The sequence below is a fragment of the Antechinus flavipes genome, chromosome 4 (assembly GCF_016432865.1).
Source record: "Antechinus flavipes isolate AdamAnt ecotype Samford, QLD, Australia chromosome 4, AdamAnt_v2, whole genome shotgun sequence".
Classification (NCBI taxonomy): domain Eukaryota; kingdom Metazoa; phylum Chordata; class Mammalia; order Dasyuromorphia; family Dasyuridae; genus Antechinus; species Antechinus flavipes.
This window is the reverse complement of record NC_067401.1, coordinates 30127583-30406921: the sequence shown is the minus strand read 5'-3', so window position 1 is coordinate 30406921 and position 279339 is coordinate 30127583. Positions and strand designations below refer to the sequence as shown.

At 46.8% G+C, this 279339-nt stretch overlaps 14 protein-coding genes, 1 long non-coding RNA gene and 4 other non-coding genes across 39 annotated transcripts in view; 8 read left to right on the top strand and 11 right to left on the bottom strand.

The window, feature by feature from the left end:
- Positions 1 to 1660, bottom strand: part of PIGS (phosphatidylinositol glycan anchor biosynthesis class S) — a 10642-nt gene extending 8982 nt beyond the window's left edge. The window contains exon 1 of the mRNA XM_051992327.1: positions 1529 to 1660. Within this exon, the coding sequence (XP_051848287.1) occupies positions 1529 to 1634 (106 nt within the window). The 5' untranslated portion in view covers positions 1635 to 1660. The remainder of the gene's footprint in view (positions 1 to 1528) is intronic.
- A 10434-nt stretch (positions 1661 to 12094) lies between these two features.
- On the bottom strand, positions 12095 to 17222 carry ALDOC (aldolase, fructose-bisphosphate C). Its single transcript, XM_051992326.1, has 9 exons — positions 17055 to 17222; positions 15183 to 15344; positions 14877 to 15088; positions 14725 to 14779; positions 14435 to 14595; positions 14242 to 14325; positions 13252 to 13426; positions 12701 to 12900; positions 12095 to 12613 (listed from the first exon to the last, which is right to left on the bottom strand). Exons 2-9 carry the CDS (start codon positions 15292 to 15294, stop codon positions 12518 to 12520), a joined length of 1095 nt encoding a protein of 364 aa, XP_051848286.1. The 5' UTR covers positions 15295 to 15344; positions 17055 to 17222; the 3' UTR covers positions 12095 to 12517.
- Positions 17223 to 21663: 4441 nt separating this feature from the next.
- Positions 21664 to 43690, bottom strand: SPAG5 (sperm associated antigen 5). 4 transcript variants are annotated; one of them, XM_051992322.1, is made up of 24 exons: positions 43506 to 43690; positions 32265 to 32384; positions 30320 to 31377; positions 30052 to 30226; positions 28842 to 28916; positions 28213 to 28305; positions 27995 to 28129; positions 27659 to 27778; positions 27478 to 27570; positions 27281 to 27394; positions 26723 to 26816; positions 26318 to 26465; positions 26148 to 26241; positions 25854 to 25987; positions 25506 to 25638; positions 24764 to 24869; positions 24523 to 24615; positions 24029 to 24152; positions 23743 to 23854; positions 23268 to 23348; positions 22971 to 23126; positions 22768 to 22842; positions 22546 to 22626; positions 21664 to 21889 (listed from the first exon to the last, which is right to left on the bottom strand). In XM_051992322.1, exons 1-24 carry the CDS (start codon positions 43659 to 43661, stop codon positions 21818 to 21820), a joined length of 3642 nt encoding a protein of 1213 aa, XP_051848282.1. In that variant the 5' UTR covers positions 43662 to 43690; the 3' UTR covers positions 21664 to 21817. The 4 variants fall into 4 exon arrangements, with proteins under 4 accessions (XP_051848282.1, XP_051848283.1, XP_051848284.1 ...); XM_051992323.1 differs by having other exon boundaries at positions 28213 to 28302; XM_051992324.1 differs by having other exon boundaries at positions 43542 to 43690.
- A 25112-nt stretch (positions 43691 to 68802) lies between these two features.
- RSKR (ribosomal protein S6 kinase related) lies at positions 68803 to 73363 on the bottom strand. Of its 8 annotated transcripts, none has more exons than XM_051992309.1 (12): positions 73050 to 73363; positions 72213 to 72650; positions 72059 to 72127; positions 71688 to 71757; positions 71428 to 71535; positions 71307 to 71347; positions 71042 to 71069; positions 70848 to 70937; positions 70629 to 70709; positions 70366 to 70454; positions 70077 to 70187; positions 68803 to 69634 (listed from the first exon to the last, which is right to left on the bottom strand). In XM_051992309.1, the coding sequence occupies exons 1-12, from the start codon at positions 73188 to 73190 to the stop codon at positions 69413 to 69415; spliced, it is 1488 nt and encodes a 495-aa protein (XP_051848269.1). In that variant the 5' UTR covers positions 73191 to 73363; the 3' UTR covers positions 68803 to 69412. The 8 variants fall into 8 exon arrangements, with proteins under 8 accessions (XP_051848269.1, XP_051848267.1, XP_051848272.1 ...); XM_051992307.1 differs by having other exon boundaries at positions 70629 to 70937; positions 72213 to 72296; positions 72405 to 72650; XM_051992312.1 differs by lacking the exon at positions 70629 to 70709 and having other exon boundaries at positions 72213 to 72296; positions 72405 to 72650.
- A 104-nt stretch (positions 73364 to 73467) lies between these two features.
- On the bottom strand, positions 73468 to 104550 carry BLTP2 (bridge-like lipid transfer protein family member 2). Its single transcript, XM_051992299.1, has 39 exons — positions 104381 to 104550; positions 103485 to 103614; positions 101410 to 101459; positions 100974 to 101121; positions 100607 to 100725; positions 100264 to 100324; positions 99891 to 100080; positions 98746 to 98869; positions 98490 to 98614; positions 98228 to 98295; positions 97850 to 97995; positions 97262 to 97380; positions 96992 to 97155; positions 96565 to 96823; positions 95624 to 95829; positions 89671 to 90736; positions 89123 to 89314; positions 88768 to 88970; positions 88549 to 88667; positions 88210 to 88430; positions 87787 to 87977; positions 87576 to 87675; positions 87270 to 87472; positions 86603 to 86897; positions 84102 to 84259; positions 82958 to 83164; positions 80725 to 80824; positions 80322 to 80507; positions 79900 to 80021; positions 79325 to 79480; positions 79134 to 79243; positions 78393 to 78573; positions 78219 to 78305; positions 77935 to 78045; positions 76158 to 76293; positions 75923 to 76053; positions 75689 to 75790; positions 75369 to 75503; positions 73468 to 74292 (listed from the first exon to the last, which is right to left on the bottom strand). Exons 1-39 carry the CDS (start codon positions 104446 to 104448, stop codon positions 74110 to 74112), a joined length of 6672 nt encoding a protein of 2223 aa, XP_051848259.1. The 5' UTR covers positions 104449 to 104550; the 3' UTR covers positions 73468 to 74109.
- Positions 104551 to 108133: 3583 nt separating this feature from the next.
- SDF2 (stromal cell derived factor 2) lies at positions 108134 to 114025 on the bottom strand. Its single transcript, XM_051992320.1, has 3 exons — positions 113795 to 114025; positions 110727 to 110923; positions 108134 to 108817 (listed from the first exon to the last, which is right to left on the bottom strand). The coding sequence occupies exons 1-3, from the start codon at positions 113967 to 113969 to the stop codon at positions 108530 to 108532; spliced, it is 660 nt and encodes a 219-aa protein (XP_051848280.1). The 5' UTR covers positions 113970 to 114025; the 3' UTR covers positions 108134 to 108529.
- Positions 114026 to 114293: 268 nt separating this feature from the next.
- SUPT6H (SPT6 homolog, histone chaperone and transcription elongation factor) lies at positions 114294 to 145419 on the top strand. Of its 3 annotated transcripts, none has more exons than XM_051992303.1 (37): positions 114294 to 114402; positions 123226 to 123368; positions 123978 to 124136; positions 124238 to 124308; positions 124729 to 124921; positions 125414 to 125498; positions 125966 to 126239; positions 126578 to 126679; positions 127070 to 127186; positions 127466 to 127555; positions 127695 to 127837; positions 127957 to 128108; positions 128227 to 128322; positions 128486 to 128615; positions 128886 to 129036; positions 129205 to 129359; positions 129562 to 129757; positions 130114 to 130253; positions 130350 to 130467; positions 132408 to 132484; positions 132825 to 132960; positions 133299 to 133436; positions 133516 to 133683; positions 133888 to 134015; positions 136206 to 136413; positions 137034 to 137181; positions 137518 to 137660; positions 138222 to 138362; positions 139395 to 139590; positions 139992 to 140230; positions 140795 to 140908; positions 142723 to 142847; positions 143129 to 143241; positions 143431 to 143508; positions 143592 to 143758; positions 144238 to 144428; positions 144672 to 145419. In XM_051992303.1, the coding sequence occupies exons 2-37, from the start codon at positions 123260 to 123262 to the stop codon at positions 144856 to 144858; spliced, it is 5178 nt and encodes a 1725-aa protein (XP_051848263.1). In that variant the 5' UTR covers positions 114294 to 114402; positions 123226 to 123259; the 3' UTR covers positions 144859 to 145419. The 3 variants fall into 3 exon arrangements, with proteins under 3 accessions (XP_051848263.1, XP_051848261.1, XP_051848262.1); XM_051992301.1 differs by having other exon boundaries at positions 124235 to 124308; XM_051992302.1 differs by lacking the exon at positions 114294 to 114402 and adding an exon at positions 122544 to 122676 and having other exon boundaries at positions 124235 to 124308.
- Positions 145420 to 146082: 663 nt separating this feature from the next.
- Positions 146083 to 148398, bottom strand: PROCA1 (protein interacting with cyclin A1). Of its 2 annotated transcripts, none has more exons than XM_051992314.1 (4): positions 147632 to 148398; positions 147264 to 147396; positions 146847 to 146972; positions 146083 to 146765 (listed from the first exon to the last, which is right to left on the bottom strand). In XM_051992314.1, exons 1-4 carry the CDS (start codon positions 147786 to 147788, stop codon positions 146264 to 146266), a joined length of 918 nt encoding a protein of 305 aa, XP_051848274.1. In that variant the 5' UTR covers positions 147789 to 148398; the 3' UTR covers positions 146083 to 146263. The 2 variants fall into 2 exon arrangements, with proteins under 2 accessions (XP_051848274.1, XP_051848273.1); XM_051992313.1 differs by having other exon boundaries at positions 146838 to 146972; positions 147632 to 148155.
- A 796-nt stretch (positions 148399 to 149194) lies between these two features.
- RAB34 (RAB34, member RAS oncogene family) lies at positions 149195 to 159463 on the bottom strand. Of its 2 annotated transcripts, none has more exons than XM_051992315.1 (11): positions 157669 to 159463; positions 156333 to 156408; positions 155909 to 156000; positions 153726 to 153794; positions 153488 to 153589; positions 152734 to 152798; positions 152572 to 152623; positions 152332 to 152413; positions 152163 to 152253; positions 151637 to 151744; positions 149195 to 151417 (listed from the first exon to the last, which is right to left on the bottom strand). In XM_051992315.1, the coding sequence occupies exons 2-11, from the start codon at positions 156384 to 156386 to the stop codon at positions 151350 to 151352; spliced, it is 783 nt and encodes a 260-aa protein (XP_051848275.1). In that variant the 5' UTR covers positions 156387 to 156408; positions 157669 to 159463; the 3' UTR covers positions 149195 to 151349. The 2 variants fall into 2 exon arrangements, with proteins under 2 accessions (XP_051848275.1, XP_051848276.1); XM_051992316.1 differs by having other exon boundaries at positions 153726 to 153791.
- Positions 159464 to 159566: 103 nt separating this feature from the next.
- On the top strand, positions 159567 to 162914 carry RPL23A (ribosomal protein L23a). Its single transcript, XM_051992321.1, has 5 exons — positions 159567 to 159681; positions 160733 to 160916; positions 161940 to 162116; positions 162580 to 162649; positions 162852 to 162914. The coding sequence occupies exons 1-5, from the start codon at positions 159657 to 159659 to the stop codon at positions 162864 to 162866; spliced, it is 471 nt and encodes a 156-aa protein (XP_051848281.1). The 5' UTR covers positions 159567 to 159656; the 3' UTR covers positions 162867 to 162914.
- Positions 160588 to 160655, top strand: LOC127563602 (small nucleolar RNA SNORD42). Its single transcript, XR_007954044.1, has one exon. It is a non-coding gene; the product is annotated as a small nucleolar RNA SNORD42 (small nucleolar RNA).
- LOC127563616 (small nucleolar RNA Z17) lies at positions 161702 to 161772 on the top strand. The gene has a single exon (XR_007954057.1). It is a non-coding gene; the product is annotated as a small nucleolar RNA Z17 (small nucleolar RNA).
- LOC127563601 (small nucleolar RNA SNORD42) lies at positions 162450 to 162515 on the top strand. The gene has a single exon (XR_007954043.1). It is a non-coding gene; the product is annotated as a small nucleolar RNA SNORD42 (small nucleolar RNA).
- Positions 162678 to 162746, top strand: LOC127563617 (small nucleolar RNA Z17). The gene has a single exon (XR_007954058.1). It is a non-coding gene; the product is annotated as a small nucleolar RNA Z17 (small nucleolar RNA).
- A 635-nt stretch (positions 162915 to 163549) lies between the features above and the next one.
- TLCD1 (TLC domain containing 1) lies at positions 163550 to 166289 on the bottom strand. 2 transcript variants are annotated; one of them, XM_051992318.1, is made up of 5 exons: positions 166205 to 166289; positions 165652 to 165891; positions 165210 to 165292; positions 165036 to 165118; positions 163550 to 164086 (listed from the first exon to the last, which is right to left on the bottom strand). In XM_051992318.1, exons 2-5 carry the CDS (start codon positions 165840 to 165842, stop codon positions 163703 to 163705), a joined length of 741 nt encoding a protein of 246 aa, XP_051848278.1. In that variant the 5' UTR covers positions 165843 to 165891; positions 166205 to 166289; the 3' UTR covers positions 163550 to 163702. The 2 variants fall into 2 exon arrangements, with proteins under 2 accessions (XP_051848278.1, XP_051848277.1); XM_051992317.1 differs by having other exon boundaries at positions 166124 to 166234.
- A 13008-nt stretch (positions 166290 to 179297) lies between these two features.
- LOC127558915 (uncharacterized) lies at positions 179298 to 182047 on the bottom strand. Its single transcript, XR_007953038.1, has 2 exons — positions 181954 to 182047; positions 179298 to 179890 (listed from the first exon to the last, which is right to left on the bottom strand). It is a non-coding gene; the product is annotated as an uncharacterized LOC127558915 (long non-coding RNA).
- NEK8 (NIMA related kinase 8) lies at positions 180477 to 188609 on the top strand. 4 transcript variants are annotated; one of them, XM_051992297.1, is made up of 15 exons: positions 180477 to 180617; positions 181217 to 181422; positions 181841 to 182073; positions 182278 to 182409; positions 183622 to 183830; positions 184020 to 184099; positions 184651 to 184832; positions 184912 to 185062; positions 185258 to 185334; positions 185602 to 185719; positions 185936 to 186086; positions 186311 to 186474; positions 186555 to 186713; positions 187031 to 187204; positions 187649 to 188609. In XM_051992297.1, the coding sequence occupies exons 1-15, from the start codon at positions 180571 to 180573 to the stop codon at positions 187675 to 187677; spliced, it is 2112 nt and encodes a 703-aa protein (XP_051848257.1). In that variant the 5' UTR covers positions 180477 to 180570; the 3' UTR covers positions 187678 to 188609. The 4 variants fall into 4 exon arrangements, with proteins under 4 accessions (XP_051848257.1, XP_051848255.1, XP_051848256.1 ...); XM_051992295.1 differs by having other exon boundaries at positions 180536 to 181422; XM_051992296.1 differs by having other exon boundaries at positions 180541 to 181422; positions 187031 to 187189.
- Positions 188610 to 189855: 1246 nt separating this feature from the next.
- TRAF4 (TNF receptor associated factor 4) lies at positions 189856 to 199553 on the top strand. The gene is made up of 7 exons (XM_051992294.1): positions 189856 to 190092; positions 196312 to 196363; positions 197054 to 197158; positions 197232 to 197393; positions 197849 to 198010; positions 198181 to 198336; positions 198411 to 199553. Exons 1-7 carry the CDS (start codon positions 189950 to 189952, stop codon positions 199041 to 199043), a joined length of 1413 nt encoding a protein of 470 aa, XP_051848254.1. The 5' UTR covers positions 189856 to 189949; the 3' UTR covers positions 199044 to 199553.
- A 1711-nt stretch (positions 199554 to 201264) lies between these two features.
- FAM222B (family with sequence similarity 222 member B) lies at positions 201265 to 266699 on the bottom strand. 3 transcript variants are annotated; one of them, XM_051992293.1, is made up of 4 exons: positions 266594 to 266699; positions 215051 to 215172; positions 205134 to 206492; positions 201265 to 201735 (listed from the first exon to the last, which is right to left on the bottom strand). In XM_051992293.1, the coding sequence occupies exons 2-4, from the start codon at positions 215130 to 215132 to the stop codon at positions 201707 to 201709; spliced, it is 1470 nt and encodes a 489-aa protein (XP_051848253.1). In that variant the 5' UTR covers positions 215133 to 215172; positions 266594 to 266699; the 3' UTR covers positions 201265 to 201706. The 3 variants fall into 3 exon arrangements, with proteins under 3 accessions (XP_051848253.1, XP_051848251.1, XP_051848252.1); XM_051992291.1 differs by having other exon boundaries at positions 201265 to 206492; positions 266594 to 266698; XM_051992292.1 differs by lacking the exon at positions 266594 to 266699 and adding an exon at positions 242630 to 242723 and having other exon boundaries at positions 201265 to 206492.
- Between the last annotated feature and the right edge of the window lie 12640 nt (positions 266700 to 279339).

Sequence of the window (279339 nt, the reverse complement as noted above, 5' to 3'; positions counted from 1 at the left end):
AAGGAGAGACAAGGAAGGAGAGTCAGCCAGAGAACCCCCGGTGGAAGAAGGGGGAAGGGAGCCCCACCATCGCTCTCAGTCTGCTCCCCAGGCCGGGCTTTGCCCCCTCCACTCCGGGGGAGTCCCCCCTTGTCCTCCTCACGCACTGCCCCTTCTCAATTCCCCACCCCCACACAGAAGGGGAGCCCCAGCCCAGGGCTTATACTGGGCCTTAATTTGTTTTGCTTCTTACTAGTCTGGTAACTGGATTTCAAGCTCTCTGGTTTCCATGACAACCCTATTTCGTGCATTTAAAAACCTCCTGCTGAGCAGGGTCTCTCACACACTGTGGGGGGCTTACATGACACACACACATGCACGGCACACGCCTTCCACGGGGAGCGTCTGCGCTGGGGCTCGGAAGCCAGCGGCTTTTCCCCCTTTTTAACAGTGTGAGAACTCTTTAGTATCACTGGTTTCTCTAGCAACCCTACTTAACATTCTGTGCATTTACCTGAGTCTCACACATACGCCCTGTGGCGCCCACGGACATGCACAGACACGCACGTACACCTTTAGCTCCCACACTCCGACATACACCACCCACACGCAAATACACACCTGCTTGTGTGTGAGCGCACAAACATACATGTGCACATACGTGCGTGTGTTTTAGTTCCCGCACTCCAACATACACCACCCACACGCAAATACACACCTGCTTGTGTGTAAGCGCACGAACATACATGTGCACATACGTGCGTGTGTTTTAGTTCCCGCACTCCAACATACACAACCCACACACAAATACACACCTGCTTGTGTGTAAGCGCACGAACATACATGTGCACATACGTGTGTGTGTTTTAGTTCCCGCACTCCAACATACACAACCCACACACAAATACACACCTGCTTGTGTGTAAGCGCACGAAATACATGTGCGCATGCGTGAGTGTTTTAGTTCTCGCACTCCGACATACACAACCCACACGCAAATACACACCTGCCTGCAGTAAGCACACGAACATACATGTGCGCACACACGCGTGTGTTTTAGTTCCCGCACTCCGACCTACACCATCCACACGCAAATACACACCTGCTTGTGTGTAAGCGCACGAACATACATGTGCGCGCACATGCGTGTGTTTTAGTTCCCGCACACCAACGTACACACTGCACACACGAACATACGTGTGCAAATGCTTGTGTGTGAGGATACAGGTGTGCGCGCATTTTGTTCCCACGCACCAACATGCACAATCCCCGCGCACATACGCAGGGGGCCCGCACACCTATGCGCATTAACTAGGGCACCCAGACCCCCACGTGAACGCCCAGGAACACCGCGTGCACTTACACCCACGGTGCCCAGACACCCACCCGCCCCACACCCACGTGACGCACCCCCTCACCCAGCACCCACCGGTGGGGAGGGGAAGGAGGAGACGAGCCTCTCCCCTCCCCCTTTCGGAGCCTCAGTTTCTCCCTCCCTCCGGAGGCCCCGCCGGCTCGGACCCCCGCTCCGAGGCCGGTCTCTCCCCACCTGGGTCCAAGGTGAGCGCTGCCAGCGCCTGGTTCCGTTCCTGGTTTCCTCGGTCCCCCCGAGGACGTTCCAGGCGAGCTCGCTCCGACATCCTCCCTTCCGCCATCCTTGCCGCAGAGTGCGGGCCGGCAGGGCGGGGCTGCACCGGCACCTTCCAATCAGAGCTCAGCGTACCTCTCCCACGGACTGGGCGGAGCCAAAGTTCGATCTCGACCAATCCCAGGGCGGTGTCCCCTAGCAACTCGCTCGGGCCCTCCTCCTGAGCGCAGGGTGCCCTTCACTACGGGCCGCGGCAAGGGACAGAAAAGCGGAGGGGCGCGTGAGCCCAGGAAATGCGACATCGGGCTGAATGCACCTGCTCTAGCGGCTCCGGGTCTGGACCGAGACGGGAGACGCCCGGGGAGGGGGGAGGGAGGCTCGGGGGCGATGGCCCACACGTCATGTGGACAGGGTCGTGCAGAAGCTCCGAGTTACAGGCCTGAGACCATCTGCCGCCCCGATCCCATCCTCAGGCGTTGATTAATGGCTGCGCACACGCGGGAAAGGCCGCCGCCGCCGCCGCCCTCGGGGGGCATCCATCCGGGTTCCCCAGGCCGCCGGTAGCGCTGTTAGCGCCCTCGGCCGGGAAGTTCTCCCCGGCTCCAAGCCTCAGTTTACCTCTTTTTGCATTTTCCATCCCTCGCTTCCAGATTTAGAGATGCGGGGAACCTTGGGGGTCTCCTGCCCGACCCACTCATTTCGCAGATTAAAAAACTGAGACCCGAGGGAGTTAAGTCAATTGCCCGAGGTCACACGTGTAGTTCAACCCTCTCCCATTTTACAGATGAGAAAACTGACGTCCAGAGTAAAACATAGGGCATGTGTCCATCGTGGGACTTGGCTGGGCTCCAACCAGTGCGCTTTCCAGCACTTACTGGGACTTCTTAATTCTCCCTTTCCAGGGCCAAGAAACACTTTCTCCCTTCAGATGCTGAAAGACAGATATTTGTCTTCCCTGAGTCTTCTTTTCTCCAGAATAAAACTCTCCCCGTTTTTCAACCAATCCCAACTTATCCTCGTAGGGCGGGACCTTCACCTTCCAGATGGCCTTCTGGCTAACTTATTAACACCTTCCTCGTTAAATATGGCACCCGAGGTGGAAACTCGGAGCGAAACATAACGGCCGCCATGTGACCGACAGCCCCTCTGTCTTAGAGAGCTGTCTATCTAGTGCGACACCTCCAGGTGCGTTGTCTGTGGCCTGGACCACATTCCTGATTGGTCAGCGTGCTAAGAGGATGGATAACAAAACCCGAGTCAAACTTAGAAAGAACTGAGTTCCAATCCAGCCTTTGACAAATGACTCACGAACCGGGAAAGTTAAATATGTATTAAAGAATTGCGCATGTTTAACATATATTGGATGACCAGCTGTCCAGCGGAGGAGGTGGGGGGAAGGGAGGGAAAAAATCAGAATACAACGTTTTATAAAGGTGAATATTGAAAATTATCCATGTATATATTTTGAAAATAAAAAGCTTTAATTTAAAAAAAAAAAAGAAAGAAAGAAAGAAATAATCCAGATGAGAGATTAAAAGTAGTTTAAAGTAGGGTGTTGTCCAGGTCAATGATTACCAATTATTCCTTCAAACAATAAGAAAACAATAACAATCAGAAACAATAAGAAATGTCAAACAATAAGAAAATCTAGGAGGGAAGAAAAGAAAAGAAAAGAAAATCATGCAAAATAACTGCACAGTGTATAGAAGCATCTGGAAATCAATCTACTAAGACCCTCGGGAGATTTTATATAACTACAATTACAAAGCAATCTTTAAAAAATGAAAAGAATGATTTTGTCTGAAGTGCATGTATTGCTCATGCTTGAGCCATGCCAATAGAATTTAAATGCTGAAGCCACTTATTTTATAGATTGAGTGCTAATGTCAATCAAAGAATCAAAGTGCAGGGGGTAGCAGAAACATTTATTAAGCACCTACTATGTACTAGGCACTGTGCTAACTGCTCTGCAAATATTGTTTTACTTAATTCTCACAATGAGCATGGTGGGTAAATGTTATGATTTTTCCCATTTTACAGATGAAGAAAGCAGACAGAAGTGCCCAGGATCACACAGCTAGCCATCTGTGAGGCTGGATTTGACCTTAGGACTTCTGGGTCTATCCACTCCTCTTCCTAGCTATCTACTTATAGAGCTAGCAAAATATTAGAAATGTATTCAGTGGAACAAATTCTGGTTTGATGTGGGGAGGGGTGTTTAGTGGGTTGGCTGGCGAGAAGTTGCCTCGGTCTCCGAGCAGGTTTGGTGAGAATAGGGTTAAAAGGAGGAGTACAAGAAGGCCTAAGGTGTCCTTGATGGTGTAGTATGGATGGAAGGGGATTTTGTCCAAGTCTGGGTTGATGCCTGACTAGAACCTTAAAGGATTTTGTATTTTTTTGATTATTTAAATTCCCCATTTAACAGCAAAAATTTTCATATTCAAAATAGAACTGAAAAAGATGTGAAATTGTGAATCTAATACTTTATACATTGCCTTTCATTTTTTTCTCTGCATATTTACTTTTATAATTAAATTACATTTCTCCTAGAACCTGCTTTCTTTCCTCCCTCTTCTTCCCTAGCTGAAAAACAAAGAAAAACAAAATCCTTGCAACAAATACATTGTTATTGTTCAGTGTACCTGACTCTTCCTGACCACGTTTGGGGTTTTCTTGACAAAGATCCGGAAGTGGTTTGCCATTTCTTCCTTGAGCTCCTTTTGCAGATGAGGAAACTGAGGCAAACTGGGTTAACTGAGTTGATCAACGCACACAGCTGGTAAGTGTCTGAGGCTTAAGTTGAACTCAAGTCTCCCTGACTCCAGGTCCAGCAATTTATCCTCCACCATCACCTTGCCGCCCCACACAAATCCAGAGGCAAACAAAACAAATTCCTATAGTAATTGCAGCCAAGATAAGTCAGTTCATACAAAATTTCCAGATTTCTCTGAAACTTATCTTTTCACTTCTTATTCAGAAATAATGCTTTACTACATTTTTATCTTGCTATATATCCATTTCTTAACTGATAGATAATCCTTCTGTTCTTTGTAAAAAGTGCTTCTACCAATATTTTATTATTACGTTTGGGTCTTTTTTCTGTTCCTTTGATTCCTTTAGGTCTAATAATGCATCATTAGGTCAAAGTGAATGGGTGCAGCTTCTAGGGAAGATGTAGCAATAACCTTAAGGTCCCCTGGCCTTGGGAGTGCTATAATTCTATAAACATTGTTACCTGTCAGGTAACAACCTATTAGTCAATAATAACAAAGTTTCTGTGACAATGATGACATACACACCAGACCACTCTTCAGATCCACCTATGAGCCACAAAATTAGCATATCAGTAACATGAAGCATCTGGTCTTTTTTTTTCCTATAAATTTATCTTCTTGTTCTGGTTCTTTACTAAATTCTTTTGGAACTTAATCCACTTCAATTGGCATTACAATTATAATAAACTTTGCCTCTTGACTTGGGTCTTTTGAGATACCAATCTAAACCCTCAACTTTTGGGGGTCTCTTTGAATCCCAACAAAAGGTCAAATGTCACTGGGGTCAAAGGATATATCAATTTTCAGAGTGACTTTTGAGATATCCTTCCAAATTACTTTCCATGATGAGATTTGGACAGCAAAGGATGAGATTGAAGAAAGTAACTGGGGCAAAAGTTGAGATTGGTGTAGGTACATTGAATGTTGGGGTTCATTCATGTGATCAATTCACAATGGCTTTCTCTCTGCCAGAAGGTACACTGATTTATTAAAAGAGATTGCAGTTAGTCCTTTGTTCTTCAAGAGGACTGTGACTGAAGGGAGGTGATATCATGACATGCAAGTGAATTGGATTGAAGTGACAGAGGGCTGGGCAAGGTCACCTGTGTGAGGAATTAACTGAAGACACTCTCAGGGAAAGATAGTCTGAAAGAAAAAATAGAACTATAGCTAAAAGTTGCAAGTGTGATTCCCCTCCCATGTTCCTATCACCTCTTAATTAGCATTTAAGTACTTCTTTTAAAGGTTATGATGGCTTTGAATGATATCTGCTGGTATCAGAGGTCCTCAAACTTTTTAAATAGGGGACCAGTTCACTGTCCCTCAGACTGTTGGAGGGCCGGACTATAGTAAAAACAAAAACTTTGTTTTGTGGGCCTTTAAATAAAGAAACTTCATAGCCCTGAGTGAGGGGGATAAACGTCCTCAGCTGCTGCATCTGGCCTGCGGGCCGTAGTTTGAGGACCCCTGAAGAATTGTAGAGCAGTTCTCTAGGAAACTTAAATTAAGTTTATTATTATTGACTTGTATTCTTTGAATTAGTTTTCTGCCATTAGACTATAAGCCTGGACTCCCCCAAACAATGGGAGAAAAGGCCAGCGTGGGGATATGGGGACTTCAGGGGGTTCTGTGTTCAGGGACCTATTTAATCTTGTGTTTTGCAGTTTATGCTTTGTACTTTTTTGCTGACAAACACCTTGCCAGATGAAAGATACCCTTTCTCATGAAATGGTAATAAACCCCTTTTTGCTTTTTCTTACTCTAAGAGTCTGTTTTTGTGAATGATACTGTCCCACACACTTGACTCACTTTCCCTTCCAGAGCCTTCTGGATCCAGTAGCCAGATATAGATCAAAATGATTGGAGATAAACCTGGATGAAATGTGAGATTCTGGTCTTTTAAAAATAAGGCCTTCTTTAAGTTAACATTTGTTTAACTGAGGCTGGACCTATTCACTGATTAAGGCGAAGTAGCAATTGAGGCAAAGGATCTTTTTCACCTAGTCCAAAAAAACCCAAAATAAATAAATTAATGAATGGAATGATTCTGAGAGGGGAAGACTCTTCAGGTTTCTGGCTAAAGCAGAAATGATTGTTATTTACATTCAAAATGAATAAATCAGGACTCAAATAATGATCAAATGGAGCTTGCTCTAGGAGCTATTGGCAGCCAATTAGAATCAGATTGGTTTTGATGTGAGGCCTGGTGCTTAAGAAAGAAATCTAGCTAGTAAACCCCAACATACCTTGGGAGGGTTCAGAGTTGCAAAAGAGAGAGGGAAAGTGCTTTTAAGAGCATCTGTGGGTAAAGGCAGGCTATTTGGACCAATGTGCCTATCTTCTTAAAATTCTCAAGGAAAATTGGGGAGGAGGGGAGGGAAGAGAAGGAATGAAGGAAGAATAGTGATTTCCTGGTATCAAATTCTATTATAAAGCAATAATCCTCAAAACTATTTGGTATTCTATATCAAATTGAAGAGGGAACCCCGAAACTCTACAAATCCTTGAAGGAGAAAAGGAGAAAATCTGCTTCAACTCTCCCTCAGTGAGGGACCCCTCACTTTTGTTTGAGGGACAAACAGTTTCATTCTTGTTATTTAGGTGGGTCTGTTCAGTCTTAAAACTCATTGAATTCTATTCAAATTCAGCTCAAGCTGAATCCCAGATTGTAGAACTTCACTCAGGAGTTCCCTTCAGCTTACAAGCTGAAACTCCTCTTGAAACTCCTCTTAAAACTCCTCCTAAAACACCTCTATTATAAAAGAGCCACTCCAAAATCCTCTTTTTGTAGAGGTTCCAAACATGCCAGCTATGCCATGTTTGCTATGCCAAGAGCCTCTGTCCACTGGAATATTCTTTTCCAGTGTCATCCTCTCTTTACCCTCACCTATTTCCCTAACCAGACTTCATGCCTCTCTGACAGGATTTCTAACCTTCCTTATAATAAACCTCTTTTAGAAATCTAGGTTTTCAGGTCTGTAAATTCCTTTACAGAAACTCTGTGCCGCCAGAAGGGAGTCCCCAAAACTCCCTACCCTTGCACCAAATCCCAAGGGGTTGCAGGGGAGCCAAACCTCGCCATTTGGTTCCCTGAACCCCAAATCTATCACTAGACCTTATCATTTAACTCGCTGACCACCAAGAACCCTAATCCCATTTGGGTTCCCTAAATCTAGACCTTATCAAAATTGCTTAGAGAGGGAACAGGGTGAAAAATTTGGAACTCAAAATCTTATAAGAAATGAATGTTGAAAACTATCTTTACATGTCATTGGAAAAAATAAAATACTATTTACATGTTCACACACAAACCATTCGATACTGATTAAAAAAGAAATGCAAATCAGGAGAAGAATAAGAATCAGAAACATATAAAACAATAACACAGTGCTTAGTAATTCTTAGAACACAAATTATTTGGAAAAGTTTGGGGGAAATGGGTTTAGGTCAACATTTTATACCACATAACACCATGAGTGCATGTGTGATCAGAACCCAGTTAACAAACATTTGTTAAGCTTTTATTATGTGCCAGACCTCATATTAGATAGAGGGGATGCAAAGAAAGGCATCCTAAGGAACTCAATTTCAAAAGATGGAGGCAACATGTAAACAACTATACACACACAAAAAAGGGAAATTAATACAGGAGGGAAGGAACCAGCATTGGAGAGGGACCAAGAAAGGTTTCTAGCCTAAGGTGGGATTTGACCAGAATACCAAATGAATGTAGGAAGCTGAGGAGAAGAGGGAGAACAGGTCAGTATAAGGGATAGCCAGTGAAAAGACAAATTGTAATATATACACATACACACATATTTATGCATATGAATATATATATACACAATAATGAATGAGACCTTTCAGAACTCTTTCTAGCACAAAAATATTTAATCCAACAAGGGATAGAGACGTTTGTAAAATAGACCTGAATTTTAAACACTTGGCACAACAAAACCAATTGAGTTAGGATAAAAAGGAAAACTCAGTGGAGGGGAGAGGGGATCTTTGCCCTAAATATTTCTACTAACAAAGGATAATGATTATTTTAAAATGTTTAAATTTTTAAAAAAGGATTACAATTATTTAAAGAATAATGCTCCAGGTAACTAATAATAAGAGAAAGGCAAATTGAAAGGGTTCTTAGGTTTTCCCTTAAACCCTAAAAATTAATGAAAAAAAAAATAAGCAAAGATAGAAATAGTCACTATTGAGGCCACAGGAAAACAAGAACACTAATAAATTGTTGGTAGGGCTGTGAATTGTTTCATTGATGGTCAGTAGTTTCAATGGTGACAGATTCTGACCCCATTTGGAACTTTCTTGACAAAGATTGCTGGAGTAGTTTGCCATTTTTGTTCTCAAACTCATTTTACAGATGAGGAAACTAAGGCAAACAGGATTAAGTGACTTGGCCAGAGTCACACATTTAGTAAATGCCTAAGGTCACATTTGAACTCATGAAGATGAGTCTTAGGGATTGGAAGCCCAGGGCTCTATCCACTGTACCACTAAATTACCTTCTGGAATTGTTTTAGCCTTTCTGAGAAACAATTTAGAATAATGCTTAAAACTCTGGGCAGGAAATGCCATCTGCATCCAAAAAAAAGAACTAAGACTGAATGGGAATGTAAATCAGCACATGCTATGTTCACTTCTTTTTTGTTTTTTTTTATCTCTCACATATTTTTCCCTTTTGCTCTGATTTTTCACTTCCAACATGATTCATAATGTGTATTAAAAACAAATAAACTTACTACAATTAAAAAAAAAGAAGGGAATAATGCTTAAAAAGTGACTGTTACTTGAATACCTTTTGACCCAGAGAACCGGACCTCAAGGAGCAAAAGGTCTCAATGAACCAAAGTATTTATCTAATTATTTTATCATAGCATAGCAAAAAATAGGAAACAAAGATGGCCACTAATTGGGGAATGATTAAATACACTCTAGTTGTAAATATAATGAAATAAAATAATGGATTATAAGATGAATAAAGAAGAATTTTAAGAGGCATGTGAAAATACTCATTTTCAGGTCTTCAGGACCAAGAAAACAAATCACACAAAGACAACAGTTTAAATGAGAAGAAAAAAACAAACTGAATTATAATGAGCAAGCTTAGCATCAGAAAAGTTAGGTGGAAAGAGAAAGATGCAGAGAATCATATATAATGTAAGACATGGTCAATGTATTGGTTAGATTTGCTGACTTGCTTTTCCCACCCTGATAATAACAGCTACCATTAATATAGGTATCTCACCAAGCTCTTTTCAGTGATCCCATCTGACATTCACACCAGACCCAGCCCCTTTTTCTAGTGTGCTACCTCACTCCCTTCTCTTTTTTAGTTTTTCTGTTTTTAAAAATCTTTGTTGCAAAGAATGGTTCAGAGAAGGGAAGAGAAATTAATGACGTCAAACGAAAAAGCTATCAATGAAAATAGTGAAATTCAAAATGCGCTCCAGAAATTGTCAGAAATTAAAATCAAGCTCACTGATTGACAGATTCTATCTTCCATTCTGAAAAATCAGGACATTTGTCCTTTAGTCTTATGGCATCTTCCCTATTTCTTACAACATTTCAAAGCACTGACCACGACACCCAACAATCCTATCAGCCATATTTTTTTTAGCACATCTGGGCTAGTATTGAACTCAGCAAGGCAGCTAGGTACTTTCCTGTCTTATTTTCAGTCCTATTTTTCTTTTCCAATACAAAGATTATTTCACTTGGCAGAGAAACAGAAGTAAAATAAAGACAGTTCACTCAGTATTTTTCCACCTACCCCAGAGTTAGTTCTCTTGTTTTGATCCTCAAATTTTCCCCAGTCGAACCAAAAAGCAGACAGAAAATAAAACCAAATCCAAATAGCTTTTTAAGAGCTTTTCTCAGGCCTGGAAAGTCCTACATGAACTGATGCTGACTGAAGTGAGCAGAACCAGGATATTGTACACAGTAACAAGACTATGTGATGATCAACTGATGGAACTGGCTCTTTTCAACAATGAGGTGATCCAAGACAATTCAAATAAAATTGATTTGGAAAATGCCAATCACATCCAGAGAATTATGGAGACCGAATGGGGATTGATAGTATTTTCATCTTTTAAAAAGAATTTCATTTTCATGTTTTTGTTTTTCTTCTGTTATTTTCCCCGCTTTTGATCTAATTTTTCTTGCACATGACAAATATGGAAATGTTTAAAAGAATTACTTATATCAAACTTCCTTGGGAAGGGTAAGGGAGAGAAAAATCAAGAGTTATGTTGAAAACTGTCTTTACATGTATTTGAAAAAATAAAATACTATTGGTCCTAGTTCATTTTAAGTTTTAGACTTAGAATTGGAAGGGACCTTAAATGTCATCTAGTTCAATCCAACTGTTTTATGCATGAAGGAACTAATCCCAGAAGGGCCAGTTACTGTGTGCCAGGCACTGTGCTAAGCACTTGGTAAAGATCATGTACCTCACCTTGAGAGGGATCCCCATTTTATAGTGAGGAAACTGAGGCAGACAGGTAAAAAATACTACAGCTTATACCCCAAAGAGATACTAAAGAAGGGAAAGAGACCTGTATGTGCCAAAATGTTTGTGGCAGCCCTGTTTGTAGTGGCTAGAAACTGGAAACTGAATGGACGCCCATCAATTGGAGAATGGTTGGGTAAATTGTGGTATATGAATGTTATGGAATATTATTGTTCTGTAAGGAATGACCAGCAGGATGAATACAGAGAGGCTTGGAGAGACCTACATGGACTGATGCTGAGTGAAATAAGCAGAACCAGGAGATCATTATATACTTCAACAGTGATACTGTATGAGGATGTATTCTGATGAAAGTGGATTTCTTTGACAAAGAGACCTAACTCCGTTTCAATTGATGGACAGAAGCAGCTACACCCAAAGAACGAACGCTGGGAAACGAATGTGAACTATTTGCATTTTTGTTTTTCTTCCCGGGTTACTTATACCTTCTGAATCCAATTCTCCCTGTGCAACAAGAGAACTGTTCTGTTCTGCAAACATATATTGTATCTAGGATATACTGTGCCATATTTAACATGTATAGGACTACTTGCCACCTGATGGAGAGGGTGGAGGGAGAGAGGGGAAATATCAGAACAGAAGTGAGTGCAAGGGATAATGTTGTAAAAAATTACACTGGCACGGGTTCTGTCAAAGTTATTAAAAAAAAATACTACAGCTAATAAGTATGAGAGAGGATTTGAGTTTATCTTTTGGACCCAAACCTTGGACTCGGACTCCAAATCGACTGTGCTGAATGAGAAGTGCAGAAGTTCCAACTCAGCGAGAACATGGGAAAGAAGTCAGCAAGGACAGAGCTTCCAGATGGCCACCCAAGTCCTCACTTCATTTGTAATGGTAGCAATCCAATCCGAAGCTACAGCATTGATGCTCAATTAATTGGTCAAACGATTGATCAATGCTCAATTAATGCCACAGACCAATTCAAGTACTGACAGCTTTATTGTTTTTTTCAGGGGAAAACTAGCCTCCCCTGAAGAGTTGATGTTGCTTAACTCGAATATCCACCCTGCATGTTTGAAGAACAAATTTCAAAGGATTCAGGGAAATGGTAAAGGAGGATCCCATGGGAAGTGAGCCCAAATTATGGCTGATTTTCCCAAGAACCAACAGGCATCAGGTGGATCTGTGACTTTGCGCACTAGCCCATGCTGGTATCGCAGGGGAGAGGGTAGGGGAAGGTGGCACAGAGGCGACAGACCAGAGACTTCACTAACATTTATTCGAGGCACTACACAACAGGCCACATGAAGATGTAGCATGAACTGGGGCCCAACCCCCTAACCCTGGGAGGGAATGAGAATCCAGGAAGAAGCTCGAGAATCACGGGTGTTGCAAGTAGGGGGATATCACACAAAGACAGCGTGGGGGAGCGGGAACCCAGATATCCCATTTGGACCTCGCAGCCCCTCACCCAAATCCTGCAGGCTCAGCCCCCAGGGGCTCTTTGCTTCCTCCCGCCCCCAGGGGTAACGGGGGGGGGTGTGATGCTGGGGTGCTAGAGCAGAGGGCGGAGGCGTTATCCCCCTGCTCTGCAAAGCTATTTGGTTCACGGCATTGGCTACGGGTCAAGCTTAGTGGGGGGGGGCCTGGGCTGGGGGACAGGAGGGACCAGGGCCCACAGCCTCAGTAGGCGTGATTAGCAATGTAGAGCGACTGCCCAGCTGCACCTGCATCTTCTCCACCGCCTTCATACTTGCCCTGGGCAGCCAGACCGTTCACCTGCAGGAGCGGAGAGGGAAAGGGAGGTCAGCACAGCCCCGCCACCCAAGTGGGGAATCGCCCCCCGATGCCCTTCTACAGCCTCACCTCTGCCCGCTTGATGAATTCCTCAGTGGCGGCACTCGCGTTGTCCCTCTGCCCGCGCCAGGCGCTGAGGGCAGAGGCCTGCAGGGCGCGGCCATAGGAGAAGGTCAACGCCCAAGGCCGGGGGAGCGGGCAGCGGTTAATGGCGTTGAGGTTGATGGAGGCCTCCTCCTCACTCTGACCTCCAGACAGGAAAGTCACACCTGAAAAGGGAAGGAGGGACAAGCTACTGGACAGTCCCTCTTTTCTCTCTTATTTGTGTAAAAAGCTTCTTCCTCTATGGGTTCAGGCCAGTAAATCCCCTCTAAGGAAGAGAGCTAGATGCCCTGCCCAAAGCTCCCCCAAACCAGGGCCACAAAGTCAGTGTGACTCAGAGGGAAGACTGGGCTCCAGGCTGGTTCTCCATTGTTAACTGGGCCACAATTACTTCCCATCCCCCCAAATCAGAGACTCCTTCAGCGGGCAATGGGGGATGGGGCCCAAGGATAACCTGCCCCACAAGGATTCTGCCTCATGGATCCTGGGCTGGGCTGGAGGGTTAGGCCTGGGGATACCTGGTACGGCAGGAGGCACAGTGCGACGCAGGGCAGAGACAGTTGCCATGGCAATCTCCTCCGGGGTGTACTTGAAGGGGCAGGAATGACCAGGGGTCACCATGTTGGGCTTGAGCAGAGTCCCTTCGAGGTACACGTGGTGGTCATTCAGGGCCTTGTAGACAGCAGCCAGGACCTGGGAAAGACAGCAGAGATTGGTGGTCCCACAGTTCCTATCCCTCCAGACCCCTGACTCCTGTCCAGGGGGATTATCCTTCTTCCAGGGGGAAGAAATGGAATCAATAAGTCCCAAGTTTCAGGAATCTCCTAAGCATGTTATACTCCTTATGTCTCTAGACCCTAGTTCATGATATTCCTTATGACTTATTCTTTAAAATTCAACCAAAATACTCTCCTCCATGAGGAAGCCTGATCCTTCTTCGAGGTGATGACTTCCCTCTGAGCCCTCCCATAATCCTTTCTGCGATTTCCCAGATTTTTCTGAGAGCGCCCTGCTCATCACTTCTTGTAGCACAATCATTCTGCCACATTCCCTATCGCTTGTTCAGCCACTCAAGTCCCCCAGTGATGGCATCCCCTCCGCTCCCAGCTCTTAGCCACCACACAAAGAGCTGCTACAAATAGTTTTGTACATGTAGGTCCTTTTTTCCTTTATCTCTTTGTGACACAGAAACAGAACTACTGGAGAGTATGTAAATGTATGACCCGAGTCATTTAACATGGACTGTCTTGCTAAAAAAAAAAAAATCAAAAAGCAGAAAGACTCTGAGGGGAATCTGTTTTGTAACAGTGGTCTTCACACAGTAGGTACTCACACAGTAGGTTTGTTGTGGTCTACTCTCTACTTGCTCATGTTTGACCTTGGGTAGTATGACCCTGGCCCACTTGTGGAGACAGACACAGCCTGCCTGCAGCTCAGGGGGGCACAGATGGAGCGCTCACCCAGGTCCCCCAGTGCCCGAGGGACGTCAGCATCCGCAGCGGGCTTACCTTCTCAGTGACGTACTGGCAACGTTTGAGATCATGGTCTCCATCCGGCAAGATCTCGGGCTCCACGATAGGTACGATGCCATTCTGAAGGTCAGGAGAACAGCTCAGGTTAGGGCAAGTAGTCTCCAAAAGAGCCCCCCACATCCCCAACCCATCCACGATCAGAGTCCCTCTGTCTGTTCCCCCACACAACCTGCTGGCAGATGCTGGCATAGCGGGCAAGCACATTGGCGTTCTCCAGGATTGCCAGGGGAGAGGGCGTATGATCACTGATCTTCAGCACACAGCGCCATTTGGCAAAGTCGGCCCCATCCTTCTTGTACTGAGCACAGCGTTCAGAGAGCCCGTCCAGCCCTGGGGCCACAGCGTTAGTTCGCACCCAGCGCCCTTGCCCACCCACACCGACCCTCTTCCGTGGCTCCACGTCTGCTCCCCTTCCCACCTGCCACCCAGCCCTCCCTCCCACCGCCCAGGTGCCCCTACCTTGTGTGGTGGTTTCTCCATCGGTTCCGGCCAAAGCCACCACACCTTTGTCAACCTGTAGGTTGTAGAGTAGAAAACATGAAGGGGAGCCCAGACGGGCAGAGGGTCCAGCCGTCTCCCCACTGTTCCCCATGCAGTCTCCTGCCTCGTACCTTAATGCCCACAACAATGCCCTTGTCCTGGATGGTGCGGATGAAGGGCACGCCATCATCCCCCTTCTGGTAGAGGGTCTCATGGAAGAAGATGACGCCCCCGATGCATTTCTTGATCCTTCCATCGGCGCTGAACAGGACTTGGCGATACTGCCTGCGGTTCTCCTCCGTGTTCTCCACCCCAATCTGGCTCAGCCGCTTGGCCATACTGCCTACAGGTGAACAAGGAGACAGCAACCCCTGACCCTCCTGTCCCTAGGATTGGGGGTCCCTGCACTCTCACTCTGCCCTTCCTCTGCCACTTACCTACTGACTCATCAGCTGCCAAGATGCCCTTGCCCGGAGCAACGATCCGATGGGCAATGTCTGACAGTTCCTTCTTTTGCTCGGGCGACAGGGCAGGGTATAACTGGGGCATGGTGGTGGGCTTCTCTCCTCTTGGCTAGATGAAAATCAAATGGCTTCTCACTAGAGGGATTGGCAAAATCAAAGGAGTCAGTGGCCCTCCTTGGCCTGGGTCCTAGGTGGCACAGCAGTGTTTCGTACTTTGGCAGTACACAGCCTAGGGGGCCCCATCCCACATTCATCTCCCTCTGTCCCCAGTGGGCACCCTTCCCAGCGCTCTGGCTGGCCCTAAAGGGAGGGGGATGGGAAACCGTGGGAAAGCACACCATCTTGCAAAACTGCTCTCTGGGTATCTCAGGGCTTCGGGGGGGAGGGAGATAAGCCCCTGGACTCTTTAAGGAGAAAAGTATTCCAACTAGAACAATTCTTTGGACCTTAGTTTCTTAATGACCCTCAAGATCCCTTCGGTCTCTATTATCTATGATATTATAAGATGTCCCATCTCAGGCTGTCAAAAAGGGATAAATCAGGAAAATTCCAATGTCCTCAGCTCTCTTTTTCCTTGAAGGAAAAGGGACTAATAGAGCTACCAGTGGCACCTTTGAGTTTGGCATAAACAGGGCAGTAGCTTCTGCCTCCCTTGAGATTTGCTGTACCAAATAGAAGAGATTTCCTGGTTTAAAAAAAAAAAGGGGGGGTGAGAAAGAGATAGCGATAGAAAGACCCCAAAGTGGTCACGGAGAGCCAGACACGACTGCATGACAACACCAAAAAGGTGCCCACGCCACACTAGAGCCTAATCAATGTTTGTCCATGACGGATAAATTAATTCAAGAACCAGACGGTTTTGTTCTTCCACATTTTCATTTCATTCATTTCTCAGAATCTCAGCGAGAGAGATAGGGAGAAAGAGAGACAAAAGAGGGAGAGAGAAAGAGGGAGAGAGAAAGAGACGAGACAGAGGGAGAGACAGACGGAAACAGAGGGAGGATGGGAGGGGGAGGGAGAGAGATCCTGGGATTCCTATTTACTCTGGGGACGAGGCAGTGAGAATCTGCTAGAAGCACCCAGGCTTGGATCTGGAGGGGCTTGAAGAAGATTCAAGGAGGATTAAGAGATTAGGAGTGTGGCGTTCTTAGGTATCCCTTCCCTTCCCTCCCCGTCGTCTTCCTCTTCTCAGGGGGGGATCGGGAGCAAATAAACAGACCCAGACCAAGACGAGGGAGGAGGTTGGAAGGTGAAGAGTCACAAGAAGATGTGTGGTGGGGACAGGGAAGGAGAAGGGAAGAGGAATCCCCTAAAGGCTCAAGTCACAGGGAGGGGTCGGGAGAAAGCTAAGGATGTAGAGAGCGGCTAAGAGATGTCAGCCATTAACGGGAGAGGAGATGGAAGGTGCGGGCGAAGGGAGGAAAGGGGCTGAAGGGGGAGGCGGTGGACAGCGCTCAGGAGAAGATGAAGGGGCAGAGACCAGAGAAAGACGCAGGAAAAAAGGAAAAACCCAACGGGAGGGAGTGGAGGCTGGCTCAGGAACAGGAGGAAAGGTCAACAGCGGAGCCCGAAGCGGAGGGAAGGGGCAGGGAAGCAGGAGGCGGCCGGCTAGGAGGCGCGGCGGGCTGCAGGTGGGAAACCTAAAAAGGAAGGCTGCGCAGGGGAGGAGAGAGCCCGGCCAGTGAGAGGAGAGAGCCCGGCCAGGGAGGGAGGAGAGAGCCCGGCCAGTGAGGGGCTGGGAGGGACGGGCGGAGAGAGGGAGCGGGCAGAAGCCGCGTGCCCGGGGAAGCCGGGCCGGGCCAGCCTCGGGGCAGTGGGCAGCGCGGCGCCCGGCGCGAACCTTACCGGAGCCTAGTGCGTCCTGCGCGGGGTCCGGGCGTCTGGGGCGGACTGGGCAGGGGCTCCGGGTAAAAGAGGCTGCGGCTGCCGCAGAGCTACGTGACTTCGAGGGGGGAGGAGCCAGCTCCGCCCCTCGGCCGCCTCCGGTTCGGATCAGCTGGGGCGGGGGCCAAAACTGAACCTGCTCCCCCCACCTCCCCCTCCGGGAGGGCGGGAGCCGCCAGCTCGTTTCTGCCTAGGTGCCCCTGGGTACCATCGGCCGCCCTATTCCCTTGGCGCGTCTGCCCTTCCCCCTTTCCACAACGCACCAGACGGGGGCCTCCCTGCCCCCCACCCCCAAACCTCATCCCGGGAGGGGTGGGCGAAAGAGAAAGAGGCCCCTTTTGTTCGGCCAGGCCCAAAGCCCGGAACAAGCTGTCCAGTGCCCAGCACGGCGGAGGCACTGAATGGGAAGCAGGGCAGGCGGGGCGAGGCCATGGCCACAGTGGAAGCCCAGGCCGGGTAGCCCCAAGGGGACTTCAAATTCTGTTGCCAAAGCCTGCCCGCCCGGCAGGAGAGCCCGGCCCATGACTCATGAATTTCAATCAGTTCCACAGTGATTCCTCCTGGGCCCAGCATCCCCCTGCCCTCAGGGAGCTGGGGTCCCACTGCAAGGGCAGCACAGGTACGCTCCCGGAAGGGGAGGAAGTCAGAGGTTCTGGCAGAACTGGGCTCCTGAGCTGGGAACCCAATGGAAGGGGCCGTGTGAGAATGCATTCTGGGCCATCTGGGCAAGGAAGCGGCACACAAGGGGGGCCGCTCCCCAGCCAGCTTAACTAATAGGAGTGTGTGAACAGGAGTAACAGAAGACAGAGAAGGGGCGTCAGGGTTTGGGGGACCCAGCGCAGGGAAGCAGCCTGCCAGGGAGAGCCCTTGGCCCGTAGGCATTGCACTTGTGTCGGGGTCCCCAGGTGAGGTAGTGAGGATTTCAGCCCATGGGCCATCAGGTGACTTGCTGTCACCCCCTCGTCCCGAGGTGGGTGCAGAGTCTGCAGCCTCTGGGAACCCCTCCAAGGCAGGAGCCTCCTAGGGTGTCCCTGGGTCTGTCTCTTCCCTGTTCAGCCTTTCACAACGGGCAGTCTGACCTTCTCAGGAGGTGTGACTCGTCAAGGCCTTTAGGTTAAGATAAATGATTCTCCCTTGGCAAGTCCCTCCTAATCCTGTTCTTTACATCACCGGCAGACTAACCGATCAGGCCGTTCTTCCGTAGCCTGACTGTCTAGGGCGCCAGGGTCGTTGCCCTTACCACCACTCACTCCTCGCCCGGCAGCCCTCGGCTGGGTGCCCGCTCTCCACTTCCCCCATTAGATTGTAAGCTCCTTGAGGCAGAGACTGCCTTCCTCTTTTCATATTCCCTGGGCCTTAGCAGTGCCAGGTCCCACATGGGTTGTAGGGGACCAGAATGACATCACTCTGCCAGTCAAGTTGGGTTCCACTGTGGCCGATCAAACCGACACGAGCTCTGCCACAGGCTGGCCACGAACGGGTTCCAAGTGAAATGTTTACTGACCAGTGCTGCAGTGGGATGCCCAAGCTAAGCCACCTTCTTGGAACTCCAGCTCAAGGACCCCCTTGCCAGAGAGCTCTTTTTAGGGCATTCTTTAATCTGTAATCTGTCCCTACCAGTCTACTCTCAAAAGGCCACAGATGACTCCCTAATGACTAAATCTGTTTTTTCTCAGGTCTCATATTTTTTTATTAGTGCAGGAAAGAAAGATTTTACATTCTTGCCAGGATGAATGCCTAGGTTAGTAGACACACCTTTGTAATTCCAAAAGGCAGTTTTTTATTTCTAATCTGGAAGGGCAAGTTCTTCCCGGGGATTCCCCATTAATTGGATGCAAATAAGTTGCCCAACTGTTATCTCCAGCATTCCTTGCCCCCCAAGGAGTTGCCATTCTAGAAGGGGAAAGATAACAGAGAAAGGCTAGGGACAAGGAACAAAAGATTGGATTAAATTCTCTGGCCTCCACTCCAAAGGAGCTTCCAAAGCCTCCTTTACATAGCTAGTCCCTGCCCGCAGGAGCTTTCTCCAATTTAATTTTCATGACCAAGTAAATGCCCATCCATTTATCCCTTTTCCCGTTTTTTAAATAATAATTTGGTTTCCAGGTCCTTTTCTAAGCCATCAAATTGAGCTAATACTTTTTACATCCCTCTTCATAAAAGTTTATTAATTTCTGCATTGATCTCTTACACTGAATGGATTAATCCCTGAATTCTCTGCTCATTCTTCAGATAGGGCTGTACTAGGAGTTTTCTACCTCCATTTGTAATACGTCCCTCCTCTTCCTGTCAATAACCTCCCCAGAATTATTCTATTTTCCCACGCCATTCTGCTAGGGGCAACTGTAATGCCGGAGAAACTGAGCAAGACAGAGATTAGAGATACCAAGAACAATGACATAATGGGAGAGGTACCTAGGTGGGGATAACTTAATGGGGGGGAGGCCCCTAGGATGACACAATGGAGGGACATTACTGATATTCAAATGGCATCTAAAATAGATCAACCTTTATCCTGTCAAACTTTAAGAAGGAATGTCTATAACCTAAAGATATAAAACCTTTATCTCATCAACCATTTAAGAGGGAATGATTATAGCCTGGGGTTTTGGGGCAGAACAACTGAGGTAGACCTTTATCTCATCAAACATTAAGAGGGAAAGGTTATAACCTGAGGCAGAATAACTAAATAGGACAATTGGAGAAACTGGGTCACGACATTAAAAGGGAACTTTGGTACAACACAACTGACTGATGAGGTCTAGATTTGGGGTACCCAAATGCAAATGAGGTCTTGTGGCAGGTTTGGGGTACAGGGAGTCAAATAGGACTCCCCCGCAACCCCCTTGGATTCGGTGCAAGGATAGAGAGTTAAATGAGGCCTAGTGACAGTGCAAGAGTCCCTGTAAAGGAATTTACAGACCTGACAAACTAGATTGATAAAAAAGGTTTATTATAGGGTTTGGAAGTAAGGTTTGAACGAGATGAGGTGAGATCTTTCAAGACAGTTGTGAAAATCGAGTAAAGCTTCATCTACTTCAGAGTTGGAGCAGGCCTGAAGGACTTTGAGGAATGATCCAAGGGTATGCCTAAGTCCCCTTCCTGCTCTCCTCCTATGGCATCATTTTCTCCCTATTTCAATCAAATATAGGCAACTATGTACTTATTGGTCAAGATCAATTTCTTGGGTAGTTCCCACGTTTAGAATGTAAGATCCTCAGCCAATGGGGATGAGGGTCAGTGGTGGGAGGGGGTATTTGCGTTAGGGATTAAGAGTGTTGACTCTGCCTCCCCCTTCGATTGTCTGCTCAATAGGTGGGATGCCCTTCTCACGATAATGTATAATAAACTTTGCTTTGCTTCTAGAGCTCTTTCCAGCTTTTTATTAAATGGTGACCCCTCACTATTTCTGAACCACACAGGTTAAAGTCTAGTTAAGGAAACAGGTGAAGGTAGAGATCAGTCCTTGGTGCCTGGCATGTTTCGGCCTCTGCAAAGAGAGGACCTTAGTTTGGCTCTTTTATAAGAGATTTAGCTAGAGGGGCCCGTGGGTGGAGTCCCAAGTTGGCTCCCCGCTGGGTTTCAGTAAGGGCTAGAGTCTGCTTGGTGGGGGTTGGGAAACCTGAGCAGATCATCAGAATGGGAGCTGGGGCAGCCCAAGTTGGCTCAGATCCGGTGGGGTTTGGGGGTTTGGGAAAGCCCGGATCTTCTATTGGAATTCAAAGGGATGCTTTAGACCAGGATTTGTGAATCAAAGGTCCCAGCTTCTTGTAATGCATCAGCCAGGAGAGGTTGGAAATCATAAAGGAATAAATCAATCTGAAAGGACTAGTTTCTTAAAGGGGCCACAACCAGCATCATAACCACTTTGCTATTCCTTTCACTGCCTCTCTGGCAATATTTACCCACCAAAGTAGGAAGTGACCCAAATCCAGAACTCAATTTCTAGTTTTGAATTCATCAGTTACTATCCTTGACTTAATTCTTCCTGATTCAGTCTTTCTTCTTCAAATGTCAGGGTAAAAGGAATAGCCAATTGGATGGGTGCACAGATACCCACTCAGTTCCCAGGCATAGCAGGTTTGAGAGTGCTCTCAGGTCTCATCTTCTTAACACTGCCCTTCGCCCTATCCCTCTTGACTCTCTCCTGGCTGGCTTGCAAGACACTGAACTCTGCTGATGTCTTCCTGAGCTAGCCTTCTGGCTTTTGCAGGTTTAGATTCTTCCACCCTCTAGCACAAAGGAATGTAGAAGCCAGAGTGAAGAGGGCTTTAAAAGCCAGGAGGATTCAGAATTTTATCCTAGAGGCACAGAAAACATTACGGAAAGAATTTCAATAAAACAACTTCCTTCTTTGTGGCCTACTTCCAGGATTTGATTTCACTGCATGCTACTACTGATCACAACTCTCTCTCCCCCTGTATTATCTTGATGATTTGCAGAATCCAAAATGACTCTTGACTTTGCTTCTTTGCTTATGTGACATTTTGAGTTAGACCTTCTAGATTAGTAGCATCTGGTAGTTTGCAGATCACCAGCATGACCTCTGAAAACCACTCCACAAGGACAATTTATCCTAAACAAATTTATTCCAACTTTAAATACACTTAAGTAGGTACAGATGGCTGTCTTCTTCACAGCATTTTTTCTTCTTTCCTATCCAGCCTTCATTCCCACTCTCACCCCCCAAAAAATGAGTCCAATCTGTCATCACTTTGTGTTAATTATCTCAGCAATTGCATCACTTTTTGCAACTCCTGGCAGCCACTCACCACCTCAGGAATGTTCAACAAAGCCTAAAGAGAAAACAAAAGAAAGTAGGCAGTTTAGTTGGCTCTTATTAGCCCAGAAGCCCTTTCCCTTCTCCCCCGTTCCTTCTCTCAGTAAAGAGCCTCAACATTAATGGAAGAAAAAAGGGGCTTTTTTGAGTTATGGACCCCTTTGGAACTTTAATGAAGACTGTTAAAATAAGGTTTTTAAATGCATAAATTTCATAGGATTACAAGTAAAAATGCAATCCCTCCTCCTCTCTCCCCTATGAAATATACAGCCCTTGAAATCTATTCAGATTTCATAGGAGAGTCCAGGGACCTCAGATTTAGAACCACTACCATGGAGCAAATCACTGAAATTTATAGTAATGGAAGCTCTAATCCTTTCTACAGAAAGGGGGAGATCTGCCATTGATCAGCATTTTTACCACAAGTGATCATCAGTGTACCTCCCCTTAATGGAGTCCCTCATTGTGCTTTTCATTGGGTCTTTCCAGCTGTCTTGTGGCTGGACTTTTCTTTATGTATTGTTTCTCTCAATTAAAATATGAGCTCTGAAAGCAGAGATGTGCTCACTTTCCTAGCTGTAAACCCTTTAGCACAGGGTTTGGTATAGAACACGTACTCAATATTTTTCCATTTTGTTCCATTTTTACCCCCTCTCCCATTACCATCTTTACCTCGTGGATCTGTTCTAAGATGTCATCTAGCTTTTCCAGTTCCTTTTCTGAACACCTCAGGTTCTCTTCTAAAATGTTCCTCTGTCAGGACAACAGAAAGCATTAACCCTCATCCTAGGGGAAAGAGACTTCAGAGACTGACCCAGAATATGTGCGACAAACAGAGAAAACAAGCCCAGGTAGCAAGTACCAAGCAGGAAAAACCTCATCCAAACAACTCACATGTTTCTGAGATTTGGTCAAGAGTGTTGCCTTTTCTTTTTCCATATCAAGGAGTAACAGCCTCAGTTTATCGACCTACGGAATAAATTTTTACTAATCACACTGGGTCATGTGCCATTCCCAATGCTAAATGATTACAAGTCCATTGAAACCTCTGAATGGTAGCGCCCCTTCCCCCCTCCTCGGGAGGATCCATAAACTACCTCTTGGCAAAGCCACACTTTCTCCTGAACCCAAGCAATGTCTGTGGGCTGAGAATTCGCATTCTGCTGGCGTGTCAAGGCCTCCTGGAAGACCTTGACTTCAGTCTCTGATCGCTGCAATGATCGGGTGAGCTGGGTTACCTCTTCTCGAAGGCTCTGGGGATGAGAAGAAAGGTCAGTAATACCCCTAGCTTCAGGTAGACGGGTTCCTCTTACACCAAATGGAAGGATACAGGACAGAAGTGAATCTCAGTGTTGCCAAAGAAGGCAGGAGGCCAAGGATCCCAGGAAACATACAGTGAATTCCCCAATCTTATCTATCTGCTCCAGGATCTTCTTGTCCTGTTGCTGGATCACTTCCTGGAGTTCCTTCTCATTCTGTGGGGAAAAAGAGAGGATGGGGAAAATCTGGATCAGGCCATGGGAGAGCTGGACTCTTCTCATACCTACAAGAAAACATGGCAGTGCTCATTCCATGGTGAGGCCCAGTGCTACAATCCAGTCCCACCCTCTACTACTTCCTAAGAGGTGTCAGAACACCTCATCCCTCCTTCAGGTAATCATATCTTGCCCATATTGAGACCTCTTTTTCCTGGGTCTACATGGAAAAGAAGAGGTCCAAGTCTCATCCCTCTAACCCTAGGCAGGGTAGAAGTAGGGCAGTAGCTGGAAAATCCCCACCCAACCAATATCCTGGAGGAGCCGTGGGTCCCTCTGGACCTAGCTGGCTGTCCCAGTTCTGGGCTGCCCCAGTTCTGGGCCTCTCCCTCACCTTGTAGCGCACACACAGGGCTTGGCTGAGCTTCTCCACCTCTGCCTCTTGAATCTTCAGGGCTTCCTGGTGCTGTTCCTCCTGGGCCTGCAGCTTGACTTGTAAACTGCATCTGTGGGAAAGAGTTCACCATTATTTCTTTATTCGGGGAGAGAGAAGGAATGGTGGTGATGACATGGGACTGGAGTGAGCACAGGGGCTTGGCCTTCTGGGAAAGGAAATGTGACCAAGGACTGACCCCCCCACATACACCCTCAGCTCCCCCCAGTGCCCAGACCCTTCTCACATTTCTTGCTGCAGGGCCTCAACAGCTTTTTCTTTAGAGTCCTGAAGCTGAGAGCACAGGCTCTGGGCCTCCTGAATCAGGCAAGTCAGCTCTTCCAGACTCTTCTTAGCATGGTGGGGAGCCTCTGGAGAATGGGCCCCACAGAGGGAAGATTATCAGGTTGAAGTGAGAGGGACAGAACCCACTTCCTTCCCTTTTCACACATTCACAAGTCAGAACAGCCTTACTGAGATGATCCAACCAGAAAGGACTGAATACAAATGATACGAAGGGAAGAGGGGTAAGGAAGGGCACCATCTGAGCAGAACCCGTGGGGGAAAAGTAGCAATAGTACAGAACAAGTACAGGCCACTTTTTGTGGCCACAGAAAGAGCATTTCTCTCATGTCATCACTTTACAAGCAATAATGAAGTTCCTGCAGTGTGCCAGGCAAGCCCCAGGACCTCTGAGCCTCTCAGCCCTTCTATGAACAAATACAACTCTCCAGAGCTCACCCTGAGCTGCAGGCCAAAGGAAGATTTTAGATTCCACTTGGGAAAAGGCATTTCTGTCACTTCTGAGCAAAGGGCTGAGATCGGGTTCTACCTCTGAAAAAGAAAAATAGTTGGAAGGCAGTGATCTGGTGCCTGCTACAACCCTACCCTAATAATAGAAAGTGACCAACTTGGGACTAGCCTTTTTCTGCCATGTTCATTATCTCAGGGGACAGACCTGATTCCACTTGGGCTTCCTCACCTCCTTCCATAGCTCTCAAGACACTGCCCAGGAAGCTGTTGTCAGGGGGCTGAAGGGTTTGGATAGGGGTCTGTGTTGCCCTCTGAAGAGGGCTTCCTAGCTCAGCCTGTGGACAAAACCAAAAAGAAAGAGTAGGTACTAAGTTCTCTGGGGGGGCCGAGACTCACTCACCTGGGATTTGGCACCAGGGAAACAATTAATTAGGCATTTAGTGCTAAGTACAATTCAGGATATAAAAAAATATAAAAGATGATTCATGACAAAGGGACTTGCAGACTAGCTAAAGAGGCCAGACAAAATTCAAGAAAAAGCTCTGTGTGACCAAGACTGTAGGCACGGAGAGGGAGAGATCATTATGACTAGAATGGTCAAGAACATCTTTACAGAGGAAGTAGGACTTGAGTTGGACAGTATTTATTTAGACTGAGGGAAAGAAGAGACAAAAGACTTCTAGGAAGGGAAATGGTCATATAAGAAAAAGGCAAGGAGACTGGAAGTCAAATGGTCCCTTCAGTGCTAGAGGCCTGTGTCTAGTCGAAATAGAAGATTCATCTTAAAAAGGGAGGTTACATGTTGAGCCAGGCTGGAAAAAAACCTTCAGGAAGATCCAAGCTAAGAAGTCTTAGCAAGCAACATGCAGTCATGAAAGATTTCTGAGCAGGTTCTCTGTTAGAAAGGTCAATCTAGCAAAGAAATTTGTAGACTACTCTGGAGGTAAGGAGACAGGGTACAAGAGTCTTACCTCCTTCTTTAATGTCGTCTGTAGCATATGAACCAGATCTTGCAGGCTCTGACTAAGCACAGACAGCTGAGGGGAAGTTTGGTGCATCTTTTTCAGCTCCTGGGCTTCTGCTGTTACATCAGCTAATCTGGCTCTGGAGGAGGGAACAAGGGATGGGAAAAAGCAGCCAAGTGCCAGGAGGAATCACCTCCCATGATTTCTCCCATGAGGAAAACAACCCAACATTTTTCAGTAGGCCCATCCCCAAAACAAGTAGTCTGGGCCATGTGACAACCCCACCCCAGAATATTCAAGTTCTAGAACCTATTTCTGGAAAAATAAAGACTTGACAGTGAAAGGAGATATTACTCAAGGCTGTCCACAGAGTTTTTGAGATCCTGGCACTGCACATTGCGCTCCTGGAGTATGGACAGAGTGGTTTTCAGCTGAGATTCCAACCTAGTCAACTCTGTGTGGGCCACTTGATTCTCCTGATCCAGAAACTAGGACAGAAGAAAGAGGAGAGGGACAGAGATGGGTTTCCAAGCCTTAAGATACCGTAGCTTTTTTCAGTGCCATTTAATGTTCAGACTCCAGAACATTTGGAAAGGAATCAGTAATTCAGGCCCTCAGGCTGTCCTTGCCTTTAAACACAGCACTTACCTCTACATTCTCCCTCAGTTCTTGTACCTCCTCGGTGAGGGCTGCCCGCTGCTCTAGCTGAGCTGACTTCAAGGTTGCTTCTGCCTCCTGCCACCTATCAAAGGCCTCCTTCAGTCTTCTACTGTCTGGCTGACAAACCCCTGGGCTTCCCAGCCCCTATAGGGACTCACCAGGCAGCTTGTTCTTCCCTTCGTGAGGTGAGTTCAGCAAGGGCTTCATCCCGTGAGACCAGATCCCGGGCACAGCGGTCATACTGATCTTGGAGCTTCTCCAGATGACTCTCAGTGCTAGCCAGGCTCTGCAGCTGCAGCTGCAGATCTAAACCAAAGTTTGCCCCAGTAATACCCCCATGAAACCCCACTCTCAAATCTTCCCAAAACAGGGCAACTGCTGATCTCTGGGAAGCAGCCAAGGAACAAAGTGAAAGGCTAAGGGGAGAGAGAGCTTAAAAAGTCACTTTTTAGAACAGGTCCCCATAACAGACTAGAAAAAAAAATCTTTCTCCTCCTTTCCTATCACATGTCTGTGGCTCTCAGTACAAAGCCTTGGCCAGCTTTCAGTCATGGTATCTATACCTGTCGCCAGCCGTCTGTTTTCCAATTCCAGCTGCTCAATTCGGGCCTGTGAATCCTTTAACTGAGCAGAGACCTGGTCCAGCTGCCAGGAAACCTGGGAGGAAAGGAGCATTTCATCTCACAATTGTTCCTGGGCCAAGGGTCCCAAGACTTAGTCAAGTTTCCTATCCTGAAAAAACTAAACAACGAGCCATCTTATTGGGCTTCCCAGGCAGACATAGGGCAAGACAGAAGTTTGCAGCTGAAACCCAAGGCAACAGCAGAGGAAGGGGGAAGCAGAAACACCAGTGCAGGCTAAGGGCTTTGGCCCATATGGCCATATTGTGCTACAATCTTCCATATGATCCTCTATACCAGCCAGGCTCTACAGATGACTTCATATATAAAATAACAGAGAATATCAAAGGCTATCTTGCAGCTTAGCTAGCTGGTTTCTAATTCATGATATAGAAGGAAGAAATTTTTAGTGAAAGTGAAAGTACAGACTGGGAAGACTACTGAAAGAGGGAGAGACAGATCTAACAGTGAGCAGGCCCAAGCATCCCCTCTGCTTTATACCTGTTCCTCCTTTTCCCTGGCTACATCTCGCTCCTGCAAAGCCTTCTGACTCTTGGTGATCAAAGGCTCCATTAACTTCTGGGCCTGATTCAGCATGGCTGTCCACACAGTATACTGCCAGGAGACAGAAAGCCCAAGTCAGAGGGAAAAGTACGGGAAAGGAGAGGGAGAAGAGGGGCCGTAATGAAGGCACATACATCCAGCTGCATTGTAACCCAGTCCTTCCGTAAGGTAGAAGCAAGCTGTGTGGCCTGCTGTGCCATCTCCTTCTGCTCCAAGTGAAGAGAAGCCTGCAACAGGATAAGGGATGTGGAGAAAAATGGGAAAGCTTCTGTTTCTCACCTCACCACCTTCTCCCTGTCTCCCCACCCAAATTACCTGCTGGGCTTGGGTCTCTCTCAGGAGATCACAGAGCTCCACCTGTGACTCCAGATCCTGCTGAAGCTCACTGATACGCTGACTGAAATGTGCACAGAAGGCCTCCAATATCGTCTCTGCCTGGCCAGAGATGGAAACAGGTAGCACAGAAAAGCCCATTCCTCTCTCTCCCCAAAAAGCAGCCTAGCATCCCTCTCCCACAGGTGGCAAAACTGTGCATCTGACCCGTTTCCCTGTACCCCACAGCAGACTGCTGTCAGAAGCCTTGAGAGGCAGCAGGTATATGGAGTCAGCCCCAACAGCAGCTGCCGCCCAGGAGGAAACCCTAGCACTTACTGCAGTTTTTCCTCTGAGGGCTGCTTCTTCTCGACTCCTTGCTTCATCCCTCTCTTCTAAATGGCTCTGAAGCTTTGTCCTGGCTCTGTTCAGCACCTCCCAGCAGCGGGAGACTAAGGCTTCTGAATCCTGGTGCTAGGAGATGAGAACCTGGCTCTTTCTAAGGTCCCTTGTCCTTGGCTTCCAACAGCCTCCAACCCCACTCTCAAAGCACTCACCTCCTGCTTCAGTGCTGCCCTATCCTCCCTTAGGTTCAGCAAACATTGGTTTAGCAAGGACAAGAGTTCCTGGGACTCCAGAGCCCATGACTGCTAAATGGGACAGAGGGAAGTACTTGGTTCATCAACATAATCATTATCATCATCAGTCAGGCCAAATCTCAAATCCCCACATCCTGCCTTAAAAGTAGTGTCCGGCAAGAAATAAGGTTACTGGGGAAGCATGCTGTTTGCCCTAGAGGAAATGCCCTGGAATAAGGGAAAAGGTCACTAAGGCTCACTAACATGGGTTGTTAGAGACTGACATATGGTTATCTAGGGAAAGGGACACATGGCACCTACTATGTGCCAAGCACTCTATAAATATAATCCTATTTGATTCTCACAGCTCTGTTATGATTCCCATTTTACAGTTGAGGAAATTGAGACAGGCAGCAAGAGGTGACTTTCCAGGGTCCCACAGCTAGCAAGCATCTAGGGGTCAGACTCGCACTCGGGTCTTCCTGGAACTAGGCCTGGTGCTCTGCTGCTGTGCCACCGGGCACCGAGGCCCATTCCTTCTCTCTCCCAAAGTATTCAAAACAGAAAGTCCCTCAATGTGCAACAAAAGGTCTCACAAGAGCACCTACCATGACGCTCCCAGCCTGTACTAGATGCTGGTGGGCCTCCTGACTCTTCTGCAGATGCTGGGGCTCATCTGCCACCTAGGGAGAAATTCATCTACCTGCTCCTTCTGCCAAGGCAGAACCTTCCAGGCCCCTTCCCACCATGGAAGAGCAGAAAGGCTAATGAATGCGCCTCGGTGCCCCTAACCCAAAAAACCCTGGGGTGGGGAAGGAAAGGGAAGTCAGAAATAGGATGAACGTAACATTTCCATGTCTGGGAGAAATGAAAGTGGTCTAATGGCAGAATTTCTTGGGGGGAGGGGGGCTTCCCTGTGCTGACAGAGGCCATGGCGTCAGTTGTTCTGCTGAGTCATGACATTTCAGCAGTTTGATTTGAAACAGCTCTGCCACGGCCTCTTGGGGTTCGCTGTAAAAGCTGCCAAGTTGCCTGGAGACCCAAAGCGAGGCGGCTCGCTCTCTCTGATGTGCTGAGAGTCACGGAGTACCCCATGTGCTCCAGGTGGGGGAGGGGTGTGTGTGTGTGTGTGTGTGTGTGTGTGTGTGTGTGTGGCCTGAACCAGGGGCAGCCAGGCGAGTGATCACATTAGTGGGATGGAGGAGGAGGTCATTTCCCCTCTTGTTCCACTTCAGCGGCTTCCGAAAGCACTGGGCAGATGGGGCTGGGGGGGGGGGGGTACTGAGGAATGTTTAGGAACACGGAACCAGGTGAAGAGGGGGACAAAGCACCTAAGATATGCTCAGCCTGAGGTTCTCAGAATTTCTGGGGCAGATGAAGCAAAAGTGACAGCCAGGTACATTTTCAACACAAGCACAAGGAAAGATAGAGCACTCTCTCACAGCTGGCAGCAGTGACCTCTACTCCCCATTTGAGTGGCCATGACATGTGGGGGAGACACCCAGAAGGTCAGAACAGCAACGTTAAAGCTTGCTCAATCCTTCCCATTTCCTGATAATTTCCTTCCCCGCTAAGAGCAGACGCCCTCCCCTCCCCGGGCTCTGCTGCCGTAGCTGCACAAGGACAAACAGGTGCAATCCCGTCCCGTCGCTATCAGCCACTAATGCTACGTGGCCCTGCCTCCTACTTATCTGTGGGTGAAGAGGGGTATGGACACGCCAGTCTTAGACAGTCCTCCTAGGTACTCACTCTACAACATTCACCAGGCCTGCTCCTTTGCCTCATGGCGGATCTAGGCTTGGGAAGAGACCCTCTTACCCCACTGAGACAGACGTCAGTCTGGGTGCTGCTCTCCTGGGCTTCTCGGTGAGGGGCAGCCCCACTGCTCTGCCAATCCCGAAGCTGCCGTGAGAGGGCCTCCAGAACAATGAGGGAGCTAAGCAGATGATCTTCCAGGTCCCGTCTAGACAAGGCACTCATATCTGGGGGTCGGCTGCACAGAAAGGTAAAAGGAGGAGATGGAGCGAGATGGAGAGGAAGGTGCTAAGACAGGGCCAGAGATGCAAGGGAGCAAGAGATCACTCACCACCACAGCAGGGAATCTGTCTCAGAGGCATTGTCTTTCGTACTGGCCCGCTGGGCCCGAGATGTATTGGTGCTCTTTTCCAGCAAGGCTGGGGTCGTGAGCCATGAACCCACAGAGCTAGAAGAAACAGGAGTAGCGTTGGATCCTCTATCGCGCATCAAAGCAGGAAGAGGGAAGCTCTGGCGCAGACTCTCCAGCATTGCTGAGGTGTTCATCCCTTTATCAAGCCATGTCAAAGGGGACATCCACAACCCAGTACTGGGACTGCCAGTTTTACTAGAACCTTCTGCTGGAGCCACCTGGGGCCCGGTTTCTGCTGGAATTTGAGCGGGGAGGGATGGCTCTCCTGCTGGCCGGGTTTCCTCTGATGAATGGGAAGGTTGCAGTTCCTCTCCTGTACACGGGAGTGATGTGCTTCCTGTGCTGGGGTCTGAAAGGCTGGCAGGGTGACTGACCCCCGAGGCAGACGAAGGAGGAGACTGCTGCATGCAAGCAGAGCTGTTTGTCAGAGGCACGGAGGCCTTGGGGACAGCTTCTGTACTAACGCCTCCTGAGCTTTCCTCTGGGCGCTGCTGCTCAGAACAGGGACTGGAGGCATTCTCCATACAAAGGTGTGGCAGGGCATTCTGGGAGATGGCTCTTCCCGGAGTGGCAGTGATAATGTCTACAGAGTTGCCATTCAAGCAAGGTGCTACCTCTGTGGTCACTGTAGCTGTTAGACTTGGACAAAGGCCGAGAAAGATGTTATTTCCTTCTGCCTGAGCAGCCAAGTCTTTCTCAAGTGGACTGTCTGACTGTAGCCCTTGGCTGGGCCTTTCTTGGGAAGGAGAGGGAACCAAGGTCAACGATTTGACCACATCATCATTCAATGGGGCTGCTGCTTCTTCAGAAGCTTTGGGAGTAGAACTGGTTTGGGGAACCAGCCCAAAACACTGCTCCTCTGTGCCACTCTGGGAAGCTTCAAGCTCCTTCAAAGGCAAACGTGGCAGTTCTGAGGGGAAATCTGTCCAAATGGTTTTGGGAAACTCCAGCAGAGATGGGATGCTGCTGTCCTCTGGCTAACAAGGAAAGAAAAAGTCAAGGATTTGACAAAGGTCATTTTACTAACCCAGGCTTCTCATCCTATAAAGCAAGCAGCCACCAGCAGGGTAAGTCCCTCAAATTCTCTGTTAACATTTTGGTAAGAGGGCACCTTGCCAAGCAGAATTCAAACTTGCTTTGTTTCATGTAGAGAACTAAGCTGGTCTCTTCACCACAAAAGTGACAGGACTACAAGGAAAGACTATTCATCAACTGAGATATAGCGTATTGTACAAAGAATGAAGCTAAGTATTAACCTGTGCAGCCTGACTATCAGGAGACAGCAAAAACAGGTGGAAAGCCCCTTAGGTCAGGAGATAGGAGACCTAAATTCTAGTCCCAATTCTGATGCTAATTATATGACTGTGGTTAAATCCTATCATGCTCTCCCAGGACTAGAGTTCCCACTGGGTATTCCCTACTTCTTTCCTATCTTACAAAGTGTTAGAGTGAACCAGACAGCCTGTGAAGCACTTGCTCCAGCTCTTTCAGCAAAGAATTCAATCTTTTACCAAGGCCATAAATTCCTTTCACATCTGCCACCACTGTTCCTTCCCCTTGTGACCTTTTTCCATTACCATCAATCAGGGGCTCCACTTTAAAATGAGCAGAGGGAAGGAAGACTGCTCTCATCAGCCAGAGCTATTTTGCAGCAGCTCAGTGAAGGCTGAGTGGGGGAGGAGGTGGTAGGAACCAATGGCTAGGTTTGTCAATCTCTAAAGCAATATGCTAAGGCTTCCCAGACATCCCACCATTCTAGATTATGGTCACCTTGTCCTAGCCCACGGCTGCTCCCCTAAGTTCTCAGGCTGGATGCAGGGCCCTACTCCCAAGTTTCACGCAGAGCCAAACAAATGACTCTTACCTGTGGCTGATACAACATGGGGTTTGTCTTGGAGCATGCCAAGGTGACTTTTGCAGGGCTAGGAATAGCATTTGGTTGCAAGAGGAGTTCCTGGAGTGGCAGGCGATTCTCAGACTTTCCCTGAGATAGAGATAATAGTGAGAAAGAATAAGCACAGGGTCCTTCAGGCTGACTCAAACCTCTTAAAGGAGCCCACTTTTCAGAATTTTAGAGCCAGAAAGTATCTTAGAGATCATTCAACCTCATCTCAACATTACACAGATATAAAGAAAGATTTCAAAAAAAAGATACCCAAATGTATGCACATATATAAACCTAGCTTTCTCCACACGCTAGAAACAGATCATAAACAAAACTTCCAAAAATCTAATATATAATGAAGATTTACCGAATAAGAAAATCTCAGAAAAAAAGTTTAGCTGATTACATGGTTGATAATTTTCTAACAAGGAAAGATGCTGGAGAATGAATGCAAGACCAAAAGCACTGGATACTAGGATTTCATTATTCCTAATACCCCAAATTATGGCTATATAGAGATGATTTTTTTTAAAAGAAATATTCTCAAGAAAGGAAAAAAAAAAATCACAATCCTGAATGGGATACAGAGTAACAGAATGGATTAGAAAATAAAATCTAACAATCTACTGCATATAAGAAATAAAGCTTCATATAAAATCAAAACAACTTATCATCAATGAAAAATAAATTAAAGCAATAATTAGAAACTATTTTGTCCAACTGTATGGCAGCAAGTCTGACAATATAACTGAAATGGATAAATAGTTACCAAAAAATATAAATTGCCCAGGTTAACAGAAGAGGAAATAAATTAAATACTCCCATTTTAAAAAAAGAAATTGAACAAGTCATTAATGAACTCCCTAAGAAAAAAATCTCCAGAGCCAGATGGATTTATAGGTGAATTCTACCAAACATTTAAAGAATAATTAATTCTAATACTATGTAAACTATTTGTAAATTATTTGGAAAAAGAGGTAAAGAAGGAGTACTGCCAAATTCCATCTATGACACAAATATGGCATTGAGATCTAAACTAGTAGAGCCAAAACAAAGAAAGAAAATTACAGATGAAAACTACCTGTTTATATTCTTTGACAATTTATCAGTTGGAGAATGGCTCTTATTCTTATACATTTGGATCAGTTCCCTATATACTTGAGATATAAAATCTTTATCAGAGAAATTTGTTGCTAAGGTTTTTTTCCTTCCAGTTTCTTGCTTTTCTTTTAATTTTTGCTGCACTGGTTTTCTTTGTGCAGAAATTTTTAAATTTCTTATTATCAAAATGGGCCATTTTACCTCTTATGAAAGTATATTTCTTTTTTGCTCATGAACTCTTCCCCTATTAACAGATATGAGAGGTAACTCCTTCCAAGCTTCACTAATTTGCTTATATCGCTCTTTATACATAAATTATGTACCTATTTTGAGCTTATCTTGGCATATGCTATTAAGATGTTGTTCTATGTCCATTTGAAACTGGAAAAGGACAGTTTTTTAAAAATTAGAGAAAATTAATTTAGAGTGAGCTGAACCAAGAAAACATTTATGAAGTAACAATAGCATTGTAAAGATGAACATTTTGAAAAACTGAAAAACTCTGGTCAGTGCAATGACCAATCACGATTCCAGAGTATGAATTAGATGAGCATGCTACACACCTTCTGAAAGAGAGGCAATGGACTCAAGCTGTGGAGTAAGATATACATTTTTTAATATGGCTAGTTAGAGATTGTTCTCGACTATGCCTATTTGTTATGAGTTTTTTTTTCTTTTTCTCTTTTTTCTAATGAAAGCAGGGAAAAAAATAAATTGTGAATTGAAATAAATGCTTTAAAAGACAGTATCAATATCATACACACACACGTATACATACACTTAATAATGAAACATCTAAGCAATGAATTAGAAAATGTAGATAGTAAGACAATAGTTGGTACCTTCAACCTGTCCTCTGATCTAGACAAATCTAGTAAAAATAAAACAAGTAAAATTAAAGATCTAAATGAAATGTTAGAAAACTAGATATAAAATATCTTTGGCAACAACAGAATGGGAATCTTAAAGAATATACTTATTTTTCTGTATCAGAGGACACAAATCATGTATTAGGATATAAATAGCATATGATTTTTACCATAAGATAGAAAGCTCATAACATATCTTTGACAGAATATGACACAATAAGTAATTATAATCAGTAAGGAATATAGACCTATTTGGAAAGTAAGGTAATCCTAAATAGAAACTCTGTATGTGTATGTGTGCATCTGCACACTTATCTATTTATTTCAAAAAAATGAAATTACTTTTAAATTGTGATGGTAATAAAAACAACAATAAATCCCCTCAAAGCCCAAATTATTCGTGAATTCAGAAGGAAGAGAACATCAGTAAAGTAGGGAAATACCAGCCAGGGAGAGTACCCTGAGACAATTATGATAGCTATACAACTTCAGCAGGAGCCCTGAAAGTAGTGAATTGAGCTCTAAGGACATGCTGATTAGGTGTGATGTAATTGCTTCTAAGAATCAGGGCATAGGTTACAGGTTGGTCCTATTCAGAACTGCCACAGAAAGGCAAGATATAAAAACTCTCCCCTCAATTAAACAAACCAAACCAAACCACCATTACCCCAAAAGTTTGAAATGCTTTGATACTGATAGCTAAAGTAGGCCAAGCTTGAGTCCCTATGAAAGACTGCTTTCATTATGAACCAGTATGTATGATAACATAATAACAAAAGCAAGTGGTTCACATTTTTTGTCTATATTGCCTTCTGTGCCAAATTATTCAATGTAATGCAGTCCAATGCAAAGTAATAACTTCATAGGGGCAAGCTAGGTGACGCAGTGGAAAGAGCATCAGCCCTGAAGTCAGGAGGACCTGAGTTCAAATTTCATCTCAGACACCTAACACTTCCTAGCTGTATGACCCTGGGCAAGTCACTTAACCCAAATTCTCTCAGCAAAATAAACAAATAAGCAAACAAACAAACAAATAAATAACTTCATCCCTAAATCCAGATTAGATGAAATAACAGCAGAAATCAAGAACTTGCTTAAATCACAAGAGGGAAAAAAGTAGAAGAACCAACGTAGACTTACTGAAAATCTTCACTTGACAAAAATTCAACCCTAGCAAATGGAAAATCCAGAAATCTAGGTGCCAACAGAAGCATTTCCACTTACTTGTCATATTTTCTTTCAAAAGTACTGTTAACATTTTCCTTTATTAGGTATAGGAGGTCTAAGTATCTTGTTTCTTTTTTTTTTTAATTTAGTATTTTCTTTTCCCCCAATCACACATAAAAACAATTAACATTCATTTTAAAAATTTCGAGTTCCAAATTCTGTCTCCCTCTTTACCTCCCCCTCCCAATTGAGAAAGCAAGCAATTTGACAGATTGTACAGTTTCATTTCTTTCTAATCTACAGAGTAAAATACTTTGAAAAGGCATGACCTAAAGCAAGGTGCCTTCTCATACCTATTCTTTAGGGCCAAACTTGGTCAACAATTTAAATGGTTTTGTCATCAGTGTGTGTATTGTTTTCCTGGCTCTGTTTACTTATTTCACTTTATAACTATATTCATTGTTTCTTATAACACACAAAGGAGAAGATATACTCCTTTTGATTTGGAAAAAATTAAGGATTTGAAAAAGGGTTGCACTCTTTATGGGGCTACATCGTCTTATGTTAAGATGTTACTAGAGAATTTGACTTATGAAATTTTAACCCTGAGTGATTGGAAATCCATAGCAAGGACATGTTTAGAACCTGGACAAAACTTGTTGTGGCTTTCAGAGTATAGTGAATTATGCAGGATACAAGCCCAATATAATAAGCAAACTGGAGTTAATACTCCAATCACCTTTGACTACCACCAATTAGCAAGTGAAGGTCAGTACGCAGACAATTCAGCACAGATTAATTACCTCATAGCAGTGTATGAGTAAATTGTTACTGCTGCAATAAAAGCTTGGGGCTGCCTCCCAGAAAAAGATGGAGTTGAAGTCTTCACAAAAATAGAACAAGGTCCCAATGAACCCTTTGCAGATTTTGTGAGATGTCTGCAAACAGCTGTCACAAGAACTACTGGAGAAAATGCAGCCACAAGAATAATGATCAGACCACTGGCTAAGGAAAATGCCAATGAGGTTTGCAGAAGAATTATATGGGGACTACACAAAGATGCTCCTTTAGAGGAGAACATAAGACGCTGTGCCACAGTGGGCACAAGTGCTTATTATACCCAGACTATGGTGAACATGGGAAGAGAGGGTCACCCTTGGCAAGGGACTTCTAGAGAAACTTATCGATGCTTTCAGTGTGGAAAAATTGGACATCTGAGAGCTGAATGTAGGTATAGAGATAGAGTGAGAGGACAGGGTAAGAGAATAAGACCCAAAACCCTATGTCCAAAATGCAACAGAGGTTTCCATTGGGCCTCAGAATGTAGATTGACCCAGGGAAATGAGAGGCGAGAGCCAGCTTCAGGGCCCCAGGTAGGGCATGATGGCAGCTGAGGTTACATCCAGAGAGTCTTTAGAAATTCAATATTAAGACATGATCAATCAGCCAAAAGGCAATCAGATGTGAGAAAGGGATTATATGATCAATCAGCCAAAAGGCAATCAGATGTGAGAAAGGAATTATATGATCAATCAGCCAAAAGGCAATCAGATGGCAGAAAGGAATTATTATTTGGGAGAATACAGTCTTTTTTAACCCAACAGAAGGGCAGTGTCCAGTGCAAGCAGCTCCAATACAATTGCCAGGTAATGAGAAGTCTAGAAAGTGGTAAATCGAAGGGACTAGATAGGTTAACTGCTTGGGAGAAAGGGTTTGCTTATATCTCTACAGATGGAAAAGGAATCAGATGGGTGCCAACAAGCATCTGGAGAGAGACAGAAAAAAAGAGAAAAACTTTGAAACAAAGGAGAAGACCTAAGAAACATCTTACACTGAAAAAGCATGGCTGATAATGAGACTGTTAAAGAACTTTAAAACCAGTAGGAATCATTGGATTTTCTGAAATGAAAAACCGTTGAATAAAGACTGTTGCAGGACTTGAAAACCATCAGGAATCATTGGATTCCCTACCACATAATATAATAAGACTATTGCAGGACTTCAAAACTTGCAGGAATTATTGAATTCCTAGCACATGAAGTAATGGACAATAGATTCCTTTTGGACTATTTCTAGGACTTATGGACATGTATAATTCCTCATTTTGATTCATCTTATTTGTTACATCACTACTAACCTTTGCTACTATGTGCTTATGTAATTTATGTAATTATGTGTAATACCTCCCATATTGATGGATTTAGGTATATCTGTTTTAAGAGACCCTTTAGAAACCCACTAATCTAATTTGATTTCCCATTTCCTTTGGTTTTTATCTCCCTTCCTGAGACATCAGGGAGGGCATGAATACTTCCTTTTATGGTGTTTTCACCCCTTTTTTGAGCAATCAGGGAAGACGTGATCACATATACCCCAATTTGGTTAGTCATTTCCCAAACAGATATCTAATTTTGCTTCCATGTATTTATTACTGCAAAAAATAGTATCTTTAAAAAAAAAAAAAAGCTGCAGCTGTTTTTGTGATGCAAAAGATCTGGAAAGTAGGTAGGATATCCATCAATTGAAGAATGATTGAACAAATAATGTTATATTAATATATTAGAATATTATTGAGTATAAGAAATAACAAAGAAAAAGGTTTCAAAGAAACCTGAATGATCTGTATAAAATGATACAGAATGAGATGGGCAGAATCAGAATAATTTATACAATAACAACATGGTAAAGAGTAATAGCTTTGAAAGCCTTAGGAGTTCTAATCATTGGAATGACCAATAATTTTAGAGGACTCAGGATAAAACATTCTGTCCAACTTCTGACAGAGAAGGATGGACTTGGAATACAAATGGAAATGTATATTTTTTGGAACAGTTTTGCTTGATAGAATAGTTGTTATAAGGGTTTTGTTTTACTTAATGGGGGGGGGTGAAGTAAGAAGGTAAGATTTTTTTAATTGGAAAAAATGTAAATAAGTGTTGCTAGAAATATTTTGGTGTAACATAAGGTTTTTCTTTTTAACCTGTTTGGCGTATAGGCCTAGCAATGGAATCTATGGGTCAAAGGATATGGCCATTTTAATCCCAGTTTCAGATTGAATTCTAGAATAAATGGACCAATTTGCAGCCATGTGGATATTATATTAGTGTGCTTTTCTATCACCAATTTGTTAGTTATGAGGTAAAACCTCAGAGTTGTTTTGCTCTGTAATTCTTCTTATGAAGATTTCACATATTCTTTTTGTACAGCTAATAGTTTATAGTTTTTTGGTAACCAAATATAGGTTAATTACAAGTTTATTTTACACAGAACATTCACAGTTTGTACCCTCGAAAACTATATAAATAGGAGAATAATAACGTATTCTACATATACTTAGAATAATACTTAATCGTCAATATATTGGCTAAGGACCAAAAGAGGATGCATCCTGGTCCAGGAATATAAAGTACAATTCATTATTTAAAAAGCCATCCCAAAATGCCATAATATTTATACCATTTTCATCAAATATTGCAGTCTTTGACTCAGTTCCATATATATTTACAAATCTACAGAGACTCAACCATAGTGAGAACAGTAGAGCATTTGCTATTTTATATGGCAAACTGTATATTTAAAATATACTACCATCATAATGTTAAGAACAAATGACATATAGCATGGCATCTTTTAGGGAAATTAAGTTTATTTTGGTTTTGCCTAACTTTATCATCATCATTTCTCTTCAAAAGAACTCAGTACAGCCTCCAAGTCAAAAAGGAAATTGTACTAAAACTTTTTTTTTTTTTTTTTTGGCTGAGGCAATTGGAGTTAAGTGACTTGCCCAGGGTCTCACAGCCTGGAAGTGTTAAGTGTCTGAGGCCAAATTTGAACTCAGATCATCCTGACTTCAGGGCTGATGCTCTATCCACTGCGCCACCTAGCTGCCCCTGTACCAAAATTTCTTATCAATCACATGAAATAATAAAGATAACCATAAAAGTTACATGGATCTAGAACCAGGAGAACATGGTAGTAACAATATGATGATCAACAGTGATGGACTTGGTTCTTAACATGACGATTCAAGGCAATTCCATCCACATCCAGAGAAAGAACTATAGAGACTAAATGTGGGATGAAAGAAAGTACAGTATTTTCACCTTTTTGGTCTGATTTTTCTTGCACAACATGAAAAATATGGAAATGTTTAAAAGGATCACACATATTTAACATATCAGATTGCTGTGTTGGGGAGGAGGGGAGGTAAAGGAGGGGAAAAATTCAGAAAAAAAGTTTTTCAAAAATGAATTATCATTACATATATTTGGAAAAAATTAAGTACTATTGAAAAAAGTTACATGGCTCTGCTTAAAAATATACTGAACATTTCTTCATTTAGTAGAAAACCTATCATGTGATATAGAAATATCCCTTGGACAAAACAGCCAATAATTTTAATAATCTAATGTTTGACAAACCCAAAGACCCCAGTTTTTGGGATAAGAACTCACTGTCTGACAAAACTGCTGGGAAAATTGGAAACTAGTGTGGCAGAAACTAGGCATTGACCCACACTTAACACCATACACCAAGATAAGGTCGAAATAGGTTCATGACCTAGGTATAAAGAATGAGATTATAAATAAATTAGAAGAACATAGGACAATTTACCTCTCAGACCTGTGGAAGAGGAAGGAATTTATGACCAAAGAAGAACTAGAGATCATTACTGATCACAAAATAGAAAATTTTGATTATATCAAATTGAAAAGTTTTTATACAAACAAAACTAATGCAGACACGATTAAAAGAGAAGCAATAAACTGGGAAAACATTTTTACAGTCAAAGGTTCTGATAAAGGCCTCATTTCCAAAATATATAGAAAATTGACTCTAATTTATAAGAAATCAAGCCATTCTCCAATTGATAAATGGTCAAAGGATATGAACAAACAATTCTCAGACGAAGAAAATGAAACTATTTGTAGCCATATGAGAAGGTGCTCCAAGTCATTATTAATCAGAGAAATGCAAATTAAGACACACCTGTCAGATTGGCTAGAATGACAGGGAAAGATAATGCGGAATGTTGGAGGGGATGGGGGAAAACTGGGACACTGATACATTGTTGGTGGAATTGTGAATATATCCAGCCACTCTGGAGAGCAATCTGGAACTATGCTCAAAAAGTTATCAAACTGTGCATACCCTTTGATCCAGCAGTGCCACTACTGGGCTTATAATCCCAAAGAGATTTTAAAGAAGGGAAAGTATGTGCAAAAATGTTTGTGACAGCCCTGTTTGTAGTGGCTAGAAACTGGAAATTGAATGGATGCCCATCAATTGGAGAATGGCTGGGTACACTGTGGTATATGAACGTTATGGAATATTATTGTTCTGTAAGAAATGACCAACAGGATGATTTCAGAAAGGCCTAGGAGACTTACATGAATTGATGCTGAGTGAAATGAGCAGGACCAGAAGATCACTATTTACTTCAACAACAATACTACATGATGATTAATTCTGATGGACATGGCCCTCTTCAACAATGAGATGAACCAAATCAGTTCCAATAGAGCAGTAATGAACTGAACCAGCTACACCCAGCGAAAGACTCTGGGAGATGACTACATAGAATTCCCAATCCCTCAATTGTTGTCCACCTGCATTTTTGATTTCCTTCACAGGCTAATTGTACACTATTTCAAAGTCCAATTCTTTTTGTAAAGCAAAATAACTGTTTGGACATGTATACTATATTGTATTTAACTTATACTTTAACATATTTAACATGTATTGGTCAACCTGCCATCTGGGGGAAGGGGTGGGGGGAAGGAGGGGAAAAATTGGAACAAAAGGTTTGGCAATTGTCAATGCTGTAAAATTACCCATGCATATAACTTGTAAATAAAAAGCTGTAACAAAAAAAAAATATAAATATATATATATATATATACACATATATATATACACACATAAAATTAAACTTAAAATAAAAAAAAAGAAATATCCCTTGGACTTGATAAGTGTAAAATTCTTAATATACACAAAGGAAAAAATGACTAAAGGCTTTGAGCCAGAATTTTGAAGTCAAATTGAATCAAAGGATGAAGACAATACTTGACCATACCTTGGCATTTTGTAAGCAAAGCAAAAGAATAAAGAAAGCTATGGTTGTTTATGTAAAAATAGTTTTATCATCTGCCAATCCAAAAGTTAAAAAACAACAAAAAACAAATTTAGAGCAATTACTCCCTCTATAGTAATAAATAAGATAAGCTTTGGAATAGTAAAATAGACATCAGTGGATTTAAAACTTGTGAAATGAAACCCAGGTCCTATTTTCCAAAGAAAGACTGAAAATGTACAGAAATGCTCCTGGAAAAGATATCACTTCACAAAACAATAGTAAAGGCTGGCAATGGATACACACCACTGAATTTATCTAATGAAGATCAAAAGGAGTTTGCTCCACATAGAGCTTTTGAAAGATCTAAGATCCAAGAGTGGAAAAGAAAGGCTGCCTATTGGTGATGTTCACATAAATTCAACCAATAATATGTCAACAAAAAACCTTTGAACAAATGGCCAGATCACATTGATTCACAGAAAGAGAGAGGTTACAGGTCATGGTCATCTGAAACTACAGAAAAGTTTTGCATTTAGAGAAGCTGGATTTGATTGATGCTGATTATTTAAAGAATGAATACAAACTGTTGCAAAAATTTAGTATCTGGGTCAGACAACTGGGAAGCTAGAATTACAAGGCAGATACTTGGTACTCAGATGCAAATCCCTATGCAACAAATACAAACCTCAAAATAACTCAACAAAGAAGCCGCTGTGTGGCAGAAGAGGATAGAGCACTGGTCCAGAAGTCAGGAGAACCTGAGTTTAAATGTGATTTCTGACACTTACTAGCTGTGTGACCCTAGGCAAGTCACTTAATCCCAATTGCCTAAAAACACACACACGCACACACAAAAACAAACTGTTCAGGAACCAGAATAGAAATAAAACTGTTGCATACAATTGTCCTGAGGTAATATTTATTCTTTAAAAAATTAAGACCATTTCACCATTTTCAATAGATATTGATAATTTTCAAACTTTATACAACAAAACGTTCCCAAAATCTAAAGATTTATCGGAAAAAATTAAAACTACTGACGAACAGGCTGAATTACATAGTGACGCCATCGTTATTATTGTCTGCCCTTGAAGTTAACATGTGCTTACATACCAATACTTTTATCAGTTTTTAAAAACTGACCATTTTATCCTTCTGCCACAACAGACTCTAGGACATTACACATAAAAAGGCAGGCTAGCGGCTTGTCCAAGCACCCTTTTAATCTGAGCTTTAATGCACAAAGAAGGGAGTAAACCCGTAAAAATAATAATGTAAATTGCTTGGTAAAACCTTATAGGAATACAAAAAAGTAAGTTATTTGTACGTCCCATATAACACTATGCCTACCATATATGCACATAACTGTTTTCATATTCAAGTTTGCCTTTCTTTGTATTCCCAACCCTGAGCATAATAAGAGCTTCCTTGCACATAGTAGGCTATTTTTTAAAGCATGTTCGATAATGGCAAAATGCAATGGGCGCCTATGTATACATACATACGCACACATACATGCATTCATGTGTAGGTATATGGGTACACATACAAATCTGCCATTTATACATAATTTTTTAAGTTTTTGAAGCATTTTTTCACAGCAACTTGATGAAATAGTCGTGTGCAATGATTTATGAAGCACCTACTATGTGCCAGTGATGCTAAGCGCTGGAAGTCAAGGAAAAAAGGCGGAAAGTGGTTAGCGCACCAGGCCTAGCGGGGGCCCAGGGATGATTAGAATTCACGACAGCCTCGGCCACCGGCTAAGCTCTGCGCCCCTCGGTAAGTCCCCTTTGCCTCCCTCAGTTTCCCCGACTGTAAAAAGGGATAACGAGAACGCCAGAGTCGCGGTGTAGACAAAGAGCATTTCCTGGAAGAAAGGGCCCTGCCCTCACGGGGCTTCTAGTCTGCCCCTATCCCCTCCAATCCTACCGAAGCCTCTTGCGCCCCTCCCCCTCCTCCGCGGGAAGGGAGCTAACGGAAGCCCGACAGGCCCGGCCCGCTCACCCGCTGTGGCGTAGCCGGGGAGCCGAGACTCCTCACCCGCCACATGGCGCGCCGGGGGCTGGAGGGCTGAGCCGAGCTTCCCGACTCCTCCGGGTCTACCAAGCCGCCGGGACGCTGAAGAAGAAAAAAGTCCAGGAGCGGAGACCTCCTCGCCATCCGCCGAATCCATTCGAACCAGCCGCGCGCTCCCTGTTATTGGTCACGTCTCGATGACGTCACGGACACGACCACGCCTCCAGCCTCGCTCTCGCGCTGGCCGCGCGCACGTGGCCTGGGTGCGCTCCTTCACGTAGGCGTCCGTTCTGGGCTCTACGGAGCCTGCGGGAGTGGGATGGGACGAGCTCGGAGCCTCCGAGAGTCCTTTCTGTGTAATCGTCCCGGACCTCAGTTTCCCCATCTGTTAAATGAGAGTTGGTTCCCCGAGTTCCCTTCCCCTCTCTATGCATGGGCCGGGGTCAGAGGTTGCTAACAGCCACGCCCCTTTAAAGCGGTCCCGGGGGGAGAACAAAAAAGGTCCGTGACTTCTGTTGCTCGTTTACAGCCATACAGCTGAACCAACAGTTTCCTCGGGGAAGCAATTAGAAGAGCAGTAATGGTTTTTAACATCGGGGTGTAAGATTTGCAAAGCAGCTAGTTACACCTGATCTTCACTACCAGCTCTTAAAGGAGATGCTCTTATCCCCATTTTACAGATGAGGAAACTGAAGCTGAGAGGGCGTGGTCCAGGTCACACAGCCAAGTGTATGAGACAGGATCTGAAGCGTTTGGAGCCTAAGTCTAGCCCTCTACACGTGGACACTTAGCTGTCATAACGTACCAAGATATATACAAATATATATGGAATACATCATGTATCACAATGAGCATAATATGCAAAAGAGCCATTCTTTTTTTTTTTTTTTTTGGCCTTCAGTTATTTTTTAAATTCATTTTTAATACCTGTTGCTTTGTGAATCGTGTTGAGAGAAAAATCAGAGCAAAAGGAAAAATTTACGTTCATTCTTCTTAATTCTTTTTCTGGATGCAGATGGCATTTTCTGTCCCGTCTATTGCGATTGCTTTGGATCACCGAATCTCTGAGATTTCTTAGTTGATCATCACACGTTCTTGCTGTTATTGTGTACAATGTTTCCTGGTTCTGTTTGTTTCACTCAGCGTCAGTTCATGTAAATCTTTCCAGGTCCATAAGGGCCATTTTAAAGATACCATAGCTTATATGTCAATATTTTAAAGGATGAAGTCAATCAGAAATTTCATCAAGAATTTCACAAAATCGAGTATGAGCGACTTCAATGTGAAAATGGGCCAAGGGATGATTTTTTTTTAAAAATAGAAATACAATTCACAGTTCAGAAATGAGAAGTCTCATTTCCACAAGAGATTTGGAAAGCATGGATAACAATAAAGCAAAATTGAAAATATGTTAACAGAAAAGAGACAATTAGCTATCCATAAGGGGACAGGAAGAGGGTCAAAATCAACTCCACATTAGAAGGCTAGAGATGAAAAGATATCACATGTGATTTATGACCTAATCTATTATTTAAGTAACTTGTAAAAGCAATATGTAATACTATAATCAACCATGAAAGATTGAGTTACTCTGATAGAATGATCCAAGACAATTTCAAAGAACTCATGATGAAAAATACTGCCCACCACCAGAGAGAGAACTGATGACTTCTGAGTACAAAGTGAAGCATAATTTTTATACTTTCTTCATTTTTCTGGCTTTTTTTTTCAATATGGTTAATAAGGAAATATTTTTAAATGTATTAATATTTTTCCCAGTTACATGCAAACAATTTTTTACATTTGTTTTTAAAGTTCTTGAGTTCTAGGTTCTCTTCCTTATATCCACCCACAATTAAGAAACCACATGTGAAGCTATCAAAACATTTCTATAAAAGTCAAGTTGTGAAAGAAAAATAGTTCTCCCATCCTAATGAAAATAAAAACTCTCAAGAAAATTAAGTTAAAAATAGTGAGATAGAGATGAAGAGAAAAATAGAGAATGATGTATTTAAAACAATTAGTTCCTTCTCTGGTAATGGATAGGATTTTTCATCATAAATCCTTCAGAACAGTTGTGGATGATTGTACTACTTAGAATAACAAAGTCATTTACAGCTGGTCATCCCAGAACTTTGCTATAACTTTATGTGCAGTTTATTTCCACTTTGTTGATGGAGAACTTTCCAGATTCCTCCCCTCCCCCAAGAGCACCCTGTTCATCATTCCCAAAGAACAATAATAATCCATCAGAGAAAATTGCTTTGAATTTTTTTTAACAATTACTATTGCTAATTAATTTCCCCCTCCCCCCTTTATCCCCTCTCTTCTTTCATCCTCTCCCTTCTCAAAAGTGTTTTGCTAGCAACCACTCCTGTTACGGGCCAGAAGTCAGAACATGAAACAAGGATTCTTACAAGGTGCTAACTCAGTGGAATTGATGAGACAATGGTTATCTACTTTAGCTTGGAGCTTAATAGTTCTCTAAGTTCAGTAGGATTGATTTAATCTTACAATAAATAATGGTTTCCTATTGATATAATGATTGGTTTATACTCAGTGTAGAGCATATAAGCTGGGAGCCTGAACCAAATTCAGAGCTAGAGAAGACAAGCAGATTGGAGGCGGAAGCACAAGCCCTTGGACTCAGATTTATTCATCCCATCTCATACCCTGGGTGGCAAGACTGTCCTCCTGCAGCTTCTCCACTGAAACCAAGACTCCGAAGAACTTTAAGAAAGCTAACTGGGCCCCAGGAAAGGAGACAAGACTTTGAAAGAGATAATAAAGGATTTGGACTTTAACACCTGCTACTTTTGTGGTGATTAGTGAACTGAAACAAAGGCTGCTTCCAGAGAACCCAAGAAAACCAAACAGAGAACATTACACACTCCCTCTCCCAATATGCCCTATCTTTTATCAATGTTCTCCCCTACTCATATCCCATTTCAGTTCTATTTTTCTGCAGAATAAGAGTAAGATTGAGTATATATGTTATTTTCTACTTGAGCCAATTCTTTTGAGAGTGAGATTCACTCACTTCACCTCTCTTGCCCCTGTTCCCCTCCACTGTAAAAGATTTGTATTATCTCCTTTTTTTATGGCAGATAATTTGCACTATTCTACTTCTCCCTTTTCCTTTCTCCTAGTACATTGTTCTCTCACCCCTTAATTTCATAATTTAAATTATATATATTATCCTTTCATATTCAAGTCACATCCATGCCCTCTGTCTATATATACTTCTTCTAATTGCCATAATAATGAGAATGTTCTAATGAGTTACAAATATCAACTTCCCATTTAGGAATGTAAACAGATAAACCTTATTAAGTAAGTCCCTTACAATATCAGTTACCTCCTTATACTTCTCCAGAGTCCTCTATTTGAAAATCAAATTTTTCATTCAGCTCTGGACAATTCATCATGAATGCTTGCAAATCCATTGGTAATTGAACGGCTAACAAAAGGAGGTTTACTTATCCTTAATATAAAATATTTAATAAGGATACAGTAGTCCATAGCTTAGGTAGATGTAGCCCATTTATCTCCATATTTTCAGCAGGAGGGGATGTGATTTGTCTCATCTTGGAATATCCACTAAGCCTTAAAAACCCTGTGGACCTTATTATGCTCATAGATAACAAAGAAGCCACATACAGGCAGAAGCGACCAGCAAATAGTGTCAAAAAAGCTTGACACAGCTTGAATTTTGCCCTATTTCTGAGCCAGACCAGCCTCAATTTTTACATCTTTTTTCTAAAGGGAAACTCTAATTTGGCCCATGTTATTAGAATCAGGATGGGGTGGGGGACTCTGATAGATGACCAGTCTCAGCATACATGGCATGCAAATGCAACAATGATTTGAGGATGATAGAAAATAAAGAGCAGCTTCAGCTTACAGAACATTGAAAGCAAAGGAGGAAAATATGAGCTTGCAAAAAGCTTGGCATGAGATTGAAACCAGCTCATTCCAAGAGCATTTGTAAATGAACCTGGAATGAGGACAAATAGATGCAAAAAGGAACAGATTTGTGAGTATTTCCACAGCAATCTGTCTTCACCACTGATGGCAATGGAACCACTCACCATATTTGGGCTCTCAACACTTCGATCTTTGATGTGATACACAAAAGAAGAAGGGGGTCAGGGCAGGGCTGATGGACTAGAACAAATACATAGAAGAAATGTGAGATGGAGGTGAAGCAATTTTTAAAGCCCTAGCAGATCATTGTTCAATCTAAAGAGATTTGTTTTATCCCATCCAAAAGCAGGGGGGTGAGGGGGAGTAAAAAGTCAGTGATATTCAGTCAGTTATTATTGCACATAAAGTTACCTTAATAGTAATAATTCAATAACTGCCAACTCATATGCCTCATTTCGCATCCTTATGAAATTTCCATGAGAATGAGCTGTAGAATTATCAAAGTAATTGTGGATGAAAATAAGAGAAAGGAACAGAGAGGATTGCATGGATAATTTTCCATAAAAGAGCTTATCTTGATTAACACATCATTTAACTATGTAAAGACAACTAGCTATATTTATTGTTTATTACCAAAAAATGGAGTTAGATTAAAATTAAACTTTAAACATTTTCTTTGCAGTTTCCCTTACAAACTGAGAACTGTTGAAGATCTTAGGTTGAAAAACCCAAGGTCTTCCATTTCACCCAAGGCTGTCTCCAGTTGTTTTGATCTATATCCTGCCACTGGAACCAGATAGCTCTGGAGGGGAAAGTGAGGCAGGTAACCTTGCACAGCCCTCCCTCATTTAAATCCAATTCACTTGCATGTCATGACATCACATCCCTGATATCATGGCCCTCTTTAAGAACAAAGAACAAACAATACATAATATCATGTAAGATTATTTGATATACTATATAGAATTAATTTTGTTCCCTGAGCCTCAGTTTAGCAGAGGCATCTATGTAAAGCAGTAAAAAGAATGCTGTACCCTGTAATTCTCAGCTCAATTGACAGTTTAGTAAAATACGTGTGTATACTTTTCATATTTATTTGCCATTTTGTGTCCCTGCTATAGAATGTGAACTCTTTGAAAACAGTAATATTTTGTTCTTGTCAAATGTCTAATACCTATCACAATATCTTCCACAGAATTTAATTTAATAAATTCTCATTCAATATAATGGAATGGAACTGAAGATATGGGCAGTGGTATGTTGGTAAATGTTTAAATATTGATTCTCCAAGAGAAAAATAAAACCGCAACTTACTTTAAAAAATTTTTAAGAGTATTTTATTTTCCAGTTACATGTAAAGATAGTTTTTAACATTCTTTTTTTTATAAGATTTTCAGTCATAATTTTCCCCCTCCTTCCCTTCCCTCCCTCCTCTACAAGATAGCAAGCAAGCTGATATGTTATACATGTATAACATTTTAAACATATGTTTATATTAGTAATGTTGTGAAAGAAAATAGAAAAAAGTGGAAAACCACAAGCAAAAAAAACCCAAGCAACCAACCAATTCCCCACCCCACCCCCCAAGTGAAAAAAGTATACTTTAGTCTGCATTGTTTTCATAATTTTTTCTCTGAATGTGGATGGCATTTTCCATTTCAAGTGTACTGGAATTGTCTTGGATCACAGGGTATTGCTAAGAAGAGCTAAGTCTATCATAGTTGATCATCACATAATCTTGCTGTTACTCTGTATAATGTTGTCCTGGTTCTGCTCACTTCACTTAGCATCAGCTCATATAAATTTTTCCCAGATTTTTAAAATTAGACTGCTCATTATTTTTTATAGGACAATAATATTCCATTATATTCATATACCATAATTTATTCAGCCATTCCCCAATTGATGAGCATCTACTCAATTTCCAGTTCCTTGCCACTGCAAAAAGGGCTGCTATAAATATTTTTGCACATGAGGATTCTTTTTCCTTTTTTCCTTTTTAATCTCTCTGGGATACAGACCCAGTAGAGACACTGCTGGATCAAAGGGTATTCATAGTTTGATAGTCTTTTGGGCATAGTTCCATATTGCGCTCCAGAATGATTGGATCAGTTCACAACTCCACCAACAATGCATTAGTGTCCCAGTTTTCCCACATCTCCTCCAACATTTATCATTATCTTTTCCTGTCATCTTAGCCAATCTGAGGTATGAGATGGTATCTAAAATTTATTTTAATTTGTATTTCTCTAATCAATAGTGATTTGGAGCATTTTTTCACATGACTATAGAAGACTTTAATTTCTTCATCTGAAAATTGTTTCTTCATATCTTTTGACCATTTATCAACTGGAGAATGATCACAACATACTTTTAAGTAAAACCAAAAAAAGAAAAAAGTGCTGGGTCTGGAGTCAAGAATATTTGAGTATAAATCCAGCCTTAGAATCTTATTAGCTGTATGACCCTGAACAACTCATTTAACCTGTCTTATTTCTTAATTGTAAAATGAGGATTGTTATACCTACCTAGACTCAGAGTGTGTAAGAGGGTCCTGCTCAAGGTCACACAGGAAATCAGCGGAAGATTTAGGCTTTAGAGCCTCAGACTCCATACCCAGAGCTGCTTCTTGTCATTGATTCTCCAGGATCCTATCTGTGGATGGTATTATCCTGGTTTCACTGAGGCCCAGACTACTTCATAGGATCCTCAAGGAGGTCTGCAAGAGTCCATGAAGGAAATAACCCTTGGACATGAACAGGAATCCCAAGGACGAAAGCCTGGAGGGGTTCCCTTGTGCACAGTGGAGGCAGCACTCAACTCTGTGAGACTGCTCTCTATACAAACCCCATGCCTTCAGAGAAGTATTTATTTATTAGCTTTTTATTTTCAAAATATAAGCATAGTTTTCAACATTCACCTTGTGTTTCAAATTTTTCCCCTCCCTTCTCCCCAAATCCTTTTAGATGGCAAGTAATCCAATAGATGTTAAAGATGTGCAATTCTTCTATACATATTTCCACAATTATCATGCTGCATAAGAAAAATTCGATCAAAAAGAAAAAAAAAGCAAAAAAGCAAACAAACAACAATAAAAAGTGAAAATACTATGTGGTGATCCACACTCAATCCTCTCTCTGGGTGCAGATGGCTCTCCAGATCACAAGACTATTGGAATTGACCTGAATCACCTTGATGTCGAAAAGCGCCACGTCCATCAGGATTGATTATTGTATAATCTGGTTGTTGCCGTGTACAATGATCTCCTGGTTCTGCTCACTTCACTTAAAAGTTCATGTAAGTCTCTCCAGGCCTCTCTGAAATCATCCTGTTTGTTGTTTCTTATAGAACAATAATTTTCCATAACAATCAAATACCATAACTTTCTCAGCCATTCTCCAATTGATGGGCATCCACTCAGTTTCCAGTTCCTTGCCATCACAAAAAGGGCTGCACAACATTTTTGCACATGTGGGTCCTTTTTCCTTTTTCATGATCTCTTTGGGATTCAGGCCAAGTAGAAACACTGCTGGTTCAAAGGGATGCACAGTTTGATAGCTCTTTGGGCATAGTTCCATATTGCTCTCCAGAATGGTTAGATCAGTTCACAAATCTATCAACAACGTATTGATATCCTAGTTTTCCCACTTCCCCTCCAACATTTATCATCTTTTCCTGTCATCTTAGCCGATCTGAGAGGAATGGAGTGGTACCTCAGAGTCCAGACAATTGAACTGCAAGACAATCCCAAATCAAACTATTCAGGGCATGTTGTACAAAGCCAGATAAAAGAACAATATGCATTTTGGGGAACAAAAACTACAGGAAAGGGGATGTAACAAAAATAAGACTGCTCTCCTTTCAATTAAGTTTTAGGAAGGAGTCGGGATATTTCCTTTTTTGGGACAATTTTTCCTGAAAAGGATTAAGGCAAAAAAAAAAAAAAAAAGTCAATGAGATTTTACTCGACTTGGCTGTAAAGTATGGTGAGTTTTTTTTAAGCATCCCATAAAGCGAGGGGATTGAATTAAAATAAGATGCCCTTTTAATTTGTTCCTTCTCTAGCATTTTTAGTTGCAAGCACAATTCATTGACCTTCTCTTTCTCTATTTTATGCAAGTAGGCCTCTAGAGATATGAAATTTCCCCTTATTACCACTTTGGCTACATAAGATGCCCTTTTAAGGTCCCTTCCACATCTAAATCTGTGATGCTCTGAAGTCCATGCTTCCCCTTCAGCCTTACCACAGAGCACTGGCCAGAATTTCTACATTCAGACAAACACAGTCCTATTTCCCATAGTCTTTTCAAAGCTGATCTGGTTCAAACCCATTCCTCTTATTTTACAGATGTGATAGGAGAGGCCACTAGAGAAGTGACCTGGCCAAGGTCACACAGACAGTTGACAGCAGGACCAGGATATGAATCTAGATCCTCTAGGACCAGATGAGCCAGTCAATGCTAACAAGAGAACTTCTCATTTGGCTTAATGGAGGCACCCAAGGGAACATGGAAGGAGAGGCAGAGATCTCAAGAAAAGCATTACCCCAAACCAGGAAAGCAGTTGACATCTCCAAAAAATGGGTCAGGTCTCAAATATCTCTCCCACTATCTCTGGGACGAGGACTTACTCCTCCAATGTTAGCAGAGAGACTTGGCCACAGTGATTTCAGATCATGGCAGAAGGAGAGAATTCATAAGGTCTTGGGAGAAACTGGTCTCAGAACTCTCAGGGTTGGGTCACCTTACCAAAATCTCTCACTAGTTCAAAGGATGTGACTTTAGGTCCTTCTTTATTCCTTACATCAGGGAAGCAGAACAGTCTTATGGGCTCTATAGAAAAGGATAGGACCACACATAGGTCAGTCTCATTGGTTCCTCACTTTGGATATCACAGGAGACAATTGTCAGTTATTTAAGAAAGGAGATGGTTCTAGGTATAGAAGATTCCAACTGTGGGTAAGGAGGGTACAGAAGAGTGGGAGAGCAGGAGGAAAAGGATGTATCATAGGTAATGTGTTGGACAGAGAAAGACTAGGCTTGAAAATTGAAGGTTTGTTATTATGTAAATATTTGTTATTAGTAAATATGTTAGTAAATTAGTAGATGTTATTAGTAAATACTGACAAATTCTACAAATTGAGAGTCCTTTTGGGCTAAGAGGACTTGGTGGTCTTACATTCTACCTATTGCTAGTCATCCTTTCCAGGTGGTGAGAGATTGAATGTGTTAGGTATGATCTCTGTGGAGTAATATGAACCAAAACAATAACTGCTAAACTTGTGATGGAGACATCTGCATCCAGAGAGATGACTATGGGGACTGAATGTGGATCACAACAAAAAATTTCCACCTTTTTGTTCTTTGCTTGCTTGCTTTTTTTTCTCTCTTTTTTTCCTTTTTGATCTGATTTTTCTTGTGCAGCATGATAAATGTGGAAATATGTTTAGAATCACACAAGTTTATATTGGATTACTTGCTGTTTAGGGAAGGGGAGTGGTGGGGAAGGAGGGAGAGAAATATGGAACACAAGGTTTTGCAAAGGTTTACAAAGGTATCTTTGTATATATTTTGAAAAATAAAAACTTATTTAAAAATAATAAAAATTTAAAAAGAAAACAATGACACTACCTTTGAAACTTAGATGAGAATAAGCATTAAAAGGATTTGTAAACCTTTTAAAAAATAATGACTTACTTAGTGATTGATAAACTCAAAGGCTTCAATTACCAGAAAGAGAGCTTGGCAATTTGACAAAAACTGATGAGAAAACTCGAAAGCAATTTAGCAGAAATTAGATATAGACCAGCATCTTATACTGGATACCAAGATAAATTCCAAATGGATACATGAATGAGATTTAAAAGGTGATATCATAATCACATTACAGAAAGAAAAGGAAAAAAAATCTTTCAAATCTATATATAAGGAAGAGTTCATAATTAAACAAGTGATAAAGAGGATTGTAGAAAATAAAATGGATAATTTTTATCACATAAAAGGTTTTGCAAATCAAATGTAGTCAAAATTAGAAGGAAAACAGGTAAAAAAAATCTTTGGGGGGGGACAAAGTCTTTTCATTGATTTTCTATGATAAAGTCTCATATGCAAGATATATAAAAAACTGATTCAAAGTTATAAATGACCATTTTCAAAGGAAGAAATTGAAGTCACCAATATCCATATAATAATGCTCCAAATCACTAATTAGAGAAATGCAAATCAAAACAACTCTGACATTCTACTGAATCACCCATGAGTTGGCAAAGATGACAAGAGAAGAAAATAGGTATTAAAAAGTGCATTGTTGATGGAGCTGTGAGTTGATTCAGCCATTTTGGAAAGCAATTTGGAACTATGCTCCTAAAGTGCATTACTCTTGGCCAGCTATACCACTACTTGTCCTAAAACCAGAGAGACCAAAGACCAAAAATATAGCAGCTCCTTTCATAGTAGACAAAACCTGGAAATTAATGGAAAGCTTGCCTTTTGGGGAATAAACAGATTGTGCTATGTAAATGTAATAGAATACTATTGTACCGTAAGAAATGACATGAATAGTTTCAGAAGAAACTAGGAAGTCCTCTATGAATTGATGCAGACTGAATAGAACTTGGCAAACAATGCAATGATAAATCATGAATCCAGAGGATTAAAGATGAATCATACCACTCTCCTCAGAAACCTAATGGACTTAAAATCCAGAATGAGATCTATATGTTTGAGCATGGCCAATGTGGGATAATGCTTTGCTGTTTGTTCAAAGGATTAGGGTTTTTTTGGTTCTTCAATGTTTCAAGTCCATTATTTAAGAACCAGTGGCTGCCTGGAAGGCAAGATAAAGTATCTTAAAATGTGCAGCATGGACTTGAGATGGAAAATGCCAATCATATCCAGAGAGAGAACTATGAAGAATGAATATGGATCAAAACATATTTTCACCTTTTTGTTTGCATGTGTGTTTGTTTTTTTCTTTCTTGTGGGTTTTTTCCTTTTAATCCGATTTTTCTTGCACATGACAAGTATAGAAATGTTTAAAAGGATTTCACATGTGTAACCTATTATGGAATTGCTTGTTATCTTGGGGAGGGTGGAGGTAAGGGAGGAAGAGGAGAAAAATTTAGAACACAAAGTTTTACAAAAATGTTGAAAATTATCCTTACATATATTTGGGAAAATAAAATACTATTTTTTTAAAAGTGTGCAATCTCACTTCATTCTCGTTTAAAGTGCATATTTAGATCTTTCTAACTTCTCTATTGGTAAGACACATAAGAAATATTATGAGGCTATAGTGGGAATCTACCTTCTTCATCACTACTACCAACTACCATTGACCAACTGCTACTCATAGACAGGTAAGCTGGAGAATCCCATTAGTAGTGATCTCCCTTCCCACAGACAATTTCTGTTTCTAGTGTAGCCCCAAAGTTATCATCCCAGGTAGCATTCTCTCTGTGATTACACTACTGACTAATTTCCTTTCAGTGGTTCCTGAGAAATTCCATCTTAGAAATGGCAGTTTCACTAGATTATTCTTGAAAAGATCTGGAATCTTTAAGGTATATTGTGTATGTTACTTCCCAAAAATAGTCTTTGTGTAGCTTATCACCATCCCATTCCTTTAGGCCTTGGAAAGTCACCAAAGTTGAAATGTTCCAGACTCACTTTTAAGGCAAAGGCCTCAGTCAAATCTTCCATGGATACTTCCTGCTACTTCTGGGCTTATTTTATTAAATTCTACATAGGAAGGAAGAAGAGGAAGAGTGTCCAGGCATTGAACTCTAAATGCTCCGTGTGATACTCTGACTGTACTTAGAACAGGTAGCAATTGGTCCCAATTAATTCTGACATATCAGAAAAGATCAGAGATCTGGTATCCACCTTCTTGCTGATGGTCATGATTTCCATAGGGAAATTCAAGCTCTTAGTAAATTATCCTCATATAGGTCACAGAGCCTAACCTCACCAAAAACCCTATACTGGTAACTTTTATAAGTTTCTTTTATAAAATGATTATAATACAATTGTTATTTGGGATCCACTATTCCCAAATTCTATATCTGCCATTTTTATGATCATAACTACATGAGATCCCATGAAGCCAGGTAGAATTAGAAAAAAAAAAAAGTGGCAGAGCATGACTTGGATTCTTTGGGTCCTGGATCTGCCCTTGTTTCCAAACTAAGTGCTAACTCAGTGAACTTCACCTTCTGATAAACTAATTTCTTTTTCTCTTCTATGAGGTGTTCAGCCTGTATGTGAGACCAATCGTACCTGGATCTTTTTATTTATTTATTTTTTCCTGGATCTTTTTAGCTGCATTCTACTGGCATTGAAGAGGGATGTTTTGAAAGGATCATTCCATTCACTGTCAAGAGCTTCGACAGTGAAACTTGGGAGATCTGGGGCCGTCTCTCATTTGGCCAATCCATGAAGAGATGCTGAGGAGCTGATCAGGACTAGTTTTGCCTGTTACTGATCTCTTTCTTTGCCACATGTCTTTTTATCAAACAAAGCAACTCTGCCTTCTCCAGAGACTCCTTGCAGGCTAGTAACGGTCAGACACCCCATTCCACCAGAGCTTTACCATACATCAACATTGTTATTTTGCTCCCGGAGCCACTGCTTTGCTTGGTATCTCCATCTAATAAGTGCTGGTGTTCTCTTCTACCATCTGCTGGTCATCAGCTACTGTGTGGTTTCTTTCCACTAAGGGGAACTCCCAGCTCTTTATTTTACAATATCTTTAGCTCTTCTGAGAAGCTGCCCCCAACTATCCAGCCAGCTAGAAAGAGAACTACTGAGGCATTTTTAAGCCCAATTCTTGGGAGAGAGGGGTTAGTAGGTGAGATTGGCTAATGATGAAGTGATGGGCTGAGAGAGGTCTTAAACTGAAGCTTTTTTTGACTTATGATTTGAAATTTTATTTTAATTCCTTTTATTTTTTTTTAACCCCTGGATTAGGAGCCAGGATCCTTTCAAATAATTCTATAGTTAAGACATTGTAAAGATACTTTGAAATAGTAATCCTTTCAAATAATTCTAGAGTAAAACACTATAAGATACTGTAAAAACACTTTAAAATATTAGTCCTTTCAAATAGTTCTATAGTAAAACACTCTAAGAAACTGTAAAAATATTTTAAAATACTAGGAAGAAATTGAATGAAGCTATGATAGATTAATTCCTTTTAATCACTATGAACTTCCTGATTGCCATGTAATTTTTAACTCAGGAGAGAAACTAAAAAGAACCAGGAAGGGCTGGTGAAACTAGCAACTTTTGCTCTACTTCCTATCAGTGTAAGTATCACCTTACAATGAGTTATAGAAGGAAGTACAAAATTAACTCTCCAATGTCAATGTCCCATAATTTCTGTTATTAGGTATGCCCAGGAAAACAGAGGACTTAAAAACAGTCATCAGTGACACTGTTACACCATCTTTATGACAATACAACAAATATCTACATGCTTTCTATACTATCCAATAGGCAAAATAGAAGATTTAGATGCAGTGTCTCTCTTCTCAAGGAATTTTACATAATAGGGAAATAAGACTTTATAAAAGCAAGTAACTCTGAAAGAAGTAAAAACTTTTGATCAGTGTAATGATCAACTATTATTGATTGATCCACCTGATTAACAGATAATGGAGTCAGGTCACAGAATGAGACAAATATTTTTTGGATATGGCCAAATGTTAGAAATTATTTTCTTGCAATATACTAGAAATCCGAATCGCAGAATCCCAGGCCTTGGGAATGATGTAGACACCTTAGGAAGGTAGCAATCAGGAGTGATGTGGCACAACCATAGAGAATGTGTGAGGAAAAAAAGGGAGTTGGGCCTGATACCTTTATTCCACCAAGCTATCCTTCCAGGATATCTTGTTTCTTATCCAAAAAGTCTGGCCTGCTTTCTTGTACCTGGACTCAGATAATGAACGCTTCTTAGCTTCATGAAAAACAAATATAGAAAGGAAAGCAAGAAAGTTTAAACACATAGAAATGTGGTAAACTCATAGAAATTCTGCATGGGCAGAAAGGGATTTGAAAATTTAGGAAATTTAGGAAAAGAGAAAAAGAATTGCTTTCACTTTGGAAAAAAAAAAAAAAAGACTGGCAGTAAACCAGTCAATATTTGCATGATTCAAAAGACAGGTTTGAGAGCTACATCAATGAAAATTTTAAAATGAAGGCCTACTGTACCTTAAGAACTGGCATTTAACCCTTTCCTGACTTACAAAAAGAGAAAAGGTTTGTGTAAATTGGGAAACAACAAAAAAGTTGAGTTTGATTGGAACATTTAACTAGAATTTAGAAATCCTACAAATTAAAGTTCATCAATTTTAATAAGACTTCAATGAAGTGAACATATTTAACCTATGTCAGATTTCTTGATATCTTGGGGAAAGGGGGGGTAAAAGGAGAAAAATCTGGAACACAAAATTTTACAAGGATGAATATTGAAAACTATCTTTATATATGAAAAGTAAAATATTGAATTTGTGTGTTAAAATTGGAAACTGAATTGTAAAATACATGAGTCTCCTAACCCTTTTTTTTTTTTTATTATATTCTAACTGAATTTTAAGAATTGTCTTGTTTTCTTCCTACTAACAAAAGAAAAGCTTATTTAAAGGAATGAATGAGGATAAGCCCAAGTCCTCTGAGAACTCCCAGAGCTGCAACTGCTAAGGGAAAGAAAATCCTACCAGTTGGGTCTGCTATTGAGTGATAAATACTAATTGATAAGAGGTTCTGAGATTTCAGAACCCAGATTTGGTTTGTCATCCAGTGAATATTATCAGATTATGAACTGAACAACTAAAAGGTGAAAATTGTATTTAAACTTACTTTTATAATGTTTTGTAACTATAATTTAGAAGAATGGATATTTCCATCTTTGCCTTTAAGTTAAGAGGAAATTATAGCTGAAACAATGTGACTATCATTTATGAAAATTGTAAGATTTTTAACTAAATTATTTGGAATTATTGCCATAATGTTGGAATCTAAAATTGTTAATTACTGTGTGTAGAAAAGAAGGAATGAGTTTTATCCGGCACAGTTAGCCTTGGGGTCTGGTTGTGTGCAGTTTCCTTTCCACTCTTCACAGAATTGGGGATGGTTTCAATGAGCACAGCCTACAGTAGTTCTAAGGACAGATGGGGTGGGCAGGTAGAAGCAGGAAGCACAATCCCTTCTTTGGGGTCCTCTAAATTAAGGTAATTTGTAAGCTTGCTAAGTTTCTTGAAACTTGAAACAATGGTTTCAAGAAACCATTGGTGTAAGCAAAGTCATCAATTCTGGAAAAATAAATAGCTTACTGGGCTTATACCCCAAAGAGATCTAAAAGAAGGGAAAGGGACCTATATGTGCAGGAATGTTTGTGGCAGCCCTGTTTGTAGTGGCCAGAAACTGGAAACTGAATGGATGCCCATCAATGGGAGAATGGCTGAATAAATTGTGGTATATGAATGTTGTTCGGTAAGAAATGACCAGCAGGAGGATTTCAGAAAGGCCTGGAGAGACTGAGATGAACTGATGCTGAGTGAAATGAGCAGGGCCAGGAGATAATTATATACTTCAACAACAATACTATATGATGATCAATTCTGATGGACCTGCCATCTTCAACAATGAGATGAACCAAATCAGTTCCAATGGAGCAGGAATGAACTGAACCAGCTACACCCAGAGAAAGAACTCTGGGAGATGACTAAGAACCATTACATTGAATTCCCAATCCCTGTATTTTTGTCTGCCTGCATTTTTGATTTCCTTCACAGGCTAATTGTACACTATTTCAGAGTCCAATTCTTTTTGTGCAGCAAAATAACGGTTTGGTCATGTATACTTATTGTGTATCTAATTTATACTTTAATATATTTAACATCTATTGGTCATCCTGCCATCTAGGGGAAGGGGTGGGGAGAAGGAGGGGAAAAATTGGAACAAAAGGTTTGGCAATTGTCAATGCTGTAAAATCACCCATGCATATAACTTGTAAATAAAAAGCTATTTAAAAAAAAAGTGTTTGGGTTATATAGGTCCTAAACAAGAAAAGTATTTACTGAGAATCTATATTATATAGAAAATGATTTCTAATGATTGGTCTTTACACCAGGATGACTTTAAACTCAAGAAGAAGAAAGAAAAAAGTGGAAGATATTAAATGAAATCTCTTGTGTGTATATGTGCTGGTAAATTTTTATTACTTATTGCAACTTCATGAAAGTAAAAATAACTAACTAGTCCTAAAAGCTGTGATTAGTGAAATTTGCTATTGAGATAAAAATCTCTTGGGACTGTAACTGATATTGTTTTGAATTTTGAATTTAGGTATGATTATCTGATGGGTCATTAAGTTAGTAATTCACAATTAGAAATGTCACAAACTACTCAGAGAGATGTGATCCTGAACAGTTATGGTTAGAAGTCTGTATCTGAGGATAACCGTGGCTTTGCTTAAGATAGGATCCTTCTGGCTCAGTTTACCAATTGTGTTCTATTGAACATGAATGTTTCTCACTTGATTATTCCTTAGTCCGGCTATGATGTGGAATTGTTATGATTGGCTATCAACTGTGATTATTATCTGAAATAAAAATGTTTTATCCTGCCATATTTGTGTCTCTGGATTAAGCCTGAAGGACCAGTTTTAATGCTATTATGCTATTTGATATTCCTGCTTTTTCTTCTTATACATAGAGCAAGTAATCAGGAGAAGATATAAGCACAATGCAAGAATATAAGATCTTGCTATTTTCAATCTGAAAATATGTAGTCATTATATCCAAAACAATTAGGTAAATGAGCATTTGACCTAATCATCTATCTGTTAATATCTTATAAAATAAAGTCCTTAAATGTTTCAAAATGATGTAAGAATAAATGGCTATTGATACAACTGTCTATTATTCTATTATTCTACTAGTTATTAAAACTAAATCAGAAACATCTTCAGTGTGGTTTGGAGAAGAGAGTTTTAGTTCAATCAGTTTTCTTGAAAGTATATAATTTATGGAATATTTCGTGTTACATCAATAAAAATCAATTTTTTTCAAATTTGTTACTGATGTGGAAATTACAAGTTTGGCATAGAAATGTTCTCTCACAAACACCTTATTTCATATGCACTATTAAAGCCAGCCTCTTATAAGTAAATTCATTTGTTCAATTATTGGACCTAGGACTGGAAAGCCTCTACCTGCAAAAATGTCATCACTCATGTTTCCATGCCAACTGTTATTTAAACTTCTCTTGAGCTTCCTCTCTTCTGGGTTCTAAACCATGCACTTCCAACAACTTGCTCAACCTAGATACCATCCTCTACCCAATCTCGAGGCAGCACCCTTTAGATACCACAACTACCGTCTTTAAATCGAGTATTTACCCTCTTCAATCTGGATCCTGTGGGAGGAGCCATCCTGAAGCAGTTTCAGAAGATGACACTTCCCCATCCCTTATCCCCAAATGGATTTGGGTTCTAACCGGGGAGGAAATGACACGGCCAAAGTTAGAAATTATTTTCCTGTGATGTAATAGAAACCTTAATAGTAGCAAAGATCCCAATACTTTTCAAGAAATCTCAAGCCACCTGGCCTTGGGAATGATATAATCACTTTAGGAATATAGCTATTGGGAATGATGTGACACAGTCTTGGAAAATGTGTGTGAAAAACGGGGGTTGAGCCTGATATCTTTATTCCACTAAGTTATCTTTCAAGGATGTCTGGTTTGTCATCCAAAAGTCTGGGCTGCTCTCACACACCTGGACTCAGACAATGAGCATTTTAGTTTCATGAAAGGAGGGGAGGGGCAGCTGGTGGTGCAGTGGACAGAGCATCAGCCCTGAAGTCAGGAGGACCTGAGTTTAAATCTGGCCTTAGACAATTAACACTTTCTAGCTGTGTGACCCTGGGCAAGTTACTTAACCAGGAAAAAAAAAAAAAAAAAAAAGGAGGAAGGTAGTTGCTAGTCCCCATTACCAAACTTCCCACCAATCATATCAACCCCAATCCCATGACAGCATTTGTCTTGCTCTGTTCTTTGTTCTTCACTCCCTAAATCCACCTCTAATACTTTTCCCTACAAATTTACTTGTTTGCTCCTAGCTATCTCCATTTTTTTTTTGGAAGTTAGCCTGCTTTAATTAAGATTACAATTATAAAAATAGATTTTTTTTGTTTCTTAAAAAAACAAATTTAATTTAAAAGAGCAAGTGCTTGTTGATTGTGAAGATAGAATTAGCTGTACTAGATGAGAAGAGTCAAAGATAAATCAGATGATGATTCCAAAGTTGAGAATGGCAAGTTGGAGACATCATGACAAAGGATTCTAGCATTTATGGCATCAAGGGTGGGTATGGATGCAATAAAGCCCATGTTGGGGGGAGAAAGATAATAAAAGAAGGAATGGGTTAAGTAGGTTCATGAAGGTGGGGAGAAGGATCAATGTAATTCTAGGAGTTGATGAAACCTAACAATTTCCATGCTAGGCAGAAAGTGACAAATTTCACAATAAGCAAGCACAAGCCAAATCAATAGGATTATAGGCATAATTTGTCACTTATACTGGTTTGGCATTAATTTCCTGAAGACATTAACCAATTTGCTGCTCTATTTTCTGCTAACTTATTACTCTAACTGATGTAATTTGTACATTTTGTAAACTATAAGGAAGCTAGTTCTCCCAGACGATGTATAGGATAATAGAAGCCACAATTCCTATATTGGGCTTCTACTTCTCAATGATTTAAGATCTTGATCAACTTCTATTGTCTCAATAATGATAGGCGAAACCATCAGCTTCCTTTGCCCCGCCCCCCTCCCCCCCTCCCTCCCCACCGGTTAGCAACCTTTAACAACATTGAAGGAACTTCTCCAGACTATTTTGATAAGAGTACACATCCTTTATCTTCCCAGGTACTTCTCCTTTTCTCACAGTCTATATAATCTCTCCCTTTCCAAGGCATTAATGCAAAAATCATTTTTAGATCATGCCCATGATCTTTTCTCATAAAAGACATTTAAGAGACAGTTATTGTGAATTTATCACCTTGAGCCCAACCTTTTGAATCAGTAATTGCTCTCCTGATCTCCTCATACTGATTCCCTAATTCTGATCACCCAAATTTATGATCTTGAATTCACAATTTTATATTTATATAATCTTAACAGCCCTGTCCTGAAGCCAAACAATCCTTTTACAACTCCTCCATTTCCTTTAAAACCCAGTTCAAAGTGGATAGAGCACCAGCCCTAAAGTCAGGAGGACCTGAGTTCAAATCTGGTCTCAGACACTTAACACATCTTAGCTGTGTGACCCTGGGCAAGTCACTTAATCCCAGTAGCCTCAGCAAAAAAACTCCCCAAAAAACCCAAAACAGTTCAAATTTCACTACCTGCAGGGGCCTTATCCCCCAATTCCCACAGCTAGTGCCTCCCCTCAGAGATTAGCTTTTAATTACTTGTATCTATTCTGTACAGACAGAATTATTTATATGGCTCACTCCTGTTAGGAAGTAAGGTTCTAAAATGCAGGCACTAGTTATTTATTTAAACATCTTGTTTATTTAAAAAGTCTATTAAAAAGTTGTTTGTTAATATATTGGGTTACTTGTCTAAGGGAGGGTTGGTGGGAGGAAGACAAGGAGAAAAATTTGGAATATAAGGTTTTGAAGGTTGAATACTATCTTTGACTGTATTTCACAAATAAAAAGCTATTATTAAAAAAAAAAAGTTGTTTGTTAAAAAGTAATCTGCATGCTTAGTTACGTCTCCTCCCACACACTTATCTCTATGCAGATTATCCCAGCTAATTCCTAGGCTCACTCCTACCCTATTCCATCCATCATTTAGACCACTGGTTTGCACTCTAGATAATTTCACCCTATTCTTAACACAATTATTACATCATCTAACATCTCCAAAAAAATCAACAAGCATTGCATTTTTGTTTTTCTTCCCAGGTTATTTTTGCCTTCTTTCTAAATCCGATTTTTCTTGTGCAACAAGATAACTGTATAAATCATATATTGTATTTAACATATACTTTAACATGTTTAACATATATGGGACTACCTGCCATCTAGGGGAGGAGTTGGAGGGAAGGAGGGGAAAAGTTGGAACAGAAGTGATTGCAAGGGTCAATGTTGAAAAATTACCCATGCATGTGTTTTGGCAATAAAAAGCTATAATAATAATAAATCAACAAGCATTTTACTGTGTGCAAGACACCATTAGGTACTGGAAATATAGACAAAAATTATAAAGTCCCTGCATTCAAGAGACTTAAATTTTACAGCCTAAACTTCTTCAACCTCTTCAATTTAATTGAAATATTTCCCCCCAAAAATACAGACCTCTAAATTCTATTACATAGCCACTCCTCTGTTTCTCAAATTATAAAGAAGGGATATTTTGCTTACCTTAGCTATTTCCAAACCATATCTCTATTTTTCAAAATACAAACAAAAATACTTTTCAACAGTCTGTCTTGCAAAATTTTGGGTTCCAAATTTCCCTTCCTCTCTCCTCCCCACTTCCCTTAGACAGCAAGTAATCCAATATAGGTTAAAATAGAGAAGAATGTGCATTTCTTCTGACCGTATTTCCACATTTATCATGCTACATAAGAATATCAGATCAAAAGAGGGAAAAATACAATGAATAACCATTTATAACTAGTATGAGCCAAGTACTGGGAATACAAAAAGAGGCAAAAGACAGCCTGTGGCTGTGACCCTACAATTAAAACTACCATCTCCTATTCTTTTTTGATGTCATTTGCTGACCTCCACAGCAGTCTCTCAATGTCATCTGTGATTTTATTATCTGGATCTGTCTTTCCCTCCGTTGCTTGCTATCGACTTTGACTATTGAGTATTCCATGTTGATAACCTCTCTAAAACCCAGATCATACATTGTGATGGAATTATTGTTCAACTGTTTCAATAGTGTCTGACACTTCATGACCCAATTAGGTTTTTTTTAGTTTTGTTTTGTTTTTAGCAAAGATACTGGAATGCTTTGCTATTTCCTTCTCCAGCTTATTTTACATATGAGGAAACTGAGGCAAATAGGTTGTCTGATGCATGATTTAATCTCAGAAAGAAGCAGCTTCCTGACTCCAGTCCATCCTGTCCACTGATAAGATAAATCTGTCCATGGCTCAGTGGCGCCTTTCATCTCCTCCTCCCCATCTCCCACTACATCTCATGGTGTCCTTCTCAACCCTCCCCTTCCCCCGCCTCACCATGCCTTATGGTGTCTTTCTACTGATAGCTAACTAACTCTCAAGATACTACATCTCTTTTTGCTATTTAGCCTGCCAGCTAAGGGCACCCCCTGGGGTGTTCCCTTTCTCCTGGTAAATTGTGAGTTCCAGTAAGGAAGTTGTCTTTTCTATGGTTAATTATTGCTATGTGCTCTCCCAACTCTATCTCATATTTACCACTCTCGGTGTCTATTGTTTTCATTTTGTCTGCAATCTCTTCTCCTAAATAAACCTACAAATTTGCCAAAGAGAATGGCCATGATGAATTAATTCTTCACATAACCGAACCCCAACATTTGGTGCCCAGAAATTGCTCTTAGATCACATCATTTGGTCTACTAAACCAACACATCAATATCACATTACAGTTGTTGCAGATATCTCAAAATATTTACAACTATTGCTACTTCAAAACTGCTCTAGTTTTAATAAAAACACTTATGAAAGTTTGCACTAACATATCTTTGTAAATCAGGATTTTCAGCATTTGAAACCATCAAAACAAAAAATCGAAATCAGTTAAATATTCATCATGACAAGATGTTGCCTTGTCAGAGACTACCCTACAGTTTAATGTTCTTATTCATTCTAAGCACCAACAGCCTACACACTGAGGTCTTTTAAAAAAAAAATTAAGTTTACCTATATTTAAAATATACCACCTTGTCATTTAACATTAGACACATATATTACTATATCACAAAAACTGTTAAATATTTTGACAACTATATTTCAATTGGTTTCCTTTGTATTTGTAAATTTCTCATTTTATATATTTAAAAAACATTATTCTGAGAAGGGATTCATAGGATTCCTCCGATTACCATGAGAGTTCATGACACAGAAAAGGTTAAGAACTCTTTTTCTAGATCCTTGCCTCCTTAGGTTTCTGGGACATCACACTGTCCTATTTCTTTAACCTCTCTTTTTTTTTTTTTCTCTTTCGAGCAAACTTTTTGTTGCTGTTTTGGGGAAGGCACCAAGTAAAACAAAAATCTATCATTTCTGACCAGAACATTTGAGTAAATAGCCCTAGATAAAACTTATTGCCTCTCAAGCCCTCTTGTTATTCTACTGTGTCTATATCAAATGCAAAATTTTCAGAAATACAATGTATTTTGAATAAATCATAAATACATTATCAATGCATCAGAGTTTACAACAATATTAACCTGACTTCTGGCAGACTACTACAATAATGGGAAATAAAATTAATCCGGAGCATTTGAAACTAAATGAAACCCGGCTCAGCTCCTCAAATTTGATCCTCTTCAATCTGGTAAATTTACTATGGAAATTTCATATTTTCTAATGGGATGCGAAAAAGATTACATTATTTAGTCTTAAAAGACTTCAGTAACCCTAAGATTAATTGATCCCAAAGTTCTGATCCTTCCATTCATTTGGTCTTCAGTCCAAGCTCCAATTTCCTTTGCAGATTAATCCAACTACCTCTGGTGAAAATTCTTTTTCTCTTCTTCCTATCCATCAGAATCAATTACTCTGGAGTTAGGCCTAAAACAAAGACTCTAATTTCCATGTGGTTACACAATTCATTCCTATAGAGAGCCCATTATGTCATGCAGGGAAAAGGTATTCAGACGTCTGATCCCACCTTCTCAGGTTCCTCCTTGTCCAACTGATTCCTTACAATGGGTGTTTCTTCTCAGGTCCGGCTAGGTTTTCTCCCTCTGTAATCTGATTCCCTCCCAAACCCTTAGTATGATTCCTAGCTCAGGGTTTTCTGTAAAGTTCATAACCACATCTCAAGATACTTTCAAACTCAGCATCTTTCCTATCAAGCATCCCCTTCCATCAATTTGGAAATGGCTGAACAAATTGTAGTATGATTGTGAATGAATACTATTGCGCTGTTTAAAAATGACAAGGAAAAAGTGGGAAAACATATACAAACTGAGACAAAGTAAAGTGAGCAGAACAAGACCATCATACATAGTAACGGTAATGTAATGACGATCAATAGTGAAAGACTTAGTTACCCTGATCAATGCAATTGACCAATACAATTACAAAAGACTCATGATGAAAAACGCTGTCTGCCTTCAGAGACAAAACTGAAACATACTTTTTCATTTTCTTATTCTTGCCTTTTTTTTTTTGCAACTTGGCAAATATGGAAATGTTTTGCATATATATATAACTGCTATCATATTGCTTGTCTTTTTAATGGATGGATGGAGAGAGAATTTGGTTCTCAACATTTTTTTTAAATTTCAAAACCAAAAAACTAACAATTTTAGCAGGAGCTACATTTTCAGGAATCAGCAAATGTTATCAGTCTGATTTATCGTTTTGTTTTCTATCTCTAATAAACAATAAAACGATGGAGAAAATGTAAAAACAAATTAACTTCTTTTTCCCTCAGTAAACTGATAAACATTGACTGGTTTGCTGCTGCTTACATCTAGCCTCTTTTCTCTTTAGCTTCACCCTAAATAGAGAGTCTTAGCATCTGTTTGCACTTTTGTTATCTTTCTTGATAAATTGTTAAAAGTCTTGTCTGATTCTTCATGAGCCCATTTGGAGTCCTGGGAGAGATAATGAAGTGGTTGGCCATTTCCTTCTATTTTAGACAGAAGGAAACTGAGGTAAAAAAAAAAAAATGAGGTAAGTAATTTGTTCAGTCAAAACAGCTAATGCCTTACAGGTCAGAAAAACTTGGGTTTTTGGTGTGCTACCCCCCTGGTTCTACCTATACCACTTTAACAGCTTTCTAAAAAGTCTTACTGCCCCCATTACTGACCCTCCAATTCACCCTTCATACCCCTGCCAAGCCAGTCTCCCTCATGAGTAGATTTACTCTTCAGCAGGTCCTTAATGCTTACCAAGTAAAATTCAGACTCCTTATCCTTACAAGCCTTCTTTAATGTTCTATCTCCCTCCTTTTCCCCAAGATTCGCTCATATTACTGGCCCCATGTACTCTATGCCAGAGCCAGACTAAACTATCACCAAAACCTGTAACATCTCTTTTCTGCCTCTGAGCCTGCCTCCTCCTCCCCATTCTTCCCTTCCAAGTCAAAAAGTCAAGGCCTCCGCAAAACCTTCCTAGACCCTTCCCTCCTCCGACCTCAGAAGCCCCCTTATACCTCTATTATGCATTTAGGTCCTAAAAGTGCTTGTGTGGGAACCATATCCCTTTTTTAAAACTAGACTATCATATACCAGACTGAGCGCAGGGACCATGTCTTAACTATACTCTGTATCTCTCTGTGTCCTACACATGGTAAAAACTTAAGAGTTGTAGCTGAATTGAATTGAGGTTCTGGGGTTGGTGAGAGAGCAACCCTCCTCCTGCCTTTGCTCCCTCCCTTCCAGAGCCGGTTCCAATGGCACAATGAGTACAAGTTTCCTGGCAGTAATGGCTGACCTTCAGGCCGAGCTGTTCCAGGAGAGGTCTGTCCTCCAGTACAAAGTCACAGCTGAAAGCCGCTTCCATGAATCTTAGAGACATCAGCCAATTCTCACCCAGATTTCCCTTCAAATGGCTAACGAGTTCTTTCTTCTTGGCCCCCCTCTTTTCTTATGGAGAGCTCCTACCATAAGGGAGTATCTTATTTTAGATATAAATCCTGGAGCCTTCAATTCTATCTTAAGAAGATAAAAGAATGTTTACTTGGCTATGTGACATAAGATGGTCAAAAAACACAGGGTGGGAACTTGAAAGATTTAATGATTGTAGTATTTTTAAAAATCAATCTAATTTAAAAGATGCAAAATTCATTATCTGAAGAGAGCTTATAAAGCTAAAAACATAGACTTACAAAAAGGTTAAGTCATGGCTGCTTTTTTGAGTCATCCCTGACCTCTTCAGCTGTTTAGGAGGAGGAGCACATTTTCCCCAAGTGTCCTTTAGCAGCTGTTAGAAAGCAAATTTTGCAGGAATGCATCATGGATACACTCAACATGATAGTTCTCAAGACCTGGGAGATTACTTTCCCTATAGAACCGGATGCTTAACCCTATGCTTTTCCCACATATAGCCCTAGAGGGACCCAAATCTACCTGGGTCTCAATTGCCCGGCCTCTTCCTCATAATAGGCTGGAAAAGTCTCAATTTTATTTTATTTTTTTATTTAATCTATTGCATAATCAGGCCTTGAGTCCTTAGATCACAATTTAAAATGTAAATTGTTGGGGCAAGGATGATTTGTATTCTTATAAAAAACAATTATTGCTTCTGAAAAGGACAGGCTAACTAAGCTTGTCAAGCACCGTGAGGATCAATGTGTGTCAGTACAGAGTTCAGTATTGCTGGAGAAAGGAAATGTGTCGTAGAAATAAGGGAGAAGGGGGCTGGAGAACCTGGCTAAGAGCCTGAGGCTGGGGGATGTGGACAAGTGCAAACGGGGAGGAGACCTGCTCTGTCCTGCTCAATGAGGAGGCACAGGGGAGGGAAGAAAGTGAAATGAGATGCTCGTGGCAGCGCGCCAAGAAGTGGGACTTTGGTCTCTGCTTGTGGGGGGAGGGGGAGACAACATCCCTCCCTTTTAAGGGGCCTGAGCCCCACAGGATCAGGTTCAGTTATAAAGTGTTTCAAGCTACAAAATGGGAGGGAAGCCTCCTACAAAGAACAAGGGACAACTTGATGCATTAGGGAGGTCTTCCTGAGCTGGCAGTGAAGACCCTGAGACAGCTACATCCATCTTGTGGGAAGGGGAACTCAGGCAGGGCAGGGATGGGTTGAGAGACATATCAAATCGCAGTCAAAATCCTGGAACGGAACAGCCTCAGCGGGGGCGGGAAGGACAGCCCTCGCCTCCAGGACAAAGGACACGGGCTGCTTCTGCAGGAGCTCAGGGTCAAAGGCCATGCCCCGAAAGAAGGGATGGGCCTGGAAGTGATACAGGTAGCGCAGGCGATGGAAGGGGTCGTGGCACAGGAGCTGGAGGGAGACAGAACAGGGCCCGTGGGAACGAGGACAGGCGTCCCCAGGGGCGCGGGGAAGAAGATGGCGGCGAGAAGGCGGGCGGTGACAGGAAATGAGCGGAGGGGATTCCCACTGCAGGCTGGGAGGCCGGCCCAAGAGTCGAGGGGATTCATAGGGGCCCGGGGGATGGAGGCATCTGGGGCAGGGAAAGACGAAGTTCCCTGGAGGCCAGTGGGGGCCGTGGACACTGGGCTCTCAGGGAAGGCCCCCGGGGCAGGGAGTTTCACGATGGCCCAAGGAGGGAAGAAGGCTTGGGGGGGACGGCCGAGCCAATCAGGAGCTGCAAGGAATCAAGCTGGAAGGGAATGGCGGGCCAGGCAGGGCTGGAGCCCCGGAGACGGGCGGGAGTGCCGCAAGTGCCCGGGGAGGGCGGCCTCGGAGGCCGGGCTGCTCTTACCTCCTGGAGCAGGAGAGCAAGCCCCTGGCTAAGGGAGGCTGGGACCTCATAGTTACAGCGAGTCACACTTGCCAACATGGCCACATGATCCTTCTCAGCCTGCAAGGGGAACTAGGAAAGAAAGAATGGGCCGGGGACAGGCCACCTCTTACCGAGCCGGGCTTTCTCCCATTTCCCTTCCCGGGCTCTTCTCACAGAGTGAAACCCAAAGGGTGGGTGGCGCGGTTTCCCCTTTGCCTCACAAGCGCTCGCCCTCCGCCCTCCCTCCCTCCGCCGATCCTTCTCTCACCTTCCCAGCTGCCAGGGCGAACAGCAAGATGCCCAGGGACCACCAGTCCGCGACGTGGTTGTAGGGCCCGCCCCTCAGGACCTCTGGGGCTGCAAGGAGCAGAGAGCCCAATCAGCCACCCAGTGCCTCGGGCCGGCTGGGCCGGCTGGGCCGGGACCGATTCTGCCGGAGCTGGAGACACACAAGCACGGGAGCGCCCCCCTCCCCCGCCTCTCTGCCCCCCGCCCAGAGTTTCCACTCTAGCGAGGGAGACATCAATGCACCTGCAGGTATCGCCAGAGCAATAGGAACAGGACAGGTACAAGTAAAGGCAGAGGAGGAGGCCCCGTGCACAGCGGCCCGGGCTGCAGGAAGAGGCGGGCTGGTCACGCAGCGGGGGGACCGAGCCCACCCTCGTCGCGGGGGATGGCCACTCGGCAGTGCAGGGGGCAGGGGGTGGAGGGCCGGGCACAGGAGCCCTGCCAGCCCCGGCTCTGGCTCACCCATGTACTGAAGCGTCCCGCAGATGGTGTAGGCCCGCTCCCCCTGCGGGAGATGTCGCGACAGGCCGAAGTCTGTGAGCTTCAGGTGGCCTTTGAGGGGAAAGGGACCATTAACGTCCCCCGCCCTGCCCCCCTTGCCCCTGCCCCTCACCCCCCTCCCCGCGCTTTATCACACAGGGATTGAGGAGATTTACCTCTTTCATCCAGTAGAATGTTCTCCATCTGGAAGGTTAGAAACAAACATACAAATACACCCTCCCTTTCCCTTCTTGATGTCTTCCCACCCGGCCTAAAAGGGTCAGCCAAGGCCAGTCCCCTATACTAGGGCTCTGAGTTTGTCTGGGTGGGGGGAGGGGGGAGGCAGAGCAGAACGGGCTTCCCCCAAGGCTCTAGTAGTTCAGGGGCCGAGCCGAGCCCCCCACGTGGCTGCCCCGGGGCCGGACGGGACTCGGGCTTTACCTTCAGGTCCCGATGCACGATGCCCAGGTCATGGAGGTAGCCTGGGGAAGAGAACAAGCTTGAAAAGTGGCCGCTTCCGGCCGCCCCTCCCTGCCCCGGGAGCTCCCTCGGGCTGCCTCACCTACGCCCAGGGCCAGCTCGGCCGCAAAGAGCCGCACGGAAGCCTCAGAGAAGCAGCCGACGGCGGCCCAGAGAGAGTGCAGGTCCCCCGTGCTGTAGTACTTGTACACTGCAAAGGAGCCGGGGGTCAGGCCCGCCCGGGCCGGCCTTCGGCGGGAGGAGTCCCCAGGGACAGGGAAGCAGGGGCTGCCCTCCCACGGACGGGGGCAGGAGCTTGGGTGGGAGGGCGGGAAGCAGGGAGACCCGGGAGGAGGGGCTCACTAGTGAAGAGATGGCGCTGTCCCTGCCAGCTGCCTCCCAAGCCCCTCACAAACGGGTGGCGGATCTGGCGCTGGGGACAGAGAGAAGGGGCGTCAGATCGGAGGAAGCCTTTGTCAGGGGACAAAGGGAGGAGCTGGCGCCGCGTGGCCGGGCAGAGGGCGCTGCTGCCCGGCTCACCCCTCGTGGGCAAGGCCGGGCGCTGCCGACCCCCCCCCCCATCCCGCGGGACTCTCCTTGGCAAACGTGAGGGGCCCGGTCAGTGCCCCAGAGTGCCGAGCGGCGTCTGCAGCCAGGACCACCAAGTCCGGGAGAGCAGCCGGGCCAGGAAGTCTCCCCCGGCCGGGGCCCTCCCTCCAGGCCTCGGGGCCTACCTGGATGCTGACCTCCTCCTTGCACTGCCTCAAGCTGTCTCGCTGAAGGACTTCCACCTTGGGGACCACCTGCAGGGGAGAGCAGAGGCCGAAGGCGCCTGAAGCTGCCCCCCCCCTCCCCTGGGGACAGGAGGCGCGGCGGAAAGCGCTTTACCTTCACGGCCAGCAGGGCCCCCAGGCCACAGTCCAGCACCTTGAGGACAGTCCCAAAGGAGCCCTTGGCCACAAACCCCAGGACCTGCGGAGGAATACGGGGAGGCAGAGGAGTTCTAACAGAGGCTCCCCGTCCCCCTGGGGCTTTCCCGGGATGTCCCGTGCAGCCTCTGCGGGGACCTGGCTGACCCACCTTCAGCTGCTGCTGCCCCTGCGGGGGCCGGACGGGGAACTCGGGCAAGAAGAGAGAGACGAGCTTCGGCACCGGCCACTCGGTCAGGGACTTCTCTGAGGGCAGCAGAGCTGGCTCCAGGGGGGGGAGCCGGCGCTTCCGCTGTGCCCACAGCTGCTCCAGGCCCGACAGAGTCGTCTCCACACCTGACAAGACTCTCTTCCAGCCCCGAACCCAGGGCCCCCGGCTGGGGATGCTGTCAGCCTGCTGAGAGCCAGCGGGAGCCGCACTGAGCGGCCTGGCCCCTCAGCAGGTGCCAGCCCTGGGGAGGGGGGAGGGTCACACAGCGCAGGGCAGTCGGCTCTCCTGGGTACCAGCCTGCATCCTCCCTTCATCAGACTTGGCATTGCCTAGCACTGGGCACAAGGCCAGGTTCTCCCTCTCCTGGGTCTCGCACAAACCCTTTCTCCACAGGACACTTCCTTCTCCTCCTAGGTTGGGGCCGCTCAGCCCCTGGCCCCCCCCCCCCCTTGGCTTTTTACGGCTCTCATCCTGGTCATCCTCACTGCACACCCCGCCCCCACCTGACCCCCGACACTTCCCCCACCTCGGGCATAAAGCCAAAGCTATTCTGAACTGGGGGCTGGTGCAGCGTGGGTCGCTTACCTTGTGGGGAAGGGTCCGCCGGCTGCCCGCCACTCCCATCCTGCCAGTGCCTCCCCAGCTGCCAGCCCCCTCTGTCCCCGTTACATAAGCAGGCCCACCCCTTTCTGATGCATCATTCATGAGCCCCGCCCCCAGCTCCATTATTCGCGGCGCCTGCCTCCGGTTCTACTCAGGCTTCTGGGTACTCCTTCTCCCGCTGCAGAGAAATGCCCCCACTCTGGAATCAGGGCTGAAAGCGCAGACCTGCGTCCTCCTCCCTGAAAGGGGGCAGTGACTCCAGGCAGCACAAACGGGGCAAGATCTCAGAGCAACGCCAGGGACACAAGGGATGGCAGAGGCTGGTCTCCCTGGGACTGGGAGCCGCCAAGAGCAAGCCAGAACCGGGGGTCCCCGCCGGGGAGAGAAGCACGAAACAGCATCAAATTTAAAATCATCTTTCTTTCTTTCTGTGCAGATCCCATTGGGTTACCAGTACCACCATCACCACCACCACCACTTGGGGCTTGCTCAGAGAGAGGGCAAGGGGCTCCCGGCCAGCTCCGGCACTCAGTGCTATTCTCCCAGCAGAGCTTGGCACGGAGATTGAGTAGGACGGTGGTCCCCCCTCTAGCACGCAAAGACCCCTTTCTGTGCAAGGCTACAGGGGGTGAAGGGGCTGAGAGGGGATCACGCATCCCATGGCTTCCTTCCCATGGCACATGGGAAGAAGTTACAGAGAAATATTTATAATGTCTATTTTAAAAAATGTAACACCACTTCTCTCCATCTGCTATCCCTTCCCAGTCTCCTCTGGCTCCAGTGGATCACAGGATCCAGTGTCTATGTCCCTGCTCTGGGCTTACTTATGATCCTGGGCCTGCTCTGAACAGGAATTGGCAGCACAATGGCATCAGCCACTAGGCACTCCGAGGGGAGCAGCCCAGCATGGGTATCATTCCCTAAGGCCCCCGCAATTCCCCGGGGAACAAGGGGAGTTCTACCCCCTGCCCCCACCCTGAGTCACTTGGGCCCTGCAGTCTAGGGCCAGAGTCCAGTTCTGCCCCACGGGGGCTTTCCCGGCTCATTTTCTCCTGCCAAAAATTGACTTCTTGCTGGGGTTCTTGTCGCCCACACTCAGACCGATGAGGAGTCGGGCTTTCTCATCTTCCTCCTGCTGCTGCACGTTCAGGTCCGACTTTGTTTCAAGCTTCCCTCGGGTCTCAGACCCTGCAGCCGGCTTCAGCCTGAGCTTCTCCTTGATCACCTGAGAGGATGGAGGATGGAGGAAAGGGGACGAGGGTCAGTGAACCTGATGTAAAACATTAAGTCTGCTTAGAAAATACTGAGTGCCAGTTCTATCAGGCATTCACTGGGCTTGGCTTTGGGGCAACTGCCCTGCCCCCAGGAGCTTATAATCTGCAGCCAGGTCCCTAATTAGTAGGGGGCAGAACTCCTCTGAAGTATATGCATGTATTTGACTTCACTATTTGAAGGTATAATTATGTAAAATAGGTATGTGATAGGTGGAAATAGGCAAAGTGAAATCAAATAGCGCAACCTCTTCAGGGGTTTTAATTATTGACATTAATGGGGAGCTAGCCTCCAACCCTGCCCCATCAATATGGGGCTCTAAGGCAGGGGTGGGGAATGTCCAGCCCAAGGACTGTGTAAGGCCCTAGGAGAAATCATTAGCTGAGGCACCCATAGAGGATGATGAGATGAAAGCTAAGTACAAGTCCCCACTGCTTGAATAAGTTGATAATTTTGTATATAATTGTATGTATGGCCCACTCATTAGTGGGTTATAAATATCCAAACAGCTCTAGCAAGAAAAAAGGTTCCCCACCCTTGCCCTAAATACACACATTTACATAGCAATGTTACAGTTTATAAGAAATTTTTCTCAACAATCCTGTGAAGAAGGCATTAATAAATGTACAATTTGACACTGTAAGATTTAACAAAGTGCTTTCTTTACACCCAACAAGAAGGGACTTTGTAGAATTTAAAGGTCTGTCTTTTTAGACAAGAACTTGAGACTCGGGGAAATTAAACTGATTTGTCCAAGCTCACAAGTATTGGAGTGGAAACTTGAACCCAGGTCTTCTGACTTCAGTCTTTCTACCTAATCATACTATCTCGTGCAGTGCTACGGACAAAGTAGAAATATTCATTTGCTAAATGAATTAATGACTCATCTGAACCTGGCACAGGGGAAAGGGGAGAAGGACCAGCAGAGTTCCCTTTTCTCCTCCAGCTCTAAGCAGAGGAAATCTTTTGCTTGCCCAAGTGTCTGCCTCGGTGTTGGGTCCTATCAACCCCACCAGTCCAGCCACACACCTGGGCCACCAGGGCTTTGCGGCTATCCCTCTTCACTGCCATGGCGAAGTCCAGCCACGTCCATGTGTTGTTGTGATATTCTAGACAGGGCAGCACGAGATTCAGGTCACCCCAATCCACACTGTTCTTCTCGCCCTGAAGGAGGGAGGGAAGAAACAGAAGTCTCAGGGGCTCCTCAAGGAGCAGCCAGCCCACCAGTACCATAGAGACCCCCACTGCTAATTCCCCCCTCCCAGCACAACAGGAACAGGCCCCTCAACCAGTCCCATGCCTGCGGAGCTTTCTCAGCTGGCCCCAGGACGCCCAGGGAAGGGGCAGACCTTATAGCTGACACAAAGCGGAACTTGGGGGATCTTGATGTAGATGAAGGAGTTGTTCATGGCGGCCCGTTCTTTCATTTTGTCGATGTCATCCACAGGGTGCTGAGGAGGGCCGAAGAAAGGAGACCCGTGTGGGACGTGGCTCACCCACCCCTCCCTCCTCTGCCCTCCCATCTACCCCACGGGAAATAGGGAGACCTAGTCCCACCATCCAGCCAAGGAGGTGCCGGGTACCTCAGGCGCTTTGCGGAATGATCTCCTGACCCCAGAGCCGCGGTTCAGGCCCTGAGCCACACCCTTTCCAGGGCCCAGAGACACCGCGTCATCCGCTGCAATCAGCTGCCGGGGCTTCACCACGGGCATCCCTACAAGAGAGCCAGCAGGCCGGCCATCACCCCCTCTCCAGGGCCTCGGTTCCTTGCTGGGACCGCCGCCCTGCTCCGCCGGAGCCCCATCCCAAGGCTCTCACCCGTAGTCACGAGCTTGGACTTGTCCTCCTCGTCACCAACCTCCTCATCCTCCATGCTACGACCAGGAAAGAAAAAGCCCATCATCCTATGGAAGAACTGGTGGGTCAGTTGGATGGTGAGGGGAACCACATTGACCTGCAAGAGATGGAGGTAAGGGATGCTTTAAAGTCTGTCAGTTACTCCGAAGGATTCATGATTAAACATGAGTTTCCATCACTTCCCAAGGTGCTGAATGGAGAGTGCAAACTGAGACATTTTTTAGACTCAGCCAATGTGGGGATTTGTTTTGCCTAATTACATATATTTGTTGTAAGCGTTTCAGGTTTTTTTTTTTCCTGGTTCAGGAGAGATTGAAGAGAGAAGGTAGATTCTGTTAACTGAAAACATAAAAATAAAGTCAGCTTCTTTTATATAATAAAAGTCATATTCTGAAATGAAAAACATTTCTTAAAAAAATTACAATTTACAGTCAGGAGCAGCTAGATAGTGTAATGAAGAAAGCACGGCTCTGAAGTCAGGAGGAACCGAGTTCAAATCCAGCCTCAGATACTTAACACTTACTAGCTTATGCAGCTTGTACAAGTCACTTAATCCCAATTGCCTCACCAAAAAAAAAAAAAAAAGTACAAATAGCCATATGATTGAATGCTTCAAATCACTAATACTGAGACATTTAAAACAACTCTGAGGTTTCAGATCATATCTATCCAAGTGGAAAAGATGACAAAATATGGAAATGGTCAATGTTGGAAGTTATTCTGCAGAGATATGTATGCTAATGCAGTGTTGGTACAACTGCAAATTGGTCTAATCATTCTGGAAAGCAAATCTGGAATTATGTCAAAAAAAATTAAATAACCAAAATGTCCATACTTTTTGACCCATATATTTTACTGTTAGGTGTTAATACCAAAGAGGTCGGTTATAAGACAAAAAGGTAGGTCCCAAATAAACCAAAATATTTTTGTTATTTTGTTTGTTTGGTGAGGCAATTGAGATTAAGTGACCTGTGACCCAAGGATCATAACAGTTAATAAATGTTAACCATCTGAGGCTGGGTTCTCCTGGCACCAGGGCCGCTGCTCTCGCCAGTGTGACATCTAGCTGGCCTTCACACCAAAATATCTGTAGTAGCAAAGAGCTGTAAACAAAGCAGATATCCCTTGGTGGGGGAACGGGGAGCAGTTAAACAAATTATGGTACATAAATGTCACAGAGTATCATTGTGGTGTAATAATGAATGTAATTGGAAGAGATGCATTGGAAGACATACAAGAACTGATGCAGAGTGATGATGTCTGCACAATCAGGAAAACACCATGCACCCCACCCACAACAATGTGAACGAAAAGAAAATAATCACAACTAATTGCTGGAGACAGAATGGCCAACGAGAACACCCCCTTGAAGAAATGAGGGACGATGAGATTAGAACTGCTGCTCATAATGTCAGACTTTTTGCTGTATTGGTTAGTTTTGTGGAAATTTTCTTCCTTTTTTTTATATTATAGGGGATGGCTCTCTGAGAAGGGATTGTCTTTTTACACAAGAACACTGAAAACTGGGGAAATTAAACTGTTTAGAGAAGAGGAAAACGGTGAGAAATATAAGTGATCTAAAACACAAAAAAATAATAAAAATTTATTTTATAAAAGGGGGGGAAGGGGTTTAAACCAAAGTTGGTTATTCTTCCTTAGCCTAAAATCTAAATTCTGCTGTAGAAATAGTCCCATCCTTCTCTCCCCTTAGACTCTTCAGGAGTTGGGTTTCCCTCACCTCAAAGTGCTCCTTGATGGAGATGCCCCCCACAGGAGGCCGGACCTTGCTGAACAGCCGTAGGGCCAGCTGCCGGCCAGACTGGCAGGAGCTCTGGGGCCGGAGCACCACCTGTGGGATGTAAAGGGTCCTTCAGCACCTACTTTAAAAACCAAAAAAATTGTAGGGAAAGCCAGGTAAGAGGCCCTGGTCTCTAGGCACTCTCCTACTAGCTCTCTGCAGGGGTTGCTGCCCCTGGGCTGGGAAGAGGGGGGGCAGGACTGGGCAGCAGAAAGGATACTTGCCTTATAGACCGCATTGGGCAGGAGGTTGTTCATCGTGAACCAGCCCAGCTCGAGGAGATGTTCAGCCGTGTCATCGGACTTATTCACCTGTTAAGACAGACCCGTCCCACTGCAGTTAAGCTTTCCCAGGGGCTGCCAGAGGCCTTCTCCAGGCTCCGTTGGCCGCGGTACTACCTTGCTATACAGGAATCGCTGCAGCTCCAGCTCAGCAATGCCCAGCTGCCCATCCTCCTCAGTGAGGCGCCAGCGTGCCTGGGCAAAGTAGAACTCGGTCCGGCGGGCCACGCTCACATCCTCCTGCTGCTTTCGAAGCTCCATCTTGTTGGCCCGTTGGAGCTGGAAGTCTTTAAAACACCTGATGGTGTGGTGAAGGTCAGAGAGAGCAAACAGAGCCCGAGCCAGGAGGTGGAGCGTGTGCGCGGGGGGTTTCCCAAATGTAAGTCCCAGCCGCACACACTCACGCTTGAGCCCGAGACCGTGCCCAGCCCGGGATTCTCTGCCCCACCTGCAGGGCCGCAGCTCTACTGTACAAGGAGCCACTGGCTCTCTCCCTGTTACCCATGCCAGCGTTTAAGTTGCAATCACACCCTCCTGCTGCGCAAACTCTGCACCACGTTTCAGGTTCAGAGCCACGGCTTCAAGGCTGCCAGCCAGATGGGTCGTGGCTCTCCCCCAAATTTCCCTGCACGCCTCCCTCAGAACCATCTGTCCCTGGATACCAATTGCTTGGGAACCAAAAGGAGGGAGGTGAGGAAGCCAACTGCAGGTGCTGGCTCTTGCCCAGAAGCCCACCTGGGCCCTGCTGGAGGCTCCTGCCAGGGGGAGACAGGGCCGAACCCAAGCTTTCCTTGGCACAAGGCTCCCCGCCCTCGAGACGCTGTGAAACAAGGGCAGGGGGTGCCCTGGAGAGCGCACCTGATGAGGATATTCAGCTCCTCGCTCTCCAGCTGCAGGTCAGCTTTTTCCTGGCTCAGCTTCTGGTTCAGGTCAAGGAGGTTCTCGTTCTTGCTGTCATCCTGCAGAGACTGGGGGAAGCAGGACAGCCAGGAGTGAGCAGGAGCTCCCCCCATGCCCAGAAGCCTCGAGCCCAGGCTCTGTGCTCCAACCTTCATGATGGAGTACATCTGCTTCTCCAGCTGCCGGATCTGGGCCACGTGCTGTCTCACGGCCTCCTGTAAGTGCAGGATGCTGCTGCGCTGCTCCTCGGGGTTGCTGGAGATCTCCAGCTGGAAGCGGACCCGCTGCTTCTTTTCACTGTGCTCCTAAGAGAGAGGAGCAAGAATGAGGCCTATGGGCACGTGCGGGCACGTGTGGGCACGTGTGGGCACGGAGGGCAAGCGTCTCTCAGAAGCTTCCTGAGAGGAAGAGGGAGAGAAGGTGTCAGGGATCACCTGATCACTGCCACAGAGCATGTCCACAGAGGGACAAAGTGGATTTTAGTGGAAACTGGAGTTAGGACTAAGAAATCCAGTTCTCACTGGCTTGGGAAGGCTAAAGCCTGTGCAAATATGATCGACAGTCTACTGTTGCTAACCCATGGGGGACTCTTCTACTTCCAAGGCTGCTCCCGGGGCAGAAGTCCCCCTGTGGCCTGTGGCCCGACCAAGACTCCCCCCAACAAAGCGCGGGACTTTGGGACTTTCCAACGAGGTTTGGTCTGAGATAAAGAAGCCGGGCTCACCTTTCGTTTGGGTTCTACATGAAGCAACAAGTTGTTGACAATGTCCAGGATCATGGCGTACTGGGCGGGGTTGGTAGAGATCTCCAGCTCATGGTGGATGAGGGTGAAGGTGTCCACAGCCCCTGTGACATCAGGGATTTTAGCAGGGAGCCCAAGCCCCTCTCTGAGAGCCCTGCCCACCCTAGCGCCTCACAGGATGGAGTCTGCGTGCGGGCAGAAACATCCCGGGACTGCTGTGCTGAGCCACGCACGGGGCCCCCTTTAGAACCATTGCTATTTCTAAGGCAGAAATCGGAAGCCAGAGGTGCCCAATATCTTGGGGTGAGCCCTGGAGGGATCAATGACTAGCGGGACTTTGGTTAACAAAGTGTCAGGACCCAGGAGACCCTCCCCATTCTGAGAAGCCACAAGCTCTTGCCCACCTTCCTGTTTCTTCAGCAGGTCCTCCTTTTCTTCCTGCTGCTCGTGGACCTCAGGTGGCTTGATCTGAGTGGCCAGCTCAGGGTCGATGTCGTGGCTGTAGCTGATGTAATACATGCGGCAACTGCAGCGCGAGATGATCCGCTGGACTTGCTGGGCTTGCTGGGCCTCCGCCGGCTGGTTCCAGTCTGGCCAGGAGAGAAAGCTTGCTTAGGGGCAGTTCCGTTCCGCTCCACAGGGGGCCATGCCTTTGACTTAGGGCAAAAAAGCCATGCCCAAAATCTTGACTGTGTGAGACCAAAGGACTGCAGGGAAAACCCTCAGAACCCCAGCAGCTGCCTGATTCCAGCACTATCAGGCCTCCCTGGCTCCCCCACCCTGGGGCAGGGGCGGGGCCTGGCCAACCTGTAGTGGTGCTGACCATGCCGCCCACCGCCTGCCCGCTCTCCATCAGCTCCTGCACGGAATCCAGGCTGCGCTCCCGGTGCTCCTCAATGTTCTTTACCTGCGGGAAGAGACGGGCCTCCTCAGCCAGAACCGTCACAGACAGTCCTGGGCAAAAAGGCTACGGATCCCAACCCGAGAGCGGACACCACTGGCTCCACAGCCCTCCAGTTCCCAGGTCTCCAGGAAACTTCCCAGGAGAGGTCGGACAGCTCTCTCTCTGGGTTTCAGATGCCTTTAGGCCTTCAAGCCTGGCCTTGAGCCTGCTAAGAACACAGCCATGATCTGAAATCCCCCTTTCTCAAATTCCATTGGCAAGGAAATTTGGGAAACCTGTCCAATGAAGGATCCTTCCCCCAGAGGTTTTTAGGTCAAACGTGCCCAGGCCTGAGACCTAAATCTAATTTTGGACAGTGCGCACTTTCACTAAATCTGAACCTTCTTTAGCACTTCCCTGTTCAAATCCCCATTGTTCTCTGTGGACACTGATAATGGTGATACTGAGGCTGACGTTCATTTAAATATCTCTGCCAGCCAAAATTCAGAGTGTGAAGTGGAATAAATACAATGTGAGCAGCTTTATCATTAGAAAAAGGGGAAACAACATGGAGCCCCCAGCTATCAAACATGTTAGGTCAGAGACAAGCAGCTCAGTGAGAAATGTGCCATGACACACCCTTCTTGAAGGGTCAGGGACAATTTCCCAAAGTGCACCATTCTCTGACGGCTGCAGGAGCCTCTCCCTGAAAAAGCGGGCTTCAGGTACAAGGCCCGGCATGCCCGCGACCGGCAGCCGCATGCCAGCCTCCACCTCCCCAGGAAGCAGAGGTGCTCTCTCCATTGGTTCGCTGCAAGGGGCACCTTTTACTCGGAGCACTCCTGTTACAGACCAGCTCAACGTCCTCTTCGCATCGCCACCATCCTGCCTGTCCCCTGTCTAGCGTGACATCTGATTTGAAAGTTTCTTGCCTCTTGGACAGTTACGCTGGGTGTTGCCTATACTGGGCTCCTTTGTCACAGCAATGAGACATCTCAGCTGGGGTGAGGAAGGAGGGATGAGTTTTATCCACAAAGGACAGACTAACAAGCATGGCTTGCTTTGGTGCTTGTCAGTTGTGTCAGGATGGGGGGAGGGAACGTGGCTTGGAGAGGGCTGCAGAACTCCCTGGCTTTGCGCTACCTGCTAACAACTAATGGCACTAACGTCCAGGGTTGGCCGGGGACCTGCCCACTCCCTCCTGAGAGCTGGGCCTCCTGTGTTACAGCCGCCAGGTGGCTTTAGCAAGAGGCGAGGAACAAGAACAGGTTTGTACCATTTCCCATGGCTCTGCTCCCAGCTCACTCCCTCTCTATTCCCCAACACACCCTCTCTTTGGCCTGAGCTATCGGAGCATCTGCATGATGTGAGAACGAGTTCAGGACTAGATGAGCCCTAAAACCAGACCTGCTCTCACTTGACAAATGCAATCAGCCAACAACGAGTAATGACCAGAGGTCAGAGGCAGCTAAAAGCATTTCTGAGAAGCTCCCAGGTCTCCCCGGAGCCGACCTGCTTTGGCTCATCTTCGCCGTGAGGGCAATCCCACAAGCAGGTGTCAAAAACCTCCCCAGCTTTGTACCACCTGCTGAGGGTCCAAGGACAACAAGTGAAAGAGAAGCAAAAGGACCCAGAGGCTCCACAGACACGGAGCTCCTGCCATCCTTACCACCCTCAGCCAGCGGCAACAGGCGGTTGGGGTAGTTCCCCGACCTGTGCTGACCTCTGCGAAGATCGAGGGGTCATTTCTCTCAATCAGCATAAGTTGATAAAGTCCCTAACATGTGCCAAGCACTGGGTGCCTGGGAATACGAAAACAAATGAACGTGTAGCTGCCCTCAAGAAGCTTATGTCTTATTGGGGGAAACACTAAGCCCAAATACAAAGTAATTCTTGGGGAGACGGGGCTCTAGCAATTGGGGAGAAGGAAGGGACAGGCTTCCCTGGGAGGTGAAGGGGAAGTGGGTGTGACAGCTGGGTGTTCAAAGACAGAAATGGGACAGAAAGCAAGTTCTTCCTGTTATGCTGTATACACAAGAAGCCTGGAAAGGCAGCCGGGGGTCAGATGGCAAAGGTTTCTTAAAGAGAAGAATGTATTTGATCCCATCCGGTAACGGGAGGGACGCGCCGTGTTCTGCTAAATGGGGGCGCACTAACCTCCAGCCAGAGCTGCCGGTCATCCCGCTCAGCAGGGCTGCTCTCAGTGGTGGCAAAGTACTGCATGCCGTCCAGGAGACACGTCCAGGACGTCTTCTGCTTAAGGGTGTCCCCGTACCAGGCCGGGTGGTGCTGGCACTGAAGCAGCTGGGCTTTGGCCGCAGACACGATGACACAGCCCTCGGTCTCTGCACCTCGAAGAACCATCTGAGGCAAAGAAAAGAAGCTTCAGGACACCGCTGAGGAAGAGAGGAATCCCCCATCCATCCCACTGAGCTTTCCCCCTGCCACGGACCAACTGCATCATTCTGCACCAAGTAACAGACGCCCCTCAACTGTGATACAGGATTGGGGTCGAATGAGAAATAAGAAATGAACTGGAGGATTTAGAAAAACACGGAAAAGTCTGGATCTCTGAGGGAAGAGAAAGAACTGACCTGCAGAAACACGCAGAGTGCAGTCTTACACACATGGATAGGTGAGTGTGTGGGCTTAGACATGTACGCATACGAACAGAGTCGCATTTAATGGAAGCCTTCTCTAGGGCCCAGGAGAGGGGAAAAAGGGAAAGCTCCGGCTGGCCGCCCAGCCCCAGAGCAGTCTCGGCCCTCCCAGCCTACTCTGGCAGTGCCTGTCTTAGATCTCACAACAGACCCCAGAAGTAGCAGCGACCGCCAAGGCCGAGTTCCTCAACTTCTCTGACTTTCAAATATGGGAATGTTTCTTAGCAGAGCGGCCTCTTTCTGGGATTCTCAAATTTGGTCCATAAGTCACTGTTTTTGTTTTGTTGGTGAGGCATCTGGGGTTGAGTAACTTGCCCAGGGTCACCCACAGCTAGCAAGTATTAGGTATCTGAGGCTGGATCTGAACTCAGGTCCTCGTGACTTCAGGATCAGTGCTCTATCCACTGTGCCATCTAGCTGCTCCCAGGGTTCATACATTAAAAAAAAATTTCTGCTAACTGTACGTCAGGGTAACTGGTTTCCTCGGTAATCCTCTGCATTTTATTTTAGGCATTTCAACGGCTTCTCCAGCCCCTGCCACGCTGGCTCCTAACTCCGCAGAGAGTGTGCCTCTGTGTGACCAGATGAGAGCTCCCCGGCCCTTCCCCGTCCCCTTGGGGGCTGGGGCACAGCAAGGCTACCTGGCAGTTGACCAGCTCAATGAGGCAGTTGCGGTTGAAAATATCGTCCGTCTGACAGGCGGCGATGCCACAGAGCTGCTCGCTGACGCCCGACTCGTCCTCTGTGAACACCACAAACTTGTCTGTCTCCTCAATCAGCTTCCGTAACATATGGGCGCCTGCGAGGAAGAAGAGGGCCACAGTCGGAGGAAGAAGCAATCACGTCTGATCACGCACTGCTGAGCCAGGAAACACACGGAATTCTCTTCTCCCCCGCTCTCCCCACTGACTTCCAGAGCCCTCGCCTCCCCTTAATCTAGCTCCCTGTTCACATGTCCTAGAACCTTCTTCTCAGTCTCTGTTCTGGGCCTGCGAGGGCTCTGGTATTTGTGGCACGGAACGTTCGGAACGGGTCCAGAAACCCAGAAAATCGAGCGGACAGAACGAGCAGAACGAAGGGGTGACTCTTCACCAACAAGGACAGAACTGGTGGAAATGGCAACCGGCGAGCCTGCCCTGAGTGACTACCTCACCTGAGATGTGCAGCAGGGAAGGAGACCTGCGGAGAGCACATCTTAAAGGGCCCACAGAAAGGACAAGGAAACCCCTGGATGTGGGAAATGTCACCACAATGGTGAAGGCGCAGAAACCATTCTACTGGAGGGGGAAGAGAAGAGTTCCCTAAAGAGATACGTGTGGATACCCAAAGAAATAACCAACCACTTGGACTTTAAAGAGATGTGCATGGAAGCTGGCAGACTCCCAGAGGGCAAGGACGGGGCTATGGAGGGTCCTGGCCCCATGGAAGAGGGCCGCCGGGGCGGTCACACAGCCCAGCTGAAACCGGCAAAGAGCGAGGGACAACGAGGCGCTTCCTTAGGGCTTGGGGGCAAGCCGGACAGGCTGCTAGCAGGCGGGGGGTGGAGGGGGGCACAAGGAGGGCGCAGCCACCAGAGCCACTCCATTCCCTTCGGTTTCGTTTCTCTGCCAACACAAATGATCTCTGGTCAGGAAAAGAAGAATAAAAAACAACCACCGGGGCTGAGACACAAGGACTAAGAGCGCCGGGCTATCTGCCTTCATGTCCAAGTGATTGGTTCAGAGCGCAGGGAGCAGTGCCTGGGACCAGGAATCGGAAGAGCTGAACGCTCCCCTCCAGCAGGGTCCACGGCTCACCCGGCTGCCATGGACACATTCCCTGCCCTCTGACTCTTATGCTACAAAGCGTCCTACACACATAGGCGGAGGCTCCTAACTGACACACCCAGTGTCCAGCTGAGGACACGAGGGCTCCCAGCCGTAAAGGGCTGGCCCCAAACCCAGGGTGAGAGGCAGCCTTAGGATCCGGGCCTCTCCTCCCTGGCACGGAGGCTGCTGAGTGAAGGCGGGACACTTCGGCTAGGCTCAGTTTCCTCATCTGTAAAATGAGAAGGATGCAGCTCTGGGAAAATGCCAAAGCAGTGCCAAGCACCTGACTCTTCTTTGTGACAGTAGAAAACCAGAAGCAGTAACTTCTATGAAATGCTTACTGTGGGCCAGGTCCTAAAATAAGCAGGGAAGTTCCTGAGCAAGACAAAACCGCCCAGGCCCCCCAGGAGCTCCCGTCCCAGAGAAGGAAGGACGTCCCTGAACTAGGAAGCTACCAACAAAATTCACGCAGAGCGGAAGGAACGTCATCTCCACGACCCCGCCATCAGCGGCTGGGAAGGTCAGGAAGGGCTGAAGGAAGATGGGATCCGAGCTATGTCCTGAAGGAAGCCAAGAAACTCCAGAGGAAGAAGGGGAAGATGGAGCCCTCCAAGCAAACATGAGAGTCATCGATCGCAGAGGCAGAGATGGGCAAGGGAGTACCACGTTCAAGGAACAGCAAATGGCACCTGCTGGCCTGCAGAGTTAGTGGCACAAAGTATAAGAACCTTGGAAGATGGAAACTCACAAAGAGATTTAACTGTGAAGCAGAAACCTTGACCTGGGGGTTAAAGGAACCACTGAAGTTTTCTGAGTAGAGGAGAACCATCAAATGAGGAATGTATGGAAAAACTGAGACGAATGGACGTCAGGGAATCCTACTGCAGTGTAAGAAAAGATGAATGTGAGAAATCTGGGACAATGTGGACAGACTTTGAGGATGTATTTTAGACTGAAAAGAGAAAGTGGGAGAACAGCAACTCTAATGACTCCAAAAACATGCTCCGAGTCTATCATAAAACAATGAAGAAATACCTCAGGAGGCAGCTCCGGATGAAGAGGATACCCTAACACCATGGAATGGAATGGCTGGGCTGGCTGCTTCTGTATGATTTTCCTTGTTAGAACAAGTTCAAGGAAGTGAGGGTGACCTCAGAAATGACTGAGGTGTGAGAACAAGAGACAACAACAAAAGTGAAAATCAATAAAAAAGGACAATGAGGGAGTCAGGGCAGATGAGCTCTAGGATCTCAACTCTGTGATCCTAGATATAATCAACCTTGTCATGTCCAGTGACTACATGAATCCATGACGTCTCATCGCCTCTGGCTTACCTCCTGAGGAGCCCTTCTCGGGTCCTTTGCTGAGGCTGGGGGGGTTGACCCGAGGCGGGGCTGGGGGGCTGGGAAGAACACCTCGCTTTGGTTTTTTGGCTGGCAGCTGAGGATCAATCTTTAACCCCTTCAGGGCTTCAGTGGAAAGATTTCGTTTCAGGACAGCTGCCTTCTTGTAGCCATCGTAGAGGCCAAAGGCAATGTCTCTGTTGGTGGTGGTCCAGGAAGCCCGCAGGTCCACTAAGTGCAACTGATGAGTATGAAAGGCAGGGTCCCCATCTCGGGAGGAAAGCTCCTGAGGAAAGAGGAAGAGCTGAATGAAAGCAGGTCACGTGGGGGCCTGGGATTCCCAATGGGGGCTAGAGGTTGCTCAAACATCCTAAATTCAAGGACACAAAACAGCACAACTGAAAATGAAATCTGCTTGGGTGAAGAGGAAGGATGTAGAGAGAAGACCAAGAGGTCTCTCTTTCCTGGATGAATTATGATCTTGGACATTAGCTCTCAGGACTGAGAATGTATTTTCAAGTGGTTCAACATAAAACCTTAAATCAGAAGGAAACATAACTTCTAGGCAGAGGGATCATGGAGAAATCGGGAACTGGGAGTCCCTCGTGTATGCAGCTAGAAGAGGCTGCAGGGTCCGGCAGGAACTCAGAGAGCGTACCTCCTCCGCGGTGCGGTTGCTGTGCCTCTGGTAGGTGAGGGAGCTCAGGCTCAGGAGGTGGGTCTTCGTTACCAGGAGATCCAGGCGGTGGTCAGAGCTCTCGTCACTGGGCGAAGCCATCAGATGCACCGTCACCTGGCTCAGGTCACTCACCATCTGCGTCACACTCCATTCCGAGATGAGGCGCCGCATCACGGTGCCCGCTGTGGGGGCGAGACCGGCGCTCAGAGGGCTGGCGGCCGAGCCTCCTGGGATGGGGCTGGGGGGCGGAGAGGGGGGAAGCAAAGGAAGGGCAACTGGCCAAACCTTGAGGGATCAATCGCTGGGTTCCCCGAGTGAAGACGTGGCCCTGGCTGCACTCAACCTGGATGCCTCGTTGCTGAGCAAAGGAGGCCCAGTAATGCACCTAAAGAAAACGACACGGGACTGAGAGACGATCGGGAGGTGAGCCGGGGCGGAGAGCTGGGCAGGACGGAGGCCGCGAGGAGCCGGCCCAGGAAACGAATGCGGCTCAGACCTGCAGCTGGGGGAAGAGCGCCGTGTACGAGAGCTGCTTGTAATGCTGGCCGAGCTTCTTCTTGCCGGGCTTCATGTTATTGAAAAGCTTTCCTCGACAGATGGGCCGGGTGACACTGGTCCACGTCGCCCAGAAGTTCTGCATCCATCGAAGGGTGCTGCTGTAGAGCAGGATCCGGGGCTGGGACATGGCTGCAGAGGAGAGGAAGACCTCAGCTGGAGGTGGACGCAGCAACAAAAGGGATCCTCCCTGGCCAGGAGGGACAAGAGGCCCACGACAACGTGAACTTCCATCTGGCACTTTCCATGCCCCGGACCAAGGGGTCTCCTTCCTCCGCTCCAACACGGGCCAAACCTAATCCTCCTGCGCTCGCTCTTTTCCCAGCGTCCCAGGCCATGCCCCGCCCCCTGCTCCCAGCCTTACTCCCACTGTGCCGGGTCAGGTCCATCTTGATGGAGAGGTTGAGGTTCTCCGATCTGAAGGCCCGGTAGGAGTCGTGGATCTGGCCCAGGGACACTTCAGGCAAGAACTCCGGGGCTCGCAGGATGACACTATGGTGGTCGTGGGGGTTCCCATGGCACAGCCACTGCAGGTCCAGGGTCATACAGAGGTCGGGCAGGTGTAGGAAGCAGCAGTCGTCATACCTGCCTCACGAGGGAGCCCCTGTTCAGTGCCCTTCCCCCCCCCCCCTCTCTCCCCCTACTCTCCCCCCAGCAATATCCTCACCACCCCGACCAAGGCCATACCCACCACTCAACTCACTTGGAGGCTGTCCTCACATTGACGTCCAAGTCTCCCTTGAACACAAACTGGCCTGGTTTCCAGTGAAAAAAGAGGTGGCTCCATTCCCAGTGCATGTTTTCAGTTGTATTATAGGGATCCTGTAAGCATCTCAAACTTAACAAGGCATGGGAAAGGCCGCCCCGCCCCCACGTCCCCCTGGGGTGAAAGTGAAGCCGGCGCTCCCGCTGCTCCCCTCACCTCTGTGGCCAGCTGGTGCAGGTTGGCCTGCTCGATGTCCATATGCCAGTCCCCGTGGAAGAGCAGGCGGCTCTTGTCCCACCAGGGCAAGGGCGCACTGGGGTCGGCCGAGGGCTTCGTCAAGAGGTCCACGGACTGGCCGATTAAGGTCCAGGCCGGGTCCCAGCACGGCCCCCACACCACTGTGTACTGGAAGACCTCAGCTGGAGGGCATGTGATTAGTGACTAACGAACATTCTACCAGAGTCTGCCCCAAGTTTTAGAGAGCAACTTCATCTCGTGCCCACCCTCCTCCTCATAAATATCTCCCCCCAAACCAAACTCCCCAGTCCTTGCAATCCCCTCGTGCACTCACAGCGAAAATCATGGTAGAACTTGAGCGGGGGCATGTTCCTCTCCACGACCGCATCTCCCCAGGGGGGTCCCAGACGCAGGGTCTGTCGCCGTCGGGAGCACGCCTGCCCGCTCTGCTCTGTGCCCACCAAGCGGCCCAGCAGCCTCCAGTCTCGGATCTCAAACAGGTAGCGAGGGTAGTCCCGGATCCGCACTGTGCGCAAAGACACAAGCCAGACGGATGCTCAGGGGCCCGCTCATCTCCCCAGAGTGCAGGCCCGGGGGCCACGCCATGGAGCGAGGCTCAGGGAGGGGCCCGGGTGCCCTCTGGCAGAAGAGACTAGCCCTAGCCCCGAGGGGCGCCTCTAGCCCAGAAAGGTTCCTACGGAGGAGGAGGGAAACCATCCACCTTAAGCCAAGCACGAGTCCAACCATGAGGACGAGGATCTCCCTGCGCTTCGCTCCTGAAGCCAAGGTCGCATCTAGGCATGAGGTCTGCTCCCCCAGCTCCTCAGAGCTTCCCCGACACCCGCCTGCAGACAAGAGGCCGGGCGGAGGACCGCCACTCACCCAGGAAGGTCTTAACGTTGCACTTGAGCATCCGACACCACTGGATGGCAAGCTCGAGGCCCTCACTGGGGAACGGGCTGCTGGGGTCCAGCTCCCGGATCTGCTTCAGCACCTGCTCGGGCCCGTGGAAGGAGGCGTCTGCCAGGGCCACCAGCTCCAGCCCAGCCAGGCTCCAGGTGAGCAGGGCCCGGCGCATGGGCGTGTTTCCGTAGAGACGGCGGGAGCGCTGGATGTAGATCTCTATGTTCTTGCGCTCCAGGGAGGCGTAGAGCTCTTCGATCTTGCGGGCCGGAAGCAGCTCCCCGTGCTGCTTGCGGAGGGCAGCCACCTTGGTGTCCAACAGCTGCAGCCGCTTGGCGCTCTCCTTGCTCTCGTCCTTCATCAGCTCATAGTTGTCCCGCAGCTTCACTTCAAAGATGTCATCCAGGAAGACCCAAGAGAAGTGCTGAATCTTAATTAGCAAATCGGGTGGGAGTGGAGCCGGGCTGGGGGCTGCCCTCGCTCGGGCCCCCCGGTGGAGCCCCTTGAGCCACTTCTGCACCCCCACGGCCTCGTCCAGGGTCCGAGAGAAGTCATACTGGTAAGGAAACTCCACTGACACCGAGCCCAGGGAGAAAAGCCAGACCCGGTTCCGCAGGGTCTCCAGGGAGGGGAAAGGGTTGCGGTGCAAGATCATCTCTTCCAGCTCGGACAGCAGCTGCACCTCCACCTCCTTGAAGTTGAAGATGCTATTGCCGTCAAAGCCGGCCACCAGTTCTGGACAGTAGACTTGCAGGGAGCCTGCGTGGCGACTCAGGGACACGCTTTCTGCCACCAGGGTGATGAACTTGTCCTCGGCCACAAAGGTGGTCAGCTTGGCTGTGCTCACCTCCAGAGTCAGGTTCAAAAGCCGCTTCGGAGGGGCCGCCTCCCGGGGGCTGGCCTCGAGGGCTGGCTCAGCGGGAGCTCCCGGCTCCACCGGGGCTCTGAGGAGGTCTCGGCACTGGAGCGTGGACAGGACATGCTGGTACAGGTACATGTGGTCTGGGGGGCTCCACAATACCATCAGCCCTGCCCCGCACTGCACCTTTGGGGGGAACCAATGGCAGAGGTCAGTCTCTTTGGTCAAGCCTTTCCAATGCTGTCACCCAGAACAACGTTGGGATTACAGGGGCTAAGTCTCTATTCACACCGCATACCTGGTGCAGGACTCATCTCCACTCAGACATTTTTCCAACGACCCGCCTCGCTCCCTCACTTTGTTTTTCTTCAGAACAAACATATCAAAGTCAGTTTTAGGCTGTTCTGCAGCAATCCATGCTTTCTACTTGTTTCATGTCTACATGTTGTCTTTTCAACTAGACTACAAGCTCCCTGAAGGCAGGTACCCGTTATTCCTTTGGTATTCCCTAAAGTGGCTGGCCTAGTGCTGCCCTCAATGAAAAACCAAACGTGTACTCTGTTTTCGCTTTTGGGTTAGTTCTGTATATTTTAGGCAAGACTAGGGTGAAGCGACTTGTCCAGGGTTACTCACCTAGTGTTTATATCTAAGGCCAGAATCGAACTCATAGCCTCCTGACTCCAGAGCTGGTACATTATCCATTGCACCACACAGCTGTCCTGAACATGTACTCTAAAGAGCTCTCAAGAGCCCTGAGCTCACCATCGGAATACCTGAGTTCTAGCCCCAGCCCTGTCCTCTTCTGGCTGTGGCTGTGACCAAGTCACTTAACCATTCTCTGGGCTTCAGTTTCCTCATCTGTCAAATGAGGGTAACATGAGCATCATCTCCCCCCCAGATCTGTTGCAAGGAAAGTCCTTTGTAAATCATAAAACACCTTTCAACAAACCTTTATCAAGTACCTTCTGTGAGACAGAGTATAGACAAGATGCCCTAACAGATTATGGTGTGATCAAAAGACAAGACACCAACCCAACTGAGCAGCTAACAAAGCCAATATCACTTTTAAGTCTTTCAGAGCAAAGGGCTACTATGCGAAGGCCACGAATGAAGCTGTCACCACTGAGGAGCAAGGGCAGAGATGAGGAACAGCATCATCAAGAACTCGACTTCTGAACTGGACTTTCAGGAGTGGGGAGGAACTCTAAAAGTCCAGAGAAATGAGGACACTCCAGGCAAAGGAACGATCTAAGCACAGTTACACTGGCAGGAGATGCAGGGAATATTTGCAGGGCTCCTTACAGAGGGCAGTTTGGCTAGAGCACACAGTCCAAGGAGGCAATGACAAATAGTCATCTCACAAAAAGAAAAGAAAATGTAAATAATTGGAGATGTCCATTGTTCGCAGTCAGGTGTTGCCAACATAATAAAAATGGCAATAAACTTACAAACTAAATGGCATGCCAATTAGACAACTGACAGGTTACTTTGCACTAATAGACAGCTGAGTGTTAAGTTAGGAGGAAGACCCAAGTTCAAAACATACACTAGCTGTGTGACTCTGGGCATGGCATTTAACTACTATTTGCCTTAGTTTTCTCAACTGTAAAATGAGGACAATAATAGCATCCACTTTTCTGAGTTGCTGTGAGGATCAATTTTGAGACACCCCCTTCTCTCCTCTGATACTGTCCCCACCTTGTGCAGGCCCTCATCACCTCCTACCTAGACAACTGCAGGTCAGCCGGGGGATCTGCCTGCCTCAAGTTCCCAGTCCAGTGCAGCTTCCATTAAGCCAGCAGAGTGATTTTGAAGATCCAACCTTGTCACTCCCCTACTCAGGAAATTCCAGCAGCTTCCTGTTCCTCCAGGATTAAATACAAAATGCTCTGTTTGCCATTCAAAATCCTTATAATCTACCCTCTCCTGTCTTTTTATATCTCATTCCCCAATATACCCTTTTTGATGCAGTGACCCTGGCCTCCTGGCTGTTTCAGGAACAAGGTTCCTCATCTCCCATCTCCAGTTATCTCCTCTGGCTGTCTCCTATGCCTACATCATTCTCCCTGCTCAATTCTGATTACTGACCTCCCTGGCTGCCTCTAAATTCCAACTAAAATCTTAGCTACAGGAAGCCTTCCCTAACTCCTCAATTCCACTGATTTCTCTTTGTTAATTATTTCCTATTCATCCTGAACAAAGTCTGCTTTACATTTGTGAAAGTATAAGTAAATATATTACCTGTGCATGTGCACACATACATATATAAATATTGTGTGTGTACATATGCATAATATGTACAAAATATATTTTTATTCGCATTTTTCCTTCACTGGACTATAAAAGGTTGAGGTGAGGGCTATCACAGTGTCTGGCACGTAACAGATGGTTCCTAAATATTTACTGATGGTGTAATTAATTGTAAAGAGCTTTAGTTCAGCATCTAGCACTATATACAAATCCTATATCCAAGTACTTATACTGGCTTCCCTTCCCTTTAAAAGACTAGACAGAATAATAAAATTTATCTGGAGGAGCAAAAAGTCAAAGAAAATAATGAAAAAAGTAGAGATGAAGGGCTTACTATTAACAGATCTTAAACTATACTAGAAGATGCTAATCACAATAACTACTTGGTACTAGTTGAAAAACAAAAAATGCAGATTACTGGTATACACTTATGTAAGGAAGACCCGGAAGCCACTAACTATAGTAGCCTACTGCTTAATAATCCAAGAGCACCAATTACTGATGTAAGGACTCCCCTAGTCATGAAAAACTATGAGGATAACTAGAATTCAGTTTGACAGAAAAATGAGGCGGACTAATAATTTTATACCATAATAAGCTCCTTATGGATATGTGGCTTAAATATAAAAAGGTCATTTAAAAAAAAAGGGAAAAAAAAGAATGGAAGTAGTCTGTATTATTGTTACCTAAAAAATTCTTAACAAGAAATAAAGGTGACAACAAAAGTTAAAGTGGAGAATTTTGTATATAAACTGAAAAGCTACTATACAAATCAAATTGAAGTTTAGGAGAGAGGGAGTCAACTGAGAGAAAATGATCTTTACAGCAGCTATCTGATGAAGGTCTATTATATGCTGATGAACTGTCTATCCAAGATGTATAGAGAATTAACACAAGCATATAAATATCACACCATCTAATAGCATTGAAGGAAACTCAGCATGCGCCTTGCCTAATGCCCACACAAAAGGGAGATTTTTACTCCAGAATGTCATCCAGTTATTTGGAGCTGGAGGCCTCCAACCAGGGGGAACCTCTGCAGTCCATTCTACTTTGGAAAAACTCTTAGAATTTTTTTTTGTTCCCCCCCCCCCCCCATCATCTGCTCTCAGTTCTGTTTCTGGAACCAAATAGTCCAAGTTGAACCCCCTTGCATGTAACTTAAAGACAACTCTCATGCTCTCTCCTCCTCCCCTCGGCCCAGGCTTCTCTCTTCAAAAGCTGACACTCCCAGTTCCTTTAACAAATCCTCATATGACACAAGAGGTTCTAGACCTCATCAGTGCAAGGCTCATTTCCTAAAAGATAAGTGGTCAAAGAATAGGATATGAGCAGGCAGTTTTCAAAAGAGGAAAAGCAGTCATGTGAAAGGAGACTCCAAATCACCAGCAATAAAAGTAAATACCAAGTTAAACCACTCTGAGACACGCCCATCACACTGCCAAAGACAACAAAAAAGAACCTGGTCATGTTGGAGGAGCTCCCTGAGGCAACTGTGTACTCTTGGAGCAATATCCCAGTGGTTCAACCATTTGAGAAAAACTGTTAGGAATTGTGTTTAAAAGTCACTATCCAGTAACTCTCTACTCACAAAAACCACTCCTCAGTACACCCCAAGAATAGGCCCCATTCCGATACACAAAGAAGACAATAGTAGCTATTAAGTGGAAGGAAAGTAGGTACCCAATAATTGAGGCATTACCAAATTGGGATAGAGAAATACATGAAATTTTACTGTGTCATAAGAATAATGAATATGAAGAATTCAAAGAAATTTGGATAGAACTGATCTATGAATTGATATAGAGCAAAATAATGGAAACTAGGAAAGCAATTTACAAAGTGTCCAAGTAATGAAGAAAATAACACATGATGACTTCAAGACTATGAACAACATAGCAGCCAATAAGGGATTCAGAAAACTTGGGGTGAAACACGTCTCCTGCCCTTGGAAGATAGAGATGCAGGGGACAACAGGTGTACAACAAAGCCTAAGTTTTTAGACACAGAAGACACGTGATTTGTTTTGCTTAATTGCATGTTTGCTATAAGGAAGGATTACATGAAGAGGAGCGAGAGAAAAGAATCACTGGGAAATGACAGTGATATAAAAAAAAGGAAGATACTGAAAAGCTGCAGAAAGTCCTGAGTACCAGGTAAAGCTGACTGGTGGGAACCATTGCAAATTTTCAAGTGTCAGAAAAATGGGAACCAATTTATGGATCTTGAGGTATGCCCCTCTATGACTATGTTTACTGTTACATGAGCTATCTTTATACAATGATCACATCCTGGCAATGCACAGCTGAAATTAGATGATCACAACTAATGTTAAAAGGTCCTGTAATGTTAGTTTCATCCCTGATTGACACATAAAAATTAATGTTAAAAATAAAGCTTAAATTGGGAAGGCAATTAAGTTTTCACAAACCATGTCCTGCAGTGATGAATGTTATGAAGACAATGCTCTAAGCAGACTACCTGGCAGGTTCTGGGAAACAAAATTCCAGGTGGACAAATGATATGAGGGCTAACTCTTAGCAAAGGAAAGTCTTGGTTTCTGCAGAAGACAATGACATGCAAAAGGAGGAGCACAACCCTTCCCTCCCTCACAGACCCCTCTACAGAGGCTCTGTTTCAATCTTTAGCCTGTACATGGAGAAGAGCTTTAGAAAAGTCCAGTCACGGGACTCCAAACAACTCAATGAGGCTGGAGGGACAGCTGGCTGAAAAGCCAATACTACTGCTCCCTTTCCATGGGACAAGGGCTCAGAGCATGAGTTAAGGGGCTGCTGACCCTCCTGCTTCACTGCCCAGTCTTACCTCTAGAGAACGGATGCTACTGTGGTAGGTGACGGAGAGCATGGAAAGGCTGAGTACAGGAGTGGGAATGTCGGGGGCCTTGCAGCACGGCTGCATCTTCTCGGTCACCGTCTTTACCAGGGCCAGCACGAGGCCCTGGATACCCACTGTGGAGCTCTCTGCACTGCCCAGGACTGTCAGGGTGTCTAGCCGGATCTCCGAGGCACCTAGAATCCCAGACACCCAATAAGCCCATTGCTCTCCACTCTCAAATGGCAGGAAGCTCCTTCTCCCCACTTCCCTATATAATATTCCCTCCAGCTCTCTTTCTGCTTTCTGCTTACTTCCCTCTCTCCTATCAGGAGACCCAATCTATCCTCTCATTTTTTCATCCCAAGGTCACCCTGAGCTCATCTCTTGCAATTGGTCCATCTAGGTGAAGCTAAGCGAGACACTAACAATCCTTCTCTCCCTCCAGGCCACCCCCAGCCACTCAGTGTTATTCAAGGGGGAAAAAAAAAAAGAAAGAAAATGGCCTAGATCTGTATGTCTCATTCTCTCAGCTGTTACAGGGAAACAGCAGCTCCTTAGCAGTGGCTCCTCAATGGAAAAATTATAGAAAAACAGGTAGCAAAGACATGGAAAGACTATGATCTAAACAGACCTTCCATATACTCTCAGCCTGAGCAATGAAGGCCACGGAGGAGAGCATAAATCCAAGTGCAACTAACAGCTAACCTCTTATGGGTAATTTAATAAGAGCAGTCCCTGAATGATAGCATCACTTCCACCCACTGATTCCTTAACTTGAGAAAACCAGACTGAGTGCCTGGCTTGCCTGGAGAATTAAGCAGAGCAGTACCATCTGACTTAATAAGGGAAGGTCCTTGCTCACCAATTTGTGCTCAAGGCTACCAACTTGGCACACAGATTCTCCCAGGAGTCACTGGACCCTCACTTACCCACCAGGCTAGAGAGGGTGAACAGGTTCATATCCTCCACTTTCAAGTCCACCTTCCATAGGAGCACTGGAGATTCCCCAGAAGGAAACTCCCTGGGTGGGGTTGGCTTCCTGGACCAAGGACCCAACAGGGATAGGATGCGGGAGAGACATTCAGCACAGGTGTCTGATGCCTCCACCTGCAGACCACGGATAGTACAGTCTAGGAAGAGGGTGTCTGACTGAGTGCTGCTCAGACCCAGGGGCTGGTTGTAGCTGCCCTAGAAAGGAAACAGAGATGTCCAAATGTAAGCTGTTCCCCTAGCCCTAACACAGATTTGGGAACTGTCTTCTCCCAATATCATGACTCATCATGAGATGCTCATCATTTCAGAGCTCGGTCAACAAGGAATCTGTGAGGGGCTCACGGCTAAGATCTCCTCACCTACCTGTAGAGTGAAGGAGTCGAGGACAAGGGCCTCACCCCACACATGCATGTTGGGCGGGTGGGGTGCCCGCTGGATGTGAGAGTCATTCCCCACACGCCAGCATAAGTGGTCCACAGCCAGGACGCCCCGCTGATGGATGCTTTGGGGTCTCAGGTGCTGGTAATCTGAAAAGATGATGTTGGTAAAGGATGGATGATGTGGTATTCTCAGCTTCCTACACTCAAACCAAGACCATGACTGTCAAGCTGGCTTGGTCCCCAGGAACCTTACCCAAAGAGATGGAATTGAAGCCCAGCGCAAAGGGTGGTGTATCTCCAAGCTGAATAGAAACATTGACATTGGAAATAGAAGTGCTGAGGATGATAGGGGCCAGAATTTGAGGGAAGTTTCTGCAGAAAGAAAAAACACCACTGTAAAGGAAGGAAAGGGTCAGCTCCCTGTGTGGAGGCAGGTTCTTGGTGGTTCTTGGGTCAGTACTATGAGCCTCAGGATAAGAGGCAGAAAACAGCAGAAATAAAATTAAAGAACTGAACTTGCACTAAATGCCCTAGTCCTTTTAATTTCTACAGAGATTAACTAAGAAACCCAAAAAGCTGCAACCAAGAAAGCAGCCATCATCACCATCAAAAAACTAATTAAGCCTTTAGGTATAACATGGCTCCAAGCATTTACAAAGACCTGAAATGAGAGCCACAAAGTAGCTCCTCCTATTCAGAACTCTCCAACAAGGCAAATACCATGTATTTTACCAAGTGCCCACAATGTGCTGATATGGGAAGGATGCCCACTTGGAACATGCTAGCAGTATCCTAAGGAACCAAACCAGAAGGGGGAACACTGGGAGATGATTGATCTCACCTGTTTTTACTGGGATGGGAGGTGGGTTGCCTTGGCCCCTGCCTCTGTCTTGTTAACATGTGCAACCAGTGAGAGAATTCCTGGTGCCGGTAGTGGACGATGCACGTGCTGAGCACCAGAGAGGCGGAAAGGTCGATGGTGGTCACCTAGAGAAACGTATGAGGCTGAGGAGGAAGAGAAAAAAAAAGCAGGAGCAGGAAGAGAAAAGAAAAGAGGACAAGGAGAACAAGAAGGAGGAAAAGACAGGATGGGGAAGAGAAGGAGGTGGGGGCATGGGGTCCGGTCTCTCCATTTGTTCCCTCTCTGGGAAGGGAACTAGATTCTAGTTCAGGAAGTGCTAATGGTCCGGTGGGGCTGGGGAAGAGCAAAGGCTCTCACCTGCACATTGGCCTTTAGGGAATTTAAGCAGATGATGCGCTGACGGCTCTGGGAAAGCAGCAGCCCATCTACAGAAGGCACAGCGATTGTCAGAGAGAAAGGAGATTTACAACTCCCACCTCCCCTCCTCACCCATCCCCCATGAGTTTAGGGACTTTTTCCTTATAGATTAATACCTGTTAATTCCAATTTACAGTAAAAGGGACCCACTGCCTTCCCTCCTCTTGAAGTCCCATGAGCACCAGGCATCCTAACCACCCACCTTCTAGCAGCAGCTCCGTGCTCATCTGGGCCATGTCTGAATTGGCCGTGAAATTTCGAAGGGGTAGCTGGTCCTCATCACGATGGTAATAAAACTGCAATAGCTTCAATGTCCAGTTGAGGTGTCTAGCCAAGAAGGAAGGTGAGCTCAGCTCCTGTGCCTCCCCAGCCTCAGCCCTGGCAGGCTCAACCCCCTGCACCCCTGTCTTGCCCCATTCTGGATAGGCTCATTGTTTTACCCTCCCACTGGCCCTCACCTCTTCTGGCTGTTCATCGACAGCACCACACTGGTGTTCTCCATCTCTATTTTCACTTTCCCTGGTAGCAGCTGAAGGAGATTCAAGCCAGGAATGGTTGGCTCAGTCAAGTCCTCAATCACCTCTGCAAAAGAGAAAACATAGAAGCTATGCATTCACTGAGCCATGTCCAAAAAAGGGCCTCTGAATTTCCCAAAATGCCTCTTCCTTTCAGATAAACTCAATTTCAGTTCTCTACCATGACCACTGCAGAACTGTAGAGTTCAAAGGGTCTCAGAGACCATCTGGTCTACTACGAATATGTTGTATAAGAATCATCTCTACAATATCCCGAAGGACAAGCAGTCCCCCCAAATTTTGTCAGACCATCTTAAGCGGAGAAGAAACCTACTACTTCCCAAGCAGATTGTTCCACTTTGAAACAGCTCTAATAATTAGCAAGTCTTCCCTTATATGAAACCAGGACCTATACTTGCCATCCAAGGTACCTAGTTTTCCTTCTGGAGCTAAGCAGTATAAGCCCATTCCCTTCTCTTCCAATGCACGAACATCTATGTGCCTTTCCAAACCCACCCCCCAGTCTTTTCTTCAGTTAAATCCCCCATTCTTTCAAAGGCTCCACATGCAGTATCATTTCCAGGCCATATAACATCCTGGGGACCTTATAGAGAAGGTCCTTTCTAAAATGAGGCAAATGAACTGAATAACCCTAGATTTCAGACATAGTATTACCACAATACCACAAGAGAGTAAATTCAGATCATGACCTCCTTCCTATGTGGTGGGACATTATGGGCTTCTCAATGTAGCTAAGGCTGTGGCTTTCTGGGGTGCTCTGCTGTGTTGAATTGCTGACTCCTATTGAGTGTGCAGTCCACTAAAACCCCAGAGTAAACATCCCAAGATGGCATCAGGCAGATGTTACAGGGACACAGAATTCTGCCATCCCCTTTCCTCCAGTCCAAGAAACATACCGGCTGTATCTGAGCCCCATCTTGATTCCAGGTCCACCTAATTTCAAGATTCAGGCCTGTATGTCAACAACCAATATCAGTGATGACCAACAACATGCCAGGGGAACAGCAAGACTCAGCCCTTGGTTTCTGTGTATCTTCAATGAAGAGGATCAACAGGTCTCTCTTTACCTGGAATTTTACCGGGCCTCAAGGTAGGCACCAGGCTTGAGTGCAGCAACTGGCTGTGGAAGAGGCCTTCATGCAGCTCTGCATGGAGTGTCCACACATCGAGGGTGACGGCCTTCAGCTGTAGGCTGCTTAAACCCATTTCCACACACAGGTCCATGGCTAGGGAGAGCTCTGCTAGGCAAGTGTCCTCCTACACAAGTGAGTAAATTGGACAACATGTCACTCCTCATAGTCGGAAGCTCAGGTCAAAAAGATGGTGAATGGATGACATGGCAAGTCCCAAGGGATCCCCACTGGCACAGGAAATAATAATGGGAGTCCTGGTGTTCCCACCCAGAATGGAGGTAAGCATGGGCTCTCATGATATACTCACCGACTGACCACTCTTTAGTACTTTGCTATTCACTTGGCTGAGGCTCACCTCACAATCGATTCTGGGAAGGGGAAAAAAAAACCTCAATCATTGGTCCTTGGCATCTTCCATCTCTAGTCAAGCTTTGCTTACAGGAAAAAGAGAAAGTGGAAAATCTGGCCTCATACCTAGCTCAAAGCAGGCAGTGTACCTTCTCTAACCTGGGTGGTGGGAGTATCGACTCTGAATCTTGAGCTCAGTCACTCTGCCAGCTAGCCCTGTTCTGGCTTCTATTCTCTGGTGCCAGAATGGGAACAGTTGGTTTAGAGGCTGCCATCTGGGGTTCTACCCACCCAGCACTTACTTCTTCCCATCACTATCCAGAAGGAAGCGGCTCCTGCTGATCTGAATGTGCCACAGGGACTCAGAGGTAGCTACCCTGAGAACCATAATGTTGATGGAGTCCACATGGATTGAAAAAAGCTGGAGAAAGAAGGCAGCACGAACAATAGTCAGGATGAGGTCGTTATTTACCTTCTTCCCCTTAGTTCCTCAGATGAAAGGAAAAGGCACTGCCCATCCCACAGACACTACAACCTGGGACCTCAAAAAACAGCTGCTGACACCTGCAAATCCCTAACTCCGAAGAGGGATGTGAAGATACAGGCAGCTTGAAGCATGGGCCTGCCTCTCCACTGCCACAGTGTTCAGGAAATGGGGAGAAGTCTTACCTGGCAAGCGATCCTCAGCAAGGATGGGCTGAGAGGCAGCTCCCTCTGATCTACCTCAGAGGTCTTGGAGAAAGAGCTAGGCAGGCCAGACATCTTCTGTAGGTCAGTTCTAATCCGCACTTCCCCGAAACACAGCGCCACATAATGCCTGCCCCCGGGAGAGACTGGCTGTCATCAGTACCTCCAGCAGGATGTCAGTCCCTCCCACTCCCCACGTCCCTGAGAACAGATTTTGGTCCAGGAAGGTAGGACGGGTGGCACATGTCGCTATTTGTCTTACCAAATTCATAGTATATGGACCGACGTAGAAGCATTAAGGAAACAAGACCCAGTTCCTCCTAGGGCTGAAAGGTTTCTCATCGATCAGATCCCGCTCAACAAGTCCCAACCCAAACTACAAGAATCTCCCTTGCAGAAAACATGATGAGATACTCACGGTAGATCATGGCTCAGGAGTTTGCTGGAAATCCACACACTATCAATTTCCTGGAACAGTATGGGAAAAAGCTCTGTGCAGCTGCTGCCCAGGCAATCTGCCAGCCCTCGCAGCCGACCCAAGGGTGACCAAGGGGAACACTGGAGTCAGGGGCAGGAGCAGAGGAAGGGGTCTCTAGGCCCACGCTAACCCTAACCCCAACCCTAATCCTAACACCAACTCTATGCAAAGCACTGTGCTAAGTGCCAAAGCTACAAAGACAAAAATAGTCCCTGCCCTCAAGATGATTCTAGTCTACTTGTGGGGAAGGGCAAGATTGGGGCGACACTGTACAGATAAACATCATACAAAGTGGGGAGGCCAGGAGGTATAGCACAAGGTGCTCTAGGAATAAAGGAGCCACTGCTAATAGCTAAGGGGATAAGGAAGGGTAAAAAGAAGTACCACCTGTACTGAGCTGTGAAAGAAGATAACAGTATCATCACTACTGTTATTCTGTAACTCATTTACACAGGGCACTCTGCACCAGCCTTTACGCATCTTATTTCATTTAGACAAATACTATGATTATTGCCAATTCACTGCTGAAGAGATGGAGGCTCAGAAAAATCACAGAAACAAAACTGGGAGCTGGGAGGAACCTCAAGCATTACAGTCAACCCCCCATTTTACAGAAGGGGGGGAGCCCCAGAATGCCTGATCCCACCAGTGACCGAGCAAGGGTTCAAATCCAGGTCATCACAGTGTCCTTGCAATGATGCTGTAGTGCAACCGAAAAGCAGAGGAGAGTGGGGAGGACCTTCTAGGAGTAGAAGTCAGGCAGGGTGAATGAATAATAATCCCTGCATTTTCTCCCAGAGTGTATCAAAGTCATGCTGATTATTACTTCATAAGTCTCTTGTATGTGTATAAGTCCTTATCTCCAATTACTCCATAAGCTATTTCTCATATCCTTCCACAGAGCCCAAGCAGGTCCGCAGATGGTGCTCAATAACTGTTCTTGGCTCACCAACAGATTGGCCCTAACCCTAGTATTCTCAGGTTAATTCAAAGAAAGTGGTTAACTTGCGGTGGGGAGAGGCAGCTAGGTGGTACAGTGGATAGTGCATGGGCCCTAGAATAAGGAAGACATGACTTGCCACCACTAGCTGTGTGACCTTGGACAAGTCAATTAACCCTGATTGCCTCCAAAAAAAAAGTGAAATTGGAAAGGTACCCAACATTCAAGAGTGAAGAAACTGTGATTCATAAATAACTGGATTATTAAATAACAAACGCTATCCAACGTATATGACTAGATTAATCCAACAAAGCAAAGACGGCAATGCTATGCAAATTTAATTATGGATTTCATACAATCCCAATCAAAATAGCAGAGAGCTATTTCATAAAATTGTGATTAAATTTAGAACTGACACTACTGAGGGAAATTATAGAAAAAATAAAAGTTCTCAAAGTCAATATCAAAATTGTATGTTTGGAGGTTTTTTAAGTAGGAAAATAGATCAATGGAATAAAATAGAAAACATAGAACTAAAAAGAAAGAAAACAGATCTGCAATCATGGAATCATAGAGTTAGAGCTGAAAGAGACTTCTGAGATCATACTTGACCACTTATCTCACTTTTTCAAAGGAGGAACTGAAGCACAGTGTATATGGCCATAAAGCACTGTAGAAAAGCGATTGATTTTCCAATAAACACTGCCAGGAAAATGGACACCAGCGGGCCAAAACAAGAGCAGGCTAAGAGCCACAAGGCCTGTTGGGTTCTTTGGCCTGGCCCTGGGATTTCAGAGAGAAATGGTCTTCCCAGTGCAGAATGGCTACTCTTCTGGACTGTGTAGTCTTAAAGTCCTGCGGCAGTGACCCTGGTCCCAGGTCCTCCTGCCTCGGAAGCTCACCCTCTGGACTCTATCACAGCCACAACACACTCCCAAGTCCTGGTGCTGTAAGTATCTAGAGAATCACCAGAATCATGGGGGATGGAACCCTTGGTGGAGAAGACCCTCTCAGCGTCTGGGGGATTTGGGCTGGGTTTGTACCCCCTCCTGACAGGGCGACCCCTCGTGCTCACCACTGTCTGCTGGTGCTGCTCGAACTTCAGGCTCACGTTCTGGATCCAGAAGAAGCCAAAGGAGCCGATCCTGAGCTCGGCCTGGAGCCTCCGATGGCACCACTTGGTGGCCAAGCGCACCAGCAGCCACCTGCCAAAATCTGCGGGTGAGCGCTCCCGGCCCTACGGGCAGCTTCCTGGTGGGGATCCCCCCTTGACTCACCAGAGCGGGGGGAAAGGACCCTCCAGCTTCAGGCACTGCCTAGGGGGCAAGCTGGCTGTGCCTCAGGAAGGCCAGCGGCCACGTACTGTCTGGGCGCCCCTCCGTGAGCCTCAGTTTCCTGATCTAAAACGAGCCTTCCGGCCTTCACCTCCCTCCCCCACTGCACTTCAGGGGTCCGGACCCAGGGCCGGGGGCTAGGGAAGGGCCCCCAGCCGCACTCCATCCCAGGAAACCAGAGGCTCGGCTGCTCTCCAGATCTCATAGTAGCACCCCGCCAGAACCCCCGGCTCCACACAAAAAAAAGGGATCCCAGTGGAGGAAACTGAGGCAGGGGAAGGAGGCAAAGCAGGCGGAGCAAAGATGCTCCAGATAGGGGACTTGCCCAAGGTCACCCCAAACCAAGGGCACCAAGCTAGGGACTCCGGGACCCTGAGAGGGGCACCCACTCGCCAGGCTCCCCTCCCACCCCCCAGAGGCCATCCCCTTTCCCTGAAGCCCCTCCCCGGCTCAAGCGCCCCTACTGTTCGGCCCCTCCCTCCCTGGGAGACCTTGCCTGGTCCCTCCGTCCCTCCTCCCTGCGCGCCCCCGCGGCTCGGCCCCTCCCTCCCCGCGCGCCCCCGCAGCTCGGTCCCTCCCTCCCTGCGCGCTTCCGCGCGCCCCCTCGCCCCTTTCTCTGGCCCGAGCGGCCCCTCACCGGCAGAGGAAGAGGGCACAGAGCGCAACCAGGAGCAAGGACAGCAGCGCCACCAAGAGCAGAGGCATCGCGCCCCCCAAGGCCTCGGCCCCGGCCCCCGCGAGTTCCGTGCGGAGTCTCCGAGGGCCGACTAGCCGCCTGCGCGGGGGACGGCGCGAGGAGGAGACGCCGCGAGCCCCGCCCAGGCCCGGCCCGGCCGCTCCGCTCCCCCCTCCCCCCCTGCACCCCCCGCGGCGCCCGCGCGCGAGCGAGCGAGGGAAGGCGGAAGAGGGAGGAGCTAGCACTCGTTCCTCTTCCTCGCTCCGCCTTCTCCCATCAGTCTCGGCCTGCCCCTCCAGGCTTCAGGACCCGAGCAAAGAGGAGGAGTCAACACACGTCCCTCCCCTAGTCCCGCCCTGCCCCGAGCCTCCCGGGCGTAGGGAGAGAGTAGGCATGGGGCTGGATCCTCCCCTTTCCCCGCCCCCTCTCCCCAACCTTCCCCACCCGGACCTGGTCCGCTCCGGCCGACCTTCGCCTCTCGCAGAGGGAGGGCGGAGCCCTGCGCCCTGCGTGGCGTTTGTCTCCCGAGGGGCGGGCGAGTCTTCGGCTGCCTTCAGAAGAACTGTACTGGACACCCTTCCCCCAACCTCTCCGGCCAGGGCAAGTCCTAAGAAGTGGGGTCTGAACGCAACCGGGAGGGCTCTCGGAGTTCAAGTTAAGCCCCCCGCTTTGGACGCCCTGGGCTGGGGCATGCGACTTAGGTCACCCGAGTACCGGATGGGGGAGGGGGGAAGAAAGAAAGGGCAGCGAGAAGGGCTTGCAACCCAGGTCCCCCAATTTCCAGGCCGAGACCGATGCGGACCCTCGGGCGAGTGTCTGGATGCCTTCCTTACTCTCCCCCCCGCCCCCCAACACTGGGACCCAGTATTTCGTTCCCTAAATGGAGTCTAAGCAACCCAGTGCAAGGGCGAGCTCGTTACCCAGCAGGGAGTCGAGCAACTCGGGGGCCCCTAAGTGAGTCCTGAGTGACCGGGGCTAAGAAGGGCTGGGAAAATAAGGGGAAGGGACGCCCTTGGCCCGGTGCTGAAGGACCTCGGGAGGGCAGCTCTCTCCTGAAGCTGCATAGGATCTGCGGCTTCCAATCCTCTGCAGGAGGAGGGAACTTGCCCTAGGACTGAGAGATCCTAATTAAGTAAATGGAGATGCACCAGAGAGCCCAATGGATACCCCTGTAATTTTCCAGATACAAAAAAAAAAAAAAAGCCCCACAAAAAAACAAAAACACAAGATAATTTATCTAGAGCTTTAAGGTTTGAGAGTTATTCAAGTTCATTTGACCTCACTCTTGGGGAGGGGTGGGTGCTATTTTGCAAAAACGAAAACGTTTTGCAAAAAACAAAACAAAAAAACAAAGGTTAAATCCCTTACCTAAGATCACAGTCATCTAGATTTGCACTGGGATCTTCTGTCTCCTAGTTGCTTAGGAAAACATGCAGGATGGATTTGTTAATCAGTTGTGGAGTACTTAGCGTAAAACATGGACAGAGGATAAGACAGCAAGGAGGGATTGTGGTCTGCATACACTCATGAAGCCATGACTCATTCAGAATATTAAAATAGAGATGGGAAACGCTGCATTTGATTCATTTACTGCTGGGAGGCTCTAATTCTGGCCAGCTGTGTGAATTGAACCAGGTGCCCAATATCCTGGTATGCACACCAACTTCTTCAAATTCTGTTCCCTTGCAAAATATTAAGCATCTCTATGCACAGCACGGCACCACACAGTTTTGGGGTTGCTAACTTTCAGGAGAAATTGTGATGGACTTAGATATGTGTTTAACATGATTGTACATGCCTAGTGTCTTGGACAGGGAGGAAAGAAAGGAAAAAATTTGGACCTCAAAATCTTACAAAAGTGAATGTTGAAAACTATGTGTAATTGGGGGGAAAAATTGGGGAATAGACATAGATGAGACAGGCCAAATTTAATTGCTGGGGGAACAGGTATTCAAATGCCTGACAGCAATGAGTGGCAAGAACTCAAAAAAGGAGCCCAATGGGGACATTGTTTTGTGGACTAGCCTCTTTTCTATAAATATGTTATCTTATCCCAAACTTTTAGGAAGCCTCTAACAAGTTGTGTCTTATTACTGATGCCTGGTAAGCAAGGCAGAAGCAGCTCAACTATCCTCCCCACTTTTTTTTTTTTGGAACTTTGCCTTCTCACCCTCCCCTTCCTCTTCCAGCCAGCTGCTCACTTAGATCCTCATTTTGCATCCTAATTCAGGGAAACCTGTTTAATTATGCTTTTGTTTTGTCCACTCTTGCTTTGTTTCCTCATCCCCAGTTTCTTCCTGTCTTTTCTCTGTAACATCTTGTTACACCTGGCTCCTCTCTCTAAAGAATTTTCTTTTCAGAGGATCTAGTTGATTAAACTGGAGAAAGGGGAAGGTTTTGTGGAAATCAAGGCTTTGGTGGTGAAAACATCATTCACTATGATATCTTATTTGGTTTGTGTCACTGAGAGAGGGACAGAATGTTAACATCTCAGACAGGGGAGGTCTGGCACAGAGTTGACATTCTCCAATAAAGCGTAAAGGCTACAAAATGAGTGACTGGGAAAAAAGTCATCCAAAAATAAAGTGAGTCTTGCTATATATCCCTTGGAATCCCAGCAGATGGCAGCCACCTCCCTCCCGCCCCCATAACACTTCTGGAATGCAGAAATCCAACATCTCAGAAACCACCTGCTTTGGGGGTAGAAAGGAGGCTGAAGACAAGAAATGACTATTTCTTCCCATCACAGATTGACGCTCACCTTCATATACTTGGCCTCATTTGCAAAGTTTGTCCAGAAAGTAGAGGTGGGTGCCCTTAGGGTCAATGGTGTCTCCTGGATTCATCTCATCAACAATCATGGGCCCAAGATGCAGCAGTTCACTGATGGTTAATGATTAACCAACTGTTAATACTGGGAAGAACTGGGATTTTTTTTCCTTTCTTCATTTGGAGATTAGATCAAAGCTTAATTTTCTAAAGGATAGGGCTTGATGATGAAATCTAGAGAACAATGAATTTAATCTAAGATGAACTCTGGCTGTGTTCTATTCAGGCTCGGGTGGGGATAGGTCCTTTGTCTAGATTCCCAGAATCTGAGAGTGATCAAAATCAAGTTCCCCAGCTTCTAGTTCTAAAGAATCCACCTATCTATAACATTCATTCTCATTTTTAATCAATTGGAGTTGATATCCTCTGAAGAATAGGAGTTTCTGAAAGTGGCCATGTTGACTGGTTCCATGAAGTGTCTCTGGCATCCTAAAACACAGCTGACCCTCTTTAATTATCCATAATGATTAATTACCCAGAAATGTCTCTTGAACTTTTTATGTCATAACATTAAGGCAAACCTATTAAAAGTTTTCATCTATAAGGATTTATACCTCTAGCTCAAAGCTGCTTCATCTATGGGTCAACCCCATATAGAGTCATGTAATCAAGTGTGAGGGTTATGAAATTATGATGTATTTATCAGTGCTAGATCTGAATACCTATTTTACATACTTATATACCTAAGTGTCATGTAAAAATTTCTCAGATGAAAAAGGGTAACAAGCAGAAAAAGTTTAAAAAGCCCTGCTGTAGCCAAAGGGCATGAGATCTAAGTTAAAGACCTTATAAGGTAAACACATGAGAGTCCCTAGTAATTTCAAAAGTCTTATAACGGTAAGTAAACTTAGGAACGTGACTCTTAATTAAATGACTATTTAAAGATTGAATATGGAATTCTTTTTATTACTCCTGAGAAAAAGCATGTATTGGAATCTGTATTCCATCTATTAACGGATTATTATGCCAAAGCACCCAAATGAGGGGCATTTCCTATTTCCAAGAGATGTTTATTATTTCTTCCACCTTCTTCTTTTCCAAATGGATGAAAAGTTCAATCCCACCTTTGGCAATAACTCCCACATTTAGGAGGTGAAGCCAAGTCCGAGATAGGAATAGATGCATGTTGGCAAGGAGGGAGCTGCTGCTCTTAAGAACTTTGGAAATTCCCCACGTTGGATTCTCACCCCAGGGATGATGAGGCCGATACTGTTCCAATGGGGAAAGTAGTAGGTGTAACAACACTGTGTGTGGTGAGTGGAGAGGAGAGCTGAAGGGCTTTCATAGCTCAGCATGATGGGCTTCAGTCCGAAGCAGCTCGCTGGGCTTCATAAAGATGCCTTCCATAGCTCTCCAATAGTTGTTCTGGTTCTGCTGGGTCATGCCATGTACTTCCTTTTGGCCACTGATGGGCCGGCCATACTGCTCTCCCGTAACCGACAGCAGCACGTCGGTGGAAGCATGTTTGAACCGAACCTCATCGTCCCTCACCCAGTGTGACCCGCTACACAAGACTGTCCAGTCATCCAGATAGTCCCCTTCGCCCTCTTCCCCAAATGCACTCACTTCCTGGAAATGACAGAAAGTAGAAGAATTAGTGTGAGCCCCAGGACAGATCTGAGAAGTGGATAAGAGTGACGGGATGAAAAAGAAAACAGGGAACCCTTCCACAGGAAGAACTTAAAAATTGGGGCTGAACGGGAGGAAACATCATAAAATGAATCCCTTTCCCTGTGTCCTCCCTCAAAAAATATCAAAAAATGACCCATAGAGAAATATGAGTTAATACAAGTCAACATTTGCTTAGCACCTACTGTTTACAAAGAGAGGAAAATGAAAAAGCACCTCATCCTTACTCTTAAGAGTTTATAACTTACTTTGTAAAGAAAGCAAACAATAAAGAAATAGTTAAACAGCTATAAGACAAGTTAGTGTGAGATTAAATATGAGAATGGAGAAATTCATGAAATAAGCCACTTCCAGTTTGTTATTGGGGAAGAAAGCAGCAGTGGAACAGGGGCTTGAAAAAAAGAAAAGAATTTTAATACCTAGAAATGGTGAGGGAGAGTTTCATACAGTAACAAAAGACATATTAGACAGATACAAGGAAAAGACAGGATGGGGGAAGGAAACAACGAGAAGTACATCTGGTTAGAGCATAGAATGGTTAAGAGTATACTGTGAATAAGGTCAGAATATTACCATCAAGCCAAATCGTGGTGCAAGAGTTTGTAAACAATGGGGAGACAGTGAAGGTTTGAGGAAGTGAAACAATTAGGCTTGTGCATTAGGAAGATACTTAGGCAGTGTGTAAAGAATGGATAAGGAAATGGGAAAAACTGGTGGTAAAACTAATTAGTAATGGTTTTCTAAGTGCCTACCACCTGTCAGGCAGGCAGACACTATGCACACAGGAAATACAAAAAGAAGCAAGAGAGCCTCTGCCTCAAAAACTTACAATCTAATAGGAGAGACAATAAGCAAAGGACTATATATAAATAAGCTACTTATGAGATAAGTTAGAAATAATGAAAAGGGAAGTCTCCAAAATTAAAAGGTGGGGTTTTAGTAGATTCTTAAAGCAGGGAAGCCAGGAGGAGATGAGGAGGGAGAACATTCCAGATAATGCCTGAAGCCAAGACAGCATCTTGTTGTTCTAGAACAGCTGGGAGCCAGTGGTATTGGGTGAAGCTGTTCATGTTAAGAAGTAAGGAGTAAAAAGACTATAGAAAGGTTAGAGGAAGTTGGGTTAGGAAAGGCTTGGAACAGAGCATTTTGTATTTGATATTGGAAGCAACAGGAAGCCCTTGGAATGCACTGAGTAGGATTATTCAAGCTAATACAACAGTTATGGCAAGAAGTGACAAAAAGCCTGAACTTGCATAGTGGCAAGTAAAACTCAAATGATTTGTCTGGTAAACTGGCAGACATCAACCCAACCAAATTAAGATTAACATCTTTGCTAACTTATCCCCCTGCTCTTTGGGACTCCATGTCTTTGACTGTCTTGTTATAATGTTATTTAATTCTTACATTGTTTGATTTTTCACCTCCCTTCCCCTACTGAGCCATTAGGAGTCCTTGCTCTTCTTTCCTTTACTTTCCTTCTTCCTCTAGTGCTTGGAACCACTGAAAACAATTCCAGTATTTCCCCAGAACTGATAAAATTCTGAAGAATCCACATTCTCTAAAAGCTAAGTGTTAATTAACAATTCATCTTGTTTTTTTTTAAATTCATTAGATCAAGGAGAAACCTCCCAATCCTCTTCTGTTTAAGATGACCTCTGGTTCTCATTCCATGAGTCCAACTCCTAAAGAAGCTAAACAAGTCTCCCTCTTGTCTAGAACAGGTTTTCTTTCACAGACAAATTTCTCCTAATGAGCAAAAAGGAGAGCAAATATCTCCTGATCCAACAGGTCTAACAACCAAGAAAACAGATAATTATACTGTGTGAAGCTCCTCCAGCCCCATGCTTACCTGGTTGCCAGAGAGGGGGGAAGAGAAGTGGTGACTGTGAAGATTGCGCCCAGTATTGACATGAGTCAGCCTGATGGCTTGGCCACATCTCACTGGGGTTCCTCTCTCACACACTGTAGAGGTTTTGCCTCGGATCCGCCAGTAACTGTTGCTGTCATCCACATCTGATATCCCTGTAACTGACTGCTGCCCACTGCCTGGAAAAAACAAAACAAAACAAAACAAAACAAAAAACAAAGCTGTTCTAGTTCATTCAACAGTCCAAAGCTTCTTAAACCTTTTCTACTTTTGACTCTTTTCCACCCAAAGAATTTATATAGGTGTACAAAAAGGTTTTCAAAAGAGACATTTATTGATAAATATTCAGTTATATGACCCCATGTGGGGTGGTAACACAGTTTAAGAAGTTTGGAACTATTCCAAAGGGATCAAACTCATTTTATAGACAAGGAAACTGAAGCCAGGAAATCGAACTAGTTTATCTCCCAGGTTTCATGGATAGTAAGTATCTAAGGCCCAATTGGGAAACAGGAGTCTCCCACTCTAGAGCCTAGTACTCTTTGCATAGTATCATGCTAATTCGCTTAACAAGACCCCCCACAAAAGGCCACATCCCAGCTAGCAACAGTGTCCAGGTAAACCATGGGAGGTGCCCCAACAGAAGGCTTGGGTTGAATCTAAGTAGGTCTTAGTAGCAATGGGCCTAGATAAATTCTCACCACTTGGAGGCAAGCAGGAAGAGGCATTAAAGGTCTGGTTCTTAAAGAAGACCTCTTGTTATCCTTAAATGAACCTTAGTTTCTTGTAAATTTCTAGCACTATTAAAATTATGACCCCACAGTTACTGTATCCAATCAGAAAACCAAGTTCCGATGTCCAACCCCCAGGTTATTTTTCTCCAATAAAAAAAAAAAAACCTACTACAAGTACCCTACTTCTTCCCCAACTCTTTTTAGCTTGCTTACTAAGTTTCACAAAGACCAACTTAATGGTGTCTTCCCCTTTACTAATGGGGGGGAGGGAGGGAGGAGAAGGAGAAGTTCTTCTAGGGAACTTAGCTTAAATCCTTCAATTTGTTAATCAATACAACTCCCTTTTGGAAATTAGCCCATTGACATAACTTCAATGAAATTTGGAGGTCAAAACCTACAAATTCTTCTGAGACACCTCACAACCCAGGCCTGAAATCCCTATATATTTTGGGGTCCAACCTCTGCCCCCAACATCATCCAGGGACAGTTCTGGAATCCAAATGTAATTGGTGCTAACTGAGGCTTTTATTATGTGCTGGGGCTATATAGACAAAAATTAAACAAGTCCTTGCCTTTAAGGAGTTTAAGTTCGGGGAAGAAATGTACAAAGATAAGTAAACACAATTATATAATCTAGTTGTTGGGGAGGACACTAATGAGTGGAGGGATAGAGAAAACCTTTCTCTATCCATTTAAACAGTCCTTGGAAGGAAGCTGGGGATTCCAAGGGGCAGAAACCAGGGGAAAAAAAGCCAGAAAGGAAGGGGGAGAGCTAGTTCCAAGGCTGGAAGTGGAATGTCATAGAAGAGGAACTGCAAGTAAGCTGGACTTGCTAAAAAGAGGGCAGGAGTGGGAGTCATCTGAACTCAGTCTGGAAAGATAGGCTAGGGCCAGATTGTTAATAAAGCAATTTACAATGTATTAAGCATTTACCGCATGCTAGGTACTCTGCTACAATATGGGAATTCTTTTTGTTTGTCCTCCCTTATCAAAAAGGACGGGGAGATACCATGACATGCAAGTGGATTGGATCTGAGTGAGGGAGGACTGTGCAAAGGGCTCCTCTGCAGCCAGTGGGCAGATGAGAGATCAGGTGGATTGGAGATGGTCCTGTATGCAGTGGGAGACTTAGGTCTATTTAATCTAAGATCTTAGATGAGACAACACCCAATCAGTGATTAAGGCTAGGTAAGAAAGAAATGGCCTCTATTACCTAGTTTTAAAAAAAAATCAATTTGGGAGAAGACCCTCAGGATTTCTAGTGAAACTGCAAGAATTATTGCTATTTATATTCACTCAGAAGCAATCAGGGCCAAAATAAAGATCAAATGGGTTGGACTCCAGACCTTTAGTTGTCTGTGAATACAAAGAAAAACAATGTTAAAAGAAGGAATTTGTAATTTTCCCTAAACAAAATTGAGAATCCCTGAAATTTTTTGAGCTGGGAAATAGCATGGCCATACTAGTTCTTTAACGTTATTGTGATATGCATAATTTATATCAAGTTTCTTGGGTGAAAGGGGAGAAAACTGCAGGAAAGCTCAAGAAGACCAGTTGGGAGTTATGTTCGGACCAGTTATGGCACATCACCGGCACAAAAGGCGCCGGCGGTCTGGGAGGAGAAAATTACAAGGGATATTGTGCGGCAGAATCAACACGATTTGGCAGCTGACTGGAGGGCCAGGAGAGCGGGTTGGACTGGATGACTCGAAAGTTTTTTCCGGGTTTAAAGCTACACTTAAGATCTTCAGGCTACAAGACTCTCAACAGAAAGCGGGAGATTTGGATTCGGGGGTGAGAAGAAGGGACAAGTTCGGTTTGGGGGAGATGGGATCGAGAGTCCTTCACTTAGACTGTATAGGGGGGCCAAATGGCCTCCTACCCCTGACACATCGAACCACTCCTTCCCCTATAGGTCTGTACACTGCCAGCCCTCGGTTAGCGAAGTCCATTCGGCTGTTCCTCCAGGGCTGTCTTCCGGGCCGGAGCTGGCCCCTCCCCAGACCTCCGGGAGTTTTCCCATCCCCTTCCTTCTTTTCCTGTCCACTCCAGCTGGGCCAGAGTCCGAAAACCTTTCCGGCCCCTCTTCCTGACCACTCCCCCAAGCTCCGCCCCCTCAAGATTCCTCGAAGCTCAGGACTCCTCCCCCCACGTGTTTTTCCGGTCGTTGAAAGGTTCTAGGTCCCGCCTCCTACTGATTCCTCTTCTCAGACCTCGCCCAGGCACCGCCCCCGGGGTTCCCCCAATGCCAGGCCCCGCCTCCGGGGAGGGATTTTTTCCTTCTTTCCTTTTCCAGGCCCCGCCCCATGGGCTCACCGGACCCGTAGTGTACGTCATGCGAATGCAACCGGACGTTGTGGCGCGTGTTGAGGAGCTTCACTACAGAGCCGCAAGTGACGAGGGGCAGATCGGAAGCGCCAGCCAAGCCTAGCAACCCCCCAAACAACAGCAGCGACCCCACCGCGGTCCCGGCCCGGCCCCACTGCCCCATCGCCCCGACGGAAACACGGCTCCTCCCCGGAACCGGAAGCAGCGGGAGGAGCCAGGCACAGGAAGAAGAGGCGCCCCCAGGCCTCCTCTCTCTATGCTTCCTCCAGCTAGAGCGCCCGAAGGAAACGGCCAGGCTCGGCAGCCTCCCGCTACCGCCCCCACGCGGAGCTCGCCGGCAGTCGCTTTCCTGCCGCGGTCCTAGTTGCCCATCTGCGACTTCAGCCCCGGAGAACGCTCCGCCCTGCAGAGTGGCGAGGGACTGGACCGCCTCCTCTCAGTGACAGCGCGCCGGAAGTGACCTCAGACGCCGTGGCGGCTGCGGGCGTCGGGGAGGGGGCACGTCGGTGTGTGGGGGGGCCCCCGGACTCGCTTTCGGTGGCGCTGCCAAGCGGTGACTCCATTTTCCTCGGAGGCTCGGCGCTGCGGAGGGCTCGGTAAGGCCGTGGCCGGGGCTCGGAGGCTGCTCGGGCGGCCTGGGGTGTTGTGGGACAGGGCGGGGCGGGGCGGGGGGAGTCTGAGGGGCGCGGGGCTCCGGCCGCGGCATCCCCGGGCACACACGCCTCTCAGGCCCGCCACTTGTTGAATTCTTAGGGTTCCCCCTCCCCCAGAAGCTCGGCGAGGCGCCTCGGGGGCGGGGGCGGTGCCCGGGCCCGGTTCCCTTGCGGGGATGGGCGGCCCGGCCGATCCGAGGTTGATGTGGCCGCCGCCTCCGAGCCTTCCTTCGCGGCGTCAGCCGGGCCCGTGGCCGCAGCCCCCGCTCCGACTCTCTCCGGGACTCGTCTCAAGTTACTCGTAGCGCCGGGCTGGGGGTTCCGCGGTGGGGGGGCGGTGTGCTTTAAATGGCGGAGAAGGCTGGGCTCCGTCCTCTCGGCCCTTACACCCCAGCACGCCGCCTCCTGCGTGGTGGCCCAGCATCATTTAAGCTCCTGCCGTGTGGCAGGATGAGGTTACCAAAAAAGGCCCTAGACCCCCAAATACTTAGTCCCTGCCCTCAAGAAGCTGCCAGTCTAACACGGGCGACTGCGGGAGAGAATCGGAGTACAGAGGAGATGCTGGCCAGAGTGACCCGTCATTCAGCACTTACTAAGTGCTAACTGAGTACTCGACAGTGTGCCGAGGGGTGGGAATACAAAGAAAAGCAGAAAACCTGTGCTATGGAGCATCGTGCGTAAATAATGAGGCTGTTCAAGGTGCTACAGATGGACAGAAGTGATGTGACATTGGAAGGTTCCAGCCGCTGGGGGGAGGGGAACCCACCTGTGACCCAGTCGGCCCCCCGGGGAGAGGGGATAGTCCTGCTTCGGACCTACCAGGAGGTCGGAACAGCTGGAGGAACAGGCTGGCGAGGCAGCGGGGAGCCGGGGGGCGAGCTTGAAGTAATAGGATATTTTTTCTTGGTCTTGGAGTTCCCTGACTAGGGCAGGGGTGGATTTTACCTCTCTGTGATGTAGAAAGGAGTTTGAAGGAGGAGAGACCGCTTAGAGGATTGTCCTTTAATGCAGAGAAGTGTCCTGGAGAGAAAGGGACGAATGGGGAGAAGGGGAGTACATATTCTAAAAGTAGAAAGGTGTAAGTTCACAAGGGGGTATATATTTGGAGTGAATGAGAGGAGGACTGGGAGGGTGTTGATAGCTTCAACTGTAATAGGGAAATTTAGATGGGGGAAATACATTGGATTGTGTTTGGCTTTATTATGTTATCTATGGCACAGCCTAAGATATCCAAGAACCAGTTGATGATGGATGATTAGTTTAGCAGAGAAATTAGGTTTGATTTAATTCATGGGAGCTAATGAAATCACCAAGTGAGATAAAATTGATGGAGCAAAGAAGGGAACCCAGGACAGACTGTTGTGGGACATTCACAACTATTTGACCTGAATGAAGATCCAGTGAAGGAGACAAGACAGAGCTGAATCATAAAAACCTTTAGAGAAAAGATCAATTGGGTCAAATGCTGCTTAGAAGTTAAGAAGGATCAGGATTAAGAAGGAAAACATGCCCTTGGAGTAGGCATTTAAAGACTCAGTGGCCTTGTGGTGATATCTTACCATGTCTGAAATCCTTGTGGAGAAAGGGCGAGCTGATTCTTGAGTTTGGGAGGTCTGAGCTGCATTGGGCTATGTAAGGCTACATTTGGCTTTGATATCCTGAGCCCCCGGGATCAAGGAACTACTGGGTTGCCTAAAGAAGGGTGATCGCTCCCAAAGGAACAGATTCAAAATCCCATGGTGATAAGTGAGATCAAGTCCTAAGTGGCTAATGCACTTGTAGCTTGGACAAGGTGGGGAGAAAGAGAAAGCGGGAAGTGAGAAGATCTGCCAAGGTTCTATAGTGTCTCCAGATAAGTGATAAAAGATTAAACCTATATCCTCTTAACTATATATCCATTTCTCTTTCCATTATGTACCATCTCTGCCCTTCCTACTTCTCCTTTACTCTATCTGTTGCTCCAGACATCCTGAGGCACCACCTTGGGAGTTTGCCATTATTTCTGTGGGAGATAGTAGCTATAGAGGTACCAAAAGCCCTAGAGAAAGGTAGAAAGAACATACAGCTTAACTGATTCTCGTGGGAAAATATTGTTCCCATACTTCTCTGAAACAGTTATTATATTATTCATGAATCCTCATCTTAGTTCTCTGGCTATCTTGATTCTAGATGGAAAATATGTTTTACTCTAGTGGAAATAATTAATGACCCTTGGTTTAACTAGTTTGAATGCAAAGAGTTTGCGAACCTCTAACTAGAAGGATTCCTATTGGAAGAACTTGTCCCAGTTTTCAGTCAGCTTGTCTTTTAAGTTCTTGACCCTCGCAGAGCCAGCCAGTTTCTAAACTTGAAAGAAAGGACCTGAGTGTTTCTGAATCTATATTAAATGAGGAAGAGATTCCAATCTTCAGTACTTCAATTGGTTGCATCTTGGAAAGGAAATGACCATTTAACTTATTGCTGATAATGCCATCAGATTTTTATGCTAAAAACTTGATCTAAATTTAGATAATAAATTTATTAAAGTCCTACTTTATGCTAGGCACTGGTCTAAATTGGTTGTTTTTCAACTCCTCATCAATTGATATTGTTTGGATAAATCTAGGGATAATATCATCAGCTAGAAAATACCCCCTTTTGGAGGGTTAGTACCTTGGTCTTGGAGACTGAGGAGTGATCCTAGCTCTGTGATATCATTTTCATTTCCTTCTCTGTAAAATGGAGGATACAGGTCCCTGCACTACCTTACTTGAAAGGTGCCTGTAATTCAGCCTCTGACACAGAGCATGTGCATAAGAAATCCTTGCTGATTGACTTACATCCCAAATAGATGTGAGGTATGGAAATGAATAAAGAAGCCACACCACCTTTGTGCCAAGGGGGACCGAAGAATTTTCACTTCCTGTGAAAATCAGAAGGTCTTATGATGTAGTTGGCATTTGAGCTGTTTCTTAAAAGACTGGGTAGAAATTTTAAAAGGCATAAATAGAGGTGTGGTATTCTAAATGTAGGGAATAAAATAATAAAGATTCACTTATATGCAGAATTACATGGAAAGTTCTTCTAGGGAAATTAGCCTAAATCTTTCAATTTGTTAATCAATACAACTCCCTCTTGGAAATTAGCCCTTTGACAGAACCTTAATGAAATTTGGAGGTCAAAACCTACAAATTCTTCTGAAATATTTCACAACCTTGGCCTGAAATCCCTGTTTTGGGGTCCAACCTCTGCCCCCAACATTTGGTGGATCATTCAGGGAGAGTTCTGGAACCCAAATGTAATTATTGAGGTATTGATGCGTCTCATCAGTACCCCAACAATGCTAACTCCATTGGAAGGTGCTCACATCTTTTCAGAAGGAGGCTGGCAGTGTTGGGATGGAGGTGAAGACCTGTTGGAAGCCTAGTGTCCTGCCTGATGGTTGTGAGGACTTGGATGAAAGAGACATGGATGAAGTTTTTAGAAATTTCAGATTTAAAAATGACAGAATTTGGTCACTGATTGAATGTAGGGTGTATGAGGGGAGGCGTTATGAAGAAGGCAGAAAAACAAATAACACTGAAGTTAATGAATTTAGAAGAAAAAAAAGATGGTAGGTAATCCCACTGACAAATAGGGAGGGAGTTTTGGATAAAAGGGAATGATGCAATTCAATTAGATAAGAATTGAGAACCTGAAGAGAGCCTTGCCCTCAAAGAACTTCCATTCTACTAGAAGAATACAACATGCATACATAAGTAAATGTAGTTTACTTGTGATTTATGGAGACTTTCATCTACCACTGGGAAAATCAAGAAAAGCTTCCCATGGAATGAACCTTAAAAGAGGCTGAGGAGTTTTTTGGCAGAAGCAGAAATGAAGAGAGAATGGCAAACACAGAGGGCACTCAGGAAAGGGTATGGAGGCAGGAAATGGAATTCAGAGGAATAACTCCTGTGCGGCCCGGAGAGGATGTAAAATAAGACTGGAAAGATTGGCTAAAACCAGATAATAAACCCATTTGGAGATGTTGAATTTGGTTTGTTAGTAGATGCTGAGGATATAAATAGAAAAGTAGATTGTCTTTAAGGAGCCTGTATTTCACAGGGTAATAGAGATTTATTACAGATAGGTTTAGGAGGGGGAAACTTGAATTTTTCCAAAGTTGAATGTAAATAGGAAGAAGCAAGAAAAGATGGAAGAGACTTGAGAGAAGAGGGAAAGTGATTTCAAACCTAATCCTGAAGAAGAGAGGAATGGGAAGAGGGTAAGAAGGAGTATTCATGGGGGTAGGGGAAGGAGAGGAGGATTTAAGCATACATTCATCCAAGTTTAGAGGTGTGAAGGAGCAGGTAAAGGGGCATAGTTTGAGATCATCTGTTGTGAGGGACATGGAACAAGGCTAGTGTCTTGAGAGAATAATGGGAAAGCCAAGCTGTGAGGGTCTCGCTGTTATGTTGACATAGTAATTAAAATCATGATATATAGTAACCAAAGTCACAATATACAGTAACTAAAGTCAACACCCTCCTGTAATGAGATGGTGCCTGCCCAGGATTGAGCATCAACCTATCAGAGGGCTGGAGGAGCAGCTGGCCAGTCACTGGCACAGTCCGGATCAAGTTTTGAGGGGGATAGGGAGAGATGTGCAGGGAGAAGTAAAAGGGATAGAATGTTGCCTGGTACACTTGTTTGAATGGGATGGAGAGAACCTTTACTACTCAGACTTTAGTTTTGCATGTCCTTTGTATATATATTTGTTTTAGGAACAACTAATTTAATCTCTGCATCCTTTATCTCTTTCTTCTACTTAGTAACATATCCCCGTTTAGAAATGTGTATCTCAGCCCATATGTTATTCATATAACAACTTACCAGGGGAATATGTATCTGGGCAACAAAATTAAAGCTGATTTTGAAAAATAAGTTCTGGGGTCTGGGGTTTTCCCCTTCCCCCAGCCAATTAGTTTGAATTGTTGTTATTACCCAGCCTTTAAAATGAACTCTCCTCCAGCCCCCAGCAGGTGTGCCGTTCCTTTGCAAGTGATAAAGTAAAGCTTAGAAGCTCTGGGAAGTTCTGTTTTCCTACAGGACTTTGACCTATTCCAGCAGATCCTTGTTTGTGAGCTAGAGAACATGAAGCTCCTGTGGCAGTTTAGGTGGAGGGTTTAGGGTGGTGCAATACGGAGACAATGGAAAGCAGACAACATAGTCAAACTTGACCTCTTCCACTTATTTCACTTCAGATTCTTCCTATCTGCTTACCTTTAATTGCCTCCTCAGCTTCTCAGGTTGGGGGGAAGCCTCCCCTGAGGCACCCTGATCTGAGCTCCCTTCCCCTTTCTGCCTTCCCAGGGATGCTATGGTAACCGCCATCAGGGCCTTGTCAGCAGCAGCCTCTTGTTCGGCTGCTGCCTTCCACACCCTGTTGCCTGCTTCTGTTGCACATTCCATTCATATACCCCGTTGGGGAGGAAGGTTCTACCACCACAGGAACTCTGTGTAAAGCCTCTTCATTCCCTAGGCTACTTTTGAGTAGGAATGGGGTGTGAACAAAAGCCCCCCCTCCCTCCCGCCCAACAGCCTTCTACTAGTCTCTCCTGTGTGTCTGTGGCCACAGGTGTTGTTCCTAGTAAACTGGAGAGGGGTGTCCTTGGCCAGGGCAGAGCTGGGAGACTCCTTCCTCCTTCCCCTTGGCATAGCAACCCAGGGGGAGGGACTTGATTGCTCACCTGGAGAAGAACTAGGGCTAATAGTCCTTTACACATTAACATATGGTCTCATTTGAAGGAAGTGTTAGGTGAAAGTTTTTCTGCTTATTTTACAGAAGAGAAACTTTTTAAGTTAAAGGAGTTAGTGCTATATCCAGGATAAAGTGGCTAGTAAGTGTTGAAAGTTGAATTTGAACCCAAGCCTTCCTGCCTTCAATCCATTATTCTCTCTGCTCGGCCATGCCATCTCTGTAGTGAAACCATGCCATATAATGGTTTGTTCTGTACTCCAGACAACAACCACTACATAGTCAGAGGGAGGCTGTTAGTATCTTCCCGTGTCCAGATCTGATCTGCCAGTGACTGAGACCTGTGAAATATTGAGTGTTCAGTTAGGCTGTGTGGGATGGATGGGCCTGGGAGTGGCAGGCAGTGTGTGGGGGCTGTCATACCCCAAACTATTTTTAATGGTGCGATTCTATGCTGGGGGGGATTAGGGAGGAAGTTATAATTAGAAACCCCAAATGTGGTTGGAAGGAGGTGCCAGCACCCAGTGCTGGTCACCACAGCCAGGTGACCTGGACTTTAGGAATGATTGAAAACAGGTACTCCAATTGGACAGAAAGGAATGACGTGTGGGAGGCCTCAGAGCAAATCCAAGCCAGGAGGAAAAACAACCAACCAATCAATCAGCTTTTGCTGGGGGCCTTGGAGCTCTTAGTCACTAGCAATCAGGTCGAGTCTTGACCTCTTTTCTCCAGCCCACCAACCAACTTACACTTTCTTCCTATAGGTTTTCCTAACAGCTCTTCAGGACTTATTTGGGTGCTATGCCAATCTGAACTTTCTCCCAGGCTCTCTGAAGCTTCCATATTTTGGTAGATCCATGATCTGATCAGTATACCGACTCCGCCCAACAGGGCCAGGTGCAAAGCATCCTGTGATCTCTGTCTTTGAGCCTCCATCAAAGAGCTACTAAATATGCTGGAGTTGTGGCTATTCAAGTGTTAGAAGGAAACTGAATCAAACCAAGGGTTAAATCACTTATCAGAAGCTACTAAGTATCTGAGGCCACATTGGAACTCAGAAAGAAGCCTCCAAGCTAGTGTTACATCCACTACCCAGTAGTGTGCTGGAGGCCACAGTCAAAATTTTTCCATTATCCTTGGGTAACAGTGTAGTACTTGATCTGCCTTCTGTTAACCTTTGCTCTTTCGTGGGACTAGGCTATTTCCTTTTCTAATCACATTAGTGACAATGACTTGTCACTAGCTACTAAGTATCTGAGGCCAGATTTGAACTCGGAAAGAGGAGAGTCTCCAAGCCCAGTGTTACATCCACTACCCAGTAGTGTGCTGGAGGCCACTGTCAAAATTTGAGTTTGAGGGCCATCTTCACAAGTCACTAGGTCCATAGGGTCAAACTTTAGTTTTTAATTTTCCTATTATGCTACCAGGAAACATGATATGCATACACATAGACATATACGTGTGTGTGTGTGTGTGTATACATACACACCTACCTTGACAACCTGTAAATTTTTACTTTGCTTTGACCAAAGATTGGTATAGGTACAGATCAAAGTTATCTAGTTGGTTAACTAGTGGATATTGCTTTGGTGCCCCCAGGTTTTCTTGATGATGATAAAATAAAGAACATAAAGCTGGATTTATTTATAATGCAAGAATTTGTTGAGCACTTATCATGTAAATAGCATTGTGCTAGTGCTGAGGGATATGAAGAAGTATTAGAAACTCTCCCCTCTGTATTTAATATAATTGAGATAAGACACCCACTTGTCGGACAGTGATACAGGAGATGAATTTGCTTCTACCTCAAGGTCTCCCTCTACAACCCTTCCCCCTTATCCTTCCAACAACTGCCTGAATTAATTGTTTTGATGTATAGTTTGTCTGTAGTTTGAATGCCCCAGGATTTTCCACAGCTCTCCATTCTCTGCCAAATAAAGCCCAGATTCTGGCTTTCAGAAATCTTCCTCTAACTGCAAACAAGCATCGACTTCCCGTTTATCCCTGGCAATAACTGTACTGAACACTTCCTGTGCTTTCCTATGTCTCACCCTTCACATATTCCCCTGTGCTTAGAATGGCCTCCCATCCTTGCCTATTAGAATTCTACTGGTAAAAAAAAAAAAAAAATTGCCCATTTTCTGAGAACCTTGCCCCAACATCCCCCGTAGTTTCTAGCCTCTCAGATTTATAGTAATCTTTCTTGAATATGAACTCTCAATACTTTATACCTGTTTTATGCATTTAACCATATTTTAAATTTTATTGTTTATATGTGTTCTGGTCTTATTTCCTTTATAAAATGTAAGTTTTTTAGGAGCAAGGCCTATGTGATATTTCCTGTTCCTCCTCTAGTGGCCTAGTGTAGTAACTACACTGTGGATAGGAGGCTTTGGATCAGTGTTTCTGAAGAAGTGGAAGAGTCAGCAAGTATTTGAGGGATTCAGAAGAGAGAACTCATTATGTTGTGTGGTGATGAGGGGAGACGTCAGTGCAAGGTAGGCATTGGATAGGTCAGTAGGGATTTAGGGACCCCACACATGAAATGCTCAGGAGACATTAAGGAGACTCATCTTGCTGGAGCAGAAAGTTCCTGTGGGGAGGAGGAAGAGCTAAGATTGCAACAGACAGGTTGATCCTGGAGGAAACCTTCGAGAGATCTAATTGAACCCTATCATTTTACAGAGAAAGGAGCCGAGGTCCATCTGTAAGATGGGGATCCCTACATTATACCCCAACTATCTAAGCCATGTTCTTAAAGATATTAGAGGTCAGGTGGCATGATAGCAATGAAAATTATCTGGGCAAGAAAGGGGATATATATATCCAAAGTAGAGAATGAAAGAAAGGAGGAATGGAAGCCAGGCCATCTAAGTGAGCTCCTAGCAACCAGCCTATCCCCAGGGAAGAGTTTATCTTGGTGGAGACAAGGGCTGCAAATAGCTTCCAAGACTGAGAGTCTTGGTTCTGCTTTCACCCTCCTAGCAGGTTTAAGAACCTCTAGGGAAGACAAAATTCCTGGTTCTCAGCCTGCATCTCTTCATCAGATCTCCTTGAAGCATTGTGTGAGCAGCTGTAGCCATGTCTGATTTTGTGGAGAGTGAGGCAGAGGAATCTGAGGAAGAGTACAATGATGAGGGAGAGGTGGTACCTCGGGTCACCAAGAAATTCGTTGAAGAAGAAGAAGATGGTAAGTGTGTCTCCATGTTGGGCACCCTGCAGACAAAAGGCTGCTTTCTTTTTTGTGAAAGGCCTTGCACTCATTCCTGTGTGTTTCATTTGGCTTTTTGTGGAGCCTGGCAGTATCTAATCCAGTAAACCTGGCTGGGCTTGTAGAGAAAGTAGAGCTCTTAGGAGGGCTTTGGGGGAAGTCAGGGGAAAGCGTATTTTATCAGAGCAAAGGAAAAATTGTGGGAGGTATGTTTGGGGTTAAAAAAAGATTGTATGATATATAGTAAGGATGAGAAAACAAGTTTGTGAAGAAGATTATTGCCCAAGAAATCAGTCCTTTCTCTTCCCTTGGAATTGTAAAGAACTAGACTGATTTGGAGCCATAGGCAGTGCTACTCTCACTTATGACAAGAAGAGTAAACTTAACAATGAGAAGATCCTCTCTAAATCCTGATCATTAGGGAACAAGGATGTTCTGTCCCATTTCTGCAGTGAAACAAAAAGAGCAGCATTGTTTCACTGGGCTTATTTTCTTGCTCTAAAATCCCCAGTCTTGCAGACAAGCCTTACATAAGGTAACAGACACATTTATTTCAATTGTGATGAGTAACAAACACACCTTTCATAGATGAAGAAGAGGAGGAGGAGAACCTGGATGACCAGGATGAACAAGGGAACTTGAAAGGCTTCATCAATGATGATGACGATGAAGAGGAAGAAGAGGAAGATGAGGCCAGTGATTCTGGAGACTCTGAGGATGATGTGGGACACAAAAAGCGGAAGCGCAGTAAGTAGAGAGAGTAAGAGGGAGGCTGGGGGGTGGTGGTCACATGCTTAAAAGGGGGAGAGCCCAAACCTGAGGGGAATACTGCCGTTCTCTTTCAGCAGCTTTTGATGACCGCTTGGAAGACGATGACTTTGACCTCATTGAAGAAAACTTGGGTGTCAAAGTCAAACGGGTAAGTAGGACACCATGCATTTTCCTAGAATTGGGAGAGGAAGAGGACCCCCCCCCCCCACCTCCCCACTCCTCCTGGGCAAGCCTATTCATTGTTCTTTTTAGAGGGGAAGGAAAATATACTTAGCACACTGAATGCAAGGGTTGGGCTGGGGGCAGAGTTAAGCTGTGAAAAGAGCCACTTAGGCCAGGGAGATGTGGCCTCAGTTTCCCAGCACAGGGCCCCTGGTTAGTAAAAAGATCTCAGAAGCTCAGGGTGAGGACTCTGCTGAGACTTTAAGCCATGAATTATGACTCAAGGGCAGGAAGGGCAAAAGAGATGCCACGATGTTCCTTCCTAACATTTTGTATATGAATGAGAGGGAAGAATCCTCACGTCAGACCCAACACACCCTAACAACGGAGGCCCTTTCACCCTCAGCAAAAGTTCAGGCGTGTCCGAAAGATGTCCGATGATGAGGATGATGAAGAGGAAGAATATGGGAAAGAGGAGCATGAGAAAGAGGCCATTGCTGAGGAAATCTTTCAAGATGGTGAAGGAGAAGAAGGACAGGAAGCTGTGGAGGCCCCCATGGCTGCACCAGAGGAGGAGGAGGAAGAGGATGAAGAATCAGGTAGGTGGCATGAGTCAAGGAAACTGGCAGATGATTTCAGGTGAATAGTTTTTCTGGTCAGCAATAATAAAGTGGATGGCGTAACTGCTGTTAAGGTTCTGGCTCGATATTATTCACAATGAGACCATTCAGCACAGTACTTGTCACAAAACTCCCTGTTTCTTTTTGGGGAAAGAATATCCTTCTAAAAAGAAAAATCCATAGTGTCAGTGAGACAAGCATCTTTCCACTGGAACCATGTCAAAAATTGGTGGCAGGAGATTGTAAGATTTCTTAGGATATCACCAAATCCTATCTTCCCCTGAAATTTATAGGAATTTGCTCCATTTTGCAATTGATCTTAAAAGCTTCATTATGGGACAGATAGCTTTTGTGTATAAAGTGGTTTTCTTAGGATGTTGAGATTCTTCAACTCAAGAGGGACTTGAGTCACTGACTTCTAAACACTGTCATCATGTAAACATGCTGCTTATACTTCTCTTCCATGCTTAGATATTGATGACTTCATAGTGGATGATGATGGACAGCCTCTTAAGAAACCCAAATGGAGGAAAAAACTTCCAGGCTATACAGATGCGTAAGTGATGTCATTACATTTGGATAAGATGGTGATAAAGTGATCAGTCATTGAATAGGACCAGCTGGGCAATATTCTGGCAAGGTGGGAGTGTTGGCCACACCAAAAGCCAGAATGGCTGCTATTACTTTGGCTGCCTCTTTGCCTTAAGTGGTCTTCCTCTAAAGCAAGCAGGAATCTGAGGGCATTGGCAAAGACTGACCATTGAGCAGGCTGTGAACCTTCCCCTATGTTCATATAAAGAAAGCATGGGCCTGAATAGGTGACTGGACTATTTGCCATTCTTTTATAGACAAAAATCTGTCTATAGCTCTAGCTATACCTCACCTGAGCCCTTCTCCCCAGTGGACATGGATCTTTTGTACGTCCTTCCCTTCCTAGGCTTCCTAGTGTCCTTGTACCATAATAAAGGAACATGAGGGAGTGGCTTCTTCCCTTTCACCAGAGCTTTCTTACCTTCTTCACAGGGCCCTGCAAGAGGCCCAGGAAATCTTTGGAGTAGACTTTGACTATGATGAGTTTGAGAAGTACAATGAGTATGATGAGGAGCTGGAAGAGGAATATGAATATGAAGACGATGAGGCAGAAGGTGAAATCCGGGTGCGACCCAAAAAGACCACCAAAAAGCGAGTTAGTCGGCGAAGCATTTTTGAGATGTATGAACCCAGTGAGCTGGAGAGCAGCCACCTGACAGACCAGGATAATGAGATCCGAGCTACAGATCTGCCTGAGAGGTTCCAGGTGAGCACTGCTTAGCCTTTGAAGTCCTATAAGGAGGAGTCTGTCTTCTACCTTAACCTGGCTTGGGTGGAATTGGGAATGTTTGTTGAAGGGAGAAAGATTAAATGAGAGAATCTGATCCAGAATGGTATGGGTGACCCTGTCTCCCAAGGGGGACAGGCAGGGCAGGGAAGAGAGAAATGATTCAATTCTTAGCAGTAGATAGCCCCACGTAGTTCTGCATCTTTTCCCAAAGATAGCACTATCTTTTGAAGGATGTGAAGTACAGTCATTGTCAGTACTTTTTAAGTGTCTGCTCTGTTCTGTAAGCACAACTACCACCAATCTCCTCTTTCCAGTTGCGCTCTATCCCTGTCAAGGCAGCTGAAGATGATGAGCTGGAAGAAGAAGCCGATTGGATCTATCGAAATGCCTTTGCAACACCAACCATTTCACTCCAGGTACTAGCATTACCATCCCTGCCAGAATACAGACTGTTTGGTAGCTCTTCCCCTGTGGGCTTTGGAATAAACCAGCTACTCAGAGTCAGACAGCTCTGTATATGTCTATGTGTGGTAGTGTGTCTGTGATAAGAGGGACCGAGAAGAATTATGGGGGAGAGGGTAGTCTAGAGATTGGGAGAAAGACTTTGTTGAAATATTTGGCTGAAAAGAATGGGACGAGTGTGTATCATCTTCTGGAAGCCTCCACTAAACACCTGATATGTGTGGTGCTTTGTTGAACATAAAGTGTAGTAAATTCAGTGGGTTGGCCCCTCTCTCCAGAAAGTGATTGTCTGCATTTATTGTCTTGTCTTCATTTATTGGTTTTACTTTTTTTCCCTCTGCCAGGAAAGCTCAGATTACCTGGACCGTGGGCAGCCGGTCAGTAGTTTCAATCGAAAAGGCCCCAGCACTATCCAGAAGATCAAAGAGGCCCTGGGCTTCATTCGCAATCAGCATTTTGAGGTATTGTCATGAGTCCTAGCAGCCTATGGCCTACTGACCAGCAGTTCCATTTGAAGGATGTGGAAGGGCCTGGTTTCCCATGTCTTAGAAGCGGGTAGAAAGAGCAATCTGATTTTAAGAGTAGTGAGAAGTAGCAAAACCGCTGCCGCTGTGTCTAATCCTTTAGCCAGGGAAAAGAGTATTTGAAGGTAGCATTGGTAACAGACCCAAACCCACTCAGACTTCCTCCCAAGAACTGCCCCCCAGGTGACAGCCTATGGTGTCTTTTTGCTCCCACAGGTACCTTTCATTGCCTTCTACAGAAAGGAATATGTAGAACCTGAGCTGCACATCAATGACCTGTGGAGGGTGTGGCAGTGGGATGAAAAGGTACGTGTCTGCATCTCCCCCAGGAACAGGGAGAGACACTGTGGCCTGGTCCGCGAACAGTGAGGATGTGGAGCCTAGGGCTGGCTTCACCCAAACCCACAGAAGTTAGGGTGCTGATCCTTGTCCTCTTCTCATTCAGTGGACACAGTTAAAGATACGGAAAGAGAATCTGACGCGGCTTTTTGAGAAAATGCAAGCCTATCAGTATGAGCAGATATCTGCCGACCCAGACAAGCCCCTGGCTGACGGCATCAGGGCATTGGACACCACAGATATGGAGAGGTGAGGTCTGCAGCTCCCATCCTCAAGTTTGCCCAGGCACAGTGCTCCCCAGCCACAATCTCTGCCACCCTTCCCCTGGTGTGGCACCTGGGGGTGACTCTGGCTCTTGTATCTTCCAGATTGAAAGATGTACAGTCAATGGATGAGCTGAAGGATGTCTACAATCACTTCTTACTATACTATGGGCGCGACATCCCAAAGATGCAGAACGCTGCCAAGGCCAGCCGGAAGAAGTTAAAGCGCACCCGGGAGGATGGAGATGAAGAAGAAGGTGAGACCCCCTCTGGGCAGGACCCTCCACGGGAGTGGTATTCCTCCTCACCGGCACAAAAGCAGTAAATTGGGCTTGGGGACCGAGCGCTGACATCCCAAATGTCTCCTCTTACTAGGTGAAGGGGAAGAAGTGGAGGATGAGCAGAAGGGCCCAGAGCTGAAGCAGGCTTCCCGCCGAGACATGTACACCATCTGCCAAAGCGCCGGCCTAGGTTAGAACCACATCTTCCTCCTTGCGCTACTGTGCTGAGTACCAGTTCTTTGCATTTTGCAAAGTTCTCTGATTTGGAGACCTCACCACCAGAATCTGAAGAACAAATGAATTCTCTCATCTAGGTGACATATTACTCACTTAATCCTCGCCCTTTTCTTTAGATGGCTTGGCCAAGAAATTTGGGCTTACCCCAGAACAGTTTGGGGAGAACCTCCGGGACAGTTACCAGCGGCATGAGACAGAGCAGTTCCCTGCTGAGCCCCTGGAACTGGCAAAGGACTACGTGTGCAGGTAAGCACAGAGGAGAAGAGGCTAGGGTGGGGAGGGGGCAGAACACTAGTGAGTGAGTGAAAATAAGACTGACTTGGGAATCAGGGATCTGGGTTCCAGGCCTGGCTCTGCGCCTGGCTTCGAGACTTTTGGCAGATCATTCAGGCTCCCTGAATCCAAGATTCTTCATCTGTAAATGGGGTGAGGGGCAAGACTAAGATTTTTAAGGTCAGCCAAGCATTGTGTCAGGGTGCAGCACTAACTGGTTTTCTCCTTGTCCTCTTCTCACAGTCAGTTCCCTACCCCAGAGGCAGTACTAGAGGGTGCTCGCTATATGGTGGCTCTGCAGATTGCCCGGGAGCCCCTTGTCCGGCAGGTGCTTCGACAGACCTTCCAGGAGAGGGCTAAAGTTAACATCACCCCAACTAAGAAGGGCAAGAAGGTGAGTGACTGAGAGTTCTGAACGCTGCTGTGATCCTGAGATATCCCTGAGTAATCTCGACCCCAGGGGCGGCGGTCAGGAGACCACCAGCCTGGGCTCGCGCTGCACACGTCACTTGTCACTAAGTGACCTGCTCTCAGGTCTGATGGCGTCGTCTCTTCCATGTAGGATGTTGATGAGGCCCATTACGCCTACTCTTTCAAGTATCTGAAGAATAAGCCTGTGAAAGAACTTCGAGACGACCAGTTTCTCAAGACCTGCTTGGCTGAAGAGGAGGGATTGCTCACCATTGATATCAGCATCGACATGAAGGGAGTTGAGGGGTGAGTCCCTGGCCTGCCCCGTGGGGGAGACAACTGGTGATGGGAGAGATAAAGCCCAAGGATCCCCATCTGTTGAGGGCCAGAAGGGCCTGGTGAACATGAGCCAGGACTACTCAGCCACCTCTTGGCTGCTGAACTCTGTCTCACGAAGCGTCTCCTCCAATTCACCTTCCCCCTAAAACCCTGTCCTCTCGTCCTCCAGCTATGGCAGTGACCAAACATACTTTGAGGAGATCAAGCAGTTCTACTATCGGGACGAGTTTAGCCACCAGGTGCAAGAGTGGAACCGGCAGCGGACCATGGCCATCGAGCGAGCCCTGCAGCAGTTTCTTTATGTGCAGATGGCCAAAGAGCTCAAGAATAAGCTGCTGGCCGAAGCCAAAGAGTATGTCATTAAGGTGAGGTGGCTCACCAGAGGAGCAGGACCAGAGGCAGCTCCCCATCTCTGGGGGCTCGCTTTGGGGCCAAAGGAGAAGCTGGGTGATTCTGGCCTTCCTATTCTTTCCCTGTGAAAAGTGGTAGGAGAGCAAGGCCAGGAAGGTACTCGGCACAAGGTCCTGCACTTGCCTCCAACACTTTCTCCTGCTTCAGTGGCCCCCAGGCCAGCTCTTAGTTGTTTTGCGTTTGCGTGGCTGTCTGTATCTGTGTGCCCGAACGGATTCAGCAGGGTACCTTTGTCTGTCTGTGAAGCACCGGGTTTGGCACCACACACAGGTCTGTTCTCAGTCTGTCATAGTGCTCTTTTCCATCCTAGGCTTGTAGCCGGAAGCTGTACAATTGGCTGAAGGTGGCCCCCTACCGACCTGACCAACAGGTAGAGGAAGATGATGATTTTATGGATGAGAACCAAGGGAAAGGCATCCGGGTGCTAGGGATTGCCTTCTCCTCTGCCAGGTATCTGCTTCCACCCACTTCCCAGCCTCTCCCTATGCCTTTGAGGCCTCCCGTTCTGTTCAGCATTGGGTCATGAGCCTCCCCTCTTTCTGCCAGAGACCACCCCGTGTTTTGTGCCTTGGTCAATGGAGAGGGAGAAGTAACAGATTTCCTACGGCTGCCTCACTTTACCAAACGGAGGACTGCGTGGAGGGAAGAAGAGCGGGAAAAAAAAGTAAGTGATGATTCCTGTTGAGAGACCTTATCTGCAGGACTACTCTCATTGGTCTTATTCCTCTTCCTGTCCTTTGGCCTCCTCGTTCTTCCCAGGGGAAGTATGGCCTCTGTGGGCTTTAGGTGACATCTAAAAGTAAAAAGTCCATTTCTGGCCAGTTGCCAACCCTTATCCTAGAACATTTTTAGAAAAAGTTTGTGTCAACTTGGGGTTTGCAGTTCTTGAGATCATCTTGTCCCTGAAGCAGGAAGGCAGAGGTGTTGCAGAACATTACTATCCCCAGCTCTTCAGTTTTTTCTCTAAGGAGAAGCATCTTGGATTTTGCTAGTTTGCCCTCAGTCTCCTATTACCTTGATAAAAATCTTTCTGTTTGAACATGTTGCAGAAGCTAGGGAAAATAACTGCTGGCTCTGGAGCATTATCTCAGTTTGAATTCCTGCATTGTCACAGATTATCTGTAGGATTGGGAGCTGGTCATGCTTTAATGACCCTGGGCCTTGTTTTCCTTATCTCTCAAATGGAAGTGAGTTTGATGGCACTGTGAAGGCCCCACAGGCCTGTGAAGGAAGTGACTATAAACTGGGAAGCTCTACAAAAGCTGGCTTATCTTTACTCCTAAAGAAAAATGTTAATTCCCTTTTTAAAAACAAATACTCAGGCTCTACAAGCTATCCAAGCAATGTGTTAAATGAAGTCATAATTAAAAAAACAAAATCTCAGCAGTTTGAAATGAACAAGATTAAGTTGAACAGATGAATGCCAGATTCTTACATTTGGGTTCAGAACGTCTTTTGTGTGAATACAGGCTGAGGGAGGGAGGGAGCCCTACCTTGTCAAGAAGTTCCCTAAGAGAGCCTGGTGAAGCACATCAGAGTTTAGCATGAGCCAGTGCTGTGCTGTATGATAAGAGACAGATTTTGTCCACAATCAGTAAGAGATAATTAATGCCTTTTGGACACGGAGTAGACAAAATGAGGTTACTTAGAGATTAGGTCAGTGATCCTCAGTCTTTTTGGCTTCAGAACGCTTTTACATTTAAAAATCGTAGAGGACCCCAGAGAACTTTTGTTTATATCTATCATCATTTATCATATTAGAAATTAAGACCGGTGCATTTTCAGAATTCCTTTAAAAATAAACCCATTATATGTTTATGTAAATAAAATTTTTATGAAAGAAAATCAAAATAATTTTGTGGATTGAATAGCAACTTTCTTGTCATATTTTTGCAAATCTCCCTAATGTGTGGCTTAACAGAAGGCACCTGGATTCTCCTGTTTTTGCATTCAGTCTTTTGCTTGATGTTGTTTTAGTTGAAGCAAAAGAAAAAAATCCAGCCTCACACATGTAATTAGAAAAGGGAGGAGCACTGTGATAGGTGGCAAATAACATCTTAGTGTTATGATGAAAATAGCTTGAATCAGAGGGTGGAACAGCTGGATGGTGCAAAAATCAAGGCTCTTAAGCCTGAGGAAGATCTAAGAACAGCCTCCTAGGTTATCCCTAGATCCTCAGAGAGCTACTGTGACTGGGGCTTGGACTTAGACTGGGTGATCTTAGAGGACAAAACTGGGGCCAGATGATGCAAGTTACAGGGAGACAGTTTTTTTCACAATACAGAGAACCAGCCATTCCTTGTGTAGATTGGGGTGATAGTACCCCAGGAAGAGAGGACATTGAGAAATGATTGTTTTGCAAAAACAAAAAAGATATTTGGGGGAGGGAGGAAGAATCCAAGAGTCAAAAAGACCTATGTAAAGTATTGAGCTTCCTGTATCACTGGAAGTCTTCCAGCCTTGGTTAGAAGCTTGGACTAAGTGACCTCTTCTACCATCTCTAAATTCCATGATTCTTTGAAGTCCTTCTGGTGGGGAGGATGGGGGAAGAAAATTACTTCAATCCCACAATGGCCATTCAGCTCCAGCTTTCTTTCACCCTAGGCTCAGGACATTGAAACGCTAAAGAAATTCCTTCTGAACAAGAAACCACACGTGGTAACTATAGCAGGCGAGAACAGGTGGGTCAGTCAGGACACGGTAGGTCTGATGCCTAAGTATTCTTGAGCAGAGTTTGTTCTTTTAGGCTTACCATATCTATCTTCCTATATCGTTTATGTTTTAATACCAGCTTTGAAAGGGGATCTAGGGCCTGATCCATGATGCTTTGTTACTGCCTTGTTACTTCTTGGGTCTTGGAACTGTTTTGTTTTTGTCTTGTAAGACTTTCTGCTTTCGCTACTTATTTCCATAGCAAATCATGAAGTTTAATTAGAGAATCTATCCAAAGACCTACAGATACTTTTCTCAGAGTAAAATACCTATGATCACAGCTGTAATTCATGCCGTCTGTTCCTCCAGAGATGCTCAGATGATGATTGAAGATGTGAAGCGAATTGTGCATGAGCTTGACCAAGGCCAGCAACTGTCATCTATTGGAGTGGAGATGGTAGACAATGAACTGGCCATCCTGTATATGAACAGTAAAAAGTCTGAGGTAATACCTTTTGTTCCATCATCCCTCAGAGCCCTTCAAGTAACATTTTCCCTAACCCTAGATAAAAGTAAAGAGGAAAGCAAAGAATTTCAGAAATATTTGATCCAATCCATTTCTGGTTCAAGCAGAAATTTCTTCCATGTTGATCATGTAGCTCCTTTCTCAAATGGCAGAGTTTAGAGTTGGGGACCCAGCAGAATGGAGAACCAAGAGCTTTGGAAGAAGAAAGCAAGCAACTTCCCTGAGTCAGCAATGTTTTGTTGCTACTTTATTGAGGATAGGAAAAGAGGCTCAGTCTCAGTTGGAATATTCTCTGTTGACTGTGAATTTGATTCTAGGCGGAATTCAGAGATTACCCCCCAGTTCTGAGACAAGCAGTGTCTCTGGCCCGACGCATCCAAGACCCCTTGATTGAATTTGCACAGGTGTGCAGCACAGATGAGGATATTCTTTGTCTTAAGTTCCACCCTTTACAGGTAAGAATAGATTTTTATGGGAGTTAATATATAAGAGGAGACTCAACAGAGGATATACCTTGTGTCTGGCATCCTCCAGGAACATGTGGTGAAAGAGGAGCTGCTCAATGCCTTATATTGCGAGTTCATCAATCGAGTCAATGAGGTTGGTGTTGATGTCAACCGAGCAATTGCCCATCCCTACAGCCAGGCCCTGATTCAGTATGTGTGTGGCTTGGGGCCACGCAAAGGGACCCATCTTCTAAAGGTAAGGACCAGACCCAACTTATTCAGAAAACACTTCCTATAAGGGATGTCCTTGAACCTTGATTTTAAAATCCAGGATATAAATTAAATGACAGTTGGCTCTAGTTACATGGAACATCTGGGTGGACAGAATCTTGGAAGCAGAAGAGGGAGGGAGGCACTTCAAGTTTATATCAGGCTTCTTTCTCCCTCATCTTCCTCTTAGATTCTGAAACAGAACAATACTCGCCTGGAGAGCCGGACCCAGCTAGTCACCATGTGCCACATGGGGCCCAAGGTCTTCATGAACTGTGCAGGTTTTCTGAAGATAGATACAGCCTCCTTGGGTGACAGGTAGATCTTTCCATTTTTCTCCCCTCCAAATATAGCCTTTCACATGTTCTTTGACATCCTACAGGATCATAATTGTTGAGGCTTTTTGTTTGAATTGTATTGTTCAAAAATGCAGTATTCTGAAACAGAAATGAAGAACTTTTTTTTCTACCTGTGAGAGGTATCTTCTGAGCTCCAGAAAATACTTCAAGATGGCTAGATTTTTCCCCTTTAATCTGATCCTTGGATCTAGAGGAAGTTTTAAGCAAAATCCTAAAGACTTCAGGCATTTTTTCCAGTGCTTCTTTAGGCCTGGGAACTAGAAGATAATCTTGAATCCCAACAAGAATTGCTGCCACTGCCCCATCTCCCTGCCTACCAAATTTTCCTACTCCTAGCCTTTGCCTCTATTAGAAACTTGGCTTTGCAATCCCAGAATTTGGCAGGGTAAAAAAAATTTGATGGCCATTTATTTGCCAGTATTTACTAGAGACCTGGGTCCAAGGTTTGGGAAGTCTCATCTTTGTAAATTCAAATTCAGCCTCAAAAGCTTACTAGCTGTATAACTCTGGGCAAGTCACTTAGCCCTGGTTGCCTCAGTTTCCTCATATATAAAATGAGATAAAGAAGGAAGTGGTAGACTGTTCCAATCTTTGCCCAAAAAAAACCCAAATGAGGTCACAAAGATTAGGATGTGACTGAAACATCTGAACAACTGTCAGAATCCCTCATGGATTCGCCCATTACAAAAGAGATTTATTCCTTAAAGGAAAGCTAAGGCCTGTGGTCTTGAGATGGAATCTTGCTTCACTTCCTTTCAGCCTGACTAGTGATAAGGCCTCAGTCTCCTAAGGCTGGGATGGAACGAGAGCCTTAAAGTCATTTTTGAAGAAAGGGAAGAGAGGGAGGTGCTCTACTGCCCATTCCTTCATCTGCTGGCCTCATTTGGAGCGCCTGTCATAGGCGTAGCACTGGATAGAATTTAGAGAGAGGCAGATTTGCCATACGTGTACAGCGTGAGTATAAGTCACGGCTGAGTCTCCATATTGGGGCTAGCCATGGATAGCTCAGTGTGAAACAAGTATAAATATCAATGTAAATCTACTGTAAAAATAGAAGCTGTCCGGTGCCCAGAAGTATTGTCATGTGAAGAAGGGAATAGATGCCTTCTGTGTAACTCTAGAGGATCAAACTAGTACTACTGGGTGAAAATTACTGGGGAACAATTTGCAGTATAAAAATATTTCTAAAAATTAGAGCCAGACAAGAATGGAACAGACTGCTTTGCACAGGAAGCTCCTAGTCATTAAAAATATGCATATATATATTTGTGGAAAAGAATGCTACAAAAGGGTGAACTCTTTTATATACTCTATATCAGGACACAGTGTTATTAAAGTAGCCTTCTTAAGCAGATTGCACCAAAGTTTAAAATCACAAAATTAATAAAGTGATTTTTTTATCCTCCTCATGTTGGCTCAAGTATAAGTTGCATTCCTAAAATGAGAGATCTCTCTAAAAGAAAAAAATGTAAATAAATAAACCTGGAAAAATCCCCCTGATTGGAGGTACTGCAGGTTTTTTAAAAGTCTTCCTCAGTAGGAGAAAGTGTGGCCTCTATTCAGACCAGCCTTGGCTGTAACTTAAACCCTCCACCATAAGGCATTTTTAAATGGGTCTGCTTCGTGTGGTTAGCTGCTTCTTATGGGGTGTACTGTATTGCAGCTTTAATCTCTTCCTGACTACTCTTTGTTAGAGTGGGGGGCAGGGGAGAATGAGATCCTGGGGCTGTCAAGGAGGAAGCAACTGGATTCAGATCCACAGATGTAGGAGAAATTCCTCTGGTTCTGTGGTGTGGCCAAGGGTAGAGTAAAGAAACGGCTGCTATGGGGGAAAATGAGCTGAACTGCTCAGATGACATCCTCAGGGCGAGTCACTGGGGCTCTTGGATGTGCTCTCTTGCTGGTCCCAAGGGCCCACAGAGCTGGCTACCAAACTTTGGCCACTTTGTCCCTAAAGCTGGCAACTCATTCCCCATCAGAGGGGAACGTTTTTCTTAAAGCAGTAGAAGTGAATGGCAAAATAGATTTTGTATACAACAGAATGTGAGTACCTTGCAAGACCTTGATCTGGGATGGTTTGCGAAGAGAGTAAGATGGCATAAAATCCTGGAAGAGATGAGCAAGTCATTTCTTGTTTCTTCTCCTTTAGCACCGATTCATATATTGAGGTTTTGGATGGTTCCCGAGTCCATCCTGAGACCTATGAATGGGCCAGAAAGATGGCAGTGGATGCTCTGGAGTATGATGAGTCTGCTGAAGATGCCAACCCTGCCGGAGCTTTAGAAGAAATCTTGGAGAACCCAGAACGACTCAAGGACCTGGACCTTGATGCCTTTGCTGAAGAGCTCGAGAGGCAGGTGAGCGTTGTTAGCCAGGTGGAACATCCTACACGAGTTTGGATACTGAGCACTCATCACTGGCATGGCCTTGCAGAAAGACACAAGTCTTCCAGCCTCGCTGTGCCCCAGAGGATGCACCAGATACTGCCTGGGCCTGCTAGCTCAGCAGGCTGGAGCCCAGTGCCAGTGATTGGAGGACTGCCTCTAGCTCTGATCACAAATACACGGGGCACTATCTAAAAGGGATACCAGCAGAATACTGTCAGGCAATACTAGATTGATACTCAGCACTGTGGAATAAAAGAACTCCAGAAATATTTTTTCCTACTGACAGTAAGTCAGAACATCATCTTTATAGGTAAAGAATTGCACATGTAGTCACCTACATGCTTACTTTGTTAAGTAAGCTATTATCTTCTGAGAATTCTGAAAGTAAGCTTGTCATTTAAACTATCTTTTTCCTGTCTTCAGAAATCTAGTAACAGGTCACTTTCTCCCTTGTGAGTTTATTTTGAAGATATACATTTGAAGGCAGAAAAGAGAGAACTGATAATGAACAGTCCATCTCAGCTGGAACTGGTCAGCATATTACCTAGACAGCTGTCTGTCAGTCCAGTGACAATCTTCCTTCTCTGCAGGGCTATGGTGATAAACATATCACTCTCTACGACATCCGTGCTGAGCTGAGTTGCAGGTATAAGGATCTCCGGACAGCTTACCGCTCTCCCAATACCGAGGAAGTCTTTAACATGCTGACTAAGGAAACACCGGAAACCTTCTACATTGGTAGGCTTCAATTCAAGGGCCCATTTGTAATGGGGTAGAGATTGCTGTGTCCCAGCCATTACACCAAACACATAGCTTGAACTAGGCAAGCCCAGGAAGTGGGAGAGAGTTCTATCACCACAGAAAGACAGCGAAGTCTTTACCCAGTTGGAGCTCTGGCTTGCTGTGTTCTACATGGCAGAGTTACTTTATGTGGATTTCAATTCCCACTTCAGGTTATTGTGATTAATTCATTCCTGCCTCTCCCTCTCAGAGATAGAAGAGTGGGCACTTATGAATGTTGATACTCGATTGAGAGTTTAATGAGATTTTGTCTTCTCTTTCCCTTTCCTCCAGGAAAACTGATCATCTGCAACGTAACGGGAATTGCCCACAGACGTCCACAAGGCGAGAGCTATGACCAGGCAATCCGCAATGATGAGACAGGGCTATGGCAATGTCCCTTCTGCCAGCAGGACAATTTCCCTGAGCTGAGTGAGGTTTGTAGCCATTCATTGATCCTCTTGGGCCAAGTCCCAGTGTCTTGGAGAGTCCACACAGCCCAGTACCGTGTTCATTTGATCATAGTTCTCGTATGGGTAGAAATCTGGAAAGTATGTTAGAAGGGAGGTGCAGGGCCCATAGTCGAAAATCAGATCCCAAAATGAAGAAACAAAGGACTTTGGACAGTAACTCATAGGCTGAAGGTTGGCAGAAGGAGAAATGGGACTCTTAGTGCCTTCCTGGGTGTATCTGCCAGATCCAAAGCAAAATGAAAAGGCTTTTAGGCATATCAGGAGGGACTTAAGTTAATTTAAAAATTCATTTTTAAATGTCTTGTTTAACCTAAAGGAGGTTGTGAATGGGCATAAGCTCTAGAGGAAGGCATGCATTTTAGGTAGTCACCAGGTTTATTGTTCAGGGAGATCCCTGCCCTTTGGACCACCACTGCTCTTACATCACCATCTGAAACACTCCATGAGGTGGAAGATGGAGGGTAAAGTGGGAATGCAGTAGGAAACCTATGGGTCAGTATTTCTCTTTCCACTCCACTCCTTCAGGTTTGGAACCACTTTGATAGCGGTTCATGCCCAGGCCAGGCCATTGGTGTCAAGACCCGACTGGACAATGGGGTCACCGGCTTTATCCCTACAAAGTTTCTCAGTGACAAGGTAGTGAAGCGACCTGAGGAGCGGGTGAAGGTAGGTGATAGAGTGCTACAACTGAAAAATCACTTTATATCCAGGACCACTTGAAGAAAGGTCTGGGCTCCTAGGGGTCCTGCTGCCTTCCTTATTTGTTCTTAACTCGCCTCTCTCATGGAGAGGAAGGAGCATCTGTCTCTCCCCCACCCCCACCCCCACCCCCCCCCCCCCCCCCCCAGCTCCCTACATGGTCAGGGGCTGCCTCAAGCAGGGTCCACAGATGACAGAAATAAGTTCACTTCTACTCTGGAGCAAGCTGCCCTCTTTACTCACTTCTTTTGTCTAAAAGGCTGCATTGGAGATGAAGGTTGGGGGGGGTCTTCAAATCCAGGCTCAATCACTAGGCTTGTTCCCCTTCCTTAACCTGTTTCCTCTTCTGTAACAAGGACCCATGAAGTGCTACTTAGCTACGTCAAAAGGTTGATGAATAAAAGTGTTTTCTGGTTTATCAAGCACTTTTTAATGCTGATTAAGAATGTTTATATTCTCTAATAGTTCTGAAATTGGGCAGGCTTAGGTGGATGAGGGAAGAGGATAATTTTGTTCTTTCTGACAGTTTTGGGGTCAAGTTTTTGGAGCGTTTGATATGCAGAAAATGGTCTTGAAAATTTAATGTTAATTTTTTATTTTTAGCTAGATTACATCTTTTTCTTTGCATTGTTGAACAATGTTTATCAAACTCATTCAATGCTTGTACTAGACACTCAAGCAGGGTAAAAATTGCCACATTGTCTCCACCCTCAGACAGCCTGTAATTTAATTTGGGACATGATATGAATAAAGTGTCGATACATTTGAAGGGATTGGACTGGAGGGTTTCACATGCCTCCCCACTCTAACTACGTGGTGTCAACTAATTTTGGCCACGTGGATGTAGCTGTGTGAGTGTTCTGGTTCAAGAGGCTTGGAAGGACTTGGAACTGCATGGGGCTCAGCCTGGGCACCTGTCAGCTGTGGGCCTGCTTGGGACAGGGGTCCAGGGAGGGGACAGGAGGGAGACACCCACGAGGCACCATCCTGTCTATCCAGGTGGGGATGACCGTTCACTGCCGCATCATGAAAATCGACATCGAGAAATTCAGTGCGGACCTGACCTGCCGCACCTCTGATCTCATGGACAAGAACAACGAATGGAAGCTGCCCAAAGACACATACTATGACTTTGACGCCGAAGCAGCTGACCACAAGCAGGAAGAGGACGCCAAGAGGAAGCAGCAGAGGACCAGTGAGCATCTCCTGACCCTACCCATAGTGGCTCCTTTTTATGAAACTCCAGACACCTGTCTTTCCTCTTTTCCCAATCTCCTAGTAGGGAAGGAGTTCTATGTACTTTGCAGCTGGGAATGCTGAGGCTCAGGGCTGTAAAGGCACATGCAGGTCTCCGAGGACAGGAACTTGCTTCTTCTCACCACTTCTCTGAGGGAGTGTCCAGTATAGGTCAGTCCTCTGCAGTGCGATGAGTGAATTCAGTGTACTTCGTAGAGAAATTGAGAGATGTTCCTAAGCATCTGAGAGAATTACAACCAGCATCTGTTCCTGCCCCTCAGTTTCCCAGACTTGTGCTTGGTCTCATGCCTCTTTCTTCCTATCTAGCAAGCTCATATTTGCATCCTTTTTTCTTCACAGCATACATTAAGCGAGTGATTGCACATCCATCGTTTCATAATATTAACTTTAAGCAAGCAGAAAAGATGATGGAGACCATGGACCAGGGTGATGTGATTATTCGGCCAAGCAGTAAAGGGGAGAACCACCTCACGGTGACCTGGAAGGTCAGCGATGGCATTTATCAGCACGTGGATGTCCGGGAAGAGGGCAAAGAAAATGCCTTTAGCTTGGGTGCCACCCTATGGATCAACAGTGAGGTAAGGGCTGCCTGCGGGCTCAGCCTGCCATCTCTGTCCATCTACTTGCTGGCATCAGGAGAGTATGGCCATCACTAAAGATCACCTGGTAATATCCCCTTGTTTATAAAACACGACCTATCTCTGTTGATGCAGCAAATCAAAGTCACTCCTTCCTTAAATTGGTAATGTCTCTGTATTTCCTTGTTTACTTTTGGCATGCTAGTGATTTTTCAGCTCACCCCCAGTTTTTTCTCTGGGGAACAAGTCTTTCCATATGCCTTTTGCTGAGTCCTCTGGTATTCCCAAACACTAGAGTAAGAATCACTGTCATATTTCTTTTTATCTAAGGAACTGCTAACCAAGTTTTTAATAAAAGAAGGTGGTGGGCATTTGGCTACACAGATGGAGAAACTGAGGGCACTATTCTTTTTCTTTGGTGAAGCCAAGCCACAGCAAAGTGCTAGGAATAAGTATTTCTAAGCCTTGGCTGAGCACTTTTGTGGCTAGACCACATATGGACTCTGGGAGCTTGTCCCTTCTCTAACCATGATTGCCTGGACCCTTCCTATTTGTTCCCCGTAGGAGTTTGAGGACCTGGATGAAATTGTTGCCCGCTATGTCCAGCCCATGGCATCCTTTGCTCGAGATCTTCTTAACCACAAGTATTACCAGGAATGTGGTGGCGGGGATCGCAAGGTAAGTCCTGGCAGGCCATGCATCTCCTTTAAAGAATGGCTCAATTTACTTATTCATGTATCCATTCATGTATGGCATACCATACTATCAAAGCATTACTTTACAGAGCTAGAAACAATAAAAACAATTCATATAGAGGAATATAAGGTCAAGATATAAAGCTTGATATATGCAAATTAGTGGAGCAAGGGAGGAGTTCATGAACAAACGAAATATTGAGGTTTATGGGAAGTAAAGTGGATACTTTATATAAAATTTCAAAGTCTTTGTACAGACAAAACCAGTGCGGCAAAAATTGAGGCAAATCTTTGCAACAAGTTTCTCTGAAAAGTCTCACTTCTAAAATATATAGAGAATTGAGTCAAATTTACAAAAATAAAAAGACATTCCCCAGTTATTAAATGGTTAAGAGGATCTGAATAAGCCATTAATTTGTTGTTGTCCAGTTGTTTCAGTCATGCCCAATTCTAATTCCCTCTCATTTTACAGATGAGGAAACTGAGGCAAACAAATGGTGAAATGATTTTCCCAGGGTCACACAGCCCTGAATGTCAGACTAGATTTGAACTTTACAAAGATGAGTCCTCGTGACTTCAGACCTGGCACTCTATTCCCTGTGTCACCTACCTGCCAGGCTGTCAATATCCACATAAAAAGGAGTTCTAAATGATTAATAATTACAGAAATATGAATCAAAACAATTCTGAGATAAGAAATTGATTAAGATTGGGAAAATAGGAATACTATTGTACTGTTAATGGAGCTGTGAAATAGTCCATACATTCTGGAGAACATTTGGAACCTTGCCCGAGACTATGCTCTTTGACCCAGTGATAGGACTGGGTCCAAAAGTGCAGGATAGAGACCTGACAGTGCTGAGCTTTTTTGCCATGCTCAGGGGTCAGCCGACCACCAGATAGTAATAGGTAGTAGTAGTGCTCGGTAATAGGTCTCAAAGAGATCAAAGAGAGAGAAAGGACCTGTATATACAAAACTATTGGTCACAGCTCTTTTTAAAGAATTGGAAACTGAAGTGTTTCTTCTCAATTGGGGAATGGCTGTTAAGGTCTATGAATATGATGGAATGAGAAAGAAGAAATAGAGAAGAGAAAGTTCAGAGAAACTTGGGAAGACATTTGAACTGATGCAGAATGAAGCAAGCAGAACCAGGAAAACCATTTATACGGTAACGGCAATATTGAAAAAGTCGTCTACCGGTGAAAGATTTAGTAACTGATCGACATGACCAGCCATGATTCCAAAGGGCTGAAACATGCTGCTGCCCACCTTCTGACAGAGAGCTCATGAATTTGGTGCAAATGGAAGCTTTTCCCCCCTCTCTTTGGGGGAGGGAAGGGGCAGTGGAATCTGGCAGTGACCATGATTGTACACATTTGTAACCTTTTGTTTTTCAGTCTCATTGGATCATCAAGGTAGTCATGAAGAGGCTGGTTGGGAACTGGGTGGGGTGATGTAGAAGAATTTTAAAATTATATGCTTTATTTAAAAAAAAGAAAGAGACCCTCTTTTAATGGCGTCCCCAGCGAAATCATTCTGAAGGAGAGACAAGCTTGGGTGATGTGGTCTGGGGAGGTTCCAGGGCAGCCCTCACCAAAAGTGCAGGATAGAGACCTGACAGTGCTGAGCTCTTTTGCCACGCTCAGGGGTCAGCTGACCACCAGGTGGGCCTTGAGACCTTCAGCACAGAAGGAACTCGGATATACCCTCCTTGGGAGCAGAGGGGTGACTGGAGACCACTGGAAGGAATGCTGAGCCATCCTCCCTGTCATCTGTCTTTCCCTTTCTGCTCCTAGAAACTAGAGGAGCTGCTCATCAAAACCAAGAAGGAGAAGCCCACCTTCATTCCTTACTTCATCTGTGCCTGTAAAGAGCTGCCTGGCAAGTTCCTGCTGGGCTACCAACCCCGGGGCAAGCCCAGGTGAGCGCCGGAATAGGCTGGAGTGAGAAGGGAGCTTGGCGGCTGAGCCAGGTGTGCTTTTTGGTCCCATCCTGCCGCGCGTGTGCCTGTGACTGGGCTGAATTCTCAGGGACAGACCTCGTGGGAGGAGAAGGAGTCGAGGGCTGCCGTTTTGATCCGTGGCCACTGTTCCCCAGTGTGTGCTGAGCGACCTTCCCCTCCCCCCCCACCCAATGCTCGCCCGCCTGGCGTGAGGCCCGTCTCTCCTGGTGCCTAATGGGTTGTGTCTCTGCCAACTCCAGGATAGAATATGTGAGTGTGACTCCAGAAGGTTTCCGGTACCGAGGCCAGGTCTTCCCAACTGTGAATGGCCTCTTCCGCTGGTTTAAGGATCATTACCAAGACCCTGTGCCAGGTGAGTCCTCCCCCTTCCCTCCTGTAGGACCTCACTAGGGTCATCCCCACTCTTGCCACCCAGGCCAAGGTCCTCCGCTCCCGCTCTTGAGCTGTCCGAGACTCGGGGCTGGGGGACAGAACTCCACCCAGCCCCCACCAGGCGGGAGCTCAGGAAGCTGCTTTTTACTCAAACCCTGCCCTCCGCCAGGCATCACGCCCAGCAGCAGCAGCAGGACGAGAACGCCGGCCTCCATCAACGCCACCCCTGCCAACATCAACCTCGCAGGTAACGGTGGTCCCGGCACTGGGCGGTGGGATGGGGGGAGGGGCAGCAAAGCATCTCGTCTCACCTGACACTCGGTCCCCCAGATCTGACCAGAGCAGTGAATGCCCTGCCCCAGAACATGACCTCGCAGATGTTCAGTGCCATCGCTGCTGTGACTGGCCAAGGACAGAACCCCAACGCCACCCCTGCCCAGTGGGCCTCCAGCCAGTATGGCTATGGCGGCAGCGGAGGTGGCAGCAGTGCTTACCATGTGAGTGATTCGGGGCCGGGGCCCCACGGGGCACACACCTTTCAGGCCCCATGCGCCCTGTGGCCAGGAGCTATTCATGTGGCTTTCCTAGAGCGACCATGACGGGAGCTCCTCCCAGCCGTGTTGTCCCTCACCATTCCCCCACCCAGCCCTTTTTGGTAGAGAGATTGGGGGGTTAGTGGGGAGAAGTCTTGGCATCTCACTGCTCTCCTCTTCAGGGTCAGGCTCCAGGTAGGGACCTGGGGCTGGGACCTCAGTGGGTGAGGGAGTCCCTGGAGGGGCCCTTGGCACCTGCTCTGCGCTTGTGGCCTCGGGGAGCAGCCTAGAACATCTCGGGGTACACTCAGGGTCACCCAGAATGGACAGCCCCACCCCTTTATTTCATTTCAGCATCTTGCTCTTTTTTGCCCCTTTATTTGTGATCTAAGCCAAGCTGTCCCGTAACCATCGACGTTTCCGCTTCCCCTCTCTTCCCCAAGGTGTTCCCGACCCCGGCCCAGCAGCCCGTGGCCACGCCGCTGATGACGCCCAGCTATTCGTACACAACCCCCAGCCAGCCCATCACCACGCCCCAGTACCACCAGCTACAAGCCAACACCACCCCACAGTCCACCCAGGCCCAGGCCCAGCCCCAGCCGTCCTCGAGCTCGCGGCACCGGCAGCAGCCAAAGTGAGTCCATGGGACTGAGAGTGCTGAGGGGGGATGGCGGGTGTCCCGAGGCAGACGAGCCTCCCGTAAATCGGGCTGGATTGATGCCCTCTAGAGATCTGGGGGGTGGAGGGGGAAAAAGTAAGTTAGCCTGCCGGCAAGTCCCCCCTCCGCTGTACCTTTCTTAAAGGGGAGAGGGTCCTGATGGTTACCAGGGAAGGGCTATGGGTGGGCAGCCCTGACCCCTGCTTCTCTGGCATCTAGGTCCAACAGCCATGCTGCCATCGACTGGGGCAAGATGGCAGAGCAGTGGCTGCAGGAGAAGGAGGCAGAGCGTCGGAAACAGAAGCAGCGGCTCACGCCTCGGCCCTCCCCCAGCCCCATGATCGAGAGCACCCCCATGTCCATCGCGGGCGACGCCACGCCGCTGCTGGATGAGATGGACCGCTAGGGAGCCCGCCCTGGGACTCGGGTCACCTCCAGGGCTGAGCGGGGCCGGCCAAGCCCTCTCCCAGAACTCCGGTCTGTCCATTTGATGGCGTGACGTGACATTTTCCATGCTGGTCAGCTTGGACGGGTGATGGGAAGGTCACCCGTGTGTACGAGTCCAGGTGCTTGGTGGCAGGCCTCCCCACGCTGACCCCCGTCTCGGGCGGGGAATGGAGGACGGGCCGGGAGGAGTGTGTTCCATGTCATTCTCCGGGCTCCTGTCCCCACCAAGTCGGGGCTGCGACGTGGGGCGCCGGGCTCTCCCGACAAGAGACATTCCCCCGCCCCCGGGCTCCAGTTCTGCAGGAGATGCTATTTATTCAGGGAGGGGTTCGGGTTAGGGGAGGGCCGGAAGAGAGGAAAACTACCTGATGTTGAAGCCAAAAGCTGGGGTGGCAGCCGCTCCCCGGAGCAGGAGAGTCGGGGCGACCCTTCCCTCCCCATCCCCACCCGCCTTGCCGCTGCATGGCCGCCCCTCACTGCAGCTTCCGCCCTGTCCATTGGAATAAACAGTGTTTCTACAGAGCGTGGTGCCGCGTCTCTCTCCAGCTGCCGGGGCCCCTCAAAAAGCTTGGGCGGCCCGGTGCCCACTCGGGGTCTGCCCTGTCGCCTCGGGGTGCCGGTGCTGTTCCCGAGCCGGGGAATCCTCCGTGAAAAGGCATCTTGTGGCTCTTCCGCCCTCCGGGACCACCAGGATCTGCCCCGGCCCCCACTGTTAGGCGTTCTTTGCGACATCAGCACTGCGGGGCACTGGGCCCCATCCCAGTCTCCTCCCCACACTTTCTTGTTCACCGCGGTTGGCCTCTGGGGGCTTCGTGTACATGGGCTTCCTCCCAGCTTTGTTAGAGAAGCCTGGGAAAGTGGGCCAGCCCTCCCCCCACCCAGGGAGAGAGGGGCTGCCCTTGGCCTCCAGAGGCCCCTGCCCCCCACCCCAGCCTGGGCCGTTGGGCTGCTTCTGGTGCCTTCCACACTGCGCCGCTCCCCTGACTGGGCCCATCCCTGCTGAATGGTCACTGCCACTGGCCGGCCCTGGCCTTCTGCCCGTCCTTATCAGCTCTCGCTTCCTCCCTCGGGGTCACAGCAGAGGGAGAGGGGAGGGGCTGTTAGTGCTGTAGCCCCCCAAAGAGCTCTGGGCAGACTCGGCCTGGCCCCTCCCTGCGCCGAGCTGAGGGAAAGCAGGCCGTGCCCCTGGGGGTGGGGCTCCGCCCCAAGAGTTTTTATTGTGGCTTCATCTGGATTCCGCTCACACCCGGCCCTCTCCACAGAGCCCCCGGGAGCTGACAGCCCCTGGACAGCCACCAGAAAGCCCTGCCCGGGCACCGGTGCCAGGGGAGGAGCGAGGGAGAGCGCCTGGTGCCCGCTGCCCCTCAGCTGAGGCTCGGCCCCGTCGAGGGCGCCACGCTCTTCCCGGGCCCGTTCCTCCCTCGACGCCCCTTCCTCCTCCCCTTTGACCGGCCCATGGCCTTGACCTCGGTCGCTCTGGGAGGCCCTGCCGGCCCCTCGGCTTCGAGCTCATCCTGGAGGATGTCGTTAGAGCCGCGGTCCTGGGCGCCCCAGTCCGGGGCCGCGCCCTCCTGGCCGGGGGGCACAGAGCTCTTCCCCTCCTCTGGCTCTCTGCCCAGCCGGGGCTCCCAGCCAGGGGGTGTCAGCGAGAGGCCCTTTTTCTTGGTCCTTTTCTCCTTTTTCTTCCCCTTCCAGGCGCCCTTGCCACCCTGAGTGGCCGTGGGGAGCCGGACCCTCCGGCTTCGGGGGGGACGCCCCGGGGGGGTGGTGCTGCCGGGCGGCGGGACGCGGAGGGTGGGCCCCCCAAACTCGTAGAGCGCGGGATCCTGCAGCACTGCCCGCGGCCGGGGCCCGTAGCTTTTGCACCTGCGGAGGGAAGGGAGGGCACCAGTACAGGGGGCCAGGAGGGCGGCCCGCCCCCGCGCCGGCCACACTCACCAGCCGTACCAGTAGCGCTCCACACACTGCTCCTCGTAGGTGAGCTCGAAGCAGGGCACCTGGATGACGTTGAAGAAGGCCTGGCCCACGGCTCGGGACGCCGCGTCGTTCACCTGCCGCAGGCACGCCTTCAGCCTGCAGACACCCAGCTCTCAGCCCGGCCCCTGGCCCCCGCCCCTCCCATCCCCACCCCCCTCCGAGGGGACTGAGAAGCAGAGCCCGAGGCAGGGAACCCCACCCAGGGGCCCCCTGGGGCACCCAACTCCTCCTCGAGGTGGGAGGGCCCGGCCCGACCCAAGGCCCCCGCGCCGACCCGAGACCCCCGTGCCGACCTGAGACCACCGCGCCGACCCGAGACCCCCGCTTCGACCCGAGGCCCCCACACTGACCCGAGACCCCCGCTTCGACCCGAGGCCCCCGGCTCACCGAGCGTCGCAGTCGCAGTGGCTGATGGTGTGCCAGCGGAAGTTGTGGTGGCCGTAGCCAATGGTGAAGGGGTGGATGACCTGCTGGCACTGGTCGTGCTCTCGACAGCATCTGTCTGTCTCCTCCAGCTCCCCTGGTGGGGGGAGGGGGCGGGAGCTTAGTGCCCCCAGGCCCCAGGCCCCGCCTCCCTCCCAACCTGCGCCTTCCAGTACCTGCCCCCCAAGGGCGAGGACTGCGCCCGGCGCCGCCTCCTCCCGCTGCCCAGCTGCTGGCCCGTCCCCTGCGCCTCCAGCCCTCGGGCAGAGGCCGCGAACTGTGACCTGTGACCCAGGGCACCCCCTGGCCGGGCGCCCGCTCTGCCCCCTCACCTAGCTGCTCGTAGCTCTCGGCGTTGTTTCCCGCCCCGCACCACAGCGTGCCCGGGTAAGTGAAGCCCCTCTTGGCCCGGTGGGGGGCGGCCCCCAGGCCCCCGGCCACGGCGGTCAGCAGCAGCGGCAGCCCCAGCCAGCAGCCCCGGGCACTCATGGCCTGGCCAGCTCCGAGTCTCCGAGCGAGTCTCTCCTCCCCCCGCAGCCTTATACAGCCCCCAAGGCCGCGGGTGGCCTGATCTGCCGGGGAGGGGCTAAGGCCCCCGGCCTAGCCCCCTCCCTCTTCCCCCTTCTTCACACACCCTCCTCTCCCTTTTCTTTCCATCCCTTTGCCACCCCCACCTCCTATCCCCTGCCCCTTCCTCCCCCTCACCCCTTCCCCTTTGTCTGCCTCTCCCCTCCCCTTGGCCTCCCTTTTGTTTCTCCCCCTCACCATCCCTCCCTTTCCCCCTTCTCCCGGCTCTCCCAGAGGCCTCAGACCCCCCTGGAGCTGTGGACCCCAGACCCCCCCCAGCTGGGCCCGAGACCACGGCCCCCTTCCCGCCGCCCTCCCGGCACAGGGGCCAGCTCCGGCCGATGCCCTCTGGGGAGGGGGCAGCCCGGAGCGTTCCATGGGCGGAGGAGCAGAAGGCTCTGGGCCCAGCTCGGGCAGAGCCCCCTCCCCTGTGGTCGTCCGGAGGCACCCGACAAGGGCTCCCCGAGGCAGAGCCCGGCACCGCTGCCCCCCCCCCCCCCATTCAGGGCCCAAAGCCCCTGGGACAAGTTCCACCTCCTGGTCCAAACCCCCCCCCCCCATCCTAACTGGACCATAGGGAAGAACAGAAGGAGTTAAACCCGACCCCCCCCATCTGGGCGGCCTGACCGCCAGTTACCTCTGACCCCCTCCTCCTCCGAAGAGCCAGAAGGGGGTGGGTCCTGCCTGGTTGCTATGGCAGCCTGCATGGGGTGATGTGGCCCTGCCAGCCTCCTGCCAGCAGCCCATTGAGCCTCGGGGATGATGCTTCCTTCCAGCCCCCTCCTTCCCGGGAGGACCTTTTCCCCTCTGCCTGGGGAGAGCTGGGGAATCAGCATGGAGGTCTGGCCGGGCCGCAGTAGCTCTAAAGAGCCTGGGGGGGGGGGACAGAAAAGGCCCTGCTCCCTTCCCACCAATGGCCCCCACAAAGTCACCCCCGCTGCTCCTGGCACCGCACGTCCCCCCCGGGACTGACTGGGGGCCCCTCCTCCGGCCTCGGACAAAGCTCCGGCGTCACCTGCGACCCTGCCCTTCCCCTTCCCCGTTCATTGGTGGGCGCGGACCTGAAGCATGGGTGCTCTGCTCTCCCTGGGAGGGAGGCCCGGGGGCTGTGTCCGGGGTCCCTGCTCTGCCTTCACGCAAGAGGAAGTGCCCCTTCCTGCCCCTCACAGGCTGAGGCTCCGCCAGGGGGTCGGGGAGCCCCTAACGCCTGCTATTCTGGAATAAGGGGGTGGAGGTAAAACGAGAGATCTTGACTCCAGACCAGGCCCCGTGGGGGGAGATCAGGGCCGGCCCCCCCCCCCATGCCCCAGAACCGATGACCCCGAGGCTTGAGCCAACAAGCGTTTATTAAGCACCTGCAGTATATACAGTGCCACGGGAGGCACTTGGGGTCCCACAGGCCCCCTCTCCAACAGAAATCTGCAGGCGGACAGGATACAAAAGGCACGGAAGCCGGAGGGGAGGCAAGGAAAGCGCTTTGGCCTGGGGGGTGGCGGAGGCACGGAAGGGGAGGGGGCTTCGTGGGGGAGGGGAACTGGAACGGGCCGCCACAGACTCGGGGGAACAAGCAGAAAAGCCTAGTTGGGCAAATTAACCGCAAGATGGGAAAGGGAGACAGAGGGCCTCGAACGCCCACGTCGGGGGCTGAAGCTTGAGGGAGAGGGGATGGGCAGGGGCAGCCAGGAGGGCCGGCCGGAGGCAGGCTGGGTAACTGGCCTTAGACTAAACATCCCGAAGAGGGAACAAAGACGAAGGACTGAGGTTCTGCCTCCGTGAGGCTTTAGGGGGTCCCAGGGATGACTGGGGGTCATTCCCAGAGAAGGAGCCCGGCCCAGAGGGGCCAGTCACTCGCCCAGTGGCGGGGGAGAGGGGGGGTCTCCTACAGGCCGGCGGAAGCCCTGGGTAAGGAGACACGATCGGCCTAGAGGCCGGCCCTCCGGATGATACTGCGTGGGCCCCGGCCAGGAGGCCCGGACAGGCCCCAGAGAGCGCCGCCATGCTGGGAACAGGCTTCTTGGCAGTGGGTGCCCCCCCCGGGATAGCTGCGGCCGGACTTACGGCACCACAAGCAGCGATGAATACGCAGAATTAAGAGAAACTGGGTCAGATCTGTGTGAGCCAGGGCAGAGCAGAGCAGAAAACCGGAGAACCATTTATACAATGAAATAAAAACCTCCAGAGACCTCCGAGCAGCAGTGGCCACCTTAACTCTGAGTCTGGGGGCGGGCAGTGAAACAACAGCTTCCTCTGGGCAGAGAGGGGGCTTCCGGGGCAGGCCCGTCTCCAGAGCAGAAGATTCTGGCCCACCGAGCCCTGCCTCGCCTCCTGCACGTCCCTCATGGGAGAGGAAGGAACAGAGCTGAGGGTGAAATGCAGGGGAGGAGGCGGGCACCGAGGCCAGGGGAAGGGGACGGGGGCTCCGGAGAACCAGGTCCAAATCTCCCTTTGCCGCCCGTTGGATAGTGGGTGAGTCATTTCTCCTCTGGGCCCGCTTCTTCCTCCATAATATGGCTTCCAGGCCCTTCTGGCTCGGAGATTCCGAAGTCAGATGGGACAAGGGGCCCGAGATGTGACGGAGGGAGCCACCGACCTCTGCCTCTGAGGAGGGGGCGGCAAAGCCGGCCAGCGTAACCTGGGACTGGGAACGAGGGCAGGCACCTCGTCCGGGAGACAAAGGGTCACCGGTCTGGGTCACTTGGGACCTAAACCCACGGCCCTTTGTCCAGCTGTCCCACACCCACTCCTGGAGTCTGGGACTTATTCCTTATCGGATGATTTTGAAAAGCAAAGTTTAACCCAAGGAACAGCTCCCCGGTGGCAGAGTAACGGACACGAGAAGAGAGTCTCAGGGATCATATCCGGGGCCTTATGGACGGCGGCTGTTCCAGCTTGGGGGGTGCTGGCGGGAGATCCCAGAAGCTGCCCCCCCTCCGTCGCCCCAACCCCATCCAGTCAGCGCCGAGGGGGCCTGCTCAGAGCAAGGTCAGGGCCCGGACCGCAGGCGTGACTACGGAGGCCCCGGGGCCTCAGGCAGCCCTATCCGGCCCAGGAAAGGGGCAAGCTGTCCCTGATCCCCTGGCACTAAAATGCCACTGTCTGGGGATTCCGCCATTCGCCCCTTCCCTCGGAGACCCCGTACAAGTGAGGCTGTTGTCTAAGGCACAGTGTGATGGGGCAAGGGGGCAGCAGGGGTGCCCGTGCCCATTGTGCCCAGCAGGCGGAGCAAAGCTCTGGGATCCTCCAGTGCCTTTCCTGCCCCGCCGTGCCGGGCACCTGCCCAGAGTGCCCACGGAGCACCCTGAGAGAGGGCAGGCTTTGGTGGGGTGCCGGGGCAGAAGGGCACCCAGGCTGGCAGGGCACCTGCTTCCTGGATGAGAGAGCTCTTTGGTCTGGAAGAACAGTTCAGTGCAAATGTTTGTGGGCTCGACACCGGGAGAGTGGCCACGGGCACCGCGGGCAGTGCCAGCATCCGGGGCCGCGCGCTCACTGGCAGCACTTGGGTCTCTTCTTACTGGTTGTCAGGTAGAGGTTGCTGTCGTTGCTGTTGATCCCTAAGGGAGGAGATGGGAAGGAGGCCCGTCTAGAAGGGCTCTCCCGGGAGCCCCCTCCTCAGCCCGCGGGCATCCGAGCCTCTTTAGGGAGCCTGCCTGTAAGGTTACACGCCGCTCGTAGAGGTCAGGTATAAGCTATTATTGCATTTTAATCATGCATTATTCCAGATGCTGAAGTCCTTTAATCAATAAGGGGGAGGGGCTATCGGAGGCACTCACGGATGATGTCGCCTATACGCCGGGCATCTGTCTTCTCGAGTTCAGCCAGCACGTTGGCTTCAAAAGTTAGCGCTGCCACGCGGAAGAAGAACTCGCGCACGTTCTCGCCTGGCAAGGGGAGCGGGCACTCAGAGGGGGCAGATCACGGTAGAGAGTTAGGGGACGGGGGGCAGGCCGTGAATGGACTTCAGACTTCAAGGTGCCCACAGGGTGGGAAGTATGGGCAGCTGGCCGGGCACCGGGCGCCGCGCGGGGTGGGCAGCTGGCCAGGCACCGGGCGCCGCGCAGGGCAAGGGCAAGAAGCACAGGTAGTTTTTCAGAGAGTGGGCCAGATGAATGGGACAGTGGAGGGGGACGGCAGAGGTACCGAGGGCAGGCACTGGGGGGAACCCAACAGGGCAGACACAGAATGGAAAGGTGGGCGGTGAGGCAGGTGGGCGCTGCAGGGATTCCACAAGGCCCCAGAGGCAGACCAGAGGTGGCTGCCAGCAGAGAGTGCCCCGCCAGGGCTCTGCCCACAGCTCACCTGTGAGAGACGAGACCGCCCAATACTCGGCCTTCATCTCCTGGGCCATCTTGACGGCATCCTTCTCCATCAGCACGTACTGAGCTGGAGTCTAGCAAGAGAAGATTGTTACGGACTTGGGCCCGGGATCCCTGCTCGTGCTGAACCCCAGCCCCTCCATCACACTCACGCTCAAGTCCTTCTTGGAGCCCACGAGGAACAGCAGCACGTTGGAGGGGTCGTTCTCTTTCAGAGCATCGGCCAGCCACTGTCTGGTGCCGGGGAGGAAAAGGCCGGGCTTCCTAGCTCTCTCCCCCTCCCACACCCCCCGCCTTGTTCCTGATGCTCCTCACTGCTGCTCTGACCCCCTTCCCACTGACCAGGGCCCCTCCGCGCCCCCAGCCCCTCCTCCCTCCTCCCCACACTGTACTTGGTGTGCTCCAAGGAGGCCACGTCGCTCAGGTTGAACACGATGATGATAGCTGGGGGAGGGAGATGAGGAGAGGCAATCAACAATAGGGACGACTCCTCCCCCTGGCCCCCCCATTCAGGCTCCCTGAGCCCCCCAGTACCGCTGAGAGGGCCCCCTCACCTTGGGCTCCGCGGTAGTAAGTGGACGCAATGCATTTGAACCTCTCCTGCCCGGCAGTGTCCCAGCTGAGAGAGAGGATGCTGCATGGGTAGGGGGCCCCGAGGTGGGCCCAGGGCCCAGGGGAGCGAGGCAGGGGTGGGGCCCGAGGAGGGAGGGGGGCGCGGGGCCCCGGGGAGGGAGGCGGGCGCGGGGCCCCGGGGAGGGAGGCGGGCACGGGGGCCCGAGGAGCAAGATGGGAGCGGGGCACTTAAGGGAAGGAAGGGGGGTCGGACATCAGGGGCAAAGGGAGATTTATATGGCTTTGGGCAGAGAGAGGGACAGGAGCCAGAACTCAGACAGGACAGACACAGGAAGGTGAGTAAATTACAATGGAAGGGGAGGAGGACGGACACGGGGACATTCAAAGTGTTGAAAAAGAGGCTATGGGCAGGTGAGCCTCCAGCACGGAGGCAGGAGACAGAGCCGCAGGAATGAAGGGCAGGTTATCGGGGCACAAAGGACACAAATACAGCGATAGGGGAGGGCAATGAGGGTGGGCGGCGGCAGAAGGAGGAGACCCAAACAGGTAATGAGGGGCAAAGCTGCATGGGTGGGAGTCAGTGCAGACATGGGGGGGGGAAGAGAGGGGGTCAGGTGGTAGAGGGCTACTTCCAACTCCTACGTTGTCTGTCTGGTGATTAGTGTGGAAGGACAGACTGGGCTTCTGGGAATGAGGGCAGAGACACCCTAGCAACAGCCAGGAGGGAGCACTCACAGCTGCAGGCTGAAGGGGACTCCCAGCACCTCGAACCTCTCCATCTCAAAGTCTACCCCAATGGTGGCCTTGTAATTCTTGTCAAAAGTGTCTTTGCAGAACCTGAAAGGAAGGAGGGAGAAGCTGGGGAAGTGAGACCACGGCTGGAGCCCGGCCTCGGCTTCCCACCCCATTCTCTCCCACTCCCCCACTTATCTAAGGGCTCGTGCACACGCCCAACCAGCCCCCCGCTCCTCACCTGTTAATGAGGCAGGTCTTCCCCACAGACAGGTCCCCCACAACGATGACCTTGGAGATCTTAAACCTACTGAGAGGAAGAAGGCGGTGAGTGTCTAACACTGCCCCCTGCTCTTCCAGAGGCGGTTTTGTCCACTCCGGTTCCTGGGGGAAAGGGGGGGGAGCTGCCCAGAGGGAAGAAGGAATTTTGGGATGGAGCCCAAGCCAAGCATATCATGAAAGCTAGGCTCCCAGGTCTCCTTGCCCAAGACAAGGCGGACAGGGCGGGAGGAGGTGATTCTATGGGGCTGGGAAACTATCCAGCACAGTGAATTGTGAAGGGCACGGGGCAGAGAACAGTCCGTGAATGGATTGACCCCTTCTTATCCCTCCCCATAGCACTCTCTGAAGTGACGCGGTTTGGGGATCCAATTTCCAGCCCACGGCCCTCTTATTCATTCCCCTCTCCAGTATCCCCAGTAAGTCCCAAGATAAAGTCACTCCTCAGAGAGATAATTGTATTAATTATTAATTTTGTGTTAATTACAATTGTATGCACTACAGTGGGTCTTCATATATGACAGAGTACAGATGTCCTAAAGTCTGTGTGTCTGAAGGATTGTGGATGTTGATCTCTGGGCAGTGATTTTTTTTTTTAAGTGACTTGGCCAGGGTCACACAGCTAGGAAGTGTTAAGTGTCTGAGATCAGATTTGAATTCAGGTGCTCCTGACTTCAGGGCTGGTGCTCTATCCACTGCCCTACCTAGCTGCCCCTGTGGTGAGGTTCTGAGTGTAGGGTCTTCCAGGGATATTTAATGATACTTAACTCCCAATAGTATTTTATTTTTCCAGATCCATGTAAAGAGAGTTTTCAACATTCGTTTCTGTAAGACTTGGTGTGGCAAATTTTCCTCCCTCTCCCTCTTTCCTCCCTCTTCCATAAGACAGAAAGCAATCTGATATAAGTCAAATATACGCAGTCCTTTTAAACACATCTTCATGTTTGTCACGTCACAGAAGAAACTCAGACCAAAAGGGTAAAAAGCACAAGAAATAAACAGCATAAAAACAAACCAACAAAGGTGAAAAAAAATAGTAGTTTTCCTATGCTTCAAACCACATTCAGTTTCCAAAGTTTTCTCTGGATTCGAAGGCATGTTCCAGCCCAAATCTAATGATGTTACCTCCTATGGAGTCCATGATTATTTCTAAGTGATCAATCGCAGATGATTTTATCCTGCCCTAACCTCTCATCTGCCCTCCATTCTCACCTCCCTAACTCACTACTGGACATGTCAAATCAAGATCCCACAGACATCTCACACCCCCCATGTCCAAAACTGAACTCTTTCCCTTCCCTGTTATGGTCTAGAAACAGGCTTGCAACTTAGGTGACATCATCAATGTCTCCTCTCTCTTACCTGCCCGTATCCAAGGATACTACCTTGTTAATGCAAGCAGGGTCATTGCTACAGCCGGCTGGTGAGCCTCCTTGCCTCCAGCCTCTCCCTACCTCCGGTCCATCCTCCGCTTGGCTGTCAAAGTGAGCTTTTCAAAGCACAGGCCTGACCATGACACCCCTATATTCCACAAACTCCCTATCAAATTATCAAATCCTCTGGCTTGCAAAGCCGTTTATAACTAGCCCCTTCTAACTTTCTAGTCTTCTCATGACTCATGACTTATTCCACTGGCCCCACTGGCCCCACTCCCACTACATCTCCTGTGATCCAGTGACACAGGGATCAGCTCACAACGGTTGTTTCCTACACAGGACGTTCTATGTCCCCAGTCTGGCCACTGTCACTGGCTGCCCCACAGACCCGTCTCTCTGCCTCCTGACCTCCCTATCATCTCGTTTGATCCTGAGAGGGAGGTGCTATCATTAGCCTCATTTTCCAGTTAAGGAAACTCAGGCAGAGAACAGTGACTCACCCAAGCACCCACAGGTGGCTGGAATTTCACCCAGACGGGGCACTTTATCCATCTCAACACCTGGCTTTGTTGGTTTTCAGGACTTTGTTGGCTTTCAGGGTTTTTGTTTGATTCGAACCTTAGGCCTGTTTCATCCCTTTTTGAACCAGCACTGACCTCCCGCCCATGTCTCACCACTCCCTCCACCCCCACTGCCCTCCTCACACCCCGTGGCCCTGGGCCCATCCCTGACCCCAGGCCGGCCCCTTACTTCCCCGCCCCCCACTCACCCCACGGTGCCGGTCCTCTGCTCCTGGCATGCATTGCTGACTCGAGGGTGGAAGGTTCTGTTGGAGTGGAGGGCGGCCTCCTTCCTCAAGCACTGAAGTGGGGGAGGGGGAGGAGGAGAGAGGAGAAGCTGGGAGGAGGGAGGGCCACACCCCTCCCGCGCCCGGCCGAGCTGCCAGGCGGACCACCCGGGAGCCGCCGGGAGGGAGCCACGGGGCGGGCGGCCCGGCACCTTGGATCCCAGACAGCCCCACCCAGAAGGCAGAGTGCAATAACGTAGCTGGGGAATCCAGGAGCGGCCGCCTGCCTTCTCATCCCTCCCCGATACTCCCAGTCCCCCGAGCTCCGGACTGGGGTGGGGAGGCAGCAGTTCTTGCCCCCTTCGCCCCCGCCGCTGGAACAAGTGACAGCGCCCGGGACACCCACCTGGGGCAGCTCGGCCAGCACCCGGTCCCTCCGCACTGGAGCCAGGATGTTCATGCTGTCTCCCCGCAGCTACAGACTAGAAAGATGTTGGGGAGGGGGAGGGGAGCCTGAGAAGTGGGCCTGCCCTGGGGACAGGATCCGGAGAGGCAGCGCCTCGGATCTCCCCCCCCCCCCCAAAGCAAACCCCTGGTCCAGACACCCCGGTGCCAGTCGTGTCTAAGCTACAGGGAGCCTCGCTCCGAGCCAATAACCTGGGAGTTCCAGAAGCCCCTACCGTGACAGCAGTGGCAGAGACCCCCCTAAACGCGGGGATCCCAACAATGCACCAGAGCAGGGATTTGGGCCAAGGGTGGAAGAGATCTCATCTTAACTGGGTGGGGGCGGAGGGGAGGGGACGACCCAGGCAAAGAAATCCTCTAAGTAAGCTTCTTGAGGGCAGGGACCCGTCAGCTTTTGTTTTGGATCCCCAGGCCCGGGGCAGGAGCTGTGCTTGTTGATTAGGGAGTGGACCAAAAAATAAAGTCAAGTCCTGAAGTCAGGAGGACCCGAGTTCAAATCTGGTCTCACACACTTAACTACCTTAACTCTTAGCTGTGTGACCCTGGGCAAGTCACTTAAAGTCAGCAATTGCCTCAGGAAAAAAAATAAAGTGGGACGGTGGAAGCGCTGCGGCTACACGGGCGCCCGAAGAATCCAGGAGAGCAGCCCTGTCAGCCCGGGCCATGTCGGGCAACCTAGAGGGAGGAAGCTGGGCTGGGAGGGAACAAAGGCAGCGTCGGAGGGGCCTGAATCTCGGGGAAGGAACTTTCCTAGTGTTCTGGTCCAATTCCTTCGCATCTTACGGGGGAGAAAAGAGCGGCGGAGGCAGGGCTAGCTTAAGCGATTTGCCGAAGATGGTGTAGGAGTCGGAACTTGAACCCAGGTCCTCGGCTTCCAAACTGGGTTTGCCTTCGTTCGGTACCGCGCGCGCCGCTGGCCAGCAGCGCAGGGCTCGGCGCTGTAACCCGATCCCCGGAAATTCCAGGAACGGAGGCGCCCCCCACCCCCACCCCTCCAGCGCAGGACTCTGGGACTCTCCGGCTACTCCGCGGAGGAGGCGGTTACAGGGCCGCCGCAGGTACCCGGGTCCCTCCCCGTCCCCCGGGGCCTCCCCGTCCCCCGGGGGCCAGGGACCAGAACTCGGGCACCTGGAGCCGATCCGCCTCCGCAGCCGCCGCTCCTCCGGGCGGGGCCCCCCCTACACACCCACGGCCCCGCCGTGCCCGCCAGCCCTGGATGCGGCTCGTGCCTCGGACCCCGGATCCATTCCCCACGTGGACCGCTGGGGACCCCTTACCTTCTTAGCGCTCCCACGGACTAGGCCGGGATCGTTTGGGAGAAGGAGGCTGGACAAAGTTCTCCGAACAGGCGGGTCGGGGAGGGGAGGAGGGGACGAGAGAAGAGGGAGGAAAGGAAAGAGAGAGCGAGACAGAGGAAAGGAGGGAGGAGAGAGAGGGGGGCACAGAGCCGAGGGGCGGCGCCTCCTTCTCCAACTCCCGGGGCAGTGAGTCACACAGTCTGCCAGACGTCTCTCCCCTCCCCCCCAGCCCTTTGCGGGGGGCTGGGGTGGGAGGTGGGGATGGTCAGTCCCCTGACCCTGAACCCCAAGAGACTCAGGGCCGATGATACGAGCCAACAGCTACCGCGATCCTTGATGTGCGCGTGTGGGTGCTCATTAGGGTACCCCTTTCTCCGTATATTACCCGCCACCCTTAACTCCGGCCCCATCGCCCTTTTTTAGCAGGATGATGTCTCAGAGCCCATGGAAGAGGAACTTTTAGAAGTCTGGGTGCTTCCATAGCTCCTCTGGTCCCGCAAAGTACACGCCCCACCCCCACCCCGCCCCCCACTCCAGCTCTCTAAAGCTAGAGCCTAAACCCAAGTTTCTCGTTACTCCTCGATTCCACGGGAAAAGACGGGCTTAGTGCAGGGCTGGGGGTATGAATGCAGGAACAGCCCCTCGGCTCCTCTTCTTTGTGAGGAGGTTGGGGATGGGGGAGAGTTTCTTTCCCCTTTCCCCCTTTCTAAGCGAGGCTCCCGCTACACACTGAGCCACCCTCCCGGATGTTCCGAGGACTTTCCCAAGTCCCTTACCGCTCCTGGAAAGGGATGGAACGGAGAGGCGGTGCGGGAGGGAGCAGGGCGGGAACTCAGGCCGTTCTCTAAACGTCGGGGCAAGATTGTGAGGAGAATGATTCACGCGAACGAGCTGCAATTCCTGGGAGGAACTGGAGCGTTGCACCGGCATTTTGACGTTTTACAGAATCAGGGATGAGTCCTGAGAGCAAAGTCTCAGCGTCTGCACCCTCTCCCTGGCTTTCTCTGGGAAAGCCTGCCAGCCTCTCCCGCTGGTTTTTCCCACTTCTGCACGCTTCTCCTGCTAACTTAATTGTATGGCCTCAGTCAGTTCCCTTCTCTGGATCTGTCTCTTCATTTTTACAAATTAAAACAAAACATAAAGAAAAAAAAACCACCTTCCTTTCCCTCAGATCCCAGTATTTCTGCCCCAGAGTCCCCCTATTTCTCTCCCACCTGCATTCGCAATCACTGTTTGTCACTTGCAAGTTTTGTCATTTCGCTCAATTCAACTTTTTTTTTTTTTTAATGCTGCTAAGTATAAGGCGCATAAAGGAGAGAAGGGGCAGTGCCGCCAAGAACTCGGGGGGGGGGGGTCACAGGACAATCTGAGCGAGATCCTCAGCGGTAAAGGGAAGGGGCATCTAGGTTCCCGCGCAGCTTGTTTTTGTCTGTGACTCTGTAGTACCTGGCGCAGGGACGAGCTTAATAAACGCTTGTCAATTGACTAAATGATCCTTAGGTCAATGTAACAAGAAGAGTCTCCTTTTTCTTTCTTTTTTTGTTGTTTTTTTTAAAGAATCTCTATCCTCAAAGATAGAAACTCAGTTCGGATGCCCACAGTCTCCCCGCCTTCCACTCGGAGAGTCTAGATAAAGCTGACAAGCAAAGTAGCTCAAAAGAGAGCTCCGAGACAGCCGCTAGCCGCCTACCACGTGTCTGGAATAAACTACATTTCCCGTGAAGCCTCGGGACGGATTGGCGCGTGCTCAATTCGGCCCCTCTCTTTCCGGGACTGCGGTAGAATTTGAACTACTAATCCCGAAAGGCCTTGCGTCGGATTTTTCCCACTACCGCACAAGCACGCTTCCCTTAGTTTCGGACTTTTTCCCACAGTCCCCTTCGGAGGCCTTGAAGTCTCGCGAGGTTTGGGTGAGAGTTAGCTCTATAAGCTCGTGGGAAGCAGTGCGGAAGACCCTTTCCCCCAAGATGGCGCCGAAGGCGAAGAAGGAAGGTAAGTGAGTGTCCCGGGCCAGGGGAGAGGCCGGAGCTGTGGCGACGGCAGCGAACAGGTGGGCTTGGCGTGAACGGGGATACCTGTGGCTGTGCGTGCCTTGGTCTTGCCGCCTGCCCCGAGGTCGGGACGGCCCTCGGGTGTACCACGTGGGCCAGGCCCCGCTCAGCGCGGCTGTCTCCGGGCCCAGCACCCGGGGGCCTGCAGCCCGGGCCGATCGAGGAAGCGTTCTCCTCCCCGGCGCCCTCTCTGCCAGGTGGCTCCGGCCAAGTCAGGGTTTCGCGCGTGGACGAGTGCTGCCATTCTTTCTCTCCGTGGATCCCACGGGCGAGGGACAGAACAGGCGCCGGATTTGATTCCAGGGTTGGGGTTAGACCCAAGCCTCATGGGTCACGTACGGCGACGGGGCTGGGGTCTGACTACCATCGCTTAACCCAGCTCCCTGCCTGCTGAGCGGCCGGGTCCCATCCGGAGCCCTCAGGGGCCTCCGTAGGGCTTTCTCCTGTAAGATTTGGGCCTTTACTCTGCCCATGTGACAGACGAGAAAACTGAGGCAGGCTTGCACGTAGTAGGCATCCTTGGAAGAATGAGATACTTAATTGAAAAAAAGAAAAGCCGGGACTATGAAGGAAGCCAGGCGTGTGTGTGTGTGTGTGTGTGTGTGTGTGTAGTTTTGATCTTAGAAAAATGTATTTTGGGACCTCCAAGTGGAGACCCCCCTGGACTTGTCATCCCGAAGCTCCCACCAAAAATAAATGTTCAGATAGGGGTCAGCTCTTTGGGGACAGGAAATGTTTTATTGTTATCCCAGTTTCCCAGTGCCATTTAACGATTGATTCCAGTTTTCTAAGTCCGTAATTCTTAAGCAAACTCTGAGGATTTCACTTGAAAGAGACACTGTGCCTCATGCCAATGATGGATACCTACTGTTTTCCTGAGAACAATGATGTTTTCAAAGGAACCACTGACGGCATTGGGTTGATGGGGAGCAGCCCTTTATTTTGTAGGCAGAACCTTGTGGACTGATTGCCCTTTTCTCTCTGTCTTCAAGCCGTCGTCCCTCCCAAGACAGAAGCCAAGTCCAAGGCCTTGAAGGCCAAGAAGGCTGTGTTGAAGGGTGTCCACAGCCACAAGAAGAAGAAGATCCGAACGTCCCCCACCTTCCGGCGACCCAAGACACTAAGACTTCGGAGGCAGCCCAAATACCCTCGGAAAAGCGCCCCTCGGAGAAACAAGTAGGACTTTTATCATATAGTCTGTGTGGTCTTCTGGGACCTGGGAGGATGACAGGAGGAGCGGTAACTACTGGAGCCTGTGGGGATGGACTGGGTGTCAGGACCACCCTAACAAGCCTTTTCTTGTGGGCTGGTCATTGCAGAAAGGTCTTGGTGTTGAATACGGTTCAATAAACAGGTCAGGGCTTAGAAAGTCTAACTCTGGAGCATAAAAAAGCTGTCATTGGGAGTTGCTCATTCATGCACTTGATCCCTCTAGATTCAGAGTCTGCTTTCTGGTAGTAAAGGCCCCCACTGAGAGGATGAGAGTAGGAGTGGGGCGCTTAGTGTAATTCATTGAGATTTGGTCACTATTACCAATCAGGCATTGAGAGTGAGGAGAGCATGTTCCCCATTTGCTTTTCTCTTTGTAAAATGGCTGCAGTTTGAGGCAGCCCTGCAGAGGGTCGGGGCTCTAAAAGGTGTTCCACATCTCCAGGAACAATTAAACTGATAGTCTGAGATTTGACATGGGTAAGAAAGTGAGTGGAAGCCAGTGCCTTTTGAACACGATTCTCAAAAAATGCCACTTCTACTAGATTCAAATTCCATTGCCTTGGATATCCCTATGGATGTCCACATTTATCTCTACTCTGCCCACCTCCAAATTTCTCCCTTGGCAACATAAGGAAGCTAAACCTTTCTGGTCAGTGCCTGGAATATGTTGAACCTCACATAGTAAGTGCTTGTTGAATGAACGTGAAAAGGTTATGGTTTCTTGTTTGGAGAAGCTCTCAGACTTTCAGGGTGCAGATGATGATATCCATAGCGACCAAAGTCTGAGCAAAGTGATCGCAACTTCAGTGTCTGATGCACCCTGCTTTCCCTGCAGCCCTCACAGTAAGATTTTATCCACAAGGAAAAGAAAATAGGGATAGGAGGATATTTAAGTAAAAAGATTTTCCTCAGTTGATTTAGAGAATTCCTGAGCCTTTTAGTTAGAGGCTTTTTGACCTCCATAGCCCTCATCTCTTCCTCCCCCAGGCTTGATCACTATGCCATCATTAAGTTTCCCTTGACTACTGAGTCTGCCATGAAGAAGATTGAGGACAACAACACCCTGGTCTTCATTGTGGACGTCAAGGCCAACAAGCATCAGATCAAGCAGGCTGTGAAGAAGCTATACGACATCGATGTGGCCAAGGTCAACACGTTGATCAGGTAAGCCGGGCTCCTACTGAGGAAGGACCCCCAACACAAGGGGTTGGTTTTGTGGGATGGCGGGGAACCTAGGCGTGCACTGAAGGAAGCTTATTGGGTTAATCCGAACCCACAAGACAGTCCTAAGCCCTACTGAGATGGGGAGTCCTGTCTCTTTGCTTGTTCCTAACCTAGACCATGGCACTTCAGTGTTGTACATGATAAATATTTGGAACAATGATGAAATTCTCAAGTAAAGAAGGAAAGGGAAATGATCCAATTGGGAGCTTTAAAAATAGGTTACTATTAATTCCACTTTGAGACCTTGTCTTCTAGAGTCTGTTCCCAGCATTCATGCAAATGATGGAAAATATCATTTTACAGAAAAAAATGATGTTAACAAAGGAACCACTGATGCATGAGGCAGGCATAGAGAAAGGTGGGAGACTGGGAGAGATCTGTGCTAAAATCTTTTCTGTTCTAGGCCTGATGGAGAGAAGAAGGCCTATGTCCGCCTTGCTCCAGACTATGATGCTCTAGATGTTGCCAACAAAGTGAGTATCAAAGCAGCCCCCCTCCTTGGGTGCAGGTGATGAGTTAGAGTGACCAAAGCCTGATCCTCAGTGATGACTCTGTATTGGCTGATGCACCCAGCACTCTTCTCTCCCCCCCCAACCCAAGAGCCTGTAAAGGGCAGGGAAGGTGTGTTTTTACCCCTAGAAGCCCTTAGTAACACTATGGCCTTTTGCTTTTCAGATCGGAATCATCTAAGCTGGGTCCAGCTCTCACTTCACCTATAATAAAAAGTTTTCCAGTATATCACTGTGTTGTCTCTCATGGAGGTTCAGGTTGGGCGGGTTATTCAGCCTCCCCAGACCATTTTCTTCCACTGTTTTCATTTTGTAGTCCTGAACTGGTCCACCATCCCCTAGGGCTAAAGCCATCACCCCTCTCAAAGTCTGACAACTATTTACTCCCAGTGGGAGGTAGCACTAAGAAGAAGGGAACAAGTCCGGGGAGGACTGATGGGAGGGAACCTGGCTGCTCTTTGCCTTGTTTTGGGCTTAAAGATGCCTCAGACCCTTGGAATCTTAAGCACTTTAGTTTTGTTCTCTGCCCATCTCTAGGAATGAGGGACAATTAAGACCCCTTTGGTGGAGATGAGGTTAGTTGTTCCTTGATGTCCTCAAGGAAGAGATTATTGATCTAGTTTCCAAGCAAAAGCATGAATACAATAGCAGCAATATGTTCCAGGGAGTCTGCACTGGTCAGAACAAAATACCCACTTTGTGGGAAGAAGCACCTTTTCCTTACTTACTTTCCTTCCTTCCTAGCCCAAGTCTTACCTTTGTTGTCCCAAGAAATCAATGAGTCTTTCCCCAATCCAGAAGAGTTTTTCTAATACAATCACTGACTTCCCTTGACCATAGAAAACACAAGACTTCCAAGGAGGATGCTTTTGGATTTGAGAGATGTTTTTGTTTTTGTTTTTTTAAGTCTTCAATAGTACATCTAAGCTGGTAGCCAAATAGGGACCTGTGCCCAGAGGGATGCTAGGCTATGTGGAAAGTAAGTCCCTACAGTCATGAAGGATGGACTGGACCTATTCAGTCAATCAGAAACTTGTCATTGTTAGGCCGAAGGGAAGCTCTATTTGGGCAGAAGTCTGATCGGAGGAGGCGGGAGAAGTAGGTGAGGATCATCAGGTCCAGCAGCAACAGGATGGTGAGCAGAAAGGCTCCCAGTGTCTTCTGCCCCAGGTATTGAAGGAAAAAGCTGGTGAGGTAGGCCTGGGGAGCCAGGCGGAAGAGGAAATACATCAACAGGTTGATGTACTTGTTGATCTCGTAGAAAACGTGGTTCTGATTGTTGCTGAGCTTCATCAACATTCTTATGGTGAGGAAGATGTTGCTGACTTCCACAAAGAGGGTCATGACGCCCCCTGCCACGAAGCTGCCCTGAAAGATGCCCGAGGCAAAGGCAAAGATGGCCTAGGAGAGAAGAGATGTCAGTGGAGGACCACCCAGGGAAGAGGGATACCTCAGAGATGAGCCCCTTTCCTCCCAAGGAGTCACTGCAGCAGGAGATCTTAGATCTTGGTTTTTAAATACATCTATACTCGGGTTACCATGTGTCGGGCTTCTCTGCAGTCCCCAGGAGGGCCAGTGGGAAGCTTGGTCTTGCTCCTAGTGCTGCTCTCTGCAATCCCTCTTCACCCACACTAGCCACCTGTGTTGTCTCCAGGGCACAGAAAGCTGGTAGACCCGGTCAGACGGCCACAGCTGGCTAGGCCAATGGGTGGGGACATGCAGACAGGGCTCTCCTGAGGGCCCAACCCAAATCCTTGTCATGGGATTTCAGGTCTGGTGTTGGTGCTCCCCTCCCACAGAGCTCTGCCTTTTCAATCAGCAAGACCGAAGGGACAGCTAGGTGGTGCAGGAGATAGAGCAGCAGCCCTGGACTCAGGAGGACCCGAGTTCAAATATGGACTCAGACATACTTCGTAGTTGTGACCCTGGGCAAGTCACAACCCCAGTTGCCTCAGGAAAAAAAATTAAAAGGACTTCAGTGTCTGGCAGTATTTTGCACATGGAGGCTCCTGTTCTTTACCATTTTAAAAGTGATTATCAACGTTTTCTGCCTCAACTAGAGAGGTTCCTTCTCAAATCCAGAATTAGCAAATGTGTCCAATAAGGAGGAATGAAAAGAAGCTCCATTTCTGCTTAGTGGCCGAACTGCTCAGACTATGCCAGGGGTATTCTAGCCCCCGTCCCTACCCGGCCAATACTCCCAGAGCACATTAGAAAACTGGGGGGGAGGCTTCTGGGACAGTCTGTTCCTGCTAGGCCAGCCTCCCGGAGGGGGACAAGAGCTGACCCAAGCCTGCTGACTGATAAGGGCTGCCTCGAAGGCCGCCTCTTCCCAGTGCCCCTGGCTCACCAAGACGTGGTGCACCAGATATTCCCACGATGCCCGAGTCTGGTTGCTCAACACGATGTCCAACGTGTCATGGATAAAATAGCCTGCAGAAGAGGGCAGAGAGGCCATGTGGCGGGCCCAGGGGTCTCTGGCCCCCGCGCCCCGCCCCCCACGGGCTCCCCAGCCAGCACCTACCGGTGGAGAAGCAGACGAGCCAATAGCCGGAAAGGGACGAGGCGGTCTCGAGCTCCACCAGCATCTCCGGGGTCTGCCAGACGCTGTGGGCCAAGGGGGAGGGGGAGATCCCTCATCACCCCACTGGCCCCGGAGGGCCTGGCTCTCGGAGGGGGGGGGGTGTTCCGAGAGGCCGGCCCTCCCGATTGGCCACTCGGAGAGGGGAGGGCGGGGCCGGGCGCTAGGCGGGGCCTGGCCGGCGGCCAGGTGCCTCTGGTTTCCCAGGTGAGAGTTCCCCCTCTCCTTCTGGGTCCCTTTCCCACCCTCGGCCCCCGCCCTGCTCCCGTTTGGCCCGGGTTCCAAAAAGGGAATCAGGTGAGAGTGCCGGGCTCACCCCACCCCTCGTGAGTCACGGAGGAGCCGCGGCCCCGGGCCGGGGCTGCCGAGCCCCCTCCCCACTCACCAGAGCAGAGCCCAGAGACCGGACACGATGGAGTGGGCGAAGGAGACGAGCAGGTTGTGCCAGCGCCAGGTGCGCACGGGGTCGCCCCGCACGTTGGTGGGCAGGGGCAGCCGGGACAGCAGCAGCAGGGCGGCCCGGAAGGTCAGCGTGGTGCCCAGCAGCAGCAGCGCGGGGGGCGCGGGCTGGAGCATGGGGTCGCTCTCGGGCGCCTCGGCCGGCGCCGCTCCGGATGCGCCGCGGCTGTCGGGGCGACCTCTCGGGCCGTCAGCGGCCGGTCCCTCGGTCCCGCTCCCTCCCGGCCGGCCCCTCCCCCGCGGCGCCTCTGCCCCCGCCCCCTCCGGTCCCCGCCAGCCCCCGCCCCCTCCGGCCCTCCGCCCGCCTGCTCACCGCCTCCTCCCCAGCCCGGGGGCAACCCCCCAACCCTCGGCCCCGAAGGGAGCCCCGCCAGCCCGGCCCAGTCCCCAGAACCCACCGAGATCAACTTTTCCAAGGTGTCCACAGGTCCGGAGCGGGGAAGGGGCGCCCGCTTCCCGCCCCGTCCAGGCGAGCTCACCTGCCGAGCTCCCGGAATCGGGGAGCCGCGATCTTCGGCCGGGGCTGGCTACCGGTGCGTGGGCACGGAGCGTCCGGGAGCTGGCGCCTGGAGTGGGCAGGTTGTGAACGGGCGCAGGGGACACCCAGGGATTCTTTCCGGCTTCCCTCCGCCCTCTCCCCTTGCCCCCTCCCCCAGCCTCATTAACCCGGAGCGTCCCCGGGCGAGTTCCCTCCTGCCCGGCTTCCCCCGCCTACTGCCCGACGCCATGCCCGGGGGAGGGGAGAGGCCGGCCGCTGCGGCCCGGCGCCCCGGCCCGAGGGGCGGCCGCCCCCCCTCCCAGCCCGCAGCCCTCTCCAACCCTTGGAGTGACCTTCGCTTTCCCCGGCCCAGCCCGGCTCCGTCCCGCCCCGTCGGACCCCATGGCTGGCAGAGGTTCCCGCCGCCTCCGGTTCGCTGTCCCTCTTTAGGGCGCCCCGCCCCCTCCCTCCCCCTGGCCCGCACGTGTCCTGGGACCCAGATGTCCCGAGCAGCTGCTGACCTGAGCCACTAGGTGTCAGTGTGGCCGCGCAGTGGAGCCCCCAGCCCCCCACGTCCGGCCCCAGCCAGGCCACGGGAAGGAAACGAGGGGTTACCTCTTGGGCTGCTTGTGGAGCACTCATGTGGAGAGGAGCACTCATGAAGTGCCTGCTGTGGGCCGGGCATCTGACAGACCCTCTCCCCGGGGGTGGGCGGCATTTCCCACCCAAGTCGTGTTTTAGGGTTTTGCAAAGCGGATCCTCGGCAAGCGGCTAACGTCCTGACTTTATCCCCATTGTACAGATGCGGACACTTGAGGCTCAGGGACTCGGGGCCAGATAGAAGGGCTGGGATTCAAACCTGAGCTTCTTGGTTCCAAGTCCAACGTTCGGGGTCTGAAGCCCAGTCAGCCTGAGCCTGGGCAGGAGGATGAGTCAGAGAGCCCGCCTCTGGCTCTAACTCTGTGCTCCTGAAAAGCTCCCTGTTCCATCTGGGCTCCAGCAGTCTGGAGTGCCCAGGGGCGGATCCTCTTGGGGTCCTGTCACCCCGAGGCCAGAGGGGCAGAGGCTGGGGGTCAGAGGGGCAGAGGCTGGGGGTCAGAGGGGCAGAGGCTGGGGGTCAGAGGGGCAGAGGCTGGGGGTCCTGTCACCCCGAGGCCAGAGGGGCAGAGGCTGGGGGTCCTGTCACCCCGAGGCCAGAGGCTGGGGGTCCTGTCACCCCGAGGCCAGAAGCTGGGGGTCCTGTCACCCCGAGGCCAGAGGGGCAGAGGCTGGGGGTCCTGTCACCCCGAGGCCAGAGGGGCAGAGGCTGGGGGTCCTGTCACCCCGAGGCCAGAGGCTGGGGGTCCTGTCACCCCGAGGCCAGAAGCTGGGGGTCCTGTCACCCCAGACCAGGGGGCAGTGATGGCGCTGACTCTCTTTAAGCCTCTGCTCGACCTTGAATGCCTCGCCCCAGAAGTCAGCTACCCCCTGCTCTTTCCCCCTCCCCAAACCCAGAAGTGTTTACTCTTCCCCTCCGAGAGCTGCTCCTCAGCTTACACATTAACCCGCCCTGGCTCCCCAGGCCCAGAACTATTCTAAATAAGAGCAGAAAGCCTCGTTCCTCAATCCCCACCCCGTTCTTGGCTCTGCTGGCCCGGACCCCAGACCTAAGAAAACGGCCTCAGTTGGGGCCAGCCTCTCCCACCCCCTCCCGTTTTTCCAGGCAGAGACAGTTTCAAGGACACCATTTCTCTTATGGGGCTGACGAGGAGACAAGACAGAAACCTCAAAGGTTCCTCCTTCCCCCGGACTTCTTATCATCAGTCATTGTATCTGATAAGGCAGCTGGGTGGCGCAGGGGATAGAGATAAGAACCGGAAAATGCAAATTCAAATCCAGCCTCATGATGCGGGGCCAGTCATCGGGCCTCAGGTCTTGCCCCTACCTGCTAGGATGGCGGTAAGATTAACTAGGGAAAGTTGAGTCTGCCTTTCCTGGCACTGAAGCTGGAGGGGGTGAGAGGCAGGAACAGGGATCACGGTCGGTGGGAGAGAAAGGGGGTCCCGAGCCAGAGTCCCTGCTTCAGCTTCCAGGTCTCCTACGCTCCTCTCCCTCCCACTCAGAAGCCAGAGAAGCTCAGGCCTCGGCTAATTATCATCACCCCATCATTATGAGGTATTTATGGCCCCACCAAGAGCCTGGAATTAGGCCCATTTCCTGTTTGGGGCCTGGGCCCCTGAGCGTGACCCTGAGCCTGCCTCACTAGGGCCCTCCAAGGCTTGCTGGGGGAACATCTGACTCGCTCCTGCCCTAGCGGCTCAGGTGACTTTTCTTCTCAAGGGCTCATCCAAATTAAGCCGCGGCAACTTCCCGAGACTTAACTTGAGCAGTTTTGCAATCAGAAGTGAAATTCTTATTGCCCGTCCCCTGCTCCTTTAAACCACCTTCCTGCCAAACTGCAGGAAAAGACTTTATTTACACTTCGGAAATGTTCCCCCTGCTCCTCTCCAAAGACTGACCTCCTGGCTTCAAGTCCCAACTGAAATCCTGCCTTCTCCAGGAAACCTTCCCTAACCCCTTCCCCCTGTTCCTTAGTGCCTGTTTTTCCCGGATACATTGATTTGTGTCTCTCATTTCTGGAGTTCAATCCTTTGGGTGTTTTCAGGTTTCCTTTGTTCTGGACACTGGGTACAAAGGCCAGTCCCCTTCTTCAATCCTCCTTTTCTCTGGGTTTCTGAAACAGGACATCTCCTGAGTCTCCCACGGTCTGCCTCCTTACCCCCCTTACAAGGAGGTACCCCCAAGCTTCTCCCCTTGGCCCTCCCCTCTCATTTGCTGCCATAGTTTCAGGAATAACCTCCAACGTGTAGTAGAAAGAACTCTCGTGTCCTGGCTTGACATTTTACTTTTGCTGTGGACCTTGGCGAGTCATTTAACCCCTTAAAGCTCCAGGGTTTTTTTTTCCCCCCAATATATGAGGAGGTAACATTTAATTAGGCTGGCAAATGGCATCCTCCAACTCAAAAATACTGACTTTACGATGCGAAAATCTTCTTTGACCAGTAGGTGGTGCAATGGGTAGTGTTACCCAAGAATCAGGAACTCCTGAGTTCAAATGCAGCGCCAGGAGTCTTCCCAAGTCCCTTTCCCTCTTAGCCTCAGTTTCCTCATTGGTAAAATGCAGATATTATTAGCAAAAAAAAATTTTGATTTTGTATTTTTTATTACAACTTTTTATTTTCAAAACATGCATGGCTAATTTTCCACATTCACCCTTGCAAAACCTTGTGTTCCAAATTTTTCCCTCTCTTCCCCCCGCCAGTAATCCAATAGATGTTAAAAATGTAGCGCAAACTTGTGAGGATCAGGCACAGTAACATGTAAAGTGTTTTGCAAATATTAAATATTATTATTATTTATCTCCATACCCAGCCTTTCCTTTGAGCTGAAGTTCCAATTTTTTTCCACTATTTGCTAGTCATCTGCCTCCACAAACTTAACATGTCCAAACCGTCATTCCTTAAACCTATTCTCCATCTTCCCAGTTATCCTGGATCAAAAGCTTTGAGATTTTGGACTCGTTAAATTTCCTTTCCCTGGCTCCACTCATCCAATTAATTACGAAATCCTGGTGAATTCTATCTCCCCAATTTGTCCGGCATCCCTCTCTGCCTCTCCATCTCCTCCTACCACCCGCCTTGTTCATTCTCCCATTATTACAGTCCTCTACTTGGATATCCTGCCTTCAGGAGTGTCCCAGGTTCCTTTCCTCTCCTTTTTTAATAGTCTAGCTGATGATTCCCTCATTCAAACAAAATTGCCCAAAGTTACCAAATCTGGTAACTTTTGTTATAAAGCTGTGTCAGTCTCTTTGTGACATCCACTATTCCCAGTCTGTCTAAGGTCACGTTCATCATTTCCATGACACTTTCTGTCCATCTCATCCTCTGCTGCCCCTTTTTCTTTTTGCCTTCAAGCTTTCCCAACATCAGGGTCTTTTCCAGTGAGTCCCATCTTCTCATTATGCTGCCAAAGTATTTAAGCTTTAGCATCGGTATTTCACCTTCCAGTGAATAGTCAGGATTAATTTCTTTTAAGTATTGACTGATTTGACTTCTTGCTGTCCGGATCACTCTCAAAAGTCTTGTCCAGCACAATTTGAAAGTGTCGATCCTGTAATACTCAGATTTCTTTATGGTCCAGCTCTTCCATTCAATTGCTACTGGAAAAACCATTGCTTTGACCATATGGACCGTTGTCAGCAAGGAGATGTCTCTGCTTTTTAGTCTGCTGTCCAGACTTTCCTTCCAAGGAATAAGTGTCTCTTAGTTTTTTCTGGCTCCAAATACCATCTGCGGTGATCTTTGACCCATAAACATAAAATTTGACATTGCGTCCCTTTTTTCCTCCCACTGCCAGGAAGTGATAAGACCAAAATGGTAAGTTTTTTGATCTGAAGTTCCAAATAGCTTTTACATTCTCCTCCTTCACCCTCATCAAAAGTTTCTTACTTTTTCACTTTCTGCCATCAGGGGTATCGTCTACATTGAAGATTGTTGATATTTCTTCTGGCAACCTTAATTCCAGCTTTTGATTCATCCAGCCTGGGATTTCGGATGAAGTATTCTGAATATAAGTTAAATAAGGTGACGGTATATAGCCTTGTTATTCTCCTTTTCTAATTTTAACCCAATCAGTTTTTCTTTTTTCAGTTCTAGCTGTGGCTTCTTGGCCAGCATACAGGTTCCTCAGGAGACTAGTAAGATGATCGGGTACTCATATCTCTTTGAGGACTTGACACTTTGGCTGTGTTCCAAAAGCATGTGATTGCCAAAATCTATTGTATTTTCCTCAATTCTTATCCTCCTTGACCTCTCTGCAGCCATTCACATCATCCATCTCTCTCAGTCTCTCCCTCTCTCTCTCTCTCTGTCTGTCTCTGTCTTCACCTCTTATTCTCTGTTTCTCTCAGACTATTCCCATTCCCTAGGTGGTGAAGAAGAGTCCTGGGCTTCAGTTGGGAAGTGAATTCAAATCTGGCCTCCGATTATCTGTGTGGTCCTGGATAAGCCCCTTAATCCTGTTTACCTCAGTTTCCTCATCGGTAAAATAAGCTGCAGAAGGAAATGACAGACCACTCCAGTGTTTTTGCCAAGAAAACCCCAAATGGGATCATTGATAAGCGATTGAACGCCAGCAGTGTAACACAGTAACTGTGTTAAACTTTACAAATTTTGTTTTTGACCATCACAACAACCCTTTGAAGCAGTAGGTGCTGTAATTATTCCCATTTTATAGTTGAGGAAAAAGAGGCAAACAGAAGTGACCCATAGTCATAGGTAGCTGGATTTGAACTCAGGTCTTCCTGACTCTAGGCCCAGCATTGCACCCACTGCCTCAGCCAGTTGGCTTTATCCCTTAGAGTTACCCTGGAGGAGTCCTTATCTTTGTTGGGGTCTCCTCCATTTGTGGACTCCAGGAAGTGCATTTGTGTATTTTGTATACAAAATAGCCCCCTTCCCTCCCCTAAAGCCATCCCTCTTCTGAACTTCCCGGTTTTCTTTCTAGGTCTTCTAGTCTCCCAGGAATGTAATCAATGGATGAACTAAACATGATTTAAGGGCCTACTGTGTGCAGAACACTGTGATAAGCGAGGGTCCCCACCCTCCAAAGCTTACTTTCTAAAAGCAGATAAAGCCATCCGATACAGAAGGGGGCCAAGGGAAGGCCCAGGTATTCTTAGGGGACAGCCTTAAGCCACTGTAATAAATCTCCTTTCATTTCCCTTCCATAGAAAAGGCCATTATTTGTTTCTGAACCCCTTATCTCATTATCTTCCTTATTATCCAAGACTCCTCCCCCTCTCGTACCCTACATACCTAATCAGGTGGATAAGCTGGTTGTCCCCCCTCCTAGGATGTGACCTTTTCTCTACCTTCACACAGGGGACCGCACCCCAGCTCTGGCCCTAATAAACTCTCACTCTGACAACTGCAAATACCTGCTCTAGGTCTCCCTGGCTCACGTGTCTACTCACTTCAACCCCACCTTCAGTCAGTCAATGAGCTTTGGGCCCCACGCTAAGTGCTGTGGATGCAAAAAAGGGGGGCAAAAGACAGTCCCAGCTTCTATCTGAGGGGAAAGATAGCATGTACATGTACGTGCTTTTGTACATGTACATAGCCATGAACAAGCAAATTATTCAGTCATTTTTCAGCCATTTCTGACTCTTCATAACCCCATTTGAGGTTTTCTTAGCAAAGATTCTGTGGTATTTTAATTTTATTATTTTTTTTTTTAAATTTCAAAACATAAACATGGATAATTTTTCAACACTGACCCTTGCAAAACCTTGTATTCCAAACTTTTCCCCCACCCCCTCCCCGCTATTTACATTTGACAGATGAGGAAACTGATTTGCACAAGATCATACAGCTAATGAATTCAAGATGAGCCTTCCCTTCTCCAGGCCTGGAGTTCTATCCACTACACCATCTTGCTGCCCCAAGCAATATATATTGGGTTAATTTGGAGATAGTCAATGAAACAGTTAAAATGATTTTCCTAAGCACACATCGGACCATGTTATTCCTTGACTAAATATACTCTAGTGGTTCCCTGTGGCCTCTGGGATCAAATATAAACTCCTCTGTTTGGTATTTAAAGCCCTTTGAAATTTGACCCCAATCTACCTTGCTATCCTCCTCCTCCATTAACAAACTCCACAAGCCAGCCAGACCAGTCATTTTGCTGTTCCTCCCGAGAGGCGCTCCATCTTTGGGGGCTTTGCCTCTGCTCTGATTATTACAAGACACGCCTGGGGATGCCTTTTCACCACATCTGGCTCTTTGGGATCCTTATTCTGTCAAGACCTTCAGACACCCCTTTCTAGGGGAAGCCTTTCCTGATCCCTTCAGCTCCTTGTGTCCTCCCTGATTGCCTAGTAATAGTGACAGCCAACATTAAGTGCCCTTTACAATGATTAATCCAGTGATTAAAAATATTAAGCACCTACTATGATTTAGGCACTTGTGCTGATCCCTTTACAATAATTCAATGATTTAAAAAAAATGATTAAGCCCCTATTATGTGCCAGGTACTGTGCTCTTTACAATGATTAATTCAGTGATTAAAAAAAAATTATTAAGCACTTACTATGTGCCAGATACTATGCTAAGCACTGAGGATAAAAAAAGAAGTAAATAACAGTTTCTGCAATCTAATGGGATACACTATGTAAACACATACACAATAGGCTATGTGGAGGATAAAAAACAAAGAGGGAAGGCAGTGGAATGGAAAAGGGTTGGGGAAGACTTCCAATAGAGGCTTACAAAAAGGGGCATGCCGTTCCAAAGTCTTGTGCTGAAGATAGCCATCTGCATCCAGAGAGGACTGTGGGAACTGAGTGTGGATCACAATATGGCATTCTCACTTCTTTTGTTGTGGTTTGCTCGCATTTTCCTTCATTATTTTCTTTTGTGGTTTGGTTTGATTTTTCTTGTACAGCGAGATAATTGTATAAATATGTATGTATTGGATTTAACATATTTAATGTATTGGACTACCTGCCATGTAGGGGAGGAAGTGGGGGGAAAGGAGGGGAAATTGGAACACAGGGTTTTGCAAGGGTCAGTGGCAAAAAATTATCCTTGCATATGTTTTGAAAATAAAAAGCTTTAATTTAAAAAATAAAGGGGGGGGGGGTCGTGGTAACAGTGTTAGGAGAGGGAAGGAAGCACAATCAAGAGTTATTGCAGATGAGCATCTTGGACATGGAGGCGCAGGGTTGAGAAACGATGAGTCTGGATTGACTCCTGGGTTGGGAGGATGTTGTTCTCCACAGTGATAGGAAAGCTAGAAGGGGGCAGGGGAGGGGGTGGTGGTAGATTCGGGGAGGGGGAGGAGGTGTTCTGTTTTGGACATGTTAAGTTGAAAATATCTCCTGGATGTCTGGAAGGCAGAGATGTGAGACCGGAAGTCTGCAGAGAATTTGGGACAGGATGGGTAGATTTGAAAATCAGTAGCAACATAGAGGTAATTAAATCCTAGGAGCGGATGAGATCATCAAGTGAAGAAACTAGGGGAGAGGAAGCCTCGGGACCCAGCTCTGCAGGATTCCTGAGGTCAGAGCGCCTGATCTGGAGGACAAAGACTGAGACTTTGATCCTCACAATAACCCGAGAGGCGAGCAAGTTAAGTAACGGACCAGGATCCTGCAACCAGAAGTGTCTGAGGCCGAATCTGAACTCAAGGCTCTGTTTATTCTTTTATATTTCTTCTTGTATGAGATATTTGTAAAGCAGCTAGGTGGCGCTTTGAACACAATATGAAGTATCTATGAAGCAGGTGGCCCATTAAAAAGAGCCCTGTAGGGAATCACAGAGACTCGTCTTCCCGAGTTCAAATCTGGCCTCAGACACTTACCAGTGTGTGACCTGGGCAATTACTTTGTCCTGTTTGCCTCCATTTCTTCCCCTGTAAAATGAGCCGCGGTCACTGTAGTATCTTTGCCAAGAAACCCCCAAATGGGGTCTTGAAGAGTGAAACATGATTGAAAAATAACTGAATCTTTGTAAAGTGCTTAGGGAAGTGGCTGGAACATAGTAGGTGCTTAATAAATGTTTTCTCCCTTCTGCTCTACATATTCTTTACGATCCTATAGACTTGTCATCTTCCTCAGTAGACGAGAAACTCCTTGAAGGTAGAGATTGTTGCCATCTGTGTCTGACAAAGTGCCTCGTATAGTCACAAACATCCGCCCATCGACTGAACTCATTCTACACTTGCCTCTCTTTCCTTTCTATCTAAGGAAAGCGTTTCCATGTCTTCTCCGATCCCCATTGGATGACAAACTTCTTAAGAGCAGGCTCTATGTATATTCATCTCTATCCTCCCAAGGCCTAGCCCAGTGCCATGGACAGAGTTCCGTATTTATGGAATGGATCAGTGAATTCTGGGGACAGTTTCATTCTTCTGCCTTTTCTTTGGAGACAAAGAAAAGTTCCTTGAAAAAAAAAACAGGGATTGCTTGGGATTGAAGTCCAGAAGGTCTTAGTGATTTCAGCTGAATCATTTCATGACCTTGGGACTTCTCCACTTCCTCCTTGGGCAAATATGAAACTCCAACACTCCTCCTCGTCCAGGTAATGCCCCACCTACGCCTTGCCCTTTTCTTGAATGTAATGCCAATGCTTGCATCGCTTTATTTATATTTTGGTTCGGCATTTACAGTTCAGTTGTCTTGATGAACTGTGTGTCTGTCTCACTGGCTGCTACGGGAACCTGGGTCACTCCCTGTGTCCATGCCCAATCAGGTGAGCCCTACACAGAGATTTAAAAACAAAAGAACTTCTAGACACGGAACAGAAAGGCTTTGCGTGCAGTTTCACTCAACCCAAGAAATATTATTTGCTGTATGTTAAGACATTGTGTCAGATACTGGGAATGAAAAGACTCTCCCTACTTTTACAAGGGTACAGTGGATAGAGCACCAGGTCTGGAGCCGGGAAGACCTGAATTCAAATCCAGCCTCAGAAACTTACTGATGTGGGACTCTGGGCAAGTCAATTAACTGCCTCAGTTCCTTCATCTGTAGAATGAATTGACAAAGGAAATGGCAAACATCCCATCACCTTGGATGACTTGATTAATCAACTAAACATGATTACATCCCATCTCCTTATAAGGAACTGTGGTTGAGGGTAGGGACACAATATGTACAGAGGAAATTAAATATATAATAATATTTACCAAGTGTTTGGGGGAGGGCATAAGGCTCATATGAAAGGCATTTTGTCAACAGAACAAGGAAAAGGAGAGGAGAAAATCCATCTCTCTGAAGTATGGAGCATTGCATAACTGACAAAATGTGAATGTATTTTATTGGAAACCTTTTATGAGATGGGGCCTTGGGGATATATTTGGAAATCAAAGAGATTTAAAACAAAGCACATCAACATCATTAAAATAAAATAGAACTGGGTTTCAGAGGGTGCCCTAGATGGAGAAAGGGGAGGGATAGGATGACATGAATGTATGAAAGAGCTGGGGATGGAGGCTGAGGAAAGAAGCTTTGAATAATGCAGCCTAAAATGTGATCCCAGGGATTTCAAAAGGGGCCGTAGGGCTGTAGGTTGGCATGATCTTTGATATATTGACTTGATTATTAAGTAGTAGGAAGAGGAAAGAGATTCAGAGAACAGCCTCGAGCAGATCCCTAGGTCCCCTCTCGATGGCCAAGGCAACCTTGTCCCACATATGACAGGCAGAATATTGGTTGTGCACCATGAGCTTCTTCTTGTCATTCAGATGTTTCCTATGCCCCTGTCTCAATCAGTCAACATGTATTAAGCACCTTCTATGTTCCGAGCACAGTTCTAAGAACTTGAGATACAAAAAAAAAAAAGGCAAAAGACAGTTCCTGCCCCCGAGGAGCTTACGATCTAATAGGGCAAGCAACATGCAAACAAATATATCCAGAACGAGCAATGGAGGGTTTCCGATAAAAGGGATTTTAGTTGGGAATTAAAGGGAGCCAGGGAGATCACTTGTTGGAACAGGAGAGGGAGAGAGTTCCAAGGTATGGGGGACTGCTGAGAAACGATGGTGAACAAGCCAGGAGGCCAGGGTCACTGGATGGAAGAATAGTCATAGAGAATTGCAGTATAATAAAACTAGAAAGGAAGTAGGGAACTAGGTAGAGAAGGCTTAGAATGCCAAACAGTATTTTTATATTTACTCCTGGAGGTAAGTGGGAGCCACGGGGGTGAGATGATCCAACCTGAGCTTTGGGAAAATCACTGTGACTGAATGGGAGATGGATTGGAATGGGAAGAAGCTTGAGCTAAGCAGAACCACTAGCAGGCTGTTTGTTACAATATTCCAGGAGTGAGATGATGAGGGCCTGGACAAGGGTGGGTGCAGTGTTAGGAGAGAGAAGGGGGCAAATTCTAGAGATGGTACAAAAGAGAAATCTGCAGATCTTGGCAACATATGGGAGTCCGCAAGATTGAGGAGCTCGGGGGACTCAGGTCATGTAACCCCTCTAATTGCGTAACTGGGATCCCTTTCTGTCCAGAATCCTCCAACAGATTACTGCCTTGATCATCCCCACTCATACTTATTTTCAAACTCTTAGTTTCCTATTCTTTCCCTATTGCCTATAAACATGTCCATGTCTTTCCCATCCACAGAAAACCCTCCTTCAATCCTTTTAACTCCATAACAGTAAAACACCATCGGCAATAATTGCCAGCACTTTCTCCTCTCTTTCTAACCTTTTGCCATCCAGCTTTTGACTTTTTCATTCCACTGAAATGGCTCTCTCCAAAGTTACCATTTTACCAAACATACCAAAGATTTCTCAGCTGCCAAGTCCAAAGGTCTTCTGTCAGTATTCCTTCTCTTGGATCTCACGGCAGCCTTTGACACTGCTTTTCATCTCCTTGATCTCTCTTCTCTTTAGCTTTTCAGGCACTCTTTCTCTTTCTAACTGCTCTTCTTTTCCTCTTTCTCCTCCTCCTCCTCCTCTTCCTCTTCTCACTGGCTTTCCTCCTCCTCTCTATCTGACCAGTCCTCAGTCTCCTTGGCTGGATTTTTATCAAACTTTCTGAATTTAGGTATCCCACAGGTGCTCTATCTTCTCCCTTTATACTAGATGGTCTCATCAGCTCCCGTAGGTTCAATTATATCTGTATTAATCATTCTCATATTTGCTTATCTAGTCCCAAGATCTCTCCTGCCCTCCAGTCTTGAATCTCCACATTTCAGATATCTCAAACTGGATGTCCAGCAGACTTTTTTTTTTTTTTTTGGCTCAGGCAATTGGGGTTAAGTGACTTGCCCGGGGTCACACAGCCAGGAAATATAAGTGTCTGAGGCCAGATTTGAACTCAGGTGCTCTGTCTACTTCACCATGCAGCCATCCTTCCAATAGACATTTTAAACTCAACTTACTCAAAACAGAAGTCATTATCTTTCCCCCTATTTCCTCCTTTCTCCTACCTTCCCCATTACTATAGAGGTTAACTCCGAAATTAGGAATCCTCCTGGACTCTTCATCATCTCTCACTGCTCTAGCCCCCATCCAATATGGCACCAAGCCTGTCGACTGACTTTCCCCTTTCCAACTCTCAAATATTCTCTCATCTTTCCTCTAACACGCCACCACTTTAGTGCAGACTTGAATCACTTCACGTCTTGATTATGGCAATATCCTGCTGATGGATCTGCAAGCCTCAAGTCTTTCCCCCCTGCAATACACTCCCCCTCCCATTCAGCCACTAACCTGATTTTTCTAAGGCACAGCTCTGATCGGGCCACCCCCCTCCCCACTTACTCGTGTCTCCCTATTTCCTCCATAAGGAGGAGGGCCTCCCAAGCCCTTGATCACCCCCATTTCCTTCCCAATCCGACCTTCTTACATTTTAATTCCCCTCCACCCACTCTTCTCTGACCTTGTCTGGAATGCTCTCCCTGCTCATCTCCACCTCCTGGCTTCCCTAGCTTCCTTCAAGACCCTAAAGGAAGTAATCAGGAAACCACAGTGCTGTTTCTACAACAACTGTGCCTAAGAGGGAATAATTGACATGTATGTATATATAAAGGGAAGCTAGGTGGGGCAGTGCATGGAGGACCAGGCTTGGAGTCAGGAAGACCCAGATTCCAGAGTTTAAATCTGGCCTCAAACACAAGCTGTGTGATCTTGGGCAAGTCATTTTGCCTCATTTGCCTCGGTTTCCTCACCTGTCAAATGAGCCAAAGTTAATAACAAACCAGTCCAGTATCTTTGTTAGGAAAACCCCAAATGGGGGTGCAAAGAACTAGTCACAACTGAAAACAATTTTAGGTCTCTCTCTGTCTCTGTCTCTGCCCCTCTGTCTCTCTCTCTCTTGTTTCTCTCTGTCTCTCTCTCTCTCTCCCTCTCTCCCTTCTTCCCTCCCTCTCTCCCATATAATGCCATTGAACTAAATGCTACCAGATTTTATTCACATTTAACAGAAAGAAGTTGAAGATCCCATGGTTATGCTGAGGTTCAGGAGACCCTGAAAGGTTGGGGTCACAGACTGCAGTTGCAGGAGGTGGCTCAAAAGAATTTGAGGCTTGGACCCATCTTCAAGACAAGGGGCAAAGTTTATTGCAAGCGTAGCGCCAGTGGGAGGGGGCCAAGTTCCAAAAGGATTTAACAAAGAACCAGAAACAAGAAGATAAATTTATAGGAAAAGGATCAGGAGCTTCATGTCCCCGATACGCTCATTTTAGGGCTTCCAATAGAACTGCGGGGGCTTAGAGGCGGAGTTGAAGGGTTACTATCTCGGATTTGCGGCACTAGGTGCTGCCCAGCCCGGGGGTCTCAGGACCACGTTTCCTCTCGAAGCTGCTTCAGTTACACAGCTATAGTGTCGGATAGAATAAAATCCAGATTTCACTCTGCCAGCGTCTGGTCCGTGGTTCTGGAAGGCGATGCCGGGACGCGAAGCGAGTCGGATTTAAAAGGGGGCTGTGCAGTCACATCCCCGCACCTCGGGAGCCCGGAGGCGTCCTTCCCTCCCAGAGTCGGGAGAAGATCCCCGGAGGTCCTCCGAGCTGGGCAGGGGAGATGGAGGGCTCTGGAAGCGAGACATTCTGGGAACTGAAGATGGAAGCAACGAAACGACAGACGTTTGGCCAGCATTTATTAATCGCCTCCTGTGTGCCGGACACTGTGCTAAAGACGGAGGATCAAAACGGGTTAAAAAGTCGATTTCAAGCGCGCTTTCCAAGAGGAGAGTCTGCAAACGGCCGAACAAACGCGCGGTGCGGACCGGAGGGAGAGCTCCGACTTTAGAGGAGAACTAGCAGAGAAGCAGGAAAGCCCAGGGGAGGGAGAGCTCCCCCAGGCAGGGAGGGCGATGGAGCGGGAGCAGCCAGGGAGGGATGAAGCTGGGGCAGAGACGGAGAGAGGACTGCGGGGGACTCTTGTAGGGGCCAAGAAGGGAGATTCTTCAGTCGGGCGACGGGGGAATGCGGAGGAATTCGTTTGGGTTTAAGTCTCGACTCTGACACTTGCTGTGTGTCTTCGAGCTAGTCATTCAGCCTCTCTGGGCTTCAGTTTCCCCATCTGTACCATGGGGTTTAGGCCGTTGGGAGCACCGGCTCTGCTGGTGCGGAATAATTCATGGAAAGTAATCTTTAAAGCGTTTTAGAAGTATCCGTTACGAAGGTCTGGAAAGAGGGTGTGGAGAAGCCCCGGGGAGGGGGGAGGGGGGACCCACGGGCTGGAACTGCGCCCCTCCCCAGCTGTGAGGGGGCAGATGCCGACAAGCCGAGGTCTGCGCATGCGTTGTTCGTTCCCCCACCCCACCGCCGTCGCTGCGGCTCCCGGAAGCGCGGGCCCGCAGGGGCGCCATGGAGAAGTACGAGCGGATCCGGGTGGTGGGGAGAGGCGCCTTCGGGTGAGGCAGGGCACGGGCTGCGGGTGGGTGAGGGGAAGAGAACGGGGGAGGTAGGGCACCGTCGAGGAGGAAAGGACAAACACGCCCAGTTCGGCTCTGCCGGGCCTGGCAGCGCCAGCCTGGCCTCCATGGGCTCCCGTCCAGCTCTCGGAAGTCCCGCCCTCGCTTCCGGCCCCTGGTTCCCACCCACAACCGGGCGGACCCTTAAGTCCCGCCCCTGGGACGCGTCTCGTTTTGGCCACGCCTTTCTCGGCTCAACCTTTTGGCTTGTCCATTTATTCGCGCGCCCCCCGCCCCCCACGTGCCCCGAGCCAGGCCTTGTGCTCCCCACGACTCCGCGTGTCTGAGCTAAAGCGCGTGCCTGGGACTCCAAGGGCCTGGATTCCAGCCCCGCTTCTGACCCTAACTTGTCATGTGACTACCCCCAGTCACAAAAGCTCAGTTTAGATGACTCTGCTCTCAGTTCTTGGGGGTCCCATGATCCTCCGGACCCTCCCCTCCTCCCCATGCCCGCCGATCTTCCCGCACCCTTCCCTGCCCAAGTCTTCCTGTCAGTTGATGAGCCAGCATTTATTAAGCACCCACGGCATGCCCTCCAGGATCGTGCACCTGTGCCTGCGCAAGGCCGACCAGAAGCTGGTGATCATCAAGCAGATCCCGGTGGAGCAGATGACCAAGGACGAGCGGCTGGCCGCCCAGAACGAGTGCCAGGTGCTCAAGCTGCTGAACCACCCCAACGTGATCGAGTACTACGAGAACTTCCTGGAGGACAAGGCCCTCATGATCGCCATGGAGTACGCCCCAGGTCGGGCCCGCTGCTTCCCCCTGTTCTGGGGCCCCTCGCACCCCAGCTCTCCCCCCCCATGAGCCTGGCCTCCCCCCCATATGAGCCTGGGCCTCCCCCCCCATATGAGCCTGGGCCTCCCCCCCCCATATGAGCCTGGGCCTCTCCCCCCCCATGAGCCTGGGCCTCCCCCCCCATGAGCCTGGGCCTCCCCCCCCATGAGCCTGGGCCTTTCCCCCCATGAGCCTGGGCCTCCCTCCCATGAGCCTGGGCCTCCCCCCCCCTCACAAGTCTGGGCCTCCCCCCCATATGAGCCTGGGCCTCCCCCCCTCACAAGTCTGGGCCTCCCCCCCCCCCAGCCTGCACCCCCCCCCAGGAGGCCCCTCTGGCAGGGACCCTGGGGCGAGGCTGGGGCGCTCACGGGGCTCTCTGCCCGCAGGGGGCACGCTGGCCGAGTACATCCAGAAGCGCTGCAACTCGCTGCTGGACGAGGAGACCATCCTGCACTTCTTTGTCCAGATCCTGCTGGCCCTGCACCACGTGCACACCCACCTCATCCTCCACCGCGACCTCAAGACCCAGAACATCCTCCTGGACAAGCAGCGGATGGTGGTGAAGATCGGGGACTTCGGCATCTCCAAGATCCTGAGCAGCAAGAGCAAGGCCTACACCGTAGGGGCGGGGCCTGGGCGGGGCCTGGGCGGGGCCTTTCCCAGGGACCAGTCCCCTCTCCCAGGGCCTCAGGCTTACTTATGGCCAGAGCCCCCCCATCTCACAGAACTGGGGCAGACGGGGAGCTGGCTCAGGGGCAGGAGGAGGGGCTGAGCCGGGGTCCGCCGAGTCCTCGTCCATGCCCCCCCCCCATCTTCTCCGCAGGTGGTGGGGACCCCCTGCTACATCTCCCCGGAGCTGTGCGAAGGCAAGCCCTACAACCAGAAGAGTGACATCTGGGCCCTGGGCTGCGTCCTCTACGAGCTGGCCAGCCTCAAGCGGGCCTTCGAGGCCGCGGTAAGACCCCAGACCTGGGCCCCGGAGCGGGCAGGAGACTCTCGGGCCTCCGCGACCTCCGGCCTCAGCTTCTCTGGGGTCCCTCTGACCCTAACCCCGCTCTGCTGGGCCTCTCCCTTCCCAGGCCGTTCAAGGCCCTCACCTCCTGCAGGCGGCCCCCCCCCCACCCCCACTAACCCTTCTCGGAGGCACGACTCCTGTCCGGGACTGCCGCCAGTCTGTTCCAGAATTTTCTTCTCCGCTGGGACACGTGTCTGTGTCTTCTCTCCCTCATCCTCCCAGGAACTTCTCAGGACCAGGGCCTGTGTCTGATGGCTGTCTCCTCTCCTTCTCTCCGCTTTTTTTTGTCTCTCTCCCCTTTCCTCCTTCCTGTCTCCATCTGTCTTTCTCCTTGTCTCTCTGTCTCTCTCTGTCTCTGTCTCTCTCTGTCTCTCTGTCTCGCTCTGTCTCTGTCTCTCTCTGTCTCTGTCTCTCTGTCTCTGTCTCTCTGTCTCTCTCTCTCTGTCTCTGTCTCTCTGTCTCTGTCTCTGTCTCTCTCTGTCTCTGTCTCTCTGTCTCTGTCTCTCTCTGTCTCTCTCTGTCTCTGTCTCTCTCTGTCTCTGTCTCTCTCTCTGTCTCTGTCTCTGTCTCTCTGTCTCTGTCTCTCTCTGTCTCTCTCTGTCTCTGTCTCTCTCTGTCTCTGTCTCTCTCTCTGTCTCTGTCTCTCTCTCTGTCTCTGTCTCTCTCTGTCTCTGTCTCTCTCTCTCTGTCTCTGTCTCTCTCTGTCTCTGTCTCTCTCTGTCTCTGTCTCTCTCTGTCTCTCTCTGTCTCTCTCTCTCTGTCTCTGTCTCTGTCTCTCTCTGTCTCTCTGTCTCTGTCTCTCTCTGTCTCTGTCTCTCTCTGTCTCTGTCTCTCTGTCTCTCTCTCTGTCTCTGTCTCTCTCTGTCTCTCTGTCTCTGTCTCTCTCTGTCTCTGTCTCTCTCTGTCTCTCTGTCTCTGTCTCTCTCTGTCTCTGTCTCTCTGTCTCTGTCTCTGTCTCTCTCTGTCTCTCTCTGTCTCTCTCTGTCTCTCTCTGTCTCTGTCTCTCTCTGTCTCTCTCTGTCTCTGTCTCTCTCTGTCTCTCTCTGTCTCTGTCTCTCTGTCTCTTTCCTGTCCCCCTCCCTTCCTCCCTCCCTCCGTCTGTCCTGGTCCAGCCCGGCCTCCCTGAGCTTTCCCTTGGCTTTGCCCGCACAGAACCTCCCCGCGCTGGTGCTGAAGATCATGAGCGGCACCTTCGCGCCCATCTCGGACCGCTACAGCATCGAGCTCCGCCAGCTGGTGCTGAGCCTGCTGAGCCTGGAGCCCTCCCAGCGGCCCCCTCTGAGCCACATCATGGCCCAGCCCCTGTGTGTCCGCGCGCTGCTCAATCTCTACACCGATGTGGGCAGCGTCCGGATGAAAAGGCCAGTGCGACAGCCCGGGGAAGGGGGGGGGGGCAGAGCTGGGGCCCGAATTTGTTCCATGGCCTGAGAGGCGGATCCTCATCCCTCCATGATGGGGGGCTTTGCAGGGGGTCTCAAGAAGTGTGCAGGTCAAGCCCTTCAGTCTACAAGGGGGGCCTGGGGTAACCGGGCTCCCCGTGCGCCCTGCAGGGTAGAGAAGCCCCTGGGACGTGTGCCCGCGCTTCCCTGTGGCCGAGCAGGCGGCAGAGCCGGCGGCCCCCGCGCCCGCGGTGAGTCCCCTCCCCCGCCTCAGTCCCCTTGGCGCCCCGGGCCCGCAGCCGGGCCGAGGACGAGCGTTGGTTCCTGGATGGCCCAGAGGGGCCCCGGCGTCTGCCCCCAGCAGCTCCCCTTTCGGTGCACGCGGCTCGGAGGCCCCAGGACTCGGGCAGGGGGATGGGCGCCATCTGGAAGGGGGGCGGCGGGGGGCCTGGGAGAGCCATCGAGGGGAGGAATCCCCGCCTCCGAGAGCAGGGAGCGCCCCAGTGACGCCCCCGCGCAGCTTAGCGGGGGCCACCCAAGACCCCGGCTGGGCCGAGAGTTGGCCACTGTGCAGGGGGGGCCCGGGGCCGGTGCTCCTGGGGAGGCAGCAGGGAGCCCCGGCGGCCCTGGGAGCAGAGGGGCGGCCGCTGCGGGGGACTCCTCGCCGTCCGGGCCCTCCCGCAGACAGGGGGCGCTTTTCTCTCCTGCCCCTTCCCTCGCAGCTGGTGGGGGCCTGGGCCCAGCCGGTTCCGGGCACTCCTCGGCTCAGGAGGACCCGTGTCCCCTTGTTCTCTCCCCGCAGGGCTGCCCCAGGGGCTGCCCCGGCCGGCCATCCCCCCTCCCCTGTCCTCCGTCTACACCTGGGGCGGCGGGCTCAGCGCGCCCACCAGGCTGCCCATGCTCAACACCGAGGTGGTGCAGGTCTCAGCCGGGCGCACCCAGAAGGCGGGCGTCACGCGCTCGGGGCGCCTCATCATGTGGGAGGTGAGTGGGGGGCGGTGCCGGGCGGGGGCGGCGAGGGCCGGGCCCGGACCCCAGGTCAGTGCCCGCTGTCCCGCTGCAGGCGCCTCCCATGGGCGTCGGGGGCGGTGTCCTGCTGCCCGGAGCCTTGGAGCAACACCAGCCCCAGTTCGTGTCTCGCTTTCTGGAGGGCCAGTCGGGGGTGACCATCAAGCATGTGGCCTGCGGGGACCTCTTCACCGCCTGCCTCACTGGTACGGGCCCGGGGGGCACAGGGGGCGGTGGGGAGGGCCCCGGCCCCGGGGGGCACAGGGGGCAGCAGGGAGAGCCCTGGCACAGGGTGGTACGGGGGGCGGCGGGGAGGGCACAGTTTTGGAGGGAAGAGCACAGACTGGCTGCCAGCCTCTGGCCGGCCCCTTGCTCCAGTGGCCCCCCCTTCTGCCCCCCAGACCGAGGCATCATCATGACCTTTGGCAGCGGCAGTAACGGCTGCTTGGGGCACGGCAGCTTCACCGACCTCAGCCAGGTGTGTGTGTGGGAAAGCCCAGGGGGGGAGGGGGGAAGGAGGGGGAGGAGGGGAATCCCCAGAACCCCCCCTCCCCCAGCCCACCTGGCCCTGCCTGCACCTGCTCGGAGCCTGGCAGACTGGGACGGAGGGATTTAAAGAGACAGGCCCCCCAAGGGGCCTCCGGCGGGCTCGGGCCTTTCCGGGTCTGCGGGCTGGGGGCTCCAGGGCCAGGAGGGCCGAGGAGCCGCTCCGCTTTCGCCAGCTTGCCATCTTTTCCCCTTGCAGCCTACAATTGTGGAGGCCCTGCTGGGCTATGAGATGGTGCAGGTGGCCTGTGGGGCCTCCCACGTCCTGGCCCTGTCCACAGAGCGAGAGCTGTTTGCCTGGGGCCGTGGGGACGGTGGTGAGGGCCGCCCCTGCACTAACAGGCCCCGGCCCGGTGCCGGCCCCCGCTCCCCTAACACTCCCGTGCCCCCCGTTGCCCCCTCTCCCTGGGCCTAGCGGGCCCCCAGCCCTGCCCAGGCCCGTGGCCCCTCGGGAAGCAGAAGCACTCGTCCAGTCCGGGGGTCCTGGCTGCCCAGCCCCCCCCAGGGCCCACCCTCTCTCCTCTCGCCCGCAGGCCGACTGGGGCTGGGGAGCAGGGAGTCTCACAGCTCCCCGCAGCAGGTGCCCGTGCCCCCCGAACAGGAAGCGCAGTGGGTGGTGTGTGGTATCGACTCCTCCATGATCCTCACGGTGCCTGGCCGGGCCCTGGCCTGTGGCAGTAACAGGTGAGGGGGCCCTGACACCACATCCCCCTCCTTTATTTGGTGCCCACCCCCCCCCCCCCGGACCGCGGCCGTCTCCTGCCCCTCCCCACTCTGACTCCTGCTTCCCCCCACCTGGGTCTCCTGCCGGTTCCGGGGTGACCAGAGAACCAGGCCCGACCTGGACTCTCCCTCAGATTTCGAGGCGCCCGTGGCCTCCTTCCCCACAGCTCCCTCCTTCCCCACAGATTTAACAAGCTGGGCTTAGACCGAGTGTCCCCCGGGGAGGAGCCTGCCCCCCACGACCAGGTAGAAGAAGCCCTGAGCTTTATGCCCCTTGGCTCCGTACCCCTCGACTCGGAGCCGCTAGTGAGTGTTGATGTGGGCACTGCCCACTCGGCTGCTGTGACGGGTGAGTGAAGGTCCTTGTGAGTTGGGAGGGCTCGCTCTCTCCTTGGAGACCCCTCAGCCCGCCCTCCATTTCTCCCTTAGCTTCTGGGGAATGCTACACATTTGGCAGCAACCAGCACGGGCAGCTGGGCACCAGTGCCCGCCGGGGCAGCCGAGCCCCCTGCCTGGTGGCGGGGCTCGAGGGGACCAAGGTGGTGATGGTGGCTTGTGGGGACGCCTTTACCGTGGCCATCGGTGCAGGTGTGGAGCGGGGTCGGGATCTCGCTGCGCCCTGGGCAGTGTCTGGAAGCTTAAGCGGGCACTGGTGGCAGCCATGGGGGGGCAGCCATGGGGGGGCAGCCGGCCTGTGGCCGGGGAGGGAGCACGGGGTTGGGATCCCGCCTCTGCCCCTCCCCCCGGGCCTCAGGTTCCCCATCGGGGCTCGAATGGCCGCCTCCTGCTGGCCTGTGACCGCAAACCTGGGCACTGGAGAAGCGTCAGGCAGGCTTGCCCCGGGCCGGCGCGGGCAAGGAGCCCCATGGAGCCCAGTGGGGCCTGACCACCCCCTCTCCCGGCAGAAGGAGACGTGTACACGTGGGGCAAAGGGGCCCGGGGCCGCCTGGGGCGCAAGGATGAGGATGCCGGGCTCCCGCGGCCTGTGCAGCTGGACGAAGCTCAGCCCTACACGGTGACCTCTGTGTCCTGCTGCCACGGGAACACCCTGCTCGCCATCCGCCGTGAGTCACCCGCCGGTGGGCGCTCCCTCCTTGTCCGTGTCCTTCCGCCCAGCTCAGGGGCCCCGGAGACCCCCTCCGAGCTTCCGACCGCAGGCGGCTGCCCCTTAGGTGCCCACGCCCAGACTTCTGGGGAGGCTCTAACGGACGCCTGGAGCCTCAGTGGCGTGGGGCGTCCTGGGCCCCCAAGGGCTCCCTGCCAAATTCTGGGCCAGACCCTCTGTCCGGGATGAGCAGCAGCCCCCCCCCCCCCCCCCCCCCCCCCGCCAAAGCACCTGTCCCGACAGAGGAAGCCGGGCGCCCTCCTGGGAGCCTTTCTCAGCCCTCACTGCCCTCTTCTCCCCACGGCTGCTCCCTCTCCCCCACAAAGACTATTTTTGGCCTGCTTGAAGCCTGCCGGGGGAGGGGGGTGGCTCTGCCCATCCCAGGGGCTGAATTGGCGCCCCTCCTCTTGTTTTCCAGCTGCCACGGAGGAGTCCATACCGCCGTGAGGACCTCCAGCTAGATTTCTGCCCCGCAGAGAACGGATAGGCCGGCCTCCTGCCCTCTGTGCCACCCCTAACTGGCACAGGGGGTACTAGCTGCTTTGGCGTGGGCAGTGCCCCCTGGGCAGTCAGGACGTTGCCTCTAAGAAGCTGGCGTGGCTTACCCCCCGAAGGCCCCCGCTATCCCAGCCCCCTGCAGTGCCTGGGCACAGGCCGCCAGCTCATCAGGCATGTGTGCTCACTTCCAGGCCAGGTATGGCCCGCCCCTCCCCCATGCCAGGCCTTCACCACACCCCAGGAGCCCTGGGCCCAACCCACCGGGGACACTGGTTCTGGTAAATAAACTTGGCAGGCGGGAGGGGCAGGTGCCCCCTCTCGGGGCCTCGCCACGCCAGGGCCCAGGAGACGAGCTTTGGTGGGGCGGGCTCTGTGGGTTTCCCCAACACCCCCTCCTGAAATCCAAAAAATGGAGACTGGAGGCCGGGCGCCTGGGTCCAAGACAACATAAGCAAGTTTGGGCTTGTCCCCGTGGGCCAGAGCTCCCCCCCCGCGGTGGAAGGGCACTGCCCCCCCCACCCCGGCAGCCCCACTGCGTGGCTGAGCATCACAGTGGGTTGCACGGCGTGAGTTTCTTGGGGGGAAGAGGGCAGTGTTTGGGGCACCGGAGGGCAGAGCCATAAGGCCGAGAGAGGTCTGAGGGAGGAGCAAAGAGAGGAGAGGGAGGAAGCACTTTATTGACTCTTATTCATGGAACCCCTTTGTGGGGCTTACAGAAGCCGCCTTGGACAGCCCTGCCAGGGCTCAGGTGGCAAGGGGCAGCGGGGTTTCCTCTTGGTGCCCTCAGAAAGGCTTTCGGATGCCAGAGCAGGGTTTGGAGGGGGTGGGCAGGGGGCCGTGGGAGTGGGGGATGGGGGCTAATAAACTGAAGCCAAAGACCAGCTCGTTTGCCTCGGAGTTAATTACAGAGGAGCGTGTGTAGTGAGGGTGGGGGCGCCGCGGACAGGCACCCAAGGGCACGGATAGACCAGGGACCCGGGTTGCCGGGCAGCCGGGGAGGAATGTGGGTGCAGCCAGGTGCCCCAGGGCTGAGGTTTCCTCTGGCGCCGTGCCCAGGCCCAGCCTCTCTCCCTTCCCCTCGGTGCCCTCCCTTCGCTAGTCCGGGCCCGGTGCGAGCTCCCCGCTGGCCCCGGGTTGCCATGCTGCGTGGCACACTTGAACCCCAGGGGCCTGCCACGTGGGTCCGGAGGGAGCTGGGGCAAACCCCGGTCTCTTTCCCAACGCTCGGTTCCGGGAGACGGGGGCTTCCAGAATAGCCGGCTGATTGGCATGGGACCCACCCTACTAGCTGACAGTACCCCCCCCCATCCGCGTCCCCCTCCCCCGCCGGCAGCCCTCAGGCTCCCGAAGAAGTGCGGGCTCGGCTTCGGCCCCGCGGCCCCGCGTCCAGGCAGTCCCCTTGGCCCCGCGGGGGGACTCGCACCGGGCTCTGTGGGTGTTTTTATTTTCCCCTTGGCCCTGGTCCCAGAATCCTCGGGGTCCTAGCCGCCCTCCCTCCGCGGTCAGCGAGGGAGGGCTCCCCGAGCCGCTCCCCAGGGTGGGGTGTAGCTGCCCTTCCCCCTCAGGGGTAAGGAAGGGATGGGGGAGGGAGGCCGGCCCCTCCCCCACTTCCGGAGTGAGCCAGAGAAGCAGACTGGAGGTGAGGGGGGCGTGATTCATCCTCCGTGAATCCTCTGCCCGCTTCTGCCTACCCCGCTTAGGGCTCAAGGCGGGGAGGGGGGCTCGGGGGGGTGGGTAAGGGGCGGTCCGGAGGGAGGGAGCCAGCCTGGAGGGGGTGGGCTGGGTAAAGGCGGCCCGGGGCACACACACACACAGTAGTGGTTCAGTACGAGAGAATGAATGAGAGCTGAGCACGAGGGAGTGAAGGTCGGGGTACCTGGACCAGGCTGGGCAGGGCCGACTGGAGGGGGCCGAGGGGCAGATTGGGGGGCAGCGCTCCTTGCCCCTCCCCCTCCGAGGCTCGGGGCGCGCGGTGGGGGGGGCAGGGGAGGGGGCGGGGGCCGGGCCGGCGCTAGGACCGGCCGGCCTGCCCGGGCTCCGCCCCCGCCCCCGCCCCCGCTCCGCCCGCCCGGGAGGGGCCGGATCATGGACCTGGAGCGGCGGCCGCCGGGGCTGCAGTCACTAGTGGGCCGGCCGCGCCGAGCCTCGCTGGGGAACTGGCTGGCTGGGGGGGCCGCGGGCGCCGGGGCTGGCCCTCACCCCGGCCGCCCGGCCGCCCACAATGCCCGGTTTCGACTACAAGTTCCTGGAGAAGCCCAAGCGGCGGCTGCTGTGCCCGCTGTGCGGGAAGGCCATGCGGGAGCCAGTGCAGGTCTCGACCTGCGGCCACCGCTTTTGCGACACCTGCCTGCAGGAGTTTCTCAGGTGCGTGGGGACCCCCCGGGCCGGGGCGCCGCCGGAGCGAGACGTGGAGGAGCCGCGGCCGGGGAAGGGGGCGGGGGCGGGGGAGCGCGCTGCCGCTGGGACGCCGGGGTCCCACGGGAGGGGGAGCAAGGTTCCGCGGACTGGGCGGGCTGGGGGGGGGGCGGCAGGAGCGGGGACGCTTCCCTTCTGCCTTGTTTCCGCACCTCCGGGGCCCGGACTCGAACAAAGGGGTCGGGAAAGAGGGAGCGTTCCGAGCCCCGGCCGGGAGGGACCCGAGTAACAAAGGAAGGGCGAGCCTTCGGCGGCCGCTCGGGGAACCGGGCAGGTGGGGCCGAGGGTGGGGCGGCCCGGGCTGGGGAAGGAGCGCCGCTGCCCTTTGTCTCATTCCGGAGTCCCCTCCCGAACCCCCTCCGGCCGGAGGTCACCCCCTGCCTCCTCCGGTGGCCCCTCTGGAGCCCCCCAACAATGCGCCTTGACGTCAAAAGAGGGTCGTTGTGACGTCAGCACAATAGGACCCCCCCTTTTTTTTTCCTTCGGTGTCCTTTACCTCTTCTTTCACTACCTTACTTTCTCTTCCGCCTGGACCCTTCCCAGCACCCAGAAGGGAAAGCAAGCTTCTCCAGCCGCCCCACCACCAACCGCCAACCTGGGGCCCGGGGGCTCTAGGGGGAAACCCCGCGCCCCTTTCTAGGCGGGATCCCCAAAGAACTCTTGGAAGAACCCTAGCAGTCCGCACAAACTTGCTCCTGGGCTCAGAGATTCTTGGTTCCTCCGGTCCCCCGCATCGAGGTCTCACGGCTCCCAGCCCTCCCCGTTAAATAGGGTCTACACTAGGGTCTTAACCAGTTTAAAAAGAGGCTTAGAAAGTGCTACCTGGGAGAAGGGAAGGTTGCTAGAGGCAGGGCTGGGTCTCTTAGCCCAGGTCTCGCCCCCGGGGCACCTGATTAGGAAACTGGGGATGATCGATAATAATCGTAGAAGGAATCGGTTAATGGTTAGACTGACCGCTCGGTCTGACGCTTGGCCTCGGGGTCCCTGTATGGGGAGCAGTGGGAGCGGAGGTCACAAGTTCTCCCCAGGGAGCCCCCAAAGAAACCGCCTTTGTCTCCCCCACGGAGCCGGCACGCGACTGATAGGGATAGATTGAACCTGGGATTTCTTGGGTGGAGGGAACTCCCGGCGCGGGTGTGGACCTTCTCTGCGATTTCTCTTCCAAGCTGCCCGGGGCACTGAAGTGGTTAAGTGCTTAGTCCGGGTCACAAAGCCAGCGCTCAGCTGGGAGACCCGCAACGGGGGCTCCTGGTTTGGAAGCCTCTGCTAACGGGGCTTAATCCAGGTGCTGCTTGCATTTATCCGGGGCTGGCTGAAGCAGAGCAATTCCCTGCCCTGCGAACACCCCCCCCTCCTCCCAATATTCTCTCTGTCTCTCTCTCACACATACTATATTCTGTCTCTCCCCCCCCATATTCTCTCTCTCTCTCACACACTATATTCTGTCTCTCCCCCCCTATTCTCTCTGTCTCTCACACTCACACTATATTCTGTCTCTCCCCCCCCATATTCTCTCTGTCTCTGTCTCTCACACACTATATTCTCTCTCCCCCTCCCCCCATATTCTCTGTCTCTCACACTCACACTATATTCTCTCCCCCCCATATTCTGTCTCTCACACTCACACTATATTCTCTCCCCCCCATATTCTCTCTGTCTATCACACTCACACTATATCCTGTCTCTCCCCCCCCATATTCTCTGTGTCTCTCACACTCACACTATATTCTCTCTCCCCTTCCCCCCATATTCTCTCTGTCTCTCACACTGACACTATATTCTCTCCCCCCCATATTCTCTCTGTCTATCACACTCACACTATATTCTGTCTCTCCCCCCCCATATTCTCTCTGTCTCTGTCTCTCACACACTATATTCTCTCTCCCCCTCCCCCCATATTCTCTCTGTCTCTCACACTCACACTATATTCTCTCCCCCCCAATATTCTCTCTGTCTCTGTCTCTCACACATACTATATTCTGTCTCTCCCCCCCCCATATTCTCTCTGTCTCTGTCTCTCACACACTATATTCTCTCTCCCCCTCCCCCCATATTCTCTCTGTCTCTGTCTCTCACACACTATATTCTCTCTCCCCCTCCCCCCATATTCTCTCTGTCTCTGTCTCTCACACACTATATTCTCTCTCCCCTTCCCCCCATATTCTCTCTGTCTCTCACACTCACACTATATTCTGTCTCTCCCCCCCAATATTCTCTCTGTCTCTCTCTCACACATACTATATTCTGTCTCTCCCCCCCATATTCTCTCTGTCTCTGTCTCACACACACTATATTCTCTCTCCCCCTCCCCCCATATTCTCTCTGTCTCTCACACTCACACTATATTCTCTCCCCCCCATATTCTCTCTGTCTCTGTCTCTCACACACTATATTCTGTCTCTCCCCCTCCCCCCCCCCATATTCTCTCTGTCTCACACTCATACCATATTCTATCTCCCCCCCATATTCTGTCTCTCACACACACTATATTCTCTCTCCCCCCCCATATTCTCTCTGTCTCTCACACACACTATATTCTCTGTCCCCCCCATATTCTGTCTCACACACACACTATATTCTCTGTCTCCCCCCATATTCTCTCTCTCTCACACACACTATATTCTCTGTCTCCCCCATATTCTCTCTCTCTCACACACACTATATTCTCTGTCTCCCCCCATATTCTGTCTCTCACACACACTATATTCTGTCTCTCCTCCCCCCATATTCTCTCTGTCTCTCTCACACACTATATTCTCTGTCTCCCCCCATATTCTCTCTCTCTCTCACACACACTATATTCTCTGTCTCCCCCATATTCTGTCTCTCACACACACTATATTCTCTGTCTCCCCCCCATATTCTCTCTGTCTCTCAGACATACTATATTCTTTCCCCCCCATATTCTCTCTCTCACACACACTATATTCTCTGTCCCCCCCCCCATATTCTGTCTCTCACACACACTATATTCTCTGTCTCCCCCATATTCTGTCTCTCACACACACTATATTCTCTGTCTCCCCCCCATATTCTCTCTGTCTCTCACACTCACACTATATTCTGTCTCTGTCTCGATCTCCAGCATTTTCCCCACCCCCTTTTGTCCATGTTATTTTCTCTCCCTCCTGGACCAGGCCAGCTTCCTCCCACTCCCACACAGGAGTGAGGGCAGAGAAAGGTAAAGGCCAGGAAGTTGCCTTGCCAGCCTAGGACACACAGTCAGCTCCCATCTCTGTCTCCCTGCCTGACCATCTGTTCTGATACAGCCCTCCCCCCAAGCCAGTGCCAACCCCCAGGGCACAAAGGGAAGCAGGCTACAGAAGGGGCATTGAGCCCGGGCTGTGGGATGGCAGAGGCAGGCAGCCTGCCTCAGTGATCCCAGCAAACACCCCCCACATTGGCATTGGGGCTCTCTAGGGTGTTTCCAGGGTGAGATTTCTCCCCTTTCCTTTATTTCTACCTTTTCCCTCCTTTTCCCTACCTTCTCTTCTTTCCCACCCTGTCCTGTTCCAGACCCCCCTGCGCCCCTGCCCTATCCCTTCATTCTTTCCCTGACTTAGGAGCAGGTAGTTTTCTGGACCTCCCCGCAGGGAAACCTTCAAGCACCCCACATTTTCCATCCTTCACCCACAAACCACCAGCCCCCTTCCATTCTTCCAGGACTCTTTGTATCAGAGCAGGGGAGTGTGATCTTGCCTGGAAGGCCCTTCCCACCTTCCCTCCCTGGGGCAGCTTGGGACAGAGAGCACCCTGCCCTTTTTTCTCCCACCAGGCCTGGGATTTCATTGCTGTAGGGAACCGAGAGGGAGGGACCCCCTCCACCCCCCCAGCAGGCTGGCACCTGCTTCAGCGAGCTGCTGAGAGGTCCGGATTTGAATCCGGGGCCCAAGTTTTGTTATGTTTTTTATTCCGTGGGCAGCTCATTGTCCCCGATGCCCCCCTCCCCCAACCCTCTGAGTTACTCTTCAAAAGTTCAATCAGAAACTGCCACGGGAAGCCCTCGGAGGGCAGAGAGAAGTGGGGGTGGGGGATCTCCCTGTGGCCGCCCTCCCCTTCCTGCTCTCTCTGGAGGACGTCCAGGACTCCAAGTCCAAGCTGGGAGAGTTCAGCGAAGGCCACCCCTTGCTCTGTCTGCCAGGGCCGAGCACGGGGGGCCGGGAGGGGAGGGGGCTCCAACCTGGCCCTCTGCCCCTTCCTCCTGCAGCGGAAGTCTCAGGCTGCCTTGGCTTTTGTCTCCTGTTCCTCCTGCCAGACCTTCAGGCTTCTTTCTCCAATATACTGGGCTTCTCTTCTCACTCCTGCCCACACATCTGGGTTCTGGCCTCCTGGGCTTCCAGATGTTCCCCCCAACACACACACAGCTGGCCTCCCCGCCCCCTCCTCCCATGGAAGCTCTTGTCTTGGGGGAGGCTGGGAAGGGGGACTGGGCTGCCAAGTCCAACTGCCTCCCTCTCCCCCTCTCCTGCCTCCGGGCCTCTCTCCTCACCTCCCCCACCCGGAAATCCCCTCTTCCTCTCTCTAGGCCCCCGGCCCTCCTTCCCACCGCTTCCACTCATCCTGCCTTTCCCCCCAGGCCCTGGGGGAGATGGGGGGGGCAGGACTCTCTCTGGGGTTCAAGCCTCTTTCTGGGCGCTCATTTAGTTCCTTATAGGGACAGACCCCTTTCCCTCCCCCCAGACTCTCTGGCTCTGGGGTCTGGGCTGATGGAGTCACTTCTGCAGCTGCTGCCCCCCCCCCCCAGCCCAGCCCCCCAGGCTCCTCCAGAGAAGGAGAACAGCTCCCACGGGGGCTCACTCGGAGAATGGGGTAAGGGCAGGGGGCTGAGGGGGGGGCTGGGTCCAACCCTGGCCTCCTTCCTCGTGCCAGGCCCTCAGGGTGGGGGGAGGGGAGCTGACCGGTCCCTTCCCCCTTCTCCCTGGAACTCCTAAGTCAGCACATTCTTGGGAGAAGCCAAGCGGCCCCACTTTGCCCCGGGCGGCTTCTCCCAGACGGGCCGCAGGTAGGCAGATGGCCTGGCGCCGGCCCTTGGCACTGACAAGGGCCGCCGAGCCCCCGGGCCGCTTCTGGGGGTGCTGCCAGGAGCCGCGGTGGGAACTCGGAGCGTCCGGAGCTGCGTGTCTGTGACTCTGGCCCAGTCGGGGGCTCGGACACGGGGGCTCCGTGGGGGGAAGGGGCCGGGCTCTGGAGACTGCGCTGCCACGTGGCCCTTGGAGCCCGTCCTGCCCCTGCCTGCCCCCGGCCCACTCCTCCTGCCTGACTCACACCCGCCTGTCAGGAATGCCGTGCCTGGGGGCACCTCCCAGTGCCCGGGAAGGGGCGACCACGACTTCTAGCCCAGGGGCCCAGGCTAGTGGGAGGGGACGGAGCCGGGGCTGGCTGAGGGAGGGTTTGGCTACAGATTCAGGCGGGGGTCCTGCCACACGCGTGTGCCCAGGGAGGACCATTCCCCAAGGGCTTTGTCTCCTGTCTCCTTCCCAGCTCCCCCCATCATCCCCCGCCCCCTCCCCGCGTTTTGGGGGAGATGACACTGATCCTGGGGCTCCGCAGCACAGTGGCTGGTGGGGGGAAGAGGGGGGAGCTGGGAAGCTTGCCCACTGGAAATTGGAGAGCTGTGATTAAGATGGGGGGGATAGGACGAGGTCCCTTCTTGTAGAGCTAAGATGGGGGGGGCAGGACCGGGCCCCTTCCCGCCCCCCAGCCAGCTGCCACGGGGTCGGACATGACTTAGCAGCAGCTGCCATACTTGGGCCAAATGCTGCCAGCAGCTGCCTTATGTTCTAGTATATCCTCTCTCCTCCTTGGGGAAAGGTTTGTTTTGGGGGGGGGTCCTTCAGCTTGGGGAGGGGCGATGGCGGAGCAGGCTACCATGGAGACTGTGGGCTCCCCACCCTTTGTCTGGTTCTTGCTAAAGGCAGGTTTGGGAACCGGTCTGGCCAGCCTTGCTTGGGGGGGCTGGCCCGGCTGCAGGGGGGGTTGGGGGCGTGGCCATGAGGTTTTCCTCTCTGCCCTGAGATGGCAAAGGCAGGAGCCCAGGGGGGTTTGAAGCGCCGGGCGCAGGGAGGTGGCAGCCCCTGCTAACCCAGAGCCCAGGGCATTTCCCCCTGGGGGGGGGTATCAGGGTCAGGCTTATCTTACCCCCCTCCCCCCTTGTCTTTCCTCTTACAGTGAAGGAGTTTTTAAATGTCCGGAGGACCAATTGCCCCTGGACTATGCCAAGGTGAGCAGGGGGAGCAGAGCGCCCAGCGGCGTCCAAATGAGCATCCCCTCCCCCCCACCCCGGGCCCACTCTGGCAGTTGCTTGCGGGAGGGGGGTGCTGGCAGTCTGGGCGGGAGCCCGCTGCCAATGTCAACTCTGGAGCAAGGGGCTCTGTGTGCCCCCACAAAGGAGGCTTGTTTCCTCCCTTCCCCCACGGCTCTAAACCCGGAGTCACTGGTGTTTGCCCTGTGTGTGTGGCTGGGGGGGCGCTGGGCAGGACGCCCGGCTGGGGGGGGGGGTGCCCGAGGCTCACAGAGACCGCTCTGTGCCCACAGGAAGCCGCCTTCCCGCCCTGTCCCGGGGGCTGGGCCGGAGCCCAGAGCAGGGTCCCCTCCCCCACTGCAGGCCCAGGCCTTGGGAGGATCATTCAGGAGGGAAGCAGAGGGGGAGGGTCCCGGAGCCCCGCTGGGCAGGACTGGCCACCTCTGCCCATCCACGGGGCCCAGAGGGATGGCAGCAGGGGAGGGCGCACGGCTCAGTCCGGACCCACAAAAGCGGAGCCAGAAGGTTGGCACAAGGAGCCTGGGCCAGACTTCTCAGAAGGGGAAACTGAGGCCCAATGTCATGACCTCATTGGGTGAGCGGGTGCCCCGGCCGGGACGGCTTCCTCCGGTGCCCGAGGAGCCCCCTGACCTCGCCCTCCCCTCCCAGATTTATCCCGACCCGGAGCTCGAAGCTCAGGTCTTGAGTCTGGCCATCCGCTGCATCCACAGTGAGGAGGGCTGTCGCTGGACCGGAGCCCTGCGGCACCTGCAGGTGAGGGGGCGCCCTCTGGGCTGGGAGCTGGGGGGGCGCGGCCGGGTGGGAAGTGACCGTCCCCTGTCTGCAGGGCCACCTCAACTCCTGCGGCTACAACGTGGTGTCCTGCCCCAACCGCTGCAGTGCCAAGCTGAGCCGCAGGGACCTGCCCACCCACCTGCAGCGCGAGTGCCCCAAGAGGAGGCTCAAGTGCGACTTCTGTGGCATCGACTTTACCGGGGAAGCCTATGAGGTATTGGGGGGGGGTCGGTGGGGTGTGGGGGGCCCCGAGCCCGAAATCCGGGAGGTCTGTGGGGGCACATGGGGGGGTCTGTGGGGCGTGGGGGGCCCTGAGCCCAAAATCTGGGAGGTCTGTGGGGGCACATGGGGGGGTCTGTGAGGGGACATGGGGGGCCCAAGTGAGGGGGGGCTGAGGTCTATGGGACATGGGGGGCCCCGAGCCCGAAATCTGGGAGGTCTGTGGGGGCACGGGGGGGGTCTGTGAGGGGACATGGGGGGGCCCGAGCCCGAAATCTGGGAGAGAGGCTGGTGCCAGTCAGCGGGGCCACAGGCCCGGATTACCAGCTTGGGGGGAAGGCCTCGGTGACGGATCCTTAAGCTTCCGGGGTGGGGTTTGGGCGGCTGAGACTTGGCATGGAGGATCCCGGCCGGTCCTGAGCTCTAACGCTTTCCTTCCCTGGCCCCCAGAGCCATGAGGGGGTCTGCCCACAGGAGAGCGTGTACTGCGAGAACAAATGCGGGGCCCGAATGATGCGCCGGCTGCTGAGCCAGCACATGATGACTGAGTGCCCCAAGCGGACCCAGCCTTGTGCCTACTGCTCCAAGGAGTTTGTCTTTGATACCATCCAGGTGAGCCTCTTTCCCGAGCCCCGGGCCCCGCAGGCCCAGGGGACAGAGCGCCTGGATTCGGCACCAAGGCCGCGGACCCCTCTGGGGCGCCAGGCTGGGGGGTGGGCCCCTCATGGCGGAGCCCAAGGCTGGGACTCCGGACGTCGCTCACTGCTGTCCCTCCCGCCCAGAACCACCAGCACCAGTGCCCCCGCTACCCTGTGCCGTGCCCCAACCAGTGTGGAATGGGGAGCATCCCGAGGGAGGACTTGCCCAGCCACCTGAAAGAGAACTGCAGCTCGGCTCCCGTCCTGTGCCCCTTCAAGGACGCGGGCTGCAAACACCGGGTGAGTGATCCTGGGCCGGGGTTGGGGGGGGGACCCCCGCTTCGGCCCCGCTCACCCGCCCCCTCCCCCCGCAGTGCCCCAAGCTGGCCATGGGCCGCCACATGGAGGAGAGCGTGAAGCCGCACCTGGCCATGATGTGCGCGCTGGTGAGCCGGCAGCGGCAGGAGCTGCTGGAGCTGCGCCGGGACGTGGAGGAGCTGTCGGTGGGCTGCGACGGCGTGCTCATCTGGAAGATCGGCGGCTACGGGCGGCGCCTGCAGGAGGCCAAGGCCCGCTCCAACCACGAGTGCTTCAGCCCGGCCTTCTACACCCACAAGTACGGCTACAAGCTCCAGGTCTCCGCCTTCCTCAACGGCAACGGCAGCGGCGAGGGGACGCACCTGTCCCTGTACATCCGGGTGCTGCCCGGCGCCTTCGACAACCTGCTGGAGTGGCCCTTCTCCCGCCGCGTCACCTTCTCCCTGCTGGACCAGAGCGACCCGGCCGTCACCAAGCCCCAGCACGTCACGGAGACCTTCCACCCGGACCCCCACTGGAAGAACTTCCAGAAGCCGGGCACCTGGAGGGGCTCGGTGGACGAGAGCGCCCTGGGCTTCGGCTATCCCAAGTTCATCTCCCACCAGGACATCCGCAAGCGCAACTATGTGCGTGATGATGCCGTCTTTATCCGCGCTTCAGTAGAGCTGCCCAAGAAGATCCTGAGTTGAGGACTGGGGTGGGCGGGGTCTCTGCTGCTGAGGGCAGGGACGGGGAGAAGGGGGCGGGCCCCCCCTCCCACGCCCCTCCCCTTTCACCACACTAGGCCAGGTTGCCCTTCCCCCTGCCCGCCGGGCTCCCACTGTGTCCCCCTGCCATGTACCTCCCCCTCAGGTGCCTCTTATTGGTGCTTCCCCCCCAGTCCCCGCCCCCTCTGGGGAAGGGATGGGGGGGGGAATAGGCACTGGGGTCTTTAAGGGCTTGAAATAAATGATCCTTTCTTGGGGGGTCCACAGCTGCCTTGGCCCCTGTCCACTGTACTGTACTGGGGAGCAAGGCAAGCTGCTTGGCCCCCACCCCAAGAGCCATAGGGAGGCGAGGCGGGGCCGGAGTGAGCCTGCCGGAGCTCCAGCCCTCTCCATCCCCTGAAGCTGTGCCCTCTCCGGTTATTTATTGCTCTGGTGCCCATGGGGCACAGCGGGGGAGCCCTGGTTTGTAATAAATTCTGGATTGTGTATTTATTAACTTTGTCCAGCCCTGCCTGTGGGGGGGAGGGGCGGGGATGGGGGGTGGGATTCGTCTCCCCTCGGTCACTGCCCGGCCCCACCTTAGACCCACAACTCCGAGGCGGCCTCCGGCCCCTGGGGCCCGCTTCTGCCCTGGCTGCATCGGACAGCAGCGCCCTCTGGCGGCCACAAGCAGCCCCTCGCCGCTGTTTGGGCCGTGCCCCCTCTGGTGGCCGGACAGAGGAAGCGCGTTCTTCCCCTCCCCCAGGCCTGCTTTTTCCTCGGTCCTTGACTGTGACCTTGGATGGCAGCTGGGAGAACTAGAAAGGGGCCTCCCCGCGGGGAAGCTGTGACCCGAGGCCGGCCTCAGCCTGACCTCTGACAGCCCTTCCTCGGGGCCTACCTGCTGACCGAAGCATGCTGGGAAGGCCACCAGCCCTCCAGCAGCTTCCGTGAGGGGACCTTGTGTGGGGCGGGCGACTCCAAAGCGGGGGCGCCAGTAGTGAGTCCAGGGCCCCGGGGAACTTGCACGGGAAAGAATTTGCATTTTTATTTCATGTCGGTTTCCTCTATCTGTATAGCTTTATGCATTTAGGAAATGCACGGGGCCTGTCCTGCCGGGTGCCCGATTGGCCCCCCACACACCAGAAACCACCCAAGCCAGAGCCCGAGGTTCCCGCACTGAGCCGAGGGCCGGAAGGAGGCAGGGGCAGCCCTGGCCCTCAGGCCCCCATGGCTGCAGCAGCTGCAGCAGCTCCAGCAGACAGGGCCTGGCCCCACTGACCGGGGCCTTCTGGGGGATGTAGGGATGCCTCAAACTCCACACAAAAGTCTCCCAAATGTCCTGTTAAAAACAGGTGATTGTTGAAGACCACCTCAATTTTACAGGAGGAGGCGAGATTCAGAAGGGTGGACTTGCCGAGGGGGTCTGTCAGACCAGCGTTTACAAGGCAGTTCCCGTGGGCCGAGCACGACGCCCACCCAAGGCAGGGGAGAACCCCCGGGGTCCGAGGATCCCCACCAATCCTGTCATTTAGAACAAGTGACCGGGCCGGTCTCCGGGCTAGACTTTCACATGCCTGCTCTGGCCCGAGTGGGGAGGCAGAGGCCCTGATGAGCCGATTACTTCCTCCTCTCCCAACTTCCACAATCTGTGCCCCCAAAACAGTCCTTGGGGAACAGAACAGCCCTCTACTAGAGGAAGGCCAGAGGCTGCAGCCCAGCTCCCCAATGTCCCGGCCATCTTAAAGTCAGTCGCCGCTCCCAGACCCGAGTGTACTCACCCCCATGTCCTGTGTGTTGGGGAGAAGGGGGGCCATGGGAGAAAGCTTTTTATTGCTTTTTTATTTGGGGGGGGAGTAGGAGGAGGGCTAATGGCCAGCTTCCCTCCACTACCTCCCTGGGGCTGAGGCAAGGACAAAATGGGCCTGGGCCTGCCGTACCTCCAGCTTTCCAGAAGGGGGAACCGTGAACACTCGGTGCAGGGAGAGGAAGCATTGTGGGGAGCCAGAGCTCCGCGGGGCCACCACCACACAATCCCATCTAGGTGCCGGGCCGGCCCCCACCTGGAGCTGGGATGCACCGAGCCGCAGACCCAAGGCCTTCTCTCGTGGGCTTTGCGCTCTCTCAGCTCGAGATCTGGTTCTAAGGCCTTCCTGCATTTCTGATGGCCCCTCCAGCTTTCCCATTCAGTCTCATTTAGTCTCCACAACTCTGCAATGTCAAATGTTTTTCATAGAATTTTATTTTATAGAAGAAACAGGGTCAGAATCAATTGGAATCACTAGTGAGTGGTGAGTAGGACTTGAGCATACATCCCATTTACCTCCTCCCTCTGAGCCCTGGGCGGCAGAGTAAGGAGACCCATAAGAAGTCCCGAGTCCTCACTACGTGGCCCTGAAATCACGAGTCTATTTAATAGGCATTAATAGGTTTCGATTTCCACAGCAGTCCAACGGGTAGAAAAAAGTTCCTACCCAAAAGGCCCGTCAGGTAACACAAGGATCACAACTGAGTTCAAGGATCTGGAAGCACTTTTAAATCCTGCATATTTAACGCAAAAAGGAATATCTCAAGGACCCGGGGAGATGGCATTGGAATGGGACTTGTGCCTCTTGGTACAGATTATCACTGATGAGGTACCGGGCCCTTCCCTTAGCAGCTCCTCCTCAGATGCCCAGCCCAGGCCCAGCATACACTGCAGACAGAGCAGAAAAGGGGAGTTAAAACAACATTTTTGGCTTTGCTCTTTTTTTTATTTTTTTTTCTTAAAATTTTCCTGCAGACAAAATAAAAGGAAAAAAAAAAAAAAAGGTTTTCTAGTTTATACCCGTAGCACGTGAGAAGCAGCTTCATATAACCAGAAGGGGTTTGTTTTCATGAGATTACAGCAGCTGTCACAGGGTCCACCCAAGAGGCCTGGCCCTCACCCAGGGCCTCTGGGAGGCCTGCCCAGCGGTGAGCACAACAAAGTCACCTGTTCTGAAGAATTCCAAACCAAGCAGGGTTTGCTAGAGCAGAACAGGCGCTGGAATGAAGAGCTAGGGCTCCACTCAGTCACCTACGTTCCCCTCGATGAAGCCCAGCGACGGGGCGGGAGATAGGGGGCTCCTCTATCTGCTGGAGCTGTCAGTAGTTGTGGAGCAAAAGGGCGTCTGTGTGGAAGAGCCAAAAGAACAGGACTACAATTCGAGGACCTCCCTCCGAAAAACAAAAGAGGTGGCTGGGAACATCTCCAGAGGAACCCCTTTTCCTGAATTGGCTACAAATCTGACATTGGAAACTGTGTTCTAACCGGAAAATAAAATCCACCTCAGACATTCACAGCATTAAATTAAATAGGACAAGGCCAGAAGGCTAGATTTTTACTAGTCATGATGTCACCCCCCACACCCATCAAGAAGCCCCAAATGAAGGGGTCAGGATGAGGGAGGCAGACAATGCTACAGTTTATGAACATGGGGCGGGGGGTGGAGGGAACCCATTTCTCCCTGGGCCAGGGCAGGGGTGGGGTGTGAGGCAGCCTCATGTTGGACCCTTATTGCTGGTGGGGGGTGGGGGTGGGGGAAGAGACTTGCTTGCTCTCTCAACAATCCCCCAAAAAGGGGCTGGAGGAGGGGGCCAGGGGGTTCACAGTACATGATCCATAGACACTGAAGGAGCCAAGGGATTCAGCCTCCTGCATCCCTGCACCAGGAAAGGGACTTGAATTGGATGGTTTGGCTTTAATGCCCGCGAGATCAGCTCCAGTCTGATTTCTTGAAATGGGTCTGAGCCTGGAGAGAGCCACTGTTGTTCTGGCAGGGAGGGGATGAAGGGAGAACTGACAAAGTTTCTTGCTTAACTTCTAGAAAGAGCTTGCTTGCCTAGGGGAGATGGGGGGAGGGAGGAGACGCTGAAACCTGGCTTTGACAGAGAATAGTTTGGAGGAGAGGGGCAGTGGGAGAGAAAAGGGAAGGCAGAGGATGAAGAGAAAGGAACATGGGAGAGACGTCTGGGAAGAGATGGCAAAAGACAAGCCTCCAGTGCTTCTGTGGGCCCCGAGGGGGTGGGCCTCTACCAGTTTTCACACAGACTGCAGGAGAACAATCAGAAACAATAAATTAGGACTTCATGTTGCTATCATCATTTGGCATAACACAATCAGGCATTTTTTTTCTTTTTTTCTTTTCTTAAATATAAGGCAACTCGCCAACACATAATTTAAAAAACCAGTCTTCAGTCACATTGCTTCCGCTCACTAAAGGAGTTTCTTGCTAAACAACAGTGGGTAGCAGACCCAAACCCTCAAATCTTAAATAAGGACGTCATCAGCTCATGTTGACCCCGAGATGCAGGAGTAGGGGAAGCAGGGGAGGGCGGGACACAGAAGAGGGTCTGTGTGGTACATGGCTAAACTCAGCAACTCAACAAGAAATGGAGGGAAAAGAAAAACAATTATAGACCAACTATGTGACTACAACTCAAAGGAGAGTGGGGCTGGGGCTGGGAGGGAGAATTGAGGAAATCCTTACAAAGAAATGTCTACGTTTTCATGATTGAAAACCATTTGTAAAAGTCTTTTAAACAACTAGAAGCTACTTGATCGCAAAAGGTGAGTGTCTTTGTGTGTACGTGTGTGTATGTGTGTGTGCGAGTATGTGTATGTGTGTATGGGTGTTCATGTTCGTTCTGAAGGAGATGGGCAGGGGAAGGTCGATTCCAAAATCAGTAGGTCTCCAGATACTAAAACCATGCTCCTGTTTGGTAAAGAAAGAGTTCAGAGCTTAAGGCTTTGTGTTTATTTTTTTCTTTTCCTTCTTAAGCTGAGGGGCTGACACACGAGGTGGCTAGTAGGTGGATGTGCCCTCGGGGCCATTCACACACATCGCTACTCAAACTTCCACACTACATTCATACAAAATATTACATTAAAACTTACAGTGTAGAGCAGTAGTCTTAGCCAGTGGACAGAGAAAGAACCAAATGCATTTGTACTTTTTTAAAAATTGGGTTGGGGGAGGTTTTTAACTCCAAACTCCAGTGTGATCCTCCTCCTTTATCCCACAGAGAGAGGTATGTGTGAAATCGGGTGAGCGGACTGGGGAGGGACAAACAGATCCCCCTACCAGGTGTGTTCTGCACCCACTGCTTTTGAGAAGGAACAGGAACAAAGCATCAAACACAAAATATAAGACCAGATTTTGGAAGGGCTGAGATTTATGGTCCTTCCCAGGCAGCATGTGTGATGATAAGCCCACCACAGGCCCAGGAACAGACCGGATATCAAACCAGAGTCAAGAGCTGGAATGGGATGTTATGGATTTTCCAAGAGGTCTACGCTGAGAACTACCGATAAGTGGGGTCTAAGAAAATCTAAGTAATCTAGTTTATTTCAAGGGGAAAAAGGAAGCAGAAAGAAGCCAAGTTCAGAAATTCTAAGTGTGGAGGGCCACTCGTAGCCCTGTGGCTGTTTGTGGGCACAACTGTCTTAGAAATTCAGGGTTAGGTTTGGTATTGGGGGAGGGCAGAGGTGAAGAATGAGGGTCAAAATGACTAAAAGTGTGGGACCCAGAGGGAAGAGAGGACATAAGGCGCATGGAGGAAACCAAGAAAAACTCTGTTTTGAGATTTCTTGAACTAAAAAGCTGACAGTGTGGGGAGCGGGCAAAAGGTGAAGGACAATGGTGTCCCCGCCATCAGAATAGAGTAGTTCTCCCAACAATAGTGAATTAGAAAGATCACAAAGGAGTTTATGAAAGTTAAAAAACAATTCATTCAAAATTAAGACTAAACTTGTGTGTGTCTCTGTGTGTGTGTGTCTGTGTGTGTGTATGTGTCTGTGGTGTATTTTGTGTCTCAAGAACAATGGCACCTATCTATAGCCAGGATGTTGAATATGAAGATTTCGACTATCTGTAGGTTCCGGGGCCCGACTGCCCGGGGGGCGGTGGGCCTTGCTCAGCATAGCCAGGCTCTGCTCACGGAAGCAGGCCTGCTGGAAGTCCCCACTTAGGTAATCTACTGTTTGCATCAAGTTATTCTGGCCAGGCACCGTGCCGGCCCCAGCCCCTGCACGATAGTGGGCCCCGGCAGCGGCACAGTCGAGGGTTGCACCTGCAGGCTGCCCGCCGTGGAAGGGCATGGCGAGGTCCTGGGACCCGGAGCTGTCGCTGTTGGGAGTAGGCAGAATGTTGTTCCACAGGGGTTGGAAATAATGCCCGTTGGGGTAGGCCAGTGGGGCCGCCGGGCCATTGACGGGTGGGGACGGGGTTGGCTTCTCCAGGGGCGGTTTCAGGTGGAAGGGCTGGCCCATGCAAAGTTCTTGCGGGTAAGCAGGCGCCTTGCTCGTGAAACCTGGCCCTGCCATTTCGCGCCCGGAAGGAAGCTTGCTCGCCAGACCGCCGGCAGAACTGCCACCAGCCTCACTGCACATCTGCTGCAAGTGGGCCAACTGGTGCTGGTTCCAGGCCACTGGCTTGAGGTCGCTGGAGTAGCTGACTGTTGCCCGATTGATCCCCACCATCGGCAGGTTAACAGCACCGGTGGTGGGCATTGCTGTGGCAACAGTGTGCTCCACGGGGTTGACCACACAGGAAGGCATCGGGGTGGGGACGCTGTGGGTCGACACGCGAGTGCTCGCATTTATGAGCAGGCTGCGGCTGATGGGGCTGGGGTTGGCGATCTGCCCCTCGCACACTGAGGTAGTGCCGATGCCTGCCCGCGTCTGGCAGAACTGGTTGATCTGGTGGACGATGCTGCTCAGGTCCGGGGGCTGGGTCTGCTGCAGAGTGGCCGCCATGGAGAGGGGAATGGTTGAGGTAGACACGGTCACATTCGGTGGGGCGTCTGCGTCTGGCATCTTCCGGCCCCCATGCAAACCTGGCTGCAGCAAGGGGTTGGGGGGGTGTTGCAGGCCCTGGTGAGCCATGGTCGAGGGGTGGGCCAAACCCTGGGGCTGGGCCAGAGGCTGAGGGTGGCCCAAGCCCTGCTGGAGGCTCTGGGAATGGGACAGTGCCTGGGACTGTGGGATACCCTGAGGGTGTGGCAGCGTCTGGGGCGGGGCGTGGGCCAGCGTCTGTGCGTGCTGTAGGGCCTGCTGGCGGGCCAGGGCCTGGGCCTGGGGGTGGGTTAAAGTGCTAGGTGCAGCGTACGGGGCCGACGGGGGGTTCATGACGGCCTCCGGGAGCAGCCGGGCACGGGAGCCGTCAAAGTCCTTGACGATGCTTTTGGCCGGCACTTTGACGATAGCGAGGAGGCCGGCCTTGGCAGTGGCCTGGGCTGGGTAAGGGCTGTAGCGCTGGGTCGATGTGTCAAGTCCGTTCACAGTACGGCGAATGTGTTTCCGCTGGGGAACCTTGACGCTGTTGGGGAAGATTTTTATAGTCAGTGGGTTGTTGGCGACCTTCTTAGCATACGCATCCAATTCGGCTGGGGTGGGGTAGTGAGCAGTTCTCATTTTCTGTGTAGTGTCCCCTGTAGGCAGAGTGAGAGAGACAAAGGGGGAATGGGGGGGCAGGAGAGGAGAGAGGGGTACAGGGAAAGGACGGAGGAAGAGGGGAGCTCATCAGTGCCAAGGAGACCAAACCAGCCCCTCTGGCTTCTGCCCCCCTACGAGCCCTGCATGAAAGCGTGGCACTCACACAGCAAGCATAAAGGAGGAGAGACGGGCTTCCCCTGCACTCCAAACTCATCCTAAGGCCTGCCAGGCCGGAGCATTCGAGAATGGCGCGCTAACAACCCCCCGCAGGGACACGGAGGGAACGTTCCCACGTTCCAGAGCAAGTTGACAAGTCTGGGGAGGCGGCTTAGCCACATCTCTATGGGAGCTCCAGGGATGGGAGGAGCCCAGGGCCGAAGGGCCACTGCCCTAGCCCACTGACGTGCTCAAGCTGTTCCCAAGGACACGGGAGGCTTGGGCGGGAGCCCTGGGACAGATCTACAAGCAGGAAGGCTTCCTCTCTGCTCTGAGCTCTGGGTGATGCTAACAGTCCAAACAAGATGGGGGAAGGAACCCCAAAGATGGCACACGCACACCATGGTAACCTCCCATTCACCTTCAGAGCTGCTTCACTATCTGGACAAAAGCTACTTATTGCCAGTGGGACAGACAAGGGGACTGGGAAGAAGCTTTCTGGGGGAAGGGGGAGCATATGCACTTCATCTCACAAGGAAAATCTTTTTTTTTTTTAGTCTATTTTTATTTTATTTTTTATTTTAAAATAACTTTTTATTGACAGAACCCATGCCAGGGTAATTTTTTACAGCATTATCCCTTGCATTCACTTCTGTTCCGATTTTTCCCCTCCCTCCCTTCCTCCCCTCCCCAGATGGCAAGCAATCCTATACATGTTAAATATGCCACAGTATATCCTAGATACACTATATGTGTACAGAACCGAACAGTTCTCTTGTTGCACAGGGAGAATTGGATTCAGAAGGTAGAAATAACCCGGGAAGAAAAACAAAAATGCAAACAGTTTACATTCATTTCCCAGTGTTCTTTCTTTGGGTGTAGCTGCTTCTGTCCATCCTTGATCAATTGAAACTGAATTAGATCTCTTTATCGAAGAGATCCACTTCCATAAGAATACATCCTCATACAGTATCGTAGTTGAGGTACATAATGATCTCCTGGTTCTGATCATTTCACTTAGCATCAGTTCATGTAAGTAAGGAGAATCTTCTAATAGGCTTGGTTAAACTGAGCCCTCAGTTGCTGTTTTTCTAAGGGTGAAAAAACACAATCTGCTTTCCTGTGGAAAGACAGCAACAACCTGCTCCGAGTTTCATTCACTTTAACATTCCCTGTTCTTTCTCATCTCCTCCTGCCTCCCTTGGGGAGGAGAAATGGTCACTGGGAAGGGGCTGAGAGCGAGCAAGGCTCTGGGGAGAACAACAACCTCGAAGCTGCTGGAGAGCTCAGTCTCTTCTTCTCTACCATCTCTCTTCAAAGTGCGGGGTTCCCTCCCCCTGAGCCTTCAGGATTATGTAGCCCATGGGATAGCCCAAAGGAAATAATAGATGCTTAATTAATGTTCAATGAATGGTAAGACTGTGGGATGGCTTTAAGCATGGACCTCAACCCAGGTGGCCTGGCCTTGATCAGCACAACTGTTCTGTTGAGTTACAAATCAATCTGAAGAACACTGGGCTTCAAAGCTGAAAGACAAGGGTGACTCCTCACCCTTCTGATGCCTGCTAACTGGCAGAATTAGTTCAAAAAAACTGTATGCTTTCCAAATAGTGGCGTAGGTACATGGACAGGAAAGGTTCAAAGCCAATTCCCAGTGGCAGCACAGGAGATGGATGAGAGTTGCGGGGGAGGGAGGGGTCACGTAAAAAGCAAGCATTCAATTAAGTATTCGTTGGTTTCATCGGTTTTGGAAAGTGAGGAGGGGGCACCAAGACTGAAAAAAATTATCCAGGGTCATGTGGCTCTCAAGAGGTAAAGAAACCCAATCTTATGCATCAAATAATGTAACCGGCTGCAGAAAAATGGCAAGTTAGTGGCTCCACATCCCTATGTTTAAAATTTCAAATGGGTACCATGCACAGACAGAATGGAAACAGCCATGTTCAACTGCTGGTGTCCCCCTCCATTCCACCCCTCCTTATCTCCTTTGGAGGGACCCTACAGTCTGCAGGTGCAAGAGCTGCTTTGCTCCAAATTAGCATGAACACTCATTTTCCTCTGATGGCCTGGCTCAGAGAGACCTGGTCCTGGGGAAGCCCAGTGTCACACACATGGGTCCTCTTCTCTGGCATCAACTCATCCACTGATTTCATCAAGAAATGAGAAGAGTTAGGGGGAGGGGTACAGAAACTCAAAGACAAGGAGAGGAAGAACACTGGCTAGCAGACTAAGCTTGCCTGATCAGACTAAGGAGAAGCTGTAGCTGTGGTCTTGAGGAATCTGTCTTAGGCCATATATTAGATGCTAATCTTGAAAAACGGACTGGGTTTTTGGCCAAGCCAATGCTTGCTCCAAACGCATCATTGCCTGAGTGCATGACACATGAGAAGGTCCCTGCTTTGTAAGGACCGGAGACTGTGAGATCTCGAAGGCCACTGCAGGAGAACAGTTTTTGTAAACACCAGGACCACAGACAACATAGGCGGTCATCTGAACAGAAGACAGGCAGACCAAGTTGGGGAAGAGCTTTTCATAGTGGATCAAACAAAGCTGGGAGAAAGAGAGTTCTTAAGCCTTATTTCTCTATGAACAATTTACACTTTGTTGGCTTGAGACAACTCTGATAAGATCATTTGCACCTGTCACTTCCTATGTGCACAGAAAAGAAAGAAAAAGGGCAGCTGTTTTTTAAGAAATGTTCACTAATTTTTTGGCCACAAGACACTGGAGGTCCTAGTACCATCTAGTACACTATCTGGAGCAAAGACAAGCGGAAGGAACATCCATAACACTAAAGGAGTGATCCCTTCCAGGAAGCTTTCATTCAAAGGCAGACTGCAGGATAAAGTTCCAAGAGAGCCCTGGGTTTGAAGCTCACCTCTGAGACAAACCATCTGGGGGACTCTGAACTAGGGATATGACTTATGGGGAGTTTGCTTATTCATCTAAAATATAGAGACAATATCACTTGCAATACTTCCTGAAGCTCAAATGAGATAATACAAAGTAATTACTGGCTGGAGACAAGGGCATATAGTTTTGAGATTGCAAGAACTGAAAACTAATTCAGAGATTACCTGATAAATGAGGAAACAGAAGTCCAAAGAAAATCTGCACCACCTCAAAAGGCTCACATGGTCTAGAACTTTTGAGGAGAGGGAGAACTCTGGTTTGGGAGGAGGGAGAACACCAGATAAGAGACTCAGAAAGGAAAAGGCAAAGGCTGACAAGGTAGAAAGATAAAGTAAGCAGAGTAAGTTGTAGATTCATGAGTAGGGAAAGCTGGTCAAAGAAGTGGTCAGCTGGGGGGCCACTATGGAGCTGTTGAAACTCAGGAAAAGAAGTAAAGTGGCTCTGACAAGTTATTAAGCAGCTGCTCTGCTGGGGGAGGAGAAACACAAGGAGTTCTAATAAAACAAGGCCAGGGTGCATCATGCAAGAACTAATTTGCCGAATTTAGAGCCAGAGGAGCTAGGTTCAAATCTGGGCTCTTAGTAACCTCTGGGTCTGTTTCCACACTATACAGAAATTAAGCACAATGCAGACCTTGGAGGAGATAACCTCAGGCTTCTCAAATTGAAATCAGATTCTCTAAAACGGCAATGTTTCTTACACAGCCAAGAGGCTCTCTCTGTTCCCAGTATAAACTGCCCTCTCCAGGATGAGGGAATGGCCTCCACAATGAAGGTCCTTAAGAACAAAGGGCATTCCTAAAGGGGAAAAAAAAAGTGGGAAATCAACAAAGAAAAAAGAGATGGAGTTGGAGAAGGTAAATAAAACTTGATCTTTGTCAGGTGGCTGGAGAATAGATGGAGCTAATGGAGGAAGGGAAGAAAAAGGAAAGCTGCGCTATGAGGACCAGGAAGGGCTCTATGAAGTTTGATAACCTTCAGAGAAGTGGTCATGTGAGAAACCACCCAGAAAAGGAAAATAAGGTGGGACTCCTTGTCCTGCCCCTTCTTCTCATCAAGTCCCCCAGACTTGTCAGTCTTACCAGGACATTTAGCCAAGAAATGAGAACATTCTTACACTTTTTAGAATGGATGACAACTATCTCCTGGGGATTCATGGGTACAGAAGATACTGTCCAAAGAACCTAAAACCGTTGCCAATAGTTGTGAAGTCTACAGCAAGAAACCAAAAAATATAGAAACAAAGATTACATTTTCCTCACTGATGGCCATTGAAATCAAGGGATAAAGAAGAGAACAGCTGGCTAAGAAGGTAGATTAGATTCTAATAGAATTTGGACTTCTAGACTATGGCTTAAAGATGATATATTCCTTATCCTCACAAAGGCTGATAAGAAGGTGGTTGCCTGGTGTTTTTGCAAGTGGGGAAAGGATGGGAGCAGTTTCAAGGTGGAAAGAACAAAGGCTACCTATGACATCCCCAAAGCTAGATATTACAGAGAGTAGTTACAGAGAGTTTGTCCCAAGAGACAAAATCCAAAGAAATCATCAGTAGTAAAAGCCCATGACTTCAAATGTCTGTATTGTAAATGTTTGAGTTTAAACAGACAAGAGGACCTGAAGACATTAATACAAGCCTCCTAAGGATTCACTGAGATTTGGTAGGATAAAATCTACCATTGTCATGAAGCTCTGGAAGAGTTTTGTTTTTAGAAGAAAGAGTTAAAGGGGGGTAAGAGAGGAGACAGAGGGGGAAGAGTATGACAGTGATAGTATATTCAACATAGGGAAATCAGGAAAAGGGTGAAAGGAAGCAGAGCTCAGGACAAAGAACATTGAGGTGAAGATCAGCAAAGGGATAAAAGAAAATACTTTGTTAGAAGGATATTCTAGCCTACCTAGATAGAAAGTAGAAATAAACAAGTTAGGGAAATAGATCACAAACCTGGCATATAGGTAGGATATAGCAGTGATGGAATACGTCAAATTATCTACACATCTGGACAGAAGTAGATCAGACTGACTTGCCCTAATAAGAATTTTGTCCTTAAAGATGGAAAAACCAGCGAGTGTGAAGTCTATACTAAATCTGATTTTCATAAATAGGGAGGAACAAGTATATGGTGTAGAAAAAGCTTGAATACATTGAGGTTAAGTGACTATTCACTCCTTGATTTTTCTGGTAGAAGAGAAGAAACCAGGCATTCTCTGAAATAAACTAAATCTGAGGGGAAAGATTTTAAAAGAGTCTTAGAAAAGTAAGTAGGATTTCATGCATGGACAAAAATTCTATAAGGTAAATCATCCCAGAGAGTATCCATAGACAACAGCTACTGCAAAAGAACTGCAGATATGAAAAATCCTGGGAAACTTAAGTAGCCCGGAGAAGGGCAAATGTGTTGTAAACTAGGTAACAGAGAACACTACTTCGATTCCTGGCAAAATTAGTTCGCAATGGTTTCTAAGCATTTAGACATTTCCAGACAACCATGAATTGTGGGATCTCGGGCAGGTTACATCACTTTCATCTCCTTAGATTTCCTCAACTGTAAAATGGGTTTATCAGCAGTCCCTAACTTATAGGATGGTGTAAAGCATTTAGCACAGAGTTTGGGAGGAAAAAGGTGCTATAGAAACAGGAAAGGTCGGTAATTAATTATAAAAGCCAACTCTAGCCAAACTGAATCTTATCTACATTTGAAAGGGCCAGTCAATTACTGGAACTCCACATACATTATTTTTGTGTAAAAAATAGGCCTGTGCACTGGCATCAGGGACCTAGATGAAACTTATTAAATGTGATGATAAAACAAAGCTAAAGGATAGCTAGCTAACAGGACAGGGAGCCAGAACTTGCAACATGGTGGCACAAGGGTCTGCTACAATTCACTCAGGGTAAAATGTAACATCTGATAGAGGTTAAAAAAGCAAACTCTAACCCTTTGATACTTATTGGGCTTATCTATCAAAGAACCCATGAATAACAAAGAAACAAATATCAGCATATTTCTAGCAGCACTTAAAACTACTGTATTTCCTTTTTTGTTATGTTGTAGCAGCACTTTTTGTGAAAAGCAAAGAAATAAAAACAAAGTAGATGTTCATCAATTGGGGAAGACTAAACAAACCATGGTACACGAATGTAATATTACATTACTGTGTTGTACGAAAGGACAAATATGACCAATATAAAGAAGCATGGGAAGAATGACATAAACTGATGAAGAGAGAAGAAAAACCAGGTAAACAGGGTATATGAATACAAAATAAATAAAAAGTCACAAGAAAATAAAAAAAGTGAATGCTGCAAATGATTAAGAACAAGCAGAGCCTAAAAGAAATATGACAAGATCTCCCCCGCCCCAAAATAAGCTCCTCCGCAGAGAAGAGATCCACAAGTGCTGTACAATGCACATATTTTCCAGACTTTTTCAGCATAATGATCAGTTATGTGCTTTCTCTAATTTTTTTTTTGGGGGGAGGGGAGTCTTTCTATGGGATGGCTCTCTGAGATGGGAAAAAGAAAAGTTACTAACAGAAAGATCCCATAATTACAAGGTTGGGGAAGAATGATCAGAGTACTTTGTCAGCTAGAGAGCAGGAGTTTTTTTAGGGGGAGTTAAAATCCAATAAGCTAGCAATAGAATGAGACAGCAAAGAAGGTAATGGAATCTTAAAATGCTTAAAAAATGGCACAGGTTCCAGGAAAATGCTCCCTTTGCTGGGTGAGGACTAGGGGTTTGAGAATCACAGTAGGAAGGGTACTGAGAGGCTAGAGGACAATCAGAATGTTGAGAAGCCTTGTGTCCCAGGTGCCATCAGATGAAGGAACTTGACATGTTTAAACTGAAGAAATAGTGGGAGAGAGGTGGGGTAAGATAAGAATTGTCTTAAAGTATCTGAAGGGCAATCACATGGAAGAGAACTTCAACTGGTCCCATTTGGGCTTATCGGGCCAAAGTAGAAACAACTAAACAGAGTAAATTTTGGCTTAATGTCAGAAGAAACTTTCTAGCCATCTAAGTGTCCAAAAGAGACAGAAGCTGTCCACAAGGTGGTGGGCTTTCTCTCCTTGGAGGTCTTTCACTTGTGGGGCAAGTTATCCTTTCAGGCAGGGATAATCGAAATCAAAATCCTTTCCAAGGACAAAATTCTGTGATCCTGTATGAGGAAAGAACCTTCTACCATTTAACTATCACTATGTAAAGAGACAGGCTGGGAGGAAAGCTGCTATGCCAAATCCTGCTCCACTGTGTCAGAAAACTACAGAATGAAAATTTGTAACTTCAGCCCCACCATGGAACAGCTAATTTCATTAACCACACACAGACTTTGCATTGTGGTTAACCAGCAGCTGGCTGGCTGGGGACCAATTTAATTTGTTTCTGGAAGAGGAAAGGTACCTCTGACAAAATTCATGGAGAACTGGAGAGTTTTCCCACAGCCTGGCACAGACGAAACCCAATGAGCAAATGAAGCTGAGGCTTCGGGTACAAGGGGGAAAAAACAATCAGACACATCCACAACTGAAACAGGCTATGGGGGGCGAGCAATAAAACCCCACTAGAGGTCTTTAATCAAAGACTAGATGGGGGGAGGAGTGACCTGACTCTTCTATGATTCTTCCACTGCTCTAAATCCTCTTCCCTTGGAGCATCTCATCACTGCCTTCAAATATATCCTACTCGGACAGTGCCCCTTGAAGTCATCAGGCCCAGTGGTCCCTGCCCTGGCAGCCCTGGAAGAGGCTCTAATAAGCGTGTCCAAATGAGCATGCTGAATAACAAGGGGTTTAAGGACCCAGTGACAGCAAGAAGCACCCCCTCAACTATCCCAGGGAAGCAACTCTCAAATCTCCCAGATAAGCGTCATTTTGTTTTCCAAGTCCTGGTGGCTCTAATCCCAGCACGTTGAGGAACAAGGCCAAGTGAAAGGAGTCCTGGATCAGCATCTGCACAAGCTGACAGCACAACAGGTAATTTACACTCTGCTTCCACCTACCTTGACACGATGAAGTTTAGAGTGAAGTTCTTCTCTAGGATCACCCCTCTCCCCACCTCCAAACAAAGCACCCAACACATTGTTGTTCAGTCATGTCTCACTCTTGAGACCCTGCTGTGTGAGGTTTTCTTAGCAGAGGTACTGGAATGGTTCTCCAGCTCATTTTACAGACCATGAATCTGAGACAAGCAGAGTTAAGTGACTTGTCCAGGTCATACAAAGAGCAAGTATCCAAGGTCAGATTCCCTGGCACTCTATCCATTTCGTCACCTAGTTGACCCTTTATAATTTATAAAAGCATCCACCATGGAAGGTGGCAAAAGGAATAAATAAGATCTGGAAAAGTTTTCTCCACAGCAGATCTCACTGAAACCTACAGGGTGTCCCTCATGTTACTGGTATATGATTAGGCACCTGTTTCCTGTTACTGATAACCCAGGTTAACTATATGGAGATTTGGCTCTCATTCTGACCATACCACTTACATTTCTGAAGTCCAGTGTTCATCTGCGTGTAAGAGAGAAGCTGAAAGGACAGGTCACTTGGCCCAGGCAGACAGGCTAGCATGGCAGACCAGCATCAACATAACATGGGGCAGTCACTCACACTGGAAGAAAAGGAAACATGGTCAGGATGCAAAAGGCAACACACATTAGCAAGTACCTGGGAGTGGCGGGGCTATATTCACCCCTAGGTTGTATGTCCAGGCCCCAAGATTCTCCAAATATGCAATTTAATTAGCAGCACTCCGATGAAAAATTTACCCACCATTTATCTAATTGTAGTAGCAGTTGACTCCCAAGTTACTGTGGTTAAAGAGACATTTTGAATAGTACAGCTGTGTGCTTAAGAGTGGAACAATTAGAAAATTACTACCTGTCCACATGGTTAAGTGACAAGTGTCATTCTTTCTGGAGATACATTATACCCACCCCCTCACCCACCAATGGGACCATTTGGCATTCGAGCTTCCTACCTAAAGAATGAACTTCCAATTCTGGAAGTTACTTTGCAATAGGGGCTCCAGAAGCTGCCAGAAAGCCTTCTGCATTTAAGTCACAGGCATAAAACAGCACCATCATGTTGTGGCCAATCTCAATTGGCTAAAGAGATTCTTCCTCCCCCTCCCTCCCTCAAAAGTAGAACAAGGTCTTTGAGGGAACTCCCCACCCCCACCCCCCAGTATTCTGTCTCAAATTAACTTTAATTTGGGAGAATGTCAAAGGTTCTTGGAGATAGGAAGCAGATTGTTTCCCGAGGCCACTTCCTGACTACTTTGTGACTTTTAAAAGTCACACAACTTTTAGGTAAGTGAGAGAAGGCCCAGCCAAGTTCACAAATAAGTAAACTGAGTCTTAGAATTCCCTTATCCCACTTGTCTGTCCCATATTTATATAAATGGCTTTTCAGGGCAAAAAGACCTCCTGTTACTCAGAATGAAACAATACACTTGTCTATGTCCCTGTTTAGCGCCCAACTAAGATGGACAAAATTGAAAGTTTCCCCAACAAAAAATTTTAAGGAAAAAAGAAACAGGAGCTTAATTGATTGGCAAAAGGCCTCTATGGAGCACATAACCTCCAAGTTTAGCCACCCTGGACAATGACAAGGTAACATATTTACAGACTACAAGAATGATTCTCAGACTGACAGTCATTAGCTCAAATTTCATCCTTAGAGGAGTATTCTTGGCCAAGATATAGGCTCCATAAGGCAACTCATTTTTAAAATGTAAGCACTAAGTTGGAAATTTCTTCCTCTAACAACAAAGAAAATTAGGGAAATGCCTGGAAAGTTCAAAGGTTAAAATTACAGGGCTTTGAAACACCTCTCATCCCTCACATTTCCTAAGAAGGAAAATCAATTTTATCAGAAAACTCGTTGTAATGTTTACAACAATGAACAACCAGAGTGACTTTGTAAAAAGATTTGCTCAAGTACTGAGTTTTAAGACAGGAACTAAAAAAAAAAGAAAACAAAATAAAAATCACATGCCTCATAGGTGATAAGATTATATACCCTAGAAAGAGAAACTTGGCTTTTTAAGTCTGTGGGTAACTGAAAAGAAGTCACAGGGTTCCCCTAGTAGCTCACTGAAGTAGAGATATTAAAAATCTCTCTTGATGAGGGAAATAAGAAGCATTTAGTGGCCAACCAACCACACATGAATGAGAATTCTTCCTCTTTATCTGAATCCAGTCAAGAGCAAATGCCAATTAGGAACTGAGAATATTCAGTCAGTTCTAGAATTTTCAAGAGCAATCTCAGGAGAGAGGAAACAAAGCAATGAAGTCAGTGATACTCTAGTCTTAAGCCTTATGAAGAAGTATTCTGATCCCAAAGTAAACGAAGTAAATGTTACAGGATTAAAAAAATCTAAAAGATGAGTGCTGTGGAAAGTAACAGCTACACATCATACGTAGTATTAATGCTAAAATCCTTAGAGGTTGTTAACAATGGGCCTAGTTTTTATGACTTGATTCAGTGACCTCAGGACATCTTACACCCTAATTATTAAGGACTCAAAAGAACTTCTGTTGATGTGGGTTTTATCTACAGATACAATATTAGCAATGAAAACATCTTATTATGAAAATGGTTTTGACCTCAAGGACCACCTCCCACGCCCAACAAAGTTTTAGTCCTCTCACACACAACTGGGGAACAGATGGCTAAATGGACAGTACTTAGGAATCAGGAAGACCCAGCTTCCAGTCCTTCTAATACAGCTGTGCTACCACAGTTAAGTTTCAAGCTCTTCACCCAACTCCCTGAGACAATCTGATTCAGATGTGCAGCTCCACATTGAGGAGTTCCACAACCCCAAGGACACTTAGAAACAACCTCAGAAAGGAAAAATAATCAATATCAGGCCGGTCTCTTCCTCAACCATTTTCACCTTTGAAAAACAAAAATGTTGACAATTACAATTATACAATAATCAGAGTCTGCTGAAATCTCTTACTTTGTGTACCACCTCTTTTCACCAAGTCTGACTCACAGAAGATATAGTTAATACAACTATGAATGCAGCTAAATACGATTGTACAAATTCATGAGTCTTCAAGGGAAGGATTCTCTAAGATAGAGGGACAACCCATGCAAGCAAAGGCAATGAAATCGGGGATAGATTACTATTGTATGTAAGAAACAGCAAGATGATCAGTTAGGATGGATTGTGCCAGTTCTTGAAGGCAACTAAATATAAAATGAGGCTGGAAAAGTAGGTTGGGACCCAGTTAAAATTATAAAAACCAAATAAGTCAAGTCGATTACAATTTATTAAGTGTTTATTCTATGTTTTAAGTAATGAAGATAACAAAAAAGGGGGGGGGACTGCTCACAAAGACCTCACAATCTAATGTGAAAAAATATACAATTACATATATACATATATGTACAAATAATACATATATACAGGATATAAAGGGGGAGAGGGACATTGGTTGGTGTCTCAGAAAGTATTAAGAAGGCCTAGGAAACACTTCTTGCAAAAGATGAGACTTGAAGCATCCAATCTCACTAGATTATGGAAAATGTGGAGGATATAAAAGGGTCAGGTTATGAAAGATTCTAAAACTCAGAGGATTTTTATATTCAATCTTGGAGTTATAAAGTCAACTACTAAAGGTTAATGAATGGGATGGTATGATCAGACCTGCCTTTTAGAGGAAGATCAACTTCACAACTGAGTGAAAGATGGTTTGGAATGGAGACCAAGAGTATGCTATATATAGCACCAGTCCAGGTGTGAGATGCTGACAGTCAGTGGTGCTAGTAGGTAGGTGCTGACAGGTGATGGCAGTGAGGGGTGGAGATGGGGGAAGAAGATATACTAGAGATGTTATTTAAAGCAGAAACAAGAGCACTTCATAATTAATTGGATTCTGAATGAGAGAGTGAGGAAAGGGCTAAAGATGAAATCTAAGTTGCAGGCCTGGGTGAATGGCAGCATGGTAGTGACCTTGACCATAATAGGGAAAAAGGAAGTTAGGCAGAGGAAAGGTTCTAGGGAAATAAAAACTAATTCAGTTTTGGATAAGTTTAATATGTCTACAGGACATCCCTTTGGCCAATCCAAATAATGAACAATTGGAAATATGAGGTCTATATTTGGTCCTAGAAACAACAGAAAGCCAATGAAATTGATAACAGGGAAGTGCCATGGAAGTGACCTGAAGTAAGGTAGTGACTGTGTGAGTAATGAGAAGGTATCAAATACGAGAGATGCTACAGAGACAGAATCAGCAACTAATTAGGTTGGGGTGAAGAGTCAAGGAATTACTGAGGTTGCAAACCTGGGGAAGTAGAAGGCTGGTGGTAACCTACAGAAATAGTCAATTTTTAAAATGTGGTGGGGATGGGGAAAAGAAGAAGTCTATTAGGACTTGCCAAGTTAGATTTCTACAAGATCAGTTTTAATTATCTAAAGGGCAATTGGTGATGCAGTAGTGGCACTCAGGAAAGATATTGGGCCTAAATACACAGATTTTGGGAATGTGTACCTAGGGATAATTAACATCATAGAAGCTGAGTCACCATATGACAGAATGTAGAGACAAAAAGGGCCCAAGACAAAGTCTTCAGAGTTAAGGTGTACCTGTCATATGCCTGTATAGGACTGATAATAAACCAGTACTGACTGAGAAGCAATAAGACAAATAAAAGGAAAATCAGGAAACAAAAATCCAGAGAAGACAGTGAGAAGGACAAGAGAGAGATCAATATTGGCAAATGTCGCAAGGAGGTCAAGAAAGCTTAAGATTAAGAAAAAGGTCATTAGATTTGGCAGTAAGAGATTGTTAGTGACTTTGGTGAAAGCAGTTTCAGGTCAGTGATAAAGGTGAAAGCCAACCTGCAAAGGGTTGTGGAATAAACAAACAGGAGAAAATCAGTGTACTTGGCATTTCCCAGTTGTTTGGCTGAAAAAAGGGAGAGATAAAGGACAATAACTTGAAGACAGCTTGGCACTTCCCTGTTATATCTAGTTAAGATATAAGAATGTTTGAAGACAATGGGGAAGGAATCATCAAGTAGGGAGAAAATGAAGAACAGAGGGACAAAGGATCACTGAGAGACTATACTGGAGAAGACAGAAGAGGAACAGGATCAAGGACACAAATGACTAGCTTCCATAGTTAAGTGTGAGAAGATTTGATAGTAAGAAAAGGAAGCTCCCCATAACTGTACTCTATTTTGCTATTTTCTTCAGCGAAGTTTGAGGCAAGTTGTGTTGTATAGGAAGTATGAGAGATCTCAGTAGAGATGTTTTGGATTTCAAGAGGTAAAGGAGGGAGGATAAGATATCATATACTCTTAAAAAAGAGACTTCCTAAAAATTGCAGAAAATTTTTAAAAACGTGGATGCCATGGCAGACAATGAACTCCAAGGGTCTTTGCCAATCTTTTCTGAATATTGTCCTCTAGGATTCAAGAACATCATAATTCTTTTTATCACTGCTAGCTATTACCCTGGGTCCTTTTTATGGATATTCAGAGTAGGTATCCAAATGCCATCCTAAGCTCTTTGGTATTTTGGCTAAGAAATATCTGGTTTCATTGTAGGTCACAGTTAGATACTGCTGAGCAGCAGAAACAGGGGTGGAAATTTCTCTGTGATAAGGTCAAGCTGGTTTTATTTAGCTCTGATGTGAGTGCAAAACAGTATTTTTTGAAGTAGGGACAGGTGAGGATGGCCAGAATTATGATCCTGTTACCTGTGAATGAGCAGGAAGAAAACAAACAGCTCTTCCTCACTTCCACTCCAGAGAGGAAGGCTGTGAGGGCCTTCTAGCACTATAAAGCATTCCTCTGGAGGCCTGCAAGATGAGAACAGACCTTTCATGAAAAATCTCAAATCACCCACACATTTTGATTACCATCTGGCTTTCCCTTGAACTTAAATTTCAATATGATTTTGCAGCTGATACTCTTCCAAATGCACAATTGGACCTGAAAATTAACACTCCCACTACCTGAAAGGGACTTGAAATCCAGCTCCTGGCTTCTAAGGGGAGCCATGTGCTAACCACCCCATATTCAGGAAGTGAAGGTAACAGAAACAGTGAGAAAAAGCCAAAGCCATCCTTGGCAGGCCTCTTGCTCTAGGCCCTTAGGCTGACCACCTAGATGGCTCACTGCCTATCCCAGTGGAGATTCATTCCTCTTCTAGGCCATTTCAGCTCAGAGAATTATGGATTCAAATGGGAAGGGACCATCAAGCCCCTTCATGTTACAGATGAAGAAACTAAGGGCAACAGAAGCTAAGGGACTTGTCTGAGATCATACCAGGATTTGAATCCAGTGCTTTCTGTTTTCCAATTCTCTGCACCTTCCTCTGCCTCATGAGTTCTTTGTACTAATGTGAATGGGGAAATTTTGAAGAATATTTATCTTTTCTTATTCCCTCCCCCATATATACAAAAACAAGACCAGCATTCACTTCTAAATTAAAGCTGTGCTTCCAAGGATGAATTGTTGTTTATGGATTTTAATTAAAAAATGAAATTGGGGGCAGTGGCGTTGAGACCCCAGGTAAAGAGGTAAAATGTTATGTACCCTCTGTTATTTATGACTCCAATTTCTAAAAGCACTCAACAGTGAAAATCCTGAGGGCATATGCATCACAAGAGAATGTGATTAAAACTAATTGTGAGACTGCATTAATTAAAAGACTCATTACCATCATCCTTGTTCCCCCTTTTCCAAGAGCTTCCCAGCAATTCTTTTGATGATCCCCTCCAGCTTTCCAAAAGAATTTGTATTTTTTTCCCCCTGAAACTAACTCAGGTTTCAGGAAGGGCCCAGGTAGGAGTCTATGAAAATGACAATTAGTTTAAAAAGGAGCTAAAACATCCTGTTTGACACAGAAATCTTATTCTTGGGCCATGTAATCTAGTGAAGTTCAACAAGCTTTATACTCCAAAAAATATTCATAGCAGCCATTTTTTGTGGGAGTAAAGGACTAGAAATAAGTAGGTGCCCACTGACTATAGAATGACTAAACAACCTGTGGCACATGGAATATCACTGTGCCCAAAGAAATAATACATGAAGAATTCTAAGAAACACTGATGAGGACAATGCAGCCTCGCCCAGAAGAGCATCTACATTCCCTGGGAAAGACTCTGTTCCCACACATCATGCACCTTTTGGATGCAAAACCTACATTCCCTGGGAAAGACTCCTTTCCCACACCCTATCTCAAGTATGTTCCTTTCGGATGCAAAACCCAAATTGTTTTGTTCCTGTATAAGAGTAAGCCCAGAGAAAATGTCTCTTGGCAATTCTTTGACATCGCCCACCAAGAGAACATCTTGGTATCTCTCTATTAACTTATCACAGCTTTTTGTTTCTTGCTGCAAACCCGCCCTAACTTGGTGTTCTGGAGAACTAGGAGACCAATCCATTTTCCTGCCACGATCCATACCTCATCAACACTAGGTAGGAAGACCAGGAAAAAAAAGACAATGATTGCAACACCATAGATAAAATATACTTCCTTCCTTTCTTTGGAGAGATAGGTAGAGAAAGGTAGAAATAAATTCATGCAAAAAAAAAGCCATAAATTTAAAAAGAAATTGATGGCTTGTGGTGATGGGATAAGGTCACAGCCTTGGAAAGAAAAAGCCTACAGAGTGATTGAAGACATGATATTCAGTGGTCAGATCTTCCTTTTTGATAGTAAGATCTCTAATGGGAAATCTGCACATGCACTAATAGACCAGAATACAAACAAATATGAATTCCATATCAAGGTGAAGGTCATCCCAATTCACTCAATCCAAATTCCTTTAGATATTCTTCAGAAGTACTCTGGCTTCATTTTTAACTCAGTGATGTAGCTCTCTAAATTCAAAGGGAGGCAAAAGAGGAACATCTAACTAGATGCTGAGACAACCCATCCTCCCTGCCCCCCTACAAGACATATTGTTTAGGATGTTCTTCTAAGAATCCAACTACAATATATTTACAATCTGTACTTTCCCTGACAGGAAGTACAGTCCCCAGAACTGCCTTCAGTTGCCCTACAGTGCAACTATAAGCACGCACTTGGAGCTTATAAAAATGTGTTCTACCGTTCAGTGTCTTACCACTACTTATGGAAAGGAAATCCATTATGGTTTTTTACATCTCCATTTTGAAACCTAAAAATGAGATGGTTAGGCTAAATGATCTCTAAAGCCCTTTCTAGCTCTAAATCTCATGATTTTATAATCTACATCGTAAGCTACTTAATTCCATGGCCTAACATCACCCAAGTCTTATAGTATTGTCCTCTCTCTCCCAAGCCAGCACTTAGAATAACGAGTTATATCCAATAGGGAAGATGACAATTACCAGAAACCGATCTTCCATTTTTTGCCACTGTTCCCACCCCTAAGCTATATAAACACTATGGCAAAGTCCTGAAAACTGATCTGAACAACTAGCCCATAAGATATTGGGCCCAGGGATAAGCACAGAGCAGGAATAAAGGAAACATTTTTTGCATTACACTGTCAGCTTCACTTAGCTTCTCTTTTTAATCCATGCTAAAAGGAAGTCACTTATGTTTCTGAAAATGCAAAAATGCATGTTTTGTGGGTTTCAGCACCTACACCAGAAGCTCTAATGTTTCATTATCTTCTGTAATGCGCTTGCCTTCCCAAAGCCTTTCAGGAAGGGCACCAGGACTGGAGGCTGGCTTACTGATGAATGGCTTTAGGAAAACCAACTGACCACAGAATGAAAAAGACTTATTCATGAATTCAAGTCAAGCTATTGGATTCCAGAAGAACTCTGTTCCTAGGATGCCCGGCACTGTGCCCAGCAAGACACAATGGAAGAAAACAACAACAAAAGAGTAGAAAGAATTTCACTTCCTCCAGATTAGGTACAAATGTTGAATTTTTTTACCACCTTTGTTAATTTCTTTGAACACTTGTGCTGACTCAGAGTATTTCAAACTGCTTATTCAGGTGAAATAGAATACAACAAATAAGGGGCAAATTATCCAGGCCCTTATCTTCAAAGCCTGGACCCAACATTTAGGAATTCCTGGCAAAAGCATTTGCCTCAAAAGGAGAAGAGGAAACTAGAGTAAAACTCATCCCTGAGAAAGATTTCAAAGTGGGAGCCTTTTGAGGGAGGGGAAGCCTGTAAGTGATCAAAGGCTGGACCCCAAACAAGCCAGTTTCCACTGCCTGCCTCAAAGATGGCTCTGCTCTGCAGAGATTAGCCTAAATGCCACTGTCTGACAGCTGTGCTGAACTAAAGTCCAATCTAATCAAGCAAGTCCCCATGGTAAAAAAGCAAGGTAGAGATGGTGTCACAAAAGGGAAAACAGAATGATTCAAAAGCCACAACACGTTTGGCTGCAAAGCTGTTTTGTGGAGACCATTTATCCCCTTCTTACTTCACCTCTCTTGAGCCTGTTAAGTGTCAGGTGAGGGACAAAAGAAGCTCTTCAAGGTGCCTTCCAGATGCTCTTCCCTGTTGGTCAATGTTCTTCACAGCTTACATACCCCTTATGAAAGAGAAGCCAGAGACTCACATACCTACAGGGTATAAGGCTGGGGGTGATACAGTCCAGATACCAGTCTTCACCCTGACACTACCAACCCGAAGAAAATCATAACTCTTTGGTCTTTAGTTTCCTCAACTCTAAAATAAAGACGCTGGACTAGATAAACATTAGGGAAAATTCCCCTTACAACTCTGAATTTATGATGTATAGAGTGAATGGAGATACATAAAGGGAGGAAATAACGAATAAGTTCACAGATAGCTCTATTTATTTCTTTTTTTAAAAGCTGAATTAGCTCTAACTCTCAGTTTTACCTGTACTGTTTACTTAAATTTTTAAAAAGTACTTATAAAAAACTATTTTCAAATTTTAAACAAAATAGAAGATGGCCATAGGAAGTCAAAGACATAAAATTTGCTATTTATAATTCCAAAAGGGAAATAATCTCTATAGATTAACTGTCCTTTGTTTCATTGTCAAAACTCAGTATCTTAATCCCTTGCCAGACTCTTTCATCCCCATTACTCAAAAGAGAAATGAATGCTTTACTGACTGTTCCAAACAACTCAGTGAGGTCACAAGGGCAGAGCAGGTCACCCCAATAACAGAGATGAGGAATCTCAGGCCCAAAGACAATAAATGACTTGGCCAAAGTCTCATGGCTAGTAAATGGCCTAGCCAAATCTAGGACTCAGAGCCCTACACTGGTCCCTGCTCATTCCACCATACCACAATGCTATTCCAGACACAGTAATAAAAACACTCAGTTCCAATAAAACTTCCACGAACAAAACTAGATAGTACCAGCAGTGGCCTAATGGATTTGGGGTACTTGTCTGCCCCAACTCCTCCAGGCAGTCCCTTAATAGGGTTATCAGTCCAATGGGTAAACTGACAGCTCTAACCACATTAAGGAGCCATTATGAATACAGGTAGCAGGATTTAAGTTTAAAGAAAGAGTAAGCTTTAAATGTTAGCTTGGATTGCGGTGTCATGGGAAAGTGGCACTACTTGAGAGGAAATTATGTCAGAAAATAAAACAAATAATTAGTTTATCCTTACCCTCAGCCAAAAAACTTTCCTAGCCCTTTCCTTGATGGCCAAGGAAAGCAGTGACCCCTGACTAACTGAATTAAAACCATCTCTCCAACTTGAGTAGGGCCAATTTCTGTGGAAATTTTCTCCAGGAAGACTTGCATAATCAACCTTACAGTAAAGGAGAACCATGAAAAAATCTGGGAAAGGGCTAACTGTTGGACAGTACCTGGTAGATACCTTGTTGAATGAAAGCAATGTAAAAGAATTGAAGATGGTAAACATAAGGGCCAGAAAGCTCTCTGGAAAGGCTTTTCTATAATAGTGTAAGATAATGAAAAGAATACTCATTTTGGAGGCAGAAGACTTGGGTTCAAATGATAACTCTGTTTAAGGCCCAGTGAACTTAGCCCAATCTGTTTACTTCCCTATGTTTCCATTTCCTCTTCTATAAAATGAGTCTAGACTAAATTATCTCAAAGTCCCCTTTCAGTTCCTAACTTGAAAATTCAAATAAATAATCAAAACAATGCCCACAATAACTATAAAAAAGGAAATCTGTGGACAACTAGATCTTTTAAAAATACACAGAAAAGGGTTATCAAGGAGGCAGAATGGACATTCTGTACATAAAAATGAATTTTTTAAATACACAGGTAGTATATGTTGTATTGATTTTATTGGAGCAGCAGAGGAAAAAGAATACTGGTAAGAACATATGTTGGATATCTAATATATATAGGACTGCTTGCCATCTAGGGGAGGGAGGGGAAAAATCGGAACAGAAGCGAGTGCAAAGGATAATGTTGTAAAAAAAAAATTACCCTGGCATGGATTCTGTCAATATAAAGTTATTATTAAATTAAAAAAAAAAAGAACATATGTTGGTTCTCTGAGATCTAAGGAAGGAGACCATCTGAGCCACCCCTAAACCTTTAGGTAGGGAAAAATCCAGGTTTTGGTAGTGGAGGTGAACATCACTAATCCTAATTCTTCTGAATCTGTGGATATAGTTAGAGGAACCTTTTTAGATTGAGATGGTCTTTATAAACACCTTGTATAGCTGGAAGAAGCCCCCTGGCCACTGAAACATCAGATACAGAAGTGGGATGCATCTCAAATGCAATCTAAGCTGCCTCAGAGAAATACAAAAGGACCAGCTCTCCCTGCCCAGTTTCGGTAGTAGATAAGCCTTCAGCTGGCCTCCAGGAAATTCAACAAGTACTGTGCCAAGTGTCTGGTGCTCAGTGCTAAAAGCTTCTGAAGAGACAGAGAGACTGCTGACCTTCCAGGAGGCCAGGAGGCTACCCTGTGAATCAGTTAAGAGGAAGAGTTACCCATAAACTATTGCAACTGGTGATGAGATGGAGCAAAGAGTAACAGGTTTCAAGAAGAAAGAAGCTACAAAGTCCAACTAGGGAATTCTCTTCCCACTTAGGATACTGGACAGCAAACACATTATCAAGAAGAGATTAACAGAGTATGCTTCAATAAATTGAAGGAGTCCCCATTTATTCTCCCTCCACTCCCTGCCAAAAAAAAAGACCAAGTCGAAGTATTTTAAAATGAGCTACCCACCCTGGAATCCTTATAAAATTTCACAGTGGCTAAAATCTTCAACTCATTGACTTGCTGTACAGTCTCTGAGAAATCCCCAAACCATTCAGCATTGTTACTTATTATAAAAATTGAGACTTACTAAAACAATGTCAAGTACTTGAGTCCACAAAATATAAACTCTTGCTAGAGAAAATGACAGCCCAAAGCAAATCAGGCGCTGAGGCAGAGGAAAGGGCTCAAACCCCCTTCAAAAAATGCTTCAAAGGTTCACAGCATTAAACAATTCCACACCTGGAGTGCATGCCCCAAGCTGGATCCACACCTTCTTTCTAGGCACATTTCATATCATACCCCTCATACACTTTATAGTCCTGTCTAGCCAAACTGATATTTTTGCTGTCTCCCAAGCAACTCATTCCAGCTCCCATTACAGTGTGTTTGCAACATGAACTTGGAATGCTCACTCTGCTAAAATACTCTAAAAGCCTTTAAGGCTCAGCTCAAGCCCTACCTGCCATAAGAAGGCTTTTCTGATAACCTTAAGCATTTATTAAACACTTACCAAGCTTGAGATTCTCCACTCAAAATTTTTTTCACATGACTGTATGTGTACATGCTGTTTCCTTCTAGTGTAATGTAAACCCAATTTGAGAGCAAGATCTGTTTCCATTAACAGAGTGCCTTGTGAAAGAGCAGGCTTGCTAGACTGGATTCTATTTGGGTTATCCTGATTTTTCCCAGTACCTCCTCAACTAATCTCTATTCTTTAATCTCTGCTCTCACTGTTGGCCTACCAATTAAGTAACAAAATAATTTCATAAGCAGTTTCTCTGTGAAGATTTAGATCAGACAATTTAAGGAAGAAATCGCTCAGTCTGGGAAGTACAGGATCCGGGGAACAGGAAATATGAGACAATATTTTGCTGGTCATTCTCATGTTTTCTTCTTGCAGATGATACTCTACAGTTTAAGAAGCTTCAGTGAGGTTCCGGCTAATATGAAACTGACTATCTATCTACACAATCAATTCTCTATTCCTTTTAAAAATTCACCTAAGGAAAAAAAGATTTCCTTTTTAGTCAGTAACTCTTCATTTCCCCTCTCCAACTCTGCCCTCCCTCAGATGTCTCCACTAAAAAGCATTCACACAAATTCCTCTCCAGGAATGAAGGATGTGATCATTTGGGTTTTCCCTTTGGGAAGGAGCCCTTGACCAATACACTAGGGCTGAAGGTGACATGAGTTGGGAAGTGGGGAATCTAGAGCCAATTCTTCATTCCCTACTGCATTCTCCCAATGCTGCTTCTATCGAACCAAATAGACAGATAATTTGCACCAATTTGAATCCAACTTTGGGAGCCATTTTGACCAAACTGACCAAAGTCTATCATCCTGAACTTATATCAACTATCATTCATACTTGCCTGGATTTTTAAGGGAAACTTCATCCTCTAAAAATGTTAGGACATCACCTGGAGTTTACTGCAATCTAATACTATTTCCTTCCTAGACACAAAAATCTAGACTGGTACCACTAGAATATTTTCTAGATTGCCTGCATGGAGGGCACTACCTCTAGCAGGTTCTTCCATGTTCATATATATCAGCTCCAACAGTAACCAATGAGTGAACAAGATTACTACCGGTCAAAAATAAAATGGTTTTTGATAAACTAGTTTTGGAGACTTGACATCTGACCATTTTTTAAAAGAAATTAGATCAATCAGTTGGAATCAGAGGATAGGAGTTCCAACTCCAACATGCACAAGTGAACTTTGTAAGGGAATAAGAGTCTCTGCCAGCCCTGAACTTCTGGTCTATGTAAAGAAACCAAAAGTACAAGAACAACTTCTCATCTTCCTCCTTATGCTAGGAAGGGATGATACTTGTGACTATGACCCTCCTGAATTGGTAAGGGGATCAGAGTAGTTTTATGAGAGAATGGGACCTAGTTTTTATCTCAAGATCATTGTTTCACTTTTACTTCTTATTTCATTTTAACCAACACCAAATAAAATGGGCATTTCCACATACATAGCAGAATAAAAGAGGATTGCACATGAAACTTCAGTCTTAGATGTAAAGCTTGTCTTTCTTTACAAACACATGTAACTTTCAACTTGTCTGTACCCTTTTTCTGGCCTTGTTTCAGTACATTAAAAAAAAAAAAAAGATGCTTCGACAATCTTTCTTCTCTCCTTCTGCTACCTTTTGCTACCCCATCCCTATGTTCCTCCCACTACTTCCAAATCGAGAAAAAAGAAAAACATATCCCTTATAACAAATATGCCGAGCCAAGCATACCAACTCCCACACTGGCTGTGTCCAAACACGTATGTCTTATTCTGCATCTTGAATCCATCACTTCTCTGTCAGGAGCCTTTCACTTTAAACATATGGAAGATAATGAAACACCATTCTGGAAACTTACTCTCATTAGAATTTCCTTGTATCCACTTCTATCAAAATTATCAAGGGTTTTATTTTGTTGTGTGTTCTTTTTTTCTTTAAACGAAGAGACTAAGTGGCAGATAGAGCATAGGTTGGGAGGGGGGAATCTAGAGCCAGTTCTTCATTCCCTACCTGCATTCTCCCAATGCTGCCTCTATCTTCCATTTCAAGTTTTTGCTCTTTAACAAGCCAACAAATGCTAACACACCTTTTCGGTGGTTCCCATTCATAATTCTAGCCAGATAACAACATTAATCAGACTGAAAAAAAGTATTAACATATATAGCCCTCATCTCAGGGAACACTTTAGAGAACTATTAGCAGCTTGCTTCCTTATTATTGCAGGTCCTCAATCTAACAAGATCACTGGCTCCAAAAATATCACCTTCTCTTAAGGTGATACTGTAACCAATGAAGTTAACAAGAAATTTGTACTTAACATCCTACCATCAATCAAACCAACAGTTTTCTTTTCTTTTTTCCTTTCATGAAAATTTAAAATTTAACTTGAAGACCAAAGCACATCTTGACAATGAATGAAATCTTACCATAGTCACATTTGTGCTTTCAAAGATATTAGCCCCATCTGAGGCCAGTGGTCTCATGATATGCCAAAGTAAGTTCAAGAATGATCTCAGAGCAACTAAGGCTCATCAAGGGAAATGATGCATCTTCATTGTACAATAGATTTTAACATTGCATCTGACCTCTTGTTTAAATGAAGGCTGGAAAAAAAATAACTGTGATGGCAGGCAAGAGTGAAATGCGTCAATTTGGTTATTAAAATCCATCAAGTTCATAGTCAGCCTTGCTATAACCACTGCCAAAAAAACTGACTTGCAAGTAATTATCACTGCTATCTGCAATAAAAGTTAATTGGACATAATTGAACTAACGCCCTAATCAAAGGAAAGCTGCAACTGGCAGTGAGCCGGCTCTCCCTGCTCTTATATCAGGCAAATGAAACTGCTAACGATAATTTGTGGACAAACACGAAATTGCTCTCGTGGTCTCCCCTACTGCAAATCACTCAACTATTCCAGCTAATACCCAGCATGTTGGGCCAAGAGAAAGTCATTAAAAGAGTGCTCCCTTAGCTAAAGAGGCATTTTAACAATAACCAAGCCCATTAAGAGCTCAGGGTTCCTGAGAACTGTGAAGTTTTGCTGGATCCCTTCACTGGGCAGCCCTGACCCAACTTCCAAGCTTTAAATTATAGTAGATTTATAATTCCCTCATCTCCCTCAATCCACCCGCCCCTACAATAAAAAAGCAGTTTTGAGAAAAAAATCACATCATTCTGAGCTAGAAAGCCCTTTGTATTGATGAATTATTTTCTCCGAGCATCATAGGTAATCCCTATTTGGACTAGACGATCTGCAATCCTGAACCTTTTCTGTTTCAATGGCAACCCATTCTCTGTGGTCTTTGTTAGGGAAAAAAATAATTCCAGCTTTATCATGAATTACATATAAAAGGAACCACCCTTTCCTCTGGAATTTATATTAGACTTCTGCTTTCCAACTGTAGTCCCTGCATAAGCAGGAATTCTTAACTTTTGTGCCATGGATCCTTTCCCAGAAAGTTTCTAAACATATAAAAGACACAAGATTACAAAGGAAACCAATTCTATTGAAATACAGCTATCAAAGTTTCTCCCATCCAAGTTCAATGACTCTCTGAAATCCAGACCCCTCAGGAGCTCAAGGACTGCAGATTAAGAATTCCTATGAGATCAGAGGGTCTTAGACAGTCACACCATTTCAAAATCTCGGAAGCTGGTGCTCCTGCTTTACATAATGGAGAAAAGGACTCTTACTCTCTCCCTGTACTTCAACAGTCAATGTGTATTAATCAGGAAAGACATTCAGACTTATTAAAATGACTTGTGTTTGCTTACGTGTCAGAAGCTCAAACAAAACATCACCTAAATGGAGTCAGTTTTGCTCATTTGCTTCTTTTTCAGGAGTCTGAACACTGTTCTGACAAAAATGGTAGCCAGAATTAACCCTTCCTTCTGTACCTTCAGCCAGTATCCTTCCTATTTGACCCAATGTTGAAGATGATAGGAAAGCATCCCTATTCTTTATATGATGATGCCTATACTTGCTGATTATTTTATTAAGTTGTCCCTTCACTGTTTTGTTTCCCAAGCTAATTAATCAGCATTTCTTTGGCTTTTCTCCATAAGGTTTATTTTTCTAGTCTTTTCTAGCAGTCAACCAGGGTCTTCAGGGCTGGATCAGATCTACCTCCAACAAAATGGTTACATACATCTCACAGATCCCCTTGCCTACAAAATCTAAACCCAAGTTATCAAACTGTGCATACCCTTTGATCCAGCAGTGTTTCTACTGGACTCATATCCCAAAGAGAATCTAAAGAAGGGAAAGAGACCCACATGTGCAAAAATGTTTGTGGCAGGTCTCTTTGTAGTGGCCAGAAATTGGCAACTGAGTGGATGCCCATAAGTGGGGGAATGGTTGAATAAGTTATGGGATATGAATGTTATGGAATATATTGCTCTGTAAGAAACGATCAGCAGGATGGTTTCAGAGAGGCCTGGAGAGACTTACGTGAACTGATGCTGAGGGAAGTGAGCACAACCAGGAGATGATTATATACTGCAACAACAATACTATATGATGATCAATTCTGATGGATGTGGCTCTCTTCAACAATGAGAGGATCCAAATCAGTTCCACTTGTTCAGTGATGAAGAGAGCCATCTACACCCAGAAAGAGGACTATGGAAGCTGAGTGTGGACCATAACACAGCATTCTCACTCTCTCTGTTCTTATTTGCTTGCATTTTGTTTTCTTTCTCAGTTTTTCTTTTTCTTCCTCCTTTCCTTCTTTTCCTTCCTCCTCTGATTTTTCTTGTGCAGCAAAATAACTATATAAATATGTATACATATATTGGATTTAACATGTATTCAACTACCTGCTAGCTAGGGGAGGGAGTAGAAAGGAGGGGGAAATTTGAAACAAAAGGTTTTGCAAGGGTCAATGTCAGAAAAATTATACATGCCTGTTTTTTGGGGGGCTAAGGCAATTGGGGTTAAATGAATTGCCCAGGGTCACACCACTAAGAAGTAAAGTGTTAAGTGTCTGATGCTAGATTTGAACTCAGGTCCTCCTAACTTCAGGGCTGGTGCTCTATCCACTGTGCCACCTAGCTGCCCCCATGCATCCGTTTTGTAAATAAAAAGCTTTAATTAAAAAAATATATCTAAACCCAAGACATCTTGTCCAAAAGCCCTTCTGGAAGTAATGAAAACGACAAGTTCTTCACCATTTCTAGCTCAACACACTGAAACAGTCTTGGTAACTAGGTGACTGAGAAAAGCTGCAGTGTAGCCATAATTAATGCCCCCTCTTCCCTACTTGCAAGGCAAGCTCAACCTCTTTGGTACTCACACCTTTAATGAAAAGCAATTTATCAACTTGTTTTGAAGAGTGTGAATTATGCCTCTTTAAAACAGAAAAACATATACCTCTTAAAGCTACACTGCAGTGAAGTAATGCGCCCTGTGCACACAAGAAAACAGAACCAAGGCTGCCATCAGATGCGGTTTTGCCTCACTCAAGAAAAGGGCCAGCTTTTCTCAAGGGTAAATGAGTGGGGAGGTTATGGAAAGAGAGAAACATGGAGGCTTTTTCCACTACTCAAGGTGAAAAGGCTTTTGAGGGCATTAGTTTCAGTTACCCAATACTGGCATACAGCCTTCTAAGATGATAGCAAGTTCTCAGCTCTAGAGATGAAAGAGCAATCTCCCCCAAAAGTTCCCCAAATGAAGATACTGATGTATCTGTTTGGACACCTGTTCAGCTGCTTAAGAAAAGGTTTTTTTAAAAATCTATCCCGAATGCTCACTGTTCTGACCTAATTTTGATGTAGACTAGAAATAGGCCAAGAAGCCCTTATCTCCAAAGGAGAGGTTCCTTTTGACAACTCTGAAAATGTTCTATATACAGCATCATGTTTGGGGTGCACCATACTTCACAGGATTGGGGGGGGAAAGCATTTTATGTGAATTTGTGCTAATCCTTGGTGAGGTACAGGTTTGGATTATCTTCCAACTTGATCCCTCTAGTCAGTTTATGTTGTGGATGAAAAATTCTAAAAGAATTTCTTAAAAACAGTAACTAGAATCTTGTCAGCCACAAAATCCCTGACTGGATACTATTACCTGTCATGTTTCCCTTTCACTGATAGCCAAGAAGTTCTCTTCCATCCATCAGCCTGAAATGACATATCTTTGCAGCATGGCCTTTGATGCAGGAGAGAGGACAGATCTATCACTAAGTTCTAACCTTATGATCCTGTGATCTTACGAGTACAGTGGCAAGAACATTGGCAGTCTGACAGAGGTAGAATATAGGAGAACAAATCTCTTGCTCTGGACATTATATTTTATTCCAATATAACTTAAGACCAACCAATCTCTTCTGGCTGCCACAGCACACTACTGACTCATCTCGAGTTTTAAATGATTAAAAATCCTACCTTCCTTCCTGTAATGCACTGCCAGTGCTCGAGGGCAATCTGGTTTTAACCTTCTCCTAGTCTATGACCACACAATCTCTGAACTGAAAGAGACCATGGAGTAACTTTAATTTAACCCTACCAGAAAGTTTACTTTACCCTCTACAACATTACCAAATAAGTGACCTAGTCTCCTTCAAAACCTTCAATGATAAGGAATACATTCAGTTCATTTCAACACTCATATCAAAGCAGTACATTCCACTTCTGAACAATTTTTCCTTCTATCTCCTTGCTGAGCTCCCATTTGTCTTCCTGTCTCAACCTCAAGATCTGCAGTCCCATTTACTAATGCTCACATGACCCATTTTCATGTCCCCATCTGGATGCCTTTCTAGGGGTCAAGTGCCTACTTTTCAATATTCCTGTTGCAATGTGGTGCCCAGAACCGGATACAATATGTATACAAACATGTAGTCTTACTTGGGCTTATTACAGAGTTCTGGTTACCATATAATATGACTGTAATATACCAAGAATGCAAGTCACTAATATTACAAAGATTTTAACATGAACCACTTCTTAATCATTCTATTGGCATCCTGTACTTGTGCAATTGATATTTCTAAAATCCAAATCTAAGACTTTCTATTTAACCATCTCACAATTCAGTTGTTCATATCAGCTTGCCACTGCAACCTGTTTAAATCAGTGTAGACACATCATCTAAAGCATTAGCCATCTCTCAGCTTCATAGCAACTGAAAATCTGATATTTAAGCTATTTCTATCATCATCCAAATCACTGACCAAAAAAAAAGAAGAGAATTAGAGCAAAGGCAGAAGCCTCCAGCACTCCTTCAAAGACCTTCCATCAGATCTATATCAATCCATAAACTGTCACTCTTTGAGGCTTGATTGTTCAGCTAGTTCGAAACCCACTTAACAGACAGGATCCGTTGACTGCCAATTATCCATAAAACTTAACAATGACTCCACTACAATTTTTTTTACAAAAATACTGACTTTGCAAAAATTGAGATACATAAAGCCACAGCAGTCCCGTGACTGACTAGTCCAATAACACTAGCAAAAAAAGAAATGTTTAGTCCAGCACAATTTTTTCCCCGCTGAATTGGTATTAGAATTTACCCCAGATGCCAATTTCAGTAACAAAAAAAAGAAGACCAAAAAAAAAAAGTTAAAGAAACTTACAAGTGCCATTGCTGGGTCTGTATCTCAAGGAAATCTTAAATGCAAAAACATTTGTAGCAGCTCTTTCTGTGACAGCAAAGAATTGGAAAATGAGTAGATGCCCATGAATTGGGTAATGGCTGCACAAGTTGTGGTATATGAAGAAAATGGAATATTACTGTTCTATAAAAAATTATGAACAAGCTGATTTTAGGAAAGCCGGGAAAGATTTACATGAACTGATGCTGAGTTAAACAAGCAGAACCAGGAATACACTATACACAATAAAAGTAAGAATGGATTCTTCCCAGTGGTTCAGTGAGCCAAAGCAATCCCAATAGACTTTGGACAGAAAATGCCATCTGTATCCAGAAAAAGAATTAAGGAGACTGAATATAAATCAACACATCCTATAATCACTTCTTTTGTCTGTTTTTTCCTCTCTCCCATGATTTTCCCCTTTTGCTCTGATTTTTCTCTCCCAACATGATTCATAAAGCAATGTATATTATAAAATAAATTTACTAGGAAACAAACAAACAAACAAACAAGAAACCTGTGCCTCCCTCATTTTATAGATGAGGAAACTAAGTCCCAAAGATTAGGTGATTTGAGGTCTCAGAGGGAGTAAGGAACAGAGGTGGGATTCAAACACTGGTTTAACTTCCAATATAATGACATGACTTGTTTTTGGCTCTTCTTACCCCATTTTCGAGCTAAAGATGTTAAGACCCAAAGAAGTTATAGAAGACATGCTTAAAAGCACAGTCAAGGTAACAGAGCTTTGCCAGGAACCCAGGGCCTGACTCCAGATTCACTCCAAACTCAGAGAAACTGATCCTGCCACTCAGTAAACCACAAATTAAATGAATGTTATCTATGTAGTACTGTATTTTTATTGAGGTTATTAAACATTTTTAATAATAGCTTTTTATTTTCAAAATATATGCAAAAATAGTTTTCCACATTCATCTTTGCAGAACCTTGTGTTCCAAATTTTTCTCCCATCCTTCCCCCCACTCCCCTCTCTCCTAGACACAAGTAATCCAATATATGTTAATACATGTGCAATTCTACTATACATATTTCCACATTTATCTTGTGGCACAAGAAGAATCATTTCAAAAAAGGAAAAAAATGAGAAGAAGAAAAGCAAGCAAATATGTTATTAAACATTTCCCGATTACATTTTAATCTGGTTCAGGACCCATAGTGGCTGGAGCTGGTCCAAAGTTCTGTCATTGCTGTCTACTCCTCTCCCTAAAAATCTCTAGATCCCAGCCAAGGGTTATCCTATTATTAATCTTCTCATTGCTCTTAATTTAGAGCTTGTAAAAACAAAACCAAACCAAACCAATAAACCCAATTCATTCTTATCTTCAATAGTGCCACCAGACTCAGTTCATCTCCAAATTTGGCCTCCCCTAGCATTTCTTCTGTACCAATTTTCTGTACCAAATCTTCTGTATCAATCATCATTTACATACCATCACATCCATTTCTTTTTTATATGTCTTCTTTAAATCTCCTTTTGGCCACAAGCTGTCCTCTCTGCACCCTCTTTTCTTGTAATCAACTGCTACTGAATCCCCAGAATTTCCTTTTACCAGCATCCTATCTCTTGGAAAGCAGTTGGCCTATTGGACTTTGTCTATGGGATCTTACATGCTCTCTCCTTTTTGAAAGTTACTCTCTGAGTTTAGGTTATACACAAAAATTATTCTCTATTTGCCTCCTCTTAATCTACCACAAACTCTTAAGATATTGGAGACTTTCACATTTCAAGTTCACTAACCAATTCCTCCTTATTAGTAAGAATCAAATATAAAAATAACAGCTGTCCTTAGTCTTCTGAAAGATGAAATTATCAGCTCAGTTATCTTTTGAGCAGAGTGAGAAAACTTCAGTTACACAGATGTCCAGAGGCTTCAAATTTCCTATTACACTGATATTCTTCCCCTCCCCTTCAAGAGGGATGCTGTCAAGATAAGCATACAAGAGGCAGAAAATACCATCTGTATCCAGAAAAAGAATTCTTCAACTTTTAGAAGGGGAAGTGAGTTCTGAGGCAAGAGATACTTAATGATTTTCTTTTGTAACTTCAGTTACTAAAAGTAATTCTTCCTCTCCAAATGACATAAAATCTGCTCTTCACTCAGATTAGCAGCTGATCCTTAAAATTATTTTGATGAAAGCAAAGAAGTAGCAGCTGGGCATGGAGACACCAAAGACCAGCTTCTTTATGGATGCTGTAACATCCAATTTAACTGACAAGAGAAATCCATATTGTTCTGTCACTAAATACCCCTTAACAAGTACAACCTGCAGGAGGACCAGAGTGACATGTTCAAAAGCAAATCTGCAAATGAAGAGAACATAACCCTGCAAATCAGGCTATTATTTCTAGATTTTCCCCAGCTCCATGACAGAGCAAGTGACTACACCTCTAGAGGCTTCAATTTCCTTATCTGTAAAATGACTAGACTAGAAGCTATGTTCCTCAGGATCTCTTTCAACTCCACTATTTTACAGATCCAGTAAATCACTATGGGATTTTAAAGGACTGTTCATAATCAGTCTTTATTTAAGTGTATTCACTTAACAGTTGTGATAATCTTCATATGCAACTCAGTATTTTAAAAAGAAAAAAAAATTCCTTGGGGGAACAGAATCACCAAATCTCAACTCGTCTCTCTTCCAACTTGGCTCGCCACAGCATTCTCACATAATCCAATGAGTAGGTATTACAAATGTATTGTAAAATGTACATGAATTTGCCAGTAAGACAGACAAATCTTGGTGCCATTTCCACACACAGGATTTCCTCCATAATTTCCACAAAAAATGAGAAAGTATGAGAAAGTCTAAGATTGTAAAGTTGTAGGATCACTACAATGTTTTTAAAAAATAAAAATTGGTCTTCTTCTCCCTGCTTCTTCCCAGAACTCTACACTAAATTCCTAAAATCATCTAAACATAAGGAAAAAAGAAAGTTGCAGCCTAGCAATCAGAGGATCTTACCAAGAGGAGGCAATCTACTATAGCCAAAATCTTTTCTGCTTTTGTCTTACAATCTAGGAACAAACAATACTCTCCCCTTTAGTGAAGAGGAATTGGTGTGTTCTGGGACTCCAAATTCAAAGTATACAGATTAAAAACACTTTTTGAAAGTGGAATCAGATTTTAAATTGTTCTTACTTTTCATACTAATAAGACTGGAAAAAATTGAGTTTCACGGACACTAAAATGAGCTGAATGATTTGAGGGCACATTTTATCCACATTTCTCATCTGTCCTTTCATTGCTAGCTGAAATCATAAAAGGAAAGGCCAGAGAAAAGAAACAAAATCCAAATCACTTCACTTTTGGTTGTTAAATCTGGCAAAAAGTCTAACAGACAATAATAAAATTAAAGCTGCTTCTTAAAAGTGAAACTGAGATGTTCTCTAAATTTCATTCATCCATAGTTATCCTGCAAGGGTTAACTGTCCTCTTTATAGAAGAGAGAATCCATACATACAGCAAATTCTTCATAAACTTTGTACTTTTTCCAGCCAAATTCACAAGAGCAACTAACTTCAGCTTAAATTTCATCTTCTCCCTCCCAGTGAGATCTTGAGATTCTATCACTACAAAAGGTTACAATTTTTCCCACTCTTCCTTCATTTGGGGGTAGGGGAGCATTCATCCTCATTGTAACTTCCTATACTGAAGTATCCACAACCTCGGTCTGTAGTCAGGGGAATTTCCTGAATGGAGAGCCTCACTGCAGTCAGAAGCAAATACTACTTTTATCCTCGGGTAAGAAAGTTGCAAATTATTTCAAATAGCAACCCAGCCAATAAACATCTATTAATCACCTATGGAAAGCCAAGCACTTGACTTGCTAATCTCTTTCCCAGCCCCAGCTTAAAACAAAGGGTTGAATTATTTATCTACAATTAAAGTAATCACTTCACTTTTTAGCTTTAATTTCTCCATTTATAAAATGGCAATACAACCTGCTTCAACCTGGCCTGCTACAAAGAACAGATGCATTCATTTCTGAATTCTCCAAATAAAAAATGCTATATCGATTCCACCTCAGACTCTCTTATCTGTGGAAGTTCCTATCTTGACCTCAGTAGGAGAGATGAACAATTAAATTACACTTTCCAATCTCACTCTTAATTTCAAGGTATGACATTACCAAACTACCTCAAAATTCCTTTAACTCATGCCTCGGATCCTTTTTCATCACAATATGTTTACAAAAAATGAAGGCCTCTAAGCAAAATTCTAAGATCTTGCCAAACAAAAGAGCTGTCCAGTACTCAGAAAATACTAATATGAAAGGAACCATAGTTGGAGAGAAGAAATCTTAGACTCCCAAGAAAATTGGTGACCAAGAAGAGTTTGTTTTTATAGAAACAGAATATCCAAAGGGCAGGTGTAATTAAGGCAAGGGATTTTTAGCCCTTGCCCAAAAGATCCAAGAGTTTAAAGGTTATTCTTCACTTTTTCCCAAGTTTTACTTCCATCATTCTTTCCATCCCAAGATAAAGAGTAATAGTCTATTTCCAATACATAACATTTTTGTTCCAATAACCAAAAACACCAGAAAAAAGAGCCAACTATTATGGTCTCTCAGAAACATCCTGCCCTAGATCAGGAGAGGACTTTCATGATAATAGTGAATTAGTTGTCGACTAAAGTTTCTTAGCAAGATGAATCGAGATTCTCATAATTATATCCAAGCACTTACACAGAGATAACCACCCCACCCCCACATAACCCCCCAATAAGCAATTTTAAGTTGCCTAAGCAGTCTAGTCAGAAGGCAGAGTTCCGGCCCTCACAAAGAGGAGACCTGTAAATGACATCTAGAGGATTAAACTGATTGAGATGCAATTTGCCTAGCAACCATTCATTAGGCAGAGTTCAGAAACCCGCCGGCAATCTATTCCAGCTTCTTATCAGAGCAGTAAACAGATAACAGTCTCCACTCAGTCCTCTACCCTCCAGCTCCAGATTCACAGTAAACAGCTCCCTCAAAAGGTTCAACCTCCAATACATCAGCCCAGCGGGAGGGGGCCCTAGCCCTTAAGCAAATACAAAATCCAGTTTCCAACAACTGCTTGACAAAGCGGAACAGCTAAAAATTACCATCAGGCAAATCACCATATGAATGCATTCATTGTCTCTAAACAGTCTCTCACCTAGGTGCACAGCTTTCGGAGGTCTCTTTTGTCTCAAAATATTTTTTCACCTAGAACAGAAGGTTTGCCTAGCTTCTAAATCTTAAAACACCCAAGCTGATTAATGCAGCAATCAAGCAACACCAAGAGTTCCATCTTTTCCTTCCCCTTCTTCTCAAGGGAGTGATTTTGTAATTCTGGTGTGCTTTGGGGCCTAGACTTGCTTCTCCTTTAGGGAGAAGCATAAAACTCTCTACACACCTTAAGCTCTGCTGATCAAAAATACGAAAATGGCTGCAAACAGATTGCTGAAGAAAATTAAATCAGCTACTTCAATCTCAGCAGGACAATGTCCCTTAGCCAAAGAAATTATGAGAAGTCATGATTTCATATAATTGTTTCTCTGCAAGATATAACATTTGAGGGTTTCCCATTATGCATTCACTTTAAATTATATTTGGAGATTAGTGTAGACATACCTTTGATTACTTCCAAATATAGCCTTTTTTCTCCCGTTTGGGGGGAAACTCTGAGGAAATCAATGCTACATAAAAAATATTGATTCCACTAAGCAAAGAAAAAAAAATATGGAAAAACGAACAGAGCGCAGTAGGTTATAAAAATTGTACCAACTGCCCTTACAAGCCAAAACACAAAAACAAAAACCAACCATGACAGATCTGGGGAGAAGCCAACTTGGCTTTATCACCCACTTCACTGTGTCTTAGAATATAGCAAAGAACTGTTCCTTTAACCCAACAGCAAGCTTCACTACCTCAAGAGCTTAAGGTGAAATGTTTTTTATTTATACCTCACTTTCAATAATACATTTCACTATGTTGTTTTTTTTTTTCTTACTCCATTACCACTATCTCCTGGATTTGAATAAATTAATCTGCTTTAGTGACCAGAGAAAACACAGATTACCCATGTGTTAGAGATGCAGAGGGATACAAAGAACTGAGACAAGGTCTCTTCCAGATCCTGATAGCTCACAATTTTAATAACCTCTCGAAGCTTAAACACCTTCATTTATTCAGGACCATAGGCTCCCTTTGTGTGTGGGAGGACTTCAGCTTAGATGTGGAGTGTAGTAATGAATCTCTTCCTCAAAATGCCTAAGTAAACCTGCCGTAGGTAAGGTTTTCATTAGACTCCCACTGATATTAGAGAAAGGAACCAGATATTGAATAAATGCTGAACCCAAACTATAATTCTTAGGCATCAAATTGTGTTCCACCTTTTAGATGAAAAATACTATATTGGCAGCCTGACTATCCATTTCCAATGTACTGCCATCCAAGGTTTTCATAACAAACTGCGGCACATTAGAGGTTCTATGAATCATCTCTAAGCCAAAAAACCTAGCCAAAATAACCCTGAATGTAAGAGGCATTACTATCCTATAGGTTCTGCCTTCATAACTGTCTCTACTTAAAACTGTCAGCAAGCTGTGCTTGGCTTAGTGGATTGAACTCTGAATCACTTTAATTAATATTTACCTAAGTTTTTTTAAAATCTAGCATTCAACTCTTGCTCTAGACATTAGTCATACCTGCTCTGGGCTAATCAACATAAGAAACTTGTTCCATGCATTTAATAGAAAATGCCCAGTTAGATCAAGTTTGCAATCAACATAGCCACCTAATTACACTCTCTCTCTCTCTCTCTCTCTCTCTCTCTCTCTCTCTCTCTCTCTCTCTCTCTCACACACACACACACACACACACACACACACACACACACACACACACACACACCCCATCTTCTTCAAAGGGTTTCAGTGCTCATCTCCAATTAAGAGATCAATTCCTGGAAGGATTTTGTTTTCAATTTTATGTCTGCAAAAGGCATCAATTTCTCCTGCAGATTAGTATACTCTCCTTTCTAATAAAGGCACCCCATATCATACAATCTCACTAGAGATCTTGTTAAATCCAAATAAAATAATAAGGAACACCTGTCCCCCAAATCCAAATAACCGAGAAACCAAATTAAAGAAAAATGAGTTCAACAAAAGCCGTTGGGACTCTTGTGTTTTTCTCTTTCCAACGATGATTTCGATACACAGGGCCTAGCTCCTGCCTCTGGAATGGCAGAAACAAACCCATACACAAACTAATAGGGTTGTAAGTTTTTACAAAGGTAAGCGGTAAAAGGGGTGCGTCTCCAGAAAACCTGTATTGGTGAACTTAGGGAGTCACAATTATGGAAAGAATCAAAAGCTAATAGCTCCCCCTCACCCTCCATTTAATAAGATAGGGGCTTCTCCCTCGTTCCCCGGGCACCCCCACTTCCTTCAGACTGTTGCAAAGTGTGTGGCTATTCCTGAGTAGTCCCAGATACGGAAGATGGAGTCTATGCAGACGGATGTAGTTCAGTACAGAAAACCCACTCCCAGTTGGCTCTCCCCCTCCTTTTTTTGCGGATTGCTGCATCAGACGCCACATCCCGGAGAACCCTCTTCTCCCAATGCCTTTTTGCCAGGCGACAGACAGCGACATAGTAAAAAATCCAGGCGTCCCCCCACGCGCTTCCCTGGCCCTGCTCCTGGGGAGAAGGAGAGAGCTGAAGGCCAACGGCACGAGGCCGGACTGCTCGTACTCCCGGGGAGCTCGGCCAGACAGAGCCGGGCCGTGGCAGGAACACACCTTACGCCCGTGCTACCCGGGAGATGCGATCTCTTCTGCGGCGCCCGCTCGGCTCGCTCCTCTCCGGGCTCCGCCCCAGCCGGCTCGCCTCGCCGTGCCGCGGCCCTCCTCGCCCCCCCGCCCCGGGAGGATGGGGGGAGGGGGCCCGCGTGGCCACGGCGGGGGGAGGCGGCCGCTCGCTCGCCCGCTCGGGGGCTCGGCTCGCTTGCCGCTGCGCCGCGCTCCGCTCCTCCGTGCGCCGCCGCCCCCTCCCTGCCGGCGGCCCCCGCCAGGCTCCTCTCCGCCGCCGGAAGCCGGCCCCGCCCCCTGCCGGCCCCCTCCCGGCGGACGAGCCCCGACCCAGCCAATGGGAAGGCCAGGAGCCCGCGGAGAGACGAGCGCCGCAGCCAACAGGGGAGGCCCGGCCAGGGAGGGAGGAGGCCGGTCGCCGGGGGAGGCGGGCCAGCCCGGCCCCGGCCTCGCCGAGGCTCCTCTTTGTTAGTGCGGCTTGGCTTCTCGGGCGCCCCCCAAATTGGGGTCCTGCGGAGGAGGGCTCTGGGCGAGCCGTGGACAAGCTACGGCTGGGTCCGGGGAAGTCACGGGGGCCGATCCGACTCGCCACCCCACTGGGGAGCTCCGAGACAGACTGAGTGTGGCCAGCCGCCCCCTCGGCCCAGGCCCGCAGACTCCGTGATCCCGGCAGCCGATCTAGGCAGCCCTCAGGGCGGAAAACCGGGTTCTCTGTGTCTCAGGGACACGGGGTCGGGCAGTCCTTCGGAGCTGCGGGGCCGGGCACAAGGAGAAGCGATCCTAGGACCGCGGCCGCAGGACGCACCTGCCGTCGTCAGAGCGCGGCCCCGGCTGGGCCGGCAGCCTGGTGGCAACGACACTTCAGTCCCCACGCCCGGGACGCCTTCCGTCTGGGCTGAAAGAAGGGCTGAAGGTCACGGCGGTAGGCGTTTTAAGGGGACTTTGGAAGGGGGCTGGACCGCCCGAGTTATCTCTGAGACCCGCCAGCCCTTCTGGCCTTTGGGACATTAGGGACATTGTCTCTGGCCAGCACTCCACTCAACTTCCGTGGCATCAACAGAAATAAAAATAGCATGACCCCTTTAACTTGAAATGGTCCCTCAGAGGATCTCCCAGTATTTGATAGGTATGATCTCACATTTTCAATCTTCCTGTAAGGTGGGAAATAGGCAGGGTGACTTTATTCCCATTTTAAAGCTCTGGAGATACTTGCATAGATCATTTTCCCTATCTTTCTTAAAAAGACATTGGATTAGTTATACGTGAATTTCAATGGTGTTAAATAGATAAGCCATACAATTTTAATGGGATAAAAAATAAAATCTTTTTCAATTTTTGGCTCCACAAAGAAAGATGCTCAAAAACTAGGTAGTCTTTTTTATCTCCAGTCTTCCTCCACTGGATGCCAGCTTCCTTCCTTCAGAATCATTCAAAATACACAAAAACAATTGTGCCACTCTTCAAAAAGCCACTTAAGCAAACTCAAAACAAGTTATTCTTTAAGAAACTCCAGTGTCTCTACTGGATCTGTATCCCAAAGAGATCATAAAAAAGAGAAAAGTATCCACATGTGCAAAATTGTAGCAACCCTTTTTGTGGTGGAAAAGAATTAGAAACTGAGTAGATATCTATAAATTGGGTAATGGCTGTATAAGTTATAAAGTAATGTATAAAAAATGATGAACAGGCTGATTTTAGAAAGGCCTGGAAAAAGGATCAACTATAAAAGACTTGGTTCTTCTCAGTGGTTCACTGAACCAAATCAATCCCAATAAACTTTGGATGGAAAACAACATTTGCATCCAGAGAGAGAACTACAGGCACTGAATGTATATCAATACATTCTATGTTAATTTTTTTCTTGTTTTTTTTCCTCTCCCATTTTTCCCTTTTGTTCTGATTTTTCTCTCCCAATATGATTCATAAGGAAATATGTTAAATAATAATAATAATGAAGATATGTATAACTAATAAAAAAAGAAAAAGAAACTCCAATTTAAAAAAAAGTCAGAAAGTGATAAAAAAAAAAAACTGGGCAGAGTTGATACTACCAAGTCAAATGTGAATCACACAAAACCCACCAAGATTAATGTTCAGTTCTCTTTTTCCGTTTTTATTTGCATAAGGAAATATTTGTGTTTATTCATATTTATTTTAATAATAAAAATAAAAAATAAGCTAGTCCACAAAATTGCAGGCTTCAAGACCATGGCTAATGTAGAAGGTGGGTAAAAACTTCCTTAGGCTAAAGCTTCAAAACTAACATAATTTGATTTCCCTCTGGTCCTTGGAGAAATAAACTCATTTAGATAAAAGAGAAGTACCTAAGAATCCAATACTTCCAGAATCACAACTGAGCCTTGTAACTTCTCATGAAGCCAACAGCAGTTCACATTTTAGCTGGGATATGATTTTCCTATTATTTAAAAGAGGTTAAAAATTTTAAAAGGCTTTAGGTAGATATCCAAGAAATTCTTCCAAAATAATCATTTTTATTAAGATCTACTACTTGCCCAGATATTGGTCCCAGGCCCTGCAGAGTCCAGCAGCAACACAATAGCAGACAGAAATTTCTTCAGAGATCTATTACAAAAGGTGGTGCTTGAGCTGATGTAATACAAAGAACAAAAAGGACAAAAAAGTCTCCACAAAAGTGATCTGGTTCCTCCTTATGACACAGAATGTGAACGGATTTTCAAAGACTATGCCAGTGAGTGAAGTTGATCCACTGTAGTATCCATCATCCTCAAAAGCTGATATTGATCTGGCTACCAAATGACTGCCTGTTTGCTCTCAAAGGAGTAGGCTAAGTATGAAATGGCCCACAGCCAAAAAGATAATCATCAAATCACTACTTTTGACCATGATGACCAAAAAAAACCCCAGACAAAACCATAAAATGGCACAATCTTCTCTGGCATTTCCACTTCCATCAGCTTCTACAATAACAATGACAGACTGATGGTCACAGGACCAAGAATGCTAACAAGCAATCCCCTAAAAACATATTACATATATTAGGATAACTTCAGGTACAAAACATGTGATTTCTGTCCAAAACTCACCAACATAATGGACTTGTCTCCTCTTAAAGAAAATTAGAAGACAAAAAAAAAAAAATTGCAGCTAAGTAAAACAAAAGCTGCCAGCTTCTCCTCTAAGAGATTAATACAAGAAATAACTGATTTCATCAAATGCTTTAAAATAACACAAAATATCAGCTCATGAGATATTTTCTCACTTTTTCTCATATTGTGAGTGTTCATGAGCACAATCAAATAGAACACCATGATAATGCAGGTTACACACCTGTATCCACCACAGACCATGCTGGTGTAGAGAAATACAAGCTCCCAAATAAAATCAATATATATCTTCAATGTGAAAGATGAATATAGGGGAGGATAGTGAAATATTGTTAATGAACAAGAAATGAAAAGTCTGTAGATGACTCAAAAGCCTCTCATATATTTTACTTTCTCCATGAAAAGACCTAGGCATTTTGACCAATGAACACAAAAAATGAAATTGTCTTAGCAAAAACAAACAAAAAAAACAAAAAACCCCAACCATTTCAAAATCTTCTATGTGTGTCAGATCATTGACTAGATCCAAAGTTCAAAATCAATATCAAATTAGAAAAAATGATAAAGATAAAATGACACTTCCTGCAATAAAGCATTTCTTACCCAGGTTGTTTAATAAAAACTGTCAGAGCTGAAGAATGGGAAATGGATAAAAGTGAAGAAAAAGACACCAACATATTTCTTAGAAATCTGTACAATGTTAAACAATCACCAAAAGCAGGAGGCAGGGGTTCCCAAATCACCTTATCCAGCAAACATTTGATCTTCTGGACAGAGAGATATGACAGTCAAAGACCACACAGGTTTTAAATACAAGCTCATTTAAAAATAAGATCACAAACAGCATCAGTTTACAAAATGACAAAATGTAAGCCTGTAAGAAAAATAAGCCTGGAAAGAAATTTATTTTGAGATGAAGAGCTAGCTTATCATTTACAAATTAAACTGAAAATCAACAGCTCAGAAATTGAGGAATGGGAGGCAGCAGACTTAACTGAATTAACCAAAATGTTAAAGACAATTTTTATAAATAAATCCTTATCTTAAGAGAAATCACAGGAAACATAATTGTCTGATAAGAAATCTCATTCCTAAGGGAAAAAAATTTCTTCATAGGAGAAAAAATGCTACGGTTGTTTGATCCTCAAAGGTCCTCCAAAATTTGATCTTCACTTGGGTTAGAAGGGAAGAAATCTAAGAAAGGCAATGTCAGTGATTAAATTCAAGGAGTAGTGACAAAGATGTATTGGCAAAAGCAGTGGACCCCACGCTCTACCATTTACTAGCTTATGGAGATGTGATAGACTCATTTTTTTTAAAAAAAGATATTTGCACAATCTGTTCCCTAGTCGTTTTATTAGGATCAGAGAAGACATTGTTACATAAACTGCTTTCTCTTTAAAACTCAAAACACTCTATATATGTAAGCTAATATCAGTATTCCTTTAAGTTCATTCCTTCTGTGTAAGCCTCCAGCACATCACAGCTGCATGACCACAATACCTGTTTCAGTTGGTTTCTATTCTCCAATTCTCCAATCTCTCCTCTGATACATGTAGTCATATAATTTAATTGCCAGGATCATCTTTCTCAAATACAGCTCTCATCACTCTACTCTCTTCAACAACTTGCAAAGGCTTCTGTCCTATCTAATGTATCTACTTTTGGCCTTTTAAATGTTCCAGAGGTATGGCCTACCTTAACTTGTTGAGGTTGGTGCCAAAGACAGCTGGGGATAAAGTTGACAGAGCAGGAAGGCCACGGTTCACATCCCAGCTTCAGATATTTATTAGCTTTGTGATCCTGTGGCCAAGTCACTTCATCTCTGCCTCGGTTTCCTCATTTGAGAAATGAGGATAACAACAGTACTTACCTTCCAGGATTGTGAGGATCAAATGAGATAATATTTGTAAATCACTTAGCACAACTGGCACAAAGTAGGAACTTAAATACTTATTCCCTTCCTATTGTACTCTACTCTACTCTAGTTGAGATTCTCTTCTCGTTGTACATGAACACACACACACCCTTCCACACAAATATCATTCATTCCCAACTCATAACATATGGATTCCTTAATCAGTGCTTTGGTTATTTCCAATAAGATATATATATATTTTTTTAAGTTTCTACATTATCAACAAGGCATAGAAAGGTGACATTATCTCAAGAGGGAGGCATTTTCCTTTTGAAATAATTCCTCCTTTCCCAACCCCAAACAGAAATGCTATCCATCCTTACTAGCTCCCTTCAAATATCACTTGCCCTAGGAAATTTTATTTTATTTTTAAAATTCTGCTCATAGGGTCCTTTCCCTACTTCAAAGTGCTATGTAACCTAAGAGTCAAATACTACATTAATTCAATATCCGATTTATTTCATGTTTTATGATCTTCTGACTTTTCCCCCCTCCCCCATCCAAACTTTTAAGTTTAATGTTGCCTGTACTGAATAGCTTTCAAGATCTTTGTAGCTTTATACACAGTGTATGCAGTTACAAGATCTAGAAAAAGTTTTGTAGTCAACTCCTAGTTCTCATGCCTACAACCAAAATTGTTCTTGTTCACTCACATCTGACTCTTTTGTGATCCCATTTGAAGTTTTCCTAGTAACAATCCTGGAATAGTTTGCCATTTCCCTATGCAGTTCATTTTACAGATGTGGAAATAGATAAAACAGCATTAAATGACTTATCCAAGGTCATAATGCTAGTAAATGTCTAAGGATGAACTGAATTCAGGTTCTCTGGGCTCCAAACCTGGCTGTCTAGTTATTGGGCCAGATGATGCCCTAATATAACCAGTTCTGAAAACATCAATAGCTTTTGCAATCTGTCTTCACAGCTGTTGAAATTACTAAATTCTAATTCTGTATCTGCCTATGACTGGAAAAGGCATACCTCTCAAGTTCACTTCACATTTCTATGCTTCATCAGTAATGTAGAAACTTGGGGGAAAAAATCTTTAATAGATAGAATTCTAGGAAATAAGCAGGATCCTGAATGAGAAGAATCATAGAAAGAAACAGATAATAAAACTGAGCATCTAGGAGACAAAGTAATTTTTCCAAATTTACTGAAGGAATAAACAAGGATGGGATTTCAACCTAGGACTTCTGACAAGACTTTTTCCTTTCATTCTATTTTTTTTTTTGGAGGGGGGGGAGAATTCAAAATTTATATTTCTTGGAGGTTTTAATAATTATCTTTTTATTTTCAAAATACATATTTTCAAAACATACAAAATAGTTTAACATTCACCCTTGCAAAACTTTGTAATCCAAATTTTTCTCCCTCTCTTACCCCTTTCCCTCAAACAGCAAGTAATCCAACATAGGTTAAACATATGCAATTCTTCTAAATATATTTCCACATTTATCATGGCTGTCCTAAATGATGTCACCTGTGTACAATAAATATTTACACTGGACAAAGACACTGCAACCTAATGTGGTGCTTTCCTGGTCAGCAGGCCCATGTTAAGGTAACTTCTGACTTGCTCTTCACAGAGAACCAGATTGGATACCTTCTGGAAGGCAGAAACATTTACTAAAAGAACAAATTATCTGAACAGAGTAGCTTTCAAAGTCAACTGTTCTTAACTATAAAAAGCAAAGGTAACAGATATACCTTTGGGACTTACATGGTAATGAAAATAACATCTGAATTGGAATTAGAGCAAATGACACAAACAGCAGTCAAAGAAAGGCAAAAATTAATTCAATTAAATGGAAGAAATGTCTTCTGTTCCAATGTTGGGGAAAAAATTCGAAAAAGATATGCTTATCTGAGAGTTCCCTTGCAATAGGCCGCTGCTGATTTCTTTGAAAAACTTCCATAAAGTAACATCTTGGTTAGCAAATGATTTTCACATCTACATAAATGAAATCACTATGGGGAAAAATGCCATAAATAAACTGAAAGTGAGTATTGAAGAAAGACAGCACAAAAAAGAGAGAGACTGCTATCATGTCTGTTTCCTATTTTTCCACAACTTTAACCATCTCTCATGGCTTGAGCTGTTCACACTTGGAAGGAAAAGAAAAGGCTTTAGGAAAGAAAAACTCCATTTCTCACATTAAAAGGGGAAACACATGGTGGAAAAAGTGAAAGCCAAAATCCTGGAAAAGTTTCACACACACAAAATGAGATGGCAAACTTGTGACTCAAGAGTGATTTGGCATCTTGAAGTACACAGCCAATTCCTTTCTGGTGCCAAAGCCAATGGATTCTCCTGTAGATAAAATGGCACCGTTCCTGAAAAAGCCCTGGCCGTTGTTTTCCCACAATCTCATAATCTGTCAGAACATAGAAAAGAAAAAGAAGGCTATACCAGCCAGGAAAAGTCAATTAGAACCAACACAGAGCACACCCTAGTTCTTCAGATGGTGTCTTACTGCAGGTTCTCAGGAGTCCTTTTTAAATGCTGTTTTTTGAAGACTTGGGGAGGGGAGAGGATAGGGGAGAATGAGAGAAATCCACCTCACTACTTTATTTGAAAACCAAGGATCAAATACCAGCTTGAATTAATAATTTCTGTACATTACACAAATCATCAACCTCCTTCCTCATTTTACATGAGAAGAAATTAAGACCTAGAAAAAGACCATTAAAAATTAGCAGAACCAAACCCACATTCCTGAGTTCCCAGGCAGTAGTAGCCAATTATCTCTTCATTAGGTTTTAACTGAGTTTTGGCTCTCTGGACATGCCAAATAAATGCCAACTGCCCAAGGTCTTCTGAATTTCTGAATGAAAACCTAAAGCCCAGAACACTTTAATTCTGCTTCCTAAGTTCCTTGAGTCAGGGACTAGTTCCTTCAGAGTTCAACGTCTAACCAACAGTAAGTGCTTTACAAATATTAGATTTACTGAGAAATGTCTACTCTGAGACAGTAAATGAAGTGGTATAGAATAGATGTATACTTATATCCAAAATAACTGACCAAGCAACATAGAACAAGATACCGAAAATGAACTAAAGTGGGGAGTGTTCAATGCCCAAATATGTACTGGCAAATAAAACAATAACACACTACAAAACACCTAGAAATAACTTCTATGCCCTGAAGATAAAAGAAGCTACACAAATTCATAGTCATGTATAGACAATATTCTCAACTAAAGAAAAATGAAGGATATTTAAAGAACATGATTTTATTCTACTAGCTGTGGTGTAGAAATTGGACAACCCAGAGGCTCTCCTATTCCCCACAAAGAAAAATGCCCTCCTCACTCCCCACATCAAAAATAAAAACAAAAACAAAAAACATCACAATGTGTTTCTACCACAAAATCAAGTCTAGTCTTCACCTTGGAGAGAAGAAACCTAAGCTTTTAAACTTGTCCTTGACACAATAGACTGTGGGAGAAATAAAATTCCAGGAAAAAAAAAAAAAGATTCAATTCTAGCTATGTATAGCTAATGATTTCATGTCCCTTAGTCTGCCTCTCTCTCTCTCACATGGTTTTAAAATTAGAAATGCACAGGACCCCAGTGAAAACAATCTGCAAGATCCTAATTGGGCCAATTCAAAGATGTCACAAATTATCATTTACTGATTTCAAGTCTCTTTATCAGTTTTAGGCCTCAGAACAGCCACATCCCTATTTTCTCCTTTTATTAATATTTCTTTAGAGAAGCTTGTGAAAAATTTGGCTCAATAGTTCAAATTTCAAATAATTTCTAAGTACATTATGAACAGAGATGCCTCCAAATCTACATTTACCCAAGCACGGCACTAGTGTTAGTTTTGCCAAAATGTCAACATGTCATTCCTAAAATCCATTCCTCCTAACTCTGCACTGAAATTTGCTCAGTGTCATGTACAATAAATAAAACTGCTTTTTCAATATTTTCCTAGGGTAGTTCAATTGATCAGCTTTAATGCTTTAAATATAAACAACAAATCAAACAACACCATTATGCCTTTAAATTGTTCAGTAGCTGCAGCCACCAAAAAGGGTGGCAATCTGTAACTTTACTTGGATAAAAGATTCAAGGTAGTTAAGGGTCCTGCATTATAAATCCACCAAACTGCTATTACAATAAATCTCTTTCAGAATCAGCTTGCCTAATCAGAAATTGCTGTTCACCTCTACAAGTTATTGAATCCCAGAAACTGGGGTAGCAACACTTTTTTTTTTTCCAAATCCTGAATTACCTTTACCCAAATAGTATTTATATAAATATATATCACCTTCCCAAGGAGCTCAAAGTCCTTTAACAGATATCATCTTGCTAATTTTCACAATATCCCTGGGAAAAATTGTTATTTAGGATTTATATCACACTTAGCTTGCAAAAATGTTGCACAATTCTCTTCACTGGCACTGATATCTCACAACCACTCATTGCAGTAAATTTAGAGCATGACCTACAACAAGGTTAAGGGAACTGCCCAAGATCACCTAGCCAGTTCTGTCTTTAAGAGTCCTTGGTCTAGGGCTCTAGCCCTTAGATGAAATCATCTCAGTAATCAATTAAGCTGTTCTGTTCATAATATTCATTGGCCTGGAACTGGTTAAAGTAGTTCTTAAAGAACTGGAATACATTTGAACTACAGGCCAAGCAAATAGCAAGAATAAGGATCTACAGCAGGAAATGCAATAGTGAAAAAAGAGTGATGTTAATGAGCACATTGCAAAGAACCCTGTTTTCCAAAGCTGCCACCATGTAAGAGCATAATAGTTAAAGGCAGAGACCCCTGCAAGACAGAGACATAAAGCCTATCGATTTGAATACAACAACATTCCTCCCATCACCATAGCTACACAGTTCCAAATCAAGTTCAGAATCAAAGGCCACAGTCAGGAAAACTATCAGCAGAAACTGAGCAAAACTGAAGAGCAGTGGTAGGCCCCATTCACTCATCTGCCATGCCTGTCACATCCTATGTGACACCACGGCTGGTAGTAAGGTAGGCAATAGAGTAAACATAAGGAGAGAAATATAGCTAGTGTCCATTACCTACAGAGCTCCATGTATTAGAAGAATAGTAACAAAAGCACATCATAGCACTTTGCTTCTGACAACATTGGGCAGCATGATAGGTATATCATATGATATAGCATATCATGATAGGATAGCAAAGCCAGAATGTCAGCTGAACTCCCTCACATAGTTAAGGAAAGTCTGGCCCAAAGAGCAGGCCCACAATTAGACTCCACTTCATTCTGTTCAGTATATATTGCAATATTGCAATAATATCCAAGGATTATTATTACTCTCAATTTACAGATAAGAAAAGTGAAGTTTTCCTGGATTTCATGACCTCCAGAAATTTATCTTTCTACAAGGTAGAATCTCATCTCAAACTCCTCCCTCTTCAGCCCCCCTGCACTGGAGGGTGGAGGGTGGATGTTACAGAGTGCCCTCCATTCTGCCCTCTGGGAATTCACTTCACCACTGCCCATCTGGCAGTTTTTCTGGACTTCAGGATCCTCAGAAACGCACCATTTTACAAAATGATAGCAAAAGTGAAACTCTCAACTCCTCAGATCATCTTCCTCATAGCTGCCAGGAAACCTCCCTCTTCCCTTTTAATCTTCCATTAGACTATAAACAACTTGAGGGCAGGTCCTGTCTTACACCTCTTGGTTTCCCTAGGCAGATGCTCCATAATTGTTAAATGACTCTGACTCTGAAGCTCAGACAAGTTAAATGGCCTGCTTAAAGTCACACAGTAAATTTTAGGACCAGGAATGGACCTCAGTGCTTTTTTCTATGTGACTACTTCTGTGATAGGAAAGGATAACAGGAAAAGTTGCCTGGGGCAGGACAGCACCTCAATATGAGGGGGCCTTGCAGACTTGCAATGTCATTTGTCTCTAACGAACCAAGGAAGAACTTTAGTTCAAGTCAAACATCTTTTAAAGCTCCCAGATAAAATGATGGATAGTCCCTACCCTCAAATAACCTGTGATCTAATAAAGGGAATCTGAATTGGAAAACACACAAATAAATGAATGGAAAACATGTTAAATGCTAGGATAGATTCAAGGAGGTGAAAATCACAGGGGAATGGTGGGGTGGAGGATGGAGGGGGGAAGCACTGAGGGAGAAGCACTGATCTACAAGGGCAGACAACAAAAATTTCAGCCATCACTCTGAATTCCAGATATGGAGCAACAACATATTCACAATGAGATGGACAAAGGCCAAACAGGAGGAAAGAGCAAGGGATAGAGGCTTCAACAAGCAGGACCCAACACTCCTACCCCCAGTGTCCATGGCCAATGTGAACGGCAAAAATGCAAGATGAAATCTGAGGCCATGAAATGATGTATTTCAGAGTCCTATCTCGAGCTACTTTGGGTCAGTCCAAAATGAACTATATGAACTGCGTAGGAAAGCCCCAAAAGCCAACCTCTGGTACTCGTTTACTTCTGTTCTTGAATCTCTTGAATCTGTCCGTCTCTCTCTGACTTTCTTTTTCTCTTACTCACTCTCTCAATCTCTCCCTCCTCCTTCCCTTCCTTCTTTCTGAAGATATTCAAGAGCCCACTTGAACTTGAGATGTGTTTACCCAAAGTGAGCAAAGACTGTAAGAGAAGAGATTTAGATAATACTCACTACATCAGTTTTTAACCTAGAATCTATGAATTTTAAAAATATGTATCTTGATAACAATTTCAATTTAACTGACTTCCTTTGAGATTATTCTATACGAATTGTTTCCTCAGTATTACAGAAGAGATTCCAGGAAAACATAAATTACCCTACACTTCATTAAAGTTTTTTGGTTTTTTTTAATGGGAAGCTTTAGAACTAGTAAAAAATGGACTATCTTTCTGGATCAGAGAGAGGCAGAAGGATGAGATACAGGAAAGTGAAAGGCCCCAGAAACCTACCAGGGGGTTCAGATTCTCTTCTAGGAGAAGTTCTATCTTGATATGAAGAGACTCCATATCCAACAGAGGCAAACACTATTTATCAACAGGGCCAAGTCTGGTTGCCTAATAATTATAATCATTTTTCTATAAATTTGTCTCCACTCAAAGGTTCAGACTCACTTGAAAGCAGAAGTACCCAAATTCCAGGACTCTTTAAAGAGCTCTCTAATCCCAGAATTCAAACTGTCCATTAAGCACCAATGTGTAGGAGAGTGGAAAACTCAGCCAGACTTGGTATAGGATTCTGTACCCAAACTCAGTGAACAAATGAAACACTTCCTTACTACTAGGAAATGGACTATGTTAGGGGGTTGGAAAGTAGGGGATGGGAGGAGGCAATAAGCATCTCTAAAACATCTACTATGTGTCAAGTATTATGCTAAGTTTAGCTTTAAAAATATTATTTCATTTGATCCTAACAACTCTGAAAGGTAGGTGCTGTTATTATCCTCATTCTACAGCAGAGGAAACTGAGGCAAAGTGAACTTAAGTGACTTGGTCACACACGTAATGCCAGAAGCTAGATTTGAACTTTGGTCTTCCTGGCTCCAAGCTGTCCACTGTGACATCACCTGGTTCCATGTAAATGTCAGAAGTTTATTGGAAAGGGAGGTAGGAAAGTGAACAACACATTTATTTTATTTTATTTTTTAATATCTAAGGCTGAATTTGTTTTTAATTTTTATTATTATTATTATTATAGCTTTTTATTTGCAAGTTATATGCATGGGTAATTTTTCAGCACTGACAATTGCAAAATCTTTTGTTCCAATTTTTTCCCTCCTTCTCCCCACCCCCTCCCCCAGATGGCAGGTTGACCAATACATGTTAAATATGTTAAAATATATATATATATATATATGTCCATACGGTTATTTTGCTGTACGGACTTTGAAATACAATTGTGTACAATTAACCTGTAAAGGAAATCAAAAATGCCGGCAGACAAAAATAGAGGGATTGGGAATTCTATGTAGTGGTTCATACTCATTTCCCAGAGTTCTTTCGCTGGGTGTAGCTGGTAAACAACACATTTAAAGAACAATCCCCTGACCAATAAGGGCTATGGCATCAAGAATGGCCAGGGAATAACAAGATAAAACACAGGACAAAGCACTCAAGGATTCATCTACATTTCTAAGCAAAGTAGGGCCATTTAAAAGAACCTGCATTTTTCCCATGTCTGTGGTTGGTGTGTGTTGTGGGGAGGAAACAATGGTAACAACTATCAGATAAATTTAGACAATTATTTTTCTAGAATTTTTCTTTTAAGTCTTCTTCTCTACTCCCATCCCATCCACAAAGGGTTCTTACCAAAACGCTCAGAAATTAGTTTTATCATTAGGAAGGGCCTGGTGATAAAGGAAAAAGATATGAAAGGTTTTCCAGGCTCAGACTTCTTAGTGGGTTGTGCATTGCTAAGAGACTTCCAGCCAGTGGCACAATGGTGCTAGAAAGAGAAATTAAGTCTACAAAGGTAAAGTTCCATATAACTTCTCCAGAAAGAGGGCCCATTCTAAATGGCTAATACCAAGCAGCAAGTACTCCAAACAGTTAAAGGGGAAGGGGGGAAGAAGGGGAGAGATTTTAGAAAAATACCAGGTTTCCTGATAAAGTAAATATTAAAAACAATACACAGTGCAGAAGGTCAGGATCTCTGCACACATTGCTCTATCTTAGAGAACACAAGAGGCCTATGTTTATACTTCAAAACCACAGACTGACTCCAAATCCAGTGTTACTTTCACTGGAAAATGCATCCAATCTCTGTCATCTCTATTTTTTCTATTTTCCTTTATCTGTTTATTTTGGTCTTTAGGCCACAGAATCTATGATATAATAAAAGCAACACTGAAGACCTGGGCTTTATTTTAATTAACTCATTGACCTTAGAAAAGTCACATTCCCTTCTCTGTCCCCCGTTTCTGATCTACAAAATGAAGATTTTGATCCAAGTCCCTTCTAGTTCTAAAATGCTTTGATTTTACAGAGGGAAATTGAGTTATTGCAGGATAGTTTTGCTCCAGTTTTTTCTCTTCAACTGTCACCACATTAACATCAGAACTTTTATTCTGTTTCTTGTACTTTAGAGCAAACAATCATTTCTATCCTCCTTTCAGCTAAGGATTATTATATTTGTTAAAAAAGAAACTGAATGTAATATTAATTGCAAGTATTAAGACTGGGAAGGTAGAAAAGAATTTTCATTAGGTATCATTCTGTTTAGTAAATTCTAATCACAGGTTGTTTTGGAACATTTTTGGATACTTAAAAATTAATTAAGCTCCTTAAAAAAAAACTCATTATGCTGTCATCATTTCACCAAATATTACCGTATTCCTTACATCAAATCTTACAATACACTTATTCCATTTTTAAAATTTTTTTTAATTTTTTAAATTATCACTGACCACTGTCTAAGACAAGTTCCTGACTACATTCTTTTTAAGGTTTTCATTGATGTCTTTTGTCTTTATATCACTTTCATTTCTGAATATATCTTCTGTGGATAGAAATATTGTTGAAAAAAATTTTTTAAATGAAAGAGAAAACTCAGATCATGCAACTAGACCAATACATTAACAGAATATGACAGCATATGCAACATTTCTCAATCACTATTCCATAATTCTGTAGTTAATGGAGGAAAGTAAATTTTCTCCTTTCTTTGAGGCAAAGCTTAGTCATCACAATAACAAACTTTAAGTGTCAGGTTTCCTTTATTTTTAATCTTAGTGTATGCTGTTTCCCTGGTTCTGTTTGTTTTATTCCATTTCAGGTCTTAAAGGTCCTTTTCATGCTTTTCTGAATTCTTCATAGAGTCACTACAGCACAGTAATATTCCACTTCATTAGACTTACATAAACTGATGCTAAGTGAAGTGAGTAGAACCAGGAATAGAACCAGTACACAGCAACGAGATTATACAATGATCAATTCTGAGGGACATGGCTCTTTTCAACGGGAAGGTGATTCAAGCCAGTTCCAATGGTCTTGTGATAAAGAGAGTCATCTGCATCCAGAGAGAGGACTATGGGGACTGAGTGTGGATGACAATATAGTTTTTTTACCTTTTTTCTGTTGTTGTGATTTGCTTGCATTTTTTTTTTCCTTTTTGGTCTGATTTTTCTTGTGCAGCATAATTGTGGAAATATGTATAGAAGAATTACATATTTTTAACTTATATTGGATTACTTGCTGTCTAGGGAAGGAGATGGGAAGAAGGGAGGGAAAATATTTGGAACACAAGGTTTTACAAGGGTGACTGTTGAAAATTATCTATCCATGTTTTGAAAATAAAAAGCTTTAATAAAAAAAATTCCACTCCATTCATATATCATCTTTCAATGAGTAGCCATTTATTCCTAGCTCTTTACTTCCACAAAAAAATGCCAGTTTCTTTTGAAAAATGATGCGTTCTTAGGGCAGTGCTGAACCATAGTGAATAGGACAAGTTATCTCCTATCTTACTAATTTTTACAATAACATCTATATCTTTATTTTGGACCAGAATTATCATTTATCCCTCAATTTTCTTACTTTAAACATAATACTATTTTTTTCTAACTCATTCTGATAAAGCTGCAGTCGGGTTTCTGTTTTTGTTTTTGTTTTTTTTGGGGGGGATGCTTCATAATCTAAAAAAACAATCATTAATCTTGCCAGTTCCTACACTTGACATACGATCCCAAAAAAGTTGTCCCAGACTTCTTGGAGGTGTCAATTTCATTTTGAGTGAAATGAAGACCATTTTAATTACCCAGAATTGGAATGAGCCTCTTTAGGAGGTTAGAAATATATTGGTTCTTCCTTCTCCCTCACTGAAGAACTGCAGGAACATTTTTGGGGATTATTTTTTTTTTTACACTTCTAGGGCTCAAATGTGAAAATATGTTTAAAAAGATTTCACATGCTTAACCTATATTAGATTGCTTGCTATCTTAGAGACGAAGGACAAAAAATGGAACACGAAGTCTTACCAAAAAAAATAATACTGAAAACTATCTTTACATGAATTTGGTAAAATAAAATATTACTGAGAAAAAAAATTGAAAATGATGAACAGGCTGATTTCAAAAAAGTCTGGATAAACTTACACAAACTGATGCCGAATGATGTGAGCAGAACTAAGAAAACTTTGTACACAACAAAAGCAATTTTATGACAGATTTAGCTCTTCTCAGCAATTTAGTGATCCAAGGCAATTCCAATAAACTTTGGATGGAAAATGCCATCTTCATCCAGAGAGAGCATTATGAAAATTGAATATGGATTGAAGTGTAGTGTCTTCACCTTTTTTTTCCTTTCTCATGATGCTTCCCTTTTGTTCTGACTATTCTCTCCCAACATGACTCATGTTAGAAATATATAAAACATGAATGTACATGTATAACCTAAAAAAATTTTTTTTCAAGAGAAGGAAATATTTATAGCAGTCCTTTTTGTGTTGATTAAGCATGAGAAATCAAAGAAATGCTCATCAATTGGGGAATGGCTAAACTAGCTTTTGTATATGATTGTAATGGAATAATGGCAAGCAGGATGATTTCAGAAAAGCCTGGAAAGACTTACATGAACTGATACAAAGTGAACAGAATCAGGAGAATCTTATACACAATTAACAACATTACTGTTTGATATAGAACTGTGAATGACTTAGCTATTCTCAACAATACCATATTCAAGAAAATCTCAAAGGACTACTGACGAAGCATATTTCCCACTTCCAGAGAAAGAATTGATATTGTCAAAACAGATTAAAGCATGCTTTTTTCACTTTCTTTCTTCTGTTTTTTAAATTTTATTCGAATTTTATTGTGCAAAATGACTAATGTGGAAATGTTTTACATGATTGCACACGTATAACCTATATCTGATTGTTTAGCATCTGAAGGAGGACAGAAGGAAGGAAGGATAGAATTTGGAACTCAAGACCTTTTTTTTTTAATGCTTAAAAATGGTTTTAATATATAAGCGGAGGAAAAATTTCTTCAGTTCCTTCAAGCTCTTATGTCAAGGCCTTAAGACTCTGCAATCTATATCCTGGCTGCCCTCCTCTGCAGGCTCTCCACCTTATTAATATTCTTCTTCGTGCTCAGATCTGAACCCAATATGCCAAATGAGGACTGAGTAGAACAATCACCTCCCCATTCCTGGAAGACATCCATGGCTCTGACTGCAGCCCAAGATTACATTACCCTGTGTGGCCACTCCATCACTGAGTCACTGAGCTTGTAGTCCTCCAAAATTTCCAGATCTTTTTCAGAGTTGTCTTCTGTCTATCCTTGCCTCCCTTAGCTTCTGTCAAGGTGATCTGTGTGTGTATGTGTGTGACTGAGTGCAGAACTTTGCAGTTAATTTTACTGGATCACAACTTATTTTAATTAAATTTGGCCCATTGCTCTAGCCTGTCAAGAATCTTGACCCAGTCATCCATAGTTAAGATATCTCTTCGAGATTAGTGTCAACTGTGTTAGATGAGTATACCACCTACACCTTTATCTAACCATTAATAGCAAGGATGCAGGGCCAAGCACAGATCCCTGGAGAATGTCACAAGAGCCCTCTGGCCACCTGGCCACAGAAGACATTAAGGATCATTCTTCACTGGTCATCCCACAAGTTTTGAATCCATCTGACCATTTAATACATTCAAAACTTGGCTAAAATCTGGAGCAACTCTCTCCACAGCTGTATTTCCAACTCTTCCCTGAGATGAAGGGACTCAGACATATACACTGAAATTCATTCAAACCCATCACCTTCCTATGGCCTGCTCTTCCATATACTGCAGCTACCCAAAGATGGTCATACCCTTGATCACCCATAAGTGTTCCAACCTGAGTGTTCACTAACTCCTAAATTCCTTTATCAGAGCATAATCTGTTGTCATTCTACCTCTGCCTTCCACCTCAAAGCCTCGATACCAACTCCAATCCCTCCTCCACCCCTCAGTTCCTTTCCAGACCATCACCTCTTCCCTGGCTCCATTCTTTTTCTTTCTTCACTTTGCTCCATTGATGAACCAGTTCAACTCTACCTTCTCCTCTTCTAGAGACCCTGGGAGGGAGAAGGGGAGGGAAAAGGGAAGAGGGAGGGAGGGGGGAAGATTGTCACTAAAAGCAAATCAACAAGTTACTTTTAAGTGTTCTGTTTTTGGCAGAGAGCTCCAGAAAACATCTGGCTAACTAAGGTTCCTCCCTCACTATGGACTCTTATGCTTCTTTGCTGGGCTTGTGATCTTTCCCAAACTCCCCTTTTAGTCCCTCTTTCCAGAGAGGTGATGTATAGTAAACTCCAATGACAAAATCTTTTCTGTTTTTCCTTCCTCTGACCTTCACCAAAATACTCCATCATCTTAGCCTCTGGTTCCTGGGTTTGCTCACAGAGGCAGGATTAGAAATAGAGATTGGACTTGTAATGTCCTTAGCAGAGGTGATTCCCAGGTTTGACAAACTGCCTCTACCAATCTCTCTTCACTTACTGAGTCTTAAAGGGCTGCCTAGAGAGCTCCAAGTGCCACCTCCCTGAATTGAGCTCTCCAATTGCTCTCTTTCATGGTGTTTACTCTTCAAGTATTTGCATGGAGGTATTTTAAGTTCTGAGTTTTCACTACAACTTTCTTGAATTCTGTCCCTTGTGAACTTCTGGGTGTCTCAACTCCTATTTTGCAACTGTTACTCTCTACAGATACTCAACGTTATCCTTTTGTTTACAACTCTTTTGATCAGATTTGCAAGACATCGGGCAAATAGATTCTTTTCGGCCTTTATTTGTCTTCCATGTCTGACCAAACACTTGCATTCTAGCATTTGAAGCCATGGCCCATTCCATGAAATTGCATTCTAAACATCACCTTCTTTGGCAGTTGTTAGCTTCCAAAGTTAACTTTTCTTTTTTGCATTCTTTGCCTTCAACAGGGAGAAAAACAACCTGTACCTATACAACTTTCAATTTAAATGAAATGATTCAGGTCAGTTCCAATAATGTTGGGATGAAGAGTCGCCTACACTCAGAGAGAGGACAGTGGGAACTGAGTGTGTGGACTACCACACAGCATTTTCACTCTTTCTGTTGTTATTTGCTTGCATTGTTTTTTCTCAATTTTTTTTTTCCTTCTTGATCTGATTTTTCTTGTGCAGCAACATAACTGTATAAATACATATACATATATTAGATTTAAATTTTAATATATTTAACATGTATTGGCTTACCTGCCATCTGAGGAAGAGGTGGGAGGAAGGAGGGGGAAATTTGGAACACAAGGTTTTGCAAGGGTCAATGTTGAAAAATCCCATTAATATGTTTTGTAAATAAAAAGCTTTAATTAAAACAAGTTAATAAGTAAATAAATAAATATTTTTAAGGGGGGAGGAGGGACTTCCAGTTTACTGCTCAAAGTTTTAAAAAGTTGACTATGCTTTTGAGTTCTTTCTGGAAGTCACAATTTGCACCCATGCAAATCCCTAGAACTGGGGATTACTCATTCATTTTGACAGCATTCTTTTATCTTGGCTATATGCCAGGTGAAAACTACAAAAAATAGCTCACTAGTACCCTGAGCAGGAAATCCTCTTTTTTCCTCTCCTTCTGCCCCTTCCTGAATATTTCTCTTGATAATTTCTGTAGCACTTTATCCTCCTTTGGAGCACAAGCAGATTCTTCATGTAGCCCTCTCTCACCTCACAGAGAGCCTTCAGCTTATTTTAAGGTATAATTTTACTATTCTTTCCTCTCTCATTCGTCTCTGAGTAACATCTCTCCAATAACTGGAAGAGGATCACATTTCCTCTCATGTATCTCAAGTCCCTTTTCTCCATCCTGAAGCCTTTTTTTTCTAAAATTTCCTCCAACAAACTGGAGTGAGGACAGGCATTCCTGGTATCCTCCTCCTTTAAGGAGCATAAAGAACAAGGCACTTATGCTAGACTTTTTTGTCTTCCATTATGCCAATCTGTCCAAGTTTTAATGAGAAGTTGAGGAAAAGTATTATAAACTCAGTTTCAGCTTGAAGCAAAAAGGAGGTTTATTGATTCAAGTTTAAATTATTCAGGCTTCTTATGCTTTTATTTTCAGAGTGATTTCACAAAAGACAACTAACTAGCCACCAAATAAGTAATTTTAATTAGTCGTAACATTAACAAACATTTCTCTTCAAAGGCAATATGACCAAGGATGTATTTCAGAAAGCCAGTTTATTACTAAGCTTTTCTGGTTCCACATTTCAAGAATAAATGTAATTTTAAACAAAAGAGAATATAGTTTTCTTATTGTTCAATTTTTATTCCTCTGAAAAATGCCATTCACATCCAGAGAGAGAATTATGGAGCCTGAATGTGGATCAAAGCAGTATTTTCACCTTTTTATTTTTTTCCTTTCTTGTGGTTTTTCGCCTTTTGATCTGATTTTTCTTGCACAGGATTCCAAGATTCCTTCTGCAATTCCAATTGGTTTCCCAATTATTTCCTACCTCCATTCCAGTCTTCATATAGTCAAAGCATCCCAAAGTCTGACCAATTAATTCCCTTGCTCAAGAAACTTCAGTGGCTTCCTCCTGCCTTCAGGATAAAACAAAGTGTTTTCTAACAGAGAGCCTTTCACAATCTAGCTCCAGCCTGTTTCCAAGCTTACTCTCTTCTCCATGCACTCTATGTTACAGCCAAACAGGCCTTGTTTGTTGTTTCCTTGAGCACAATAAGAGTTTCAATTTTCTTTATATTCTTAACATTGAGAAATTTTTCTCATATAACAGGGATTTATTAAGTTCAAACAGAAAGAAGCAACCTTACAGTGACTTCATACCCATTAGATAGTAATCTCAATGAGGACAGAGACTATCTTTTTCCTGTGCCTGGCACACAATGGGCCTTTAATAAAAGTTTATGGACTGACTCATTTCCAGTATAGACAACTAGCAATTCTAGCTACTTTCCATCTCTCCCACCCCCACTTCTACCCAATTCATTATACTGGAATTTTAGCACTTGCCACATTAAAACACATCAAAATCTCTGGGCTTTTGCCTTAGATCATGTTCCAAGCACCTTGTCTTGTTCTTTGCTGCTCAACACAATGATGTATAGCCAGTATCCTCATTCATTTCCTTGAACTGCCTAGTTCTATAGAGAACTCTATCTACCTCAGCAGCTCCTTCACTCCCTGCCACTCTAGGCCTTCAAATCCAAGATATGCCCCAAAATGAACCCCCCAACTCCACAACTTCCACCCCCAAATAAAACACAGTTCACTCTAAAAAAAGTTTAATTGAAAAAGGGTCTTAGTGAAGTCTAATAAACACCCCATTTTCTCTTAATAAAGTCTTCTAGTATTTCCTTTCAGGTTCTTAGAACTGTCTTTATACATGTGCAATGCATCGTGAACAAAAAATACAGTGTGTACTAGTATTATTAAAGAGAATAATTAGCCACCATGGCAATATCACAAAGGGGTCTCTTCATCAGCAGAACAAGCTAGAAGATCAGAGAGACTCTGAAGAAACAAAGATTCTGTTTTCATGCAAATGTCTTTGGAAAAAGAGGGAAACACCAAACTGATGCCTTTTAATAAAATGTTTTTCAAGAAGCATTACCTGCTCTTTAAAGGAAATGATTCATTTTATCAGGATAAAGAAAGGCTTAATGAACTTTAAATTATTTAATTTAATCTTGGGTAGGTCAGGACTTCATGGGAAGTCCTCATTTCCCTACATCCCACAGCCTGTTATCTTCACATTTTCAAAGAGATTGCACATGTAACAGAAAAACAGTGTCCACACCGCTGAGTAAAGGATTTGCCATTTGGTATTTATCATCTGCACAAAAGTAGCAATCTATTGGGGGAGGGGGTGGGGAAAGGAAAAAGAGACAGGAAATTCCCTTCACAGCTGAACAAACTTATATCATTCCAACACAATTCATCTGACACTTATGTACTCATTTGACCTGATGGAAATTTCCAATAGAGAAAAGGAATTATCAAACTTTTATAAGTGCTTCTTAAAACTGTCTTTTTTTCCTGTAAATCAAAAGGTCCTTCATTTACCATAAATCCCTACAATACTATAAACTAGTCTCAAATTTTAATCGACTAAATTTGTAATCTGAAATGACCTATGACATTTATTCAACAAACATTATGAAATGTTTGGCACTGTGCTAAGCTCAAAAGAAAAGCCGGTCAAGTCCTCCCAGTTTAGACTAGTAGGAAAGATAAGATGTATGCAAAGATAAAAGTAATACAAATGATGGCCGAATGTCTCCTTTTCCCATTTGACCTCTTAACAAAGAGATTACCTATGGCCAAATAATGGAATATTTGGTTAAAGAACAGTAGGAAAAAATTCAAAATATCTCCCAATGAATTTTCCAGGGAAGAGAAGTAAAACATGTTTTACCAGACTGAGAAGTTAAAGATAATCTGAATTTTGAGAGGACAATTTACCTTTTCCACACCCTCTTCCTCCCCATCTAGACAGAGAGTCTCCTTATCAGAAAATCTCTAAAGGATCCATTGCAGCTACTCCTCCAAAGCTCAGCAGAGAGGTAAATTTATCCACCCATTTTTCAGAAAACTGCAAAAACCTTAGCCATTTAAATCTCTTAAAAAAAAAAAAAATCAGAGCCTATTAGGCTCAGAAGGGAATTTGGACTTCTCTCAAAGGACAGGAAGCCATTTTCTCTCTCAAGATGCACCTGGTTTAGCTCTGCTTTGTCTACCAAAAAAAAAAGAAAAAAAAGAAAGAAAAGAAAGAAATCCACCCACCCAGCAATGTTCTGTGCTCTTCCTGCCTCTCAGCAAGGAGTCTGCAACATCTTAGGCCCTTGCACAGCTGTTTCTGCCTTTCTTTCAGATCCAGTCCATACTGGAGCCTCCCACCAACAGGGTAACAAAAAAGTGGGTTTGAAAAGCTGCTCCATCCACAGCTGCTGTGGCCTCCAGCAGAGGACTGAACCTGAGCTGGAGGTAATCAGGAATTCCTTTGTAGAGGGACATTTTTCTGCTTTAAAGTACCAAATTCTATTTTCACAGCTCTCGCTGGGTGACCCTTCTGACTCTTCTAGATTGGTTTTTTAAAGTCATCACATTTGACTGAAACTCACACTGTGTCACACAAACACCTGAGGGCCACATGGTGCTGCTGAGAAACTGGTCATGGGACCACCGAAAGCCAGGTTAAGTGTCCCTTCCTTTCCAAAATAACCCAAAGTGCGTTCTTTGTCTAAACCAACCCGTTCACATACTGCCCCCCAAAAATAAAATTTCCAAACACACACCAGCGACCCACGTTATCAGGTGCACTAGGTGCTTCGTCACATAACACACTGCAGCTCCATGCAGGAGTTCTCAGGGATTTTGCAACTACTATGTTTGCCTTTACAGAAGAAACAAAACCACTCAATTAACATCCCCTGCCGTCCTTCGGATTCAGGCAGCCCCCCTCCCACCCCACCTCCCGCTGGGCTCCGCCCACGCCCTCATCCAGGTGGCCATTGGGTCCCACACGGGGGGTGGGAGGGGGGCGCAGCAGCCACGAGCCACTCCCATCCTGGGTCAGCCCCCCGTAGATCCTGGGGACCTCCCCCCAGGCCGTCAAATCCGTCTGTCCTCATTTCACAGAATTGGAAACTGAGGCAGAGAGCAGCGAAGTGACTCGGCCAAGGTCAATGGGGTGCCAGGCGTGCGAGCCAGGACGAGGACCTGGCCCCGAGCTGCACCCCGAGGACTCCCCACGCCCCGCCCCCATCTCCGTCCTCATTCCCGGCTCGAGGACCCGCCGGAGGACCGGCGCTGAGGTCCTCCCCCCAGCACTGGGCAGGAGCCCGCTCCGTCCTCCGCCTCTTCTCGCCCCCGGTCCGGGCCGTCCAGCCTCCACGCCCGGCTGCAGCCCAGCCCCGTGCCCGGCCGCGCCTGCCCTCTCTGCCCGCTCCCATTCCCAGAGATCCACCCCACCAGGGCACCCGGGCAGTCACTACTCACTGTCGGTGACTGGGCCCGGCCCTCATGGCTGCTCCGTCCCCGCCGCCAAAGCTCCCTGCCCCGGCCCCGCCGTCACCTCCACAGCCGCCGCCGCCGCCGCCGTCGGGACTCGCCGGGCGCCGCTCGTGCGCCTGCGCAGCCCCGGGAGCAGGGGGCCTCGGCTACTGGAGGCGCCTGCGCAGTCAGGGCTGGCGAGCGCCTTTCTCAGTGCCTGATGCCCCAAAGCTCCTCCTCCCTCCTCCAGGTGCAGGTGGGGCAAGGCCAGGGTCCGAGTCCCGGAGCTGCCTGCCCAGGGCGGCACTGCCCCGCGAGGGAGGGGCGCTCATCCACGCGGTCAGACTCGGGGTTGCTTTCTAGTGCCCACAATGCCACCTTTCTCCAATCCCCAGCAGTGCTGCTGCCAAGGAAGTGACCACCCCCAGAATGCCCTGGGGCCCTGTCACTGGGGTGAACCCCCCAGAATGCCCTGGGGCCCCTGTCACTGGGGTCACCCCCCCCAGAATGCCCTGGGGCCCTGTCACTGGGGTGACCCCCCCCAGAATGCCCTGGGGCCCTGTCACTGGGGTCACCCCCCCCAGAATGCCCTGAGGCCCTGTCACTGGGGTGACCCCCCCAGAATGCCCTGGGGCCCCTGTCACTGGGGTGACCACCGCCAGAATGCCCTGAGGCCCTGTCACTGGGGTGACCCCCCCAGAATGCCCTGGGGCCCTGTCACTGGGGTGACCCCCCCAGAATGCCCTGGGGCCTCTGTCACTGGGGTGACCCCCCCCAGAATGCCCTGGGGCCCTGTCACTGGGGTGACCACCCCCAGAATGCCCTGGGGCCCTGTCACTGGGGTGACCCCCCCAGAATGCCCTGGGGCCCTGTCACTGGGGTGACCACCGCCAGAATGCCCTGGGGCCCTTTCACTGGGGTGACCCCCCCCAGAATGCCCTGGGGCCCTGTCACTGGGGTGACCCCCCCAGAATGCCCTGGGGCCTCTGTCACTGGGGTGACCCCCCCAGAATGCCCTGGGGCCCTGTCACTGGGGTGACCCCCCCAGAATGCCCTGGGGCCCTGTCACTGGGGTGACCCCCCCAGATGCCCTGGGGCCCTGTCAATGAGATGAGGACCCTCAGAATGCACGGGGGAGGGAGGGGCCCTAGAATGCACTGGTTCTTTGTCAAGAGGTGATGATTACCCCAAAGTGATGGGGAGGGCCGAAAGCCCTCCCCCAGAAAGCTCTGTGGGAGCCTAAGAAGGCGCCAGGCCTCCCCCTAAGGTGCTGCTGCCTGGCCCTTCCCAGGGCTCCCAGCAGAAGGCTCTGTAAGGAAGGATTGGTCACTACCAGATCTGCTTCTTAGCTCAGGCCCCGTTTTTCATGACACATAACCAGGAGGTTTATTCCATCCAGTGTTGGGGCTCTCAGCTGCCTAGTTTTGGGGAGCAGCCAATGTATTAAGGGCAACCAATTGGAGAGAAAAAGCTTTAAAAAAAATTTTTTTTTCTTCCTCTTTTTGGTAATTACCAAGTAGCTCCTCCAGGCAATTCTGCTCTGACAATGGAAAAGTGGGGATTGAGACTTAAATACGGGGAAAGGGTTTTCTCTTGGAAGGCTTCAGATGAATTCTGCTACAACTGAATCAGGAGCAAAACACTCTAGAATGGCTTCTGCTTTACTCTTGTTGGCATTCTTAGGGTAGGAAAAGGGCCCTTTCCTTTCTTCCATTGCCAACTTTTTCCCTAGTGGGAAAACGCCTGTTATCTAATTCAACCCAGCTAACTATTATTAGATATATTACATCCCTACACCCACATGATGGAAGCAAAGCAGGGTAAATAAATAATTGGGACAAAGGATAAAGAACTTCTCTCCCGTCTTGTTGTCCAGGAAGAAAACTAACTAACTTAACTAGGCCTATGCTTTCACCTCCTCCAGGGTATACTCAAGACAAAGGGAAAGAATGCTCACTGGCACAAGACAGTGAACTCAGAACTCATGACAGTCAGAGCAGTATATAACAAACAAGAAACATGCTTCCTTCTGGTCCAAGGAGGTGCCATGGAAAACCCCATCTAGTCTCTAACAGTGAAGTTAGTGACCACCCAAACCACTCCAGATCTCCCAAAACCATATTTGGTCAGAACTTGAGTTAATCTGGAAAATGTATTTAATATAACATTAAACATGAGCAGAAGAGTTGACATAAAGAACTGTGACTAGGATTGCATTTTATTCCTCTCCTAATGGAGGTTAAAGCCTTCATTTATTGAGAAACCCATGATGTGCAGAGCACAGTGCTAAGAGTTGTATTCACAAGGAACTTACAGCTTCATGGGGGGAAAAACTGGGAAAATGGTTATAAAAACAAATAACAGACATACATAAAGCTGGGGACTATACTTAGGATCTAGGAGATCTGCAAACCAAAATTTAAGGCTATGTAATATCTTTTAAAAGTACTTATTGTTATTATTGTTCTGTAAGAAATGACCAACAGGATGAATACAGAGAGGCTTGGAGAGACTTACGTGAATTGATGCTAAGTGAAATGAGCAGAACCAGGAGATCATTATACACTTCAACAACAATACTACATGAGGATCAATTCTGATGGAAGTGGCCCTCTTTAACAATGAAAGGATCCAAATCAGTTCCAATTGATCAGTGATGAACAGAACAGAACCATCAATAGAATACTGGGAAATGAGTGTGGCCTACAACATAGCATTTACACTCTTTCTGTTATTGTTTGCTTGCTTTTTGTTTTTCTTCCCAGGTTATTTTTACCTTCTTTCTAAATCTGATTTTTCTTGTGCAACAAGATAACTGGATAAATATGTATACATATATTGCATTTAACATATATTTTAACATATTTAGCATGTATGGGACTACCTGTCATCTAGAGGAGGGGATGGAGGGAAGGAGGGGAAAAGTTGGAACAGAAGTTTTTGTAAGGGTCAATGTTGAAAAATTACCCACGCATATTTTTGTCAATAAAAAAACTATAATAACAAAAGAGAAAAAACAAGAACTGCTTAGGCTGCATCCCATAAAAAAGAAAAAATTTTTAAGTATTTATTGTTTTGAATGGAAAGATGAAAAGTTAAGGATTCAGAACCTGGATTGTCACAGTCATATTATACTTGTCTCAGTGTATAGAGAGAGGAAAAATATCAGAATTGTAATAATTAAAAGTTTAGGGGTGGACAGTCTTGTGCAGATGCTAAATAAAACCTATTCCTTTCTGTCCCTTTTCTGGATAAGCATCGAGGAGAACCCTTCTGTTTATTCTTATGACTTCTACAAAGCCATTACAACACATTTCCAAATACTCAGAGGGATCTGTGAACTCAGAGATGTTGATACGGCAATGAAACCAACTCTTATCCATCCTATACCACACTCATCCATAGACTCCCTTAAATTTGCCACAGGGACATCCACCCAGTGTGTTGGGAGTCTTTCCTCATTGATTCTTGATATGGAAAGAATCATAATGGAATTATCATTCAGTCTCACTATGGGACCATCCCATCTTCTTTTTTATCTTCATTTGCTGCTTTGCGTAGAGATTGACATTGGCGCAGCATCAAATTGCATCCCATGAAAAGGAAATTATATCTTTCTAGAGGTGCAGGTTCAGTGCTCATGACTGCCACCCACCCTGGGAAGCACTATGACAGGTGTCAGATATGAAAGGAGGGACTGTACAGTAGCTGGCAGAGCAAGAGAAGAGGAAGCCAGGTGGCAAAGGGATTGAGCTGGCATTCCTGTTGTTAAAACCCATTATCTACCCTAGAGCAGAGCCAGCCTTTGGCACCCACCTGGCTTTAGATGAGTTAGCACTGCTGGTGCAATGATCGTTTGGCATGGGCACATCCTTTATGTCCACATAATGACTCCTGGTTGTGGAGCCAGAAAGGGGGAAGGGGCAGCATTAGCTTTTCTTCTCTTCCCACTTAATATAATGACCTACTCTCTGGCCATCTCCTCTTCAGCCTTACTGGCCCCTCCCCATGTCACCCCCAAACTTTGTCCTTGGGATCCTCCTGTCCTGATTAATGGCTGCCTCTCCCAGACCATTTTTTAAAATTTTCAATTGTATTTTATTTTCCAAATACACGTAAGGAGAGTTTACATTTGTTTTTGTAAGACTTTGTCTTCCAAATGTTTCTCCTTCCCTCCCTTACTTTTCCTTTTCCCAAGATAGCAAGTAATGTGATACAGGTTAAATATGTGTGATCCTTTTAAACATATTTTCATATTTGTCAGGCTGTGCAAGAAAAATCAGACCAAAAAGGGGAAAGCCATGACAAAGATTAACAAACAAAAAGTGAAAATACTGCTTCCATCATATCTATATTTAGTCTCCATAGTTCTCTCTCTGGATTCAGACCACTTCTTTAGGAAAACCACAACCACCATTCCTCCCAGCATTCCCTCCTCCACAAACTAGCTAGACCTTGTTTTTGGTTTTACCTTTTGCTTCTCCCTCCCCTCTAGTAATGAAGCCATTAATTCTGATCCAATGACTATGTCAATCTATTGTTCTGTGACTCACCAGCCCTGTAGCTTTCCAGACCAAAGTGCAGTACCAACACTACTCTCTGTGTTATCTCCTTCAGTATAAGTTTGGACCAGCAGCATCTTATACCATATTCCACAATAAATTCAAAATGGATTTGTGATATAAATATTAAAAATTATACTAAATATGAATGTTATGGAATATTGTTGTTCTGTAAGAAACGATCAGCAGGATGATTTCAGAAAGGCCTGGACTTACATGAACTGATGCTAAGTGAAATAAGCAGAAACAGGAGATCAATGTACATGGCAACAACAAGATTATATACTGATCAATTCTGATGGCTCTTCTCAACAATGAGATGATTGAGGCCAGTTCCAATGGTCTTGTGATAGAGAGAGCCATCTACCCCCAGAGAGAGGACCGAGGGAACTGAGCATGGATCATGCGACATAGCATTTTCACTTTTTTTGTTGCTTGCTTGCATTTTATTTTCTTTCTAATTGTTTCCTTTTTGATTTGATTTCTCTTATGTAGCAAGATAATTGTATAAATATGTATGCATATATTGGATTTAACATACATTAGATTATTTGCCATCTAGGGAATGGGGTGGGGAGAAGGGGGGGAATTGGAACACAAGGTTTTGCAAGGGTTAATATTGAAAAATTATCCATGCATATGTATATTTTTTTAAAAGAAAAAGCTTTAATTTTAAAAAAAGAAAAAAATCATACCATAAAAAACATGCAAGACATGGATCATATATATGGCTTTGATATGTATTGATAGGGGATAAGTTCTTGAATAAATAAAGATAAAATTACAAAAGATATAATAGATCATTTTGATTATCCAAAATTTTAAAACTTTTGTACAAACTAATGTGACTAAGAAGGGAAGTAGTCAATTGAGAAAAATAAATCTTTGTATCAAATTTCTCAGATAAGAGTTTGATATCCAAGATATAAATACAGATATATGCAACTAATAGAAACATATAGGATCAAAAGCTATTGTCTAATATATTTGTGGTCATTATACATGAACAAAAAGTTCTCAAAAGAAGTGCAAAATATTAATATTCTTGCGATGTTGAATCTTTCAGTCCTGTCAACTCTCCATAATGCCATTTGGGTTTTCTCAGCAAAGATACTGAAGTGTTTGCAGTTTCCTCCTCCATTTTATTTTACAGATGAAAAACTGTGGCAAATAAGGTGAAGGGACTTGCAGGGTCACATAGCTATTTAGATCTGAAGATGTATTTGAACTCAAGTTCTCCTGACTCCAGGGTTAGTGCTCTCCCCACTGTGCCCCTTAGATATCTCCAATCCACATGATAGAATGTTCCAAGAAACAGAAATCAAATCAACTTTGAGGTTTTGCTTCAAACTCAGCAAATTGTCCAACATGACAAAGTTGGACAGGATTGAAAGATTCAACAACAGTGCAAGAATAATATTTTGCAGTTCTTTTTATAAATTGTAGAAATCCACACACACTAACTAATGAATTGTAGAGGAACTCCAAAGACATTTAGTCATATTGGAAAACAACTTGGAGTTACTCAAATAAAAAAGCTAAAGGGTCTGTACCCTTTGAGCCAAAGACTCCATTCCCAACAAGATAATTGATTAAAAAAAAAAAAAGGATCCATATATGTCCAAATATTTATACCAGCATTGGATGGTAGCAGAGAATTGAAAAGGAGAGGAAGTAGATGCCCATTGATTGAGAAATAAATGGTACATGAATATAATGGAATATAATTGTATTGCAAAAAATGATGAATACAGTGAGTGTAGAGAATCATTGGAAAGAAACCAAATAATTCAAAGGAACATGAACAGAGGCAGGAAAACAATATACAAAAGGACTAGAATAATGTACATGGAAAGAACCATCACAAAACAGTGGAAGATAAATATTGTGATTCTTAGACAGATGGAGAGGATCCACAGATCATTACATATATTGTCAGAGATAGTCAATGTACTTATAAATTTTTATATATTTTTCTCTTTTTAAAAAATTCTTTGATGTAAGGTCCATACCTCCTTAGGAGGGTAGGAGATAGAAAGAGATATAAAAGGAAATGCTTTTTCCTTCATTTATTTACCTGCTCATTTATGGGTACACAATAAGCTATACCTGATTCTGCAACCTATAGGAAATGGGACTTCCTGACTCTGCTAAACCCTGTCATCTCTTGGTCTACAAAATTAGAGCTTATATCTTGGGGCCCAGCTCTTTTTACAGCCTATCCCACACTTCTTGGATTTCCTACAGCATTAATAATCTCTATTCTCTGCTGAGGGCAGCAACAGTGTTTCAGCTCCCCTAGCTCCCTTCTTCTCACAAGTTTATTTCAAAAAGAATTCCAAGTCCTGAGATAGTTTTTCACTCCCATCAGCTTCATTCCCTAAGAAGCAACTCTTTTTCCAACCCTGAAATCAAAGGCTTTTTCCTCATGGGATGCTTTTATCCTGAGAATTACCTTTAAAAAGCTGCTAAAATTTGGAATGGTTCCCTCTACTACATCCATCTTTCATACTACTGCCCCAGAATAATTTTTTAAAATTATAAACATAGCCATGTCATGTCTCTACTCGGTAAATTAGATATCTACAGCTCCATCTTTAGGGGCCCCTGTTGCCTAGAGACCAAAGGAGAAATTCCTTTGGTAACTATCTAAAATCCCACACAATCTTACCTTTCTAGCTTTGTATTACTCCCTTTCAACCAAACCGGGGAAATTTCTGCTCTTCTTCCAAACGTGGAGTTTTGTCTCAGTGAATGTCTTCGCTCAGACTATTCCCTGTACTTAAATGTTCTTCCCATCTCATTTTAAAAAGTTTTCAACATATAACTTTTCCAAGTTGTCCTGTTTGTGATTCTTTTTATCCTTTTTTTCTGTAGCCTTTTATACATTTGAAAAAAAAATGTTTCAGTCATTTCTATTTGTTGTAAAACTATATCCCCAGGAAGGTTTGGTGGTCTCCTGAAAAACAACCCTTCTATCTAGAGATGGCAGTCAGATGTAATTTCTGATCAGCTGAGAGACTTGTGGAAGACAAGTTAATCAGGCAACAAGCATTTATTAAGCATTTACTATGTGAGGGACCAAGAGGCTGAGAATACTTCACAGGTATGGATTCAGTACTGAAATGATCTTCCAGGGTGAAGAGTTTTCTGAAAAAGAAGTACAGAGGGGTATGGGCCAAGGATAGAGGCTTTAAATGGGGAGCACAAAATGCCTGTAGCTTCAAACATGTGAGGAAAAGTCATTAGCAATTGTATTCCAGAGACTGCTAAGGATTGAGTGAGATAATTCTCTCCCTGGATGAACTGAGATTTCAAAGGCCTCTAATTCTGATGTGTCCTGTCACATACACTAATCTCTATGGCTTTCCTGATTACTATTTTGCTGCTTATTTTGATGTCTGGTTGCTCTTTGTGACTGTATTTTATATGATAAGAATGTGGTGGTCAAATCAGCACTGTTGTCCTCCAGATGTGGGGCAGAACATCTTTCCCCCAGAGTACCAAGTATTTCTATTCTGAATCCTCTTATTTTAGACTTCAAATGTATATATGGAATGATTAGCCTTAGTTCCAAGGAACCAAAGAGCGATCTTTCAACTCCTTTTACTCTTCATAAAAGTGGAACTCTAATTGCATCTAGAAGGTACTTGTACATGAAAGCTACCCAGTTCCAAGTTATATGATCCAATGTTTTTTTCTTTTTAAATATGTTTGAAATCTTACACAATAAATTATATGGTAATAACCCTGTCCCTACAGAGCCTTGAAAATCTATATTCATCACATCCAATCTAATCTCAGTTCTTGAGCCAGACATAGCAGTTAGCTACTCCAGGGATAGTGCAAGGATGACAGTAATCCCCATCCTTTAACTCTCAGAAACTCATAGTTCCTCTTCCAGCCAATGTGGTGAGAAGGGAGAAGAAACAGACTTTCTTCTGAAAGAGACTGAGGTTCTCCTCCCCACCTCCAAAGGATTCTTTCTTGGGGGTTTAGCTAAAGGCTTTTATCTTTAAGTTTCTAGAAACTTACTGATTAATAACAATAAGATTTGCTACCACTTATGTAGGGCCTACTCTGTGCCTGGTACTATGCTAAGTGCTTTACAAATAGCATCTTGTTTGATCCTCATAACGATGCTCATAATTACTATTATTTCTACTTTACGGTTGAGAAAACTAAGGCAAACAGATTGACTTGCCCCAAATCACATGGCTACTGTTTGAAAAGACAAATTTGAATTCTGGTCTTCCTGACTCTATCCAAGTCCATGACTCTATCCATTGCCCCATCTAGCTAATTCTAACTAATTCTTTGGGTTTTATAAAAGCCCCACAATATGTGACCAAATCCCTAGATAAAACTGTACAGATTTACTGTGCAGTCATCCCAGTGGCTTTCAAATTATCTAAATTAATTAAGTACTTCTATTCCTTAAGACAAAGAGTTTGACTAATTGAACTAGGTTGTCTAAGTCTAGTTGATGTTCAGTACATCATCAAAATAGGTTCTCACCAGGTTTAGGTATCAGGATTGACTTTCTTAGCACTTACTTTAATTTGAGGTGGGGTAAATATCTAGGCTCAGCCCTACCCTTAAGATAGATTGAAGTAAAGGCTGGTGGCAAAGTTTCAAGCCTGGATGACTGGGAAAATGGTGGGGCCTGAAACAGTAATAAGTTGAAAAGAGGCAAAGGTTTGAAGAGAAAAATCAATGAATTTCTCTTTTAGACATGCAGACTCTGAGGTGCTCATGGGACATACAGTTCAAAAGACAGTGATATATGACTGTAGCTCAGGAAAGAGACTTTGAGTTAGTTATCTAGATCTAGGAATCACCTTTATAAAGATGACGAGATGGACAAATGAGGTAATATGAGGTAGAAAGATTCAGTTATTTAGATAAAAAACATTTTGTAAGGGCATTCTAAGTGTTAATACAAAGTCTGCTGTCAAGAAACTCAGCCTATTAGAATATAAACCCCTTGAGGATAGGGACTATATTGTTTTGTTTTGGTTATATTTACATCCTCTGTATGTTTTGTTCGGTCTAGTCTTAGACTTCATGTCCTGGTGAATCAGAGCACACCAATATTAGCAGTAGTGTTTTCTTGGCAAAGATACTGGTTTGCTATTTCCTCCACGTGGCAGATAGTTAAGTACTTAATAAATGCTTTATCTTTCTAGCTATCTCTTGGAATTCCCACTCTAAGGTTTTATGGTCCCCAAAATATAGACCTTGGTCCCTGCCCTTTTCATTCTTAATATATGTAAAGGCCATAGTATAATACTTAGAATATAGTAGGAAATAAATGCTTTTCTCCCTTCCTTTTCTATTCTAGGAGAAGGGAGGAGTTTCCAATTTTGGTTGACAGTTCAAGCCACAGGAATCTGGGGGTCTGAATCCAGGCTAGATTTGGCAGCCAGTCTAGCATCAAAGAATGATCTTCAGGATGCTAGTCCCACAAATAGATGGATTTACTTGGCACTCATACCACTTATGGACATGAACTTGGTGAGATCAATGTTATATAGAAATTATACCAGGTTTGAGCCTGCTGTCCCAGGGACTGGCATGGAGGAGAAGATATCCTCAAACTATAGGGAAAATGTTCTTACTTTATCTTTGAAGTAAATATCTCTTTGTAAGAATCAATCGCTGTTAAATGAAACTGGGGAATCTAGTCCCTGGCTCTCCCTAACAGCAAAGAGAACACAGGCAATGGGAGTTTGAGCAGATGGTGGTGGAGAAAAAGTAAACAAATAAATCCCTGGATTTGGAATCAGGAGGAACAGAGTTGCAGCCTAGCTCTGGGAGAAAGGTCCATAACTAAAGAAAACTTGGCAATGACTTGTCTTTCTGCCCCAGCCTAGTGAATACTATCATATCTGAAATGTAGGTTGCTTTCTTCCTGGAGAAGATGAAGGAACTCCAGGCTCTAGATTGTTAGGAAACAGATGCAGGGCTTCAGTGGAATAAAATAGGCATCTGAAGTGGAGGAGGTGGAGAAACCTGACCCTTGTCATTATGCTGAAGGGTGGAGGAGTATTACATGGAGGAGAAGGAAAGGAAAAGGACAGCTGAATAATTAGAGCTTAAAAAGAGATTTGAGGCTCTTCCTAAAGAGAAAAGAGCCACATTCTCAGAGGTGGAAGAAGCTGCTTGTGCTACATATGACCTGATTAATTATAACAATTTGAGGTTTACAAAGCACTTTGCACATATTACATATTACCTCCCTTGGTCTTCACAAAAACCCTGGGAAGTAAATATGCTATTAATTATCCCTAGTTCCCTACAGGAAAGGGATTTCCTCTATCCAGGTAGGGAAACTGAGGCAGAGTTAAGGGACTTAGCCAAGATTCCTACAGCTACAATTAATTGTCTGAAGCCACATTTGAAGTCAGGTCTTCCAAACTTTAGGCAGGTCTCTGGGCACTGTACCCCTCAGCTGTCATAAGAAACTGGGTCAGAGGCAGACAAGTAATACTATTTGGCAATTATGGTTAAGGGAACTGCGGCAAACTCATCAATCTGGTGACAACAGAGAATTCTGTTGTTTTCATAGTTATGTATCCAGGAATCACAGAGGACCACCCAAGACTTAAAGAGGCAAAATGGCAAATCTGATAGAGCTTCCTTTGGAACTAGGAAAACCTGGATTCAAAGGTCATTCCCCATGCCCAGCACCAATGTACATATACAGACTGATGCTCTATAGCCAGCAGTTTAAGTTTTTTGTGCTTTAGATCCCAGTTTCTTAAACTACTATTTGCAAATTCATGTAAGATTCCATATAACTTAATGTGGGGGTTACAAACTTATGATTTACTACCAGTAAATGTTTGATTTGCATACTTATTTTATATATCTATATAGCCAGGGACATGTAAAAATTTCTTGGGCAAAAAGGGATTGTGAGTGGGAAAAGTTTAATAAGTCAGACAACCCTAATTTTTGAGAAGCAATATAGTATAGTCATGACAGTGTTGCTTCAGAATCAGGAGGATGTCAGATTATATTTTTTCTCTATTTACTAGCTTTCTGACCCATACACCCTTTTAAGCACTATATTCATATTCATCAAAAGTAACAATACAATATCCCATTTCTGGTGTATTGAAGGAGCATGAGTGATAGTGCCAGAATATACTGATTTTTTTTGAATGATTTTAAAATCTTGAGAAAGAAACTAAAATCAAATTCTGATGGACATGGCTCTTTTCAGCAGTGAGTTGATTCAGGCCAATTCTAATGGACTTGTGAATGAGGGGGCCTTTTACATCCAGGGGGAGGATCCTGGAGACTGAATGTGGATCCCAGCATGGTGTTTCCACCTTTTTTGTTATTGTTTGCTTGTTTTTTTGTTTTTCTTTCTCATTTTTCCCCCTTTTTGATCTGATTTTTCTTGTAATTCTTGTGAATTCATAATGATTGTGGAGGTATGTATAGAGGAAATGCACATGTTTAACCTATATTGGATTAATTGCAGTCAAGAGGAGGGGATGGGAGAAGGGAGGGAGAAAAAATTTGCTACAAAGTTTTACAAGGGTGAATGCTGAAAAGTGTTTTCACATGTGTTTTGAAAATAAAAAGCTATTATTAGCTTTACTTGTTATATTATTATTAATATATAGTATTATATATAGTATTCACGTATATATAATTGACATATATTAATAATATATTATTATTATTTAAAAAACAAAAAGAAACCGAAACTCATAGGGGCATAGATGATGTTTTCCTCACAAAGGCAGAAGAGAAAAATCAGGTTAGGAAATAAGAGCTGGTTGAGAAGGTTGTGAGAATGACATCTGCCCTTCTGGACCACAGGGACGACCTACGGGGAATATCTAACAAAGGCTGGTGAGAAAGTGTTTGCCTGGTTTCCTGCAAATCCAATCGAAAGGGCTTTTTACTGGCGCAGCTAGATCACACCCGCCGGCCGTGGGGTCGGGGGTCCGGAACCACTTAATAGCTCCTAGTTGTGTGACTCTGGCAAGGCAGGGAACCCAATTACCTCGGAATTTTTTTTTTTTTTAAAGAGCTTTACGCTAAAAAGAATAGAGTAGAAAAAGTCTCGCGGCTAGATACCATCGAGAATAAAGGAAGAATAGCTGCTGAGACAGTGGGAGACAAGATCCAAGCAAGGGGCCGTGTGTAGCTGGTGAGTCCGATCCTTCG

Bases quoted from the DNA above. Each gene is read 5' to 3' on its own strand.
- ALDOC (XM_051992326.1), bottom strand. From the start codon at position 15,294: ATGCCCCAGTTATACCCTGCCCTGTCGCCCGAGCAAAAGAAGGAACTG. The intron at 15,089-15,182 runs GTAAGTGGCAGA...GTTCACCTGTAG, and splicing joins GGCAGCTGATGAGTCAGTAG to GCAGTATGGCCAAGCGGCTG. The intron at 12,901-13,251 runs GTATCCCCAGGC...TTCCCTTTTCAG, and splicing joins TGTGCCTCCTGCCGTACCAG to GTGTGACTTTCCTGTCTGGA.
- SPAG5 (XM_051992322.1), bottom strand. From the start codon at position 43,661: ATGGCGAGGAGGTCTCCGCTCCTGGACTTTTTTCTTCTTCAGCGTCCC. The intron at 30,227-30,319 runs GTGAGTGATCTC...CTTTCTGTGCAG, and splicing joins ACAGATTCCCTGCTGTGGTG to CCGACCCCCAGATATGAGTG. The intron at 23,349-23,742 runs GTGAGGGAGAGG...TTTTCCCCACAG, and splicing joins CCCTGTGTGTGCGCTACAAG to AATGAGAAGGAACTCCAGGA.
- RSKR (XM_051992304.1), bottom strand. From the start codon at position 73,190: ATGGAGCTGGGGGCGGGGCTCATGAATGATGCATCAGAAAGGGGTGGG. The intron at 72,651-73,049 runs GTAAGCGACCCA...GCTGGCTCTCAG, and splicing joins GGCGGACCCTTCCCCACAAG to CAGGCTGACAGCATCCCCAG. The intron at 71,536-71,687 runs GTGAGCCCCTCC...GCTCCTTTGCAG, and splicing joins ACAGCGCCATCTCTTCACTA to TGTACAAGTACTACAGCACG.
- BLTP2 (XM_051992299.1), bottom strand. From the start codon at position 104,448: ATGCCTCTGCTCTTGGTGGCGCTGCTGTCCTTGCTCCTGGTTGCGCTC. The intron at 97,156-97,261 runs GTAAGGTTCCTG...TCATCTTTTCAG, and splicing joins CTTCAATTCCATCTCTTTGG to ATTACCAGCACCTGAGACCC. The intron at 80,508-80,724 runs GTTGGCCAGGCC...TCTCCTGGCCAG, and splicing joins CATGGTCAGCACCACTACAG to ACTGGAACCAGCCGGCGGAG.
- SDF2 (XM_051992320.1), bottom strand. From the start codon at position 113,969: ATGGGGCAGTGGGGCCGGGCCGGGACCGCGGTGGGGTCGCTGCTGTTG. The intron at 110,924-113,794 runs GTGAGCCCATGG...TGTTTTTTCCAG, and splicing joins TGACGTACACTACGGGTCCG to GCAGTGGGCAGCAGTCAGTT. The intron at 108,818-110,726 runs GTAAGCATGGGG...TGTCATTTCCAG, and splicing joins CCCCCCTCTCTGGCAACCAG to GAAGTGAGTGCATTTGGGGA.
- SUPT6H (XM_051992301.1), top strand. From the start codon at position 123,260: ATGTCTGATTTTGTGGAGAGTGAGGCAGAGGAATCTGAGGAAGAGTAC. The intron at 124,922-125,413 runs GTAGGTGGCATG...TTCCATGCTTAG, and splicing joins GGAAGAGGATGAAGAATCAG to ATATTGATGACTTCATAGTG. The intron at 140,909-142,722 runs GTAAGTCCTGGC...TTCTGCTCCTAG, and splicing joins GTGGTGGCGGGGATCGCAAG to AAACTAGAGGAGCTGCTCAT.
- PROCA1 (XM_051992313.1), bottom strand. From the start codon at position 147,788: ATGAGTGCCCGGGGCTGCTGGCTGGGGCTGCCGCTGCTGCTGACCGCC. The intron at 147,397-147,631 runs GTGAGGGGGCAG...TCCCCCCACCAG, and splicing joins CGAGAGCTACGAGCAGCTAG to GGGAGCTGGAGGAGACAGAC. The intron at 146,973-147,263 runs GTGAGCCGGGGG...GGGTGTCTGCAG, and splicing joins CACTGCGACTGCGACGCTCG to GCTGAAGGCGTGCCTGCGGC.
- RAB34 (XM_051992315.1), bottom strand. From the start codon at position 156,386: ATGAACATCCTGGCTCCAGTGCGGAGGGACCGGGTGCTGGCCGAGCTG. The intron at 152,624-152,733 runs GTGAGGGGGCCC...TCCCTCCCCCAG, and splicing joins TTACTACCGCGGAGCCCAAG to CTATCATCATCGTGTTCAAC. The intron at 152,254-152,331 runs GTGAGTGTGATG...TTCTCTTGCTAG, and splicing joins GCTCCAAGAAGGACTTGAGC to ACTCCAGCTCAGTACGTGCT.
- RPL23A (XM_051992321.1), top strand. From the start codon at position 159,657: ATGGCGCCGAAGGCGAAGAAGGAAG. The intron at 159,682-160,732 runs GTAAGTGAGTGT...TCTGTCTTCAAG, and splicing joins GCCGAAGGCGAAGAAGGAAG to CCGTCGTCCCTCCCAAGACA. The intron at 160,917-161,939 runs GTAGGACTTTTA...TTCCTCCCCCAG, and splicing joins AGCGCCCCTCGGAGAAACAA to GCTTGATCACTATGCCATCA.
- TLCD1 (XM_051992318.1), bottom strand. From the start codon at position 165,842: ATGCTCCAGCCCGCGCCCCCCGCGCTGCTGCTGCTGGGCACCACGCTG. The intron at 165,119-165,209 runs GTAGGTGCTGGC...CCTCTTCTGCAG, and splicing joins GCTCGTCTGCTTCTCCACCG to GCTATTTTATCCATGACACG. The intron at 164,087-165,035 runs GTGAGCCAGGGG...CTTCTCTCCTAG, and splicing joins ATCTGGTGCACCACGTCTTG to GCCATCTTTGCCTTTGCCTC.
- NEK8 (XM_051992295.1), top strand. From the start codon at position 181,065: ATGACTCTGCTCTCAGTTCTTGGGGGTCCCATGATCCTCCGGACCCTC. The intron at 184,100-184,650 runs GTGAGTCCCCTC...CTCTCCCCGCAG, and splicing joins CGGCGGCCCCCGCGCCCGCG to GGCTGCCCCAGGGGCTGCCC. The intron at 187,205-187,648 runs GTGGGCGCTCCC...CTTGTTTTCCAG, and splicing joins CCGCCGTGAGTCACCCGCCG to CTGCCACGGAGGAGTCCATA.
- TRAF4 (XM_051992294.1), top strand. From the start codon at position 189,950: ATGCCCGGTTTCGACTACAAGTTCCTGGAGAAGCCCAAGCGGCGGCTG. The intron at 196,364-197,053 runs GTGAGCAGGGGG...CTCCCCTCCCAG, and splicing joins TGCCCCTGGACTATGCCAAG to ATTTATCCCGACCCGGAGCT. The intron at 197,159-197,231 runs GTGAGGGGGCGC...CCCTGTCTGCAG, and splicing joins GAGCCCTGCGGCACCTGCAG to GGCCACCTCAACTCCTGCGG.
- FAM222B (XM_051992291.1), bottom strand. From the start codon at position 215,132: ATGCTAGCCTGTCTGCCTGGGCCAAGTGACCTGTCCTTTCAGCTTCTC. The intron at 206,493-215,050 runs GTAAGTGGTATG...CTCTGCCTACAG, and splicing joins GAACACTGGACTTCAGAAAT to GGGACACTACACAGAAAATG.